Raw genomic sequence first — 288358 nt, 5'->3', positions numbered from 1 at the left:
GCAGATGTGTTGTTGCCTACCCTCACCACTTGGGAAGGGTTCGTCAGGAAGTCCAGTTGCAGACGGAGGTGTTCAGTTCCAGGGTCCTTAGCTTAGTGATGAGCACTATGAGGGCACTATGGTGTTGAGCGCTGAGCTGTAGTGAATGAACAGCATTCTCACATAGGTGTTCCTCTTGTCCAGGTGGGAAAGGGCAGTGTGAATTGCAATAGAGATTGAGTCATCTGTGGATCTGTTGGGGCAGTATGCGAATTGGATTGGGTCCAGAGTGCCTGGTATGATGGTGTTGATGTGAGCCATGACCAGCCTTTCAAAGCATTTTATGACTACAGATGTGAGTGCTACGGGGTGATAGTAATTTAGACTGGTTACCTTGTTGGGCACAGGGACTATGGTCGTCTGCTTGAAACATGTAGGTATTACAGACTGGGTCAGGGAGAGGTTGAAAATGTCAGTGAAAACACTTGTCAGCTGATGCGTCCTGATAATCCATCTGGGAGCCTGGCAAACTGGCCAGCCATCTTCCTTGGAGAACTACACTGTAGTATACTGTAGATGAAGAGACACCTACAAGTAAATACATTGTTTTCAACAGCAGTGACCAACCATCAAGAGAAACCCGAAACCAAGCAGTGGAACAGATGGGCTGGATACATGTAGTCTGAAGATGGTCTCAGGACCAAACTACTGCTGCTATGAATTTTCTCTGCAAATAAAAATGAGTTTTGAATGCAGAAGATATATCAAGTACTAATACAGTAATTAGTGTGTTTGATGGTTGACATGTGAGCTAAATGCTACCTATGGCAATCCTAAGTGCAAATTGAAAACAGTAAACTTAGAACAGACTTGCAACACTATTCTAAAATTCTGTTGTAAGCTCCCTTTCATTGGGTTAATAATAATATATGCCATTTAGCAGACACCTTTATCCAAAGCAACTTACAGTCAAGTATGGGTGGTCTCGGGAATCAAACCAACTACCCCGGCATTTCAAGCGCCATGCTCTACCAACTGAGCTACAAAGGCACCAGTTTGTTGAGTAAGTGTGTTCGTTGAGTAAGTCTTTGCACTTGCTTCATCACAAGTTCAGCTTCATTACAACTCTCATTAGCAAGCTGTTCTTTGAGGGCTGAGAGATTAGTAGTATTATCGCTCTGAGACCAAATCACCATACACTACTCTCTTCACCATCCACATTTTGGCTTCTACCCTTACTAGGCATATTTTTCACAGGAGAGAAAGAGAGAGAGGAGAGAGGTAGTGATAGATAGATGAGGGAGATAGCGGGAAAGAGAGCGAGAGAGAAAAAAGGATACAGGGAAGGAGGGAGGGAGGGAGAGAGAGAGGAAATGAACAGGGAATTTGCAAAGTCAATTCTGCACAAAATAAATATGCGTTGATAATTTCTACCCTGCTGTTGTTACGTTTACTGAGGATACTTCTGTAGACAGCATCAGTGAGGTGTGACACCACCTCCACCAGCCTATCGTCTCAGAAGACACAAAGGCTTATTTTGATCTAGATCATGGCTTTCTAATTCACATCCTTCATTAATGACCTTACTATGACATCCATTCCTTCAGTCTATAAACTGGTCAGGGACTTTTTACTCATAAAACATGTCCATGGTAGGGACAGACTGTCAAGTCCTTACTGTAGTAGGGACAGTGTTCTTGCCATCTGATGGAGTAGCCAACTGGCTGATTGGAACAGTGCTTTAGCTCCTCACTAATCACTCTTCCTTCCACACTGTGATGCACCTGTGCCTCCGCAGGGCGTTGTCAGTGAGGGCCGGAAGCTGGGGCAAATTGAGGGACAGCAAATCTCTGCATTTCACAGCATGGGAGAAAAAGGAGGAAAGGGGCTGGAATGGTGATGTGTCTGCATGTGAAGGTGTGCGTGTGGTGTCCGGATCTGCCAATGGGCCTGGTGTGTGGTGTCCGGGTTTGCCTGTGTGTGTGTGTGTGTGTGTGTGTGTGTGTGTGTGTGTGTGTGTGTGTGTGTGTGTGTGTGTGTGTGTCCAGGTCTGCCAGTGGGCCTGGTGTGTCGTGTGCAGTGCTTAATTTGAGCTGGATGCTCCTGGAACAGGATCCAGCACCTCTCCGTTTTGGACTGTTTGTTCTGGAACCTATTTGGCCGGATCCGGCACCTCTCATAAAAATTCTAACAAAAGCGATCAAAGTTAATTCAAGTTGCCTCTTCGTTAATTATCCTGCCCCCACAAAATGTTTTGTTGGGTTCTGCGAATAGGAAATATACTTATTCATGTCACTGAGGGAGAGAGGGTAATGTATAACGTTTACATTATATCAGGGATCCTATAGAAAGAGTGCAGGGAAGCGATCACATTCGGCAGGTATTGATAAGGGGAGAGAGCCATGGAATAGTGATGAAGGGGGGTCGAGATCAGGTCAGGTCATGTTAAGGGAGAAATAAAAGTTTATGGCCCGCATCACTTAGTGTCCTGCCTAGCAGTAAAGACACAATGTTTGTACAGATGTGTAGGAAGAGACTAAGCCTTGGAGAAAGGGTTAAATATCAGTGCTTGTGTGAAAATGTTTTTGTCAATTGTATTGACCCTCTCGGAAGAATAAACTTGGGTTAAGCTTTCATAGTGTCCGTTGAGTTTTTACTCTGAGAATTAGAACAGTTGGCGTCATGAATAGGATTTACCACAATTTGTAGTCAAACCAGAGAGTCCAGATCAGTGGAGCAGGAGCTGGTAACAAACAAGGTAAGCACAGTTCCTACACCTGTTTCCACTCATTTTGACATCTTGGGGAGATGAAAAATGTAGGCTGAACAATTATAGGATACGGACCTAGAAAGCCTGAGTTTATTCAGTAGGCCCATTGTGTAACAACCGGTCGTAAATATCTGGTGTAGGGTAAGTTCCATATGGATAGGTCCCGAGTGGAGGTTTTCCTCTGCGAGATCCAGGTAAAAATCAGGTGTAGGGTAGGTTCCATAAGGATAGGTCCTGAATGGAGGTTTTCCTCTGCGAGATCCAGGCTGATATAAGGTGTAGGGTGGGTTCCTTTAAGGATAGGTCCCGAGTGTAGGTTTTCATCTGCGAGATCCAGGAGTGACAATAGAGTGTAGGGTGGGTTCCGTATAGGATAGGTCCCTAGTGGTATTCCCCTGCGAGATCTGTAAAAGGGACAAAAGTCCCAGCTGCATTGAGTTTTAGGAAGATGAGAGTTCTAGCAGCTAGTGAGTTTTAGGAAGACGAGAGTTCTAGAAGCTAGTGAGTTTAAAATAAAGAAAAAATAAGATATTCGAACACTGTTTGAGTTACGTGTAGTAGCAGTAGAAATACGGAGAGAGGTTGGTTTATGCCCTATGGGGAGGGGGACCATGAAATATGATGTGGAAATAGGAAGACAAGTATGAATAATTTTGGTAATCAACAACAGTGATATTTGAGGCGCAATACTGGCATCTGGCATCCGTATTCTCCAGTAATACATTTTAAAACACTATAGTATTGGTTCTAATACAAGGTATTAAGTGCCGTGACCAATCAATAGGCCCAAACACCATAGCTATTCTCCGGGGAAGTGAGTAGCACTACCTTGGAAAATAGTTAATAGAAGGTGTGTATTATAGACGGGAGTGAATAAATCTAAAACACCCTGGACAATGTCGGGAGAGGTTGGGGAATAATAACTATTGATATGGCAACAGATGGCCCCGATTCTCCCGGTAAAATGGAGCTAGAGGATTTTAATAAAACCATGCTGAAAGAAGTGCACAAGCATTCTACCAATTCAGCTCAAATATGGGAAATTAGTGTATTCAACTGCAAAAAAACTGGGTACGTGTAACACCCTGGCCATAGAGAGGGGTTTTTTGTTCTTTATTTTGGTTAGGCCAGGGTGTTACATTGGGTGGGCGTTCTATGTTCCTTTCTCTATGTTTTTGTATTTCTTTGTTTTGGGCCGTGTGTGGCTCCCAATCAGGCACAGCTGAAGCTCGTTGTTGCTGATTGGGAGTCACACATAAGGAGCATGTTTTTCCTTTGGGTTTTGTGGGTAATTGTTTCTGTTTTGAGTATTTTCCTAACAGGACTGTTTGCTGTCGTTTTTGTTCATTTTTGTAGTGTTCTCTTGTTTTTTGAATTAAAATTCTAATGATGAACACATCCTCTGCTGCACCTTGGTCTAATTCTGATGACAGCCATTATAGTACGTGAGTACATTGATAGAATTTGCACTTCGGCTTTGATGGCAGGTTTGATACCTGTGATCAAAATGGTAATTGCAGGGGTTGTTGATGAAATAGAGCAAGATGTTGAGAGTGGAATATAACTTCGCTCACTTCGCATACGTGTGAGGGGTTAATACGGCCACAGTGAAAGTCACTAACAGTGGTTTCAATGGCCAAGGTAAGACAAAGAAACGTAGCAAAAAGACATCAAAACGTAGGGGGATAGTCCCACATCTAAAACAGGGAGTTATCGGACATTGGAAGATTGAGTGTGGGGTGGTACTGGAACCTGCTGCATTTGGAGGAAATGCCGCTCTACAAGCGTTTGCATCTTGGTCAAATGAGCAGCGACACATCCTCTTGAGAACAGAGGAACAGGAACATTTCACATAGTGGTGTATGGCCTCAGTTCAATCGACAGTGGTTCATAGAGATTACAGTTTCTATGTGAAGGAAGACTTATGAGAGCACGTCTTACCCAACTTTTTAATAGATGTCAGGGATCAAATATCGCACATTCCTTATGATGAGAAATTGGCTAAGTTTGCCACAGGGAAAAATATTTTGAGTTGAAGAATCTAGGAGAAATGCCAGGGGAATGGATTCTAAAGAGGTAACAAATTTAAATTGGCTGCCCAAATACTCCTTGCAAACTCAGAAAACCTTGTTTTTTTGGGGATCTCATGAGCCATTTTATGTGGTTTTATTATGAAATAAATTTACACTTCATGTCGTCTTATTCTGAAATAGATTTCTAGAATGTACAAAAGGGTGGAGGGATAACGAGGAATTAGCAAAGGTGTTACTAAACCTAAAATTAACTCATAAACATTGTGGTGCGGTGGTTATGGAGAATAGTACAAGCTAAATAAAAGATACATAAATTATGGAGTAGACCATAAACGGAGTTCCAGATAAGTGAGGCCTGTTAATGTATGTTTTTGACCTACGGTTTACCACACACACACACACACACCAGCACGCACAAACAACTTACCGGTTATGAATATGCGTTAGTAGTGTTGATACTGTGGGATTTATTTTGGATGGGGTCTTTTCAATTCAGTTTTAAATTGGGTATGCAGAAGGATGGGTGGGATTTAATTATAAAATGAATGAGAAACACCAGTTTCGATTCTATTTCACCATTACTTTATGAGATAAGCACGAGCTGTCAGAGCACCAGCTGTCAGAGCAGCTCACAGATCACGGCATCTGTACATGGCCCATCTGTAAATAGCCCATCCAACTACCTCATCCCCATACTGTCATTTATTTTGCTCCTTTGCACCCCAGTATCTCTACTTGCACATTGATCTTCTGCACATCTATCACTCCAGTGTTTAATTGCTATATTGGAATTATTTTGCCACTACGGCCTATTTATTGCCTTATCTCCCTTATCCGTCCTCATTTGCACACACTGTATCTTTTCTATTGTATTATTGACTGTATGTTTGTTCATTCCATGTGTAACTCTTTGTTGTTGTTTGTCGCACTGCTTTGCTTTATCTTGGCTAGGTCCCAGTTGTAAATTATAACTTGTTCTCAACTAGCCGACCTGGTTAAATAAAGTTGAAATAAAAAAATTAAATAAAAAAGATACTATTATTTCCTATTATTTCCATGCATTGAGATACCGATCTTTCATTACCAGGCCACTTGCAACAGGAAAACAGGGACAAAGAGGGGCTGTAATGAGAAGAGTTATTACCGGCAATGAAAGGTTCCGTTTATAAATGTACATTCTAACTGGGATCATGTGTGCTAGGTTGAGAGGCTTGAATTCGAGTCATAGACTCAAAGTAAGCACTAAGGACTGTCATTCTGAATTTGGGTTGGATCAATTATAAAATGTTTTAGTTATGATTTGGATACAGCAAGAGTTGCTTTCAAATGGTGAGGGGTTGGGGCACTGCTCAAATTCATTAGGCCTAGGAAGGCTCTAGAAACCTTATCTTTAAGTATCGTCTGGCAGGGAGGTTGTTAGAGAACTCACTGGATGATAGCTTGGGTCAACCATTAATTTTTTGGGGGGGTTTGTTCTCTTTTGTTTTACAATGTCGTCAAAATGTTTATGTTAAATCGCATTGATACATAGAGATTGCTGGATGATACGGTACAATTAATTGCATACAAGGCTCATAGTTTTGCTAGGTTGGATATTCTTCCAACTCATTAATCTTTTTCCCAATTTCTAACAGCCAGCGAACACTTGACAGATTACATGCAGTAGTTATTCTCACGGCAGTCGCTGTAGGGAAAGTAATTGAAGGAGGCTATAGTCATGGGCCATGTTAGTAGTAGCAGGGGTTACTTTAGTAGCATTGTTGGGATATCAGTTTATAAGGACTTGGTAGCTGGGAGACCAATGGGAGTACTGGGGGCTGTTATTCAAATGTCACAAATTTGTGATTTGGCCATAAAGGGGGAGTCTATGTTGTCAGGAAATTACCCATGCGTTGCAGTGTGTATATCCTCAGGTGACAGCAGCACATGAGAAGCAGGAGATAAATGAGGGCACGAGCTGAATTCTGGAGATTGAGTGTACATCAAGATACACCAGGCGGGGGTTTTGGGACAGCATTGGTCTGGTCCATGCATAGTACTCCTTACATCACCTGCAGCGGTAAAGATCGTCATGTCTCTCCTCAGTGGGTGCACAATTCTCACGGGAAGGGAGGTCCAGCTGCATAATGGGTGAACTTGAAGATGCCATGACAGAGGAAGCGGAGCTAAAGAAAGCGAGAGAAAGACTAGATTCCACTGTAAGACATGCAGATGGGTTGGGTCTGGGTGCTACCTTATCATAGTTTGGTTGGGTTAGCTGCTTTATTGGTTAATGCATCATATGAAAGGATAGATATTGGGGTAACTGTACTCTTAACAACATTTCGGAGGCATTGATGTAAAAGTCTATACAGTGATGAGTTACCTCAAGAGGATGTAGCGTTGATTAGGGATACGCACTTTCCTATCAGGTGACATGCCTATCAGGTGGCAATGGAGGAAATGGGGAACAAAGTGAAAATGACATAGCTTGGGAACACCTCTTGGGAAACCTGGGGGCGGAAAGGGGAAGACTGGCCGAAAGCATGAGGAGGCTTTTATTTTTGTGGAATCCAGCAGAAAAGTATACTGGAGGCATAGAGTCAGGTAAAGAGAGAGTGGGAATTGTCATGGTCTCAGACTTTGGTTTTCATGCATATATAATTATGCATAGCTTACCACATTGTTAATACTGTTATGTTTTGTGTTTCTCGGGTCTCTTAGGAACCAGAAGGAGAACGTTGAACTGGGAGAAGTCAACAGCTCCATGTTACACGTTATTATCAGTGTTCTATGAGAGATGGAAATAAGATTTGTATGGTGTGATCATAGAGCAGAGGCCATAAGTCTCTGAGTTTGTAAACCTCATGATGAATGTTTTATTATCATTGTTTGTTCATTTATAAGTAATTTCCAAGTGTAAGTAAGTTGAACAGTAGGAAGGTATTGTTCTAGAGGAGGGACTGTTCTGAGAATATGAAATATACTTATTCATGTCACTGAGGGAGAGAGGGTAATGTATAACGTTTACATTATATCAGGGATCCTATAGAAAGAGTGCAGGGAAGCGATCACATTCGGCAGGTATTGATAAGGGGAGAGAGCCATGGAATAGTGATGAAGGGAGGTCGAGATCAGGTCATGTTAAGGGAGAAATAAAAGTTTATGGTCCGCATCACTTAGTGTCCTGCCTAGCAGTAAAGACACAATGTTTGTACAGATGTGTAGGAGGAGTCTCAGCCTAGGAGGAAGGGTTAAATATCAGTGCTTGTGTGAAAATGTTTTTGTCTAATGCAGCTGTATTGACCCTCTCGGAGGAATAAACTTGGTTTAAGCTTTCATAGTGGTCGTTGAGTTTTTACTCGGACAATTAGAACCTAACAACGTAATGTGAAAAAGTTGATTTTCAGCTCGGGCCTAATATTGTAAAAGTTGATTCGGGTTGGGCCGGCCCGGGTTTATGGTTTGCGTAACATTGTAATCTAGAGGCGAAAGAAACGCACACCTATTTAAGTGAGGTGCTGGCTAGCAGATGCAAAAATGTAATGTCCAACGTTTCGACAGACAAGCTGTCTTCATCAGGGTATAATGACAAACACTGCGAGGTGACTCGTTTATATAGTGTCAAAAGATACACACAGGTGTCTGTAATCATGGCCGGGTGTGGCCTGATATCAATGGTTAATTCTCATATATTAAAATAGCAAACAAAAAACACATGGATAGAATACGATCATAGATACAATTTGGCTACATAAGCCTACAAACATTTACAATAGCAAAATCACAATAATCACAAGAATGGCTTCAGATCAATTTCTACGTTGAGACCGAAGGGAGCAAGGGTCTTTAAATTAAAGATCAAGGCAGCCTCTCATTTTAACAATAAATTATCGAGGTCACCCCCTCTCCTAGGGAGGGTGACATGTTCGATGTCAATATAACGTAGAGAAGAAATTTTGTGATTTGCTTCCAAAAAGTGGGCCGCAACTGGGTAAGTCGAGTTTTTGCACCTAATGGGCTCTGAGATTCATACTTTTAATTTGCGCTTTGTTTAACCCACATCATTTTTACCACAAGGACAAGTTATAAGATAAATAACTGCCTTAGTGGAGCACGTGATAACACCTTTGAATGGGATCTGTTTCCCTGTTTGGGGGTGTTTGAAGTGCCATTGCATTGAGCACAGCCATTTATAAGTGCCATTGCATTGAGCACAGCCATTACACTTGTAGCTTCCATCCAGTAGGGGCGCAAATAGACGTTGTGCAGGGATATCTTGGGGTGGTAAATCAGAGTTCACCAATTGATCTCTGAGATTTTCTGCCCCATGAGAATACAACCAAAGGAAGATCCGAAAACACATTACCGATACTATCATCGGATCTCGATTGCGCAACATTGTAACCTGTGTTTGAGACCAACGCTTGGCGGTGGCTGTGTGAGAAGCATGTCAGTATCTCTCACATAACTAGAATGAGATTAACTTTCTATGATCTCTTTCCCTCTGCTCTGATAGACATGAGCCTGCAACTCTCATCTCTCCAGCGTTGCACTTCATAATTTATTTCCTTATAAAATTGCGCAAAGGTTTCTGAAGGAACTGCAGCAAGTCTGATAAATTGAAATACATTTGCCAAAGTTATATAATTACTTGTGTCTGTTTAGAAACAAATGAAATAATTCAGAATAGCCTACTACACCATGAGAAATGCCTATAATTTAGCCACAGAGAATCAATAGCTTATTTTAAAAAGTAGCCTAGCTGTTGATTGTAGTCTAATAACAAGGAATAGCCTGCATTTGGGAAAATGCGACAAATCTGTCAGTGAAAAAACAGCATGCAGACAAAACAGGCTTTTCACAATATTTCAAATACAATCGAGGAAAAACACAGGTTGGAAAGCAAATGGCTCCTGCTTAAAAGACTATGCTGTAGGCTACCAAAATATTTGATCAACTTCCAAATATTGCTTTACAAAGTAAAACAAGAGAGATTGGCTTTAGCAACGAGCGCATCGGCCATCACCAGTGAGTGAGCTGCGCATCATTGGGTGAGTCAGTGAAACTGGAAAGCATTTTTAGGACTAGAATTTCCTCATATTGTACCCTAAAATATCTGTCTCCACACACCTAGGATACTTATGGATTCAAGACAAAGACATTTTTATTGATCTCAAATTTTCAGTTTGTCAGTGCCAAAGTGGTCTGCCATTTCGATCTTTAGTGCGATATTCAAAAATATTAGGCCTCCGGTTATGTAAAATTAGGTAGAATTGCATGAAATGCATTCATAAAAGGCCAAATTTTTTCCTGGACCCTAGGCTACAAAAAATGCTCCCCATGTGTGCAACTTCTGTAAGTGCCTCTACTGTTCTAGGGCTCCCAAGTGGCGCAGCGGTCTAAGGTACCTCTTACACTGCATCTCAGTGCAAGAGGCATCACTACAGACCCTTGAATCCAGGCTGTCTCACATCCGGCCATGATTGGGAGTCCCTTAGGGTGGTGCAGAATTGGTCCAGGTTTGGCTGTGGTAGGCTGTCATTGTAAATAAGAATTTGTTCTTAACTGACTTGCCTAGGTAAATAAAATAAAGGACAAATAAAATAAATATGCCACTACGCAAATGATATGAATGCAATGCTTTATTATAAAGTAGATTTTTTTTTTCATGCGTTCCTGTACCTCTGAACTCCCCAGGTCACCCCCTTCTCACGCTCACTTTTTGTTTAGGCACCCCTCGATTTACAAATTAAGTACTGGTCGTGTGTGGTGTCCAGGTCTGCCAATGGGCCTGGAGGGTGTGTGTGTGTATGTGCACACGGAATAATTATTTACTGTGTATCTACAGTACATGCATGTATGTATTTTGTGTGTGTGTATGGTTCTGGTGTCAGCCTACAGACTATGCATGGCCACATGTTGGAGGCCCATGGAAATAGACAGCCTAATCTTCGAAGGGAGCCCCAGGCATTACTGGGAATCAGGAAACGAGGGGAATGGATGAGATGGACAAAACCCAATCACCATCAAATGTCCCACCATATTGGGCCAGACTTGATCTAATATGATCTCTAGAACAATAAATGGGTGGGTGTAGAGGGACTATGCAATGGCCAGAAACGCCTGCGGTCACATTAGAAAAAGGGTGCGTTTGAGAAATGAAAGAACCCACAGGGAAAAGCATGAGATATGCTGCAGTTTCATATGAACTGTCCCTCAAGGCCCCTTAGGTTAATATACTCGTCTTACTCATGGGTGGCCTCTGTGTGTGTGTGTGTGTGTGTGTGTGTGTGTGTCTCGCTCTCTCCTGGTTATTTTTTCCTTCATTCACACTGGCCTGCCATATTGCTTTCTTATCTTATTTTATCAGATCACTGCTGATGAAGAAAACACCACCAGACTATTGAGGTTCACACCCTGTCTTTACAATGGAGGAACAGAGGAAGGCTCAAGTACAGTAATGGGTTAACTTGTCTGGTTGAAATACTATCGATTACTTAGACAATTGACAACCTGAGGATTAATTATAAACATCGTTTGACATGTTTCGACAAACTTCACCGGTACTATTAGGATGTATTCGTCTGCATGTTTTGACCGCCTTTGAGCCAGTGGATTACTGAACAAAACGCGCCAACAAAACAGAGTTTTTGGGATATAAAGAGGGACTTTATTGAACAAAACAAGCATTTGTTGTGTAGCTGAGACTCTTGTGACGGCAACCATATGAAGATCTTCAAAGGTAAGTGATTAATTTTATCACTATTTCTGACTTTTGTAATTCCTTTACTTGCTTGTAAAATGTTTGTATAAAGCTCCACCTTATCTCAGATCACTGGTCACCATAGCAACACCCACCCATAGCATGCGCTCCATGCAGGTATATTTCAATGGTCATCCCCAAAGCCAACACCTACTTTGGCCGCCTTTCCTTCCAGTTCTCTGCTGCCAATGACTGGAACGAATTGCAAAAATCACTGAAGTTGGAGACTTGTATCTCCCTCACTAACTTCAAGCATTGGCTGTCAGAGCAGCTTAACCGATCGCTGCAGCTGTACAGTCGTGGCCAAGGTTTTGAGAATGACACAAATATTAATTTCCACGAAGTTTGCTGCTTCAGTGTCTAGATATTTTTGTCAGATGTTACTATGGAATACTGAAGTATAATTACAAGCATTTGTGTCAAAGGCTTTTATTGACAATTACATTGTTGATGTCACGCTCTGACCTAGAGAGCTGTTTTTTCTCTGTTTAGTTAGGTCAGGGTGTGATAGAGGGTGGGCATTCTATGTTTTGGCCGGGTATGGTTTCCAATCTGAGGCAGCTGTCTATCGTTGTCTCTGATTGGAAGCCATACTTAGGCAGCTGTCATTTTGTTATTTTGTCTAGTGTTCAATTTCCATTAAAGTATATAACGATGAGCACTCTACATGCTGCGCCTTGGTCTCCTCTATACGACGCCTGTGACAGTTGATGCAAAGAGTCAATATTTGCAGTGTTGACCCTTCTTTTTCAAGACCTCTGCAATCCGCCCTGGCATGCCGTCAATTAACTTCTGGGCCACATCCTGACTGATGGCAGCCCATTCCTGAATAATCAATGCTTGGAGTTTGTCAGAATTTGTGGGGTTTTGTTTGTCCACCCACCATTTGACAGTGACCACAAGTTCTCAATGGGATTAAGGTCTGGGGAGTTTCCTGGCCATGGATCCAAAATATCGATGTTTTGTTCCCCGAGCCACTTAGTTATCACTTTTGCCTTATGGCAAGGTGCTCCACCATGCTGGAAAAGGCATTGTTTGTCACCAAACTGTTCCTGGATTGTTAGGAGAAGTTGCTCTCGGAGGATGTGTTGGTACCCTTCTTTTTTCATGGCTGTGTTCTTAGGCAAAATTCGAAGTGAGCCCACTCCCTTGGCTGAGAAGCAACCACACACATGAATGGTCTCAGGATGCTTTACTACTGGCATGACACAGGACTGATGGTAGCGCTCACCTTGTCTGCTCCGGACAAGCTTTTTTCAGAGAAAATGACTTTACCCCAGTCCTCAGCAGTCCAATTCCTGTACCTTTTGCAGAATATCAGTCTGTCACTGATGTATTTCCTGGAGAGAAGTGGCTTCTTTGCTGCCCTTCTTGACACCAGGCCATCCTCCAAAAGTCTTCGCCTCATTGTGCGTGCAGATGCACTCACACATGGTTCCTGCTTACAAGCTAAAATTAAAGCAGGATGGACCAGTGACAAGATCAAAACAAAGTGGTCAGATGAAGCAGATGCTAAGCTATAGGACTGTTTTGCTAGGACAGACTGAAATATATTCCGGGATTACTCCGATGGCATTGAGAAGTACACCACATCAGTCATTGGCTTCATCAGTAAGTGCATCGATGACATCGTCCCCACAGTGACTGTACGTACAGTTGAAGTCGGAAGTTTACATACACCTTAGCCAACTACATTTCAACTCAGTTTTTCACAATTCCTGACATTTAATCCTAGTAAAAATTCCCTGCCTTAGGTCAGTTAGGATCACCACTTTATTTTAAGAATGTGAAATGTCAGAATAATAGTAGAGAGAATGATTTATTTCAGCTTTTATTTCTTTCATCACATTTCCAGTGGGTCAGAAGTTTACATACACTCAATTAGTAATTGTTAGCATTGCCATTAAATTGTTTAATTTGGGTCAAATGTTTCGTGTAGCCTTCTACAAGCTTCCCACAATAATTTGGGTGAATGTTGGCCCATTCCTCCTGCCAGAGCTGGTGTAACTGAATCATGGTTTGTAAGCCACCATGCTCCCACATATTTTCTATAGGATGGAGGTCAGGGCTTTGTGATGGCCACTCCAATACCTTTACTGTGTTGTCCTTAAGCCATTTTGCCACAACTTTGGAAGTATGCTTGGGGTCATTGTCCATTTCGAAGACCCACTTGTGACCAAGCTTTAACTTCCTGACTGATGTCTTGAGATTTTGCTTCAATATATCATACTTTTACTTCCTCATGAAGCCATCTATTTTGTGAAGTGCACCAGTCCCTTCTGCAGCAAAGTACAACATGATGCTGCCACCCCCGGGCTTCACAGTTGGGATGGTGTTCTTCGGCTTGCAAGCCTCCCCCTTTTCCTCCAAACATAACGATGGTCAATATGGCCAAACAGTTCTATGTTCGTTTCATCAGACCAGAGGACATTTCTCCAAAAAGTACGATCTTTGTCCCCATGTGTAGTTTCAAACCTTAGTCTGGCTTTTTTATGGCGGTTTTGGAGCAGTGGCTTGTTCCTCGCTGAGTGGCCTTTCAGGTTATGTCGATATAGGACTCGTTTTACTGTGGATATAGATTTTTTTGTACCCGTTTCCTCCAACATCTTCATAAGGTCCTTTGCTGTTGTTCGGGGATTGATTTGCACTTTTCACACCAAAGTACCTTCATCTCTAGGAGACAGAACATGTCTCCTTCCTCAGCGGTATGACGGCTGCGTGGTCCCATGGTGTTTATACTTGCGTACTATTGTTTGTACACATGAACGTGGTACCTTCAGGTGTTTGGAAATTGCTTCCAAGGATGAACCAGACTTGTGGAGACTACAATTTTTTTCCTGAGGTCTTGGCTGATTTCTTTAGATTTTTTTCCATGATGTCAAGCAAAAAGGCACTGAATTTGAAGGTAGGCCTTGAAATACATCACCCTTCCAATTGACTCAAATGATGTCAATTAGCCAATCAGAAGCTTCTAAAGCCATGACATCATTTTCTGGAATTTTCCAAGCTGTTTAAAGGCACAGTCAACTTAGTGTATGTAAACTTCTAACCCACTGGAATTGTGATACAGTGAATTATAAGTGAAATAATCTGTCTGTAAACAAATGTTGGAAAAATGACTTGTGTCATGCCCTAACAGACTTGCCAAAACTACGGTTTGTTAACAAGACATTTGTGGAGTGGTTGAAAAACTAGTTTTAAGGTCTACAACATAATTGTATGTAAACATCTGACTTCAACTGTACATACCCCAGCCAGAAGCCATAGATTACAGGCAACATCCGCACTGAGCTAAAGGCTAGAGCTGCCACTTTCAAGGAGCGGGACTCTAACCCGGAAGCTTATAAGAAATTTCGCTATGCCCTCCGACGAACCATCAAACAGGCAAAGCATCAATACACTACTAAGATCGAATCATACTATACCGGCTCTGATAGTCGTTCGGATGTGGCAGGGCTTGCAAACCATTACAGACTACAAAGGGAAGCACAGATGAGAGCTGACCAGTGACACGAGACTGCCAAACGAGCTAAACTACTTCTATGCTCGCTTCGAGGCAAATGGCACTGAAACATGCATGAGAGCACCAGCTGTTCCGGAAGACTGTGTGATCACGCTCTCTGCAGCCGATGTGAGTAAGATCTTTATACAGGTCAACATTCACAAGGCCACACGGCCAGACTGATTACCAGGACATGTACTGCGAGCATGCGTTGACCAACTGGCAAGTGTCTTCACTGACATTTTCAACCTCTCCCTGTCCGAGTCTGTAATACCAACATGTTTCAAGCAAACCACTATAGTGCCTGTGCCCAAGAACACTAAGGTAATCTGCCTAAATGACTACCAATCCGTAGCACTCACATCTGTAGCCATAAAGTGCTTTGAAAGGCTGGTCATGGCTCACATCAACATCATTATCCCAGAAACCCTAGACCCACTCCAATTTGCATACTGCCCCAACAGATCCACAGATGATGCAATCTCTATTGCACTCCACACCGCCCTTTCCCACCTGGACAAAAACAACCTCTCCCTCAATGTGATCTTTAATTACTTGTTACTTTTATTTCATATTCTTATCCATATTTATTTTAACTGCATTGTTGGTTAGGGGCTCGTAAATAAGCATTTTACTCTTGTAACGCCCTGGCCATAGAGAGGGTTTTTTGTTCTTTATTTTGGTTAGGCCAGGGTGTTACATTGGGTGGGCGTTCTATGTTCCTTTTTCTATGTTTTTGTATTTCTTTGTTTTGGGCCATGTGTGGCTCCCAATCAGGCACAGCTGAAGCTCGTTGTTGCTGATTGGGAGTCACACATAAGTAGCATGTTTTTCCTTTGGGTTTTGTGTGTAATTGTTTCTGTTAGTGTTTGCACCTGACAGGACTGTTGGCTGTCGGTTTTCTCTTTTCTTGTTTTTGTATAGTGTTCAAGTTGTTCAATTAAATATTAAATGATGAACACATCCTCCGCTGCACCTTGGTCCACTCTCTCTTCAGACAGCCCTTACAACTCTAAGGTCTACACCTGTTGTATTCGGCGCATATGACTAATACAATTTGATTTGATAATTCTAAATCAAATAGCTAAATGATCCATGGTATGACAATCTTAAAACAATTCCATATGCTTAGTACCCCCACAACGTCACCTTAGACTTTTAGAGGTTTAATACCCGAGTCAGACTAAACAAACATCATTACTGTCCTGAAACACCTGTTATAACATACCATACAACTTTAATTAAATGCTGCCCCTTTTAATAGCTGGGCAACGGCACACATTTCAGCAAATAAACACCCATTTCAAATAAACGCCGGGTCTAAATTAATTGATTATAAGTTTACCATGAATTGTTTGCCAGGTTTAATGTTTGATTTATTACATTAAATAATTCAGTAATGACTAGAAAACATTCAGGCAATCATCAGCGGGAAACTGCTAGCCATTGGCTGCTAACAGCTGAGAACAGCTACAATACCTGTCAAGCACAAAAACAGTCAACAACTTCAGGAGTACAGAACCTCAGAAATCAGCTGATCGCCCTCTAATGGCCTAGGTAAGAATTGCCAAAAATGCACAGCCAAAGAGGAGAATAATTATTTTGACAAGGATTATTATTATTTTTAATAGAGTCATACTAAGACAAAAGAAACGTGACACAGTGTGTAAATGATAACACATTAGTGCAGTAAATAAAGAAATTGAATGAACTGCTGGAAGTCAATGCTGGAATTTAACAATTAACTATGCAAATGAGCAAAGGCTGTGTGCATTAAGGAAATAGACGCCTGGCTCAAAAATAACCCTGTCTCTAATAGCGCCTGTTGTGTTGAATGATTTAACCAAATAAATACTATTAAATGAAGTTTTACGTGTACTACATTTTCTCAGGGTTCAGTCACTGGGAAGTAAAACAGACCTGCATCTGACCTCTTGTTTTTATGAAAGACACAGGTTTGATTGTTGCACATCAAATGAACTAGAAACCCTATAACCACAAACTCAGCTTCAGATAAGTCAGGACTCGCAATGCCTTTGAAAATGCCTTTGTTGTCTCGCTTAAAGTATGGATGGGTTATGTAAACAGCGAAGAGAAAGTGCTTTTCACTCAGTCTCGGTGGAGGTGTCTGTCAAGGCCACCTCTTTTGTATAGTTAGAGCGGTCTGTCAAACAGGAAAAACAAGCCTTCCCAAGGATTGAGCCTTTCCTCACTCACTCTGAGGGTTCAGAGGTATTTTCCACCCTCACTGTCTTAACTGTTTCAATCACAATGCCTCAAACTAATTCCAAAAAACTGATAGATATCCCTCCAAAAACAAGTCATGATTTTTCCCTCAGTCGCTGTCACCGGTGAACATTTGGATGCTGGATTGATGAGTCCTTATTATCATACAAATCAATACTGTCGGCTCTAAAGGCATGTGGCTGCTGCCGGCAACACAACAAGTGTGTGCCAGTGCATAAAGCAGGCGTCTTCCTCTCTGTCACCCGACTTGGCATTCTCCTGACTCACTTGGAAAAAACTACAACAGAAGATCTGCCGCGTCCTTGTTACACAAAACACTGCCGGCTCCCCTAGCTGCTTATTTCACCAACACACTACCCACGAACCAGGGAGATCATTTGGGAGTGCTTTGAATAATACCCCAATTAAAGCTAGCACAAACAGAAGCCAGGCGTATCCAAACCCCAGAAACCTGTGGGACCGGATGAATTACACTGGCGGGGTTAAGGAGGGAACATGGCTCATGATTAGTAAGACTTCCTCTCTGCGGCTCTATTAACGGGAGCCATGGGTGGCTGTGGTTTTTCACAGGAAGCAAACACCGGTGCAAGTGCAGGTGAGCAGTCTGGAGAAAATGAAATTAGAGCTAAGAGGGGAGATAACTTGTTTTCATAAAATATTTCAAACAGACTGCTTTGAGGGTAAACAGTTTCAGCTGGAATGACCAATGTTAAAAAAGACAGTATATTTAGTTTTAAAGTAAAACAACTTGTTAATAACTTCATTTCAAGAGGCTTTTCTTGATACATTTGATGTATTTCACGTTTTTCTTGATACATACTCTACTGTTCAAAAGTTTGAGGTCACTTAGAAATGTCCTTGTTTTTGAAAGGAAATAACATCAAATTGATCAGAAATACAGTGTAGACATTGTTAATGTTGTAAATGACTATTGTAGCTTGAAACGGCTGATTTTCAATGGAATATCTACGTAGGCGTACAAAGGCCCATTATCAGCAACCCCTGTGTTCCAATGGCACGTTGTGTTAGCTAATCCAAGTTTATCATTTTAAAAGGCTAATTGATCATTAGAAAACCCTTTTGCAATTATGTTAGCACAGCTGAAAACTGTTGTGGTGATTAAAGAAGCAATAAAACTGGCCTTCTTTAGACTAGTTCAGTATCTGGAGCATCAGAATTTATGGGTTTGATTACAGGCTCAAAATGGCCAGAAACAAAGCACTTTCTTCTGAAACTCGTTAGTCTATTCTTGTTCTGAGAAATGAAGGCTATTCTATGTGAAAAATTGCCAAGAAATTTAAGATCTGTACAACGCTGTGCACTACTCCCTTCACAAAACAGCACAAACTGGCTCTAACCAGAATAGAAAGAGGAGTGGGAGACCCCGGTGCACAACTGAGCAAGAGGACAAGTACATTAGTGTCTAGTTTGAGAAACATATGCCTCACAAGTCCTCAACTGGCAGCTTCATTAAATAGTACCCACAAAACACCAGTTTCAACGTCAACAGTGAAGAGGCAACTCCGGGATGCTGGCCTTCTAGGCAGAGTGTCTGTGTCTGTGTTCTTTTGCCCATCTTAATCTTTTATTTTTATTGGCCAGTCTGAGAAATTGCTTTTTTAATTTTTTTATTTATCGAAGCTGCCATTTGATGACTTGTGAGGCATCTGTTTCTCAAACTAGACACTTTAATGTACTTGTCCTCTTGCTCAGTTGTGCACCAGGGCCTCCCACTCTTTCTATTCTGGTTAGAGCCAGTTTGCGCTGTTCTGTGAACAGCGTTGTATGAGATCTTTCAAAAACAAGGACATTTCTAAGTGACCCCAAACTTTTGAACGGTAGTGTACGTATTTCAAAAAATGTACTTCATAATTCATATTGAGTACGTACTGAGCTGGACTTTTGAAAAGGGAAAGGGGAGGAAGTCCTGTCGACATGTAAGGTTGATTTGATTTTATCCTTCCATAGACACATTTGACAGACACACTTGTGATCCCTGACATTCAGCTGGCTCTTTAACTGACAGCTAGCTCAATATTAGCTTACAAGTCAGGTGCAATCCCCTCACCCCAGTCTCACTGCTGGTACCTGCTCACCAAGTCTCTCATGGCCGTCAGTGGCACCTCCAGCCCACCTTAACCTCACATCTTATTGTCTTCTTCTCTGTTTCTGGCTTACGTCTTTCATTTTATCTTTCCCCTTCTCTCTGTCTGGGGGAAAAAAGAAACCACACACTGCCCTTCTCTCTGTCTACCTTGTTATCAGTCTTCGCTAGACCAAATCTCTCACAACAGAGTGACACCTCCAGATCTTGCTGTCTCTCTCCCCCATTCTGGTTTCATGCCCACGTCCCTATTTTTTCCTTTCTCCTTCATTTGAACTCTTTGTTTCTCTCTCTCTACTAGCGATAGATGCTAGCTACATGTGACGCATGTGGCGTGAGTGAACTTGGAAATCTTTGGGAGGACCCTCTGAGGCCCAAAGCCTCTCTAAATTGTGGAGCGGTGTAGTGGCTAAATTTAGCCAAACAGATAGGCAGCACAACCATTGGGCCCCATCCAGTCTATGCTATTAACGTACCTCTGGAGGGATTAGAATGCAGCTTACCACTGTGTATCAGCTCGCTGGAGGAAATTTGACCCTCCAATACCGTGCTCAGATATTACACAAATGCGGCTCTTGGATAAACAGTGTGATTTTTATTTTATTTTTTAAGCTGTCTTTGACCTTGACAGAGCTGTCGTTCGGTCCATTAAAGCAAAACCCTGGTCTCAGGTAGGATGTCTGACATTTCTGGAGACACAATTGGGGAGTAGCTTCAATCTATGTTCGCTGACTAACTGGTTCTTATAATGTGTGACATCACACAGGCTCACTGCAGCTACTCCATATGGTCCTCTATTAAGACTAGGAATTTCTATTATTATTTTACACCCTTTTTCTCACCAATTGCGATCTTGTCTCATGACTGCAATTCCCCAACGGGCTTGGGAGAGGCAAAGGTTGAGTCATGCATCCTCCAAAACATGACCTGCCAAACCGCGCTCCGTAACACCCGCTTGCTTAACCCAGAAGCCAGCCGCACCAATGTGTCGGAATAAACACTGTTCAACTGACGAATGGCATCAGCCTGCAGGCATCTGGCCCGCCACAAGGAGTCGCTAGAACACGATGAGCCAAGTAAAGCCCCCCTGGGTCTGTAGTGATGTCTCAAGCACTGCGAGGCAGTACCTTAGACCACTGCGCCACGCGGGAGGCCCAACACTAGGAATTTCAATCATACGGAGTCATGTTAGATACAGTTGATCAAATTCCCTCTGATATCAACAACACTAGATTGAGGCAGTTGTCCTCCACACAAACAGCTTGCACTTCCTAATATCAAATAGTCTTGCACTTTGAAAATAAAAAGGCACAAATCCCGATACAACAACAGTCGTAGTTCATGGTAAACAACAACAGCTTTACATTGCATCCACAAGATTATCTGGTCTGGACATGCACACAGTACAGTATCCAGCGATGCCAATCTCATTCAGTTAATGAGATCACAAGGTAGGTCTGATTGGCTCAGAATGAGCAGAAACGCCTAATCAGAGTAACAGAGTAGGACAGTAATAGAAGGAGGAAATAGGAACAGAAAGGGGGGGACTACATTATTACATTATTAACAAGGTGGAGAGGGTATGGAGACCAGTTCTCAAGGTAGACAGGGGTGCATTGGTAATGTATTATTTTTGCTGTACAAACACAGAGAGCATGTGGTATCTGAAAGACATGTCTTTCATGATTCACTCATGAACACTAGTAGCTACATACAGTATAAAAATATCTAAAATCAAAGATTCACTATTGATCTCGATTCGTACTGACTCTTTACCATGGAGAATTCCACAGGTACACTCTAAAAAGAAAAAGGTTCCTGGAGTATCCTTTAGGTGTTCTTCAAATTTAATTTAAATGTATTTCTTCAAAATAACCCCTTTTAATGGATCCTCGAAGAACCTTTTAAAGAACCTTTTTGGTGTTAATTTTTTAACTACTCCCACTCCCCTATTATTATTATTAATAATAATATGCATAACAATAACACAATATTTGAGTTCTCAGTGTTTATTATGATTTTAGTGGCAAAGCAGAATTAAAAAATCGAAATAATGACGTAAACTCCCAGCAGAGCCCCAAGTCCAATGGGTATATCCTCTGACGTGTTGATATTAATGTGTTGATGTTCTCCGTATCCCTAGCCAGAATGATTTTGCAGTGCATGGTGATCGAACAGGTTTCCTGCTATATTCAGAGGTGTAGGGAGGGTGAAGTATGTGAATCCCAAAAATAGTAATTATACAGATGGTTAACAAAACATGCACATGACAGAATTCATACCTTGGTTTTTGTGGTGAATGTGAATTTAAAAAACTGTTATGATAGTGGTTTTCAAACACATACCTTGTCCATAATGTAGAGTACTATGGGATATTAATTGAAGCGGTAAACGTGATCTTCATAACATACCAATACCAATTGACATACCTTTGTATGCCTCCTTGTCTGTATACCTGCAGACACAGATACAAAAGTGAGCAGTTCAGTCATCTGCACCCAAAACAGCTAGCCTTCAACATATTCTTATTGCATATATATTTTCTTACCTCTTTGTTGATTGATATCCATTCAATTGTGTCCATTTTCTGTTTTAGAAAAATGTGTACAAATATGAAAAGATAGATGGTATCACCATAAAACAATATCAAATTAGATCATACAAGGGACAAACCTTACCTTAAATTGAGATCTTTCTCATTAGGAAACTAGCAGTATTTCGTTTTCTAATATATTATTTCTTACATTGTTAGCTCAGAAAATCTTAAGTGTTATTACATACAGCCGGGAAGAACTATTGGATATCAGAGCGACGTCAACTTACCAGCACCACGATCAGTAATACAACTTTCCCGAAGCAGATACTTTGTCCGAACCACCCAGGGCATTTGAACTGATTCCAGAAGCTGACCCAAAACAACGTCGCCGCAGAAGACGAAGACGGAGCGGCCTTCTGGTCAGACTTCAGAGGTGCGCACACCACCCACCGCTTCTGAGTATATTACTCGCTAATATCCAGTCTCAAGATAACAAGGTAGCCAAAATTAGGGCAAGGGTTAATTCCCAGAGAGACTTTAGGGGTTGTAATATACTCTGTTTCAAGGAAACATGGCTCTCTCGGAATATGCTGTCTTAGTCGGTATAGCCACCAGGATTCTTTGTGCGTTGCGCCGACTGAAATAAACATCTCTCCAGGAAGAAGAAGGGCGGCGGTGAATGTTTCATAATTAACGACTCATGGTGTAATTGTAACAGCATAAATTAACTCAAGTCCATTTGTTCACCTGACCTAGAATTCCTCACAATGAAATGCAGACTCTATTATCTCCAAAGAGAATTCTCGTTGGTTATTGTCACAGCCATGTATATCCCCCTCAAGCCGATACCACGACGGCCCACAAGGAACTTCACTGGACTTTATGCAAACTGGAAACCATATATCCTGAGACTGCATTTATTGTAGCTGGGGATTTTAACAAAGCACATTTGAGAACAAGGCTACGTAAATTCTACCAGCATATTGATTTTAGCACTCACGCTGGCAAAACACTGGATCACTGCTACTCTAACTTCCGCAATGCATACAAGGCCCTACCCCGCCCTCCCTTCAGCAAATCTGACCACGACTCCATTTCGCTCCTCCCTTCCTATAGGCAGAAACTCAAACCGGTTGTACCCGTGATAAGGACTATTCAACGGTGGTCTGACCAATCGGAATCCACGCTTCAAGATTGTTTTGATCACGCGGACTGGGACATGTTCCGGGTAGACTCAGAGAATAATATTGATTGACAGTGGCTTGTGAACGTATTCACCCCCTTGGCATTTTTCAATTTTTTTTGCCTTACAACCTGGAAATAAAATGGATTTTTGGGGGGTTTGTATCATTTGATTTACACAACATGCCTACCACTTTGAAGATCAAAATATTTTTTGGGGTGAAACAAACAAGAAATAAGACAAAAAAAACAGAAAACTTGAGCGTGCATAACTATTCACCCCCCAAAGTCAATACTTTGTAGAGCCACCTTTTGCAGCAATTACAACTGCAAGTCTCTTGGGGTATGTCTCTATAAGCTTGGCACATCTAGCCACTTTAATTTTTGCCCATTCTTCAAGGCAAAACTTCTCCAGCTCCTTCAAGTTGGATGGGTTCCGCTGGTGTACTGCAATCTTTAAGTCATACCACAGATTCTCAATTGGATTGAGGTCTGGGCTTTGACTAGGCCATTTCCAAGACATTTAAATGTTTCCCCTTAAATCACTTGAGTGTTGCTTTAGCAGTATGCTTAGGGTCATTGTCCTGCTGGGAGGTAAACCTCTGTCCCAGTCTCAAATCTCTGGAAGACAAACACGTTTCCCTCAAGAATTTCCCTGTATTTAGCGCCATCAATCATTCCTTCAATTCTGACCAGTTCCCCAGTCCCTGACGATTTAAAACATCTCGGGGTGATGAAAGGTGTTGGGTTTGCGCCAGACATAGCGTTTTCCTTGATGGCCAAAAAGCTCAATTTTAGTCTCATCTGACCAGATTACCTTCTTCCATATGTTTGGGGAGTCTCCCACATGTCTTTTGGCGAACACCAAACATGTTTGCTTATTTTTTTCTTTAACCTGTTAGGGTATAGGGGGCAGTATTTTCACGGCTGGATAAAAAAATGTACCCGATTTAATCTGGTTACTAATCCTACCCAGTAACTACAATATGCATATACTTATTATATATGGATAGAAAACACCCTAAAGTTTCAAAAACTGTTTGAATGGTGTCTGTGAGTATAACAGAACTCATTTGGCAGGCAAAACCCTGAGACAGATACTGACAGGAAGTGGATACCTGATGTGTTGAATTGACTTTAAGCCTATACCATTGAAAAACAAAGGGGGTGAGGAATGTTTTGGCACTTCCTATTGCTTCCACAAGATGTCCCCAGCCTTTACAAAGTGTTTTGAGTCTTCTACAGTGAGATCTGACCGAATAAGAGCCTTGGAACTGTGATGGCCCATTAGACACCTTGCGCGCGAGTTGATGGTGTGTACTCTCATTCCGAAACGTTTTAAAAGAGAACCCAATGGTCCGCCTTGAATTTTATTCATGTTCTGGTTAAAAAAGGCCCTAATGATTTATGCGATACAACGTTTGACATGTTTGAACGAACGTAAATATATTTTTTCCGTTCGTGATGTGAAGTGAAGTCCGGCTGGCTTAGATCATGTGCTAACAACACGGAGGTTTTTGGACATAAATGAGCTTTTTTGAACAAAACTACATTCGTTATGGACCTGGGATTCTTTGGAAGTGACATCTGATGAAGAGAATCAAAGGTAATGGATTATTTACATAGTATTTTCGATTTTAGATCTCTCCAACATGGCGGTTAGTCTGTATCGCAATGCGTATTTTTCTGGGCGCAGTGCTCAGATTATTGCAAAGTGTGATTTCCCAGTAAGGTTAATTTTAAATCTGGCAAGTCCATTGCGTTCAAGAGATGTAAATCTATAATTCTTTGAATGACAATATATTTTACCAATGTTTTCTAATATTAATTAATTATTTTGTTGTCATGACTTGACTGCCGGTATTGGAGGGAAACGATTTCCTGAACATCAACGCCATAGTAAAACGTTGTTTTTAGATATAAATATGAACTTGATAGATCATCTGATGGAGATTGTAAAAGGTTAGTGCATAATTTTAGCTGATTTTATGGTTTTGGTGACGCCTGTCTTTGAATCGACAATGCATTACACACAGCTATTATCAATGTACTCTCCTAACATAACCTAACTTTATGCTTTCCCCGTAAAACCTTTTTGAAATCGGACAACGTGGTTAGATTAAGGAGATGTTTATCTTTCAAAGGCTGTAAGTTAGTTCTATGTTTGAGAAATTTGAATTTTGACATTTATTTGGTTTCAAATTTGCCACTCTTGAAATGCACCTGCTGTTGATAGGGTGCGCCACGGGTGGCACGCTAACGTCCCACATAGCCCCAAGAAGTTATTAAGCAATGGCTTTTTTCTGGTCACTCTTCTGTAAAGCCCAGCTCTGTGGAGTGTACAGCTTCAAGTGGTCCTATGGACAAATACTCCAATCTCCGCTGTGGAGCTTTGCAGCTCCTTCAGGGTTATCTTTGGCCTCTTTGTTGCCTCTCTGATTAATGCCCTCCTTGCCTGGTCAGGTTTGTTGCGGTGCCATATTCTTTCCATTTTTTAATAATGGATTTAATGGTGCTCTGTGGGATGTTCAAAGTTTCTGCTATTTTTTTATAACCCAACCCTGATCTGTACTTCTCCACAACTCTGTCCCTGACCTGTTTGGAGAGCTCCTTGATCTACATGGTGCCGCTTGCTTGGTGGTGCCCCTTGCTTAGTGGTGTTGCTGACTCTGGGGCTTTTCAGAACAGGTGTATATATATACTGAGATCATGTGACACATCATGTGACACTTAGATTGCACACAGTTGGATTTTATTTAACAAATTATGTCACTTCTGAAGGTAATTGGTTGCACCAGATCTTATTTAGGGGCTTCATAAGAAAGGGGGAAAATACATATGCACGCAACACTTTTCCATTTTTTTTTTCCATTTCACTTCACCAATTTGACTATTTTGTGTATGTCCATTATATGAACATGAAATACAAATACAAATCCATTTAAATGACAGGTTGTAATGCAACAAAATAGGAAAAACGCCAAGGGGGATGAATACTTTTGCAAGGCACTGTTTTTGCTGAGTCAGTGAGTGAGTTTATAAGGAAGTGCATAGGAGATGTTGTACCCACTGTGACTATTAAAATCTACCCTAACCAGAAACCATGGATAGATGGCAGCATTCCTGCAAAACTGAAAGCGCGAACCAACACATTTAACCATTGAAAGGTGACTCGGAAAATGGGTGAAAACAAACAGTGTAGATATTCCCTCCGCAATGCAATCAAACAAGTGAAATGTCATTATAGAGACAAAGTGGAGTCGCAATTCAATGGCTCAGATAGGAGATGTATGTGGCAGGGTGTACAGACATTCATGGACTACAAAAAGGAAAACCAGCCACGTCACGGACACCGACGTCTTGCTTCCAGACAAACTAACGCTTTGAAGATAATACAGTGCCACCGACGCGGCCCGCTACCAAGGACTGTGGGCTCTCCTTCTCCGTGGCCGACGTGAGTAAGACATTTAAAAGTGTTAACCTTCACAAGGCTGCTGGCCCAGACGGCATCCCTAGCTGCGTCCTCAGAATATGCACAGACCATCTGGCTGGTGTGTTTATGGACATATTCAAATCTCTCCCTTACCCAGTCTGCTGTCCCCACATGCTTCAAGATGGCCACCATTGTTCCTGTACCCAAGAAGGCAAAGGTAACTGAACTAAATGACTATCGCCCCGTAGCACTCACTTCTATCATCATGTGCCTTGAGAGACTACTCAAGGATCATATCACCTCCACCTGTCAAACTAGACACACTTCAATTTGCCCCAATAGGTCCCCAATAGGCAATCACACTGCCCTATCCCATCTGGACAAGAGGAATGTAAGAATGTTGTTCATTGACTACAGCTCAGCATTCAACACTATAGTACCCTCCAAGTTCATCATTAAGCTTGAGGCCCTGGGTCTCAACCCCGCCCTCTGCAATTGGGTCCTGGACTTCCTGACGGGCCACCCCAGGTGGTGAAGGTAGGAAACAACATCTCCACTTCCCCACTTCGCTGATCCTCAACACAGTGGCCCCACAAGGCTGCGTGCTCAGCCCCCTCCTGTACTCCCTGTTCACCCATGACTGCGTGGCCATGCACGCCTCCAACTCAATCATCAAGTTTGCAGACAACATGCCTACAGTAGTAGACTTGATTACCAACAACGACGAGACAGCCTATGGGGAGCATGTAAGGGCACTCGGAGTGTGGTGTCAGGAAAACAACATCTCACTCAACGTCAACAAAACAAAGGAGATGATTGTGGACTTCAGGAAACAGTAGAGGGAGCACACCCCCTATCCACATCGACGGGACAGCAGTGGAGAAGGTCGAAAGTTTTAAGTTCCTCAGCGTACATATCACGGAAAACTGAAATGGTCAAACCCACACAGACAGTGTGATTAAGAAGGCGCAACAGCACTTCTTCAACTTCAGGAGGCTGAAGAAATTTGGCTTGTCACCTAAAACCCTCACAAACTTTTACAGATGCACAATTGAGAGCATCCTGTCGGGCTGCATCACCGCCTGGTATGGCAACTGCTCCGCCCATAACCGCACTGCTCTCCAGAGGGTGGTGCGGTCTGCACAATGCATCACCGGGGGCAAACTACCTGCCCTCCAGGACACCTACATCACCCAATGTCACAGGAAGGCCAAAAAGATCATCAAGGACAACAACCACCCGAGCCACTGCCTGTTCACCCCGCTACCATCCAGAAGGCGAGGTCAGTACAGGTGCATCAAAGCTGGGACAAGGCCATCAGACTGTTAAAACCTCTTTGGGCTAGGGGGCACTATTTTCACGTCCGTATGAAAAGTGTGCCCAAAGTAAACTACCTGCTACTCAGGCCCAGAAGCAGGATATGTAATGGATAGAAAACACTCTAAAGTTTCTAAAACTGTTAAAATTATGTCTGTCAGTATAACAGAACTTATTTGGCAGGCGAAACCCCGAGGACAAACCATCAGGCAAAAAATAATTTGAGGTCACTGTCTTTTCGATTGGTTTTCTGTGGGAACTAGATTTATGAGGGACCTGGTTGCAGTTCCTAGGGCTTCCACTAGATGTCGACAGTCTTTAGAAATTGGTTGATGTTTTTCCTTTGAGAAATGAAGAAGTAGCCCTTTCCTTTCTGGGTGTAGAGCCAAGTGGACTGTTTTGTTTGGTGCACGTGACCTGAAACTCGCTCCACTTTCATTTTATCCGCTATTAAACACAGTTTATCCCGTCTTAAATTTGATCAATTATTTACGTTATAAAATACCTAAAGTTGGATTAGGAAAGTTGTTTAAAATGTTTGGATCAAGTTTACAGGTAACGTATTAGATACTTTGTAGTTATGTTGGGCGAGTTGGAACCGGTGTATTTTCTGAATCAAGCGCACCAAATAAATGGACATTTTGGGGATATAACTACAGAATCTATCAAACAAAAGGACCATTTGTGATGTTTAATGGACATATTGGCGTGCCAACAGAAGACGATATTCAAAGGTAAGGCCTGAATTATATAGTTATTTCTGATTTTTGTGTCGCGCCTGGCGGGTTGAAATCTGATTTTCATGTGTTGGTATGCTGGGCGCTGTCCTCAGATAATCGCATGGTTTGCTTTCGCCGTAAAGCCTTTTTGAAATCTGACACTGCGGCTAGATTAATAAGAAGTTCATCTTTAAACCGATGTATAACACTTGTATGATTTATGAATTATTATTATGAGTATTTCTGGTTTTGAATTTGGCACGCTGCAATTTCACTGGGTGTTGTCAAATCAATCCCATTAACGGGATTGGCACGCAAAGGGATCCACAAGAAGTTAAACAGCCATCACTAACACAGAGAGGCTGCTGCCTACATAGACTTGAAATCATTGGCCACTTTAATAAATGGATCACTAGTCACTTTAACAATGACTTTAATAATGTTTACATATCTTGCATTATTCATCTCATATGTACAGTTGAAGTCGGACATTTTCATGCACCGTAGCCAAATCCATTTAAACTTAGTTTTTCACAATTCCTGATATTTCATCTGAGTAAAAATTCCCTGTCTTAGGTCAGTTAGGATCACCACTTTATTTTAAGAATGTGAAATGTCAGAATAATAGTAATTATTTATTTCAGCTTTTATTTCTTTCATCAAATTCCCAGTGGGTTAGAAATATACATACACTCAATTAGTATTTGGTAGAATTGCATTTAAATTGTTTAACTTGGGTAAAACATTTCAGGTAGCCTTCCACAAGCTTCCCACAATAGGTTGGGTGAATTTTGGCCCATTCCTCCTGACAGAGCTGGTGTAACTGAGTCAGGTTTGTAGGCCTCCTTGCTCGCACGTGCTTATTCAGTTTTGCCGACAAATTTTCTAATAGATGAGGTCAGGACTTTGTGATAGTCACTCCAAAATCTTGACTTTGTTGTCCTTAAGCCATTTTGCCACAACTTTGGAAGTATGCCTGGGTCATTGTCCATTTGGAAGACCAATTTGCAACCAAGCTTTAACTTCCTGACTGATGTCTTGAGATGCTGCTTCAATATATCCACATCATTTTCCTGTCTCATGATGCCATCTATTTTGTGAAGTGCACCAGTCCCTCCTGCAGCAAAGCACCCCCACAACATGATACTGTCACACCCGTGCTTCACGGTTGGGATGGTGTTCTTCGGCTTTCAAGCCTCCCCCTTTTTCCTCCAAACATTATGATGGTCATTATGGCCAAACAGTTCTATTTTTGTTTCATCAGACCAGAGGACAATTCTCCAAAAAGTACAATTTTTGTCCCCATGTGCAGTTGCAATCTGTAATCTGTCTTTTTTATGGCAGTTTTGGAGCAGTGGCTTTTTCCTTCCTAAGCGGCCTTTCAGGTTATGTCGATATAGGCCTCGTTTTACTGTGGATATAGATACTTTGAACCTGTTTCCTCCAGCATCTTCACAAGGTCCTTTGCTGTTGTTCTGGGATTGATTTGCACTTTTCGCACAAAAGAACGCTCATATCTCGGAGACAGAACGTATCTCCTTCCTGAGCGGTATGACGGCTGCGTGGTCCCATGGTGTTTATACTTGCGTACTATTGTTTGTACAGATGAACGTGGTACCTTCAGGCATTTGGAAATTGTTCCCAAGGATGAAACAGACTTGTGGAGGTCTACAATTTTTTTCCTGAGGTCTTGGCTGATTTCTTTTGATTTTCCCATGATGTCAAGCAAAGAGGCACTGAGTTTGAAGGTAAGCCTTGAAATACATCCACAGGTACACCTCCAATTGACTCAAATGATGTCAATTAGCCTTTCAGAAGCTTCTAAAGCCATGACATAATTTTCGGGAATTTTCCAAGCTGTCTAAAGGCACAACTTCTGACACACTGGAATTGTGATACAGTGAATTATAAGTGTATTAATCTGTCTGTAAACAATTGTTGGAAAAATTACTTGTGTCATGCACAAAGTAGATGTCCTAATCGACTTGCCAAAACTATAGTTTGTTAACAAGAAATTTGTGGAGTGGTTGAAAAACGAGTTTTAATGACTCCAATCTAAGTGTATGTAAACTTCCGACGTCAACTGTGTATACTGTATTTTATACTATCTATTGCATCTTGCCTATGCCGTTCGCTCATTGCTCATCCATATAGTTATATGTATATAATCTTATTCCATTCCTTTACTTAGATGTGTGTATTAGGTAGTTGTTGTGGAATTGTTAGATTACTTGTTAAATATTGCTGAACTGTCAGAACTAGAAGCACAAGCATTCCGCTACACTTGCAATAACATCTGCTAACCATGACCAATAAAATTTGATTTGATTTAGAGCAGTGGTATTCAAAGTCGGAGTTGAGCCCCCTAGTGGGGTCGCGTGGGAACCGCAGTCGGGTCGCTAAATGTTTTTTATTTATATTTTTAGGGGACAATGCAAACGTTTTGGAGAAAGATAATTTTAAAGTACATTTATTTATTGGTTTCGATAAGAGATGAAGGTTATTTGTTTTTGTAAAAATGCAAACGTACCGATTTTAAGGTTATGCCATTTAGAGTTTGGGTGGAGTGGGGTCGCGAGAAGTTCTTATGAGAAAAGAAATGATAGCGGACAAAATTGGGTCCCGCTGATAAAGTTTGAATACCACTGACATAGAGGGTTCATGACAGTCCACTGTGGTGGAAAAAGTGGTGCAAAAAGTACCCAATTTTCAAACTTGAGTAAAAGTAAAGATGCCTTAATAGAAAATGTCTCAAGTGAAAGTCAGTCACCCAGTAAAATACTACTTAAGTAAAAGTCTAAATGTTTTTGGTTTAGTAAGTCAGATCAGAGGCAAAATCAGAGGCAATAGGGATGGCCAGGGATGTTCTCTTGATAAGTGTGTGAATTAGACCATTTTCCTGTCCTGCTAAGCTTTCAAATGTAACGAGAACTTTTGTTTGTCAGGGAACATGTATGGAGTAAAAAGTACATCATTTTCTTTAGGAATGTAGTGAAGTAAAAGTTGTCAAAAATATAAATAGTAAAGTACAGATACCCCAAAAAACTACTTACGTAGTACTTTCAAGTATTTCTACTTAAGCACTTTACACCACTGCACTCCTGACACAATAGCATATCATTATCACCACCCTACTGCATCATAGCTATTCAGTGCATTACAGTAGATATGTGATGACACTTACATTAAAAATAGCTTAATTTTGGATGATGTCAACTCTAACTTGGACACTTACCACATACATTTGTTTGCATTTTGTTAGTGATGTTAATATTGTTCCCATAATGCCTAGCAAGGAGCCACGAATCAGATCCGCCCCTAATGGATCACCTACCGGGCGCTGTCCACAATCCGGAATGATTCGCAATGCTTTCACTCTATAAGAAAGCCAATGTTGAGGGCTGTAATGGATTGACTTCATATCCACTTTTTGAATTGTGAAAGTCCCTTTAGGATCATGGTAATGACAGCTAACCTTATTGGGATAATTTGCAGTGTTCAACCAATTTTAGCCTACCACACTAACTCCAAGTGTTCTATGCATCATGCACGCACAAAGCAAGATCCACTTGCATCCTATACTGTTGGGCCACATGAGACTTCATGAGGGGCAGATTCCTGTCTTTTATATACTGTAGAACTGAATATAATTCCATGGTTCAGTCCCCCATGGTGGGTAACACTTCAGGGAGAGGCCCTTGAGCGTAGCAGGTGGCTATCGCTAATACCTGATAACAGTCATCAGACACAGATACACTGGGGTGGGACTGATCCTTCCACAGCTGGCAGTGCACCCCACAACACAACACACCGTGCCACTGTGAAGATAGTGTCTTCCTCCCAACCTTCATCCAATGTCAGATCACAACTATTAGAGGGATTAGGGTTTACGAGTGCTGGGATGAGGATTGGATGTGAAGAGAGTGTGTGTGTGTGTGTGTGTGTGTGTGGGGTGGGGTGTGTGTACACACTACAATCACCACAGGAAGTCAAGCACTGGTCCACGAGCCCATGCTAGAGGAATGTAGAAGTAGTAGAAAGGCTTTGATAGCCTCTTGAGTTGCTAGTGGCTCAGTAGGCCTTGCTACTATAGGCTACCAGTTGTATATACTGGTTCACAGTCAGCACTTCACTGGTCTCTATGGGCCCAGAGATGTGATTATGTGTTAATACCGTAGGCTACATATCATAAACCAGTGGTTATCCTCTCTTCCTTCTGCTAAATTCTTCTCCTTCCTGTCTCCTGACTCTGCCTCTTCGACCCCTACTCTCCTCCCTTTTCACAACTTTTAAATCTCACTGTCCCCTTTCCTCCCGTCCGGCCCAACCTTCCCCTCCCGCTCCGTGGCTGAGTGACTCACTGTGTGCTAACAGAACAGGGCTGCAGGCATTTGAGTGGAAACCTAAACTTCCGGAGGACCTATCTTCCTTCCATTCCCAACTCTTTACCTCTTCCTCTGTATCCACTGCTAAAGCCACTTTCTATCACTCTAAATATCAAGCTTCCTTCTCCAACCCTGGGAAACTCTTCCCTCTTTAATCCTTCACCTCCTCCCACTCTCTCTCTCTCTCTCTCTCTCTCTCTGTGGATGACTTTGTCAACCACTTTGGAAACCCTGATTTAAAAGCACCTGCTGCTCATATGTTATTTACAAATGCTGTTTTGAATTAAAAGAAAATGTAATTATGAAGCTTTATGGGACATCTTTTTGAGTGAAAACCCATTACACGTCTTTGTTTGTCTGAATTCCCGGGTTTTACGTACCAGCTAAGCTTCTGGGAGAGAGCGCGATGATTAGTTACCTTCCTAAGTTCTCCCATGTCACCCCGCTCCTCCGCACACTCCACTGGCTTCCATCTTCTTCAAGACCCTGGTGCTTGCCTACAGAGCAGCAAGGGGAACTGCACCTCCTTACCTTCAGACTATGCTAAAACCCTACATCCCAACCCGAGCACTCCATTCCGCCAACTCTGGTCTCATGGTCCTCCCACCCCTACGGGAGGGCAGCTCCTGCTCAGCCCAGTCAAAGCTGTTCTCTGTCCTTGCACCCCAATGGTGGAACAAGCTTGCCCTTAAAGTCAGGACAGTGGAGTCCCTGCCCTTCTTTTGAAAATGCCTGAAACCTTACCTCTTTGAAGAGTATCTTAAATAACTCTTACGGCACCTTCACCCCCGTTAATGTCACACCATTAAATAAAGTTTTGTATTGAAGATTTTCTACAACATGCAGCACTGTTTAAAGAGCAGATGGTTCATGTTTGTTGCATTGATGTAAAATATTTGAAAGAATGTGATCTGAAGGATTTGACGGGATGTTAAAATGTATGATTGAACATTAAATACAGAGTGCAGCGAGTTAACATTTTATGTGAGGTACCTTAAATGTGACAATGTTAACCTTTAAAGCCAATCCAGGTGATTTTATAACAAAAGCTATAGTATAAGCAAACTGAGCACCATTTATGGGCCTGAGCTACTTAAAGTGGCCTATTTGCAGTCAAAATATGTTTAGTGATGTATTCTAACACTGTAAACAACCATTTTAACACTTTCTGAAGAGCTAGAAAAGTAGGGATAATTGTGCGAAACTTCCTGAGAGATTGTCTATATATGGCTAATGGCAGAGAGCCTGGTTGCCTCCACCATCCCTTTTCTAGCGAAGCACGGCCAGTGTTCTCAAAAAGCACCACTTTCTCCCTAACTCTCAAAGAATGAAGTGCTTTAGGTTTGGGGCTCTGAAATAGCAGTGCGGAGATAGACCATACATATATCGATAAATTGATTTCTGTTGTGAGACCCTCTGCTTCCAGGCCTCTTCTCTGTTCTACTCATGTCTTTTAAAGGATGACTCAAGTACCGGTACTTTTAAAGGCCAAAGCGGTACAGCCACGGTTATTTATGTAACCTCCCTTTTAGGTATCAAACGTATCCTTGAAAAGGGACAGGATGTGCGTAGTGTACTAACCATGTTTTAATGTGGAACACGGCAGCAGAATGTCATTGGGTAATGTCAGCAGTACTTTACTTGTAGTTCTGAACCCTATCTTTCGTCTTGCCCCCCGGTATACTGAAGGAGCCATGTCAGATTGGCAGCTGGTAAGGCTGCTTAGTATTTTATTAAAGGCCGGATGAAAGGGATTTTGTGCAAGAGTACAAGAAAGGGATTTGAATGCTGTCAGTGAGTGGGCAGATGTATGATGATTGCTCCAAGATGGACTAAAGTTTGTGGAAGTCAAAATGTATTGCAATTGATTTTAAAAAGTTTTAACAATAGCAAATAGTAGCTAACTAGTTAGAAAATATAACATAATTCATGTATCACTATGAGCTTCATCTGTTTTATACAGGTCGGAGCTGCCCTCTCGGACATGTTAATCTTGGATATAAATAATAAAAACACACAACAAAATATTATGTCAGCTAGCAAGAGACTAGGAATATTAGTCATCCATAAAGGGCATTTTCTCAGCTACCATGGATACAAACAAATCTAATTGCAACACACAGACATTGTCCCATAGTCCTGCCATGGCTAAAACTCATAATATCCATGACATAAATGCTTAGTGTGCAGTAAACAGCATCGTCGGAAAGATCTCAATTGCATACTTTTCGCGTCATCCTCACTCCTCTCTCTTCATCTCCTCCTCAAAACCCATTGGATGAGAAGGTCAGAGGACATGGACCTCTGGCTTTCTCATCCAATTGGCTTTGAGAGGAGATGGTGAGAGAGGACATGAGGAGTATGCAATTGAGATCTTCCCATCATCTGCTCTTCAGCTGGTGTCACATAAGCACTCAATCCCCTTGTGGCGCGTGAATGTGGACATTAGCATTTTACAAACTGGACCGATAAAGCCGTGACAAACTCGCACACCGACAACAAACAAAGTACTCGAAACGCATGCCAGCCAACATATCCAAGTAAACACAGTGGCGCAAAAACAAACATAACCGGGCCCCACTGACAACACCACCAGATGGCAAATGGGTGCATTTTGTAGCGGAAGAGGGAGGGAAGAGATTTTATCCATTGCCAGTAAACCGTTGCCCAGAAAGTGCTCATAAACAAAGACATTACGTGGACCCCATGGACCGAGTATACAAATAACAGCCCCGTAATGTGGTTAGTCTGGACTTGGGCTAGTTCTGTTAGCCTGGGGGTGGCCACAGTAGGAGAACACTGGACTCCACAGTCAGCCATTATCAGATGACAGCTGGCAGATAGAGTCATAATAGGATTCTACTAGGGTCGAGAAGATACCAGTATCGCAATATTTTTTTAACAGAAAGCAGACCAAACTCTTTGGTCCTTTAAAAACCTGCTGTATGTAAAATATTGTGTGATATAGCTTGGAAAATAAATACATGACAACATAAGGATGTTTGTTTCCCCCCACTAAGCAAATTTCAGATCAGCTGAGCGCAAAACTCTGTGCAACTTCCAGTGCACATTTATTGTGTGCACGCTTATTTTACCTTCCAGCTGATGGCGAAACCAGAGTCGCACAGCATTATTTCGGCCTCATGCACAAATTCATGTTGTTACTCCTACAGTGAGGGAAAAAGTATTTGATCCCCTGCTGATTTTGTACGTTTGCCCACTGACAAAGACATTATTAGTCTATAATTTTAATGGTAGGTTTATTTGAACAGTGAGAGACAGAATAACAACAAAAAAATCCAGAAAAACGCATGTCAAAAATGTTATAAATTGATTTGCATTTTAATGAGGGAAATAAGTATTTGACCCCTCTGCAAAGCATGACTTAGTACTTGGTGGCAAAACCCTTGTTGGCAATCACAGAGGTCAGACGTTTCTTGTAGTTGGCCACCAGGTTTGCACACATCTCAGGAGGGATTTTGTCCCACTCCTCTTTGCAGATCTTCTCCAAGTCATTAAGGTTTCGAGGCTGACATTTGGCAACTCGAACCTTCAGCTCCCTCCACAGATTTTCTATGGGATTAATCTGGAGACTGGCTAGGCCACTCCAGGACCTTAATGCGCTTCTTCTTGAGCCACTCCTTTGTTGCCTTGGCCGTGTGTTTTGGATCATTGTCATGCTGGAATACCCATCCATGACCCCCTTTCAATGCCCTGGCTGAGGGAAGGAGGTTCTCACCCAAGATTTGATGGTACATGGCCCCATCCATCGTCCCTTTGATGCGGTGAAGTTGTCCTGTCCACTTAGCAGAAAAACACCCCCAAAGCATAATGTTTCCACCTCCATGTTTGACGGTGGGGATGTTGTTCTTGGGGTCATAGGCAGCATTCCTCCTCCTCCAAACACGGCAAGTTGAGTTGATGCCAAAGAGCTCCATTTTGGTCTCATCTGACCACAACACTTTCACCCAGTTGTCCTCTGAATCATTCAGATGTTCATTGGCAAACTTCAGACGGGCATGTATATGTGCTTTCTTGAGCAGGGGGACCTTGCGGGCGCTGCAGAATTTCAGTCCTTCACGGCGTAGTGTGTTACCAATTGTTTTCTTAGTGACTATAGTCCCAGCTGCATTAAGATCATTGACAAGATCCTCCCGTGTAGTTCTGGGCTGATTCCTCACCGTTCTCATGATCATTGCAACTCCACGAGGTGAGATCTTGCATAGAGCCCCAGGCCGAGGGAGATTGACAGTTCTTTTGTGTTTTTTCCATTTGCGAATAATCGCACCAACTGTTGTCACCTTCTCACCAAGCTGCTTGGCGATGGTCTTGTAGCCCATTCCAGCCTTGTGTAGGTCTACAATCTTGTCCCTGACATCCTTGGAGAGCTCTTTGGTCTTGGCCATGGTGGAGAGTTTGGAATCTGAGTGATTGATTACTTCTGTGGACAGATGTCTTTTATACAGGTAACAAGCTGAGATTAGGAGCACTCCCTTTAACCTGTTATGGATAGGGGGCAGTATTTTCACTGCCGGATAAAAAACGTACCCGATTTAATCTGGTTATTACTACTGCCCAGAAACTAGAAAATGCATATAATTGTTTGATTTGGATAGAAAACACCCTAAGGTTTCTAAAACTGTTTGAATGGTGTCTGTGAGTATAACAGAACTCATATGGCAGGCCAAAACCTGAGAAGATTCTAAACAGGAAGTGCCCTCTCTGACCATTTCTTGGTCTTCTATAGCCTCTTTACCGAAATCAGAGGATCTCTGCTGTAACGTGACATTTTCTATGGCTCCCATAGGCTCTCAGAAGGCGCCAGAAAGGGGAATGATGACTCTGCAGTCCCTGGCTGAAAAACAGTAGCGCATTTGGATAGTGGTCGATCTGAGAACAATGAAACGGGTCGCACGTGAAGAGTCCATTTTAAATTTTCAGCTATTTTACAAGAAAAATCGCATAAAAATTGATTTTAAACAGCGTTTGACATGCTTCGAAATACGGTAATGGAATATTTCAATTTTTTTTGTCACGATACGCGCCGGCGCGTCACCCTTCGGATAGTGTCTTGAACACAAGAACAAAACGCCGCTATTTGGATATAACTATGGATTATTTGGAACAAAAGCAACATTGGTGTGGAAGTAGAAGTCCTGGGAGTGCATTCTGACGAAGAACAGCAAAGGTAATCCAATTTTTCTTATAGTAAATCTGAGTTTGGTGAGTGCCGAACTTGGTGGGTGTCAAAATAGCTAGCCTGTGATGGCCGGGCTATCTACTCAGAATATTGCAAAATGTGCTTTCACCGAAAAGCTATTTTAAAATCGGACACCGCGATTGCATAAAGGAGTTCTGTATCTATAATTCTTAAAATAATTTATGTTTTTTGTGAACGTTTATCGTGAGTAATTTAGTAACTTCACCGGAAGTGTTCGGTGGGTATGCTAGTTCTGAACGTCACATGCTAATGTAAAAAGCTGGTTTTTGATATAAATATGAACTTGATTGAACAAAACATGCATGTATTGTATAACATAATGTCCTAGGAGTGTCATCTGATGAAGATCATCAAAGGTTAGTGCTGCATTTAGCTGTGGTTTTGGTTTTTGTGACATTATATGCTAGCTTGAATAATGGGTGTGTGATTATTTCTGGCTGGGTACTCTCCTGACATAATCTAATGTTTTGCTTTTGTTGTAAAGCCTTTTTGAAATTGGACAATGTGGTTAGATAAAGGAGAGTCTTGTCTTTTAAAATGGTGTAAAATAGTCATATGTTTGAAAAATTGAAGTTTGGGGATTTTTGAGGAATTTGTAATTCGCGCCACGCCCTATCATTGGATATAGCGGAACATCTAGATGTAAGAGGTGAGTGTGCTCATAATCTCAGCTCGTTAGCTGTATAAAAGACACCTGGGAAACAGAAATCTTTCTGATTGAGAGGGGGTCAAATACTTATTTCCCTCATTAAAATGCAAATCAATTTATAGCATTTTTGACATGCGTTTTTCTGGAATTTTTTGTTGTTATTCTGTCTCTCACTGTTCAAATAAACCTACCATTAAAATTATAGACTGATAATTTCTTTGTCAGTGGGCAAACGTACAAAGTCAGCAGGGGATCAAATACTTTTTTCCCTCACTGTATCTATGAACAGACAAAGTGAAATATCCCTCCATATTAAAAAAGACCCAACCCGCTTATGGTAACAACAATGCAAGCCAATAGATAAACTTTCCTACTCATTCATTACTGCTGCAGTGCTTGTTGTAGCGCTGTGTGGAAATAGGAAGAATGCGCTCACACAAAGTGCTGAGTGCTGTTGACAGTGCTGAGTGAGAACTTAAACATGAACTCACTCATAAAAACAGCAGCTATTTGCTGTATGTGTTGACAGCCTCTCTCTATTCATGGTTTTAAATGTTTTGAAATCTTTAGGTATCATCAATGCTGTAGCTTTCTTTTATGCCTGCTATGTTACTGCAGACACGGTAATCTAAGCCATCCGATTGACCAGCAGTAGGCCTATAGTGCACTGGATTTGCTCTCCGGGCCTGGAAGGCAGAATTTGTACCTTCAGACACATGAAATGTTTTTAAAAAAGCAACACTTCCCCTACCTGGCACGCAAGGCAGCTGAATCGGGTGCACCTACGCCAACAGCCCGAGACAAATAAAAAAAATAGGAACACAAGGCTTTATCGTAGTTTTTTTTACAGAAATGTTTGACGATCGACAAGGAATGCCTTGGAGATTGACCGGTTGGTGACCACTGCTCTAGAAAGTTGCGTGAAGTTCAATCCCGTTGACCGGTTGGTGACCACTGCTCTAGAAAGTTGAGTGAAGTTCAAGCTCATGCTTTTCTCTGTGGGCTAATATTTCTTCCAGCGGCTGTCCCGGGGGAGCTGCTCTCACGCAGTTTAGAGGGAACATTGCTGGTATCAAACCAGCCCTAGATCCTACTGTGCGACCCTGGCTGCTCAAATCCCTCTCTCACCTGATAGTGTTCCCAATGGGATTGCGCCCAGGAAACAACATGGCACTTGACACATCCTCCATCACATTCTCCCTTCCTGTGCATCATAACACCCCCTCCCTAATCTCTCTCTCACTTAGCAGTTCAGAGGCAAACAAATCCCTTTGGCCTGCACTTCTACCCAGAGAGACACTGAGGCTGCCCAGGCATGACATCTCCGAGGAGGCAGGAGCCATGCAATTCGCCTCCCGTGAGCACATCCTCATTTCTACCCCTGTCAACACATGAGCTCGATGCACCATACAAGGGAGAGAGGGAGGAAAGAAGATGTAAGTAACACCGTTTAAAATGGCGCCACACAGTCGTGATGAAAAGGCTCCCTCTCTCGGGCTCTGCGTCTAATCATCAGACTGAGGCGTTTAATTAATAACGTTGTGGAAAGGGTGGGAGATCCAATCGATTCTGATTACCGTTCGTGGGTGGTGAGGGGGGAGAAGGAAAGGGGTGGTGGTGGCTCTGTGGGCAATCAGAAAATGTAAACCGTGTTTTGTCCCCCCTATTTACCTAGCCAGAAGGTAAATAGTGGAGAGAGAGAGAGGGAGGGAATGAGAAAAAGAGAGAGTGATTGGGTGCATGGGGAGAAGATATTTCGACTGGACTGCAGTCTTGAAGACGCAAACAAGTGGAAGACGCTTAATCCCCTCCTCCCATGACACTGGTCTAACCAAATCCTAGTCTACTCCATTAAAGGCTTAAAGGTCCAGTGCAGTCAAAAATGTAAACTTTGTGTGTTTATATATACACAGTTGAAGTCGGAAGTTTACATACACTTAGGTTGGAGTCATTAAAACTTGTTTTTCAACCACTCCACAAATTTCTTGTTAACAACTATAGTTTTGCAAGTCGGTTACTTGTGGATGACAAAAGTAATTTTTCCAACAATTGTTTACTGACAGATTATTTCACTTATAATTCACTGTATCACAATTCTAGTGGGTCAGAAGTTTACAATCACTAAGTTTACTGTGCCTTTAAACAGCTTGGAAAATTCCAGAAAATTATATCATGGCTTTAGTAGCTTCTAATAGGCTAATTGACATCATTTGAGTCAATTGGAGGTGTACCTGTGGATGTATTTCAAGGCCTACCTTCCAACTCAGTGCCTCTTTGCATGACATAATGGAAAATATCCAAAGAATTCAGCCAAGACCTCAGGATAAAAATTGTACACCTCCACAAGTCTGGTTCATCCTTGGGAGCAATTTCAAAATGCCTGAAGGTACCACGTTCATCTGTACAAACAATAGTACACAAGTATAAACACCATGGGACCACGCATACCATACCGCCATACTGCTGAGGAAGGAGACACGTCTCATAGAGATGAATGTACTTTGGTGCGAAAAGTGCAAATCAATCCCAGAACAACAGCAAAGAACCTTGTGAAGATGCTGAAGGAAACAGGTACAAAACTATCTATATCCACAGTAAAACAAGTCCTATATCGACATAACCTGAAAGGCCGCTCAGCAAGGAAGAAGCCACTGCTCCAAAACCACCATAAAAAAGCCAGACTACGGTTTGCAACTGCACAAGGGGACAAAGATCATACTTTTTGGAGAAATGTCCTCTGGTCTGATGAAACAAAAATAGAACTGTTTGGCCATAATGACCATTGTTATGTTTGGAGGACAAAGGGGGAGGCTTGCAAGCCAAAGAACACCATCCCAACCGTGAACCACGGGGGTGGCATCATGTTGCGGGGGTGCTTTGCTGCAGGAGGGACTGGTGCACTTCACAAAATAGATAGCTTCATGAGGAAGGAAAATTATGTGGATATATTGAAGCAACATCTCAAGTCATCAGTCAGGAAGTTAAAGCTTGGTTGCAAATGGGTCTTCCAAATGGACAATGATCCCAAGCATACTTCCAAAGTTGTGGCAAAACGGCTTAAGGACAACCAAGTCAAGGTATTGGAGTGGCCATCACAATGCCCTGACCTCAATCACATAGAACATTTGTGGACAGAACTGAAAAAGCATGTGCGAGCATGGAGGCCTACAAAACCTGACTCGGTTACACCAGCTCTGTCAGGAGGAATGGGTCAAAATTCACCAGACTTATTGTGGCAAGCTTGTGGAAGGCTACCTGAAACGTTGACCCAAGTTAAACAATTTAAAAGCAATGCCACCAAATAATAATTGAGTGTATGTAAACCTCTGACCCACTGGGAATGTGATGAAAGAAATAAAAGCTGAAGTAAATATTTCACTCTACTATTATTCTGGCATTTCATATTCTTAAAATAAAGTGGTGATCCTAACTGAACTAAGACAGGGAATTTTTACTAGGATTAAATGTCAGGAATTGTGAAAAAATTAGTTTAAATGTATTTGGTTAAGGTGTATGTAAACTTCCGACTTCAACGTGTATATATATATTTTTTTTTCTTCACACTATGAGGTTGAAATAATACTTGGAAATTGTGAAAATGTTAATTCCCTTTTAGTGTAAAATGTTTGAAAAGACCGCCTGAAATTTCAGACAGTTTTGGTGGGATGGAGTTTTGGCCTGCCTGGTGACATCTCCCTTTAGAACCTATAGCGGACGTCAACGGCCTTTCTTTACATTTCTGTAGCGGCTGCAAACATCCTTGTTTTTCTAACAATAATATCTGTGTCAATATCTCAAATGAACTTGCTAACAACCTGTTGTCTTGTTCTCACAGCTGTTGTCATCAACCAGAAACAGGGTATGCTGTCATTTGACTTAAAATAACAAAATCACTTAATTACAGAAAATTATAGCGCTGAAGCGGCCACAACCTTTCACTGTGGAAGGGGTTGTATCTATGTTGGTTGGTGATACAGATTCGGACACGTCCTTGCACTTTGAAAGTGATGATGTCGAGTAGTTTGAAATAAGTAAAGTGCAGATATACACTGAGCATACCAAACATTAGGAACAACTTCCTAATATTGAGCTGCGCCACCCCCTTTTGCCCTCATAACAGCCTCAATTTGTTGGGGCACGGAATCTAAAAGGTGTTGAAAGCATTCCACAGAGATGCTGGCCTATGTTGACTCCAATGCTTCCCACAACTGTGTCAAGTTAGCTGGATGTCCTTGGGTTGGTGTCCCATACTTGCTACACAGAGGAAACTGTTGAGCGGGTAAATGCCAGCAGCATTGCAGTTCTTGTCACAAAACTACCATACCCCGTTCAAAGGCACTTAAATCTTTTGTCTTGCCCATTCGGCCTCTGAATAGCACACATACACAATCCATGTCTCAATTGCTCAAATGATTGCGCTCCGTCTAATGGAAATACTTGCAGTGTTTAGCTGTATATAGTCAGCTAACTAGTTGGTTGCTTTGTCTTGATTCTAATAATGTAATTCATATGGAAATGGCCCAAGCTGCTTGTAATAGCTAGCTAGCAAACTAATCTGTCAAGGAAGAAAAGTTGTGTGCGGCGGTAAATTTGGGCTGTGCTGGCAAAGCATCAACCTCAGCTGTCACTTTCACTAGCTAGCCATACAGACAACCAGCTAACTAGCCACCAAAATGGAGTTGAAATTCATTTGTGTATCTGCTGGGCTTAGGTCATCGTTAGTCATGTCAAAATCAAATCAATTCAAATGTTATTGGTCATGGAGTAACTATACCTATTAGCTAGCTCACAGACACACGTTAGCCACCTAGCTAACGTGTGTCTGTGAGATGTTTCATATTATACATACTGCTGCTACAGTTAGAATACAGACAGTACAGTCGTGGCAAAAAGTTTTGAGAATGACACAAATATTAATTTTCAAAGTCTGCTGCCTCAGTTTGTATGATGGCAATTTGCATATACTCCAGAATGTTATGAATAGTGATCAAATGTATTGCAATTAATTGCAAAGTCCCTCTTTGCCATGCAAATGAACTGAATCCCCAAAAACATTTCCACTGTATTTCAGCCCTGCCACAAAAGGACCAGCTGACATGTCAGTGATTCTCTCGTTAACACAGGTGTGAGTGTTGACGAGGACAAGGCTGGAGATCACTCTGTCATGCTGATTGAGTTCGAATAACAGACTGGAAGCTTCAAAAGGAGGGTGGTGCTTGGAATCATTGTTTTTCCTCTGTCAACCATGGTTACCTGCAAGGAAACACGTGCCGTCATCATTGCTTTGCACAAAAAGGGCTTCACAGGCAAGGATATTGCTGCCAGTAAGATTGCACCTAAATCAACCATTTATCGGATCATCAAGAACTTCAAGGAGAGCGGTTCAATTGTTGTGAAGAAGGCTTCAGGGTGCCCAAGAAAGTCCAGCAAGCGCCAGGACCATCTCCTAAAGTTGATTCAGCTGTGGGATCGGGGCACCACCAGTCCAGAGCTTGCTCAGGAACGGCAGCAGGCAGGTGTGCATCGGAAAAAAAGGGGCATCGGAAAAAAGGCTTGTCCGGAGAAGACAAGGTGAGTGCTACCATCAGTCCTGTGTCATGCCAACAGTAAACCATCCTGAGCACATTCATGTGTGGCGTTGCTTCTCAGCCAAGGGAGTGGGCTCACTCACAATTTTGCCTAAGAACACAGCCACGAATAAAGAATGGTACCAACACATCCTCCGAGAGCAACTTCTCCCAACCATCCAGGAAGAGTTTGGTGATGAACAATGCCTTTTCCGGCATGATGGAGCACCTTGCCATAAGGCAAAAGTGATAACTAAGTGGCTCGAGGAACAAAACATCGATATTTTGGGTCCATGGCCAGGAAACTCCCCAGACCTTAATCCCATTGAAAACTTGTGGTCAATTCTCAAGAGGCGGGTGGACAAACAAAACCCCACAAATTCTGACAAACTCCAAGCATTGATTATGCAAGAATGGGCTGCCATCAGTGTGGCCCAGAAGTTAATTGACAGCATGCCAGGGCGGATTGCAGAAGTCTTGAAAAAGATGGGTCAACACTGCAAATATTGGCTCTTTGCATCAACTTCATGTAATTGTCAATAAAATCCTTTGACACTTATGAAATGCTTGTAAATATACTTCAGTATTCCATAGTAACATCTTACAAAAATATATAAATACACTGAGGCAGCAGACTTTGTGAAAATTAATATTTGTGTCGTTCTCAAAACTTTTGGCCACGACTGTACACAACAATTGCATGAATGTCTAATAGCGTTTTTGTCTTTCTCTCAGACAATACCGCTTCGATACAGAGAAGTTGATGACTCAAGAGATGTGAAAGGTCCCATAACAACAATCTCCCCTTGTATCAAAATGACTCCAAACACCTCACTGCACCACCCAAACACACCATATGCAAGTATTCCCTTTATATGTCATACATTGCCATATCTGTTTCTGCATACCGCTGTGCAAATTAACCTTGGTCTCCAGAGCAAATAAACCTGAATATAAGCCATGTCTACTTATTTGCTATATTGACATACTAATCTACTGTTTTATTGAAACATGTTTATTTGCAAACAAATGAACATTGAAATGATACAACAACCTTTCAAGAAACCATACAAGAAACCATGTTTTTCTGTAAAAAAAAAGTAAAAGAAAAAAAGGAGACTGGTACTGTATGTGTCAATAATGGGGCATTGAGATGTTGTTGGGCTGTTGGCAAAGATGTGCAACGTTTGAGGGGGGCTTGACTTGTAGAATGTTGTGTATTGTTGTGTATGAACACCTACAGTTGTGCTGTTGAGTAGACAAGCACTGCCAACAATATAGTGAATAGGCTAGAAGAGTATACTAACAGCAACTCTCCCCCATGCCAAAGAGCTGACTGCAAGGGTGTGAAAAGATTCAGGAGCACTAGACACTGGCTTCTAGACAGTTTCTAAACTCTTCAAAACTGGCTTCTAGACAGTTTAATGTATTGGTGATTTTGTTTTCTCTAGAGGGTATTGTGCTTTCATAAATACTTTTGGCTGTCCTGGGTTGTTTCAGAGTCAGATGTTGAGCTTGTTCCGACCTGAAAGCTTCAATGTACATTTTAGTCATTTAGCAGACACTTTTCCAGAGAAACTCGTAAGAGCAATTAGGGTTAAGTGCCTTGCTCAAGAGCACATCAGCATATTTTTCACCTAGTCAGCTCAGGAATTTGAACTAGTGACCTTTTGGTTACTGACTGGCCCCAATGGGTCTACAGGCTCTGTACTACTAAAGCTGGTGTCAAGGTCATTGTCATCAGCAGCAGGGTTAGTCTGTAGGACACACAGTAGTCAGTGATTAGTCTGTAGGACACACAGTAGTCAGTGATTAGTCTGTAGGACACACAGTAGTCAGTGATTAGTCTGTAGGACACACAGTAGTCAGTGATTAGCCAACATTTTACTATTTTGTCCACATCAATGCACACTCAAACAAGGTACTATATCCACCCACCACCCTCATGTCAATATATCATGCATGCTAACCTTCACACACAATACACACCCCCAACAGACACCAGTTGGTTACCCACACCCAATACCTCCTATTCTCCAATCTAGACTTCAAGCCTTGCATGAACAATCAACTTTACCCTCCATAATACAGTGAAAACTACAGTAGAAGTTGTACCCTACTTCTAAACACACCAATTATGACATCAAGACACAGACCATGTTTATGCCTAGCTCCAGTATATTTATTTGCTTATCATGGAGTCATGGAAAGATTTAGCAAAGGTGACATGTGCTGAGCTTGATGTTGATGCCGCTGCAGATGTTGAGGGGATCGGACTCTAAATAGTCATGTTATTCTCTGTGGTAGTTAGATACGGTTCGGTAGGCTGTAGCTAATATAACCTAACGAAGCTAACGTTAGCTTGCAAAGTTACAAATCATATCAGTAGAAAGCAGCTGGCTAAATACATTGATTTGTTTTGAAATGTCTAGCCAGCGTATTTATGAAAGCTACGTAGCTAGTTAAGATTTGGGTTTAGCTAGGTAATGTTAGTTAGCTCAGTTTGCTCAGCTCGTCTTATTTTCTGCTGCGTTGATGTTGGCTAATCAGATGCCTTCCTCCTTTGAAGTGAAGGGGAAATTCGATGGAATAGTGTCATGTCCTGACCAGCAGAGGGAGTATTGTATTAGTTTTGGTCAGGACAAGGTTTGTGTTGTATGTGTTTTCTAGGTATTCTATTTCTTTGTTAGTCTGTGTGGCTCCCGATCAGGAACAGCTGTATTTTGTTGTTCCTGATTGGGAGTCATATATTAGGAGTGTGTTTTTCACCTGGGGTTTGTGGGTTGTTGTATTTCGCACTGCTAGTATCCGTATAGCCTGTGAAACTGTCACCTTGTCTTTATTAGTTTTCTTGTTTTCAGTGTTCTCTTTATTCAAATAAATAATAAGATGAGCATTCATATTCCGGCTGCGTTTTGGTCATCCATTCCCAACGACAACCGTTACAGAACAACCCACCATAAAGAGACCAAGCAGTGGAGGAAGGAGAAAAGGGACTTTGAGTTGAACAATCGAGAGAAATGGACGTGGGAGGAGATTCTGGACAGGGCAGGACCTTGGCACCAGGCTGGGGAATACCGTCGCCCAAGGGAAGAGATAGAGGAGGCCAAGGCAGAGAGGCGTCGATATGAGGCCATGTACGCGCTGAGGGAGAAGCACGAGAGGCACCCCCAATAATTTTTTTGGGGGGGCACACGGGTAGTTTGGCTGGGTCAAGGATGAGCCCTAAGCCAGCTACCCGTGCTTATAGGAAGAAACGTATGGAGTGGAGGGCGCCGAAGTTTGAAGAAGTGCGCACGATCTCGCCCATACGCTCGCACAGTCCGGTGCGAGCTATTCCAGCCCATCGCAGATGCCGTGCTAGAGTGGGCATCCAGCCTGGTAGGAGGATGCCTGCGCAGCGCATCTGGTTGCCGGTACGCCTCCTAGGACCAGGCTACCCTACGCCCGCTCGACGCACGGTAACCATCAAGACCCTGCACAGCCCAGTTCGCCCTGTACTAGCACTCCGCTCGTACAGGGCTGCTAGTTCCACCCAGCCAGGACGGGTTGTGCAGGAGGTGCGATCAAGACCACCTGTGCGCCTCCAGGGCCCAGTTTTTCCAGTTCCCGCCTCTCGTGCTGACCCGGAAGTGCAAACCTCTAGTCTGGCACGTCCAGCACCACGCATCAAGCTTCCAGTGAGTCAGCCTAGTCCTACTCAGCCTGTTTCCACTCCTCGCACTAGCCCTGAGGTGCGTGTCCCCAGGCTGGTACCTCCACTACCAGCCCCACGCATCAGGCTTCCAGTGCGTCAGACCAGGCCAGAGTGTCCGGCAACAGTGCCTCGTCCAGAGTGTCCGGCAACAGTGCCTCATCCAGAGTGTCCGGCAACAGTGCCTCGTCCAGAGTGTCCGGCAACAGTGCCTCGTCCAGAGTGTCCGGAACCGGGAGGGACGGCCCAATGTCCGGAACCGGGGGAGACGACCCGGAACCGGGTGAGTCTGCCCGCGACCCGGAACAGAGTGAGTCTGTCTGCGATCTGGAACCGAGTGAGTCTGCCTGTGATCCGGAACAGAATGAGGGTGAAATTAACTGTGAACTGTGTGAGTCTGTCTACAGCTTGGAACCAAATGAGTCTGCCTACGACCCGGAACTGAGTGAGTCTGCCTACGGCCCAGAGCTAAGAGACTCTGTCTATAGTCTGGAGGATAGTAGGCCAGAACCAGAGCCACCTCCAGCATAGGTGGGTTGGGGAGGGGGGGTGTTGCACAGGTGCCGTTGTTAACGGCAGCCACCCTCCCTTCCCTCCCTTTAGTTTAGGGGGAATTTTTTGTTGTTGTTGGTTGTGGTTTTTTTTGAGGTGCATCTGGGGTCTGCACCTTTAGGGGGGGTACTGTCACGTCCTGACCAGCAGAGCGTATTATTGTATTAGTTTTGGTCAGGACGTGGCAGAAGGTTTGTGCTGTATGTGTTTTCTAGGTATTCTGTATGTGTTTTCTAGGTATTCTATTTCTTTGTTAGTGTGTGGCTCCCGATCAGGAACAGCTATATTTCGTTGTTCCTGATTGGGAGTCATATATTAGGAGTGTGTTTTTCACCTGGGGTTTGTGGGTTGTTGTATTTCGCACTGCTAGTATCCGTATAGCCTGTGAAACTGTCACCTTGTCTTTATTCGTTTTCTTGTTTTCAGTGTTCTCTTTATTCAAATAAATAATAAGATGAGCATTCATATCCCGGTTGCGTTTTGGTCATCCATTCCCAACGACAACTGTTACAAATAGCATCACTTTTGAACGTTCGACGACCTGGCAACCCCATCAGTTGAGACTTCAGTTCCGTTTCGAAATCTGGCTACAAACACAGACATTTTGATATTTCTTGGATCAGAGATCTTTCTAAAATGACGAGATGCTCATGTCTCCTCCCTAATAATGATGTTTCCAGGAAATGCAGATGGCTCGTTTCTACCGGTGAGATGCAGAAACGCTTGTATTTGCGTGTAATGAGGATTTTTATGACATAACGTATTAAAAGGGCATATATAGTGAAATAGAGCAGCAGTGAAATTTCTCTTTAAGGTTTTTTCTTTATTAGTTCTTTTTTACACCTATTCTTAGACTGGGTGCTTGGACAGTTCAGACTATATCTGTAAATGTTGAGTTCATCTACTTCTTATCTGGCTATAATGATAAGCAAGTCTTGATGCTCTTAATTTACCCCCTCTCCTCCCCATTACTTCCCAGCTAAGCCTTGAGGAGGAGGAAATTGCTTTACTGTACAGCATGACTAATCAACCATGTGCGTAAATACTGTACTATTAAAAGATCCGTGTTTCCAGAAAATATACACAAAAAAACCTCTTATTTAAAATTAGACAATGGAATGGGAAAGGGCTAAGTATGTCAAACTAGAAAACAAATACATGGCCCTATCCTCCCATAGTAAACCATTCACTTCAGCTTCTTCAGTGAACAGTTCCATTCCTGGCCTCAACCCTATAGGGGTATACTGCCCGCTATCCTTTGGCTTCTCACTGACTACCATCCACCTGAACAGACACTTCAGCTACAAACACTAGCTAAATAGGGCAGATGCTGTTCTACTGTGTCAGACAAATCTACAATGTGGTCTCTTAAGCCTTGTTCACATTGACAGCTTGAAGTGAAGCAAATTTTTTTTTTTTTACATATCCGATTAAAAATCTATTATTTTTCCTGCAGTCTGAACAGCCAAAAGCCACATGGAATTGGATATTTCAAGCCACATTTCAAACCATCGTTCGTAGGTGGTTTGAAGTCCGATACAAATCTTATTTATTTGCCATCATGTGGTTTCTAGACTGTTAATTGGCATATCTTGTTGCTTGCTAGCTACTCTGTAGACAGTTTGACAAGAACATAATGTGGTAGTTACAATAGCGTATTAAATGTTTACAAACTAATTAGTAAATGTGCTAGAAAGCTAAACAGCTACCTAGATGGCTAGTTGACTGCTGTGGCTAGCCAAAAAGGACTCGTTTTGAAAGTTGGATCATCTTATCCTTGAGGCTTTACATGTGTTCTTACACTATGATTTTGAACATTCACAGCAACTGGGAAACATTCATGGCAGGCATTGTTGTCACCTTAGTTTGCTACTTAACTTCTGAGTGATATGAAGTACAAGCACCACCACCAATCAAACTACACCACTGCGCACACACACACGTTGCTACTATAACAACTAGCGTAGCCATGCCAGCAAATGACTGCTGTCTGAACACCCACAAATCCGATTTGGTCACTTATAACTTGCTGTTTGGACAGTCAGTATTCCAAAACGGATTTGAAAAACAAAACTGATTTGAGCATTAAGGGCTGCAGTGTGAACAAGGCTTTAGACAACTGTAACTCCAGCAGCCTGATGTGTTGTAATAGTAGCTGTGACAACATCCCTTGACGTGGGATGTGCAATAACCAGGGCTTATTTTCTGTGATGCATCAGACTTTTTTTTCAGTGTCTCTCTTTTCCTTAGACACAACACTGGAAGCTAGTTGCTCCCGAATAGGCTGGTGACATGCACATACGCCAGATGATGACTCAAGATTGACAGCATTGTTGAGAACTTTAATTTACTATTAATTGCTACAATAGTCAGTGCATGATTGTGGTTCCCTGTTCGTTACCTTGGCTTCCCAATTTGATGTCGGTCGAATCGAATTTGTCCTATAATATAAACACTCTGTCAAGGTGGAGACAGCGAGACAGTAGTTAAATGTTGAAGTGAGAAAGCATCAACCTGCTGCATGCACCTGCTGCATTTCAACTACCTCCTATAGATGTTGGATTTTAATTTGACCACCCTTTTGCAGGATAACTTCCCTACCATACAGGAAATGTAACACTTGTAGTATATTTGAGGTTTAAAAAGGCTTCTGAAGTTTGTAATTTCCACTTAAAAATTCACATTCCCTGCTGCTGCAGTATTATTTTCCTGCTGTAGCAAACTGGCTCAAATTAGGGAATCTAGTTTCTTCTAAGGCAGGTATTCCCAAACTGGCCAAATTCCATTGGGGGTATGCCAAATAAAAATGTGAATCACATTAAAAAGATATATAATGTAAAACATTATTCACATTTTCAAACAGTCCATTTATATTTTCCAACGGGCTATACATTTGGGTGAGTTTCTTTTCTCTCGCCTGAGTAGCCTCGTTTCACTGCTAAAAATACAATTAAACCATCTAGTGTTCAGCGAAATAACAACACAATGTCAAATACAGGTAGCCTAGTCAAATAATTAACATCCAATCACATTAACCGTTACTCTCTGGCGGGAATTCCACTAAAGGTCCGTATGTAGCCAAACAGCTGCTGCTCATTCCGTTTGCTCAAAAATGAATAAATGGTTAAAAAAGTAAGGCCCGCATCCATAAAGACACATACCAGCTCTACTGGTAGTACTGCTACTACCAGCAGTACTACACCTGCACCTGTTGACAACACAAGTTGTTTTGCTTCCACGAGCACATCCAATGCTAGAATAAGTAATTCTACATTTGTTTTTAGCCCAGCTAGCATAGACACTGACAGTTGTGTATCTGATACAGCCGAAGAGCTACTGCCATCTTACCCGGGGAAAGCACCAAACAACAGCCAGTGACGTTGGACCATCGAAGAGGCGCAAATAGGATGAGAACTACATTGATTTGGGGTTCACTTATATTGGGAGAAGTGCCTTTCCTCAGCCAACGTGTGTTATACACTACCATTCAAAAGTTTGGGGTCACTTAGAAATGTCCTTGTTTTTGAAAGAAAACCACCTTTTTTTGGTCCATTAAAATAACATCAAATTGATCAGAAATACAGTGTAGACATTGTTAATGTTGTAAATGACTATTGTAGCTGGAAACGGCAGATTTTTTACAGAATATCTACATAGGCGTACAAAGGCCCATTATCAGCAACCATCACTCCTGTGTTCCATTGGCACGTTGTGTTAGCTAATCCAAGTTTATCATTTTAAAAGGCTAATTGATCATTAGAAAACCCTTTTGCAATTATGTTAGCACAGCTGAAAACTGTTGTTCTGATTAAAGAAGCAATAAAACTGGCCTTCTTTAGACTAGTTGAGTATCTGGAGCTTCAGCCTTTTTGGGTTTGATTACAGGCTCAAAATGGCCAGAAACAAAAATCGTTCTTCTGAAACGCAGTCTATTCTTGTTCTGAGAAATGAAGGCTATTCCATGCGAGAAATAAAAGATAAAGATGGGAAAAAGAACACAGGCACTGGACAGAGGAACTCTGCCTAGAAGGCCAGCATCCTGGAGACTTAGACTCTCTCCAGTACAACCCAACATTGCAGAGTTATGCGCATCCTTTCAAGCAGAACCTTCTCATTAACCTGTGGTGAGTTATTCACAATTTTCAATGAACAAATAAGGTTTCATATGTAAGATGGTTAAATAAAGAGCAAAATTATTGATTATTTTTATATTGTTATTTGTGCCCTGGTCCTATAAGAGCTCTTTGTCACTTCCCACGAGCCCGGTTGTGACGACAACTCACGCTCATTCTTATGTTTAATAATTGTATTGTATAGTGTGTGTGGCAGGCTTACAATGATGGCAATAAACAACATTTGAGAGTGTGCTGACCCTGGTGCTAGAGGGGGTACGCAGCTGGAGGTTGAATGTTTGAAGGGGTATGGGACTGTAAAAAGTTTGGGAACCACTGTTCTAAGGCATCTCCGATGACTCCTTCCTTGTGTGTTTCTGCGCCCATTATATGTTGCTTCAAGTGTGTCTTTCTAATTGCCCTATTTGTATTGCACATCTCACACAACACACGGCTTCATTACAATTAATTTGCTCCTCCATGTTGCCAATTTGTGCATCCTCGTGCTCACTGTAACAGTTACCGTTATGCCGAAGAAGGAGCAGCCAGGAGGATTGTGGTTAGAAAACACTCTGTTCACCACACTGTGTTCTGGTCCAGTGCCCTTGGGGCGAAGCAGAAGCACTCTACGTGCTAATGCGTTTCCCTCATTCTGTCCAAGACAATCAGATCTAATTGTTCCAAGTTTGTACAGCAGCAGATGATGCATATGATTTTAGCAATAGTGTACAACCACTATCCACCTGTTGGCCATGAAGCACTGATATGTTTCTAACAATCTGTCCAAGACAATCAGATCTAATGGCTCAAAATCCATTCAACAACAGACTAAAGCATATGCTCTCAGCAGCCATACCAATACCATACTAATACCACCTGTCCTATTGCCTCTCTAGTCTATTGTTGAAGGTACTTGGACCTGGCATTTCTGTACAGTCTGTATCCAACCTACACTCACTATTGCACTTTGAAACAATTATGTCACAACTAGGTCTAGTTGTTTTGGCCATACCGTAAGTAAATGTCAGTGTTGGAAAAAGTACCCAATTGTCATACTTGAGTAAAAGTAAAGATAACTTAATAGAAAAAAAGTGAGTCACCCAGTAAAATATTACTTGAGTAAAAGTCTAAAAGTTTTTGGTTTTAGATATACTTAAGTATTAAAAGTAAAGTAAATGTAATTGCAAAAACATACTTAAGTATCAAAAGTATAAATAATTTCAAATTCCTTATATTAATTAAATGTTCACTCCCTGTACCTGCTTCTCATCTACCAGCGTCAATCCTTACAGGTTAACACTATAGTGAATAAAGGTTAGTGTGACAGCATGGCAGCACAGTAAAGGCTTAATCCATACAGAGTGACATGCAGAGGGTTTAGGGATGCCCTGCCTATCCTATAATCCTGCACCAGATTGGGGGATGGAATGGCAACAGCACGGAGTGGGTGGAATAGGCTGACTTTGACAGATGTTGAGCTATGACCTTGCAGACAGCGCAAAGCTCTCTTATCGAGAGGGGAAAGGAACATGGAGTTGCACTCGGCATTAAAGTAGCCTTGATTTGAAGTGGAATCAAGCCCTTCTTCAACCGTTATATAACGGCTTACATTGTCGAGGACACAATATTTTGTACAGTTACCAGTGGTGTAAAGTACTTAAGTAAAAATACTTTAAAGTACTACTTAAGTAGTTTTATGGGGTATTTGTACTTTACTATTTATATTTTTGACAACTGTTACTTTTACGTCACTACATTCCTAAACAAATCATGTACTTTTTACTCCATACATTTTTACTGACATCCAAAAGTACTTACATTTTGAATGCTTAGCAGGAAAGGAAAAATGGTGCAATTTACACACTTATCAGGACATCATCCCTGGTCATCCTTACTGCCTCTGACCTTGAGGACTCACTAAACACATTCTTTGTTTGTAAATTATGTCTGCGTGTTGGAGTGCGCCTCTGGCTATCCGTACATTTAAAAATATATATATTCTGTATATATTGTGCCATCTGGTTTGCTTAAAACTTCTCTAGGGTAGGGGGCAGTATTTTGACGTCCGGATGAAAGGCATGCCCGTAGTAAACTGCCTGCTACTCAGGCTCAGAAGGTAAGATATGCATATTATTAGTATATTGGGATAGAAAACACTCTGACGTTTCTAAAACTGTTTGAATGATGTCTGTGAGTATAACAGAACTCATATGGCAGGCAAAAACCTGAGAAAAATCCAACCAGGAAGTGTGGAAATCTGAGGTTTGTAGTTTTTCAAGTGATTGCCTATACAGTATAAAGTGACTTAGGGTTCATTTTGCACTTCCTAAGGCTTCCACTAGATGTCAACAGTCTTTAGAACGTTGTTTCATGCTTCTACTGTGACTGGGGAGAGAATAAGAGGTCCTGGAAGTAGACGACTGAGAAAATGACATGAGTTCAGTGGGGCGCGCTCACATGAGAGTTAGCTGTGTTCCTTTTCTTTTTTGAAGACATTGGAATTGTCCGGTTGGAATATTACTGAAGATTTATGATAAAAACATCCTAAAGATTGATGCTGTACATCGTTTGACATGTTTCTATGAACGTAAATATAACTTTTTTTGACTTTTCGTCGTGACATTTTGCGCACGCTTACTGCATTTGGAGTAGTGGACTAAACGTGCAAACAAGATGGTTGTATTTGGACATAAATTATGGACTTTATTGAACAAAACAAACATTTATTGTGGAACTGGGATGCCTGGGAGTGCATTCTGATGAAGATCAAAGGTAAGTGAATATTTATAATGCTACTTCTGATTTTAGTTGACTCCAAAATGGCGGGTATCTGTATGGCTTGTTTTGATATCTGAGCGCTGTACTCAGATTTTTGCAAAATTTGCTTTCGCCGTAAAGCTTTTTTTAAATCTGACACAGCGGTTGCATTAAAAAGAAATGTATCTATAATTCTTTGAATAACTGTTGAATATTTTATCAACGTTTATGATGAGTGTTTCTGTAAATTGATGTGCTCATTCATTGGAAGTTTTGTGAGGCAAAACATTTCTGAACATTACATACCAATGTAAAATGTTTTTTTTTTATATAAATATGAACTTTATCGAGCAAAACATACATGTATTGTGTAACATGAAGTCCTATGAGTGCCATCTGATGAAGATCATCAAAGGTTAATGATTTATTTTAGCTGTATTTCTGGTTTTTGTGACGCCTCTCCTTGCTTGGAAAATGGCTGTGTGGTTTTTCTTGTCTCGGCGCTGTCCTAACATAATCTAATGTTTTGCTTTAGCCGTAAAGCCTTTTTGAAATCGGACAATGTGGTTAGATTAACGAGAAGTGTTACTTTAAAATGTGATATAATAGTTGTATGTTTGAGAAATTAGAATTATGAGATTTTTGCTGTTTTGAATTTGCCACCCTGCTATTTCACTGGCTGTTGAATAGTGTGTCCCGCAGGTGGGACGCTAGCGTCTCACATACCCCAGAGAGGTTAACCTGTTGGGGATAGGGGGCAGTATTTGAACGGCCGGATAAAAAACGTACCCGATTTAAATCTGGTTACTACTCCTTCCCAGTAACTAGAATATGCATATAATTGTTTGATTTGGATAGAAAACACCCTAAAGTTTCTAAAACTGTTTGAATGGTGTCTGTGAGTATAACAGAACTCATTTGGCAGGCCAAAACCTGAGAAGATTCCAAACAGGAAGCGCTCTCTCTGACTTTTTCTTGGCCTTCTTGATCATCTCTAACCAAAACAGGGGATCTCTGGCATAACGTGACATTTTCTAACGCTCCCATAGGCTCCCAGAAGGCGCCAGAACGATGAATGGTGGCTTTGCAGGCCATGGCTGAAAAACATTAGCGCATTTAGTAAGTGGTCGATCTGAGGACAATGAGACTGGAGGCGCGTGCACGAGCCGACACCATGTTTACTTTCTCTCTCTTTGAACGAAAACAACGACTCCCGGTCGGAATATTATCGCTTTTTTACGAGAAAAATAGCATAAAAATGTATTTTATACAGCGTTTGACATGCTTCGAAGTACGGTAATGGAATATTTCAAAAAAAATTGTCACGAAACGCGTCGGGCGCGTCACCCTTCTTTACCCTTCGGATAGTGTCTTGAACGCACGAACAAAACGCCGCTATTTGGATATAACTATGGATTATTTTGAACCAAACCAACATTTGTTATTGAAGTAGAAGTCCTGGGAGTGCATTCTGACAAAGAACAGCAAAGGTAATCAAACTTTTCTAATAGTAAATCAGAGTTTGGTGAGTACCACACTTGGTGGGTGTCAAAATAGCTAGCCTGTGATGGCCGGGCTATCTACTCAGAATATTGCAAAATGTGCTTTCACCGAAAAGCTATTTTAAAATCGGACATAGCGAGTGCATAAAGGAGTTCTGTATCTATAATTCTTAAAATAATTGTTATGTTTTTTGTGAACGTTTATCATGAGTAATTTAGTAAATTCACCGGAAGTGTTCGGTGGGATTGCTAGTCACATGCTAGTCACATGCTAATGTAAAAAGCTGTTTTTTGATATAAATATGAACTTGATTGAACAAAACATGCATGTATTGTATAACATAATGTCCTAGGATTGTCATCTGATGAAGATCATCAAAGGTTAGTGCTGCATTTAGCTGTGGTTTGGGTTTATGTGACATTATATGCTAGCTTGAAAAATGGGTTTCTGATTATTTCTGGCTGGGTACTCTGCTGACATAATCTAATGTTTTGCTTTCGTTGTAAAGCCTTTTTGAAATCGGACAGTGTGGTTAGATTAACGAGAGTCTTGTCTTTAAAATGGTGTAAAATAGTCATATGTTTGAGAAATTGAAGTAATAGCATTTCTAAGGTATTTGAATATCGCGCCACGGGATTACACTGGCTGTTGAGTAGGTGGGAAGCTTGCCCAGAGAGGTTAAAAAGACCCATAACAGCACCCATTGGAGGGAAATTGTAGGAAATAGATAACGGGTCTGTAAGATTGACATGCTTGAGTGACACTCACGTCAGTGGATGGACAGCCTGCACAGTCATCAACAGGGTAGCTTCTTTTTAACGTTCTCAATAGTGTTTAGATCCCTAACGACTCACAATGAATTCACACTGAATTCTTCGTTAGTTACATACTTCAGTCGGAGACTGCCATTATTGAAGATGATTGTGATGACGAGGGGTGTTGTACAAAACAAAGTCATCAGTGATTGGATAATCGCTAACCAATTAGAGTATCAAAACCAATACCAAATTATAAAAACGTCGCTTTATCCACGTGTGTTCTGGCTCTGGCCCAACCTATCGGTTTCTGGGACAAATCAAAATCAAACTTTATTTGTCACATGCACCGAATACAACAAGTGTAGACCTTACCGTGAAATGCTTACTTACAAGCCCTTAACCAACAGAGAAGTTCCAGAAAAAGTTAAGAAAATATTTACCAAATAAACGAAAGTAAAAAATTATAAAAAGTAACACAATAAAATAACAATAACGATATACGATATATGGGGGTACCGGTACCAAGTCAGTGTGCGGGGGTACAGGTTAGTTGAGGTAATTTGTACATGTAGGTAGGGGTGAAGTGACTATGCATAGATAATAAACAGCGAGAAGCCGCAGTGTACAAAACAAATGGAGGGGTAGGGTCGGGTGGGGGGGGTCAATGTAAATAGTCCGGTGGCCATTTGATTCATTGTTTAGCAGTCTTATGGCTTGGGGGTAGAAGCTGTTAAGGAGCCTTTTGGTCCTAGACTTTGTGCTCCGGTAGTGCTTGCAGTGCGGTACCAGAGAAAACCGTCTATAACTTGGGTGACTGGAGTCTCTGACAATTTTATGGGCTTTCCTCTGACACCGCCTATTATATAGGTCCTGGATGGCAGGAAGCTTGGCCACCGTGATGTACTGGTCTAGAATGGTCTAGAATGGATCTCCATTCTTGAAATTTTCAGGGAGGTACTCAGATCCAGACTCATTTGCTTTGAAGAACCTAACATCCATAGGCGTGGTGTAACGTTTGGCTGAAGTGTTTGGGTAGCTGGGCAAAGTGATTAGTGCTCTCATAAGGGATTTGCTTTTAGAGCATTCAGACAGTGGGTGACATGAAAACCACTCACTGTAAGACACAAGAAATTCAAAACGGGCTTGTCACAGGAGGTGCATTCCCTTGGCAGGTGAGACTGGGGCAGGCGAGACTGGGGCATATGCACACACACGTCACACACACACGCACACAACAGTAGCTTGATACTAATAGCTCATACTGTATGTGCACGCACGCACGCGCACACACACACACAGACACACACACACACAGACACACACACACACACACACACACAGACACAGACACACACACACACACACACACACACACACACACACACACACACACACACAGACAACAGGAGCCTGCCAGCCTCGCTGTTTGGCCGGCTGCTTGCGTGTGGATGTAAACAGCCCTCGTGCCGAGACTCAACAGCATGCCTACAAATCCGACCGGAGCCCACTACACACACTGAGTATACAAAACACTAAGAATACCTGCTCTTTCCATGACATAGACTGACCAGGTGAAAGTTATGACCCCTTATTGATATCACAATCCACTTCAATCAGTGTAGATGAAGGGGAGGAGACAGATTAAAGAAGGATTTTTGAGCCTTGAGACAATTGAGACATGGTGAGGGTGAATGGGCAAGACAATACATTTTAGTGCCTTTGAACAGGGTATGGTAGTAGGTGCCAGGTTTGTGTCAAGAACTGCAACGCTGCTGGATTTTTCACACTCAGTTTCCCGTGTGTATCAAGAATGGTCTACCACCCAAAGGAGATTCAGCCAACTTGACACAACTATGGGATGCATTGAAGTCAACATTGGCCAGCATCCCTGTGGAACTCCTTTGACACCTTGTAGAGTACAGACAAATTGAGGCTGTTCTGAGGGCAAAAGGGGGCGGTGCAACCAATGTTTCGCCGAGAATGACGCAAAGCTCTCCCGGGACTGCGGCGCAGAAGAAATAGCCCACAGAGAGAAGCACAAGATTGAACTTCACTCAACTTTCTAGAGCAGTGGTCACCAACCGGTCGATCCCGATCGACCTCCAAGGCATTCCTAGTCGATCAAATCAAATCAAATTCATTTATATAGCCCTTCTTACATCAGCTGATATCTCAAAGTGCTGTACAGAAACCCAGCCTAAAACCCCAAACAGCAAGCAATGCAGGTGTAGAAGCACAGTGGCTAGGAAAAACTCCCTAGAAAGGCCAAAACCTAGGAAGAAACCTAGAGAGGAACCAGGCTATAAGGGGTGGACAGTCCTCTTCTGTCTGTGCCGGGTGGAGATTATAACAGAACATGGCCAAGATGTTCAAATGTTCATAAATGACCAGCATAGTCAAATAATAATAATCACAGTAGTTGTCGAGGGTGCAACAGGTCAGCACCTCAGGAGTAAATGTCAGTTGGCTTTTCATAGCCGATCATTGAGAGTATCTCTACCGCTCCTGCTGTCTCTAGAGAGTTGAAAACAGCAGGTCTGGGACAGCTAGCACGTCGATCGACAACCATTTCTGCAAAAAAAACAACTATAAAGCCTGGTGTTCCTATTTTTTTTAAATTATATTTGTCTTGGGTTGTTAGCAGTAGGTGCACCTGATTCAGCTGCCTTGTGCGCCGGGTAGGCGAACGGTTGCCATTTTGAACCATTTCATGTGTCTGAAGATACAAACTCTGCCTTCCCAAGGCCTGGGGAGCAAATCCAGTGCACTATAGACCTACCACTGGCCAATCGGATGGCTCAGATTACCGTGTCTGCAGTAACGTAGAAAGCTACAGCAAAGTTGATGCTGTGAGATTTCAAAGCGTTTAAAACCATGACTAGAGAGAGGCTGTCAACAAATACAGCAAATAGCTGCTGTGAGTTTAAGTTCTTACTCAGCACTGTCATCCCTTTTATAAGCCATAAAATGTGCATTCTTCCTATTTCCACTCAGTGCTACAACAAGCACTGCAGCAGTAATGAATGAGTAAGAAAGTAAATATATATATAGGCTTGAGTTGTTGTTATTATTAGCAGCTTGGGTCTTTTTGAATATCAAGAAATATTTCACTTTCTCTATTCATAGGAGTAACAACATGAATTTGTGCATGAGGCAGAAATAATGCAGTGCAACTCGAGTTTTGCCATCAGCTGGAAGATGGTGTCCCTTTTTGGTCAGTGTCAGTGGAGGAAAGGGAGAGCGGAGGGATGTTGAGAGGTTGACCCTCAGTCTGCTGCTCTCTCCCTCCGTTCTCCCTCTCTCCCTCCTCCGCTGAGACCATCAGATGCAGGCACCATCAGCCAAGTAAAATAAAAATAAAAAGCAAATTATTTAAATGTACGCTCACTCAGCTGTGCCTCACAAGTAATAAAACAGCGGATTTATTACCGGTGTGATCATATAGCCTACCTCAAATTTAGAAATATATATTTTTTAAATGGCCTGAACAACAATGCATTGGCAGGGCAATTCAAGCAAAGCCAATATGCGGTGATAATGTATTGGGCCTATAGCTGACTGCACAAACCTCATTGCTACAGTACTATTTGTAATTGGTTAATGTTGCATAGGCTTACGTTCTTTAAGTCATGTAAAAAAAAAAATCTGAGCGGTAGATCTTGGCTTGTATTTTGACTCAGAAAGAGATATGGATTCAGAAATGGTTGAAGACCATTGTTCTAGAGTTTCCCCTGTTAACACAAACAACATTTCCCTTTACTGTGGCAATTGTGATTGAATCAACGCAATAGCCACTTTCAATGCAACATACTGAAACAAAAAACTATGCAAGAGAATTTGTTGTAGATAGAACGCATCGGAGTAGGATTCTATTGCATTGACACGTACTACTCAACCCGTACTCTACAGAGACCGGTTCGAAATAAACAATCAGAGCTGCAGTAGGCCTATACACAAATAGACCTATCCAATATATATGGATCTGTGTCATTTACTTTGAACTGGACTGTGTTAACAGCATGAGCGGTCGTTGATGCACTTGTTTTGAGATCAAAGCGAGAGCTGCATGTAGCCACGTGTACACATTCTGTTCATATCCTTTGCTAGTTAGTGAGTTATTAGCCCAGTTATAGATCATTTGTAGTCAACAATAGGGGAGTGATTGCTGTTGTTGGAAGCACAAAATGTGTACATTTAAAAAAAATCTATAAAAAAGTGAGTCAGGTAAATAACTTTTTTGGGTCATAAAGGGGCTGTTTTTTTTCACCTTTATTTAACCATGTCGGCCAGTTGAGAACAAGTTCTCATTTACAACTGCGACCTGGCCAAGATAAAGCAAAGCAGTGCGACAAAAACAACACAGAGTTACACATGGGACAAACAAACATACAGTCAATAACACAATAGAAAAATCTGTATACAGTGTGTGCAAATTAAGTAAGGAGGTAAGGCAATAAATAGGCCATAATGGCGAAGTAATTACAATTTAGCAATTTACACTGGAGTGATAGATGTGCAGATGAGGATGTGCAAGTAGAAATACTGGTGTGCAAAAGAGCAGAAAAACAAATATGGGGATGAGGTAGGTAGTTGGTTGGATGAGCTATTTACAGATGGGCTGTGTACAGGTGCAGTGATTGGTCAGCTGCTCTGACAGCTGATGCTTAAAGTTAGTGAGGGAGATATAAGTCTCCAACTTCAGTGATTTTTGCAATTCGTTCCAGTCAACGGCAGCAGAGAACTGGAAGGAAAGGTGACCAAAGTAGGTGTTGGCTTTGGGGATGACCAGTGAAATATACTTGCTGGAGCGAGTGCTACGGGTGTGTGTTGCTATGGTGACCAGTGAGCTGAGATAAGGCGGAGCTTTACCTAGCAAAGACTTATAGATGACCTGGAGCCAGTTGTATTTCGAGACAGGCTTGAATAAGCTAAGTAGCCAATAGGCAGAGGGTAGCATAATTTGTCTGATTCTCTGTAACAATGGTACGGGAATAATAATGCAGTTTATTTTGTAAAGTGGTTTCTTGCATCAAACAACACAACAATATTTCTGGTCACCTCTTTGTCTGAAGGACAAGTGGATTAACAGGTTAATGTCGATCCCTGCATGTTTTTTTTTCAAAAGTCTCATGGAATGTATGCCTACATTGAACACCAGACATTGGCTGCTACTGTAGACTGAATGATAGCTGTTCTATCGCCATTTTAAAACGTTATAGGATGCATTTTTCTCCATTGTTTTTGATGGTAGGCCACTCTGGTAGGCCTACATTATCATCAAATAGCCACAGTAGCCTACTTGGCCACTGTCTGAAACTGTAACTTAAACTGGGTACAGCCTCAGTGTTCACAGTAAACGCACATTGAGTGCAACTCAATATTAAGAAGGTGTTCCTAATGTTAGGTATACTCAGTGTATATCCTGCCTGCTAATTTACAACTACTCAAAGAAGGCATGAAGCTTCAGCACAACAAGCACATAAGGCCCGCCTTTTCACATCACGTGTAATCACATCACCTTTCTTACACTGGTAGAATAATTATTTTTGTTTATCTGTGCTTATGGTACCTACGGAAGTCTATAGTTTATGAGTGCAGGAGTGCAGTATTTGCAGGGAAGGAAGCAACAGCCGCTCTGCGGCAGCAACAGTTGGCTCTCAACAGTCAGAGTTAGCTACGCCACAGACAGGGAGACGCACAGACACACCGGCACTCGGCAACCACAGATGGAAGGAAAAGGAGAGTGGAGAAGAGAAGGAGGTCAAAAAGACACAGCCACACCAGATGGCCACTCGGCAACCAGACACTGAAGGAAGAAATGAAGGAAGAAAAAGAGGACAAAAGAGAGAAAATGTCTCTACTCACTTGAGTCGTCCGAGTCATAGCCCTCCACGTCCGGTTCCTCCTCCTTCTTGCCGGTCACCGCGGGTGTTGGGGCGGCGGCACCGCCAAACGCCCGGTCCGGGTCGTCGCCGGTGTGGGAGCGGGCCGGGTCATCCCCAGAGTTGTGGCTGGTGGAGGAGGAGCGCAGCGAGCCGGCCCGGCTGAGTGCTGGGGGTGCTGTCGGGGGGAGACCCCGCGGGTAGCGGGGGAAGTAGTCAGAGATCTGCTTGATGGGCTGGATGGGGCCAGGGCACACGTCAATGGCCATGTGCTCCTGGATGCTGATGGTGGTCTTCTCGCCTTTGCGTTGTGTCATGCATGCGATCCCTTGGAGCTCCCACCCAGCCAAGTCAAGACCCAGTCAAAACAATAACTATTCCCCAGGTGTCCCCAAATACACAAAAAAGGCTCCTCGAAAGTAAACACCAAAGCCAGCCAGAGAAAAAAAACTGAAATTTGAAGTTGCTCCTCTGAAGTCTATCCCTGAAGAGAAAGCCAGTAGCATGAGTAGAGAGAGAGCTCCTGGCTGTGAGTGAGATGAGTAGGTCCTGGTGGCTCCTCGGACTCCCCCCCTCTAGCTTGTGCTGCACTGGGCTACATGGAGAGCCGTGGCTGGTCCACCCTGCACACTCTAACCATGCTGTCTGTCTGCCTCACACACTGCTGCCTGCCTGCTCTCTCTACCTCTACTCCACACCCTGCACACGGCTACCGTTTGTTTGTGTGTGCGCAAGAAAGTGAGAGAGAGAGAGCGAGAGGGGGTGTGGGGGATGGGGGGGAGATTAGTGAGGAAGGAGGTGGGCTCAGCTGATGTCACCTCTTAGCAACCGAGCGGTAAACAGGGACCGCCGGTGTGGGTACTTAATTATGCTATTAGTCCCCATCCATCTGTCAGAGAGAGGGAGGTTCTGCCGTGTGTGTGAGAGAAAGAGCATAAAGAGAGACTGCAGAGAATACCTATGCGTGCGTGTGTGCGCATGCCTGTGTGCTGTGGAGTGAAAGATAAAATGTGCGTCTTTGAGGGAGCACGTCTCTGTTATAGGAGCACTACCGCAAATGTAAGTGTGTGTGTGAAAGAGAAGTGAATAGCTCCGTGTGAGTGTGGGGACTGTAGAGTTTAGGCATAATGTGTGTCTGTAAGGAAGAGTGTCTGTGTACTTATGAGGAGTGCAAGCGTTCATGTGCGTATATCTGTTTGTGAGTGAGAGAGAGCGAGCGTGCTAGCGACAGAGAAAGGAAGAAAAAAGAAAGAGAGGCAAAGTGTTTTGTGTGTAACACACAGGGAGAGAGTCGGGCCCTGGGGTATCTTTGACCAGCCCATGTTTGGAATGAGCAGTGAGACAATTAAACATTGGTCACCTTCTATCAAACTAATCTCTAGAGCAACAGGTGCTGAATAACAAAGATCAACATAATAACAATTAAGAATTGAAAAATGGAATGTCTGTGTTATCGAGCGGTAACATTAGCTGTGTTTAGATAGGCAGAACAATTCTGATATTTCTTTCACTAATTGGGCTCTGAAGAAAATTCTGATGTGAAAAGATCTGATGTGATTGGTCAAAAGACCAATTAGTGGAAAAAAGATCAGAATTGGGCTGCCTGTCTAAACGCAGCCTTAGAGCCCAGATTGTTGTGGGTTCAATCCCCACAACCACCTATGATGTTATCAGGTCTTAATTTAAAATCAGTCCTTTTCAACTTTTCTAAATTAACTCACCGTTACGTAGAATGGGCAAACAACCTCCCCCTGTGTGGGACGTCATTACTGTTTTTGAAAATCACTGAATTTTCTTTGTACTTTTTTTTGACTACATATCGTTAACAAATTGTCGTTGTCATAGTGGTATGGTGCTGGAGATAATGTATGAGTTTAAAAAGTAGTGACATATCCATTTACATGTAAAAAAAAATGTAACTTTCAATGCCTTCTGCAAAGCACTGTTTGTAAATGGCCCACAAACATTGATTCTGTGTGTTTTCAGATCTAGACTGTCCTCAGCCTTGGTTGTTCATCGTGGCTGTTGACACAGGTAGCGTGACAATGTTGACAAAAGTGAACAGCAGCTGTCAAAAACAGCAACATTTTTCTTGTTGCCTGCTCAAAATGCAAATGGTGAAGCATCGATCACACTGGGAATTTAGACATCTATAAGAGTGACTTTAATCTCACTTAAAAGATCATGAGTCCACATGACATCTGACAAGCTTGACAGTCAGAAAAGTCATGTAATCTATTCATCAACAAATCATCAACAAATCACCTGATCAAGCAATCTGTCAACCTGCCAATCAAAATGTACATTAAAGAAAACTATTGCAAAAATAACCAGCAAAACCATAAAATACATGTCCTAATTTAAATATAAATGAACCCCTTTTGACTGACGTTTAGCAATTCAGAACAATTAAGCTATTAATGAATCAGCGGTGTGTGGTGGCCATTCTTTGAGGGAAAATACTCAATGAGAGCAAATCTCATTAATTCCCAATCCATTTCTGACAATACCTCCGGAGGATTTCTCTCTTTGAGACTGAAGGGACTGATGATAACAGGCACATTTAATTCACTTTCCCAAACTTTACAACAACAAAAAAATAGAAAATAACTAAAAACACCCAAGCCCATTGTGCCGAACATCTAGTATGAGCTCTCGTTGGCAGAGGCAAGATGCGAGAGAGAGAGAGTTGATGGACTGCATTTCTTATAAAAACAATATTTAAGGGAGGTGACAGACAGGCAGCACTATTTGTGAGGACATGTTGATGTGAAATAGATTGACGAGATGTTGGCAAATGGTGTGAGATATGTTACTTTCCATCTGGGGTTTAATGCTCCGAAGAGACTAGCTCGTTGCTTTTTTTTCCTTCAAGGCTATCTTATGTATCTGAAAAAGTGCACTCTTAAGTGCACTACAAGGGCAGACTTTGAAGGTTCTATTTTTTAAAACGTGTTAGAGACACTGGTACATTTTAAATGCCCTTACACTAACATTGCATTGTTGACCACACTATTTAATGGACAGTGGATGAGGAGACAAAAACCTCACTTGCTAAATGTTCTGATACAGTTAAGGGTATATTACTGGAAATGTTAAAAGTTTACCAGTAAACTACCATAATTTTTGTATCTTTCAAGGATTCTATGTAATCTATCACAAGACACTTAGTGGCCCCTTTTCAGTACTTCAGATTATCACAGGTGTCTAATTATCTCTGGCCCTCCATGTGGCCTTATCACATGTAAAATACACTGCTCAAAAAAATAAAGGGAACACTTAAACAACACAATGTAACTCCAAGTCAATCACACTTCTGTGAAATCAAACTGTCCACTTAGGAAGCAACACTGATTGACAATAAATTTCACATGCTGTTGTGCAAATGGAATAGACAACAGGTGGAAATTATAGGCAATTAGCAAGACACCCCCAATAAAGGAGTGGTTCTGCAGGTGGGGACCACAGACCACTTCTCAGTTCCTATGCTTCCTGGCTGATGTTTTGGTCACTTTTGAATGCTGGCGGTGCTTTCACTCTAGCGGTAGCATGACACGGAGTCTACAACCCACACAAGTGGCTCAGGTAGTGCAGCTCATCCAGGATGGCACATCAATGCGAGCTATGGCAAGAAGGTTTGCTGTGCCTGTCAGCATAGTGTCCAGAGCATGGAGGCGCTACCAGGAGACAGGCCAGTACATCAGGAGACGTGGAGGAGGCCGTAGGAGGGCAACAACCCAGCAGTAGGACCGCTACCTCCGCCTTTGTGCAAGGAGGAGCAGAAGGAGCACTGCCAGAGCCCTGCAAAATGACCTCCAGCAGGCCACAAATGTGCATGTGTCTGCTCAAACTGTCAGAAACAGACTCCATGAGGGTGGTATGAGGGCCCGACGTCCACAGGTGGGGGTTGTGCTTACAGCCCAACACCGTGCAGGATGTTTGGCATTTGCCAGAGAACACCAAGATTGGCAAATTCGCCACTAGCGCCCTGTGCTCTTCACAGATGAAAGCAGGTTCACATTGAGCACGTGACAGAGTCTGGAGACGCCGTGGAGAACGTTCTGCTGCCTGCAACATCCTCCAGCATGACCGGTTTGGCGGTGGGTCAGTCATGGTGTGGGGTGGCATTTCTTTGGGGGGCCGCACAGCCTCCATGTGCTCGCCAGAGGTAGCCTGACTGTCATTAGGTACCGAGATGAGATCCTTTGTGAGACCATATGCTGGTGAGGTTGGCCCTGGGTTCCTCCTAATGCAAGACAATGCTAGACCTCATGTGGCTGGAGTGTGTCAGCAGTTCCTGCAAGAGGAAGGTATTGATGCTATGGACTGGCCCGCCCGTTCCCCAGACCTGAATCCAATTGAGCACATCTGGGACATCATGTCTCGCTCCATCCACCAACGCCACGTTGCACCACAGACTGTCCAGGAGTTGGCGGATGCTTTAGTCCAGGTCTGGGAGGAGATCCCTCAGGAGACCATCCGCCACCTCATCAGGAGCATGCCCAGGCGTTGTAGGGAGGTCGTACAGGCACGTGGAGGCCACACACACTACTGAGCCTCATTTTGACTTGTTTTAAGGACATTACATCAAAGTTGGATCAGCCTGTAGTGTGGTTTTCCACTTTAATTTTGAGTGTGACTCCAAATCCAGACCTCCATGGGTTGATAAATTGGATTTCCATTGATTATTTTTGTGTGATTTTGTTGTCAGCACATTCAACTATGTAAAGAAAAAAGTATTTAATAAGATTATTTCTTTCATTCAGATCTAGGATGTGTTGTTTAAGTGTTCCCTTTATTTTTTTGAGCAGTATATATTAAATAATTAAGAACATTTGAAAAAAATAAAAATAGAATGACTAAGCTGAAAACATTATGTAAGCAATAAGGCATGAGGACCCGGGGATTATCGTGTGATAACTCCCGACTATGGGCTGTTTTTTCACTGAGGGCCGGGAACAACCCTTAAGAGGGAGTTATCCCACGATAATCTCCGGGTTCGAGGGCCTTATTGATATTATAAAACGGTTGCCAACATAAAAAAAAGATGAACTACATGTTTTCATTAATGAGTAAATGTGTTTTATTTCATCCTTCCATCAGACGGGCAAAAAAAAGGTGTTAGTTCTGAGGTTCTGAAGTTGCTAACCAAATAGGCTACGTTTTGACCCATAATCTTATTTTTCCATCCTGCAGTGGATCATTCTGGTCTGGAGCCTCAGCTGCCTAAGGACAGACCCCAGCCAATGTAACTCATCTTTTTAATCATTTAGCTAGCTACACTGGACAAAAATATAAACGCAACATGTAAAGTGTTAGTCCCATGTTTCATAAACTGAAATCAAAGATCACAGAAATTTTACAAACTCACAAAAAGCTTATTTCGCTCACATTTTGTGCACACATTTATCCCTGTTAGTGGGTGTTTCTCTTTTGCCAAGATAATCCATACACCTGACAAGTGTGGCATATAAAGAAGCTGATTAAACAGTATGATCATTACACAGGTGCACCTTGTGCTGGGGACAAAAAGGCCCTCTAAAATGTGCAGTTTTGTCACACAACACAATGAAACAGATCTCTCAAATTTTGAGGGAGTGTGCAATTGGTATGCTGACTGCAGCAATGTTCAGCAGTGCTGTTGCCAGAGAATATTTGTTTTTGTTCATTTGGCAGTACGTCCAACCGGCCTCACAACCACAGACTACGTGTATGGCGTGGTGTGGGCGAGCGGTTTGCTGATGTCAATGTTGTGAACAGAGTGCCCCATTGTGGTGGTGGGGTTATGGTATGGGCAGGCATAAGCTACGGACAACAAGCAAAATTGCATTTTATCAATGGCAATTTGAATGCACAGAGATACCGTGACGAGATCAGGCCCATTGTCATGCCATTCATCTGCCACCATCACCTCATGTATCAGCATGATAATGTCACGACTCCCGCCGAAGTCGGTCCCTCTCCTTGTTCGGGCAGTGTTCGGCAGTCGACGTCACCGACCTTCTAGCCATCACTGATCAATTTTTCATTTTCCATTGGTTTTGTCTTGTCTTCCTTCACACCTGGTTCCAATCCCATCAATTACATGTTGCGTATTTAACCCTCTGTTTCCCCTCATGTCCTTGTCGGAGATTGTTTTATTGTATGTTATGTGCAAGTCATGTGTCGGTGCGCGACTGGTTTTGTATCCACTTATTATTTTTTTGTATATTTTGGTTTTGGAGTTTTATGAGCACTTATTAAACGATTCCGTTTATACCAAGTTAGTTTTCCTGTGCCTGACTTCCCTGCCACCGACACGCACGCATTACAGATAATGCATGGCCCCATGTCGCAAGGATCTGCACACAATTCCTGGAAGCTGAAAATGTCCTCGTTTTTCCATGGCCTGCATACTCACCAGACTTGCCACCAATTCAGCATGTTTGGCATGTTCTGGATCGACGTGTGCAACAGCGTGTTCAAATTCCCGCCATTATCCACTTCGCACAGCCATTGAAGAGGAGTAGGATAACATTCCACAATCAACTCTCTGCGAAGGAGATTTGTCGTGCTGCATGAGGCAAATGGTGGTCCCACCAGAAACTGACTGTTTTTCTGATCCAACAGATGCATATCTGTATCCCCAGTCATGTGAAATCCATTGATTAGAGCCTAATTTATTTAAATTGGCAGATTTTCTTAAATTAACTGTAACTCAGTAAAATCTTTGAGATTGTTGCATGTTGCTTTTATATTTTTCTTCAGTATAGTTCCCAATGAAATTAAAAAGTGTTCATGAACATTAATCGCTTATTTATTCTTCATCTTGTGTGGAATTCTTTCACTGACTCTTTGTCTCTGCATTATCCACAGGGTAACTGTGAACTTGTGAGTCTGAAAATGGACACTGGAGGTGAAGGAATCTGCATTGTAAGTATAATTGTAATGTATTTTCAGACATTATTTTCAAAAATAGATAAGTTAAGTGCAGAGAAAATGTGTACATTGTATTTTAGATGCAACCTTCCAGTGACTCCCATAACACAATTGAACAATGGACCAAATTATTTGAGCAAAAACATGAGTCATTCATTCACCACTGCATCCTGTGTCAAAAGGTTGGCTGTCCTCATTAAAGTCTCGTAGATCACTTCATTATTCCTTTTTTGTTCACAAAGCTCTAATACACAAGCATCCAACTTACCTAACTTCGTTGATAACATATAAAAGAATGAGCTACCAAACCCGCTTGCAGGATTGGTTAACACAAGGTCCCTCGGGTCTCAACCAATTTAGGTAAATACTCCTTTAGTTTTAGTGACCCCCATTGTTGGAATAACCAACAAAATTCCTTGCATCTTGAATCCCTACCGCTAGGGCAGTTTAGGACTCTGGTGTTGAGTTAATTAATTGAGGATTGCGGTTGGATGACCAACTGCAATCTTTCGGGTAATTGATTTATTTGTTAAAATTGTGGTCTTGTGCATTTTATTATTGTTTTATTTGTAATGTTACTTTTGCTTTCTGTTTGTGATACAACGTTTGTACTTAGGGCACCATTGGGAATGAGACCCTGGTCTCAATTGGGCTACCCTGAATAAATAAAAGTTAATACATTTTAAAAATCTAACTTTTCAATGTTTACCACAGCATTCTATTGTTATTTAGTGCGGAACTTTCATGCATTACATTTTTATGTAACCTAGCTACAGTATGTAAGGTAAAAAGCTACATTTTCCATTCATTAAAATACATGGCAACACATATTCATGAAATATATTTTACTAGCTACATTGCATGCTGTCAAAATGTATTTTAAACATATACAGTACCAGTCAAAAGTTTGGACACACCTACTCATTCAAGGGTTTTTCTTTATTTTTAACTATTTTCTACATTGTAGAATAATAGTGAAGACATCAAAACTATGAAAAAACACATATGGAATCACGTAGTAACCAAAAAAGTGTTAAACAAATCAAAATATATTTTAGATTCTTCAAAATAGACAACACCCTTTGCCTTGATGACATCTTTGCACACTCTTGGCATTCTCTCAACCAGCTTCATGAGGTAATCAATTGGAATGCATTTCAATAAACAGGTGTGCCTTGTTAAAAGTTAATTTGTGGAATATCCCTATGTTCGTATTCTCATATTTTATTACTTCTTATTGTTGTTGCATTGTCTAGAAGGAACCTGCAAGTAAGCATTTCGTGTATAAAGAAGGCAGACATTTTACGTGTTTTTTTGTTTGTTTAGTTGCGTTTTTTTAACTTGTTTTTTTAAACTTATTTTGTACACAATGTTGCCGCTACCATCTCTTGTGACCGAAAATAACTTCTGGACATCAGGACTGCGATTACTCACCACGGACTGGCAGAATCCTTTTTTGCCTTTAACGAGTCTGACAAGCCTGACGCAAACAATACATTGCTTTCGCGGGAACAGGCCCAAATCCCCGTGATTTGCGGGAAGAGGAGGTGGAGAAAAAGGGGCCGAAGGGCGGGCTGCCTTCTGAGAATTCGTAGGTGATCGAATAAACCCCCACTTCCTTCCATTCTGCTAGAAAACGTGCAATCTACGCCAAATATTAAACTACCAACGGGACACTCAAAACTGTAATATCTTATGCTTCACGGAGTCGTGGCTGAACTCAACACTATCAACATACAGCTGGCATGTTATACGCTGTACCGGCAGGATAGAACAGTGGTGTCTAGTAAGACAAGGGGCGACGGGCTATGTATTTTTGTAAATAACAGCTGGTACACGATATCTAAGGAAGTCTCAAGCTATTGCTCGCCTGAGGTAGAGTATCTCATGATAAACTGTAGAACACACTATCCACCTAGAGTTTTCATCTGTATTTTTCATAGCTGTTTACATACCACCACAGACTGAGGCTGGCACTAAGACAGCATTGAGTGAGCTGTATTCCGCCATAAGAAAACGCTCACCCAGAGGCGGCGCTCCTAGTAGCCGGGGACTTTAATGCAGGGAAACTTAAATCTGTTTTACCAAATTTCTATCAGCGTGTTATTTGTGCAACCAGAGGGGGAAAAAACTCTGGACCCCCTTTACTCCACACACAGAGAGGCTAAGCTACAGGACTGTTTTGCCTGCACAGACTGGAATATGTTCCGGAATTCCTCCGATGGCATCGAGGAGTACACGACATCAGTCACTGGCTTCATCAATAAGTGCATCGATGACATCGTCCCCACAGTGACCGTACATACATACCCCAACCAGAAGCCATGGTGTACAGGAAACATCCACACTGAGCTAAAGGCTAGAGCTGCCGCTTTCAAGGAGCTGGACTATAACCAGGAAGCTTGTAAGAAATCCCGCTATGCCCTCCGACAAACCATCAAACAGGCAAAGCGTCAATACAGGACTAAGATCGAATCGTACTATAACCGGCTCTGATGCTCGTCGGATGTGGCAGGGCTTGCAAACATTACAGACTATAAAGGGAAGCACAGCTGAGACTTGCCCAGTGACACGAGCCTACCAGATGAGCTAAACTACTTCTATGCTCGCTTCAAGGCAAATGGCACTGAAACATGCACGAGAGCACCAGCTGTTCCGGAAGACTGTGATCACGCTCTCCGCAGCCGATGTGAGTAAGACCTTTATACAGGTCAACATTCACAAGGCCGCAGGGCCAGATGGATTACCAGGACGTGTACAGTGAGCATGCGCTGACCAACTGGCAAGTGTCTTCACTGACATTTTCAACCTCTCCCGAGTCTGTAATACCAACATGTTTCAAGCAGACCACCATAGTGCCTGTGCCCCAAAACACTAAGGGAGTCTGCCTAAATTACTACCGACCTGTGGCACTCATGTCTGTAGCCATAAAGTGCTTTGAAAGGCTGGTCATGGCTCACATTAATAACACCTAGACCCACTCCAATTTGCATACCGCCCCAACAGATCAACAGATGATGCACTATTGCACTCCACACTGCCCTTTCCCACCTGGACAAAAGGATCACCTATGTGAGAATGCTATTCATTGACTACAGCTCAGCGTTCAACACCATAGTTCCTTCAAAGCTCATCAATAAGCTAGGGATCCCGGGACTAAACACCTCCCTCTGCAACTGGATCCTGGACTTCCTGATGGGCCGACCCCAGGTGGTAAGGGTAGGTAACAACACATCCGCCACGCTGATCCTCAACACAGGGGCCCCTCAGGGGTGTGTGCTCAGCCCCCTCCTGTACTCCCTGTTCACTCATGACTGCACGGCCAGGCACGACTCCAACACCATCATTAAGTTTGCCGATGACACAACAGTGTTAGGCCTGATCAACGACGAGACAGCCTATAGGGAGAAGGGCAGAGACCTGGCCGTGTGGTACCAGGACAACATCTCTCCCTCAACATGATCAAGACAAAAGGAGATGATCATGGACTATAGGAAAAAGGGGACCGAGCACGCCCCTATTCTCATCGACAGGGCTGCAGTGGAGCAGGTTGAGAGCTTCAAGTTCCTTGGTGTCCACATCACCAACAAACTAACATGGTCCAAGCACACCAAGACAGTCGTGAAGAGGGCACGACAAAACCTATTCCCCCTCAGGAAACTGAAAAGATTTTGGCATGGGTCCTCAGATCCTCAGAGTTCTACAGCTGCACCATTGAAAGCATCCTGACTGGTTCCATCACTGCCTGGTATGGCAACTGCTCGGCCTCCGACCGCAAGGCACTACAGAGGGTAGTGCGAATGGCCCAGTACATCACTGGGACCAAGCTCCCTGCCATCCAGGACCTCTACACCAGGTGGTGTCAGAGGAAGTCCCTAAAAATTGTCAAAGACTCCAGCCACCCTAGTCATAGACTGTTCTCTTTGCTACCGCATGGCAAGAGGTACCGGAACACCAAGTCTAGATCCAAGAGGCTTCTAAACAGCTTCTACCCCCAAGCATTAAGACTTCTGAATCCCTAATCAAATTGCTACCCAGACTATTTGCATTGCCCCCCCCCTCTTTTACACCCACTGCTACTCTCTGTTGTTATCATCTATGCATAGTCACTTTAGTAACTCTACCTACATGTACATATTACCTCAACTAACCGGTGCCCTCGCACATTGATCCTGTACCTCTACCCCCCTGTATATAGTCTCGCTATTGTTATTTTACTGCTGCTCTTTAATTACTTGTTACTTTTACTTCTTATCGATATTTATTTTATCTGCATTGTTAGTTAGGGGCTCGTAAGTATGCATTTCACTGTAAGGTCTACACCTGTTGTATTCGGCGCATGTGACTAATAACATTTGACTTGATTTGATATCCCGTACAAACAACTAATAAAACCTGAAATACGTCCAAGAATCACTGCCATGAACCAGACAATACAATCTCCATACAAATCAGAGCGTTAGTTTGAGCCAGGTCTGTGAACAATATAAACACTAGAAGATCCACTTGGGATTTAAGTAACTGGTAGAATAAAACAGAAAATCAATCCATTATTAGGCTCCATGCCAATAAATGAGATGAAGAGCTAAGAGCTTGTATTCTCTTAATCAGAGGACAACAGAAGACTCCAAAGAGCAAAACGAACAGGGATTTATCTTTTCAGAGATGAATACAAGGCACCTAGGCAATGGTTGGACCACTGTACGGCAGTAACTGGAGAAGGGACTTTGGTAGTGTTGTAGGGCACTTCCTAGGGACTTACAGTAGGTATGTGTTGTAGTGATCTTATTGGGTACTGAGGTACGGAGCTGTAGTAGGGCACTTCTACGGCAAAGTTTGCAGAGTAAAGTTTATTTTCAGAGACAAGGGGAAATCTCCAGGACTTCCCATCTCCAGGACTGAGGCCAAGTGTTTCCCTGCATTTCACAACAGCAGCACGTGGCCCTAATGATCAATAGGTCCTGTAAATAATTAACAATAATTGTAATTGGAGCACTTGATAGTGTGTGATTAACATGTTTCCCCATATTCATTTAGCAGCGGCCCACCGCTGCTCAATCATTGCTTCCGCTGCAGCAAATGTCATTTTTTAAAACATATTTCTGCAGACAAGCGCTTTTAAAGTCCCAGCGCAATAAAAAAAAATAGATTTTTCCTATGTTTTATATATATTTTCACACTGAGGTTGGAATGATACAGTGAAATTGTAAAACTTACTATAATGCCCTTTGACCGTAAGAGCTTTTTGAAAAAGGCCGCCTGAAACTTCAGACTGTTTTGGTTGGATGGAATATTGGCCTGCCTGGTGACATTACCAAGCGGTAAATTAGTTAATAGACCGATAAGAAAGAGTTCCAAACCTCTAAAATCTAAAGTTCAGTGTGTTTCCATTGCATTTTGAACTTTACCAAACTGTTGCGATGAATAGCAAATGTGCCACTCTGTTCTTGGCACGTGCGCTCTGGCCAATAGCCCCTCAGATACAGTGCGGGTAGGTTAGACTACATGAGAGATTATTATTATGGAATATTTTTACTTGTCAAACGGCAGTCATGTCGCAGCAGCCAGTGTTCCAATTCATCCCAAAGGTGTTTGATGGCGTTGAGGTCATGGCTCTGTGCAGGCCAGTCAAGTTCTTCCACACCGATCTCGACAAACCATTTCTGTATGGACCTCGCTTTGTGCAAACAGTTGCCACAAAGTTGGAAGCACAGAATTTACTTTATGCCACTCTTGGCGCAAAAATTCAAGCAGCTCGACTTTGTTTGATGGCTTGTGACCATCCATCTTCCTCTTGATCATATTAGAGGTTTTCAATGGGGTTCAGGTCTGGAGATTGGGCTCGCCATGACAGGGTTTTGATCTGGTGGTCCTCTATCCACACCTTGATTGACCTGTGTGGCATGGAATATTGTCCTGCTGGAAAAACCAATCCTCCGAGTTGGGGAACATTGTCAGAGCAGAAGGAACACACCAAATTTCACAGTGGGTGCGAAATCTGGAGAGGCCGAACAAGCCACAGTGTCTCACACCCACTGTGAAATTTGTGTAGGATTGGTGATGATCTGGGGATGCTTCAGCAAGGCTGGATTCGGGCAGATTTGTCTTTGTGAAGAACACATGAATCAAGCCACATACAAGGTTGTCCTAGAAGAGAACTTGCTTCCTTCTGCTCTGACATTATAACAAAATCAATGGGGGCCACATGCCATGACAAAAATACTCCTGAATGTATCATTTTTGGAATGCTAAAATAGAAAATATATTTTGATTTGTTTAACACTTATTTGGTTACTACATAACACATATGGAATTATTTCATAGTTTTGATGTGTTCGCTATTATTCTACAATGTATAAATAAAGAAAAACCCTTGAATGAGTAGGTGTGTCCAAACTTTTGACTGGTACTGTATACATACACCAACACACTCACAAGCACCTGATTGACTGACTATTAGCTAAACAATGTTTTTATTTTACTGATTATCTCCGATAACTACCCAGGAAAGGTATAAGAATAGGCCATATTAATTTATGTCAACTTAAAAATAAGGTTCATGAAATCAATAACTTGCTAACACTGGCCATCTCTGAAACGCACTTAGAAAATTCCTTTGATGATACATCAGTAGCAATACAAGGATATAACATGTTCAGAAAATACAGGAATTCCTATGGGGGAGGTGTTGCAGTAAATTTTCAGCGCGATATTCCTGAGAGGATCTCATTGGGTGGCAGGTAACCTAGTGGTTAGAGCATTGAACTAGTAACCGAAAGGTTGCAAGATTGAATCCCTGAGCTGACAAGGCAAAAATCTGCCATTCTGCCCATGAACAAGGCAGTTAACCCACTGTTTGTAGGCTGTCATTGAAAATAAGAACTTGTTCTTAACTGACTTGCCTAGTTAAAAAAAAGTATAGTGTTGTGATTGCAAGTTCACCTGCCTCATCTAAATCCTCTTCTTTCGGGGTGTTTCTATAGGCCACCAAGTGCGAACAGTCAGTATTTGGATAATATGTGTGTAATGATTGATAGTGTGTGTGATGTTAACCTGTTATGGATAGGGGGCAGTATTTTCACGGCCAGATAAAAAACGTACCCGATTTAATCTGTTTTTTAGAATATGCATATACTTGTTTGATTTGGATAGCAAACACCCTAAAGTTTCTAAAACTGTTTGAATGGTGTCTGTGAGTATAACAGAACTCATATGGCAGGCCAAAACCTGAGAAGATTCCAAACAGGAAGTGCCCTCTCTGACCATTTCTTGGCCTTCTTTAGCCTCTTTATTGAAAACAGAGGATCTCTGCTGTAACGTGACACTTTCTAAGGCTCCCATAGGCTCTCAGAAGGTGCCAGAACGTTGAATGATGACTCTGCAGTCCCTGGCTGAATAACAGTAGTGCATTTGGAAAGTGGTCGATCTGAGAACAATGAGACGGGCGCCGCATGCACGTGAAGAGTCCATTTTACACTTTCAGTCGTTGAACGAAAACGACGTCTCCCGGTCAGAATATTATCGCTATTTTACGAGAAAAATCACAAATTGATTTTAACCTCTCTAGGGCCGGCGGGATGAAATCGTCCCACCTACTCAACAGCCAGTTGAATCCTGTGGCGCGTTATTCAAATACCTTAGAAATGCTATTACTTCAATTTCTCAGACATATGACTATTTTACAGCATTTTAAAGATAAGACTCTCGTTATTAATCTAACCACACTGTCCGATTTCAAAAAGGCTTTACAACGAAAGCAAAACATTAGATTATGTCAGCAGAGTACCCAGCCAGAAATAATCAGACAACCATTTTTCAAGCTAGCATATAATGTCACATAAACCCAAACCACAGCTAAATGCAGCACTAACCTTTGATGATCTTCATCAGATGACAACCCTAGGACATTATGTTATACAATACATGCATGTTTTGTTCAATCAAGTTCATATTTATATCAAAAACCAGCTTTTTACATTAGCATGTGACGTTCAGAACTAGCATACCCCCCGCAAACTTCCGGCGAATTTACTAACAATTTACTAAATTACTCACGATAAACGTTCACAAAAAGCATAACAATTATTTTAAGAATTATAGATACAGAACTCCTCTATGCACTCGATATGTCCGATTTTAAAATAGCTTTTCGGTGAAAGCACATTTTGCAATATTCTAAGTAGATAGCCCAGCATCACAGGGCTAGCTATTTAGACACCCAGCAAGTTTAGCCTTCACCAAACTCCGATTTACTATTAGAAAAGTTTGATTACCTTTGGTGTTCTTCGTCAGAATGCACTCCCAGGACTTCTACTTCAATAACAAATGTTGGTTTGGTTCCAAATAATCCATAGTTATGTTCCAACAGCAGCGTTTTGTTAGTGCGTTCAAGACTCTATCCGAATGGTAAATAAGGGTCACGCGCATTGCGCATTTCGTGACAAAAGATTTCTAAATATTTCATTACCGTACTTCGAAGCATGTTAACCGCTGTTTAAAATCAATTTTTATGCAATTTTTCTCGTAAAAAAGCGATAATATTCCGACCGGGAGTCGTTGTTTTCGTTCAAAGACTGATAATCTAAAATGGACTCTTCACGTGCGCGCCCGTCTCATTGTTCTCAGATCGACACTTACCAAATGCGCTACTGTTTTTCAGCCATGGGCTGCAAAGTCATCATTCAACGTTCTTGCGCCTTCTGAGAGCCTATGGGAGCCTTAGAAAATGTCACGTTACAGCAGAGATCCTTTGTTTTGGATAGAGATGACAAAGAAGGCCAAGAAATGGTCAGACAGGGTACTTCCTGTACAGAATCTTCTCAGGTTTTGGCCTTCCATTTGAGTTATGTAATACTCACAGACACCATTCAAACAGTTGTAGAAACGTTGGAGTGTTTTCTATCCAAAGCCACTAATTATATGCATATTCTAGTTTCTGGGCAGGAGTAATAACCAGATTAAATCGGGTACGTTTTTTATCCGGCCGTGAAAATACTGCCCCCTATCCATAACAAGTTAAACATTAACTGTGAGAACTGTTAGAGCCCTTTGGATGATGAATTAAAAAAGTGTAGGTTCTAAAAAAAAATATGCAAAAGAGGTGGCAAACAAGTCAGTCTGGCCAGCTTAATGGTTGACATACTATAAATTGAGAAATTTGGTGACAAAAAAAATTAACAAAAAGAATAAGAAATGATATTATCAAACCAAGACAAATTACATAAAAGTACCTTAATGATATCATGGGCAGAAAACCCAATTCATTTCCATCGTTCTTTGAAGCTGATGAGTAATTTATAACAATACCTTTTGATAGTGCCAATAATTTCAATGATTATTTCACTAGTAAAGTGGAAAAACTCAGAAGTGGAATGACAACATTAAACAATCAACCATCATATTTCTATATAAAATATCTTATAATGAAAGAGAAGGCTTGCTGAATTTGATCAAGTTAGTGTGGGAGAGGTGGAAAAACTATTGTTATCTATCAATAATGATAAGCCACCAGAGATAGACAACTTTGATGGGTAACTATTGAGAATGTATTGCCACCAGACTGTATTGCCACCTCTATTTGCTTTATCTTTAACAGAAATCTAAAGGAGTGTGTCCCCCCACTGGCGCGGCAGGAGCTAAAGTAAATCCACTGCCTAAAACACTTACATTTTTTATTTAACCTTTATTTAACTAGGCAAGTCAGTTAAGAACACATTCTTATTTACAATGACGGCCTACACCGGCCAAACCCAGACGACGCTGGGCCAATTGTGCACCGCACGATGGGACTCCCAATAGTCCGGTTGTGATACAGCCTGGATAGTGGATAGCCTGGATAGTAAAGCACCCTTTGCTGGCTCTAACTGCCACCCAATCAGTTTGCTACATGTTCTTAGTAAACTGATGGAGAGAATTGTGTTTGACCAAATACAATACTATGTTTCAGAGAACAAGTTAACTACTGACTATCAGCATGTATATAGTGAAGGGCACTCAACTTGTATTGCATTGATTCAGATGAGAGATGATTGGTTAAAGAAATGGATAAGAAGATGATAGCTGGAGCTGTTTTGTTAGATTTCTATGCAGTCTTTGATGTTATTGATCATAAATTGCTATTGAAAAAACTCACTTGCTGTGGCTTTACATCACCTGCCATCACATGGTTGGAGAGTTATTTATCCAATATAACCCAGAGTGTTCTTCAATGGAAGCTTCTCTAACATCAGATACAGTATGTACATTAGATACAATATGTACAGTGTCCCTCAGGGCAGTTGCCGTGGGCCGTTACACTTCAAGAATGACTATGTATGCGGATGATTCCACACTCTACATGTCAGCACTAAAAGCCAGTGAGCTCACTGAAATTCTAAATAAGGAGTTAGTCAGTATCAGAATGTGTGTTTTAATAATAAACTGGGATTGAATACATCCAAAGCAAAAAGCTTGTATTTGGTTCAAAACATTCTCTTAGACCTAAACCTCAACTGGAGTTGTGTATAAAGGGTGGCTCAAAACAGAGCAGCACACCTTGGCCTTAACTGCACATATAGAACTAACATCAACAACATGCATGCCAGTCTTTCCTTGTTGAGGGTTGAAGAGAGATTAACTGCTTATCTTCTAGTTTTTATGAAAAGCATTACTGTAATGAAAATTCCAGATTGTCTGCATAATCAAATAACATTTAGCTCAGACACCCATAAATACACCACAAGACATGCCACCAGGGGTCTCTTCACAGTACTCAAGTCCAAAACAAATTCACAGCAACGTACAGCATTATAGAGAGCCATGATCCAATGGAACTCCCTTACATCTCCAATTACTCAAGCAAACAGCAAAATTAACACACACACACACACACACACACACACACACACACACACACACACACACTTTAATCCCCCTATGATCCTTTGAGACCCCTCTTTCAATGTCACTGAGATCTTTTCTTCTTGCCATTGTAGCCAAAATAATGGGCAACTGGGCATTTTAATACATTACCCTAAGCATGATGGGATGTTAATTGCTTTATTAACTCAGGAACCACACCTGTGTGGAAGCACCTGCTTTCAATATATTTTGTCACTCTGAATTGAGCTGACAGTTGGAGATAGCTAACTGCAGTCGTCAGGTCACCAAGAAAAGCCTGTGAGCACTTACAGAGATGCTGTATACAGATACTGCATTAAAAAAAAATCTAAATGGCTGTACATGCTGCAGCAACGGTATATTGTTAATGTGACAAACTATCTTGCAGCATCACGTTCATTAGTAACCATCTAACAATAACCCATGTAATTAAATACATTTCTCAAATATGCTATGGATGGTACAGTGACATCCACTTTGAAGTAAATATTTTTACCGGCACTGCAATATACTGTACGTCAACGAACCGGCAGAAACGTGGGAGCCTGTCGAGCCAGCTTAGGCGTGAAAGCCCAACGATCCCGCTGAGGCATGGGAGCCCGACGAACCAGCTGAGGCGTGGGAGCCTGATGGACCTGCTGAAGCATGTTGTGGAGTGGCTGGCTGAAGCATGACTTGGGGTGGGTGTCTGCCGAGCCCAGAACAACTCTCGAGCCAGCTAAGGCGTGGAAGCCCGACGAGCTAAGGCACCCCGGTTCCCTCGGCGACGGCAGCCGGACCTGACGTCACCAACAAGAACCAAAACTCCCTGATGCTTCTTTTAGTGGTGTCAGCATTCTGTAAGGATTGACGCTGGTAGATGAGAAGCAGGTACAGGGAGTGAACATTTAATTAACCTGTTGGGGATAGGGGGCAGTATTTGCACGGCCGGATAAAAAAACGTACCCGATTTAATCTGGTTACTACTCCTGCCCAGTAACTAGAATATGCATATAATTGTTTTGATTTGGATAGAAAACACCCTAAAGTTTCAAAAACTGTTTGAATGGTGTCTGTGAGTATAACAGAACTCATTTGGCAGGCCAAAACCTGAGAAGATTCCAAACAGGAAGCGCTCTCTCTGACTTTTTCTTGGCCTTCTTGATCATCTCTAACCAAAACAGGGGATCTCTGGCATAACGTGACATTTTCTAACGCTCCCATAGGCTCTCAGAAGGCGCCAGAATGATGAATGGTGGCTTTGCAGGCCATGGCTGAAAAACATTAGAGCATTTGGTAAGTTGTCGATCTGAGGACAATGAGACTGGAGGCGCGTGCACGAGCCGACACCATGTTTACTTTCTCTCTCTTTGAACGAAAACAACGACTCCCGGTCGGAATATTATTGCTTTTTTACGAGAAAAATAGCATAAAAATTGATTTTAAACAGCGTTTGACATGCTTTGAAGTACGGTAATGGAATCATTTGAATTTTTTTTGTCACGAAACGCGTCGAAACACCCTTCTTTAACCTTCGGATAGTGTCTTGAACGCACGAACAAAACGCCGCTATTTGAATATAACTATGGATTATTTGGAACCAAACCAACATTTGTTATTGAAGTAGAAGTCCTGGGAGTGCATTCTGACGAAGACAGCAAAGGTAATCAAACTTTTCTAATAGTAAATCGGAGTTTGGTGAGTACCACACTTGGTGGGTGTCAAAATAGCTAGCCTGTGATGGCCGGGCTATCTACTCAGAATATTGCAAAATGTGCTTTCACCGAAAAGCTATTTTAAAATCGTACATAGCGAGTGCATAAAGGAGTTCTGTATCTATAATTCTTAAAATAATTGTTATGTTTTTTGTGAACGTTCATCGTGAGTAATTTAGTAAATTCACCGGAAGTGTTCGGTGGGAATGCTAGTCACATGCTAGTCACATGCTAATGTAAAAAGCTGTTTTTTGACATAAATATGAACTTGATTGAACAAAACATGCATGTATTGTATAACATAATGTCCTAGGATTGTCATCTGATGAAGATCATCAAAGGTTAGTGCTGCATTTAGCTGTGGTTTGGGTTTATGTGACATTATATGCTAGCTTGAAAAATGGGTGTCTGATTATTTCTGGCTGGGTACTCTGCTGACATAATCTAATGTTTTGCTTTCGTTGTAAAGCCTTTTTGAAATTGGACAGTGTGGTTAGATTAACGAGAGTCTTGTCTTTAAAATGGTGTAAAATAGTCATATGTTTGAGAAATTGAAGTAATAGCATTTCTAAGGTATTTGAAAATCGCGCCACGGGATTACACTGGCTGTTGAGTAGGTGGGACGCAAGCGTCCCACTGGCCCAGAGAGGTTAACGGACATGGAAGAGGACAACATCTGGGCATGTGTAACGGCTGTCTGTGGAAGTAGATCAAGGTGCAGCAGAGGATGTGTTCATCATTAGAATTTTAATAGAACAACGTGAGCACTTTACAAAAAACAAGAAAACTGACAGCCAAAACAGTCCTGTCAGGTGCAAACACTAACAGAAACAATTACACACAAAACCCAAAGGAAAAACATGCTCCTTATGTGTGACTCCCAATCAGCAACAACGAGCTTCAGCTGTGCCTGATTGGGAGCCACACACGGCCCAAAACAAAGAAATACAAAAACATAGAAAAAGGAACATAGAACACCCACCCAATGTAACACACTGGCCTAACCAAAATAAAGAACAATAACCCCTCTCTATGGTCAGGGCGTTACAGCATGAACACATAACAACATTAATGCGGACACAGGGAACAAACAGAAATAGGGAAGGCAATCAACAAAGTGAAGGCGTCCAGGTGAGTCCAGTGATGGTGACAGGTGTGCATAATGAAGAGCAGCCTAGCGTCCCCGAGCGCCAGAGGGAGTGCGGGAGGAGCCATGACAGTAATGTGCAATTGACCAAAAATAAACCAACTTTCTGAAGAGGCTGCACAGGAATGCCCTTGTTTGTGCGTATCAGGGCTTGGTATAGCCTTCAGGGCTGCCCGCTGGCCCGCAGAGGTTTTGGAATAACTCCAGACCAGTCAATCATACCCGTCAGTGAAAAATATTGTAATAATGATATTTTCAATCTGGGCTAAATAATTGATAAAAAAACAGATTCCCGGAGCTGTTTGTTCGTTATGTCGATTATTTATCACATGCACGCTGCACACATATAGTCTATAGATAATCTTTCAGGCAGAGAGAGCGCACAGCTCTCAAACAGTTGGTTCTTGCGTGGAGCAAGAGCCGAAGACTGACAGTGGTAGGGGTAGGAAAGCGGTAGAAATTATGTTCCAAGTTATAATATCTACCAGTCAATGCTAAGTCATGAACGGGTTTACAAACCATGTATTTAAAAAGTTCAAAGTCATTGTTGAATATTTGCGATGAGTAGTTCAGTCATCATGGAATAGCCTACATTGAAAATCAGTAATTTCCTCTAGGCTATTTGGTCCTTGAAAAATCATTTAAGTTATGGTAGCCGATTTTAGAAGCTCTACTGCTCAAATATAATTAGTCTGTGATTTCATTTCTGATCCATTTTTATGAGAGATAAAGGTTTCCTGCCACTTCCGTTTGTTTCCCGCTGTTTCAGTTGAAGGATGTTGAGCTAGTCTGTTGCGGTTGTTGCGGTAAAACCATGTGTGCTTATTATGAGCAAGACAACATCGAATGTTGGCTTAAACTTGATTTTCCATATAAAGCGTTCCATTACAAAGTGAACACTGTTTTTGGTCCATTAATGGTTTTAAAACAGGATACAATAACCCCTCAAAAACTCGAACATGTCAAATGGCGAAACTGACTAGCTACCACATGGACTGACTTTGGACATTAGTGTGTTTGTCTCGGGAGCATGCTTTCTATTTAGTCAGGCAATGCTCACATTATTATGATATATTTTAGAATGTAAAAATATTGTGAATGTCAATGCATAATGGCATTGGGTAGGCCTACCAAAAAATTAAATTATTCTTAAAGTGGTGATGCATACTTTTTGGCATACTGTCACGCTCGTCAAAATGAGTAGACCAAGGCGCAGCGTGCGTAGAGTTCCACTTGTTTTAATAAATGAAACTCTCCAAAACAAATACAGAAGCAAACAAAACGTGAAGTAATGGTGTGCTCATTGGCACAACACAAAAACAAGATCCCACAACTCAAGGAGAGAAAAAGGGCTGCCTATGTATGGTTCCCGATCAGAGACAACGATAGACAGCTGCCTCTGATTGGAAACCATACCTGGCCAAAACATGGCACGAAGCCTCCAGTGATAATCCATGGCCCGGAGCTTGTAGTGATAATCCATGGCCCGAAGCCTGTAGGGATGATCCATGGCACGAAGCCTCCAGTGATAATCCATGGCCCGGAGCCTCCAGTGATGATCCATGGCACAAAGCCTCCAGTGATAATCCATGGCACGGAGCCTGCAGCGACGGTCCCCAGTCCGGAACCTACAGCGATGCTCTCCAGTCCGGAGCCTTCAGCGACGCTCCCCAGTCTGGAGCCTTCAGCGACGCTCCCCAGTCCGGAGCCTCCAGCGACGCTCCCCAGTCCGGAGCCTCCAGCGACGCTCCCCAGTCCGGAGCCCCCTGAGACGGCCTGCAGCCCAGAGTCTTCAGCGGCGGCCTGCAGCCCAGAGTCTTCAGCGGTGGTCAGCAGTTCAGAGCCTCCGGCGATGATCCACGGTCTGGTTCCTCCGGCGACACAGAAGGAGGGGGATCAGCGGGCGGTGTGGGGGCTACGCCTTAAACCAGAGCCGCCGCCAAGTATAGATGCCCACCCGGACCCTCCCCTATAGGTGCAGGTTTGCGGCCGGGAGTCCGCACCTTTGGGGGGGGACCTCGGCGTTACTCTGGACCCTGATCTCTCTTTTGAAGAACATATCAAGACTGTTTCAAGGACAGCTTTTTTCCATCTACGTAACATTGCAAAAATCAGAAACGTTCTGTCCAAAAATGACGCAGAAAAATTCATCCATGCCTTTGTTACTTCTAGGTTGGACTACTGCAATGCTCTACTTTCCGGCTACCCGGATAAAGCACTAAATAAACTTCAGTTAGTGCTAAATACGGCTGCTAGAATCCTGACTAGAACCAAAAAATGTGATCATATTACTCCAGTGCTAGCCTCCCTACACTGGCTTCCTGTTAAGGCAAGGGCTGATTTCAAGGTTTTACTGCTAACCTACAATACATCACATGGGCTTGCTCCTACCTATCTTTCCGATTTAGTCCTGCCGTACATACCTACACGTACGCTACGGTCACAAGACGCGGGCCTCCTAATTGTTCCTAGAATTTCTAAGCAAACAGCTGGAGGCAGGGCTTTCTCCTATAGAGCTCCATTTTTATGGAATAGTCTGCCTACCCATGTGAGAGACGCAGACTCAGTCTCAACCATTAAGTCTTTACTGAAGACATATCTCTTCAGTAGGTCCTGTGATTAAGTGTAGTCTGGCCCAGGGGTGTGAAGGTGAACGGAAAGGCTGGAGCAACGAACCGCCCTTGCTGTCTCTGCCTGGCCGGTTTCCCCTCTTTCCACTGGGATTCTCTGCCTCTACCCCTATTACGGGGGCTGAGTCACTGGCTTGCTGGTGTTCTTCCATGCCGTCCCTGGGAGGGGTGCGTCACTTGAGTGGGTTGAGTCACTGACGTGGTCTTCCTGTCTGGGTTGGCGCCCCCCCCTTGGGCTGTGCCGTGGCGGAGATCTTTGTGGGCTATACTCGGCCTTGTCCCAGGATGATATGTTGGTGGTTGGAGATATCCCTCCAGTGGTGTGGAGGCTGTGCTTTGGCAAAGTGGGTGGGGTTATATCCTACCTGTTTGGCCCTGTCCGGGGGTTTCATCGGATGGGGCCACAGTGTCTCCTGACCCCTCCTGTCTCAGCCTCCAGTATTTATGCTGCAGTAGTTTATGTGTCGGGGGGCTAGGGTCAGTCTGTCACATCTGGAGTATTTCTCTTGTCTTTTCCGGTGTTCTGTGTGAATTGAAATATGCTCTCTCTAATTCTCTCTTTCTTTCTTTCTCTCTCTCGGAGGACCTGAGCCCTAGGACCATGCCTCAGGAGTACCTGGCTTGATGACTCCTTGCTGTCCCCAGTTCACCTGGCCGTGCTGCTGCTCCAGTTCCAACTGTTCTGCCTGCAGCTATGGAACCCTGACCTGTTCACCGGACGTGCTAGGGAGTTTTTCCTAGCCACCGTGCTTCTACACCTGCATTGCTTGCTGTTTGGGGTTATAGGCTGGGTTTCTGTACAGCACTTTGAGATATCAGCTGATGTAAGAAGGGCTATATAAATACATTTGATTTGATCATCCCTACAGGCTCCGGGCCATGGATCATCACTGGAGGCTTCAGACCATAGATCATCACTGGAGGCTTCCTACTTGGAGCTGGAACCGGTCTCACCGGACTGGGGAGATGTGCAGGAGAATGGGTGCGCAGAGCAGGCACAGGGTATACTGGGCCGTGGAGGCGCGCTGGAGGTCTGGAGCTTAGGGCTGGCACACCCCGTCCTGGCTGGATGTTTATTTTAGCCCAGCAAGGGCGGAGCGCTGGCACAGGACGAACTGGGCTGTGCAGGCGCACTGGCGACACATTGCGCAGAACTGGCGCAGGATATACTGGGCCATGGAGGCACACTGGAGGTCTGGAGCGTATGGCTGGCACAACCCGTCTTTGCTGGATGCTCAATCCAGCTCGACAACTGCAGGGCGCGGGCACAGGTCGCACCGGCCTGTGAGTGCGCACTGGTGACACAGTGCGCATCACCGCATAACACGGTGCTTGCCCCGTCACTCGCTCCCCACGGTAAGCACGGGGAGTTGGCTCAGGTCTCCACCCTGACTCTGCCAAACTCCCCGTGCGCCCCTCCCCCCCCAAAAATGGGGGATGCCTCTCGTGCTCCCCTTGATGTTGGTTCTCCCCGGTCCAGCTCGTCTTCCCCGCAAGCGCACGCTGCTTGGCTTTCTTGTGGTGTGATCTTCTGTCACGCTCGTCAAAATGAGTAGACCAAGGCGCAGCGTGCGTAGAGTTCCACATGTTTTAATAAATGAAACTCTCCAAAACAAATACAGAAGCAAACGAAACGTGAAGTAATGGTGTGCTCACAGGCACAACACAAAAACAAGCTCCCACAACTCAAGGAGGGAAAAAGGGCTGCCTATGTATGGTTCCCAATCAGAGACAACGATAGACAGCTGCCTCTGATTGGAAACCATACCTGGCCAAAACATAGAAATAAAATACATAGAATGCCCACCCCACACCATGACCTAACAAAATAGAGAAATAAACCGTCTCTCTCAGGTCAGGGCGTGACACATACATTTTGTGGGGGAGTATTTTGCTATTGGCTATTTAAACAATTAATATTTTAATGCAGTGGGCTAAATCAGGATCACGCAGACTGTTTCTTGGTAGTCTTAAACAAAACTACTTTGAAAAAAAGTATACACCTCACACACATGCTTATGGGCTTAAAATAAATTACACCTGTACCATGTCAGGTAGAGTTGAAATGTACAACATTTTGAGTTGACATCCCAATATTACACTTTACATACATCACAGAAGACTGAAATATAACAAAATTGTTTGACATAGAAACAGCGGATTTTTGACGTTTAAAAAAAAGGTTGTTTATTAATTATGAAATCATGAAAAATATGAATAACATTCCACCCATGAGGTCACAAGAGGGTGATTTGATCTTTTGACTGCAGGAAAGGGCAAAATGTAGGTCCTTGAAAATGACAATTAAGTGCTTGAAATTTTAAATGTCAATGTCTGTATGAACCCTGTATAGGCTACTTTCTCAGCCCGTAAATGAACGATAAAATCACCTGCTATTGAAATTATGCATGCATCATTCGGTTTCCTGAAGGATCTTGACCCGGGCCAGTATTTTTTTTCATTCGGGCCAATAGCTTTTAGTTGGCACTGGCCCGGCGTGCCACTGACAAATTTACCTAAATGCCGAGCCCTGTGTGTGCGGTGTGCGTAGGGCCTATATGTCAACCACTTTGTTTAGCTGTAGGCAATGCTAATGATAGCCAAACCATCTTCGGGTAGATGTAATTAAAGGGTATCTACAAAGTAGCCTACCTGGCAGAATCATGATAATTTGCTTTAGTGGCCATTTGTTTTGAAAACTTCATCACAAGTGCGCTACAGAAACACCGCTAGCCAATCACAACTGTCTAGACAAAAAAAAAACATTCTCAGATTTTTCCCAAGATGTCAAAAATAGTCCCCTGGTGTGGTTGAAGCATTGTTGTGGACTTGAAAAACAAATATTTTTTAAAAGTGTGATTCTGAGAGTGAAAACCTGAGAAACCTGAGGAAAATAAAAGTCCTTTTCCCTGATTTTTTTATTTGTTGCCATGGTATAGTTTTGGTATCAAATATCGGGGGTTTTTTCTCCAAATTCTGCTCTAGAGGATTTAGCAGAAAGGAACACTTTGAAATCGAAATAAATAAATGTTGTACTTCATTTTAACAGTCTCTTTTCTTTGCTGTTACAGTAAAATCAATTCAAATATTTGTAAGAACACAAGGGCATGCTCATTTAAAAGATGGCTAGTCATTATTAAACTGGTTCTGTATGGAATGCAGGCACTTTTCTTTTTTTAATTGGTTCGATCAAACTACTACAACTAAAAAAGTTGGTACGGTAGCACCAGTGCCACCAGTGGAAAAAGTTAGTGTAGAACCTTGCTCTCTATGTCAGGGTCAATGCTACATTATATCCTCCCTATGCCAGGGTCCATGCTACATTATATCCTCCCTATGTCAGGGTCCATGCTACAATATGTCCTCTCTATGCCAGGGTCCATGCTACATTAGGTCCTCTCTATGCCAGGGTCCATGCTACATTATGTCCTCTCTATGTCAGGGTCCATGCTACATTATGTCCTCTCTATGTCAGGGTCCATGCTACATTATGTCCTCTCTATGTCAGGGTCCATGCTACATTATGTCCTCTCTATGCCAGGCTCCATGCTACATTAGGTCCTCTCTATGCCAGGGTCCATGCTACATTATGTCCTTTCTATGTCAGGGTCCATGCTACATTATGTCCTCTCTATGTCAGGGTCCATGCTACATTATGTCCTCTCTATGTCAGGGTCCATGCTACATTATGTCCTCTCTATGTCAGGGTCCATGCTACATTATGTCCTCTCTATGCCAGGGTCCATGCTGCATTATGTCCTCTCTATGCCAGGGTCCATGCTACATTATGTCCTCTCTATGCCAGGGTCCATGCTACATTATGTCCTCTCTATGTCATGGTAGGCTACCCAAGTAAACATAGGTAAACTTTGTCACTTAAACTGTAGTAGAGCATCTACCCTTGGCTCCCCTCCCTCCCTGATCCACAAAGTGAACATTAGACATAGGTTATAATGCTACATAAGCGGACCAGCTATTTATCTGAATTGCAAAATCTGGCAGCACACTGTAAGAGGCATTCTGACCTTCGAATCAGGCAGCAAGACTTTTCCTTTATTGATTTCCCCTCCACTCTGCCAAGCAACAGAACAATTAGATTTATCAGAGAGACATGACCACCAACCAATGTGACAGGTGCCTGTTGCTTAGCTACACTTTGAAACAGCGGTGATATGTGAATGCTTCCATACAGACGTTACACAGTAGGTAGAGTAAAGCATAACACAGAGAATGTTTGACCAACCTTTACTTGGCAATACTTCCTCAATTCCTGACTTGGAAGACAACACAGCTTCTTAACTTCCATGTCTAATTGTCTAATTTAGAAAATGCTTCATTATTAAAGTTGTTTCTTCTAAGTCAGGAATTAAGGAAGTAAGAAATTGAGGAAGTACTGCCAAGAAAAGGTTGTTCGAAAATTCTCTGTGCTATGCTTCACACTACCTACTGTGTAATGGCTGAATGGAAGCATTCTGAGTGTGAGGCACATTTATCTGAATCTCTTGAGGTAGGTGGTGTTCAATCTAAGAGCAAACATTTCACACAGTTCATTAACTTAGAGAATTTAACACAATCAGCACTCCATATGGCTGCCATATTAACTCCAGTCTACTGAATGAGTAAGGGAGTGTGGGGTACATTGATTGGGCACAACAATCGTCAAACAGCCAAAAAGTACTGACAGCAGGACAGTGTGTAAATTCAAGTTATGTCAATAACTCAAAATACAAACTCCTCACTAGTTATTGTTATGAATCACACATTTTCAGTAAACACAAGTTTGGCATTTGGAATCGTCGCTGTGAATCTTCTTTCACCTGAAATCAACAGCGGAGACAATCCTGCAGAGAAAATCAACAAAAAATCAACATAACAAAATGGGACGGACTTGTGCATAATGTCTGCCTTCACCAATCCACCACATTCATGCTCTAAGGGTGCTTGCTGTTAAGTATGTTCATTCACCAATGATATCCCACTCAAAGATTCAACCTCTTCGTGCAGAGGTCATGACCTTCACACCTGCCCACAGAAACATCAATATATTTTTAGGGGCCAATTAAGTGAATAAATAACGTAGCTAACTAAATTATTTAGACAACGTCTATCATATCAGTGAGAAATGTTGTAACTCTCGAAGGCATGGTCGGTGGGTTTGTTTGTGTGAGGGGGATGCAGGTTTAAAGCCAAATGGTAATGTAAGAAAGTGGTATGCACCTCCAGTTTCGAAAACACTGGCGTGTGTGTGTGTGTGTGTGTGTGTGTGTGTGTGTGTGTGTGTGTGTGTGTGTGTGTGTGTGTGTGTGTGTGTGTGTAGACAGAAATCACCAGAACATTTTTTATGAAAAGGAATGGATTTTGGGTGGACTACCCCTTTAAATGGTAATAAGCCTAAGCAGTATACACCTGAACCAATGGGGACAAAATCCTGTAATAAATAAGCACTGCCAGGGACATACAGTATTGATTTAATTAAACAACACATTAGGATCACAGAGATGCTATTCAATGTTTTCTTTTTACAGTAGGCTACCACTGTCCCAGTGTTCATGCTAAGACTATCACAAGTCTAATGCTGGAATAAGTAAAAATCAATGATAGGCACTGCACCTTTGGGAAAGACCAGTTTACTAAACAGTGTAATTCCAATTCATTTCCAGGGCATTAACAATATGTACACACTGCTGGAATAAGTGTTTTACAGTCCAAACAATTGTGACGGAAAAAAGACAATTGCAAATGATCATCTTCACAACAAAAGAACACCTTGTAAAGTAATTTTATCATGTCCTGAGCTTCGTATTTGAAAAATGCAGTTAACACTTTTGTTAACAACGCAATAACAAACAAATACATTGATAACTAAGCACTCATAACAGAAATATTCTGTCATATACTTCACTTTCACTGTAATTGTGCTAGGGATGGGTATTTGAAATTATTTCACTATTCTTCTAATAATATCATCATTTTATTTTTGGATATTCAGATAGTATAATTTTTCCGAAAATTATTGCTCTACTCTCTTGACCAATCAGAATGATGCGAAATGCCACAACAGCAGACAGTGCAGTTGTTTTCAGGGTGCTATTCCAGTAGCTTTTGGCTAACAGTAGCCTAGACTAATACCAACTAAGGATGCAAAGGGTCGGAAACTTTCCGGTAAATTTCCAGACATTTTCTAGGGAAATTGTCCATGGGAAGTTAAGCCCTGGAATTTTGGGAATTTTGCTTAAATTCATAAAAAAGTTAGCTTATAACAGTGAACCTTTTTTGTGGGATACACTTAAGGCAATTATAGGTCTTGTGGTATATTTTGGTATATTCAATGGAATCGCAACCCTCTGCATGCACAGTGCATTCTTCCGCCACATGTACAGCTGATTCTCAAGATCTTGCACACGAATGAGATGATATTGAGCCCACACTACTACATTGTCTGAGCAAATGACTACATGCTTTCTGGTCAGTTTTGATTACAATACTGGGTGGGGTGAATCTATTTTATATGACATACATAATTTTTTGTTAACTAGTAAATAGTAGCCTACAGCAAAGTGTGTTTAAATCATTTCTAACTTGTTAACAATTTCTGCTAGTTAGTTTTTGCTACCATGTGGGTTCTAGCTTGCTTGAGCCTGCTAACTGAGGAGTGTTAATTAAACTGTTTTAATCTAACTGCTTAACTATTTAACTAACATGGAATTGTATTTGGGTTTTTTTACTCATTTTTTCTAATCTTTACAGGAAAATGCCACAGGCACTATCTGATGTGTGGAGATATTTCACTGCAGCTAATGTAGAAGGAAAAGCTGTATACATTTGAAAATACTGTGCCAAATCATATGTGAAGAATGCAACAAAGATGCAGAATCATCTGGCCAAGTGCATAAAGTTCCCTCAGTGCTCACAACAAGCAACCTCTGACAAAAGTCCCTCTACTTCTATTCGAGGTGAAAATAATGTATCAGACACCTTATCGATAGCAACAGCTCATGTTCCTCCTGGAATCAGATGTTTTTTTAACTCAATGGAGGACCGGAGTCAGAGAAATGCTGATGAATGTCTTGCTCAAGCTGTGTATGCAACTGGTTCACCTCTGATGCTCACAGGCAATGTGTATTGGAAGAGATTTCTGAATGTTCTTTGCCCAGCATACACCCTTCCAACCAGATATGCTTTATCTACTCATTTGCTGGATGCAGAGTTCAACATAGTTCAAGTGAAGGTCAAGCTAATTATAGAGAAAGCAGACTGTATTGCAATCATCTCTGATGGGTGGTCAAATGTTCGTGGGCATGGAATAATTAGCTACATCTTCACCCCTCAACCAGTATTCTACAAGACCACAGACACAAGGGACAACAGACACACCGGTCTCTACATTGCAGATGAGCTGAAGGCAGTCATCAATGACCTTGGACCACAGAAGGTATTTGCACTGGTGACAGACAATGCTGCGAACATGAAGGCTGCTTGGTCTAAAGTGGGGAAGTCCTACCCTCACATCACACCCATTGGCGGTGCTGCTCATGCATTGAATCTGTTCCTCAAGGACATCATGCCACTGAAAAAAATGGATACACTCTACAAGAGAGCCAAGGAAATGGTTAGGTATGTGAAGGATCATCAAGTTATAGCAGCAATCTAATAAGAGCACCACATTGAAGCTGCCCAGCAACACCCGTTGGGGTGGCGTTGTCATCATGTTTCACAGTCTCCTGGAGGGGAAGGAGTCTCTCCAAGAAATGGCCTTATTACAGTCTGCAGATATGGACAGCCCCATCAAGAGGATCCTCATGGATGATGTATTTTGGGAGAGAGTGGTAAGCAGCCTGAAACCTATAGCAGTAGCCATTGCACGGATTGAGGGAGACAATGCCATCCCGTCTGATGTTCAGACTCTGCTTGCAGATGTAAGAGAAGAAATCCATACTGCCCTGCCCACTTCACTGTTGATCCAAGCAGAGGAAACTGCAGTTCTGAAATACATCAAAAAGCATGAAGACTTCTGCCTGAAGCCTATACATGCCGCAGCGTACATGTTGGACCCCAAGTATGCTGGCAAGAGCATCCTGTCTGGTGCAGAGATCAACAAGGCTTATGGTGTCATCACTATTGTGTCTCACAACCTTGGTCTGGATGAGGACAAGGTTCTTGGCAGTCTGGCGAAGTACACTTCCAAGCAAGGGCTTTGGGATGGAGATGCAATATGGCAGTCGTGCCAACATATCTCATCAGCCACCTGGTGGAAGGGACTTTGTGGATCTGAAGCTCTTTCCCCTGTTGCCTCCATCATCCTCCAAATCCCACCAACATCAGCAGCATCAGAGCACAACTGGTCCTTGTTTGGGAACACACTCGCCAAAGCACGCAACAGGCTGAAATATTGGTGGCCATCTGTGCAAATTTGAGGCTTTTTGAGCCTGACAACGAGCCATCCACAACATGGTTGGAAAGTGACAGTGAAGATGAGTTCTCAGAGTCTGATGTTCAAGAGGAAGACATTGAGGAAGTCCAGGGAAAAGACATGGTAGCCTGAGAGGAAGACAGTCTAGAAACTAAAGCTTTGGTTATCATTTTACAGATGTATGTTGAAAACGTTTTTGTGAGATGCGATGGATCATTCACTATTCCCTTTGTTTGTTGTTCAGTGAAATCATCCCATGTGAAGAGACAACTCATTTAATACAAATTCAATTCGTAACTAAATCGTTTTTTTTATTTCTATTGGAAGGATATAACCTCTTAGGGCTAGGGGGCAGTATTTACACGGCCGGATAAAAAACGTACCCGATTTAATCTGGTACTACTCCTACCCAGTAACTAGAATATGCATATACTTATTAGATATGGATAGAAAACACCCCAAAAGTTTCTAAAACTGTTTGAATGGTGTCTGTGAGTATAACAGAACTCATATGGCATGCAAAAACCTGAGAGTTTCCTTTACAGGAAGTGGCCTGTCTGACCATTTATTGGCTTTCTTTGACATCTCTTTCCAAAACAAAAGATCTCTGCGGTAACGTGACACTTCCCACGGCTCCCATAGGCTCTCAGAGTCCGGGAAAAAGCTGAATGTCGTCATTCCAGCCTCAGGCTGAAACACATTATCGCCTTTGTCAAGTGGCCGATCAGTAGACAATGGGCATTAGGCGCGTGCACTGGTCGCCCCCGTCTTTCTTTTTTTTCCTCTATTTAGCTAAACGCATATTCCCGGTCGGAATATTATCGCTTTTTTACGAGATAAATTGCATAAAAATTGATTTTAAACAGCGGTTGACATGCTTCGAAGTACGGTAATGGAATATTTAGAATTTTTTTGTCACGAAATGCGCCATGCTCGTGACCCTTATTTACCATTTCGGATAGTGTCTTGAACGCATGAACAAAACGCCGCTGTTTGGATATAACGATGGATTATTTGGGACCAAACCAACATTTGTTATTGAAGTAGAAGTCCTGGGAGTGCATTCTGACGAAGAACAGCAAAGGTAATAACATTTTTGTTATAGTAAATCTGATTTTGGTGAAGGTTAAACTTGCTGGGTGTCTAAATAGCTAGCCCGTGATGGCTGGGCTATGTACTTAGAATATTGCAAAATGTGCTTTCACCAAAAAGCTATTTTAAAATCGGACATATCGAGTGCATAGAGGAGTTCTGTATCTATAATTCTTAAAATAATTGATATGCTTTTTGTGAACATTTATCGTGAGTAATTTAGTAAATTGTTAGTAAATTCCCCGGAAGTTTGCGGGGGGTATGCTAGTTCTGAACGTCACATGCTAATGTAAAAAGCTGGTTTTTGATATAAATATGAACTTGATTGAACAAAACATGCATGTATTGTATAACATAATGTCCTAGGTGTGTCATCTGATGAAGATCATCAAAGGTTAGTGCTGCATTTAGCTGTGGTTTGGGTTTATGTGACATTATATGCTAGCTTGAAAAATGGGTGTCTGATTATTTCTGGCTGGGTACTCTGCTGACATAATCTAATGTTTTGCTTTCGTTGTAAAGCCTTTTTGAAATCGGACAGTGTGGTTAGATTAACGAGAGTCTTGTCTTTAAATAGCTGTAAAATAGTCATATGTTTGAGAAATTGAAGTAATAGCATTTCTAAGGTATTTGAAAATCGCGCCACAGGATTCAACTGGCTGTTACGTAGGTGGGACGATTTGGTGCCACCTGCCCTAGAGAGGTTAATCATTTGCAATTATGTCAACTTATGATAAGATAAATGTTACATTTCTGTCTCCATATGATATGGTAAATATAACTAATGCAAAAAACATCAACATTTAATTTGCATATATTTCCCATATTAATTAATTCCCATATTCCGGTTAATTCCCATATATTCCCACAGAAAGTTTCCACATCTGAATATTCCCCAAAATGTGCAACCCTAATAGCAACAGTGAAACAATGCATCCACCTAAACAAGTGAGTATGTCACCCACGATGACTCATTCTGTAACTGTCACAGAAAATGTCGTACTCCTCACAGAAAATGTCGTATGGGAGAGAATAGGACCAAGGCACAGCAGGTTTGTGGATACTCATGCTTTTAATGGTAAACGAAAGGGCATCCACAGGAAAAACAAAATAATAGACAGTACTCACGACACAAACAGTTTTGCAGGCTCACAAACGCAGTGCAAAAACAACTACCCACAACCCCAAAGAAAAACACACACACCTATATAGGACTTCCAATCAAAGGCAACTCAACACACCTGCCTTCAATTGGAAGTCCCAATCAACAACAAACATTCACACACACACAAAACTGCCACGTCCTGACCAAAACGAATACAATAGCTCCATCTGCTGGTCAGGACGTGACAGTACCCCCCCCCCCCTCAAGGTGCAGACCCCGGAATGCACCTACCAACAGAAAACACCAACAAAAAAAATCCCCAACAAAAACCGATTAAACAATAACCCCTAAACAATAAGGGAGGGAAGGGAGGGTGGCTGCCGTCAACGATGGCACTGTGCTACACCCTCCCTCCCCAACCCACCTATCCTGGAGGTGGCTCAGGTGCAGGACGTGGACCTTGCTCCACCCTCGGCGTCGCCAACTTCGGCGGCGCCGATAGCTGCGCCGGGCAGACGGGCCACTCGGGCTGGACCGGAGGACAGGAGGGCCACTCGGGCTGGGCCGGAAGACAGGAGGGCCACTCGGGCTGGGCTGGAGGACAGGAGGGCCACTCGGGCTGGGCCGGAGGACAGGAGGGCCCCTCGGGCTGGGCCGGAGGACAGGAGGGCCACTCGGGCTGGGCCGGAGAACAGGAGGGCCACTCGGACTGGGCAGGAGGACAGGAGGGCCACTCGGGCTGGGCTGGAGGACAGGAGGGCCACTCGGACTGGGCAGGAGGACAGGAGGGCCACTCTGGCAGTTCCGGGCAGTCGGGCCACTCTGGCAGTTCCGGGCAGTCGGGCCACTCTGGCAGTTCCGGGCAGTCGGGCCACTCTGGCAGTTCCGGGCAGTCGGCCCACTCTGGCAGTTCCGGGCAGTCGGGCCACTCTGGCAGTTCCGGGCAGTCGGGCCACTCGGGCAGATCCGGGCAGTCGGGCCACTCGGGCAGATCCGGGCAGACGGGCCACTCTGGCGGCTCCTGACTAGCGGGCGGCTCTGGCGGCTCCTGACTAGCGGGCGGCTCTGGCGGCTCCTGACTGGCGGGCGGCTCTGGCGACTCCTGACTGGCGGGCAGCTCTGGCGACTTACGACTGGCGGGCAGCTCTGGCGACGTACGACTGGCGGGCAGCTCTGGCGACGTACGACTGGCGGGCAGCTCTGGCGACTTACGACTGGCGGGCAGCTCTGGCGACTCTTGACTGGCGGGCAGCTCTGGTGACTCTTGACTGGCGGGCAGCTCTGGTGACTCTTGACTGGCGGGCAGCTCTGGTGACTCTTGACTGGCGGGCAGCTCTGGTGACTCTTGACTGGCGGGCAGCTCTGGTGACTGTTGACTGGCGAGGCTGGGCTGACGCACTAGACGCCTGATGCGTGGGGCTGGTACCAGATGTGCCAGCCTGGAGACACGCACCTTAGGGCTAGTGCGGGGAGCTGGCCTGGGGCTCCATCCTTGCCCCGTCAAACAGCCCTTGTGCCCCCCCCTAAAAAATTATTGGGGCTGCCTCTCAGGTTCCCTTAGCTCCCTTAACTTGTCCTCCCAGGACCATCCTTACTCCTCGTTCGTCCGCTGCTTGGTCCTTTGGTGGTGGGTAGTTCTTTCACAGAAAATGTCGTACTCCTCACAGAAAATGTCGTATGGGAGAGAATAGGACCAAGGCGCAGCAGGTTTGTGGATACTCATGCTTTTAATGGTAAACAAAAGGGCATCCACAGGAAAAACAAAATAATAGACAGTACTCATGACACGAACAGTTTTGCAGGCTCACAAACGCAGTGCAAAAACAACTACCCACAACCCCAAAGAAAAACACACACACCTATATAGGACTTCCAATCAAAGGCAACTCAACACACCTGCCTTCAATTGGAAGTCCCAATCAACAACAAACATTCACACACACAAAACTGCCACGGCCTGACCAAAACTAATACAATAGCTCCATCTGCTGGTCAGGACGTGACAGTAACGGCTATCGTCGTCATGAGACCAAGGTGCAGCGGAGGATGTGTGTTCATCTTAGAAATTTAATATGAAAAGAGAACACTTTACAAAAATAAACCAAAGACGACAGCAAAACAGTCCTGTCAGGAAAACTCTCAACAGAAAACAATCACCCACAAACACCAAAGGAAAAACAGGCTGCCTATGTATGACTCCCAATCAGCAACAACGAACTACAGCTACACACCGCCAACCAAAGAAACAAACCAACATAGAAAAATAAACATAGAACGCCCACCCATGTAACACCCTGGCCTAACCAAAATAGAGAACAAAAACCCCTCTCTATGGCCAGGGCGTTACACATTCCTGGTTCCCTTAATCCAGGCTCCTGGATGCAGAATCTGAGTCATACTTCTTTTTTGTCAGGCTCCATGGACCGACTAGCACTCAAGATATTTCCGTTTCAGAAGTGCAGAGTGAGATATGGGACACTTAAGGTATGTCAGGGTACTATGAAACCAACTGCCACCCATCTACCCCATCTATCTATGCGTTAATGATAACATTTCCAGTAGTGAGATGTCATTAGCCCAAGACTGACTGATTGGGCTACGGGGGCATATCATTATTCATATAAGACTGGTGACAGCAGTTGAATACACATCTTTGATGAATTTCAGGAAATTCAGGGGCGCTTAACAGACGATGTTTAATTTAATAATAGACCTAGGAAAGACATTATCATAGTGTGGCTGAGATACCTGTAGGCCAGGGGTATTACACCGGTGGTCGCTCCAGGTACTGGGGATATAGACTAAATAATTATACAGTAGCTGTGAGCTTGTCTGAAAGCTGTGTAAAAATGCCCTCCTGGAAAATAATAACTCTCACCAGTAGTTATAAATCTAAAAAATGACTTCTTGGACCTTAATCGCCACAACTTTACAGAGAAGAAAGAGCACTGGGTTAGACACAAAACACATTGACAGGTCACATCCCAAGTCTGACTGTATGTTGATACTGTCTCCCGGCTTTGATTGAAGCATTCAAACAGGTATTTCAAAACCAAAGCACATATGCAGTGCATTCGGAAAGTATTCAGACCCCCTGACTTTTTCCACATTTTGTTACGTTACAGCCTTATTTTAAAACACACAATAACCCATAATGACAAAGCAAAAGTAGGTTTTTCAATTTTTGGGCAAATTTATAAAAATTACAAAACGGAAATATCACATTTACATACAGTACCAGTCAAAAGTTTGGACACACCTACTCATTCCAGGGTTTTTCTTTATTTGTACTATTTTCTACATTGTCGAATAATAGTGAAGACATCAAAACTATGAAATACATATGGAATCATGTAGTAACCAAACAAGTGTTAAACAACTCAAAATATATGTTATATTTGAGATTCTTCAAAGTAGCCACCCTTTGCCTTGATGACAGCTTTGCACACGCTTAGCAGTCTCTCAACCAGCTTCATGAGGTAGTCACCTGGAATGCATTTAAATTAACAGTTGTGCCTTATTAATAAAAGTGAATTTGTGGAATTTCTTTCCTTCTTAATGCGTTTGAGCCAATCAGTTCTGTTGTGACAAGGTAGGGGTGGTAAACAGAAGATAGCCCTATTTGGTAAAATACCAAGTCCATATTATGACAAGAACAGCTCAAATAAGCAAAGAGAAACAACAGTCCATCATTACTTTAAGACATGAAGGTCATTCAATCCGGAAACTTTCTAGAACTTCGAAAGTTTCTTCCAGTGCAGTTGCAAAAACCATCAAGCGCTATGATGAAACTGGCTCTCTCCGCCACAAGAAAGGAAGACCCAGAGTTACCTCTGCTGCAGAAGATAAGTTCATTAGAGTTATGAGCCTCAGAAATTGCAGCCCAAATAAATGTTTCACAAAGCTCAAGTTACAGACACATCTCAACATCTACTGTTCAGAGGAGACTGTGTGGATCAGGTCTTTATGGTCAAATTGCTGCAAAGAAACCACTGCTAAAGGACACCAATAATAAGAAGAGACTTGCTTGTGCCAAGAAACACGAGCAATAGACATTAGACCAGTGGAAATCTGTGGTTCCAACCGTCGTGTCTTTGTGAGACGCAGAGTAGGTGAATGGATGTGTGGTTCCCATCGTGAAGTATGGAGGAGGTGTGATGGTGCTTTGCTGGTGACACTGTCAGTGATTTATTTATTTGTCATCAAGGCAAAGGGTGGCTACTTTGAAGAATCTCAAATATAAAATATATTTTGATTTGTTTAACACCTTTTTGATTACTACATGATTCCATATGTATTATTTCATAGTTTTGATGTCTTCACTATTATTCTACAATGTAGAAAACGGTACAAATAAAGAAAAACCCTTGAATGAGTAGGTGTGTCCAAACTTTTGACTGGTACTGTATATATATTTGGCGGACCCCCTGCAGTACCTCCGCAGCCTCCTATGTTAAATACCCCATGGCTACAGGTATCTCAGCCACACTATGATAATGTCTTTCCTAGGTCCATTATTAAATTAAACATTGTCTGTTAAGTTTGAACGAGTACTATGGTTTTAATGTCCATTGTCTAAAATAACATCAAGTATTTGGCTATAATACCAATGTTGTTTAGACATGTGCCACAATATCTAATGCGACTAAATAGTTTTGCTAATCCGTCTTTAATCAAAAAGTTCAGCGGAAAGCGAAAACATGAGCATTGGTTCAGGAGAACAATCATGACGCTAATAATGCCAATGTGACACTCATTGGACAAATTGGATTGCTAATGGACTCATTATGAGCTAAATAAAAAGCCCCTCAGAGGAACTGGGGCCACACAGCAGCATATGGCGCCTCTCTAAAGACAAACTTTGAAAAGTAAGCGGTCATTAGTCAGGGAGCGGGATGACATAATGAATGGGCAAAAGTATGCCAGGAAAATCCAGAGAGGAGGAACTGTGAGGCCATGATTACTTTCACTGCCCAAGTGAGAACTCATTTAATTACCTTCTCCAAAGAGGGCTCTGGAAATGGGTGAGTCACCCACATAACCCAGTGATAAGGGCGCCGGTTGGGGTGTGTGTACTGTATTTGACAGGGTTGTGTGTGTGTGTGTGTGTGTGTGTGTGTGTGTGTGTGTGTGTGTGTGTGTGTGTGTGTGTGTGTGTGTGTGTGTGTGTGTGTGTGTGTGTGTGTGTGTGTGCCAGTAGTGTGAGTGCCTAAATTCCGAGCAGGTCTCAGTGTGGGCCATTTAAACCAGGATGTGTTTGAAAAGGTCAGGTTCATCATTCGGATACCTTCATGGACTCATTTGCACAGAGTTGTTGGGTGGTGAGGCCCTCCTCAGGGTGATCGTTAGGAGCCCATTAATCAGGTATCAGCAGACATGGCACGCAATTTGGCCACTGTTGTTTTTCTGCCTCCCACCCCCACTTTTCCTGAGAATGGGTGAGATAAGGCTAACTTGTTTACACAAAAACGGGCAGAGCAGGGTGTTAGCTGCCCTTATTGTTTAACTTTGTTCTAGCAGAGTGGTGATTTTTTAAAGAGGGTTAGTTGGAGTCAATACAATAAAAATCAGCAACTTTGTTTGCTAAAACCTGTGAAAAGCCAGTATACATGTTTTATAAGTAGCAACTAAATTGCTATGCTATGCAGGTCATGCAGCCAAAGTCAATCTGAATGCATCATCCCTCAACACAACTTCCCTCACAGGCACATATTTGTCAGTTTGCTCACAACGTCCATAAATATTCACACTGCATCACCTCCCAGATGTGTACAGGGTGCAAATAAGTCCATAAGTATAAACCAGTTGAATGTATATGAAGCACCACTGGCTAACATGCTAACTGTTGACGTCCCTGAGAAAAACCTGCTAGACTGTCCAAAAATGCTAGTTTGATTGAGACGTCATTGGCCTCATGCTTGGGTGAGAATGTGTCCCTCCGACAGACAATGCCACACACACTGTCACACACACTGCCACTCCACCTAAACGTGGCCCATTGGTACCTCCACCTGGAAGATTAAACACCATTCACAGGTTAATTTGTCTAATTCCATGAAATACAAGCAATTAAGTGAATTGTGTCAATGTGATGAATCCCTCCCTTTTCTCTGGCCATCCTTTACTTCAAATCTCACCACACCTTGCTGCCAGAGAGCCCATAACAGGAGAAGCACAATATGGCACAACACCACTCTACACTCTGGAAAAGCAACCAAGGAGCAAGCAACATGTACCAATCCGATTTCTGATTGAAACCTGGTCAGCTCCTCTGAAAGAGGAGAATATAAATTAACCAAATACTAAAAATGAGAAAAATAAACTGCATGGATTGATTGTAATTAGGACCTGATGAGGTTCTAACTGTAGTTTCAATTTTTAAGTGATCTCTGTAATAGCTGCCAAAAATTGGTTTAGAATTTGTCTTTGTAACTGAGTTGCGAGAAACTAGCCGGAGTGCACACCCCCATGGTGGTTGTAAATACTTTTCTGGGGTCTTGGTGTCTGGGGGAAGCAGTGTCATCTACGGCAAACCCTTGAAAATCAAGAATCCAAAGAGGGTGGATGACAAATCCTTAGTCATATATGAGTTTGACTTCCTCATCAAAAGTCAAATTGGGTTTGAGCCTGAGTAGTTATTGCAGTTTAATTGATGACTCTTGGTGCACTACTTAGGCTCCTTTCAGAGTGAAAATGCCTTCCTTTGTCCAATGTGAATGGTGGCCACTCTTCTGCATACCTGAGTCCCTCTTTTCCACAGGTGCATGTTAGGAAAGAATATCTAGCCCAATCAATGAGCGATAAAATCCAGAATACAGTATTGTCCTGCAAATTTCACTGTTTGAGACACAAACTTACACTTACAGTTATTTCAGTGAATATAATAACCCCCTTGATTAGAGTGTTGCACTAATGAAATGTAATTTCTTGAGCTCTACAGATCAAGTGTTATTAAATCAAGTGTTATTTGAATGTGAAAATGTCAAGGGATGCATTTGTGCCATTCTTCACATTTTTGTTGGCTAACTGTGATGGTATGTACATTGCAAGATTAAGAGGTGATCTAAAACAAATAAAGAGGTACCAATACAATACCACTGTAGAGTCAGAAGAAAACTAAAACAAACATCCGACGTATGATGGAACAGCCTCCTAAAATCAGTAGCGTTGAGGATAACGCCTGTGAAATTGGGCAAAATGTGGCAGAAATATAAATGCCGCTTCATCAACCAGGATTCCTGCAGTCTGAGCTGTCTGCCGGTGCCGCCAGGCCGTTGCCATGGAGACGGAAGCCAGCTTTTCCCACCTTGAGGCAGAGACACCTTTACGGGGGAAACATAATGCCGGACCAAAAGGATAACATTTATCAGCCCCTTCCATCAGAATGGGTCTAATCTAGCCACAGTCAGTCACAGCTGGACATCAAAGGTGGGACTGGGCAGCAGAAAATAGGCCGTCAGATATCTGCTGGGTGGTTTCAAATCATAAACAGGGTATATTGCCTTGGCAACAATGTTTATCAAACAAATTTGCTTGTGCTTTTTTGGTAAATAAATTGGTTCCTGCATGGAATTACAACCAAAACCAGCCAAACCGATTCACTGGACAAACAGTGGAAAGATAACTATGAAGTGAAAGCAAAGTGAGAATTTTTTCCATATTTCAAGTTGATTCAACTATTATTTTCCCAATGAAGCAGGCAGTGTCTTATTGTACATCTTCAGAATCACTTGTACATTTAAAACCAAGGGTCACACTAGATATAGGCCTTGTGTGCGTGTATACAGGTAACTGCCAAAATAAAGGAAACACCAACATAAAGTGTCTTAAAATAGGGTGCTGGGCGACCACGAGCCAGAACAGCTTCAATGCGCCTTGGCATAGATTCTACAAGTGTCTGGAACTCTATTGGAGGGATATGACACCATTCTTCCATGATAAATTCAATAATTTGGTATTTTGTTGATGTTGGTGGAAAACACTGTCTCAGGCACTGCTCTAGAATCTCCCATAAGTGTTCAATTGGGTTGACTTATCAAAAGATCCACCACATTTTACAGTCAAATCAAATCAAATTGTATTTGTCACATGCACCGAATACAACAAGTGTAGACTTTATCAGGAAATGCTTACTTACGAGCCCTTTCCCTACAATGCAGAGTTAAGAAAAATTAGCAAAAAAATCATAAATGGAAAGATTAACACAATAAAATAACAACATCAAGGCTATATACAAGGAGTGCCGGTACCGAGTCAATGTGCAGGAGTACGAGGTAGTTGAAGTAATTGAGGTAATATGTACATGTAGGTAGGGGTAAAAGTGACTAGGCAATCAGGATAGATAATAAACAGAGTAGCAGCAGCGTATGAGAAGAGTGTGAATGTATGTCTATTTGTGAGTGTATGTGTGTGGTGTCAATATCCATGTACAGTATGTGTGTTTGTGTGTGTGTGTTTGTGTCTGTGTGTATGTATGTAGTGTGTGTTTGTGTTGGAGTGTCAGTGTATTATCTGTGAGTAGAGTCCACTAAGTGTGCATAGAGCCAGTGCAAGAAAGTCAATGCAAATAAAAAGGGGTCAATGTAAATAGTCAGGGAAGCCATTTAATTAACTGTTCAGCAGTTTTATGGCTTGGCAGTAGAAGCTGTTCAGGAGCTTGGTCCCAGGCTTGGAGCTCCTGTACCGATTGCTGTGCGGTAGCAGAGAGACCAGTCTATGACTTCTGTGGCAATTTTTAGAGTCTTTTGACAATTTTTTGACAATTTGACAATTTTTAGGGTCTTCCTCTGACACCTTCTGGTATGGGGTTCTTTTCTGCATATGCAGCTTTCTTTCGATGCAAAACCCACCACTGGTGTGCGTGGCCAAAGAGCTCTATTTTCATGTCATCCAACAAATGTATATGTCTGGAGTTTGCTAAACTGCATTGGAATTGGATTGGAACCAGTGCTATGGTCAGATGACATGAAAATAGAGCTCTTTGGCCATGCACACCAGTTAGGTTTTGCATCGAAAGAAAGATGCATATGCAGAAAATGACCCCATACCTACTGTAAAATATGGTGGTGGATCTTTGATGTTATGGGGGTATTTTGTTTCCACTGGTCCTGGAGACCTTGTTAAGTTTCAATGGTATTATGAAATATACCCAGTGCCAGGACATTTTAACAAAAAACCTGGTTGCCTCTGCTAAGAGGCTGAAACTTGGCTGCAAGTAGATCTTCCAACAATACAATAACCCCAAGCACACATTAAAATCCACAAAGAAATGATTAATTGACCACAGAATCAACATTTTTCAATGGCCATCTCAGTCTTCGGACTTAAACCCCATTGAAAACATGTGGATTGTATTGAAGAGTGCAGTCCCAAGCGCAGACAAAGGATATAAATGATCTGGAATTTGTATTTTATTTTATTTATTCAGGGAAGCCTAAATGAGACCAACACGATAATTCCATAAAACAGAAAAAAATAAACTACAAGATACAACAGATACACTACATTTAAAAACACAAATAAATTACTACATTTAAAAACACAAATAAATTATTACAATCAACCAAAACACTCGCAAACGTCAGTGAATTCAATTCTCATCAGTGTTCTAAACTGCCCTATTGGAAGCAGGGATTCAAGATGTAATTAGAATTGTAAATTATTCCAAACAAGGGAGGCGTTAGAACTAAAGGCTGATTTACCTAGGTTGACATAAAAGGGTTCACTTTTTTTTAAGAGTGCCTGGAAGTGCATTATTCTCTTCCATTTGTTTAGAGGTGAATAAAATACTCCCTCTAGTGGAACTTGAGTTATTTTCTGAAACTATTCTTTCAAATAGGTGGCCAGTTGAGGCAAATTGATTATTTAAAGCACCACAAATTTCATTTTTATCTGTTATAGGAACAGAGGCTGTTCTCTGATGCCAATGACTGGAACGAATTGCAAAAAACACTGAAGCTGGAGACTTATACCTCCCTCTCTAACTTTAAGCATCAGCTGTTAGAACAGCTGTACCTGTACACAGCCAATCTGTAAATAGCACACTCAACTACGTCATCAGCATATTGTTTTTTATCTTCTTGCTCTTTTGCACCCCAGTATCTCTACTTGCACATCATCATCTGCACATCTCACTCCAGTGTTAATGCTAAATTGTAATTATTTCGCTTCTATGGCCTATTTATTGCCTTACCTCCCTAATCTTCTACATTTGCACACACACTGAACATAGATTTCTCTATTGTGTTATTGACCGTACGTTTGTTTATATGTAACTCTGTGTTGTTGTTTTTGTCGCAGTCGCACTGCTTTGCTTTATCTTGGCCAGGTCGCAGTTGTAAATGAGAACTTGTTCTCAACTGGCCTACCTGGTTAAATAAAGGTGAAATAAATTGTTTTTTTTTAAATAACCTGCTGGGGCAATGAGGGGGTGGAGTTTGGTTTCAAAGATTTGACCACTTTCCAGAATTTAGCACAGTTGAAGTACAGTTGAAGTCGGAAGTTTCGGAGCACCAAACACTCCCCCATTCTCATCGACGGGGCTGTAGTGGAGCAGGTTGAGAGCTTCAAGTTCCTTGGTGTCCACATCAACAACAAACTAGAATGGTCCAAACACACCAAGACAGTCGTGAAGAGGGCACGACAAAGCCTATTCCTCCTCAGGAAACTAAAAAGATTTGGCATGGGTCCTGAGATCCTCAAAAGGTTCTACAGCTGCAACATTGAGAGCATCCTGACCGGTTGCATCACTGCCTGGTACGGCAATTGCTCGGCCTCCGACCGCAAGGCACTTCAGAGGGTAGTGCGTACGGCCCAGCACATCACTGGGGCAAAGCTGACTGCCATCGAGGACCTCTACACCAGGCGGTGTCACGTCCTGACCCTGGTATGACATCATTTTACCCTAGTAGATTGGTCAGGGCGTGACAGGGGGGTGTTTTGTCTATGTGTTTTGGGTTTTCTGTTTTCTATGTGGGTTGTCTAGAGTTTCATTCTATGTTGTCATTTTCTATGTTGTGGCCAGGTATGGTTTCCAATCAGAGGCAGCTGTCTATCGTTGTCTCTGATTGGAAGCCATACTTAGGCAGCCTGTTTTCCTTTGGGGTTTGTAGGTTATTGTTTCTGTTTAGTCTAGAGTACCTGACGGGATTGTTGTTGGTTGTTTTCTTGTTTTGTTGTTGAAGTGTTTTCATTAAAAATCAAAGAATGAGCACTATACACGCTGCGCCTTGCTCTCCATTCAACGACCCGTGTGACAGAACTACCCACCGTAAAAGGACCAAGCAGCGTGAGAGGAGGTACCTGGAGTCGTGGAAGTGGGAAGATATCCTGGATGGGAAGGGACCCTGGAGCCAGGCTGGGGAGTATAGTCGCCCGAAGGAGGAATTGGAAGAAGCCAAGAGGAAGCGATGGTATTATGAGGCGCTGTATCCTCCAATAGGGGAGGCGAAGAGGCAGCCCCCAAAATTTTTTTGGGGGGGCATACAGGGAGTTTGGCATGGACAGGGGGAGCCCTGATCTAACTTCCCAGGCATTTCGGAGAGAGCCATGGAGTAAACCAGAGCCAGTCGGGGAGTCAAGCGCTGAGCACTACTCTAGATTCCAGAGAGAGGTACTGGCGGAAAGGGCACGTCGGAGCAGGCGCACAGAGGGCTGAGCAATGCAGTATGGAGTGATGCGCACTATGTCACCCATACGCGTTCACAATCTGGTGCGGTTGATACAAGCTCCTCAACGTTGCTGTGCGAGAGTTGGCCGGCAGCCAGGGAAAAGTGCGCCGGCTCAACGTATCTGGCCTCCAGTGCGGCTCTTCGGCCCTGGATATCCTACGCCTGCTCCACGCACGGTACCCCACATTCCCCTGCACAGCCCAGTTCATCCTGTGCCAGCGCTCCACCCTTGCCGGGCTAGAGTCAGCATCGAGCCAGGACGGGTTGTGCTAGCCGTAAGCGCCAGACCTCCAGTGAGCCTCCATGGCCCAGTATATCCTACACCTGCTCCACGCACGGTACCCCTCATTCCCCAGCACAGCCTAGTTCGTCCTGTGCCAGCGCTCCGCCCTTGCCGGGCTAGAGTCAGCATCGAGCCAGGACGGGTTGTGCTAGCCGTAAGCGCCAGACCTCCAGTAAACCTCCATGGCCCAGTACGTCCAGTGCCTGCTTCGTGCACACTCCCTCCAGTGCGCACCCATAACCCGGTACGGCCGGTGCCTGCTGTGAGCACTCGGCCCTTAATGCGTCTCCCCAGTCTGGTGAGACCGATTCGTGCTCCACGTAAAAAGCCTCCAGTGATAATCGATGGTCCGACGCCTGTAAGGATGATCCATGGCACTAAGCCTCTAGTGATGATTCATGGCCCGGAGCCTGTAGGGACATTCCATGGCACGAAGCCTGAAGAGGTAATCCATGGCCCGGAACCTGAGGAAAGAATCCTTGGCAAGAAGCCTGGAGGGATTCTAAATGGTCCGGAGCTTGTAAGGATAAACCATGGCACGATGCCTGTCGGAATAATCCATGGCCCGGCACCTGTAGTGAGAATCCAAGGTAAGAAGCCTCCAGTGATGATCCTTGGCTCGGAACCTATAGAAATGATGCATGGCATGGAGTCAGCAGCAACGGTCATTAGTCCGGAACCGATTATGATGCCTCCTAGTCCGGAGCCTCCGGCGACGCTGTTCCGTCCGGAGCCTCCAGCGATACTTCTCAGTTCAGAGCCTTCAGCAACGCTCCACAGCCCGGGGCCTCCAGCGACTCTCCTCAGCCCGGGGCCTCCAGCGGCGCCTCCCAGTCCGGGGCCTCCAGCGACGCCTCCCAGTCCAGGGCCTTCAGCGGAGTTCTGCAGTCCAGAGCCTTCAGCGGAGGTCTGCAACCTAGAGCCTTCAACGGCGGTCTGCAGCCCAGAGCCTTCAGCGGCGGTATGCAGCCCAGAGCCTTCAGCGGCGGTCTACAGCCCAGAACCTTCAGCAGCGGTCTGCAGCCCAGAGCCTTCAGCGGTGGCATGCAGCCTAGATCCTCCAGCGGCGGCTTGGAGGTCGGAACCTCCAGCAGTGGTCTACAGCACAGTGATTCAGGTAAGGATCTACAGTCCGATTCCTCCAATAATGATCCACAGGCCTATGTTACAGAAGCGGAGGGATCTGCGGGCGGAATGGAGGTTACGCCCTGAGCCAGAGCCACCTCCGTTGCTGGAGGATCGGGAGAAGAAGAAGGTTCTGCGTGGAGCACATGAGCCACTATAGACTGTTGTCATCCTCCCTGCCCTCCCTTTGTGTTTGGGGTTGTTGTTGGGTTTTTTGGTTTGGGTGCAGTCGGAGTCTGCACCTTTGGGGAGGGGGGGGGGGGGTACTGTCACGTCCTGACCCTGGTATGAGGTCATTTTTCCCTAGTAGATTGGTTGGGGCGTGACAGGGGGGTGTTTTGTCTATGTGTTTTGGGTTTTCTGTTTTCTGTTTTCTATGTGGGTTGTCTAGAGTTTCATTCTATGTTGTCATTTTCTATGTTGTGGCCAGGTATGGTTTCCAATCAGAGGCAGCTGTCTATCGTTGTCTCTGATTGGAAGCCATACTTAGGCAGCCTGTTTTCCTTTGGGGTTTGTGGGTTATTGTTTCCGTTTAGTCTAGAGTACCTGACAGGACTGTTGTTGGTCGTTTTGTTATTTTGTTGTTTAAGTGTATTCATTAAAGAAACAGAATCAGCACTATACACGCTGCGTCTTGGTCTCCATTCAACGACCCCTGTGACAGGCGGTGTCAGAGGAAGGCCCTAAAAATTGTCAAAGACCCCAGCCACCCCAGACATAGACTGTTCTCTCTACTACCGCATGGCAAGCGGTACCGTAGTGCCAAGTCTAGGACAAAAAGGCTTCTCAACAGTTTTTACCCCCAAGCCATAAGACTCCTGAACAGGTAACCAAATGGTTACCCGGACTATTTGCATTGTGTGCCCCCTCCAACCCCTCTTTTACGCTGCTGCTACTCTCTGTTTATCTTATATGCATAGTCACTTTAACTATACATTCATGTACATACTACCTCAATTTGCCCAACCAACCGGGCTATCTGCATTCTGTCTCACCACCCGCCAACCCCACTTTTTATGCTATTGCTACTCTCTGTTCATCATACATGCATATTCACTTTAACCATACCTACATGTACATACTACCTCAATAAGCCTGACTAACAGGTGTCTGTATATAGTCTTGCTACTCTTATTTTCAAATGTCTTTTTACTGTTGTTTTATTACTTTACTTATCTACACACACAACTTTTTTTCGCACTATTGGTTAGAGCCTGTAAGTAAGCATTTCACTGTAAGGTCTACACCTGTTGTATTCGGCGCACGTGACAAATAAACTTTGATTTGATTTGAAGTTTACATACACCTTAGCCAAATACATTTAAACTCTGTTTTTCACAATTCCTGACATTTAATCCTAGTAAAAATTCCCTTACTTAGGTCAGTTAGGATCACCAGTTTATTTTAAGAATGTGAAATAATAAAATAGTAGAGAGCATGATTTATTTCAGCTTTTATTTCTTTCATCACATTCCCAGTGGGTCAGAAGTTTACATACACTCCATTGGTATTTGGTAGCATTGCCTTTCAATTCTTTAACTTGGGTCAAACGTTTCGGTTAGCCTTTCACAAGCTTCCCACAATAAGTTGGGTGAATTTTGTCCCATTTCCTCCTGACAGAGCTGGTGTAACTGAGTCAGGTTTGTAGGCCTCCTTGCTCACGCACACTTTTTCAGTTCTGCCCTCAAACTTTCTATAGGATTGAGGTCAGGGCTTTGTGATGGCCACTCCGATTACCTTGACTTTGTTGTCCTTAAGCCATTTTGCAACAACTTTGGAAGTATGCTTGGGGTCATTGTCTACTTGGAAGAACCATTTGCATCCAAGCTTTAACTTCCTGACTGATGTCTTGAGATGTTGCTTCAATATATCCACTTAATTTTCCTTTCTCATGATGCCATCTATTTTGTGAAGTGCACCAGTCCCTCCTGCATCAAAGCACCCCCACAACATGATGCTGCCACCCCTGTGCTTCACGGCTGGGATGGTGTTCTTCGGCTTGCAAGCCTCTCCCTTTTTCCTCCAAACATAATGATGGTCATTATGGCCAAACAGTTCTATTTTTGTTTCATCAGACCAGAGGATATTTCATGTCCCCATGTGTAGTTGCAAACCGTAGTCTGGCTTTTTTATGGTGGTTTTGGAACAGTGGCTTTTTCCTTGCCGAGCTGCCTTTATGTCGATATAGTACTCGTTTTACTGTGGCTATAGATACTTTTGTACCTGTTTCCTCCAGCCTCTTCACAAGGTCCTTTGCTGTTGTTCTGGGATTAATTTGCACTTTTTGCACCAAAGTACATTCATCTCCAGGAGACAGAACGCATCTCCTTCCTGAGCGGTATGACGGCTGCGTGGTCCCATGGTGTTTATACTTGCGTACTATTGTTTGTACAGATGAACAAGGTACCTTCAGGCGTTTGGAAATTACTCCCAAGGATGAACCAGACTTGTGGAGGTCTACAATTTTTTTTCTGCGGTCTTGGCTGATTTCTTTTGATTTTCCCATGATGTCAAGCAAAGAGGCACTGAGTTTGAAGGTAGGCCTCAAAATACATCCACAGGTACACCTCCAATTGATTCAAATTATGTCAATTAGCTTATCAGAAGCTTCATAAGCCATGACATAATTTTCGGGAATTTTCCAAGCTGTTTAAAGGTACAGTCAACTTAGTGTATGTAAACTTCTGACCCACTGGAATTGTGATACAATGAATTATAAGTGAAATAATATGTCTGTAAACAATTGTTGGAAAAATGACTTGTGTCATGCACAAAGTAGACGTCCCAACCGACTTGCCAAAACTATAGTTTGTTAACAAGAAATTTGTGGAGTGGTTGAAAAACGAGTTTTAATGATTCGAACCTAAGTGTATGTAAACTTCCGACTTCAACTGTATTTTGTGTTTGCTTTTCTAACCAGAGTAAGATATACATTTTTCAAATGTCTGAAGGACTGCCAGTCAGAGGTAGAACCAGTGAATCTAGCCTTAAAACAAGCTAAGTTTCTTTCATAAAATCTTTCAGATAATTAATGCGTGAACCATGGGTTAGATTTGTCCTTTTATCATTACTTCTTACATCTAGGGGTTCCGCTAGCGGAACGCCTCGCCAATATCCAATGGAAGAGCATGGCGCGAAATACAAAACCTAAAAAATGCAATAATTTCAATTTTTCAAACATACGACTATTTTACACCATTTTCAAGATAAGACTCTCGTTAATCTAATCACATTATCCGATTTCAATTAGGCTTTACAGCGAAAGCAAAACATTAGATTATGTTAGGAGAGTTCACAGCCAAAAATAATCACACAGCCATTTTCCAAGCAAGCATATAGGTCACAAAAACCCAAAACACAGCTAAATGAAGCACTAACCTTTGATGATCTTCATCAGATGACACTCCTAGGGCATTATGTTATACAATCATGCATGTTTTGTTCAATCAAGTACATATTTATATCAAAAAACAGCTTTTTACATTGGCGTGTGATGTTCAGAAATTGTATTCCCACCGAAAGCTTCGGGTGAATTTACTAAATTACTCATCATAAACGTTGACAAAATACATATCAATTATTTTAAGAATTATAGATACAGAACTCCTTTATGCAATCGCGGTGTCAGATTTTAAAATAGCTTTTCGGCAAAAGCACATTTTGCAAAATTCTGAGTACATAGCTCAGCCATGACGGTGAGCTATTCAGACACCCGCCAAGTTCGGGGCTCACTAAACTCAGAATTAGTATTAGAAAAATTGTATTACCTTTGCTGATCTTTATCAGAATGTACTCCCAGGACTGCTACTTCCACAAGAAATGTTGTTTTTGTTCCAAATAATCCATAGTTATGTCCAAATACCTCCGTTGTGTTCGTGCGTTCAGGTCACTATCCAAAGGGTAACGCGCAAGCGGAATTCGAGACAAAAAATTACACATTTTCCATTACCTTAGAAGCATGTCAAACGCTGTTTAAAATCAATTTTCATGGTATTTTTCTCGTAAAATAGCGATAGACAATAGTGTATTCATTCAAAGAGGAAAAGAAAAAACAGCGTGGTCTCGTGAATGCGCATATCCAATCTCTTAGTCACCAGGTAGACCACTGAGAAACTGAGCTACTATACTCTGCCCAGAGACAGGAGAGACAGACACCTCAATCCGCTTTCTGAAGGCTTTAGAGAGCCAATGGAAGCCTTAGAATGTGCTACGTAACCCCACAGATACTGTAGTTTCGATAGAGAACCAAAAGAAGAACTACAAATTCTCAGACAGGCCACTTCCTGCTTGGAATCTTCACAGGTTTTTGCCTGCCATATGAGTTCTGTTATACTCACAGACACCATTCAAACAGTTTTAGAAACTTCAGAGTGTTTTCTATCCAAATCTACTAATAATATGCAAATATTTGACTCTGGGCCCGAGAATTAGGCCGTTTAATTTGGGTACGTTTTTCATCCGGCCGTGAAAATACTGCCCCCTATAGAGAAGAGGTTAATCTCTTATATGGGGATGCTTATCTGCAACAGAGTTAAATAAAGAGGTAAATATTTTAAGGGCCTGATCCAAGTCAGAGATAGAGGACACAACCTCCCTATCATACAACCCCAGGTCATACAGGAAATGTTGCTCATTGAAAGCTCTAAAATATATCTTTGTAATAATGAGCAGATGGGATTTAGGTACCTTAGTATCGCTAATGCAGGCAATGGGACAATGGTCACTAAGCTTGTTAGGAAAAATTCCATTGGCTCTATAATTATGAGGGATGTTTGACAGAATGATATTTCTTTTTTTTTAAAGTTTGTGCGGGTGGATTTAGTTGAGTTAAATCTAACGCAGTACAAATATCTTTCAGTCTATCTGATACTGGCATCAACCAATCCAGGTTAAGATCACCCAATATTAATAATTCAGATTTAGCATAGTTAGACAGTAATTCAGACAATTTGCTAAAAGCAATTGGGAGGGCCGAGGCAGGGCGATAAACTCCCACTAATGTTAGTTGGGCATTATAACCAAGGCCCACATTTAGGATAATACATTCAAATTGCTTGGAGATAGAGGTGATACACACAGCAACATTCAAGTTGTTCTTTATGAATATGGTGACACCCCCACCTCTGCCACATCTGTAAACATTTTATCCATTCAGAGACACATCAGAATCTTGCACTTTTTTAACCAAGTCTCAGTATTATCAAAATGTCAGGGCTGGTTTGAGAAGCCAGAATTACAATAAGTTCCATTTTCGAAGTCAAACTTTACATGAATCAGTCCAAGGCCACAGCTGCGGGATTTCAGATCAGTTGGAGTCTCTAACACAAACATGCTATGATCAGTAGGTAACTCTATATAAAATAGCCATGGAGTTGGCTTAAAATGGTATAGATACAAGATTGTTTAGAACTGTGCCATTTTGTCTATGCCTCAAACGAGGACGTGGATTAAAACAAGAATCAATGAGGGTTACCTGTTGCGGGCAAGGACTGATATCCCATCATAGCCTTTTTATTACCTTTTCGATGTTGGCACTCAGCATCCAAGCTGCTCTCCTATTCGGGTGCATGCCGTCCATTTTTAGAAACTGCGGTCGCTCCCAAAACAGATCGAAATTGTCAATAAAATCCAATGCTTTTTAGAGAAGTGTCCTGATTTCATCCAAAAGTCTAGTGCAAGTAGCCGGGAGAGGCGATCAATTCCACAACCATGTTTTTGGATAGGGACAGAAAAAAATGATCTACTTGCCCGTAGTCTGTCTCTCAGTTATTCAAAGTCCTGTCTCAACTCAGCCCATTGCCGCAGCTTGATGTCATTTGTAACAGCATGCACAACCACTGCGTCCAGCTCTGGGTTTTGGTCTCCAATCTCATAAAACATTTTAGAAAAAGGCTCAGTGCCGTTATCCTTGCAAGGTGAGGTATTGAAAGGTATTGAAATAGCGGTGCCAATAATTTTGACACCTATCTTTTTGAGAGAAAGTATTACTTGTTAAACAAAATCTTTCTCTGAGCAATTGTATTAGTATAAATTAATTCAATTGCCACCACAAAAAAATTACATACTATACAGCTCAGTATTTGTATTATTTATGTTAGTCTTTTTTGCTCATCTGTATGAAGGGTGCCAATAACTTCAGACCTGACAATATAGGCCTTGTGTCTCAGAGTCCACCAACCGCTGTGTGGCTCGACTTCTTTATGGTCCTTCGAGCCAGATAGTCTGACCAATTTGAAGACATTGAGGAGCCCATCCCGATTGATGGCCATGCTTACAAACAGCAGAACAAACAGGACCTGGCTGAGGTTTGAGAGGTTTTCGTACACGCTTTACACTAGAGTAATTAAAGAGAAATAAACTTCTATCAGCCAGACGTCTATCAAGCATGTACATGGAAGAATTTTTCCTGATTATCTGTGTAAAGTACTGTGTTGATTGTGCTTTTCTACCCAATATAAGGTAATTACAAAGATAGTCCGCTACAGTTACTCTGGAATTATTCCACTGTAATGTCAAGTGTTGAGAAAATATATATTTTTTCTATCCCTTTGAATGGGTTAGGGGCATGATGGCGGATATTCATAGCTTGTAAGAGGGAGAAAAATACACTGGGAAAGCTGTTGTGGAGTGATGAAAATAGTTTATGGCCCTCTCTCGAGTATAGGGGCATTACTTTGTCAGAGCACTGAGGGACAAATAAACACTCCTTTAAGGGAAGTCTGGGATTTTAACATTAGAAGTAAAATAAAATGTGTGCAATGGAGGGCTCTTAGACTACCTCATGAGAAGAATATGGCAGAGTGTTTCCAAGAATACCAATGAGCTCAGGACAATTCCAACAACTAAGAGGTTGTAACACTTTCCACTGCCAACTCAAACTGATTATCTAATATGCTCAGGCACAGAGTAAATACACCTTTGCATTCCCCCAAAAATGATATTAGAGAAAGTGTGAAAGCAGGAAACTGTACAATAGGTTAAACATAAGATATTATTTTTCTGTTAGTCACACAACTATATTTTACATGAAACAATGCTCGGAGAATGAGAGAACTTCAGGGTAAATCCATTGAATGACACAAACTTTACCGGAAAATAATATCATTCTGGCTCACCCTGATAACTCCAGGATAGCAGATTTGATTACATAGGAAACTGCAAATTCTATTGTGCACAGAATTGAATCTGTTCACAATACACACTTCAATCTGATGGGTTTGATTATGGCTTTCAAAGGCAGACACACATCGACTTGGTACATGGACAATGTAAACCAAGAAAGAATCTCTGTCGTCGTATAGACATGATTGACAGATTCCTTTCACTTGGGTGGCTGGCACTGGTAAGCTGCTAGCTTATGTAAATGTCCTCGCTCAACCGGAGTATTTCATGTTTGCCTAACGGTTTATGGTGAGTCAGTGCATACATACGTCTGGCAGTGCTAGGTTGGGAGGCGAAGGCATTGTATGTCATTCTCTGGTTACCCCTGTCCCTATGGAGAGCCCACATATCTGTGAGGATACAAAGCCGCAGGCTGACTACGCTAAGCTAGTGAGTCATCCTCACAGACAGAAGTACATGCTAGGGGTAGAAGCAGCATATAACCAATTGCCTGTAGGGCAAAAAGCCTATAAACGAGGAGTGTGTGTGACGCATCTGGATTGCTAGGAGTCCAACGGTAAAGAGCTGGTTGGACACCGACCTAGGTTGTCCTCACAAGTCTGGCTAGGCCACAGAGGAATAGCCCGCAGTACAAGTCCACGCTTAGCTAATCCGGGAGGCATTTCGAAGGACTAAAATATCCCCTGGAACTACTTAAGGGCTCAGCGACTTCCAAAAAAAGACCGGAAACATCCTCAAAAGAGACACACAGTAGGTTTTGAAGCAGAGAAATCAATGTCGCTTCTCTTTCTCCAAAATGTAGCTAAAGAGTACAGCGAGGAGAAGTTTTGCCGAGGTCTGGGCAACCTTGTTGTTTGTAAAGACTCAGTGAGCAATGTGTTAGAACAGAATGTCTGTTCTCCGGGAGACCGAGGGATATGGAGGTGGTACGGCGTGGAGGGGGGCCGACGACAAGGCTCGTTGCTGAGCAATACCGACCCATAAGCCTTATTGTCTGAGCGGGAGCACAAGGCCACACCGTCATTTGCGGGCTTAGAATCACATACCTTTGTTTAACACAGCCCTGGCTTTTGTGACGTGTGTATTAGGTGCCTTCACCAACCCACGCTCTCCGGTGCTTTCAGTGCAAACACCTCATAACAATTTCTTGTTCATCGAAGAAATGTTGCCCGGAATGCCTAGGGTCTTTTGAAAAGATGCTGTTCATACAGTTCTCAAAAATCTTTGACATGGGGGGCCGTTGTGGCAAGGTTCAGTGGGAAGCTATTTGGACAACTGTACAGCATGCATAACTCAGTGATTTTACCATTCAATCACTCATAACCTCTCAGACAAAATAATTCATGTGATTTTTTTGGGGGGGTGAAGTGAATATCTGTGTGACGTCAATGCATGCTACAATGACCAAGCTTATACAATCAATTGATTGTAGTTTAAGCTAGTTTAAGTGCTCCCCACTTTGTGGGGAACAGAAATAAACCCATTCACAGTTCCTGCATTGGTTATGGCCATTTACACCAAATCCTTATACATAAATCAAGGCTAGAGCACTCCAGCATAAGTGTACATGGAACCATGTAATTGCAATGTAGGAGCACTGCAACAGGGCTATTCTTTGTCTTATGTAAAAGCATCACAAATTGATGTTCATTTCCAGTCTCATCTCTAAGCTGAAATGCTTTGAGGGGATTCCAAATCAGGCTTTGTCTGCCACAAAGGCGGCACCATCATATACCCACATGTGGGTATTGTCCTAGGGTAACACAAACAAGAAGAAAAAGTGTACCAACCCGGAAAAAAAACAGACAAACAGGGAGGGACTATGGTGAAGGCCAGCGGTGAACCTACAGTATATTGTTGCTTCCAATAGTTCCCCTGCTTCATCCGTTTGTGGACAAACATAAGCGTACACACACAGCTGCACAGCCACAAGTACACACTCTCACACACAACACTTATAGAAGCCCTTGCGTGGACTGAGAACCATTTTGACTGTGATTGGGACTCTAGGGCCAGGGCCGAGGGGCCACATTGGCAGGGGAGCCCCATTACCTATGTAATGTGATGGCTATGGAGTGGGCTCCCAATCGGCGCTGGCCCCCAGGTGCTGATACAGGGCAAGTGTATGAAGCGGGCCCCTGACAGCAGGCGAGGGCACTAAGAAGTGCTTGTTTGTTAATGAAATGGCACTAACTGTCATCATCCACTGTAAAGGTTTTTGTTTTTCAAACTCATCACCAAGTGAAAAGGCAAAAATAGCATGCACTGCACGGTACAATTGACTTGGTACAAGAGGAGTGGCAACAGATGCTAAACACCAGGCATGACATGAAATCAGGCACTATGGTGACCGAAAGAGTGAAACTACTATTCTGGTAATGGCACTGGCTTCTAAACGCCATAAATAATCTACCCCATATACCTGAAAGTTATTATTCTAGAAAGTAGAGATCACAGTGCGGCTAAAGATCGGGAGTAAGAAGATAAGCAGGATTAAAATGGAGATAATTTCCTCAGATGCACAATATTCACCATACACATTTTCAGTCATTCTGAGAGAGAGATAGAGAGAGAGAGAGACAGACAGAAGTATGTAATAGAAAGACAGATGGATTATTACAATTTAATCATAAACATTCCACATTTTAAAAAGTCCCTTTTCATTAAGCTTATCGAGTAGGGACTATAGGAGTAATGATTGGAAGTTGCCCGTTTTCCAATTCCATTCAATACAACTTCATTAGGTTCCACAGGCATCAGCTTAGAACCAAGCAAAATCTGTAATATTTTACATTTTCAGTAAAAATATTTAAGCATTTTGTGGGAAATAATAGGGAGAAGAAAACAGAAGTATGAAAACAGTATAAAAACACTTTTTGCGCACACTTTGTGCTCCAAGAGCAACAGGAGAGATGCAAGAGATGTGTCTGCATGCGTGTCTGTGTGTGGCTCCTGCAATGTGTCTATTAGGCAGGTTTTAATAGCTGTGTAACGCTTTAATATTTTTTAAAGGTTATCACTGCGATTTAGCGGCCCCTGAAAGCCTGCTCCATTTTCCCCGGGATTCCCCGTTTTGCTGTGTGCTCTCCAAGACTCAGGATCTTCAAAGAATGGTGAGACCACTAGAAAATCAACACTGGAAAAACAGGCCATTGAACAAGAGTTTCCAAAAAACTGGAAGCCTTGAGTTAAGTATATTTGTGGATTGTAGCACAGTGTCCATGTGCTACAACACAAAAGGACAAACCTCATACCTCATAAGTATAACTAAGACTAGGAAAGAAGTCATTATCGAGGGCTTTCCCTCAAGAATAAGCAATTCTACATAAACTGTAACTTGGTGTTTCAATCATGATCAATACAATTTTAGCAATGTCAATCCATTCCTGTACACAGGTTGTCTATCAGGAATTGTAAATCATGGCATGAGCTCACATTGAAACAGGAATGCAACCAAATCAGACTAACATCACTACAAAAAGGAAGCCCTGTAGCTCTGCCACAGTGGTATGTTTAAACCCATACCTCCAGACTCTGAGCTGTGGGTTAGAGGTGGAGAACCACACAGCTTATCCACCTGCATCTCCTACTTCCTAGTATGGGTCAGAGTTTGGGGTTGGCTCTGTGGTGAGGACGTGTCCCCACCACTGTGGAGGGGGCATGTGAAGGGTGCCCGCTGTGCTAAGGCCGGCAGGTGGTCATCACTGTCAATCAGTGTAACGCAGCGCGGTGGGCACACAGACACACGCGACCCCGCAGTCCCACCAGGCCGACTCTGGCACCATGGAGAGCCTGTCTGCTTCCCCTCTCAGTTCATAATTTCCAAAATGACTCATCAGAACACAGTTCAGAACAACAGAGCCCTCAGATCCTCTCGTCCAATAGAACTAATAGCTGTTGGAAAGCAACATGAAATTCAGTTACTTTTTTCTCCACAGTGCATAGGAACAATAGGGAAAGCACAAATGACCTACATGGTACAATCAATTTCAGGTGCTTAATGGTAAATGTGGAGGACAAACAAGCTATTCAAACAGCATTCTGTTAATGGACAATCGGGGCATTCTTGTCGTGAGAAGGTGGCCATCAATAAAACATTTCTTTGAAAATTACAGATGGCTATTTCAGTAGACTGAGTAAAGCTTAAAATATAACAATAATTGTGGAATAGGGGTTCAAATCAAACTGAATTCTTGTTAAAATTATCCCTTTGAAGAGTTGATCCATAACATCACTGCTTCTGTACAGGGAGCTGGTCATATGCTTGACTGCACCTTAGATTCCAGGAGCAGTACAGCATCATATCTACCCCTCACCACCTCCTACTGTAGTTTATTTCTATATTTTAAGAGTAATTCACCACCCATCCATGATAATACAATTACCGACCATTGAGGGAGGACTGGCACAGTCCACAATTAAATTAATACTGCTATTTGTGTCACATAGTCATTTTCATTAAAGGGGATCTGCTGGAACATGGCTCCAGGAAGGAAGAGCCTGCTGTCTGTCTCCAGGCAACCAGGTAGCCCATAATCTCACCATAGTGATACCGCACATGCTCAGAAACCATAGAAGAATTGATATCACATCAAAACTATCCAAATGGATAGGGAACTGATCTGAGGGAACCACTGAATGAGCAAATAAGAGTGTAAAGACTACTGCAATGGTACCTTATGCATGAGTAGACAATAGATCACGGCAGATAAACCGTTATTTATCTTCCTTTAAAAAGGACAACCTAAGCAAAGCCGTGGTTGAGTGCTAACACTCCCGGCACATGTCATGTATACAAATCCCCCTACCGGAGACCAGGTTCAATCAGTGTCCACCCTTCCCACTGTTTCTCCTGTATCCCCTTCTGATTTCCATATGGTCTCAATAAAGTCTCAGAATACCATAAAGATTCAGTATGTTTAAAAAGTAAACTTCACAATTATCACTGAACAGCTATTGAAACTAACACAAGCTTTGTGGTCTCTGGCCAGTGCCAAAGAGGTTTGGTTTGTTGGATAAGAAGATAAATATTGAGAATGCAGAGGACACACAGTAAAGAGGTAAGAGCATCACCATTGAACATTATATATGGGTCATTCCACAAATAGAGTACATACATTTAGGGTATTCTAACTTGGTAAAAATAAATGAAAATAATAAAAACGAATTTTAACATTCTGCCATAAATGTTCAACTTCATACAAAAACATGCTTTCCCATCTCAAGAGGTTAAATAAAAGTAAGTGCCAATAAAGTGCCGTTAAATCTGGTTGACCATAACATGGTTAAGGTTTTCATCTTAAATCAGCCATAAATCCCCTTGTGACAGGGGAAATAGGAGCTTGGTGTGTGCAACAGGGAGGGGCAATTGAATGCAAGCTTCACAAACCTTTTTAAAATGTTAAAATATTTATAGCCTATGGGTAACAGGATGCTTGTTATGCTTGAAGATCTCAGTTTTCCACCACAAAACACCAAAAAATAGCCAAAAAGAGTAGTACCAGCTCACCTGCTTTTACTATAGCTTATATTTTCAATGTTTCTTTTGAAAAATTATTTAAAAAGGAATAGTTTTCCCATGATCAAACACCTGAAAATGAGGGAGAGACGTAAATGTATCAATAATTACATTAAATATATAATAATCTTTAGAAATGACAGTCAAAGCAAGAACATAACTAGGGCTTTACACTGATGGTAAAAACTTAGACATTTTGGGGTTAAGTGGGTTAAAATCAGAATGTTGATTATTAAAAATGCAGATTTTAGGCACTTTAGCAAGTCTTTATTCGGATACATTGAATGCTCATGTGGTCTATATTGAAGGGCACATTTAATATAACAGGCTATTACAATGTAATATTGGTGCACAATTTCTACTTACAACATCAAAGGAATGCAAAATGTACTCTATTCGTGGAATGACCCAACTTCTTAGGTAAGTCATTGGCCCCATTGAACAAAAGAAGTGTAGCGTTCCAAGCCAAGAGCCTGTCTGCATGGCACACGACAAGGTTTTCCACACAGAATGGGCCCCCTGTAGCTTCTTACTATGCTGTAGTGAGGTGTGTGTCGGGAGATGCAGTGCATGACTAACATACAATCTTTATGTCCAGCCTTGGGGAAACAGCAGGTGAACCAGACATTAAGGTTGGCCTTGGGGATAAAGGTCAACAACAGGGTTGAAGAGGGAAAGCATTCCATTCATCTCAGCGGAGACCATCACTTAGGATTTTGACTGGCCATTTTCTTTTCTGTTGAGACAATTTTTCTGAAAGTCGCCTCCGGACATAGTTAGCAATGAATAGCCAGTCGCTGTGGCGCAGTTGAGGTGTAACTGAAAGATCATTAATGAATTTAGGATATTTAATACAATTAAAAAGTCATTTACGAATCAATCAAATCCAATTGTGGCATTCACCTCACTCAGTCATTTACCAATTTCAAATGGGAATATACAAAGTATCAAATTACTCTGTCTGTGTGATAACTGCATACACCTTTTGTTCCAGCGTCCCTTTCATTTTTTTTTTGAAGAACAGCTATAACTGTGGACCCTTTAGTGATTAATAAATTCCTTGCTGGAAGCCCAGATAACATTTCATATAGGCTTAAATAAAGACGCCTTAGGAACCTGAATGACTATCGGTAAGATCTACTGCCCATAAAAAAAGAGCTGTCGGACCACTGAATAAACCGGCACTGGTCCGTTTTGCATACCAATACCTTTAACTGACACCGACACAATTACTGCAGCCTCCTGGGGAGATAATAGGGCTGCGTGTGGGAGAGAGAGTCTCCTCCATCGGTGCATCAGCATAGCTGACGAGCGCCACATAAAGAGCTGCGGGCCAAAGGGTTAAACACCCCTGTCTCCTGTTAGCTTTTCATCCATCCAGATCATTAGGAGTGCCACGTTTAGCTAAAGTTTTCCACTCTACTTACTTTGCGCACCTTTAGCTATAGCTAGTACAGTTTCCCTCAGTTAAATTAATAACTAGAGTGTGAATCACTACCACTGTATGTGCAGCTAGCTGGCTAAACTAGCTGGCTAGCGGAACTATGCTAGTTTTCGAACTTCATAAATACTGCACCCTCAACTTCAAAACTCGTTTGCAAGTTATACAATCATATAACTAAGAAATTCGCTGGAAAGAAAATGTGAAATTTGTTATTGTTTTGTTGAATATTCATGACTGGTTCGAGCTATCTATCATGTCGTAAGACAAAAGTGGCGAAGGATATAATTTCTACTTAAAATGTATTTTAACGGATCCAAATTCAGTTTTGAGATCTACCGGCATCATTTGCGTGCGTATGGCTAGCTGGAAGTTTCTTGGCTCAATGAGATATGTAATGATTTTGCCAGCATAGCCAGATACAGTTGAAGTTGGAAGTTTACATACACCTTAGCCAAATACATTTAAACTCAGTTTTTCACCATTTCTGGCATTTAATCCTAGTAGAAATTCCCTGTCTTAGATCAGTTAGGATCACCACTTTATTTTAAGAATGTTAAATGTCAGAATAATAGTAGAGAGAATGATTTCTTTCATCACATCCCCACTGGGTCAGAAGTTTGCATACACTCAATTAGTATTTGGTAGCATTGCCTTTAAATTCATTAACTTTGGTCAAAGGTTTTGGGTAACCTTCCACAAGCTTTCCACAATAAGTTGGGTGAATTTTGGCCCATTCCTCCTGACAGAGCTGGTGTAACTGAATCAGGTTTGTAGGCCTCCTTGCTCGCACATGCTTTTTCAGTTCTGCCCACAGATTTTCTATAGAATTAAGGTCAGGGCTTTGTGATGGCCACTCCAATACCTTGACTTTGTTGTCAATAAGCCATTTTGCAACAACTTTGGAAGTATGCTTGGGGTCATTGTCTATTTGGAAGACCCATTTGCGAACAAGCTTTAACTTCCTGACTGATGTCTTGAGATGTTGCTTCAATTTATCCACATAAATTTCCTGTCTCATGATGCCATCTATTTTGTGAAGTGCACCAGTCCCTCCTGCAGCAAAGCACCCCCACAACATGATGCTGCCACCCCCGTCCTTCACGGTTGCCTCCCCCAAAACAATGGTCATTATGGCCAAAAGTTATATTTTTGTTTCATCAGACCAGAGGACATTTCTCCAAAAAGTGTAATCTTTGTCCCCATGTGCAGATGCAAACCGTAGTCTGGCTTATTTATGGTGGTTTTGGAGCAGTGGCTTCTTCCTTGCTGAGGCTCCTTTCAGGTTATGTCGATATAGGACTCGTTTTACTGTCTTTCCTCCAGCATCTTCACAAGGTCCTTTGCTGTTGTGCTGGAATTGATATGCATTTTTCGCACCAAAGTACGTTCATCTCTAGGAGACAGAACGCGTCTCCTTCCTGAGCGGTATGACAGCTGCGTGGTCCCATGATGTTTATACTTGCGTACTATTCTTTGTACAGATGACCGTGGTACCTTCGGGCGTTTGGACATAGCTCCCAAGGATGAACCAACCAATTTTTTTTCTGCGGTCTTGGCTGATTTCTTTTGATTTTCCCATGATGTCAAGCAAAGAGGCACTGAGTTTGAATGTAAGCCTTGAAATACATCCACAGGTACACCTCCAATTGACTCAAATTATGTCAATTAGCCTATCAGAAGCTTCTAAAGCCAAGACATCATTTTCTGGAATGTTCTAAGCTGTTTAAAAGGAAAAGTCAACTTAGTGTATGTAAACTTCTGACCCACTGGAATTGTGATACAGTGAATTATAAGTGAAATAATCTGTCTATAAACAATTGTTGGAAAAATTACTTCTGTAATGCACAAAGTAGATGTCATAACCGACTTGCCAAAACTATAGTTTGTTAACAAGACATTTGTGGAGTGGTTGATAACAAGTTTTAATGACTCAAACCTAAGTGTATGTAAACTTCCGACTTCAACTGTATGTAACCTTGAAAAAGGTTAAGGATGTTGACTAAATTAGACTTCCTTCGTATAATGAGTAATCCAGGAATGTCACGAGTTAACTGACACGAGAAAACTAGTAACACTACATAGCACAAATGGCTACAATAAATGGCTAAATCACTTCCGGAAACGAAGGGTCCGCGGTGCTCCTCCTTCTCCTCAGCACTCTATGAGGCTTATGTTTCTGTTGAGAGACGCTCATGCGAGACAATGCCTCACCATAAGGTAAGGTAGACCTACAATCAATTATAAAGTGCAGATTACTTGGTTTATGAAGATGCAGAGCTCTAGTAATAATTACAATTTGGGTCAAGGCTGTTTTTTAATCCACACAATTTCTGCAACTCACCGCTGTATGATTAAATTAAGAGCCCAATGCAAAATGCACACCACATAGCTCTACTACAGTTGTTTTATCAACAACTTTAATACAGCCAGTTGCTGGACCAAAATGAGAGAACCACATCAGTGCTGGACCAAAATGTCAAGAGACACCAAGTGTGTTTTCCCGTCAACCTCCCTGTCCCTCAAGTTTTTCTGTAAAGTTATTTCACCGCATCCAATCATGACTGCCTGTCAAAGCAGAAGGAATTGCTTGACATTGTGAACTTCCGTGGAGAATGCCTGAACACAGCACTGCAGTCTGACTGTCTCCCTTAGTGGGAAGATAATTATTAATTTCCTAAGACACATTTTGAATGGAAACCCATACTGGCTAATTTTAATGTCTGCAGATTACTTCATCGACTCGACTGAGTATTACAACAATTGTATCAATTCCAAATATTTTTACATGAGAAGTAGGTTAAAGGCATCTTTTTGTTGTTTTTCAACGGTAGAGATGGTACAGTATGAAGCAAATCAAGCAACATTGTAAATACATCCCAATAGGCCTACATACTATCCAATGTTAAGCTGAAACTACAATAGGCTTCACTGTTTTCATAATGCCTCCTAGAATAATCATTAGGTCGGAGTAACACATCATCGGTCCCTGGGCAAATCTCCAGCAGACTCTCTATTGCTAGTCCTCATCTCGTATTCAGGCCTTGTCTGGAGCTAATCAGAGGAGACTGGAGTGTTATTAATTATGTTTGCCAAATGACTGCCCCCACCCCCCTCACCCTCCCTCCACCGCGCCATCACCCACCCCCTCCTTCCCCAACCCTTATTAGAAAATGGCAGTCATTGCATCTGTCCCCATCCTTGGCAGAGGAGGTGTTTTGTATTCCTGAAAGAGGTGTCATGTTAGCATTTCGCAACAGTGTAACTGACAGATCAGAGTCATTATCGGATATTTTGTAGGGGGAGGCTACGTTCCGCAGACGCACATTTGGAAATGTTAAATCAATTATATCAAACTTGTGATGTAAGTGAGGTAATGACATCGTATATTGCAGGTTGATCATTGCTTTCATCGGTGACTGAGGCTGCGTATATAGTGCACTACTTTTGATCGGGTCAAAAGTAGTGCTCTATGTAGGGAACAGGGTGCTATTTGGGACACAGGCTGTGTCATATTAATGTTCAGTTGTTGCTGATACCAATGGCCAGGAATAGAGGGTGTTAATTACACGTCTTTTTGTTATGTTGTGAAGAACGGTATCAGTCAGACTAGTGATGCTCTTCAGATGAAACTGTTGCTGGCCGAGGGAAAAGGTGAGGGTGGATGACTCATTTTACGCAGAGGACAGAAGGATCCTTAAAAGGGCGTTGAAATGCCAATCTCTCCAATAACCTTCAACTACAAGACCCAAACAAACTGCCTGCGATTGACCAATCTCATATAGAGCGCTTACATAAGGGGTGTGTAACCTCTGACCCGGTCTACAGCATATCGCATGCAGAATGACACCATTTTGCTTTGAAGTCAACCAATAGAAAATGAGAACAATAATGTAACCCAAATACAGTAGCCTTTAAAATGGCAGAGTACTAGCAAACAGGTTTTGAGGAAGTATGAGTAGTATGAAGAAAAACAAAGCTGATGTTCTCAATCAGCCAGCAGCTCTGCGTCAAGGCCGGTAACTTGATTGTATTTACGTCAATGATTTCCTGTGTGGCTGTTGTGTATTTAACTGTAATTAATGACAAGAACAGAGTAAAATGGACTTGTGTACTCCAGTTCATTTGACCGTACAAGAACAGTTAGCGCTGATAGTGTATTAAGTAGGGTCCTGGTACATACTGTACTGAGCTCTGCAAATGCTACCGATTTCACATAAGAGATTTATCACATATTGGAGCCTCTTGAATCTCTTGCAGACTTCAATGCTACAGTAGGTTTCTGTATCAGAGTCCCAGGTTCTCATTAGATGGGCTCAATCGGTGCTAACTGACAGGGAGAAAAAATGCCACTTCATCAAGCCTGTGTATGGCATTGTCTAATTGAGTAAGCGCATTCGAGGAAGACGCGATCACTAAACAGCATTTCATTAAACCAAGACGGAGCGGCACATGTAATATGCACATTTCCTATTCTAATCAGGTTAACTGCAGGTAATGTTAGGGTAGCTCTTAAGGAAAAGGGGAGACTGTCAACATGCATGTACGTTGTGTTAAAATGGCGAGCGTACACAGGAACTGTAAACGATTCCTCTTCAGTGCCGACTCCCTCCGGTCATTTTTCATTCAGAAAACCTTTGCTGAAACACTGTGGCAGGTTTTCTGCATCAGAGAGTGAGGAATGATTCCCGAAAGAGTGCACAATGATGAAGTGCGATTATACAACCTCAGCATAGCAGCAAACTTCAGAAATGTCAAGGTAGATTAGATAAATGAAGTGAGGGAGAGAGAGGAGGAGGAGTGGAGAATGGTTGGAAGTATAAGACTGGGGTGCATGGGGAAGTGGGAGGGTTATTCACAGAGACCGACAACAAGTAATTTTCCCTCCTGCTATCAGGGAAATCAATGAAAGACTTACAGACACTACTGTAAGAGCCTTATTGGTTATTTTCCCTCTCTCGCTTCAATTTCCAGTTGAGCTGGCACACAGCTGCACACGGCTACCTTGGTAAGGACAGAAAAAAAGGCGCTTGAAAGATTACATCAAAACAAAGCGATGTGAACATAAAAACCCAGGTTGTGCGTGGGCTCAAGGCTTCATTGAAGGAACGCACACAAAGCCAACTAGCATGATCTCACATTGGGTAGAGTGAAAAGAAACTACAAAAACACTGATTGAATTAAGAAATGGTTGCTTGGGGTGATATGATGACATTCTTCCTTTTTTACTTAGCATCGTATGATGTCCATCATTCATTCTTGCGAGAACAGTAGTCTGGCCTTGGTTGCATCATCTACAATGATCGGAGGTAGTAATAAAGTCGTAAAAAAGAGTACCATATAGAGTGCCATTTTGCACCTTCAGTGCTTTGGATTCCAGTAAATATACCTAGTAAAGTACACAATGTCTGCTAAATGTCATCGTCATTAAAAGCTACTCCAGTCTAGAGCTATATATCATGGTGAATAGCTTCAACATACAGGTTGTGTCTAAAAGGGTGTGAAATAGACTGGATTGAAAGTGTGCTAGTGTCTCAAATAGAAGAAAATAAATCACAAATCAATGCTAAAACCAAGATCTAATGGGAAATCTGGAGATAAAACTCTACTGTAATAACACACTTCAAAAATGGTTGTTATTCAAGCTCGGTTGAACATGCACACACATGAAACGGTTCTGCTACCTTATAAAGAAAAACTAATGAATAAGATTCAAAGGAAGAAATAGTGGGAATGAGTAATTGCTCTGACTAATCCCTAAGTGGCTTGAAACAGGACGATGTTGAGTGAAAACAAATGAGTGAGCAGGGGAGTCCCAGCACCTTGCATAGGGCTAAACCCCATTATGTTCTGATTAATGACGGCCAGCCGCTCGCAGGCGACATAAATCAACGCCGTATAAATATAAATCCATTCTCCGGCTTCCCTGGAGGTAATCCATGCAGTGGCGCATTCAACACAGCCCGGGCTATCCTTGATGTCCACATTTGTAAATAAATTACATCCGTATTTTCAATCAATTACAGCGGTGGGATATTAGGGGGAGAAGTAGAAACGAAAAAGAGAGACTCTATGGACCATTATCCATGCAGTCTATCCCCAACTATTGGGCAGAGATGGATTTCCGGGTCCTTTTCCATTTAGTGGTGCAGAGGGAGTCATTTTGCTAGTTGGCTAACGGAGTACACGTAGATGCAAATGTTTTGTCATTAAGCAGACACTCTTATCCAGAGCGATACATTTTCATACTGGTACCCTTTGGGAATCGAACCCACAACCCTAGTGTTGCAAGCGCCATGCTCTACCAACTGAGCGACACAGGACCCTGAAGTCAAATTAAGTCATTATCCTGCAAAGTTAGCCGACACGTTTACGGCACTGGACGGTGGTAGCTGGCATTGGTGATACAGTACCGCTTAAGTTTAATGATATAAAAGTATACAGGAAAAGGGCAGATAAAAGAGGAGGGTATGAAATGTGGTAAATGGCTTTCTTTGTAGGGATGCATGAAGGCAAAGAGAAGTACAAAACAAAATACAAATTAAAGTCCCCAATTAAATTAAGGCTCCACGTTCTGCATGGTCACAGTCGGGATAGTCAACGCTTTCAACAAATGTGTCAAGTGAGCACATGAAAGAGAGTTGTTATCTTTAAAAAAGCGGGTGCCACAAATTGGCAAGACACCATCGCTGTACAAATGAGTCTTAATTGGTCTTGAGTTATGCCAGCGGGCGTTCTGGCTGTGGAGGGCAGGGGTAGCGGTGGGGGACCCCATAGTGGCATTACACCGCACCCACTGGCATAAACCGAGAGAGACAGGGGGTCTTGTTGGGGCTGGAACACCCGAGGACAGGGTTTCCTTCCTGGGGTGGAGAACAGGAGCTTTGCTCAGTATTTACATTTTACATTTGTCAGAGGGCTAAGGGGGGTTCAGTTCTGTAAGCACTCGTGTTCAGGTTTCTTCCGGTCGGTGGGTGTGCACATATTGCTTCCGAATTTAGAGACATTATTGTTGGGAACACAACATGGAAGGGAGAGCGCAAACAGGTGCCCTTCTTGGCATCCGTTCTTGGCACCAACACCTGTTGCTCTGAGCTCACATCCCCTCAAGAGTCCTCTACACAGAGCCAATCTAGGCCGGCTTGACATGGCAGCCAAAGCGGTCAGAGCTCTTAATTTGCAATGCATTGCAACAGGCCAGACTTGTTAGATACTGACCTAGTGTGTAGGGTTAGGCAACACACAGGGGTTGATTCACTCTCTCACCTCTGCCCTTATTGATTAGGCCTATGAGATGTGAAAGCAGTGTAGTGTAAACAACACCTTGCCTAATATAAGGTGAGGTGGATCCACACAGCATTCCCATATTGCTTAAATCTATCTGGTCCTGTCAGGTCCGTTGAAAGTAGTCAACAAGAACAGGGGGAAGGGAGTGGTTTGATGGATTAGAACCCACTCTGGGTATGGATACTATGGATGTAGTGATATAATATGGGACTTTTATCCAAGGCCACATTGAAAGTCACACCTATATGGCCAATGCAGTACATATTCCACAACCCTGACGTTGCCAGCACCATGCTCTGTCTAACCGACTGAGCCATTAGAGCCACATAGATAATGTTGAGTTCTAGATGTACATATGGATGTACTCACTGGGGGAGGGGAAACTGTGGTCTGTGTCGTAGTCCTCAGGGGGGGCTGCTGGGGGGGTGGTGCTGTGGGGGGGCTCGCTGGCTAGGCTGTAGCGGCTTTGTGACAGCAGGCTGCCCTGTGGACCCCAACCCAGCACTGTGGGGGTCCCAATCTGCCCCCCACTGAACACTGTGGACAAACACACAGGGCCAAGGGGTTAAAAGGCACAGTCTGGAAGATTTCCTATTGTTCAATAGTTTTGCTGTTCATTGTGATTGATATTGATTGCTCAAGAATAAAACTGATCAATGGCTTACACACTAAGTACAACTGTCTTATCCCCATACAATCTCTAAATCAAAGGTTGTATTACTCTATTGTGTATATTTGTGGTGTCATATGCGTGCCAGGGTCAGGCTGTTGAAATTACAGAGAGAAGGTATACTTCCAGAGGGATGTACCTGAGTCAGTACGCTGCTTGCCCTCAGGGAGACCCTGGCTGGACACCTTGCTCTTCACGCTTCCCTCACTGTGGTCCGACTCACTGTCGCTGCCACTAGACACCACTGCAGACACACAGAAGAGACAAGACAAGAGGGCACGTCAATAGGGGATTATAACAAGACCAGTAGGTATCACATAAAAACAACACAACACCTTAGCTCTTACATCAAGAGATCTGAACCTCTTGACGAAGTGACTAGGTGATTCTCCTACAATATAGACCATGTGTAAATGAAAAAAAGTTTAAAAGGTACAGCCCAGTGTCACTCCATAATGGCATTAAAGTGTTAATTAAGAAGTTATGGGCGTTATTCATAGGGCTGGGTGATATGGGCAAAATATTATATCACGGTATAAAAAAAAAAGACAGTATGACGGTATTTGACGGTATTTTATGTTTTTGAATAATAAAAGTTCTACATTTGCTTTATGAGTAGTGTATGACCCAAGGGTGGCAACACATACATTCTAAGTGAATTCAATGGGTCTTTCGCCATTCTTATTGCTTTATACTGTTCAATTTAACGTCAACCCCCCCAAAATTCAACATTTTCATCAATTTCTGCATTTACTGCACTTATTTGAGATCATTTCCATACTGCCACATAGGGTTGCACGATATGGGCAAACAATCTAGGCCTTATATTTAATCAAATGTTGCAATTGCGATTTAGAACAACTGTTGGAATCATGGAAATAGAATGATTATTCTAGTTCTACATGTTAGAATATAATAGTGGGAACTTTGAATACAGTGTTGTTTGACTTGACAACAAATGAAAATACTAGGGAGGTGTTATTGTGACAGGGTAGGAACCAAAGTGTTGAGAAGTGTTTCCTAGAGGACCCTATAATCTTTGGCTACATTAAATGTTTTCTCCTAGCTACTTCATGTAGCTAACATAAGCTTGCTTTGCGTATTCCTCTTTGATTTAGAATACACTGTTGCATAAACAATATGCCAATTTAGGTCTACACCATCACTGGCATTGTCATGCTGTATAGCCAATTTACGTTTGCTCTGACTCAGTACATTTATTGGCTAGCAAGCGATTAGGATTCGTGATTAGCATTAGTGGCTAACAAGATTTAGGCCCAACTTGCTAAGAAAAGACAAACTAGCTGTTTGCAGATGTAAGAAACAATATAACGCTCGTGGATTTATATTAAAAAGCAAAGATAAAACAGCATCTTTGCCATCAACATTGTTGCATGTGCTGCATTGACCAAGCACACTGAACGCAAGTGTCTTGTGGTTGAGGAACAACAAATGCCCTCCTTGAGTGACAGGGGGCTGGGCTAGGTATCTGTGGAAGAGGCATGGAGAGAGAGAGAGAGAGAGAGCGAGGCGAGAGATGACTCAAGTAGCGAAGTAAACTATAAAAATGTACTTTACACATGGCGTATCACATTTAACAAACCAAACATTCAAATACCGTTAAAGGAGGTAAAGTAAAATCCCAAACCAGTCCGTGCATCAATACCGGTATATCTTAAAATATGGTATACTGCCCAGACCTAGTTATCCAACTGCAGGTGCCTCTGTATGACCTGAAGAGGGGTTCCAGTTATCATGCAAATATAATCATAAACCATTATCATAGCACAGAGACAAGCTCTCGCTCTGCTGGGACCTTCTATTGGGATAGTTCATATTGGTTTAAACAACCACATCATGCTAGCTGCAGTATCGTAAATGACACATGGCAGCCAGAGAGAGAAACTGAATCTGATTCAAACGTTAACCGATGGCTTCAGAGAGCAAGTTGCATAATCCCCTGCGCTTCGGGGTGTGCTGGGGCAATTTAGGAGTTAGGCAGGGGTGTGAGGGCACCTAACCAAGTCTGCGCCGCTCTGGCCCTCGCCATTGCATCACCACACACTGGCTTGATCAGTGGCCTGATTATGTTTTATAAAGGATAGAGAGAGAGAAATAAAAAAATACAGGAAGACCAGTGCGGGTCTGCCTTCCAATTTTTCGCAGCCCATCTGCCGTGGTTTCAATCAGGCAGGAAGGCTGGCAATGCAAGGACTGAGTGTGTGCTATACACCACCCCTTCTCTCTCTCTCTCCAAATAAACAGTCTCATTCATTTATACACACACATTCATATTGACTTGCATATACACAGGTGCAGCCACAAACCCACGCTGTCATACGCATGCACCTACTGTACACACACACACACACCCTCACTCAATCCTTTCTCATGCTCCCTGTGAAATACCACCCGGCTCTTCAATCTGGCCTGATGAATACGGCCAAGGGAGCAGCGACTTCTATGTCATTGCTGACTCACAGCAATTCCCTCCCGCACCAGCCCAAACTGTGTCAGCCCCGCAGGCAGGCAGCTATAGAGGAGAATATGAGTGCGCGTTTGACTTTTCAGCTTTCCCCAAACCAAAACGACTGCGTGGATCAATTGGGGAACAAAGTTAATATTGGAGTGGAAAATGTAAAGTTCTCAACTTCAGATTGTGCTATGCAAAACACGACACCACTTTATACAGCCTAGGCCTCAAGGACCTTTTGAATCCAAGTTTTCTAGTGTTCTAGAGGATTACAGACAGACAGATCTAAAAGGCAAATTTCAGCCATTTTATGGGAAAACTTATATTTAGGTTTTTATTTCCAGTACATCTTGCTGCTCGACAGCAATATTCTGAGGATACCATCGTAATGTGCAGCATATGTGCAATTTCCTTCCATTGTGCCCTTGAGCAAGGCACTCAACTCCAAAACTACATCCAGAGGAGCTGCCAAGTGATTGACTCTGTACTTCTCTCCACCCTTATTGTGCCAACAAACATCTGGGGTGCAGGGGTAAACTTCATTCACCTAAAAACACAGAGCTGCACAGCAATAAGCTAAAAGGAAATAAGGAGAGCCTCTGGCTGGTCTAGTGGGTAATGCTGCCTGCAGCACATATTGAGTACAGGTTAGCGTGCAAACTTATCCCACTGCTCTTACCTATATGGCTCATTCAACCTACACCCCCCACCCACACAACTATCTATACCTATAAAATCTGAAAAATACCAGTGAAATTCCAGTCTCCTTAAAAAAAATACAATGAAAAAAGGGAAACCAGTGGCATTTTGCTCGCTCTCTACATGCTTGTTGCTGTTGGCATAATGTTCCTCCCATCTCATTAAACAACCAATCAACAGTGGTGGCAAACTAACTAAATGAAGAGTAATGGCTTCCTCAGAGGAGACGCTCTGGTTTCAATTATTTGAGTTCCCGATTCAGATGTGGGACAGCAGGTAGCCTAGTGGTTAGAGTGTTGGACTAGTACCCGAAAGGTTGCAAGATCAAATCCCTGAGCTGACAAAGTAAAAATCTGTCATTCTACCCCTGAACAAGGCAGTTAACCCACTGTTCATAGGCCGTCATTGAAAATAAGAATTTGTTCTTAACTGACTTGCCTTTTTAAATAAAGGTTATAAAATAAATGCCATAGCTAGTGTGGTTGGGTAATGCAGTCAGAGGTCTCAGTGAATATAATGTGTTTGTGTGACTCAGTCACACGGCGAAGGGCAAGAATGTGAGTGAGGCATGACTGAGGTGTTCATGACTGTGTGGCCATGTTCTGTTATAATCTCCACCTGGCACAGCCAGAAGAGGACTGGCCACCCCTCATAGCCTGGTTTCTTCCTAGGTTCTGGCCATTCTAGGGAGTTTTTCCTAGCCACCGTGCTTCTACGTTTGGGGTTTTAGGCTGGGTTTCTGTACAGCACTTTGTGAAATCAGCTGATGTAAGAAGGGCTTTATAAATTAATTTGATTGATGGAGTAGACGGCGCCAAATACAAATGACAGACTTCTTAGATAGAGGTCAAGATTTAACATGTCGCTCTAACTAACAGATTGAACAGCACTATTTGTGTTGTATGCTAGTATAAAACAAATTTGGGACAAAAATATGTATTGTCACACACACCGGAGAGGTGCAGTGAAATGTGTTGTTATATGTGATGTATTTCAACCTAATTTGTCAGCATTACAACAAATCTGGCACGTTGCTGACCGTTCTTTTGAAAAAATGCTTTCAAGACCTATACACTGACATGCAGTTATTTGCCATGGCAGTGATGACAAAACTGAGAGGCATATTTCATAAGGTCTAATGACACTATATGGTATAGTGGTTGGTAAGTCTTCATCCAGTAGTACAGTATGTGTATTGCACCTGCAGTACTGTGGGGAATGCACACGGCAGCTATTTTAGCGCTTCATTTGAACAAACACAATAAAGCGCATGGGTCACGTTGAGGTCTGACTAGGAAAGCGGTGTTACCCTCTCCATCATAAAAATAAAATCTACCTCGGAATGCATTTGGCCAAATAAACATTTTTAAGAGTCACCGTCTCGAGCCTACGCCACAGATGGCGTCTGCGTTAAAAGCGTGGTTGTTCTGTCAAGTTTTCTTATTGCTCCCTGTCTCTGTGAGCCAATTTGGAAGGCCCTGTTGAATGATTGGTAGCATCACCGGCAGGCTGGCTATCTCTACCACTTATCATGCAGAAACCTGGGGTCTCCAAAGAGAGAGAGAGCAAGATCTCTAATTTCAATTGATCTTGTCCACTTCGAATATGACTCATACCTCTGAACAGCTCGTTTTAAGCACAACTCACGGGCAAGGAATGTTCATTGGCGTTTTTCAATATTTATCATCATCTTCAAAGCGTGATGTTAAAATGGGTGTCGGAGTAGGAAAACACACAGAGTGAATTTATGCAGTGTTTATCCTGAATTACAGATTGAAATGCCTCCCTTTTTAGTTGCCAAATGGAGCACTTAGTATTCAGGCACATCACTTAGTACGAGAGCTTCACCCTGTTAGTGGGAATGGGGAGATTGTCACCCAAGTCAATGAAAGCACATTTAATTGATGGTCATGATGACATGCAGTGGCAGGGTTATAGAATTCTTCTGAGCAATGGTATACAAAGCCATTGACCTAGAACCTTCCTTACTATTAAAGCTATAGACAAAGCCAAGGAGATTGAACAGTTTTGTAATTCAAAATCAATGTTACCGATAGCCTTAAAACAGAACAGCAGTATGGTAAAAGGAGAATGGATATGGGACAGGTCCCCTTGATTAAAAAGACCTGAATCAAGATCAAATCTAAATGTATTTGTCACATGCTTTGTAAACAACAGATGTAGACTAACAGTGAAATACTGACACAATGAGTAACGATAACTTGGCTATATACATGGGGTACCAGTACCGAGTCAATGTGCAGGGGTACGAGGTAATTGAGGTAGATATTTACATATAAGTAGGGATAAAGTGACTAGGCACTTTATCCCTAAAGTGACATAGCAGTGGCTATGTGATGAGTCAAAAGAGTTGAAAAAAGGGTCAATGCAGATAGTTAATTAGTTAACCAATAGCTACCCTGACTAACTATTTCTTATGGCCAGTCTTACTAACTTGTTGGTCAACCAGCCACAGTGGCAGGTAGATTTAAAAAACAATCTACCAGCCACTCAGATTTTTTACCAGACAACACATTTTTCTGGGCCAATATTTTAGTCCTGTATTCACAGTTTGATGGCTAATTGGAGGTCATAACGAGATTTATTATAAGCGTCTGGATTAGTGTCCCGCTCCTTGAAAGCAGCAGCTCTAGCCTTTAGTTCAGTTGGGATATGTACGTACGGTCACAACGTGGTTGACGTTGTCGATGCACTTATTAATGAAGCTGTTGACTGATGTGGTAAACTCCTCAATGTTATCGGATGAATCCCGGAACATATTCCAGTCTGTGCTAGTGAAACAGTGTTGTGGACGAATCAGAATTAGTTGGGTAACATAGATAATTAAGATGTTTTATTAGTATAATATGCTTATTTGAGGTACTTGTCATTAGAAAGTGTCCATTGGACTCTGGTGTCTTTTCAGTTGCACGTCTCCCTTAGCTGGGGCTCAGACACTTGGGGCCCAGAGAGGGGAGAGGTCAGACTTGTCGTCATGGGAATGTGTCTTTACCTATTTCTTAAACCATGTGAAGGGATGGCGTGATTAATGGGGAACCAATGACTTGTCTCCACAATGTCTGTGAGCAAGTCACTCCCTCCTTTTCTTTATTGTGGGGAGGATTATGGCAGTAAATGGACTCTTGTATGTCCTCTCTTAGATCTCACACTTATCCTGTGATAATATATGGCCTAGAGGCTCACTCCCCCCAGTGAGCCTGTCCAGGAGAGGGGTCAAGAGGGGGTTTGCTTGAGATGGGAGTATCTAGAGTTGAAAATTGATATATGCCATTGGATGAAATAGTTTTGTTCAATACCGTACCAGGGAGGGACAGTTCTAAGGGGACCAGATACTGGGCTATATAATGAACCCTGTTGACATAGCAGTTACTGTCTGATGTGTTTTATTGATATCTGTCATACAAAACTTAACCTTAGTGAACTGTTACTAAGTATCTGTGGTTTGTCAATGTACGTTGAAGGGGGTGTATCGTTGCTATAAAAGATCCCTGTAGCCATTCTGTAATCACCTCATTCAATGATTCATTCGAGAGTGCATTATTGAAGGTCAAGTACTTTTGCAAAAGTATCTTAAGTATTAAAGATGTAGTTTAACTCGGACTGGTGTGTTTGTAACTCTTCTCATTTGGTAATGCAGAAATTAGCCACCACAACAGTCCTGTAGCTTAGCATCTGCTTCATCGGACCACTTCCATATTGAGCACGTCACTGGTACTTCCTGTTTGAGATTTTGCTTGTAAGCAGGAGGATAGTTTGATTTGGTCAGATTTGCCAAATGGAGGGCTAGGGAGAGATTTGTATGAGTTTCTGTGTGTGGAGTAAAGGTGATGAAGTGTTTTTTTGCTTTTAGTTGCACAGGTGACATGCTGGTAAAAAAAATCACCAGACACTAGGAACGCCGGCTCTGGATGTGCATTTGTATTTTCTTGTTTGCTTATGGCCCTATACAGCTCGTTGAGTGCAGCCTTAGTGCCAGCATTGGTTTGTGGTGGTAAATCCCCCTCAACAGAGAACAGAGGGCATTTCCCATTTCAACCTTTGACAGAATGGAGATCCAAAAGATATTGTCCAGAGACAGAGCAACCCTCCCTCTCCCTCCATGTCAACCCCGCATCCCTCCATCCTAAAATAACCACCCATTGCCTTCTATAAACTCATCAATAGCGGGGTATTATGATCATTACTCGGTTAGCACAGCCAAATACAGAATTTCAGGCACACTAATGAAACCCATTTTGGGAATTTACATAAATGATCTCTGATTAACCCAGGGAAATTAATTCAAATGATCTTGGGGCATTTCACCATGGAGGAAGAGCTGATAGATAGTCGGAGCCAACCGAAATGTAGCCCCAGACAATAAGGCTGCATCTCAAATGGCACCCTATTTCCTATAAAGTGCACTATATAGGGAAGAGGGTGCCATTTGGGACTCACCCCCATTCAACTAGATAACCCCATTCATCTAGATGGATGGGGCGAGGTCAAGCACAATAGCTTTATCTATCGCCGAGTCGAAACAACACAGGTCAATGAATAATAAGCAAGATGCTATTTGGACATGGTTGTGGTTAGTAAAATGACTGGTTTCGTGCCTCGTAGAAGAAAAGGTTGATTAATACATGAACACGCACACGACTCACAAACAAACAAAAAAATGGTTGAAGCATCCACCCACACAAAGCATTGTAAGTAAAACAAACCCGTCCTCCAAACACAGAATCCTCTGTATTCTAAGTGTTCTAAACTGGTGGATATTTTAATGAGCCGAGCCAGTCATTAAACAGTGAATCATCTCCCTATCTTTAGAGACCAGTGTTTCTCCATGCTGTGCAACAGCCACAAGGCTCCACCTAAAGCTAGAAATAGGACTGAGGACAGACCAGTGCTCTCATTGCTCAATCTCACACTTCCCTGATGAGCGGCAGAGAAGTCAGGCGCAGGAGAGCAGAAACTGATTTACAACGGTTGTTTTTAATTACCATAAACCACCGTCAACAGAACAATACAATAAATGGGTCAAACAAAACCCGATCAATACCAGCATACCGTGCACAAGCACTACAACAAACAATTACGGACAAGGACATGGGGGGGAACAGAGGGTTAAATACATAACATGTAATTGATGGAATTGGAACCAGGTGTGATGGAAGACAAGACAAAACCAATGGAAAATGAAAAGTGGATCGGCGATGGCTAGAAGGTCGGTGACGTCGACCGCTGCCCGAACAAGGAGAAGGACCAACTTCGGCGGAAGTCATTACAGGTAAAATGTTGGCAGTGTAAACTTAAAACAACAAAAAACATATATAAAGTATGTTGAAAAGATAACAGAACTATATATACTGTATGTTTAAATAAGATCATCATTCAAAACTAACAAACAACAATAAAAAAACTACACAGTCAGAGAATCTAAAGTTCCCAAAATGTCTTGGCATGGGGCCCTCAATGATTTTGTTATAATGTTTGAGTCACTCAGATAGCATAATAACAGCATAAGCTATGGCAAAATGTGTAAAATTGCAGGGAACTATCTTTAAAACGGTAAAATGTTCTCTCCGCCCCATGGAAAAATGTGTAGAATAGTAGGAAAGTAGCTTTAAACATTTTTTTTTTCTCTCAGCCCCATGAAGGGAGACTTTATAGAAATCCCCTTAAAAATCCCACAGGTCCACACCCTGACAGGTAGATGTGTAGTGACCTACAGTATACATAAAAAGACACACATGCACGCGCACACACACACACACACACACACACACACACACACACACACACACACACACACACACACACACACACACACACACACACACACACACACACACACACACACACACACAGTTTATGTGTATTAAACTATATAGGATATGCACAAACACACAAGGTACAGTGAGTGTGCTATGCAGCACACACGCACGACGTGCACAACACAGATAAAAACCCAACGATCTGTTATTCTTGATTCAATGAAGTAGTTCAGTGTGTGATTCACTGATTCTTTCTCTTTCAAGATGCAGTCATAAATATGATGCTGTTTAAGAGGTGGTCTGAGGGGCGTCACCTCACTTTCCATTTGGGGCCAACAAAGGTTTGAGAACATGAATTCAATGTCAGAATGTTGAAATCTAAATCTAAAATGTCACTAACTGCTTACCAAACTCAGGGTGGTATACGCTAAGCTCAGACAGATGTTTTTCGCTCAGGATTCAATAAATACTAAAGGCTTCAGTTATGGCCTTGTGATAGAGAATAAACAGAGGAGACGCTCACATATCTATTGAGGAAAATGCAGCGACAAACACTTTTAGAATAGCTTAGGAGGACGGTCAGAAACACATCTGTGGCCTTGCATCAAAGGCTGTTTGTTCATTCCCCAGGTGACTCATAGCAAATATGTGGCATAATGGAGCTCAGAGGCCCCCAGCTAGCCATTCAACATCAGAGATGAGGAGCTTGGCCCTGAGAAACACCATAGAAAACATAGATGAGGCCTTTAGAAAGGGAGACTTGCATTCTAAGGCAAGGATACTTTTGACCTTGTTGGTTATAAAGCTGTGAGAGTAACAGTGTCCACATTTTATCAAAATGCTATAGTGATTGTAAGGTGCATCCAAAGCACAATTGCAGATAATATATAGAATGTGTTATACTGTAGCTCCACAGAGACAATAGACAGTGATGATGATGCATCTCCCTGTTATCCTGTTACATCTAGGGGGCAGTAATTTCACGGCTGGATAAAAAACGTACCCGATTTAATCTGATTATTAGTCCTGCCCAGAAACTGGAATATGCATATAATTATTAGCTTTGGAGAGAAAACACTCCAAAGTTTCTGAAACTGTTTGAATGGTGTCTGTGAGTATAACAGAACTCCTATGGCAGGCAAAAACCTGAGATGCTTCTGTTCAGGAAGTACCCTGTCTGAACATTTCTTGCCCTTCTTTATTATCTCTGTCGTTTACAAAGGATCTCTGCTCTTACGTGACACTTCTCACGTCAACAATGGAGTCTCACAGCCCGGGAAAAACAGGAATGATGTCATTCAAAGCCCTGGCTGAAGCACACGAGAGCAAATGCTGAGTGGTCAGTCAATGGACTAAGCCTTAGGCGCGTGACACGCCCCGCCCCCGGCTTTTGGTTTTTTCCTCAGTTTACAGACAGGCAGATTCCCGGTCGGAATATTATCGCTTCTCTACGAGATAAATTGCATAAATATTGGTTTTAAACAGCGGTTGACATGCTTCGAAGTACGGTAATGGAATATTTCGAAATTTTTTGTCATATTTTGCGTCATGCTCGTGGCCGAGATTTAGCGTTGGGATAGTGTCTAGAACGCACGAACAAAACGTCGCTGTTTGGATATAACGATGGATTATTTGGGACCAAACCTACATTTGTTATTGAAGTAGAAGTCCTGGCAGTGTATTCTGATGAAGAACAAGCAAGGTAAGAACATTTTTCTTATAGGAAATGTGATTTTGGTGAAGGCTACACTGGGTGGGTGTCTAAATAGCTAGCCCTGTAACGCCGGGCTATGTACTTACATTATTGCAAAATGTGCTTCATCCGAAAAGCTATTTTAAAATCGGACATATCGAGTGCATAGAGGAGTTCTGTATCTATAATTCTTAAAATAATTGTTATGCTTTTTGTGAACGTTTATCGTGAGTAATTTAGTAAAATCACCGGAAGTGTTCGGTGGGAATGCTAGTTCTGAACGTCACATGCTAATGTAAAAAGCTGGTTTTTGATATAAATATGAACTTGATTGAACAGACATGCATGTATTGTATAACACAATGTCCTAGGTGTGTCATCTGATGAAGATCATCAAAGGTTAGTGCTGCATTTAGATATGGTTTGGGTTTATGTGACATGATATGCTAGCTTGAAAAATGGCTGTGTGATTATTCCTGGCTGGGTACTCTGCTGACATAATCTAATGTTTTGCTTTCGCTGTAAAGCCTTTTTGAAATCGGACAGTTTGGTTAGATAAAGGAGAGTCTTGTCTTTAAATAGCTGTAACATAGTCATATGTTTGAAAAGTGTAAGTTTTCGGATTTAGAGGAGTTTGAATTTCGCGCCCCGCCCATCATTGGATATTGGAGCAGACGTTCCGCTAGCGGAACGTGTAGATGTAAGAAGTTATCATTGTCATGTTATCAGATTTGACAACTGAAGATAAATGGCAAGAAAGATCTGGATTCACCTTCCCTTGTAGGGAGGAGATATTGGACCTGAAGCAGCCCACACATATCAGAAAAAACATTTCTTAACCATGCTTCTCTAAAACTGTGAGAGTAAAACAACAAAATGAGGAGTTGACTGGATGTCCTTTGGGTGGTGAACCATTCTTGATATGCACGGGAAACCCAGCAGCATTGCAGTTCTTGACACACTCAAACTGGTGCGTCTGGAACATACGAATGGCACACATACACAATCCATGTCTCAATTGTTTCGAGGCTTAAAAATCCTTCTTTAATAACCTGTCTCCTCTACTTCATCGACACTAATTTAATTGGATTTAACAAATTACATCAATAAGGGACCATAGCTTTCAGCTGGATTCAGCTGGTCAGTGTATGTCATGGAAAGAGCACTGTTTTTTACACTCAGTGTATACTATGTACTAACCATACTACACACTATTTAGAACATACTATTCAGTAAAAATGTATGTAAGCAACAAAACAACATACTAAGCTAATCCATGCAAAGAAGGCATTATCTTAAGTGCAATTGGGTTGTTCCACGCCATTCGTTCATTAAGGCACAGCCCATCCCCTTTATCCAATTATCAGCTTTTGTCAAACACGTGTGTAGGAAAATACTATTATTTTCCTCAATAGTGTGCAGCGAATTCATGCTAAATGAAAAACGTAAATAAATATGACATCCTGATATTTAATGTACTAAAGTTTCACATACTATTATACTCTTTTCTTTACTACCCAAAAAGCCTAGTAATATTATGAGTTTTCGGACACGCCCAGTGAAGCTTCATCCTAATCAAACATGGACTTAAAGAGTATTCTAAAATCTAAGGTCATCTCTATGTCACTGTTTTGTAACTTTACAAAAACAAACTGAAATCATGATGAATTTCTGTCTTATAAAGAACTGATGTTTTTTTTCAGTTCAAGCATGTCTCAAAAGAAGCCGCAACAGGACACCAAATTTACCCATTTTAAACTATTCCAAATAAGGAATAACTGCATTACAGTGGACATGGGGAGTGACTGACTGACCTTTGCTGTGTGCCCATGTGTAGGTGCGGCTGACAGTGGAACTCCTGGCCATCTTCTGCCCTCCTCCATTGGCTCCTCGCAGTCCCAGAGGAGCACCACTCGGCCCCTCCTTCCCAGGGTACACGTACTTGGGCATGAACTTGTAGAACCAGGCTCCAGAGCGCTTCCACACCTGGATAACACATACAAAAGGGTTGTCGTCAGTTTTGAGGACAAATGTGTGAGTGCCTACTAGTTCAATTAGTACTTTTTCAGTTTTCATAAGTTTTCTCTAGTTTCCTGGATACCGAACGTGGCCCTGGTTTACAAATTGCGAGGCGCAACCTCACATCAGACAAACATTGAAAATGTGCAATTTGCATACAGTATATTAAACATAAAAAATGACAGCTTTTCCATGCATACCCAAAAGGAAAATAACTATAATTTCAAAGACACAGATTGGTCTAAAAGCAATGTCTGAGCTCCAATAGCCCGCAACAGTCCTGTCTGGAGAAGGACTGACAGTCTCCTGACAAAAGCATGCTAACAAACTGGTGGTGGGCGCTAGGCTCACCACCGTTCAGTGCTGTGGGCAAGCCATGTGCCACTAATGGACAGCAGGCACTAAAATGTCAGGGCCGATAGCAGCTGCTCCAGAGTTGGCAAGTGCCACATCCTAGCCGGAAACACTTTCCTCATTTCTGCCGGCCTACTGCATTATCACATTTTATCAAGAAGGCAACATTTTCACATTTGTATCAGCAAGTAAGCTCCCCGAAAATCCCTGAAAATCAGCAGGAAGAAGTAAGCATTCCAAAAATGATGTTCTCATTCCGGCTTCCACTTTGGGCGAATCTACAGTGAGGGAAAAAAGTATTTGATCCCCTGTTTATTTTGTACATTTTCCCACTGACAAAGAAATTATCAGTCTATAATTTTAATGGTAGGTTTATTTGAACAGTGAGAGACAGAATAACAACAACAAAAAATCCAGAAAAACATATGTAAAAAATGTTATAAATTGATTTGCATTTTAATGAGGGAAATAAGTATTTGACCCCCTCTCAATCAGAAAGATTTCTGGCTCCCAGGTGTCTTTTATACAGGTAATGAGCTGAGATAAGGAGCACACTCTTAAAGGGAGTGCTCCTAATCTCAGTTTGTTACCTGTATAAAAGACACCTTTCCACAGAAGCAATCAATCAATCAGAATCCAAACTCTCCACCATGGCCAAGACCAAAGAGCTCTCCAAGGATGTAAGGGACAAGATTGTAGACCTAAACAAGGCTGAAATGGGCTAAAAGACCATCGCCAAGCAGCTTGGTGAGAATGTGACAACAGTTGGTGCGATTATTCGCAAATGGAAGAAACACAAAAGAACTGTCAATCTCCCTCGGCCTGGGGCTCCATGCAAGATCTCACCTCGTGGAGTTGCAATGATCATGAGAATGGTGAGGAATCAGTCCAGAACTACAAGGGAGGATCTTGTCAATGATCTCAAGGCAGCTGGGACTATAGTCACCAAGAAAACAATTGGTAACACACTACGCCATGAAGGACTGAAATCCTGCAGCGCCCGCAAGGTCCCCCTGCTCAAGAAAGCACATATACATGCCCGTCTGAAGTTTGCCAATGAACATCTGAATGATTCAGAGAACAACCGGGTGAAAGTGTTGTGGTCAGATGAGACCAAAATGGAGCTCTTTGGCATCAACTCAACTTGCCGTGTTTGGAGGAGGAGGAATGCTGCCTATGACCCCAAGAACACCATCCCCACCGTCAAACATGGAGGTGGAAACATTATGCTTTGGGGGTGTTTTTCTGCTAAGGGGACAGGACAACTTCACCGCATCAAAGGGACGATGGACGGGGCCATGTACCGTCAAATCTTGGGTGAGAACCTCCTTCCCTCAGCCAGGGCATTGAAAATGGGTCGTGGATGGGTATTCCAGCATGACAATGACCCAAAACACACAGTCAAGGCAACAAAGGAGTGGCTCAAGAAGAAGCACATTAAGGTCCTGGAGTGGCCTAGCCAGTCTCCAGACCTTAATCCCATAGAAAATCTGTGGAGGGAGCTGAAGGTTCAAGTTGCCAAACGTCAGCCTCGAAACCTTAATGACTTGGAGAAGATCTGCAAAGAGAAGTGGGACAAAATCCCTCCTGAGATGTGTGCAAACCTGGTGGCCAACTACAAGAAACATCTGACCTCTTTGATTGCCAACAAAAGTTTTGCCACCAAGTACTAAGTCATGTTTTGCAGAGGGGTCAAATACTTATTTCCCTCATTAAAATGCAAATCAATTTATAACATTTTTGACATGTGTTTTTCTGGATTTTTTTGTTCAAATAAACCTACCATTAAAATTATAGACTGATAATTTCTTTGTCAGTGGGCAAACGTACAAAATCAGCAGGGGATCAAATACTTTTTTCCCTCACTGTATGTACAACTCAAGTACACTGTACTGAATTGAAAAGAAATGCCTTTTTTCCTCATAAGCTATAGTAAGTAATCAAGAATATCATTTTTTACTCAAACTATCAAGTCAGTTTCTGAAATAAATGAAGCAATTGCATGGTAACCATGCATTAAGATTCAAATTCTTGGATGACCATGGAGCTCAAATGAAAGGTTAGAGAACTGTTTTCTAGTAAATAAGGTTTAAACTGTATTTCTTTGAACCCTGTACTTCTATTTCAAATAAAATTAAATCAAATTGTATTAGTGCCATGCGCCGAAAACAACAGGTGTAGACCTTACAGTGAAATGCTTACTTATGAGCCCCTAACCATCAATGCAGTTAAAAAAATATATATATAAAAATAAAAAATACAGATGAGAATAAGAAATAAAAGTAAGAAGTAATTAAAGAGCAGCAGTAAAATAACAATTGTGAGACTATATACAGGGGGGTACCGGTACAGAGTCAATGTGTGGGGGCACCGGTTAGTTGAGGCAATATGTACATGTGGGCAAAGTGACTATGCATAGATCATAACAACAGAGAGTAGCAGCGGTGTCAAAGGGGGGAGGGCAATGCAAATAGTCTGGGTAGTCATTTGATTAGGTGTTCAGGAGCCTTAATGCTTGGGGGTAGAAGTTGTTTAGAAGCCTCTTGGACCTAGACTTGGTGCTCCAGTACCGCTTGCCGTGCGGCAGCAGAGAGAACAGTCTATGACTAGGGTGGCTGGAGTCGTTGGCAATTTTTAGGGACTTCCTCTGACACCGCCTGGTATAAAGGTCCTGGTTTGCAGGGAGCTTGGTCCCAGTGATGTACTGGGCTGTTCTCACTACCCTCTGTAGTGCCTTGCGGTCGGAGGCCGAGCAGTTGCCATACAAGGCAGTGATGCAAAAAGTCAGGATGCTCTCGATGGTGCAGCTGTAGAACCATTTGAGGATCTGAGGACCCATGCCAAATCTTTTCAGTCTCCTGAGGGGGAACAGGTTTTGTCCCATCAGTAAGTCCAGGATCCAGTTGCAGAGGGAGGTGTTTAGGTCCAGGGTCGTTAGCTTATTGATGAGCTTTGAGGGCACTATGGTGTTGAACGCTGAGCTGTTGTCAATGAATAGCATTCTCACATAAGTGTTCCTTTTGTCCAGGTGGGAAAGGGCAGTGTAGAGTGCAATAGAGATTGTAAAATCTGTGGATCTGTTGGGGCAGTATACAAATTGGAGTGGGTCTAGGGTTTCTAGGATAACGGTGTTGATGTGAGCCATGTCCAGCCATTCAAAGTACTTCATGGCTACAGACATGAGCGCTACGGGTCGGTAGTCATTTAGGCAGGTTACCTTAGTGTTCTTGGCCACAGGCACTATGGTCATCTGCTTAAAACATGTTGGCATTACAGACTCGGACACGGAGAGGTTGAAAATGTCAGTGAAGACACTCGCCAGTTGGTCAGCGCATGCTCGCAGTACACGTCGTGGTTATCTATCTGGCCCTGCAGCCTTGTGAATGTTAACCTGTCTAAAGGTCTTACCAACATCGGCTGCAGAGAGCGTGATCACACAGTCTTCCGGAACAGCTGGTGCTCTCATGCATGTTTCAGTGTTATTTGCCTCGAAGCGAGCATAGAAGTAGTTTAGCTCGTCTGGTAGGCTCATGTCACTGGGCAGCACTCGGCTGTGCATCCCTTTGTAGTCTGTAATGGTTTCAAAGCCCTGCCACATCCGACAAGCGTCAGAGCCGGTGTTGTACATTTCGATCTTAGTTCTGTATTGATGCTTTTCATGTTTGATGGTTCGTCGGAGGACAGAGCAGGATTTCTTATAAGCTTCCGGGTTAGAGTCCCGCTCCTTGAAAGCAGCAGCTCTACCCTTCAGCTCAGTGCGGATGTTGCCTGTAATCCATGGCTTCTGGCTGGAGTATGTACGTACGGTCACTGTGGGGATGACGTCATCGATGCACTTATTGATGAAGTCAATGACTGATGTGGTGTACTCCTCAATGCCATCAGAGGAATCCCGGAACATATTCCAGTCTGTGCTAGCAAAACAGTCGCTGTAGCTTATTATCTGCTTCATCTGACCACTTTTTTATTGATCTAATCACTGGTACTTCCTGCTTGAATTTTTTCTTGTAAGCAGGAATCAGTAGGATAAAATGATGGTCAGATTTGCCAAATGGAAGGTGAGGGAGAGCTTTGTATGCCTTTCTGTGTGTGGAGTAAAGGTGTTTTTTTCCCCTCTGGTTGCACATTTAACATGCTGTTCTATCCTGCCGTTACAGCGTATAACCAGCCAGCTGTATGTTGATAGTGTCATCGTTCAGCCACGACTCCGTGAAGCAAAATATATCACAGTGTTGAATGTCCCGTTGGTAGCTTAATCTTGCACGTAGGTCATCTATTTTATTCTCCAAAGATTGCACGTTTGTTAGCAGAACGGAAGGAAGTGGGGGTTTATTCGTATACCTACGTGTTCTCAGAAAGCAGCCCGCCCTTTGGCCCCTTTTTTTCTGCCACCTCGTCACGCAAATCTCAGGGATCTGAGCCTGTTCCCGAGAAAGCAGTATATCATTCGCGTCGGGCTCTTCAGACTCGTTAAAGGAAAAAAAGGTTTCTGCCCGTCTGTGGTGAGTAATCACAGTCCTGATGTCCAGAAATTATTTTCGGTCATAAGAGACGGTAGCGGCAACATTATGTACAAAATATGTTTTTAAAAATAGTTACAAAAAATGGTAATAAACGAACAAAAAAAATAATCGATTGGGGACACGTAAAACGTCTGCCCTCTTCTCTGGTACCATTATAGTTGCTGTAAAGACGAGCTAAATGCCTTTTATGCTCGCTTCGAGGCAAGCAATACTGAAGCATGCATTAGAGCACCAGCTGGTCTGGACGACTGTGTGATAACGCTCTCGGTGGCCGATGTGAACAAGACCTTTAAACAGGTCAACATTCACAAAGCAGTGGGGCCAGATGGATTACCAGGACGTGTACTCAAAGCATGCGCTGACCAACTGGCAAGTGTCTTCACCGACATGTTCAACCTCTCCCTGACCGAGTCTGTAATACCGTCATGTTTCAAGCAGACCACCATAGTCCCGGTGCCCAAGGAAGCGAAGGTAACCTGCCTAAATGATTATCGCCCCATAGCACTCACGTCGGTAGCCGTGAAGTGCTTTGAAAGGCTGGACATGGCTCACATCAACAGCATCCTCCTGGATACCCTAGACCCACTCCAATTTGCATACCGCCCCAACAGATCCACAGATGATGCAATCTCAATCGCACTCTACATTGCCCTTCCCACCTGGACAAAAGGAACATCTATGTGAGAATGCTGTTCATTGACTACAGCTCAGCGTTCAACACCATAGTGCCCACAAAGCTCATCACTAAGCTAAGGACCCTGGGACTAAACACCTCCCTCTGCAACTGGATCCTGGACTTCCTGACGGGTCCCCAGGTGGTAAGGGTAGGCAAAAACACGTCTGCCACGCTGATACTCAACACTGGGGACCCTCAGGGGTGTGTGCTCAGTCCCCTCCTGTAGTCCCTGTTCACCCACGACTGCGTGAACATACACGACTCCAACACCATCATTAAGTTTGCTGATGACACAACAGTGTTAGGCCTGATCACCACCAACGATGAGAAAGCCTATAGGGAGGAGGTCAGCTGCACCATCGAGAGCATCCTGACTGGTTGCATCACCGCCTGATATGGAAAATGCTCGGCATCCGACCGTAACGCGCTACAGAGAGTAGTGCGTATGGCCCTGTACATCACTGGGGCCAAGCTTCCTGCCATCCAGGCCCTATATACTAGGCTGTGTCAGAGGAAAGGCCAAAAAACTGTCAAAGATCCCAGTCACCCAAGTCATAGACAATTTTTTCTGCTGCCGCACGGAAAGCAGTACCGGAGTGCCAAGTCTAGGACCAAAAGACTCCTTAACAGCATCTACCCCCAAGCCATAAGACTGCTGAACAATTCATCAAATGGCCACTGGACTATTTACATTGACCCCCCCATTCATTTTTTACACTGCTGCTACTCTGTTTATTAACTATGCATAGTCACTGCACCCCTACCTACATGCACAAATTACCTTGACTAACCTGCACATTGACTCGGTATCGGTACGACCTGTATGTAGTCTCGTTATTGTTATTTTATTGTGTTACTTTTTATAATTTTACTTTAGTTTATTTGGTAAATATTTTCGTAACTTTTTCTTGAACTGCTTTGTTGGTTAAGGGCTTCTAAGTAAGCATTTCACGGTAAGGTCTTCACGTTGAATTCGGCGCATGTGACAAATAAAGTTTGATTTGAAAGGTCCGTCATTAATGAAGGCAGGAAATTCCCTTCAGGACCCTCTGCTGATGAACTTAAGCATCAAAGCATTTAGGTCAGTTTTAGTAAGTCATCTCGCTCTCATTAGCCTACCTCAGTAAGTCCACAGGCATTTCTCTGGCCAATCAAAACAGGCAGACCTTTTCTCTACATTTAAGTGTTTCTTAACGAAAAGGTCTCCCCAGGAACTCAGAGGTTAGCAGATGTTCAAAGGCTTCTGATTGCCTTCAATTATCCCTAATCATCCTCTATCAGGGTTTGGTGATAAAAATCCATACCTCACCATGTTTTAATGCAGAAAATCACCAGTTTAGGGCCAAATGGAAGGTGCCATCTAAAATATAGATTTTTTCCAGTTGAAACGCAACCAGCTCAGTTGACACTGGTTTCAGTGTATATCACAGCAACTCTAATATTATCCAGGGTGTCAAAGCTGAGAAATGATCAACTGCTTCTCTCAAATTCATCTTTCCTTGAGAGTAAATTACATCCCTTCCCTTGAGACTGACAGGTGAAATTGAATGAGAAAAACAAATAGACTGAACCATACACAATGGACTGATGTGGAAACATTAAGAGAAGCAGGGACATCTCTAAGGCCAGTAAAAAGTCACCGTATGATAACGACCATACAGTGAGGGAAAAAAGTATTTGATCAACTGCTGATTTTGTACGTTTGCCCACTGACAAAGAAATGATCAGTCTATAATTTTAATGGTAGGTTTATTTGAACAGTGAGAGACAGAATAACAACAAAAAAATCCAGAAAAACACATGTCAAAAATGTTATAAATTGATTTGCATTTTAATGAGGGAAATAAGTATTTGACCCCCTCTCAATCAGAAAGATTTCTGGCTCCCAGGTGTCTTTTATACAGGTAATGAGCTGAGATTAGGAGCACACTCTTAAAGGGAGTGCTCCTAATCTCAGTTTGTTACCTGTATAAAAGACACCTGTCCACAGAAGCAATCAATCAATCAGAATCCAAACTCTCCACCATGGCCAACACCAAAGAGCTCTCCAAGGATGTCAGGGACAAGATTGTAGACCTACACAAGGCTGGAATGGGCTACAAGACCATCGCCAAGCAGCTTGGTGAGAAGGTGACAACAGTTGGTGCGATTATTCGCAAATGGAAGAAACACAAAAGAACTGTCAATCTCCCTTGGCCTGGGGCTCCATGCAAGATCTCACCTCGTGGAGTTGCAATGATCATGAGAACGGTGAGGAATCAGCCCCAAACGACACGGGAGAATCTTGTCAATGATCTCAAGGCAGCTGGGACTATAGTCACCAAGAAAACAATTGGTAACACACTACGCCGTGAAGGACTGAAATCCTGCAGCACCCGCAAGGTCCCCCTGCTCAAGAAAGCACGTATACATGCCCGTCTGAAGTTTGCCAATGAACATCTGAATGATTCAGAGGACAACTGGGTGAAAGTGTTGTGGTCAGATGAGACCAAAATGGAGCTCTTTGGCATCAACTCAACTCGCCGTGTTTGGAGGAGTAGGAATGCTGCCTATGACCCCAAGAACACCATCCCCACCGTCAAACATGGAGGTGGAAACATGCTTTGGGGGTGTTTTTCCGCTAAGGGGACAGGACAACTTCACCGCATCAAAGGGACGATGGACGGGGCCATGTACCGTCAAATCTTGGGTGAGAACCTCCTTCCCTCAGCCAGGGCATTGAAAATGGGTCGTGGATGGGTATTCCAGCATGACAATGACCCAAAACACACAGTCAAGGCAACAAAGGAGTGGCTCAAGAAGAAGCACATTAAGGTCCTGGAGTGGCCTAGCCAGTCTCCAGACCTTAATCCCAGGTTTCAGTTGCCAAACGTCAGCCTCGAAACCTTAATGACTTGGAGAAGATCTGCAAAGAGGAGTGGGACAAAATCCCTCCTGAGATGTGTGCAAACCTGGTGGCCAACTACAAGAAACATCTGACCTCTGTGATTGCCAACAAGGGTTTTGCCACCAAGTACTAAGTCATGTTTTGCAGAGGGGTCAAATACTTATTTCCCTCATTAAAATGCAAATTAATTTATAACATTTTTGACATGTGTTTTTCCAGATTTTTTTGTTGTTATTCTGTCTCTCACTGTTCAAATAAACCTACCATTAAAATTATAGACTGATATTTTCTTTGTCAGTGGGCAAACGTACAAAATCAGCAGGGGATCAACTCAAGTACACTGTACTGAATTGAAAATAAATGCCTTTTTTTCCTCATAACCTATAGTCAGTAATCAAGAATATCATTTTTTACTCAAACTATCAAGTCAGTTTCTGAAATAAATGATGCAATTGCATGGTAACCATGCATTAAGATTCAAATTCTTGGATGACCATGGAGCTCAAATGAAAGGTTAGAGAACTGTTTTCTAGTAAATAAGGTTTAAACTGTATTTCTTTGAACCCTGTACTTCTATTTCAAATAAAATAAAATAAAATTGTATTAGTCACATGCGCCGAATACGACAGTGAAATGCTTACTTAAGAGCTTTCCTACAAAACGAACATGCCAGAGAACAAAACCAATAGAAACGTGTCAAATTTAAATGGACAAATCCACCGGGTGCAAAGGGATGACAGGCACTCTCATAACCTGTCTTTACAACAGAGGTGACAGAGATGTATTGCATTGATCTCTTTACATTCAATTATTTATCATAGGAGGGGGAGAAATAACAAAAAGGTAAAAGCTGCCAGGCGCAATTTCTCTCATTATTTAATCACGGTAGTAGTCATTATGGTAAAGGAAGAGCATGCTCTACTGGGGAATCACAACTGTCACGTCAAGGACAACATAAAGGGGGGAGATGGTGGTGAGGCAACTTTCTCCACGTCAGGTCCAATAATATGGGCCTTCATTACCTTAGCTGCCATGTTGAGGGGGCTGTAATCTAGGTTAACAAGCACAGAATAGGTCCACCTTTCATTCATGGTTAAACATGTAGCAGGCGTGCTGTTAGCGACTGTGCTCCGCCGAGGCCACAGGATTGATGTCTGTGATGGGAGTTATGTAGCACAGCTTCTTTTTGTTCTTGAAATGACTGTTTAAAGACGCATCTACTTTATTAAAGAACAACATACACAGCAGAAATCACCCCTGGAGAACACAACCAAATGTATGAAATTCATGTTATTTTTTTTCTTAGTAATCTTTTGCTGCAGATCACAAGAAAGAGTGATGCAAGGTGGAAATTACAAGGATACTGCGAAGATGAGTATTTGGCTATAATAGGATTACAAGCAGTCGTCTGAAAAACTGTTTTGTTAAAATGTATAATCTAACATCCTCCCCAACAAAAATATGCAAATCCTCTGTTATAAAGCTGAGGATTTATAGAGTTAAAGCAACTAGAGTTCAGAAAACAAACTTAATTTCCTTGACAAACAATCAAAGTGCAATGTCATTAGCTCCTGCTTTTCAATTCAAGATAAACATATTGGATGAGAGACTCATGTCAGTGAGTTTGCCCCTTGTTTGCCTCATCAATTCAGCATGTAACATGCGCAAGAACGCTGTATTGACAATATGTCAATCAACTACACTAAGGATTTGTCATCGAAGTAAGAAGTAATGTCATCTTTCACCAGGCAGGAAAAAAACACATTGCTTAATGCAGGAATGGGGAACCGGCGGCCCACGTTTTGTAGGCCCTCGGATCAATTCCCCCCCTCCCCCCAAAAGAAAAACTCAGTCGGGGTCTCAACTTACTGTTTCGAGTTAGAATAGTAGTATACACAAGGTGCAATTTTGAAATTTGATTGTGCATCTGCAGTTTTTCTCTTGTTATGTCAGTCACTGATAAGTTTTGATTGCTAATTTAGTTTAGCAGCCAGCTATCTAAACTTCTTATCTTGTTAAAAACATGCAAACATTTCTCTCCACCCGATGGAAATATGTGTAGATGTCTCTCCACTGTCAAGAAGGGGGCCACTAAAATGTTTTGCTCGATTTGTGTGAATGGGGGGGATGTGGGTACGCAGACCCACGGGCAACTGCGGCCCCTCATGATTTCAGATTGTTTGTGGCCCCCACTCCCTTCAAAGTTGTCCATCCCTGACTTAATGGCAACTTCTATGTGGAGTGTGAAGAAATAAAGATATGCATATAATTGAAAATATGTTCATGTTTAGAATATTTATCAGTCTGACTAGCTTCACTATTTTTTCTGGTCTCAAAAACCTTCATACATTTCATACTGTTAGTTCAGTGAAGACACAATCTGCCTTAGAACGGGGAAAGACTGCAGTACAAACAAGATATGAACCACTTTTCAAAGAGGAATGACTTGCGGTGTAGGTTAGCAGCACAGCGCTGATAAACCATGCTGAGAAACCCACAGCTGTACAAATGGCATCTTTGAAATTAGACAACAGAAACAGGAGACGGCTGCTGGGGTTTGGCACAGGTGTAACCACAGTGATATGAGACGTGTGAGTGGAAAACTGTGGATCTTTACTAGAGCGTACAGCCCACCTCCAGACTTGTTTTTCATTGGGAAGACAGACTGACACAGTGAGAACCACTGAATGCCATGATAGACAGCCCATATACACCGTGGACTGTTACAATACACATTTTATCATCAATTGCAGGGCAGGTCTGCCAAAGACAGAAAAAGTATCCATACATAATGAAGAGACAGGAACTTACTTTACAAAAAAGCATTCACCTGTTTTAAAATAAGTAACACTACTTTTATTAAATCCCTCAGACTACAACAGTTGCCAGTGAGTATCAAACAACAAATTGAGATAAGCTTATAAGGAGAATTACCATAAGGTAAACATCCATGCAGGTAACACCAAACTATTACCAATACAATCCAGGTATTCTCCAGCCAATTACCAATTGTGCTTCAATAGTGCCACGCCTATCCAATCATTAATTTCCCTTTCACTATTCGACAGATTTGGGATGTGCCAATTGAAATGGAAATCGTGGCAAACAATTTCCTTTCAGGCATTTTAATTAGTGGGTATGATAAGATAACATCTTTAATTTGCATGGGGAGAGGCAGTGTTTCGTGAAATTAGTTCTCTGGGTGCGGTGCATGGCCGGTCAGACCGGCGACTGGATCGGGAGTTAAAGTCAGTGGGCTTGAGGAGGAGCAGCGAGCCAAAACTCTATTAGTGCCACCCGGATCCACTGTGTCACACTGACAAAAAGGGTCAGCCCCGGGAGAGGTTGAGCAGCACTAACCACTAATACTCCGGCGCTAATGTGTGGAGAATGACCGGCCGGAATGGGGAACACAGCCACTGGGCCGGGGCCCAGGAGGTCTAAATAAGTTCCCCTAGTGGGGTGCATCGACCTCAAGAGCAAACTCCACTTATTGGTGGTAACAGATGTCACACAGTCTAGAGAAAATCATTGACATTGATTACAGTCTAAATTTCTTCACATTTACTCCAGTTTAATGTGATTTTACTTTCACAGGAGACCCAGAAAATCAGGAATATTCCCAGAACATTAGCTAAGATTGCCATTAAGGTAAGATTGACATTAACTTCCGAATTCAATTGTGTGTATATATATATGCAGGAAGGACTGGTGCACTTCACAAAATAGATGGCATCATGAGGCAGGAAAATATGTGGATATATTGAAGCAACATCTCAAGACATCAGTCAGGAAGTTAAAGCTTGGTCACAAATGGACAATGACCCCCAAGCATACTTCCAAAGGTGTGGCAAAATGGCTTAAGGACAACAAAGTCAAGGTATTGGAGTGGCCATCACAAAGCCCTGACCTCAATCCTATAGAACATTTCTGGACAGAACTGAAAAAGCGTGTGCGAGCAAGGAGGCCTACAAATCTGACTGAGTTACACCAGCTCTGTCAGGAGGAATGGGCCAAAATTCACCCAACTTATTGTGGGGAAGCTTGTGGAAGGCTACCTGAAACGTTTGACCCAAGTTAAACAATTTAAAGGCAATGCTACCAAATACTAACTGAGTGTATGTAAACTTCTGATCCACTGGGAATGTGATGAAAGAAATAATTCTGACATTTCACATTCTTAAAATAAAGTGGTGATCCTAACTGACCTAAGACAGGGAATTTTTACTGGGATTAAATGTCAGGAATTGTGAAAAACTGAGTTTAAATGTATTTGGCTAAGGTGTATGTAAACCTCCGACTTCAACTGTATATCTCTATATATAAAACCTTAACTAGGGTTTTATCTAACATTTAAAAAAAAAAAAAGAATTATTGACTAAAATGTTGTGCACAACATCTTTAACAACCACCACAGAACATTCCCCAAAAGTTATCATTAGGTTTCCACGTAATGTAATAACACAATGTACAAGTAATGTTTTCCGAGCAAACCAAAATTAGTTCTGTGAAAGTTCCTAGAAAATGTGTTAGGTCGTGGCAAATGTTCTCATTACATAAAAACTGTCCATTCGTGGTGATGATTACAGAATGTTTGCATAAAACGTTCACCTGATGTTGCACGAAATACCCTTTAAGACATTTAATCTGTTATTTAAAGGTTCCCAGAATGTTTCATTAGGTTGTGGGAACCATCTGGTGGGTATATTGTGGGGACATGACAAAAGATATGTTCCCAAAAAACACAATAACTGTCGAGTTATGCAGATGATTCTACAATGTTTGTTTAAGGGCGCAAAAAAACATTCACCTGATGTTACAAGAACGTTCCCAGATCACATTATCTGTTCTTTAACCCAATGAGTCCCACGGTAAAGTTGGTGCGTTTTGGACTTTAACCCCTTTTAAACATTGTGTGTCTGAGCTACAGACTTCTGGGTTATACCATTGGATTCGTAAATAACAACCATTGGGGGCTGAACTAGAGCAGTGTTTGTGAGACAAGGGTGGATCCCGAAGGGGCCCGGGCCCCGTTCTTTTTTCAAAAATGTCTATAGAGTCTGAATGGTTTGAGCTACAAACTATTAAAAGCTATCTATGAAAAGCTGAGACACACACACACACGCCCACATGCATTTTTATTTATTTTTTATTTTATTTCACCTTTATTTAACCAGGTAGGCAAGTTGAGAACAAGTTCTCATTTACAATTGCGACCTGGCCAAGATAAAGCAAAGCAGTTCGACAACATACAAAAACACAGAGTTACACATGGAGTAAAACAACATACAATCAATGATGCAGTAGAAAAAAATAAGACTATATACAATGTGAGCAAATGATGTGAGATAATGGAGGTAAAGGCAAAAAAATGCCATGGTGGCAAAGTAAATAAAGTATGGCAAGAAAAAACACTGGAATGGTAGATTTGTAGTTTGAAGAAAGTTAAAAGTTAAAATATAAATAATATGGTGCAAAGGAGCAAAATAAATAAAATAAATAAATACAGTAGGGGAAAAGGTAGTAGTTTGGGCTCAATTAAAGATGGGCTATGTACAGGTGCAGAGATCTGTGAGCTGCTCTGACAGCTGGTGCTTAAAGCTAGTGAGGGAGATAAGTGTTTCCAGTTTTAGAGATTTTTGTAGTTCGTTCCAATCATTGGCAGCTGAGAACTGGAAGGAGAGACGACCAAAGGAGGAGTTGGCTTTAGGGGTGACCAGAGAGATATACCTGCTGGAGCGCGTGCTACAGGTGGGTGCTGCTATGGTGACCAGTGAGCGGAGATAAGGGGGGACTTTACCTAGCAGGGTCTTGTAGATGACCTGGAGCCAATGTGTTTGGCGACGATGATGAAGTGAAGGCCAGCCAACAAGAGCATACAGGTCGCAGTGGTGGGTTGTATATGGGGCTTTGGTGACAAAACGGATGGCACTGTGATAGACTGCATCCAGCTTGTTGAGTAGGGTATTGGAGGCTATTTTGTAAATGACATCGCCGAAGTCGAGGATTGGTAGGATGGTCAGTTTTACGAGGGTATGTTTGGCAGCATGAGTGAAGGATGCTTTGTTGCGAAATAGGAAGCCAATTCTAGATTTCACTTTGGATTGGAGATGATTGATGTGAGTCTGGAAGGAGAGTTTACAGTCTAACCAGACACCTAGGTATTTGTAGTTGTCCACAAATTCTAAGTTAGAACCGTCCAGAGAAGTTATGCTGGATGGGCGGGCAGGTGCAGGCAGCGATCGGTTGAAGAGCATGCATTTAGTTTTACTTGTGTTTAGGAGCAGTTGGAGACCACGGAAGGAGAGTTGAATGGCATTGAAGCTCGTCTGGAGGGTTGTTAACACAGTGTCCAAAGAAGGGCCAGAAGTATACAGAATGGTGTCGTCTGCGTAGAGGTGGATCAGAGATTCACCAGCAGCAAGAGCGACATCATTTATGTATACAGAGAAAAGAGTTGGCCCAAGAATTGAACCCTGTGGTACCCCCATAGAGACTGCCAGAGGTCCAGACAGTAGGCCCTCCGATTTGACACACTGAACTCTGTCAGAGAAGTAGTTGGTGAACCAGGCGACGCAATCGTTTGAGAAACCAAGGCTACTAAGTCTGCCGATGAGGATGTGGTGATTAACAGAGTCAAAAGCTTTGGCCAGGTCAATGAATACGGCAGCACAGTAATGTTTCTTATCGATGGCGGTTACGATGTCGTTTAGGACCTTGAGCGTGGCTGAGGTGCACCCATGACCAGCTCTGAAACCAGATTGCATAGCGGAGAGGGTGCGGTGGGATTCAAAATAGTCGGTAATCTGTTTGTTGACTTGGCTTTCGAAGACCTTAGAAAGGCAGGGTAGGATGGATATAGGTCTGTAGCAACTTGGGTCAAGAGTGTCACCTCCTTTGAAGAGGGGGATGACAGCAGCTGCTTTCCAATCTATGGGAATCTCAGACGACATGAAAGAGAGGTTGAACAGGCTAGTAATAGGGGTTGCAATAATTTCGGCAGATAATTTTAGAAAGAAAGGGTCCAGATTGTCAAGCCCAGCTGATTTGTAGGGGTCCAGATTTTGCAGCTCTTTCAGAACATCAGCTGAATGGATTTGGGAGAAGGAGAAATGGGGGAGGCTTGGGCGAGTAGCTGTGGGGGGTGCAGTGCTGTTGAATGCAGTAGGGGTAGTTAGGTGGAAAGCATGGCCAGCCGTAGAAAAATGCTTATTGAAATTCTCAATTATAGTGGGCTTATCGGTGGTGACAGAGTTTCCTATCCTCAGTGCAGTGGGCAGTTGGGAGGAGGTGTTCTTATTCTCCATGGACTTTACAATGTCCCAGAACTTTTTAGAGTTGGAGTTGCACGAAGCAAATTTCTGTTTGAAAAAGCTAGCCTTGGCGTTTCTAACTGCCTGTGTGTATTGGTTTCTAACTTCCCTAAAAAGTTGCATATCGCGGGGGCAGTTCGATGCTAATGCAGAACGCCACAGGATATTTTTGTGTTGGTTAAGGGCAGTCAGGTCTGGGGAGAACCAAGGGCTATATCTGTTCCTGGTTCTAAATTTCTTGAAAGGGGCATGCTTATTTAAGATGGAGAGGAAGGCATTTAAAAAAAATAACCAGGCATCCTCTACTGACGGGATGAGGTCAATATCCTTCCAGGATACCAGGGCCAGGTCGATTAGAAAGGCTTGCTCGTTGAAATGTTTCAGGGAGCGTTTGACAGTGATGAGTGGAGGTCGTTTGACCGCTGACCCATTACGGGTGCAGGCAATGAGGCAGTGATCGCTGAGATCTTGGTTGAAAACAGCAGAGGTGTAATTAGAGGGCACATTGGTTAGGATGATATCTATGAGGGTGCCAGTGTTTGCGGCTTTGGGGTTGTACCTGGTGGGTTCATTAATAATTTGTGTGAGATTGAGGGCATCAAGCTTGGATTGTAGAATGGCTGGGGTGTTAAGCATGTCCCAGTTTAGGTCGCCTAGTAGCACGAGCTCTGAAGATAGATGGGGGGCAATCAGTTCACATATGGTGTCCAGAGCACAGCTAGGGGCCGAGGGGGGTCTATAGCAGGCGGCAACGGTGAGAGACTTGTTTTTGGAGAGGTGGATTTTTAAAAGTAGAAGTTCAAATTGTTTGGGTACAGACCTGGATAGCAGGACAGAACTCTGCAAGCTATCTCTGCAGTAGATTGCAACACCGCCCCCTTTGGTCGTTCTATCTTGTCTGAAAACGTTGTAGTTAGGGATGAAGATTTCACAGTTTTTGGTGGACTTCCTAAGCCAAGATTCAGACACAGCCAGGACATCCGGGTTGGCAGAGTGTGCTAAAGCAGTGAATAAAACAAACTTAGGGAGGAGGCTTCTAATGTTAACATGCATGAAACCAAGGCTATTACGGTTACAGAAGTCATCAAAAGAGAGCGCCTGGGGAGTAGGTGTGGAGCCAGGCACTGAAGGGCCTGGATTCACCTCTACATCCCCAGCGGAGCAGAGAAGGATAAGTATGAGGGTACGGCTAAAAGCTATAAGAATTGGTCGTCTGTGACGTCCAGAATAGAGAGAAAAAGGAGCAGGTATCTGGGGGCGATAAAATAGCTTCAAGGTATAATGTACAGATTATGAGAGAGATATTGTCTCTAGAAATATCATTGAAACCAGAAGATGTCATAGCATGTGTGGGTGGAGAAACTGAGAGGTTGGATAAGGTATAATGAGCAGGGCTAGAGGCTCTACAGTGAAATAAGCCAATAAACACTAACCAGAACAGCAATGGACAAGGCATATTGACATTAAGGAGAGGCATGCTTAGCCGAGTGATCAGAGGGTCCAGTGAGAATCAGACAGCTAGCCGGGCCATAGGTAGCAAGCTGGTGGAAGATGGGAGGGAGGTCTGTTTTTAGCCGCCTCGTGCGTTTCCGTCTGTGGGTTAGTGGGGTTCCGTGTGGAAGGGGGGACCTGTCCAAGTTGGCAAAATAGTTAGTTATAGTGGCCCAAGAAAAGTGTCCGACAGACCTATTCAGATCGCAGCCGAAAAGACAGCTAACGATTAGCTGGCCGCAGATGGGCGATCAGGTTACGTCGCGACGGAGGGGCCAGTTGAACAACTCCCTCGGGCAGATAACGTCGGTGATCCAGTCGTGAAGACCCAATGGGGCTCCGCATCGGCAGTAAAACGGGTCAGGATAGGTGAGTTGTAGCCCAGGAGACACTTCAGCTGGCTAGCTCAGGAGTAGCCCACGAGTGGCTGACGGAATTCTTCAGCTGGCTAGCTAGCTAGCTCCGTAATAGTGTGTGTTAATTCCGAGACCGACGTTGCCAATAGTCACTCAGGTAGCAGCTAGTTAGCTGCAAGATCCAGGTGTAAATGTCCAGAGCCTGCGGTAGAAATCGAGGAAAGGAGAGAGAATAGGTCCGACATGCTCTGGTCTATACAAAAACTGCCGATAGCTTTTCGAGCTAATGGATAGCTGAGGACAGCTAACCGTAGCTAGCTGAACTTCAACGTTAGCCAGTGAAAATAGCTAACCTCTGGCTAGCTTCTGTCGTGGAATTCAGATGAGGTAAATAATACTTTCTTTTTTTTTTTATTGATGAGGCGGGTTGCAGGAGAGTGCTTTGAGGTTGAGTATTTAGAATAAAAAAAAATGTAAAAAGATAAGTGAAGAAAAAAATATGTAAATATATATATATATACACGGGACACGACAGGACGTCTGAACTGCTACGCCATCTTGGATTCAAATTTTTGTATATGTATGCATATGTAACATGTCTTGCTCTCTAAGATGCTTGCAAGCTACAAAAGAGTTGTTAGAAGGTAAGGAGTTGTTCTACATAAAAGATCATAGGAAATCCTAGGACAGAGTGTCTATCACAGGAGGTTGGTGGCACCTTAATTGGGGAGGACAGACTCGTGGTAATGGCTGGAGCAGAATAGGTAGAAAGGTATCAAATACATCAAACATATGGTTTCCATTGGTTTGATGCCATTCAATGTGCTCCATTCCAGCCATTATTATGAGCCGTCCTCCCCTCAGCAGCCTCTACTGGTGTCTGTAATACTGTAATTAGCTCACATAGTCACTGTCACAAAGTCCAAACTCGACACAGTTGTCACTGACTAGTTGGATATCCATTTCCAAGTGAGAAAACGATTTCTGTATTTACAGCTATAATATAAATTCTTTTTTTTAAATCAGGTTTTTGCTTTGCCAGACTTTTTAAAAAATAGAACTGTCAATACAAATCATGAATGTAACTGTTTATTTCACTTCATTATGAGGCTAAATATAAGGGCTGTACATGCAGATAAATTAAAGTCTGATAAATTAAAAGCTGATGTTGTTGGGGTCTCAGGACTGATAAGGTTAAAGGTTCCCAGAATGTTTCATTAGGTTGTGGTTACATTGTGGGGGCATTTTTTAATTTTTTTAATTTTTAAATTTATTTCTTATTTAACCGTTATTTAACTAGGCAAGTCAGTTGCCTAACTCCAATAAATGTGTATAGAAAGTTAGCAAAAATAGATAAGATCTTGCTACCATGGAAAGGAAAATACCTGTCTATTTGTGGAAAAATCACCCTGATTAACTCTTTAGTCATATCCCAGTTTACCTATTTGCTTATGGTTTTGCCTACACCCAGTGACCTGCTTTTTAAATTATATGAACAAAAAATATTCCATTTTATTTTGAACGGCAAGCCAGACAAAATTAAAAGGGCCTATTTATATAACGAATATGAATTCGGAGGGCAGAAATGATTAAATATTAAAGCATTAGACCTCTCACTAAAGGCATCAGTCATACAAAAGTTCTACTTAAATCCAAACTGGTTCTCTAGTAAATTGGTAAGAATGTCTCATCCTATGTTCAAGAAGGGCCTTTTTCCCTTTATTCAGATTACATCTGCTCACTTTCAGTTGTTTGAAAAGGAAATAATCTCCAAAATATCGTTATTTTTTTAAACAAGCCTTAGAAAGTTGGTTGCAATTTCAGTTTAATCCACCTGAAAAGACAGAACAAATAACACAACAAATAGTGGTTAAACTCAAATATACTAATTGATTAAAAAAAACATTGTTTAAAAAAGGTATAATTTTAGTGAATTGTATCATAAATAGGACTGGTGGAGTTATGTCACACATACAGCTAACACAGACACATGGAAATGTCTGCTATACCCAACATTACAACCATTTAATTGCAGCATTACCACAGAAATGGAAGAGGCAAGTAGAAGGGGAAAAAAGTAAGGAACTTGTATGTCGGCCCTGTATTAAAGAACATAAATGGTTATTAAAGAAAAGTGTGATAAATAAAAACATATAGCAATTTCATTTAAGGAACAAAAAACTGACAGCTGTGCCATATAAATTGCAAAATAGTTGGGAAGAGATTTTCGATGTACCCATTCCATGGCATATGGTTTATGAATTGACACGCAAAACAACGCCGGATTCAAAACTTCGAATTCAATTTAAATTGCTATACAAAATTCTTGCAACCAATAGAATGTTATATATATGGGAGATACAATCTTCCCAGCTCTGCAGATTCTGCTGTGAGGAGGCAGAGTCATTAGATCATTTATTTTGGTATTGTCCATATGTAGCTCGTTTTTGGTCACAGGTCCAGGAATGGCTGAAGAATTGCAACATTTGCCTAGAACTAATGCTGCAGATAGCAATACTGGGTGATTTGAAAAGCCATAGTCAATCAATCAATAATATAATAATTATTTTAGCAAAAATGTTTATTTTTAATTTACAATCTGTAGAAGCTATGAGAACAGAAAGGTTCAATACTTTTGTGAAGCATCACTGCACAGTTGAAAAATATATGACAAATAGAAATCCAAAATGGATGATGTTGAGAGATAGATGGGAGGAGTTGAATGGAGCTGAAGGGTGGGACTAATAACAAGATAACCAATGTAAAACATACGGGGTCTGTAAAATGTATATAGGTTCAGAACGTTTGTGAAATAGCACAGTTACAAATAGAAATCAAACTGGATAGACATCAGAAATAGAGGAAGGACTAAAAACAAACAAAATATAACTATTGTAAAATAGATTGTGTCTGTAAAATGTGCATAAGATATATAAACTGAAGGTAGAAGCCTAAGTGTTATTGTTTATTAGTTTACTCCAATTGGGGGAAGGGTGGTAGGGTTTGCGGGGAATAATAAAGGTATATTCTAAAAAAAGTATGTATGTCTATATAGGTATGTGTATGTATATATGGGTATATGTATGCATGCGTGTATGTATATGGATATATATATATATTTACCCCAAAAATGTATGGGGGATTGGAAATGATGCAGACAATTACATTGATGGAAGCAACATTCTTTCCGCAATATTAAACTGATCCACCCCTAAAAAAAAAAACACGAGGCAAGTCAGTTAAGAAGAAATTCTTATTTACAATGACGGCCTAGGAACAGTGGGTTAAACTCAGTAACTGCTTTAAAAAGTCACCATTGCCCTCATGGTGAAACCCCTGAGCTGTTTCCTTCTCCGGCAACTGAGTTAGGAAGGACACCTGGATCTTTGTAGTGACTGGGTGTATTGATACACCGTCCAAAGTGTATTTAATAACTTCACCATCTTTTTTTTATATAACTTTATAGATTTTCAGATATGAGAACAGAAACAGAACAACCCCAAACCCTCATTTCCCTCCCTCCCTCCCACCAAGGCATCGTACAAGGATATGCTAGAAAATGTAATGAATGAAACAAACAGTAACACAACCAAAAACAATGGAAAAAGTTCAATAACAAATTCTTATCAGCAAAAATGGCTACTAGAACAGACATGACTGCTTACCAAAATATGCAAGTTACACTAAGTAAAAGACAGGCTCTTCAAGCATTGTATTACTGGGGACCAGGTTAAATCAAACTTTTGTTGGGACCCATGCACAGTGTACCTAACCTTCTCCACAGGCAGAGATGACATCACCTTAACACACTGCATAAAGGATGTACCACCAAAATGGCAGTGAACAGGTTGGGGCTAACAGTTGTATGACACATATGTGAGAATGCCTCAAAAATGGGGTCCCAGAAGCCACTCAAAGATTGGCATGACCAAAACATGTGTCCCACAGTTGCTGGACTCTGGTGGAATCTCAAACACTTAAACATTTCGATATATTTTTTCCAATCTGTCATTTGAGTAATGGAGACAGTGCAAAACTTTAAACTGAATGAGTCCATGCCTTATGCAAAATGATAAGGTGCAGATACACTCAATACTTTGTTGCCATATATCATTGGGCAGCTCGCCACCAATGTCTTCCTCCCATGCAGATTTTGTACTTGCCAAGGAAGGCAGATTAATGTTCTGTATTATGTCGTATAATCTGGAGATTGTGCCCTTTAGATACGAGTTAAGTTCTAAGCACCTCTTGACTGGACACTTAGTGGGCTTGAGTTGAAATGAAGGGAAATGTTTTTTGGCAAAGCCGCGAGTTTGCAGATATCTAAAAAAGTGGGTATTGGCCATATTATGGTCAATGTGTTATCAACAAATAGGTCACAAAAAAACACCAGACCCTTCCTATACCAGAACAGGAATGCCATGTCAATCTGTGACGCTGGGAAGAGATGATTAGATGTTAATGGAGAGAAGCAGCTTGCTTCGGAATTGGGACCAGATTTCAAGGGAGTTCTTGACAATGGGATTCAAAACATGGATGCCAAGGTTCATGGGCTGTGAGGAGCAAAGGAGCGAGACAGGAAAAGTTGGAAGGCTTGACTGTAACTCCATGATGGCCCAAGTTGGACCATCCTTATTTTCAAATGTAGAAACCCAAATAAACACATTTAGATATATTTGCTGACCAATAGTAGTGTAAAAAATTGGAAAGTCCCAGCCCGCCTACGGCTTAGGTCTCTCTAAATATACTTTTCTCATTTGTGGATTTGACTTATTCCAAATTAAGTTGGAAATGTAGCTGCACAGTTGTTTGAACATCGACTTTGGCAGAAAAATGGGAATAATTTGGAATAAGTACATAGCAAGATGCTCAATAGCCATATCAAATAGGAAAGGGGATAAACAGCAACCCTGACTGGCCCCCCTGTGAAGAGAGAAGTACCTGGCGGTAACATTGTTGGTTCGAACAGAAGCCACTGGGGACGAGCACAAAATCTTAATCCAGGAAAGGAATGGCGGGCCAAACCCAAATCTCTCTAGTTCTGTAAATAGATATTCCCGGTCAAAAGCCTTCTCAGCATCAAGAGAGATGACAACATTAAATAGCTGGCTTATATTATAGAAAGACTGCCTACCTGAGATAAATCCGGTTTGGTCAGAGTTAATTATATTAGGTACTACTGTCTCTACACAGCGCGAGAGGACCTTAGTGAGATTTTATAATCACAGCACAAAAGGCTTATAGGGTGGTATGAGCCACAGTCTAGGAGATTCTTGTCCTTTTTAAGCAAAACCGAAATAGTCGCCTGGGTAAGTCTCTGGGGCAGTTTCTGACTAGAAAGGATTTCATTGTACATTGAGCTGAGGATAGGGGATAGATTAGAGGAATATGCTTTATTAAATTCAATAGGGAAGCCATCAGGCCCAGGAGCTTTGCCATTCTTTTTAATGTATTTATTTTATTTAGCCTTTATTTGACTAGGCAAGTCAGTTAAGAACAAATTCTTATTTACAATGACGGCCTACCAAAAGGCAAAAGGCCTCCTGCTGGAATGGGGGATTAAAAATACAAAAATAAATAAAATATAAATATAGGACAAAACACACATCACGACAAGAGACAACACTACATAAAGATAGACCTAGGACAACAACATAGCAAGGCAGCAACACATGACAACACAACATGGTAGCAACACAACATGGTAGCAGCACAAAACATGGTACAAACATTGTTGGGCACAGACAACAGCACAAATGGCAAGAAGGTAGAGACAACAACACATCACGCAAAGCAGCCACAACTGTCAGTAAGAGTGTCCATGATTGAGTCTTTGAATGAAGAGATTGAGATAAAACTGTCCAGTTTGAGTGTTTGTTGCAGCTTGTTCCAGTCACTAGCTGCAGCGAACTGAAAAGAGGAGCGACCCAGGGATGTGTGTGCATTGGGGACCTTTAACAGAATGTGACTGGCAGAACGGGTGTTGTATGTGGAGGATGAGGGTAGCAGTAGGTATCTCAGATATTGAGGAGTGAGGCCTAAGACGGTTTTATAAATAAGCATCAACCAGTGGGTCTTACGACGGGTGTACAAAGATGACCAGTTTATATCCATAACCTGAGCGGAAACCAGATTGAATACCAGAGAGAATACTATAGACATCAAGAAAGCTTTTCCACACTTTTGATAAGCAGGGCAAAATAGAAATATGCCTATAACAGTTAGGATCAGCTTGATCTCCCCCATTAAATAAAGGACAAACCGTGGCTGCCTTCCAAGCAATGGGAACCTCCCCAGAAAGGAGAGACCTTAAAGAAGAAAGGGTCTAAACCATCTGACCCAGATGTTTTTTGGGGGTCAAGTTTCAGGAGCTCCTTTAGCACCTCGCACTCAATGGACTGCCTGCAGGGAGAAACTTTGTAGTGGGGCAGGCGAAAAAGAGGGAGAAGCATGAGAGATAGTTGCATTAGAAGGGGTGGTAGATGAGGAAATGTTGGACGGGCAAGGAGGCATTGATGAGTCAAATAGGAATCCGGACTTAATGAAGTGGTGATTAAAGAGCTCAGCCATGTGCTTCTTGTCAGTAACAACCACATCATTAACATTAAGGGACATGGGCAGCTGTGAGGAGGAGGATTTATTCTCCAAGCCTTTAACCGTTTTCCAGAACTTATTGGGGTTAGACCTACAGAGGGAGAACTGCTCCTTAAAGTAACTAACTTTGGCCATCTGGATAGCCTGAGTGCACTTATTTGTCATTTGCCTGAACAAGAGCAAGTCAGCCTGAGTATGCGTGTGTCGAGCATTTCGCTAAATGCAATTCTTGAGGTGGAGTAACTCTGCAAGATCCCTGTTGAACCAAGGGCTGAACCTGTTTTTAATTCTCATTTTCTTTATGGGGTGTGTTTGTTTAAAATACCACTGGAATATCAAAAAAGAAGGTATAAGCTTCTTCGACAGAGGGGGGATCAAGATGATTCTATACCATTTTACATTTGCATGGACTGGATTGCCAGAGTAGCTTCATCATCACTTATTGAGGCATCCGTGTTGATTTGTTCAACTGAATTGAGACGAGATGTCTAGATTGTCTAGAAATGCATGCATACGTGATGTGTCAGGAAGAGCCTCTGACAAGTAAAGAGCAGAGTAGAATTGCTTAAATTGATTGTTGATTTCTTTGGGATGGGTAGAAGTGAAATCAGCTACAACACAGATTTCAGATATGGTGCTGCTGGCAGCGGATTGTCGAAGCTGGTGAGATAATAACTTGCCAGTTCTCTCCATGTTCATAGAATGTCTGCCTCTACTTAAACAGAAGCTGCAACTCGTTCAGTCAAATTTTTTGAGGAACGGATCCCTGGCTACCTACAAATGGACACTAAGGCTGGTCGTGTGAAGCTGGACAGAGCCCATCGCTCTCAAGCACCGATACCTGGTCCCAACCAATGCCCACGGCCAGTGGTTATAAAGTTCCACAACTTCACCGACAAGCAGCGGCTAGATGCGGCTACAAACATCGGTTCTGACGGTAGTCAACAGAAAAGGTCCAAAGGTCTCATTCTTCAATGATTATTCCACAGCGGTTGTACGAAGACGCAAAGCGTTTGATGAGGTGAAGGCTCGACTCAAGAGAATGAAGATGGACTATGCACTGCTGTACCCGGCCACATTGAAGATTATGGTCAACGGATCGCCTAAAAACTATACACACCTGAAGAGACTGCTGCATTTATTGACTCTCTCGGGTAAATAACTTTAAGCTGCACCTCCGCAGCATTGGATAACTTTTTTTATTTGAATCTGATCATGAAACAGTGGTGTGAGTTCTCACGTGCTCCTGTTCAGTAATATCCGTATCTTTATTATTTTTCTTGCTAAAGTAACTGCCACTATAGCTCAGACTGAGATATGTGTGAATCTATATTGGTGCCCAGGCTTGGTTTTAGGTGGAATACCCTCAATCTTCTTCTATTGATTTTCATTTCCATATATATGAAGGATGAGGCTATTGAGTGGCAATGCGGACTTAAGAGTCTACATTGGAAAGTTGAAATCCCCTGCATGTTAGCTAGTGGGAAAACCCCCTTTTGGATCTTTACATGTTAAATTTTTGGGTTTAATATAGTTCGAGTTCAGGGTTCATATCGTTTGCTTATGCTCGGTGAGATAGAAGAGAGTTCAACACATGGAAAAAGGTACCACCCCATTTTTACAGAAGGATTCAGTCTGGATATTGAATGGTCAAAGTGCAATGGCAGGTAACAGACTGTGTGTATGTACATGGAACATTAGAGGGAGCCATAACCCCATTAAAAGGAAGAAGGTACAGTCTTTTTTGAAAAAAGAAAATATTGATATTGCTCTGTTGCAAGAAACTCATTTGGATGATAAGGAGCATCTGAAATTGCAAGGGGGGTTTGGTCAAGTGTTTTTCTCATCATTTCCATCCAGAAGTAGAGGTGTAGTAATTCTTGTGAAAAATAACCTACCACTTAAGATGTTGAATTGTGTGAAAGATAGATTTGGTAGCTTTGTTATAATTAATGGTACATTACAAGGGCAGAACATTTCCATAATGAATATTTACTTCCCCCCCTGCCCACCCTCCTGATTTCCTCACTAATGTATTTCTAGACTTTTCAGAATGAAACTCAGACACTGCAGTGGTTGGAGGAGATTTTAATTGTTTGTTGAACCCCCTTATTGATAAGTTTCCCAGCGGTATAGCTTCGCTCTCTCCTCAAGCTAAGTCACTTAAAGCTATTTGTGATCATCTGGGGTATGCTGATGTTTGGAGAACTTTTCATCCCTCCAACAGAGTTCACTTTTTTCTCTGCACCTCATGGATGTCAGACTAGAATAGATTACTTTTTTATGCCCAGGACGTCTTTGCAGTCTGTTTTATCCACTAGGATAGGAAGCATAGTCATATCTGATCATGCGGAGGTGATCCTGGACATAAAATTCAACGGTGCATTCAATCTGTCAAGAGATTGGAGGTTGAATACAACCATTCTTAAAGACCATACATTCACATCATATTTTATTACAGAGTTTAAAGCATTTTTCTCTATTAATAACTCTCAATCAACATATAACCCCTCGCTCTTTTGGGAAACCTGTAAAGCATACGCCAGGGGTCTGATTATGTCATACACAGCCACTAAGAGGTGGAAAAAGCGTGAAAAGAAAAAAACGTTACAGGGTGAATTAGGAACTAAAGAGAAGGACTACATTAAAACTCCCACTCCTTCCCTATTAAAGGAAATATCAGTCCTTAGATCAACGTTGGACTCTCTCCTAACACAGGACGCTGAAAAGAAAATGAGATTTGTCAGGCAAAAGCTATATGAATATGGCAATAAGCCAGGAAAGTACTTGGCGTACCTAGCTAAAAAGAGAACTGACTCACAGTCAATTGCTACTATTACTGATTCTGATGGCAATCATTTATATGAAAATAAATTGATAAATGACTCATTTAAGACATTTTATGCAAATCTTTATGCCTCAGTACTGACAAATGATGCACCCAAATTAATGGAGAACTTATTCTCTAAGATTGAGCTCCCTACTATCTCCGAAAAACAGAGGTCTCTCCTTAATGCCCCTATTACCGAGGAAGAGATAATGTTCGCAATTAAGAATCTGCAAAATGGTAAGGCCCCAGGACCATTGCGTGATATGTTGAACCACTCATTGTCAAATGACCAGCTCCCTCAAACGCTGAGAGAAGCCAACATATCACTTATTCTCAAAAAGGGAAAATGTCCAGAGTCTTGTTCCTCGTACAAACCCATTTCCTTTCTGAATGTGGATAGAAAATTGCTTTCTAAAATTCTGGCCACAAGATTAGAGGACTCACTGCCACTAATTGTGAAAGGAGACCAAACTGGCTTCATTAAGGGCTGTAAGTCATGCAACATTGTCAGGTGGCTTCTTAATGTAATTCAAGCCTACCAACGAAGTGCTATGGATGGTCTTGTGCTCTCCCTAGATGCTGAGAAAACATTTGATCGTGTGGAGTGGTCTTACCTATTCTTTGCACTACAAAGATTTGGTCTAGGGGACAACTTTATAAAATGGGTGAAAGTTTTATATGATGATCCTCAGGCTGCTGTCCTTACTAATGGGCTAAGGTCAAATAGCTTCTCTATACACTGAGGTACCAAACAGGGCTGTTCTTTGTCCCCTCTCCTATTTGCAGTCATTATGGAACCACTGGCCGAGGCCATCAGGGTAACGCTTGCTATACAGGGGCTGTTCATTGGTGATGTTCACCATAAAATAAGCTTGTATGCTGATGATGTCCTGATATTCATCTCTAGTCCCGAGACTTCAATTACATCTCTTATTAACATTATTGAATTATTCAGAAAATTCTCAGGCTACAAGATTAACTTAACTAAATCAGAGACTATGCCACTTGGTAACCTTCACTCTGTACCTAATACTTCTCCCCCCTTCCCTTTTAAATGGTCTCCCTCAGGTTTTACGTATCTGGGTATATTTGTAACTCCTAAATTCCAGCAAATGTACAAAGCCAATTTTGTTCCCTTGTTTGATACAATAAGACAGGATCTGGAGCGCTGGAACTCCCTTTCCCGATTTCATGGTTGGGTAGAATATCCCTCTTGAAAATGAACATTTTACCTAGACTACTTTACCCAATCCAAATGATCCCAGTATTACTCTCCAATAAGCTAATAAAGGATGTAAATGGGTGGCTAAGTTCCTTTATATGGAGTAGACACAAGCCAAGACTTAAGATGGCAATATTTCAGCTGCCCAATATCAGGTTCTATCAGTGGTGTGCCCACCTATGTTATATTTCTGACTGGATCACAAACAATGACTCCTCTATTTGGTTAGACATTGAGACTTCCCTTTCAAAATACCCCTTACAGGATCTTTTATTTTTCAGAAGTTTCAAGTCTGTAGAAGATCACTGCAATAATTCCATTACACTTAACACACTCAAAGTATGGAGGTCAGTTCAACGTTTTTTGGGATGGTCCAAACTAACCTCTGCTCTTACCCCAATTCTTAACAACCCAGATTTTGGTCCAGGATTGCTGGATGCTGGCTTTAGCTTTTGGCTTTAGCTTTTGGCTTAATAAGGGCACACGCAGACTAAATGACTTATAAGCTGATAAGATTGTATTGTCATTTGAGCAGATGGTTGAGAAATATCGACTCCCAAAGCAGAACTTTTTCTGCTTCCTACAAGTAAGACATGATATTCTGAAGAGCACCACCTTAATTGGCAACCCTGATATGTCTGTCATTGAAATAATGTTTTTTTTCCCACTAAGGAAAATGTCTGTAAGTCTGTTTTATGATGCTTTAAGGTCCTTTTCTGCTGTCGACACACAGAGGGTGAAACAAGTGTGGGAGAAAGAATTGTCTGTTACTATTGATGAAGAGATGTGGGAGGACATTCGGAGATGCAAAAACAATATCTATATGTAATCGTACTAGAGCAATCCAATTAAGAATAATACAAACATTGCATATATCCCCAAATCGCAGACATGCTTTTAGCCCCTCTTCCTCTTCTCCTTGGTGTCTTAAATGTAAAACTGATACAGGCACCCTAACACATTGTTTATGGTCATGTACCAGAATACAAAGATATTGGTCTGGTGTTCTGCAAGAAATTGAAAAAATCCTAGGGGTTGATCTAGAATTGGACCCAGTTTCTTTACTGTTAGGTCTACCTAGTAGGCATGTTACTTATGTGGGTAAGAGGAGGCTTTACAACATCCTTACTTTCGCAGCGAGGAAAAACATCCTTTTACAGTGGATTAGTGATAAGGTTCCTTCTATTAAAGATTGGCATAAGATACTATTTGAATGGGTGCCACTGGAATATCTGACATGTACATTGCATTCTAAAACAGATCAGTTCTACAAAGTATGGGAACCTTATCTAAATTACCTAGAACCTGAGGTATCAGCTATTATGCTGCAATAATTCTCTTCCATGTGTGGAACATAACTTCTTGGTTTAAACTGAGCTTTTTTGTTTAATTTCTGTTTGTAAGTTTGTTTAAAATATATGTATTGAGAGACGCAATGATGGGGATGGGGTGAGAGAAGCGCCGAGCGGGGAGAGGAAGATGGTGTATGTATGTGTATGTATGTATATGTATATATATATATATATTTATATGGATGTGTGTATGTGTATATATATATATATATATATATATATATATATATATATATATATATATATATATATATATATATATAATAATATATGCAGGTATGTGTAAGTGTAAAGCCCTGGCCATAGAGAGGGGTTTTTGTTCTTTATTTTGGTTAGGCCAGGGTGTTACATTGGGTGGGCGTTCGATGTGCATTTTTCTATGTTGGTTTGTCACATTGATTTTGGCCGTGTGGCTTCCAATCAGGCACAGCTGTAGAGTGTTGTTGCTGATTGGGAGTCACACATAAGTGCCTGTTTTTCCGTTTGGGTTTTGTGGGTAATTGTTTCTGTTCAGTGTGTTACCTGTCAGTACTGTTTGGCTGTCGGTTTTCCTGTTTTTTTGTATAGTGTTCTTTCGTCAATTAAACGTCTATGATGAACACTAACTCCGCTGCACCTTGGTCTACTCTCTCTTCAGACAGCCGTTACAGAATTACCCACCAAAAACGGACCAAGCAGCGGAGGAAGGAGAGGCACCAGGAGAAGGAGAATAGTATGGACTCATGGACTTTGGAGAAAATGGAGGAACGTTCAGGATTCCTGGAGATTGGAGGAATTACTGGACGAAGGTGGACCATGGTCTCAAGCTGGGGAGTATCGCCGCCCGCAGTGGGAGATCGAGGCGGCGATAGCTGAGAGGCGCTAATGTGAGGAAAGGGAGCGCAGCAGACACGAGAGGCAGCCCCCCCAAAAATTGGGGGGGGGGGCACACGGGGAGATTGGCGGAGTCAGGCAGTAGACCTGAGCCAACTCCCCGTGCTTACAGGAGGCAGCACAGTACTGGTCAGACACCGTGTTATGCGGTAAAGCGCACGGTGTCCCCAGTACGCGTTCAAAGCCCGGTGCGCTACATACCAGCCCCCCGCAAGTGCCATGCGAGGGCAGGCATCGAGCCAGGACGGGTTGTGCCAGCTCAGCGCGTCTGGTCTCCAGTGCGCCTTTTCGGGCCAGGGTATCCTGCACCGGCTCTGCGCACTGTGTCTCCAGGGTGCTGGGAGGGTCCAGTTCGCCCAATGCCTGCTCTCCGCCCGTGCCGGGCCAAAGTGGGCATTCAGCCTGGAGTATGGGTGAAGAGTGTAAAGTCTCGAACTCCAGTGCTCCCCTACAGCCCGGTTTATCCTGTGCCTCCTCCTCGGACCAGGCCTCCAGTGGATCTCTCCAGCCTGGTCCGTCCTGTGCCACCTCCCAGGACTAGGCCTCCAGTGGGTCTCCCCATCCTGGTCCGTCCTGTGCCGCCTCCTAGGACTAGGCCTCCAGTGGGTCTCGCCAGTCCGGAGCCGCCAGAGCCGCCCGCCAGTCCGGAGCCACCAGAGCCGCCCGCCAGTCCGGAGCCGCCAGAGCCGCCCGCCTGTCCGGAGCCGCCAGAGCCGCCCGCCTGTCCGGAGCAGTCAGAGCCGCCCGCCAGCCCGGTGAGTCCTGCGCCTAGGGCCAGGCCTCTGACATGTCTCCTCAGCCTGGTGAATCCTGGGTCAGTGCCCCCGGAGCCGCCAGGGACAGTCATCGCCGCCCGCCAGCCGGGCGCATCCATCACCGCCCGCCAGCCGGGCGCAGCCATCACCGCCCGCTAGCCGGGCGCAACCAGGGTCGCCCGCCAGCCGGGCGCAGCCATCGCCGCCCGCCAGCCGGGCGCAGCTATCACCGCCCGCCAGCTGGGCGCAGTCAGGGTCACCCACCAGGCTTTCGGCGCGGCCAGGTGCGCCACCTAAGAGGGCGACGCCGAGGGTGGAGCAGAGGCCACGTCCCGCACCTGAGCCGCCACCGTAAGAAGGCCCACCCGGACCCTCCCCTTCAGAGTCAGGTTTTGAGGTCGGAGTCCGCACCTTGGGGGGTGGGGGGGGGGTACTGTAACGCCCTGGCCATAGAGAGGGGTTTTTGTTCTTTATTTTGGTTAGGCCAGGGTGTTACATTGGGTGGGCGTTCTATGTGCATTTTTCTATGTTGGTTTGTTTCATTGATTTTGGCCGTGTGGCTTCAGCTGTAGAGTGTTGTTGATGATAGGGAGTCACACATAAGTGCCTGTTTTTTCGTTGGGGTTTTGTGGGTAATTGTTTCTGTTCAGTTTGTTACCTGTCAGTACTGTTTGGCTGTCGGTTTTCCTGTTTTTTTGTATAGTTTTCTTTCGTCAATTAAACATCTATGATGAACACTAACTCCGCTGCACCTTGGTCTACTCTCTCTTCAGACAGCCGTTACAGTAAGTGAGTGCTGTTTTTTTGCTTTGTCTTTGTATCTCTTAATATGGGTAAAAATTATGATATTCCAATAAAAGTACTGCTACAAAAAGAAGCTGCAACATTTGTTTAGTGGAAAAATTCAGATTGTTGTAGCAGTTGCTCTTTGAGTTCAGGATTCGGAGAAGAGGCATACCTGTTGTTCACATCTAGAATGAGGTGAGATAGATCTGATGCGAAGGGTTTAGTGCGCTTAGTGTGCTGTTTGTTGTCATACGCTGTGTATGAAATTATGTGGCCCCTTAGATATGCTTTTAACGACTCCCACACAGAGTGAGACACGTCAGGGGTGCAGTTGATCTGTAAAAAGACATCAATGTGAGTTGATATTTATTTTTTAAAGGCACTACATGATAGTAGTAGTGGGTCAAGTCGCCACGCACGTTGTGACGCAGTACTGTGCGGAGAAAGGATATCTAGCTGGACAGGGCTATTGTCTGAGAGAACAATGCTGTGATATCCTGTCTGGGCTAGGGGGTAGTATTTTCCCGGCTGGATGAAAAACGTACCCAATTTAAACAGGCTACTACTTTGGCCCAGAAACGAGAATATGCATATTATTAGTGGATTTGGATAGAAAACACTCTGAAGTTTCTAAAACTGTTTGAATGGTGTCTGTGAGTATATCAGAACTCATATGGCAGGCAAAAGCCTGAGAAAAAGTCAACCAGGAAGTGGAGGATCTGAGAATTGTAGTTCTTCTTTCTAGTTCCTTTCGAAACTACAGTATCTGTGGGGATACGTTGCACTTCCTAAGGCTTCCATTGGCCGTCAAAAGCCTTCAGAAAGTGGTTTGAGCATTCTCCTGTCACTGGGAAGAAAATAGGAGCTCAGTTACTGAGTGGACTGCCTGGCAACAAAGGGATTGGATATGCTCGATCCCGCGAGCGCGCCCCTCCATCTGTTTCTCCTTGAATGAATACGCTATTGTCCGGTTGGGATTTTATCGCAATTTTACGTTACAAATATCATAAAGATTGATTTTAAACAGCGTTTGACATGCTTCTAAGTACGGTAATGGAACATTTTGACTTTTCGTCTCTGGTACCACGCTCGCGCGTTATGCCTTTGGATAGTGCTCTGAACGCACAAACAAAATGGAGGTATTTGTTCATAAATATGGAGTATTTCGAACAAAAACAACATTTCTTGTGGAAGTAGCAGTCCTGGGAGTGCATTCTGATGAAGGTCAGCAAAGGTAAGAGAATATTTCTAATACAAATATTTCTAATACGAGTTTAGGTTGCCCCAAACTTGGCGGGTGTCTGTATAGCTTTCTGTGATGGCGAGCTATGTACTCAGAATATTGAAAAATGTGCTTTCTCCGTAAAGCTATTTTAAAATCTGACACAGTGGTTGCATCCAGGAGTAGTCTATCTATAATTATTTTACCTGTTGGGGATAGGGGGCAGTATTTGCACAGCCGGATAAAAAAACGTACCCGATTTAATCTGGTTACTACTCCTTCCCAGCAACTAGAATATACATATAATTAGTAGATTTGGATAGAAAACACTCTAAAGTTTCTAAAACTGTTTGAATGGTGTCTGTGAGTATAACAGAACTCATATGGCAGACCAAAACCTGAGAAGATTCCATGCAGGAAGTGGAAATCTGATTTGTGGAATCACCTTCTACACTTTGCCTTTGAAACACACCGTGAGTTAGGATTCATTTAGCACTTCCTAAGGCTTCCACTAGATGTCAACAGTCTTTACAAAGTGGTTTGAGTCTTCTCCGGTAGAAACTGACCGAAAGAGAGGCTTGGAAAGTTGGTCACAGGGGGAGGGCTATTACTACTATGACGCGGGCGCCCATGCGTACCCTCTCATTACGAAATGTTTAGTAAGACAATGCAATCGTCCGTCTTGAATATTATTGAAGCTCTGGTTGAAAAAGGCCCTAAAGATTTATGTTATACAACGTTTGACATGTTTGAACGAAGGTAAATATATATTTTTTGCACATTCGTGACGACAAGTCCAGCGCGCCTCGTACATTATGAGTAGCCTTCGGAATGCGCTAACAAGAAGGAGCTATTGGGACATAAATTATTAACTTTTCCGAACAAAACTACATTTGTTGTGGACCTGGGATTCCTGGAAGTGCCTTCTGATTAAGATAATCAAAGGTAAGGGAATATTTACAATAGTATATTTGATTTTAGATGGTTCCAAGATGGCGCTAACATGTATCGCCTAGCCTATTTTTCTGAGCATACCACGTCGTTTATTGCAAAGTGTGATTTCCCAGTAAAGTTATTTTTAAATCTGGCAATGCGGTTGCATTCACGAGATGTTAATTTATAATTCTTTGAATGACAATATTACATTTTAACAATGTTTTTGAATAGTAATTTTGTAAATTGTAGCGCTGATTCACCGGAAGCATTTGAGGGAAAATATTTTCTGAACATCACGCGCCGATGTAAAATACTGTTTTTATATATAAATATGAACTTTATCGAACAAAAAAATGCATGTATTGTGTAACATGATGTCCTAGGAGTGTCATCCGATGAAGATTGTCAAAGGTTAGTGCTGCATTTAGCTGTGTTTTGGGTATTTGTGATGCATGCTAGTTGCTTTGAAAATGGCAGTGTGATTTTTTTTGGCAGGGTACTCTCCTAACATAATCTAATGTTTTGCTTTTGCGTAAAGCCTTTTTGAAATCTGACAACGTGGTTCGATTCAGGAGAGGTGTATCTATAAAATGGTGTAAAATAGTCATATGTTTGAGAAATTGAAGTTATAGCATTTATGAGGTATTTGTGTTTCGCGCGACGCGATACCACTGGCTGTTGACTAGGGTGGGACGCAAGCGTCCCAGGTTCCCAGACAGGTTAAATAATTGTTATATATTTTGTCAACGTTTATGATGAGTATTTTTGTAAATTGATGTGCACATTCACCGGGAGTTTTGGTGGGAATACATTTTCTGAACATCACGCGCCAATGTAAAATGCTGTTTTTGGATATAAATATGAACTTTATCGAACAAAACATACATGTATTGTGTAACATAATGTCCTAGGAGTGTCATCTGATGAAGATCGTCAAAGGTTAGTGCTTCATTTAGCTGTGTTTTGGGTTTTATTGACACATGTCCTTGCTTGGAAAATGGCTGTGTGATTATTTTTGTCTATGTACTCTCCTAACACAATCTAATGTTTTGCTTTCGCTGTAATGCCTTTTTGAAATCGGACAATGTGGTTACATCAAGGAAAAGTGTATCTTTAAAATGGTGTAAAACAGTTGTATGTTTGAGAAAGTTGAATTATGACATTTTGTTCTTTTTGAATTTGCCGCCCTGATATTTCCCACGTAGCCCATAGAAGATATTGGCGATTAGTTACAAAAGGAAGAATTCTATTGTCCAGCAGGAAAAAGTCAATCCTAGAGTATGAGTTGTGGACTGGAGAAAAAAATTAGTACTGTTTAGCAGTGGGATCCCTCCTCCTCCATGGATCAGACAAATTACAGGATTCTAGAAATGTGTTGATTACTGCGCCTGATTTTGAAATTACATTACTAGGCTTCGGTCTGGATCTGTCTAGACTTGGATGCAATACACAATTGAAATCTCCGCCCAGTATCAAATGATGAGAGTTAAGGTCGGGATGTGTTGCAATGAGGTCAGAAAAAATAGTGTCATCCCAAATAGGACCATAGAGGTTAGCCAGAACAACCTGTGTGCTAAACAAATTCCCCATCACTATAATATACAGCGGCGAGCAAAGTCTGTGAACCCTTTGGAATTACCTGGATTTCTGCATAAATTGTTTATAAAATTTGATCTGATCTTCATCTAAGTCACAGCAATAGACAAACACAGTCTGCTTAAACTAAACTCAGCAAAAAAGAAACGTCCTCTCACTGTCAACTGCGTTTATTTTCAGCGAACTTAACATGTGTAAATATTTGTATGAACATAACAAGATTCAACAACTGAGACATGAACTGAACAAGTTCCACAGACATGTGGAACTTGAAATGTGCCCCTGAACAAAGGGGAGTCAAAATCAAAAGTAACATTCAGTATCTGGTGTGGCCACCAGCTGCATTAAGTACTGCAGTGCATCTCCTCCTCATGGACTGCACCAGATTTGCCAGATCTTGCTGTGAGATGTTACCCCACTACTCCACCATGGCACCTGCAAGTTCCCGGACATTTCTGGGGGGAATGGCCCTAGTCCTCACCCTCCGATCCAACAGGTCCCAGACGTGCTCAATGGGATTGAGATCCGGGCTCTTCACTGGCCATGGCAGAACACTGACATTCCTGTCTTGCAGGAAATCACGCACAGAATGAGCAGTATGGCTGGTGGCATTGTCATGATGGAGGGTCATGTCAGGATGAGCCTGCAGGAAGTGTACCACATGAGGAAGGAGGATGTCTTCCCTGTAACGCACAGCTTTGAGATTGCCTGCAATGACAACAAGCTCAGTCCGATGATGCTGTGACACACCGCCCCAGACCATGACGGACCCTCCACCTCCAAATCAATCCTGCTCCAGAGTACAGGCCTCGGTGTCATGCTCATTCCTTCGACGATAAACGCGAATATGACCATCACTCCTGGTGAGACAAAACTGTGACTCGTCAGTGAAGAGCACTTTCTGCCAGTCCTGTCTGGTCCAGCGGCGGTGGGTTTGTGCCCATAGGCGACGTTGTTGCCGGTGATGTCTGGTGAAGACCTGCCTTACAACAGGCCTACAAACCCTCAGTCCAGCCTCTCTCAGCCTATTGAGGAAAGTCTGAGCACTGATGGAGGGATTGTGCATTCCTGGTGTAACTCGGGCAGTTGTGTTGCCATCCTGTACCTGTCCCGCAGGTGTGATGTTCGGATGTACCGATCTTGTCTCACAGTACGGACATTGCAATTTATTGCCCTGGCCACATCTGCAGTCCTCATGTCTCCTTGCAGTATGCCTAAGGCACGTTCATGCAGATGAGCAGTGTTTTTTTTGTGTTTTTCATTGTCAGTAGAAAGGCCTCTTTAGTGTCCTAAGTTTTCATAACTGTGACCTTAATTGCCTACCGTCTGTAAGCTGTAAGTGTCTTAACAAACGTTCCACAGTTGCATGTTCATTCATTGTTCATGGTTTATTGAACAAGCATGGGAAAGTGTTTAAACCCTTTAAAATGAAGATCTGTGAAGTTATTTGGATTTTTACAAATTATCTTTGAAAGACAGGGTCCTGTTTGGCCTTGTGTTTTAGGTTACTGCCTTGTTGAAAGGTGAATTTGTCACCTAGTGTCTGCTGGAAAGCAGACCGCACCAGGTTTTCCTGTAGGATTTTGCCTGTGCTTAGCTCAATTACGTTTATTTTTATCCTAAAAAAAAACTCCTTTGTCCTTGCCGATGACAAGCATACCTATAACATGATGCAGCCACCACCATGCTTGAAAATATGAAGAGTGATGTGTTTTTATTCTGTACAGACTTCCTTCTTTTCACTCTGTCATTTATATTAGCAATGTGGAGTAAAATAGCCAATAAAACTTTGTAAACTGTGTAAAAGTCACCATTGGCCTGATGGTGAAATCCCTGAGTGGTTTTCCTTCCTCTCCGGCAACTGAGTTAGGAAGAACGCCTGAATCTTTGTAGTGCTTGGGTGTATATTGATACACCGTCCAAAGTGTAATTAATGACTTTACCATGCTCAAAGGGATATTCAATGTATGCTTTTTTTTACCCATCTATCAATAGGTGCCTTTCTTTACGAGGCATTGGAAAACCTCCCTGGTCTTTGTGATTGAGTCGGCTTTTGAAATTCATTGCTTAACTGAGGGACTGTACAGATAAATGTATGTGTGGGGTACAGAGATGAGATTGCCATTCAATAATCATCTTAAAAAACTTATTGCACACAGTGAGTCCATGCAACTTATTATATGACTTGTTAAACACATTTTTACTCCTGAATGTATTTTGGTTTGCCATAACAAAGGGGTTAAATACTTATTGACTCAAGACATTCCAGCTTTTCATCTGTAAAACAAAATATGTTTTAACTTTTTTTTCAGTTTTACACACAAGACAACAAACAATATAAATAATATACTCAAGTAGAAAAAAAAGAAGAAAAAAACTATAAAGATACCGTACTTTAGACAAGTTCAAACACACTGGGCAGAAGGGTACAAAGGTTAAAGGGAATACTGTAGTTAACTTCTTTGGGATAGGGGGCGGTATTTTGATGTAAGGATGAAAAGCATGTCCTAAGTAAACTGCCTGCTACTTAGGCCCAGAAGCTAGGATATGCATATAATTGGATTTGGATAGAAAACACTCTAAAGTTTCTAAAACTGTTAAAATAATGTCTGTGAGTATAACAGAACTGAAATGGCAGACAAAACCCTGAGGACAAACCAACCCCCCCTCCCCCCCCAAAAAAATCATCCTACCACTGATTTCAATGTCTGGCACTTATATAATAGGGCAAAATTGTGCCCGGTTGCAGTTCCTAGGGCTTCCACTAGATGTCAACAGTCTTTAGAAAGAGTTTCAGTCTGGTGTTTGGAAAAATGAGCCAGAATTGTAGTTTTCTAGGTGGCTCCCATTTTGGCTGTAGTGTTTCAAAGCGAGTGAATGAGAGCGCGTTCTTTAGTATTTTTCTCTGGTAAAGACAATAACGATTCTCCGTCTTAAATTGTATCATTTATTTTCATATTAGGGTACCTAAGGTTTGATTATAAACGTTGATTGGACTTGTTCGGATAAGTTTATTGGTAACGTTTGGGATTCATTTTGTATGCATTTTGAAGGAGGGAAACCGAGTGGATTATTGACTGAAGCGCGCCAGCTATTCCTGTAAACAGACGAGGGATATGGGTGAAAAAATGCAACCACTTACAGACAGCCATTGCCACAGAATGACCATCCACTGGACCAAAATTAAAGTTAACAATGCTTTTTTTATTTTTATGTAAGCTCACATTTTAGTCTCTGACAGGGCAAGAGGAATAAGGCATCAGCAAGTCACATTCAATAAGAATCAATAGGCACATCAACCTCAATGTCCCCCTCACCCCAAAAACCCACAAAGAAATGCTCCTCCAACCTTTGAGTCACAGGGGTGTCAAATACAGACTTATTTTTGTTTTAATAAGAATGCCATCAGAGGATGGACTGTTCAAAGTAAGACCGGAATGGAGCCCAAGCATTATAGAACAGTTTGGAGTTCCCACATGTATTGAATTACATTTTCTGTCATTTCAGAGAGCACAACACATCTCCCACCCAATTTTTATAAGATGGGGGAACTGCCATCTTCCAGTTCTGGAGTATTAGCCGTCTAGCTAAAAGTTGTTTAATTAAGCAATAGTGTCCGACTGAATTCTTGACAGGGGTACATATAGGCAGTACTTCAAAAAGGGCTGTAAGGGGAGATGGATCTATAACATTTAAATATCAATTCCCAGAAACCAGACAGTTTGTGACAGTCCCAAAACATATGCAACAGTGTGGCTGGATCCATTTTGCATCTGACACAGGTAGGATCAAAATCAGAGAATATTCTTCTAAGTTTGGCCCCGGACCAGTGGACACGGTGAACCACCTTGAATTAGGCTGTGTCTAGTGCTAAAAGATGATGAATGCACCCTGTGCAGCACAGATTCCCAGGTGTCTTCCACAAGTTCCTCCCCCAAATCCTTTTCCAATCGAGTCTTTAATGATTGCGTATACATCTGAAATTGCACCCTTAGGAAGCTTGTTTAGCTCAAAGATAATCTCTATAGCTGTACTCGCAGTCCTATTGGAAAATTCAGGTGTGTTAGCTCTGACAAAGTTCCTAGTCTGAAGAGAGCGGAAGAAGTGGGATTGGGGAGGTTGAACTTTTCCTGTAGCTGAGCAAAAGAGGCAAATGTATAATCAAATAATAATTAGGATAGTGAGGAGAGGCCAAGTGGGTGACAGATGCCAAAAGCCCCATCATTTAAAGATAGAGGAAATAAAATCTTCTGATTGATCGGGCCTGAGAGAGAAAAGCCTCAGAGGCTAAAGGCTAAACGGAACTGATTCCAAATTTCAAGCGACTGTTTTACAATTGGGTTGACACACCTTTTGCCTAGGGACACTGGAAGAGACGAGCACAACACCGAGGAGTGCTGCAAGTTTACATGATTCAGACTCCATCTGGACCCAGAGTGGTTCAGGGCCAGTAGGATCAGTCTGCAGCCAGTACAAAAGGCCTCTGAAATTTGCAACCTAATAATATGTCTGAAAATTTGGTAGAGCTAAACCACCCAATGTTTTTTACCAATCCGTGGTACCTTGCCATCCCAAATAAAATACATGAATGTTTGATCCAGTGAATTAAAAAAAGATTTTGGAATAAAAATTGGGTAAACATTGAAATTAATATAAACATGTGGGCAACACATTCATTTTAATGACATTAACCCTTCCAATAAGAAAAAGAGGTTGTGACTTCCAAAAAGTAAAAGACTGTTTCAAACTGTCTGCTAGATCAACAATGTTTCCTTAAACAAATTTAAATATCTCCTTGTCACTTTAACTCCCAAGTATGTGAATTGATCCTGGACAATCCTAAACTGAAAGCTTGTAAAATAACACTTTAAAGCAGCCTGATTACAGGAAAAAGCTCACTCTTGCCTAGATTCAACTTGTACCCTGTGATTGAGCCACACTTTTTAAGAATATATAAGGCATGTGGTAATGAGTTATCAGGGTTTGTTTAATTTTGTATTTTCTTCCATATGGAAGAGCAGGACATACCTTGCCTTGAATTCATTTCTAGGAATAAGGTGATTTCAGAAGAAAATGTGTAAACATTTCTAAAAACATAATTCCACTTTGACATTATGGAGTATTGTGTCAAAATGTAATCTATTTTACATTCAGGCTGTAACAACAAAATGTGCAAAAAGTCAAGGAGTGTGAATCCTTTATTAAGACACTATAATTGAGCCTGTATCAGAATCCAGTAGCCCAAGCCGAATCCAGTAGCCCCTTCCTGCAATCAAATGATCAAATTGCCCTCTAGTGACCTCATGGGTGGAATGTTATCAATATTTGTTATAATTTCATAATTAATAAACATTATAAAAAGACCTGCAGAAAATTCAGTGTTTCTATGTCAAACGGTTTCATTATATTTCAGTCTTCTGTGATGTATGTAATATTGGGATGCAAACTCAAAATGTAATACATTTCAACTCTATATCTGACATGGTGCAGGTGTCATCTTTTTGTTATCGCATAAATATGTGTGTGAGGTGTATACTTTTGTTTCGATGTAGATTTGTTTAAGACTATCAAGAAACACTCCGTGACCCTGATTTAGCCCACTGCAGTAAAAAGTTAAAGGTCAGATCCAACGAGGTGCAGTGCAACACTAGAGCACTCTAATCAACTAACACCACCACCATTTTACATTCAAGTTTTCCCTCAATCTGACGACTACGATGGGGTATGAGGTATGTGGAGTTCTGCAGAGATGGTTGTCTTTCTGGAAAGTTCTCCCATTTCCACAGAGGAACTCTGGAGCTCTGTCAGAGTGACAATTGGGTTCTTGGTCACCACTCTGACCAAGGAAATGTTTTTGGTACCCTTCCCCAGATCTGTGCCTCGACACAATCCTGTCTCAGCGCTCTACGGACAATTCCTTCGACCTCATGGCTTGGTTTTTGCTCTGCCATGCACTGTCAACTGTTGGACCTTATATAGACAGGTGTGTGCCTTTCCAAATCATGACCAATCAATTGAATTTACCACAGGTGGACTCCAAACAAGTTGTAGAAACATCAAGGATGATCAAAAGAAACAGGATGCACCGGAGCTCAATTTCGAGTCTCATAGCAAAAGGTCCAAATACTTTGTAAATAAGGTATCTTATTTACCAAACCATTTTATGAAGTTCCCGACGGACAGTTATTGTGCTGACATTGCTTCCAAAGGCAGTTTGGAACTCAGTAGTGAGTGTTGCAACCAAGGACAGACAATTTTTACGAGCTATGCACTTCAGCACTCGACGGTCCCATCCACGGCTCCTAGACGTTTCCACTTCTCAATAAAAGCACTTACAGTTGACCAGGGCAGCTCTAGCAGGGCAGTAATTTGACGAACTGACTTGTTGGAAAGGTGCCATGTTGAAAGTCACTGAGCTCTTCAGTAAGGCCATTCTACTGCCAATGTTTGTCTATGGAGATTACATGGCTATTTGCTCGATTTTATACATCTGTCAGCAACGGGTGTGGTTGAAATAGCCAAATCCACTCATTTGAAGGCGTGTCCACATCATTTTGTATAGTGTAGCTTGTGAAAGTGAAATACTTACAATGAAAAACATGTTTTTTTATGCAAAAATGTTGCATGGGCCTCATATTTATAATGTGTATCATAGAAAGAATGAAGCCAGCTAAATGTCCTAATGTTTTGCTTAAGTTAATCTTGCATTTTACCAGAGAAAAGTAGACTGGTTACACTGAGAAAAGTAACTACACATCAGTCAGAGCGCTGTCTGCTGATAGAATGCCCCTTCATCAATTCTCATCCAGTAGAGAAGAGCAAATGAAGCACAAAATTAACCCCCCCTCCCCCGTGAACTAAACCAGTAATACGGTAAATCCCGAGATGAGAGAAGGATGGTATGACCATATGAAAATCTAATCTGAACACTAATCTGTGACAAAGTGAGAGGGAGACAAAGAGAGGAGAGTTAACAAAATAGAACTGAGGGAAAGGAAACTAAACTCAGGAGGGGCGCCTCCACAGAGGCATGTCATTACCAAGCCCAAATCCGACTGAAGACAGCCATTTTGAGTAAGCACCGGCACCATCTAAAGAAGGTCGATAAGGTGCCCTGTCAAACACTACCTTTGAAACGGTGACTATCTGCGGGAGCAGATTCACAGCAGTGGGGAATGACAAATGAAGACTGCCTTTCGAGGCACAGTGTGTGGTTAAAACATTTGGCAATGAAAACGATTTGGACATAAATGTCTTTACGGTACAGTGCCCTCTCTCAATCCTTAATTCTTCTGAGTCGTGGAAATTATTCATAAGCTTCTGTGATCTCTCTGCTAAAACTAACCCCATCCTCCCCCCACCTCCCCTGTTAAAGTCAGGGATGCCTGGTGATCCATATGTCAACACTGAGGAAATGATACTTGAACAAAGGCGGCCTACCTAAAACCAAGAAGTTCTGTGTTGTACGGTAATAATACATCTAGGTCGCCAATTCACAGGCTCCAGCTAAGCAGCTTTTTGGGGGCACTATTGTGATATGGCTTTCCATGAGGGAAAAGTTGCAAATTACTTGAATAATCTGGATATAGGCCTAGATATGGTAATATTACGTGGTTCAGATGTTCAATTACTCAGAGAAATGCCCCCACACATGGAACAGGCCAACCAATAAACTCCTTGAGAGAGGCCAATGAAAATAGTCCTATAGTATAGTGAATGAATATAGTCCATTGACTGCTGTTACTGTAATTTCCAAAATGGTGTTCGGCTTGAATGACAACCAACAGTACAGCTGAAATAATGCACATCCATTTTGTCTATGGCCAGGCATCAAGATCCTGATCCAAGATTGATATACGCATGGAGGAGAAAATGCCAGGACTAAATTGCAGAACACTTTTGAAAGGCATACGTTGAAGGGTCTAGAATGCTCCATGTCGTTACTACAGTGCTGGCTCATCCCTCGGAAAAAAACATGTAATCGCAAACACTTTTATCGCTCTTTTATCAGCATTAAAAAGGTACATTTCCATAATCGAAAAGATGAAAGATGAATCCCCCAATCAGGCTTGTGCATTGTAAACAACACTGTGGTGAGATGCCCATCCAGATCCTGCCAGCCCTGCTGACGACCAATGGGTGCCAAAATCAAGCCCTGAGAGAAACCTTATCCCTGGAGAAGCCAACCTGCAGCACTCTGTCTGAAGTCTGTCAGCTAGCTACAGCCCTGTGGGACCACAGACAGATACTACACTGAACAAAAATATAAACACAACATGTAAAGTGTTGGTACCATGTTTCAAGAGCTGAAATAAATTATCTCAGAAATGTTCTATATGCACACAAAAAATGATTTCTCAAATTTAGTGCACAAAAGTGTTTACATCCCTGTCAGTGAGCATTTCTCCTTTGGCAAGATAATCTAGCCACCTGGCAGGTGTAGCATATCAAGAAGCCAATTAAACAGCATGATCATTACAGAGGTGCACCTTGTGCTGGGGACAATAAAAGGCCACTCTAAAATGTGCGGTTTTCAAATCAAATCAAAGTTTATTTGTCACGTGCGCCGAATACAACAGGTGTAGACCTAACAGTGAAATGCTTACTTACAGGTTCTAACCAATAGTGTGAAAAAAAGGTATGTGTGTGTGTGTGTGTGTAGATAAGTAAAGAAATAAAACAACAGTAAAAAGACATTTGAAAACAAGAGTAGCAAGGCTATATACAGACACCGGTTAGTCAGGCTTATTGAGGTAGTATGTACATGTAGGTATGGTTAAAGTGACTATGCATATATGATGAACAGAGAGTAGCAGTAGCGTAAAAAGAGGGGTTGGCGGGTGGTGGGACACAATGCAGATAGCCCGGTTAGCCAATGTGCGGGAGCACTGGTTGGTCGGGCCAATTGAGGTAGTATGTACATGAACGTATAGTTAAAGTGACTATGCATATAAGATAAACAGAGAGTAGCAGCAGCGTTTTGTCACACAACACAATCCCACAGATGTCAGGTTTGAGGGATAGTACAATTGACTGCAGCAATGTCCACCAGAGCTGTTGCCAGATAATTTAATGTTAATTTCTCTTCCATAAGCAGTCGCCAATGTTGTTTTAGAGAATTTGGCAGTATGTCCAACCAGCATCACATCTGCAGACCACGTGTGGGTGAGCAGGTTGCTGATGTCAACGTTGTGAACAGCGTGCCCCATGGTGGGGCGGTGGAGTTATGGTATGGGCAGGCATAAACTACGGATAATGAACACAAATGCATTTTATCTATGGAAATTTGAATGCACAAAAATACCGTGACGAGATCCTGAGGCCCATTTTGAGGCCCATTTTTTTTTAAGGCATCTGTGACCAATATATGCATATCTGTATTCCCAGTCATGTGAAATACATAGATTAGGGCCTAATTCATTTATTTCAATTGATTGATTTCCTCATATGAACTGTAGCTCAGTAAAACCAATGAAATTGTTGCATGTTGCATTTATATTTTTGTTCAGTATACACAGGTGGCTGCTGAGGGGAGAACGACTCATAATGGCTGGAACGGCGCAAATGGAATGGCATCAAACACCTGGAAACGACGTGTTTGATGTATTTTATAACATTCCTCTAATTCCGCTCCAGTCAATACCAGGAGCCCGTTCTCCCCAATTAAGGTGCAACCAACCTCCTGTGGTAAACATTGTCTCTGGATGCTGCTGCTGTTGCTAAGATACTTCCAGGAAATTATACTGTTTTGCTTCTGCACTTCCATTGCACTTTTCTCAAACTGAAAGTGTTCACTGAATGGGCTTACCCCCTTATAAATATATAGGACTCACCACAATGGAAAGCATCCATCTGGTATATAATGTGAATAGTAATTTGAAGAATTATCAAAAATATGTATTCATGTAGTTGCCAGTTCAACTGCAGATGGGCTATCCAGTTGTAGGGATGTACGTTACCTCTCTGTGTTCACTGCAGATCTTGCACAGCCACTGAGTTCTCTTCTGACTGCACTGGGGCTCTATGCCACACTTGGTGCACACTTTCTGTAAGAGAGAGAGAGAATAACTTTTTTTTAAATAAGACCCGATTTTGAATTGAACATGAGTGGTGTACTGAGTAACGTGGACAAAACACAAAAAGGTCATACAATACTTTTCTATACTTTAATATGTATTATATACTGTAAGTTATAAAAAGTTATATACATACTTAGCTATAAAGTTCTTGCACTTTGCAACAGTAAAAAAACGCACATGATAATTTTACAGTTTGGCTTGAATTACTATACAAAATGCAATGTTCCATATTGAAATTGAAAACAGTCAGTGCCAAGTGAAGAACCTTTAGTAAGTCCAACAACTCTGTACTTCATAAAATTGGAGCGTGCCTGATAATATATATCCTGCAAAATGAAATGAATGTAAATAAATATAAAGCTTATGAAAGGACACTTTTTTTTATTGTTTAAAGAACTAAACAGAATAAAAATCACTGATCAATTCAATTATAGAGTGCCATCAATAGTTATCAAAGTGTTGGAAATTTGCTGAGCCATCACAGCCAAGTTTGTGACGTTGAAAAGTTCACAGAAAAGTCACTGTGACACATGTATTTCCATGATGTGAAGTCAAGTCATTGCACAACTCAACAAAACACTGCTCAACCTCCTCCCACCACAAATAAAGGGGGTGAGTCATTTGAACATGCAGACTTATGCGGAATTTCAAATGGCCTCTAGCCCCTACACACTAGGAACTTCTGAAGACAGCTTCCTTCTGCATTCTGAATGGCTGGCTGGGTGTAGTTTTCATCATATTGCATCAATCTATCCAGTCCTCTCAGATCTACAGCAGTGGCTATGGAGTAAGGGCTAAGGGATCGACTTGGAACTGAGCATTAATACAATCATCAGAAACATATTTGTAAATGTTGAAAGTGCGTGGAAGACGGAGAGAAACAAAATGGTGCAGTTTGAGGCCATGTGGCGGAGAGTGATATGGGCGCTGGAGATGTGTGAGCAGGTGGGTCTGGGCAGGGGTGATGTTGTGGATGTTTGTATGTTCTCGTTTGTATGTGTATGTTTTGCATTGCTTAAAATGGAAAAAATACATTATCTTACAACAAGAAAAAAGGAAACATTTGTATGTTCCTAGAGAACAACAAAGATCTTCAGTGTGTTCACCTAGCGTAGCCTTTGACAAAGCGAGAGCTTGGTTGGATGCAGCAGTGTAAAAAGACATCCAATTACATTACCTTAAGAATCAATTTGGAAGCAGGGTTGATTATGATGTTGAAAAGCAAGCATTTCGCTACACCCGCAATAACATTTGCATGTGTATGTGACCAATAACATTTCACTTGATAAAGTCACAGGAAGGAAGCTTTAATGGGCAGAGGGGCAGAGGCAGGGTAGTGACTTCATTAGCTGTGTGTGTGCGCGCATGTCTCCTCATTCACTGGATGGGCCTGTATTTGCACAGCTTATCACAGTCCAACCGTTCATCATCGAGCATCACACAGTCCCTAGCAGCATCCTTAAGTTTGGGATTGGACACACTTAATATATTGGATGCCTCCACACCTGTCCCTCCCAGTTAGGATGGTGAAGATATCCACATATCCATTTCCTATGAGACTGTAAACACAGCCTGCTCTATGCTCCTCTTTCAGGGCTTTGCTGCCCTCTCCTGTGCCTTAAGTTTACTACCGGGCTTTTCCTTCCGACAATCTTCAAACTGACCTCTCAACATTTTCTTTCATGTAGTCGAGCGATACATAAAACAGTCTAGCATAGACCACTTAAGGAGTTTGCATAACATCATGAGTACACCATTGAACATATCATGCAACGTCAACTAATCTACAGTGTTTGTAAATTTTTTACAGGGAAATTAGTAGGAGAATGAGTATATTCAGAAATATTTTCCCATTTGAAATGTTATTTTACATAGATTATCATAAAACACTCCCGCTTTCATGCTTTAGGTAAGCAACTTAGGCATTCCCATCTAAGGTCTCTGCTGCAACCCTATGGTGAAAAGTGATTACTACAAGCTGGCTATCCAGTCAAGTCCATGCTTTGGAACAGTGAATTGAACTGCCATTCACTACAATTAAACAATATTCCCTAATGATGAGTCCTATACATTCTGTTTACGTCTATTAGGCCTGTGCCTTGCTTGGTGAGAGTTATTATGTTATAGACATGACAGAGCTCTTGTAAGTATCTGTTTGAGATGAGAACCATTATAGGCACTACTGAACAGCAGAATGAACCCCCTCTTATCTGGTTTATACAGTCGCATACCACTTATTACATTTCCTCTCAGAGACCCACATAATCTATTTCCCCTGGGTTGTTTCATTTCCTCCCTTCTGATCTCATTACGTCCCAGTGCCACTGGCCTCTAGCACATGGAGCAGAGGAGTTGGAGAGAACACTCAGAATCGGAGAAGTTCAATGAGCTTCATGTCAAACCCACAGTATCTGTAGGAGAATACTGCAATTGTAATGATTCACGGTTAAAAAGAGTAGTGATCATCATCAAGCCTTTAGTTGAATCAGGTGTGTTAATTATCAACATCATCGATAAATACAAAAGCATATTTTTTTGACGCAGTTACTTTCCATTAGCGACAGGGCTCTAGACTAACTTTTTCCATTGTCATCAATAAGTAAGACAAGAAAGAAGTTGGCTATTTCATCTAACTGATTCAGGGAATGCATGATTGACATTTTAATTTGCAACATTTCCAAAAAGGATTCAGAATGATCAGTTATTTTTGGCACTTTAGAGATGAATTTGCCCCCCATCTTTTTTTGTGGATATTGACCTAGGCTATATGCTACATAATTCACCACCCGAGGAAGTGGGAACATTTAAATAGGATATTGTTGCTAGATAGCCATGTAATTGATCTAACAGTAAATGGAAAGCGGCAATCTGCAGTTCAAACAATAACAAAGTGAGGGATGGGGCTGGAGAAATGTAACCACTCAAATTCAGAAATAGATGGTCAGTCATTGCACCCATAGCTCTATGATATCAAAAGTATTGTTTCAACCATGTTTTGAGGCTATAATAGTGTTTGTTTACAATAACCTTGTTTACAAACAATGGAGTAAATCAATCTTCTATTTGGGGTTCTGATGGGGTACAGTTGAACTAAGCTCATAAAGGCATTTATAACTTTGGATTCTTGTCTAACATTGGGTATATCTCATTAATTTAATCGCAGATTGAACCTTTAAAGTCCTACAAAAACGTTCCATTGGTAGGCTACTTGATGTATTCACCCCAAATCGCGCGCTCCGCTTCATTCTACCAGTGCATCATCTCAATTGCATACTCCGGTTGTAAACTAGTGCCATTGCCTAATCATGAAAATTACAGATGTAAGCAAAATTGCTTCAATAAGAGGAAGGCAATATTGGTATTGGTAATTTATCGTCCCAGCTCTATCCCCACAGTACTTTCAAATGCTGGGAAGAGTTACGGATTAAGAGATTTGGATGAAAACCAAAGACACTGCAACCCTTCAGGTCGGTTTGGGCCTCTGCTATAGTAGAACAGAAGAGTAGGTGCGGTGACCTTTACCTTGCAGCAGTCCTGACAGAAGACGGAGGGGGTTCCCAGGAGGCCCAGGACCTCCCCACACAGCAGGCACTGGGACAGGCCGTTTCCCATCGCACTTTTCCTCATGTTGTCCAGACGCTCCACCAGCCTCCTGGGACGGACACACGCACGTGCATGCACACGCACACGCACACACACACACAAAGACTAAAGTTGGCTATGTACTGCAACTGACAGCTTAAGGATAGTCATTCCCAGATAAACTACCAGCAATTCATGGTTTTATTCTAATTTTCAATAGCATTACCAACCGCATGTGTGGTGTGTGCGCGCGAGTGCGTCCTACCCGATGCGGAGCTGTTCAGTCTGTTCCAGTTCCTCAGCCCTGCGGATGACACTAAGGATGTTCTCCATCTCCTGCTGCTCCAGCATCTGGCTCTTCCTCTGTCGGTCTGTACAGAAGGTGTGGACAGACCAGCCTGTCTGCAGCCTAGGACACAGACACACATGTTGCTTTACGCTGTTCATCAATTTTCATGTTTATTCTTTTGTGTCATTACATGTGGCAGTGCAGGCCAAAGTGAAACATGTTACGTGACTAACACAGGCTTATGCATGCATGTATGCACGCCTTACAAAAATATCTATCCTGCTAGCAAAAATATCTCCTTATATGACTGCACTGAACACAAACAAACTAGTACACGTGCAAAATGTTGTATCAAATACATAAATATACATTGCAGTGTAAGATCAAATGGTCACAATGGTTTTATAAAACATAACTGCCATGCTATCAAAAACAAGTTTCAACAAAACACACACTCAGTTCTACAACAAAAACTATACAAAGTAATGAAAATAATGGGCACAGGAATACTTTACACAACCATTACATCTTCCCCAGGTGACACAGCAAAAACACTCACGTACTTAGTGAGATGGTAGAGATTTTGGAGTGCGTACTCACTTGGCTCGAAGGGCCAGCTGCCGGTCATTGGGACAGACCCACTGATCGTTCCCTGTCCCAAACATGGCCTCCGTCATCTTTTGAGGGCTGATGACAAGGGCTGCAAAAACACATCCAGACACTCAGTCCTACTAAATGAAAGGCTACACCCCATCTGGGAATATCACTTCAAATAGATATTGACCCAGCACTGTATTACCCCCTCTAATTGAGTTTAGTTGTATATACTTGTGGCTTTTGTACATAGATCGCAATAGGAAAGAAGTTGGTATGACATTATCAAAATACATTGATAAGTGAATGAGTACTGCTAGGGAAGAAAGTGAAAACCAAATCAACAACATGATAAACACGGACCTACAGATAATAAACTGACCAATCAGTAAGCAAAGAAGATGGAGGGTTATGTCCATGAAGAGAGGGACATAAAAGTGTGCCTATGTCTCAGCTCTGTAGGGCAGCTAACACGAGACGAGAAGTCAGTTCTGGGTGGCTCTTCACAGTGTAGGCAGAAATACAACAGTCTCTGTTGCCAGTGACAACTTGAATAATGCTTCCTGCCTTGGGCAACAGATCATCGTGATGGTCACGCCATCTCCATTTGACTGCCAGGCAATACATCCATTGCTTCAGTTGTTTGTGTAATATATTCATCAAAAGATGTGCATGTGAAATGGTCCACTCGCGTCAGCCAACAACAACATGTTATTGTCCACAAATATGTTTTTTTCCTTTTCTTCTTTACTCTTGGATTGCACTAACACGTGCTATTAGTAGAACATCAATGTCCAGTAAATGAGTAGCTCCTGGATAAACCCATTACTGATTGTCATTTCAAATGGAAAAGGATGAAAGAAGGCCCTTGTATCCAAACAAACAGATGACATTCTTGTCGGGAGTGTATTGATGTGTGTATCTTAGAGGGCAATGCAAAGGTAAAAGCATTTGTCTCTGTGAAGTAGAGCAAAGGCAGCTATTTATCACAGGCCCAAACAATGAGTCACCCAGTTCTCTGGTATGTGGGCACACACGCAAACAACCATTACAGCGGATTTCACCCTGCTGGAAAATGGTTTGCTTTACTGAGTACTGTTACCAGACTATCAATAAGGAATTATAAGCACTGTGGAAAACATCTGCCTACTTCCCTCATTGGGGAGGACAGCACATGCACACACACAACATTCATTCACATTGTGTAACCTAATTTTATCATGTCAATATCCAAGTCACTGTCCTAATTTCTAAGTGTTGTTTGGACACAGCAAGGGTCTGAGTGCCCCACTCTCATTTGCTCGAAGAGGGGTTTCCAATTTAAATCATGCATTCTTTGATTCTGCTCCAAGAGGGGTTTACAATTTAAATCATGCATTCTTTGATTCTGCTCCACCTCTCGTTCCCCCACTAACAAACACACTACTGTAGATGCAGAGCCCCTGGTGTAAAGGGTAATGCTCCCCTTCTCTAACCACATGTAGGCCTACTCCTCTCCCAACGGAGACCGGGGTTCAATCACTGCACCAACCCTTCAAGCTATTTTTCCCAATTGATTGTATCTCTCTGGCATTTAAAATTGGTCTCAAAGTTTTTTTTATGTTTAAATTCCATTAAAAAACAACACTGATAACCTGTATAATGTGATTGACTTTATAAGTTGATTTGGGCATGAGCAAAACATCTGCAGAGACGTTTACAGCAAACGTAATCTCCACAAAATGTCCTTTAAATGTATATCCCTGTGCGCAGGTCGTTAATCTGTTGGATTGAATCCAATGCCGGCCTCGGGCTACATCTCAGTAGGCAAAAATAGAAACCTCGCCTTGCTTTTTCTCTTTCATTACCACTAATCGTAAAAGACAGGGACACAGATATCATATAGGCTTCTGTTAATTGACCAGGACAGAAGCCACTTTAGACAATTTAAATATATATTTTATGAACATGTATTTTTTTTTACTCTTTCCCTCGCTAACACGTACAACCTTCCTACCACGAATATTCTCTGGCTATAAACCTAAAACACCATGTCACAGAGATGCCACCGTGTTCTTGTTTATGGCTGAGCAATTAAATCTATTTACCTTTCCAACCCAACTAATGGCCTTTGTTCAACACTAGTGCTCTGGCCTCAGCCCCGGCGGCCTGCATTAAGTACGGCTAGAGCACAGCAAACAAAAACAGCAGAATTCATTAGGACACAAACATGTTTACAGGCTTCAGATTGAATTTGCCAAATCAGTGAGATGAAACTTTACATGTACATCAAGTTTCATAGTGCTCACAAACTTCCCTATTTGGCCCTGTAACATGTATATAAACAATTTAAGAAGAAAATAGAGTATTGTCAGCTTGTTACATCAGGTAATTCAATTATGTATGTGCATACAGAGATATGCTCAATCTGTAACACACTGCCTTGTGATATACTTCAATGGGCACTTTTTCCAACGAATTGGCTATGAAACAGAGCAACATTAAAGCAGTCATCATCGGCTCTTATCTGGCAGTAATAACTGACTGATTTCCAGTCTCAACCTTATCAAACAGTCTTTCCATTACATAAACTACAGGGATCTATCTAGCTCTGGGGCAATCGCTCTCTGCACCTTTTCAAGGGGAAAACCTGCCTTGGCACAAAGCTGTTGGCAAACAGTCAAAAGAAGGGAGAGAAACTGTTTACCTGTAAAATTTCCCCCTACCTTTGAACGAGCGAGAGCTATGAGAGCCAGTTATATCGCTTTGCTGCGGGCTAGGCCTGTGAACAAACAAAAGGCAAGAGCGAGGAAAAGAAGGAAACAGTGAAGTCAGGGGTTTAGCTCTCAGTCGTAGTTCACAGCCTGCCTGCCTTGTCTGACAGGCTGGTCACATGACAGGAGAACAATTCCCCACAGAAACATCCTGTTCCTTCCAGATGAATGCACTGTAAGTCACTCTGACTTATAAGAGTGTCTGTTAAATGACTAATGTAAATGTAAAACAGACTTCTGTGATTGACTAGGATAACAAAAGCAGTGCCATGGCTCTCCACCCAACGCAAGCACACAGGAAAAGGCTAACATGGTTACCATTGACATGCTTTTACCAACAATTCTGAGAGTCTCCTTTATCTTATTTGGGGAGGGCCCTTTGTGCATAACTCAAGTCATTGAAATTAAATGTGACAGTGTTGCTTTCAATTGCTGTAACTCGTCTGTTGTAGTAATGTGTATGCCCTGGCTGATTGAGATTGAATGTGAACTCTACCTGAGGACCCACTCCTCATTATTCTCAAAATCTATTTGGTCCCGTGTGGCTCAGTTGGTAGAGCATGGTGTTTGCAACGCCAGGGTTGTGTGTTCGATTCCCACGGGGGACCAGTACAGAGAAAACAATTATAAAATGTATGCATTCACTACTGTAAGTCGCTCTGGATAAGAGCGTCTGCTAAATGACTAAAATGTAAATGTAGACTGAATGAATACATTTGTTTATGTGGCCCATTCAAAACATGCTGTTTTTAGCATATAGAACAGCATGAAGCAATTGCCATCAAAATCTTACCAGGTGGGATATAAAAGTGATACAAATGTGATGCCCCCCAATGAAAATGCCTACTTGCCTAGAGTTCATGTGTAGCACAGGTTTAACAGTCATGCATCTGATATATTGCTAATCTACCTGCTTGTTTTCAGGCGACTTTAGAGTGGCACGTTTCTAGTGACAACTTTACTTATACAGTCTGTCCCTACACAGGATTCAGTGTCTCTTGTGGTTTCTGTACTTGTTAATTTAGGCGGCAGGTAGCCTAGCAGTTTGGGCATTGGGCCAGTAACCGAAAGGTTGTTGGTTTGAATATCTGAGCTGACAAGGTGAAGAATCTGTCGATGTGCCCTTGAGCAAAGCACTTAACCCTAATTTGCTCCAGGGATGCTGTTCTACTATGGCAGACCCTGTAAAACAACACATTTCACTGCATCTATCTGGTATGTGACAATACAAAATACATCTAATTATGTCTTTGATGCATTTTCTGTGCTGTAAACTTTTCTTTCAAGTTACAAAGTATTGACATGTTGTGCTCAAATCTTCAGTCAGCTATTTCATTAATGAAAGGAACTTCAGGCCAAGGTGAATGTTTGTATGCATTTAGTTATTATGCATAAAGTATGTGCCATGAATTGTAGCTCACAGAAAACATTGCTTTAGTTTGAAATACTATGAAGAGGTCATTTCTCTACCGAGGTAAAGTTGGTTTTATATTCACACATTCAGACATTCAACAGACATCCTTACGTCATTACGAAAGGGTTTTCTAATGATCAATGACATTCATAAGACATTCGCCAAAAGCCATTTACAAATGTAAAAATCAATAACTAATTCACTGTTTGTCACAGAAACATCAAACAAGGTATGATTTATTCTATAAATGTCTAGTATACTTTCACAACCTTTTCTTTGAGTAAACATTCCAGTTTTGATTTGATAGAAATACATAACATTTATAAAATCCCATTTAAAGCTATATAAATCAATAACGTTTTCACTGATTATGACAGAAAAATCTAACTAGGTATGATTTATTCTATGAATGTCTAGCATACTTTTACAAACTTTTGTTTTGAGTAAACATTCCAGTTTTGATTTGATATAAATACATAAAATCTATAAAATGTCATTTAAAGAAGTATAAATCAATAACTAATTCACCGTTTGTCACAGAAACATCAAACTAAGTAGGATTTAACCTATAAATGTCTAGCATACTTTTACACCTTTGTTTAGTGGAAAAATTCCAGGTTTTAATTTTATAGAAATACATAAAATCTATATAATGACATTTTAAACTGTATAAATCAATAACTAAATCAACGTTTTTCACAGAAACATCAAACTAGGTATGATTTATTCTAGAAATGTCTAGCATACTTTTACAACCTTTGTTGAGGAAAAATTCCAGTTACGATTTGATAAAAATACAAAACATCTATAAAATGCCATTTTAAATTGTATAAATCAATAACTAATTCACCATTTGTCACGGAAACATTAAACTACGTATGATTTATTATACAAATGTCTAGCATACTTTTAAAACCTTGTTGTGAATACAAATGCCAGTTTTCATTTTATAGAAATACATGAAATCTATAAAACATCAAACAAGGTGTGATTTATTCTATAAATGTCTAGTGTGCTTTTACAACCTTTGTTTTGAGTAAAAATCCCAGTTCTGTTGACGTTGAGACTGGTGTTTTGCGGGTACTAATTAATGAAGCTGCCAGTTAAGGACTTTTCTCAAACTTGCAATCAAATGCACTTGTCCTCTTGCTCAGTTGTGCACCGGGGCCTCCCACTCCTCTTTATATTCTGGTTTAAGCCAGTTTGCGCTGTTCTGTGAAGGGAGTAGTACACAGCGTTTTACGAGATCATCAGTTTCTTGGCAATTTCTCACATGGAATAGCCTTCATTTCTCAGAACAAGAATAGACTGACGAGTTTAAGAAGAAAGTCCTTTGTTCTGGCCATTTTGAGCCTGTAATCGAACCCATAAATGCTGTTGCTCCAGATACTCAACTAGTCTAAAGAAGGCCAGTTTTATTGCTTCTTTAATTAGAACAAGCTTTAATCAGAACAGTTTTCAGCTGTGCTAAAATCATTACGAAAGGGTTTTCTAATGATCAATTAGCCTTTTAAAATTATAAACTTGGATTAGCTAACACAACGTGCCATTGGAACACAGGAGTGATAGTTGCTGATAATGGGCCTCTGTACGCCTACGTAGATATTCCATTAAAAAAATCAGCCATGTCCAGCTACAAAAGTCATTTACAACATTAACAATACTTTTCTAAGTGACTTTTCTAAGTGACCCCAAACTTTTAAACGGTAGTGTATGTTATGGTTCACTCTTATATGACTGAAGATGCAGAATTATATGCCAGGCACCTTCTAATAGTGTACAACAGACTCATTAAAACTTTAACCACACACCCTCTAGATGGACTTAATGCCCTCAATTAAATCAAAACTGTAATTTTTACTTAAAACAAAAGTTTTAAAAGTATGCTAGGTATTTATAGAATAAATCACCTTGTTTGATGTTTCTGTGACAAACAGTGAATTCGTTATTGATTTATACAGTTTAAAATGGCATTTGATAGATTTTATGTATTTCAATCAAGTCAAATGGAATTTTTACTCAAAACAAAGGTTGTTAAAGTATGCTAGACATTTATAGAATAAAGCAAACCTAGTTTGATGTTTCTGTGACAAACGGTGCATTAGTGATTGATTTACACAGCTTTAAACTTGAATTTTATAGATTTTATGTATTCCTACAAATCAAAACTGGATTTTTCCCTCAAAACAAAGGTTGTAAAAGTATGCTAGACATTGATAGAAAATATCATACCTAGCTTGATGATTCTGTCATAATCAGTGAAAACGTTATTGATATATATATATATACATACAGTTGAAGTCGGAAGTTTACATAGAATAAGGTTGGAGTCATTAAAACTTGTTTTTCAACCACTCCACAAATTTCTTGTTAACAAACTGTAGTTTTGGCAAGTTGGTTAGGACATCTACTTTGTGCATGACACAAGTCATTTTTCCAACAATTGTTTACAGACAGATTATTTCACTTATAATTCACTGTATTACAATTCCAATGGGTCAGAAGTTTACATACACTAAGTTGGAAAATTCCAGAAAATGAAGTCATGACTTTAGAAGCTTCTGATAGGCTAATTGACATAATTTGAGTCAATTGGAGGTGTACCTGTGGATGTATTTCAAGGCCTACCTTAAATCTCAGTGCCTCTTTGACATCATGGGAAAATCAAAAGAAATCAATAAAAAAATTGTAGACCTCCACAAGTCTGGTTCATCCTTGGGACAAACAATAGCAAAGGACCTTGTGAAGATGCTGGAGGAAACAGGCACAAAAGTATCTATATCCACAGTAAATCGAGTCCTATATCGACATAACCTGAAAGGCCGCTCAGCAAGGAAGAAGCCACTGCTCCAAAACCGCCATAAAAAAGCCAGACTACGGTTTGCAACTGCACATGGGGACAAAGATCGTACTTTTTGGAGAAATGTCCTGTGGTCTGATGAAACAAAAATAGAACTGTTTGACCAAAATTACCATTGTTATGTTTGGAGGAAAAAGGGGGTCGCTTGCACGCCGAAGAACACCATTCCAACCATGAAGTATGGGGGTGGCAGCATCATGTTGTGGGGGTGCTTTGCTGCCGGAGGGACTGGTGCACTTCACAAAATAGATGGCATCATGAGGCAGGAAAATATGTGGATACATTGAAGCAACATCTCAAGACATCAGTCAGGAAGTTAAAGCTTGGTCGGAAATGGGTCTTCCAAATGGGCAATGACCCCCAAGCATACTTTCAAAGTTGTGGCAAAATGGCTCAAGGACAACAAAGTCAAGGTATTGGAGTGGCCATCACAAAGCTGGGCAGAACTGAAAAAGCGTGTGCGAGCAAGGAGGCCTACAAACCTGACTCAGTTACACCAGCCCTGGCAGGAGGAATGGGCCAAAATTCACCCAACTTATTGTGGGAAGCTTGTGGAAGGCTACCGAAAATGTTTGACCCAAGTTAAAGAATTTAAAGGCAATGCTACCAAATACTAATTGAGTGCATGTAAACTTCCGACCCACTGGGAATGTAATGAAAAAAAATAAAAGATGAAATAAATCATTCTCTCTACTACTATTATGACATTTCACATTCTTAAAATAAAGTGGTGATCCTAATTGACCTAAGAAAGGGAATTTTTACTAGGATTAAATGTCAGGAATTGTGAAAAACTGAGTTTAAATGTATTTGGCTAAGGTGTATATAAACTTCCGACTTCAACTGTATATATATTTTTTAAATTCCATTTTATAGATGTTGTGGCATTTCTATCATATCAGAACTGGAATGTTTACTCAAAGCAAAGGTTGTAAAAGTACACTAGACATTTATAGAATAAATCACACCTTGTTTGATGTTTCTGTGACAAACAGTGAATTCATTATTGATTTATACAGTTTAAAATGGCATTTGATAGATTTTATGTATTTCTATCAAGTCAAAATGGCAATTATTTTTTACTCAAAACTAAGGTTGTAAAAGTATGCTAGACATTTATAGAATAAATCATACCTAGTTTGATGTTTCTGTGACAAACGGTGAATTAGTTATTGATTTACACATCTTTAAAATTGCATTTTATAGATTCTATGTATTTCTATAAAATCCAAACTGGCATTTGTATTCACAACAAAGGTTTTAAAAATATGTTAGACATTTATAGAATAAATCATATCTAGTTTGATGATTCTGTCATAATCAGTGAAAATGTTATTGATATATATATTTTTAATGCCATTTTATAGACGTTAATGTATTTCTATGAAATCAGAACTGCAATGTTTACTCAAAGCAAAGGTTGTAAAAGTACACTAAACATTTATAGAATAAATCCTGCCTAGTTTGATGTTTCTGTGACAAACGGTGAATTAGTTATTGATTTATACTTCTTTAAATGGCATCTTATAGATTTTTTTCAAATCAAACTTGAATGTTTACTAAAAACAAAAGGTTGTAAAAGTATGCTAGACATTTATAGAATAAATCATACCTAGGTTGATGTTTCTGTAACAAACGTTGAATTAGTTATTGATTTATACATTTTTAAATGGCTTTTGGCAAATGTCTGTTGAATGTGTGATAAATGTTTGTTGAATGTCTGTTGAATGTCCAAATGTGTGAATATAAAACCATCTTTACCTCGGTCATTTCTCTTACCTGTGTGTGTCCGCAGATGGAGGTCAATAGTGGATCCGTGCAGGTTTTCCCTCTCTCTGCTCCAGCTGCTCCTGGAACTTGACGTGAACTCGGCACAAAAACACCTGTCTGGTACAATGAAAACGCATCCAATTCAGGGAGGCTTTGGAGTGGACTTCTGTGCTGTTTCCTCTTGTCAATTTATTAGAAGGGATATGGGAAAGACCATTTCTAGTGTCACAGGGAGCAAACGTGGGAGCAAATGTGTCGTTAGCTTGGCACAGTGGACGAGTGGTTCAAGTTATCTGGTGGCGGCTGCTTCCCCCACCCACCCACTAGAAAAAGTAATTAGCCCACGTGTGCTTTGCTCTCCACTGCAAACAGCAGCCTCTCTCTGGGCTTATGGAAATGGGAGAGAGAGAGAGAGAGGGTTGCATGGCAAGTGTTCTAGTTCAGTGTTCGACCAGAGTTCTGTGGCATAATAGACATATTTACATTTTCCATTATAAAGCCATTGCTGTCTCATCATAATTGTGTATAATGCAAATATTGTATTTCGTGTCCACAAATGTACATTTAACATTCAACAATGTATTTAATATATGTTCATTTCTTAATACTCATACTTTGAGGCATTAAATACAATCATTGCATTATACACAATTATGATGACCATATACTTTACAATCAATTTGAGACAAATAGGATAAAGGTGTGATGACCATTCAGGATTGAAACCGCTAAAAACTACATTTAATCATGCATAGGTCAACTTCATTATAAGGGACCAATGAGCATGCCCCTCAAAAGTCTCGAAGGAACTAAAGGGCAAGCATCTCTAATGACAACAGAGGACATCTGTCACACACTCTCAATCACTCACCTCTCTGGAAAAACATTGGCCAAGTCAGTTGCATTATGTCTTTACATCTACAGTAACCACTCAGATCAGAGGGGTAGGTAGGTTTACTGTGGATCTGTTTCAGAAGGCATGATGTCTGGAGGGTGGGCTTACTGTGGAACGGTTTCAGCAGACATTATAAACGTACGCCTACCACGCGTGCTACCTGGAAATGTAGCAATATAGCCTATCAATTAAATGTTGTTTACGAAGTAACGCACAGTCAAAAGATTTACACAGAATGTAGTGATCATAAAATAGTGGCTATATCTATGAGAACCAAGGTTCCAGAAGATGGGCCTAAACTATTGTATAATAGATCATAGAAAAGTTTTTGCTGTCACTCTTATGTGGATGATTCCAATTACTGATACACATGCACCTGTTAAGAAACCGACTGTTAGAACTGTTAAGGCTCCATGGATTGATGAGGAAATGAAAAACTGTATGGTTGAAAGAGACGTGGCTAATAAGCCTGGCTGAACATCTAACTGGCTGACTTACTGCAAATTGAGACATTATGTGACTAGAAACTGTATTATAAAGCCAAGATCAATGACATAATGAATTATGAAAAAAAATGTTGGCGTACTTTAAATGAAATTATGGACAGAAAGACAAATTCAACTCCATCTTTCATCAAATCAGATGGCTTATTCATCACAAAACCATTTGAGGTTGTCAATTATTTGAATGATTACTTCATTGGCAAAGTGGCAAACTTAAGCAGGAAATACCAACAACGAACAGTGAACAATCATATTCATGCAGAAAAAAACTAATAATGAAAGAAAAGCATTGTAAGTTTGATTTTTGTAAAGTGTGGGACAGATAAAAAAGAATTGTTATCGATCAATAATGACAAACCTACTGGCATTGCCAACTTAGATGGAAGGCTACTGAGGATGGTAGCTGACTATATGGCCACTCCTATCTGTTATATCTATATTTTTGTCCTCAGGCCTGAAGGGAAGCCAAAGTCATTCCGCTATCCAAGAGTGGTAAAGTGGCCTTTACTGGTTCTAACAGCAGACATATCAGCTTGCTGCCAGCTCTTATCAAACTGTTAGAAAAGATTGTGACCAAATACAATGCTATTTTCTCTGTAAACAAATTGACAACAGACGTTCAGCAAGCTTATAGAGAAGGGCACTAAACATGTGATGCACTGACACAAATGACTGATGATTGGTTGAAAGAAATCAATAAGAAGATTGTGGGAGCTGTACTGTTAGATTTCAGTGCAGTCTTTAATATTATTGACCATAACCTTTTGTTGAGAAAATATATGTTTTATGGCTTTTTAACCTCTGGCATATCGTGGATTCAGAGCTCTCTCTCTAATACAACTCAGAGGGTTTTATTTAATGTTAGCTTCTCTAATGTCAAACATGTAGGCTGTGGTGTACAGCAGAGTAGTTCTCTAGGCCCTCTATTTTTTTAAATATATTTTTACCAATGACATGCCACTGGTGTTACCTTATACTGTAAACTGTCATGGTAAAAACATATAGATTCAATGGTTGTAAAGACGGGGAAAGATCTGTCCGTAATAAAGAGATGTTCTGTTTTTTTGACACCACACTCCAGAAAACAAGTCCTGCACACTTTAGTTTTGTCTTATCTTGATTATTGTCCAGCTATGTGGTCAGGTGCTGCTAAGAAAGACCTAGTTAACCTGCAGCTGGCCTAGAACAGAGCGGCAAGTCTTGCTTTTCATTGTAATCAGAGGGCTAACATACAGTTGAAGTTGGAAGTTTACATACACTTAAGTTGGAGTCATTAAAACTCTTTTTTCAATCACTCCACAAATTTCTTGTTAACAAACTATAGTTTTAGCAAGTCAGTTAGGACATCTACTTTGTGCATGACACAAGTTATTTTTCCAACAATTGTTTACAAACATATTATTTCATTTATAACGCACTGTATCACAATTCCACTGGGTCAGAAGTTTACATACACTAAGTTGACTGTGCCTTTAGACAGCTTGGAAAATTCCAGAAAATGATGTCATGGCTTTAGAAGCTTCTGATAGGCTAATTGACATCATTTGAGTCAATTGGAGGTGTACCTGTGGATGTATTTCAAGGCCTACCTTCAAACTCAGTGCCTCTTTGCTTGACATCATGGGAAAATCAAAATAAATCAACCAAGACCTCAGAAAATATATTGTAGACCTCCACAAGTCTGATTCATCCTTGGGAGCAATTTCCAAATGCCTGAAGGTACCACATTCATCTGTACAAACAATGGTATGCAAGTATAAACACCATGGGACCACGCAGCCTGCATACCGCTCAGGAAGGAGATGCGTTCTGTCTCCTAGAGATGAATGTACTTTGGTGCGAACAGTGCAAATCAATCCCAGAACAACCGCAAAGGACCTTGTGAAGATGCTGGAGGAAACAGGTACAAAAGCATCTATATTCACAGTAAAACAAGTCCTATATCGACATAACCTGAAAGGCCGTTCAGCAAGGAAGAAGCCACTGTGCCAAAACTGCCATAAAAAAGCCAGACTATGGTTTGCAACTGCACATGGGGACAAAGATCGTACTTTTTGGAGAAATGTCCTCTGGTCCGAGGAAACAAAAATAGAACTGTTTGGCCATAATGACCATCGTTATGTTTGGAGGAAAAAGGGGGAAGATTGAAAGCTGAAGAACACCATCCCAACCATGAAGCATGGGGGTGGCAGCATCATGTTGTGGGGATGCTTTGCTGCAGGAGGGACTGGTGCACTTCACAAAATAGATGGCATCATGAGGCATGACTCAGTTACACCATCTCTGTCAGAAGGAATGAGCCAAAATTCACCCAACTTATGGAAGCTTGTGGAAGGTTACCTGAAACATTTTGACCCAAGTTAAAGAATTTAAAGGCAATGCTACCAAATACTAACTGAGTGTATGTAAACATCTGACCCACCGGGATTGTGATGAAAGAAATAAAAGCTGAAATAAATCTTTCTCTCTACTATTATTGACATTTCAAATTCTTAAAATATAGTGGTGTTCCTAACTGATCTAAGACAGGGAATTTTTACCAGGATTAAATGTCAGGAATTGTGAAAAACTGAGTTTAAATGTATGTCAACTTCCGACTTCAACTGTAAATACTATGCATGCCAGTCTCTCTTTGCTAAGAGTTGAGGAGAGACTGACTGCATCACTTCCTCTTTTTGTAAGAAACAATGTGTTGAAAATTCCAAATTGTTTGCATAGTTAACTTACACACAGCTCTGCCACACACACTTATCCCACCATAGTCCCCAAATCCAGAACAAATTTAAGAAAGTGTACAGTATTATATAGAGCCATTATTGCATGGTACTCCCATCTCATACTGCTCAAATGAACAATAAACCTGGTTTAAAAAACAGATAAAGCAACACCTCATGGCACAACACATCTCCCGTATTTTACCTAGATATTGTGTGTATGTATTGATATGTAGGCTATGTGTGCCGTTTTTAAATGTATGTAGTTTTGTCTATTAATGTTCTGTATTATTTAATGTTTCATGTTCTGTGTGGACGCCAGGAAGAGTAGCTGCGGCTTTCACAACAGCTAATGGGGATCCTAATAAAATACCAAGAATACCAACAGTGCGAATGAGAGGACAATTTCTTTAGCCTTTTGGGATAGAATAACTTTCCATGTAGGCCTAAAAAGTTCAAACGTTTTCCGAGTGCTAGGCTACACCATTCATGAACGTTTGTAAACAAACTGAATTAATCATGAACGATTATTCAAGATTAAAAAAAATAAACCCGCCAATATATCATATTTGAGTCAAATTAACACATTTTAAATGTTAGGTAACATTGAAAATAAAATGTGTCTATTACGTAAACTAGCAAAAGCAAAAGTAATCTACCATGCGGGCAAGAGAAGAAAGGCAATTGAATGAAAGTGTGATTGATTGAATCAACATATCTCATCTGCGATACAAAATTGAAAGTTAAAATGTTCAACAATTCCTTGTCTGGGCATTTGTAGGTATCTGGATAAGCAAATGTCAAATATATTCAATGCTATCAACAAAATAATTCTCAAATAAATTGTCTAATCAGATATCAGGTGTTTTAGTGCTACTGTTGGATCAAAAGTCTAAATTCATTCAGGATCACCTAGCTGCCTAAACCAATTTTGTCACAAATGTAGGGACCACAGTATAGATAATATTGTAGCAAAATCAGGAAGAAGGGCCCAAAAATCCATTGAGTTAAGGTTATTATATTACTTACTTCCTTCAGTAAATCCTTCACGTGTACATGCCTTTCCGATGACCACCATTGCGCCATTCCACTTCTGACACCAATGTAGCGAACGGAGGGAGCGGAAAGCCACCATCCGAGACCCAGACCTCATTTATGTGGTCTCAAAACCAAGACAAAAGATATCTAGTCTCCATCTCTGGAAAGGGATACTAGGGCTTTGTTCTGTGTTTATGTAGCCTTCACACCTGGTCTGATGGAGAGATATGCTTAGATGTTTCCTTGACTTCCCTCCCCTCCCCATCTGTGAAAGAAGGGCCCAAAAATCAATCTGAAAGGTCAGAATCATATTCTCCAGGTTAAGGGCCTCTGGCAGCCAGGGAATCCATTATTGACAACAAATAGAATTAGCAACACAGATGGCCAGGCTCAAAGTGCCCCATGTAATTTATTTTCCCCTTCGGCCATTTTAAAACTCCTAGCTTTGCTATTAAGGATAATCTCCCATTTCCTTCTCAAACTCTCGTAGTCCAGATACCAGAAAAATCAAGCAATTTGTTGTAGAAAATGTGATTACTCTACTTAAGAAAACTTAGTGTAGTTTATTGTAAGTCTTATCATTTCAGTACCTACCACTTTTTGAATGATATCCAATGTAGCCAAGGTGGGGTTATATTCTAGCCATAAAACAGGGGCCTGTTTAGTGGGGTGCAATACCCTTATGGTTTCATATAGAAATTGTGTATAGAGCTGATATTATCCGCTTTTCTGCATTAGTGTTAAGTCCTTCACAATAGTTCCATCTAAACATTCTGTAGCGTCGCACCCTCTTGAATAAGTCCCAGATGTGCCACAGTCCTTCACCAGGGTCATAAAAAGACAGGTTGCGTGCCATGGTCACCAAGTATCGATTGAATTTTACAGTAGAACATATTCATCAGTAGTCTATCTTTGATTTTATTCAGCAAAGCATATGCCTATTTTACAAACAGTACAGAAACAGAGGGATTGTCAATCATCATACAAACGGAGCAGCGGTTGTTAACATTTCAATCATGCAACAAGACAAGTGAAAGAATTGCAATGGCATCATACTTGTGTTTTGAGTTGGAGAAAACCATCCACAAATACAATTACTGAGCCACATGAAAGAGGGGGAGATCAATATGATCTGAACAACAGCCCAGGAGGCTGTCTGTCTTCTGTCAATTTCCGTTGAATAAGATAGACGTCACCATCACTGCCATTTCAGTGCCAGGAACAAAATGAATCTTTCTTCACAGAGATGCAGGTTGCAAACTGGAATGGAACCAGCCATTTATAATGCATGGTATTCAGTAGTTTCTATAGGTTACCTACATTGAAAAAGTAAACAATCAAATGAGTTGAGGGCCCATGGATTAAAAAGTGAGAGAAGGCTTCAAAGACAGGATGATGAGGAATGTTTTGTAGGACAAAATATGTAATGACTGAAGCAAATGTCAATCTATGTGAATCTCAAAACAAAGTCAGACATGCCAAATTTTGTGTTTGGACCATGTGGTAATGGTTGAAAATAAAACTGAATGTTATTTACCCTATCACATAGATACCTTCCCAATTGTTGAGCTTTAGTTTAAGATGGCATATATGGTCAGTTAACTGTAGGTAGGATGCTACGGTGAAGAGACATGTTGGGATAGAGAGGAGAAATGTGAACACAAATATCTTCAGATGACAAGTTTATTTCAACTCAAATAATTTACAGTTGCACTGGAGAAAAGTTTGTCATCGTTACCTTTGACCCCTTGTATTCACATTTAAACAGAGGAGCTATTTACTGGGATGGTGCAGCAGGTTAGTGCAAAAGGCACAATGTTCTGCTATAAGAATTGAAGGAAAACAAGGTAAAATGGTTGCCATGCTCAGTATTGGGGGATGGATGTCTTAACATTTTAAGGTCCAGGTGAGAACACATAACTAATATCCTGTGAGAGTAAGGTCAAATTCATATCTAACATACCTCCTGTACTATAATACAAAATGTTGGTGATCGTATAGTCAACTATACTACATACAGGGTGTGACGAAACCCAGGGACACCTTTGACAAGCTAAGCCTGATGTGATGCCTATGGAGATAATTCTGAATGACGAGATGATGAGCATGAACTGAAAGCAAAACAGACAGACATACAGCCATCTACTTCGAGGACAAAAACAACAAAGTAATATTAAGGCAATCTTTCAAATGGGCAGGCATTTCTCACAGGGAAGAAAAGGACAAAATCATAGGCATTACAATGAATGGTTGCTGGGCTGACAACACAATGCTTTGTTTGTCACCCATCAACCCAGGACACAGTCTTTACTATGTACTTATGAAATGACACACTACAATGTAATATATTCAGCTCTGACTGAAAGCACTAGACAAAAAGGATTTGGATAAACCCACCTACAGCTGCATAGTTTTAACCTTAACATGAACTTCTGAACTAACAAGAGAGGAGATATCAGTGGAATTAATGCAGTTCTATGGAGGGGGGGAAGCATGTATTGTATGCCACACTCGGTTAGCTACTGCAGGAAAACCAAGTTGATATGACAGCACCCTTAAAACCCATTTCAAATGAAATCCGAAAACCAATTCTAAAAATGATAAGGGATCAATTCAATCATCCACAAATAAAAGCTAGGATCATACTGACATGTTTGAGAAATTGACAGATGAAAAATATGCAATTTAAAAAAAGTAATTGCAACAAGAAAAACAACTATATCATGAGAATACTGTTCTGTCAAAACAAAACTGGAAATTAAAGTTTGGGGTAAAGGCTAATTGACAAAACTAAAATCTAATCAAAAAGGTACATCACATTCCAAATTGTTTGGAATTCATTTTTGTACATTTAGTTACCATAGTTGTAATGTTGGATCGCTGCTGTAAATTGATTGTGTAGCTTTTACATTCATTAAGTATATCAATAACAGAACAAATTGAAATAATAAAAAAAACAGAGGTGAATCAAAATTGATTAAATCGTTGCCAGTGAAGAGCTTTGTCATATACAGTAAATCATTCCACACTTCTCCATTACCAGAACCCACATAATATTTTTTTTTAGAGTGCGTAAAATAGAGCACAAACAATTATTAACGTGCATTCCAACTTTCAATTACTCAAGGGCCTACCAGTCGCCAGCATACACTAAATTCAAGGGAAAAGAGCGTTCTTTCTGCTATGCATTACAAGCTTAAATGTCAGAAGTATCACAACACTTGATTTAAAGCAACAAGCTTATTGGAAGAACATAGGAGATGGAGGTTGACATTTTGTTGCTACCAATCTTTCTAGAAGTCCACTTGACATAGATGTGCCTTTTGTCAGTTAAAATGTAACTTCCAGGTGCTATAAAAGGCTTGTGGACTAAAACACTCCTGAGGCGGGTAAGCCGGCCTTCCACACACACAATTGCAGGACTTTCAGAATGCAAGCAAGGATAAACCACTCTAGAATAGACAAGTGAATGATGAAGAACCTGAAGGGGAAGAGAAAGGCAGCAAAATCTTATTTCAGTGTGACAAAGGCCCGTTGTCACGAGGAAACCAAAGACTTTTCACCATACACACATGAAGACGCAGGAACTTGTATTACCCGGACTGGATTATGTGAGGGTCAAATGTGTGATGAAAATGGGACAAAGACTGGTGACAATGTGGAAGTGCAGTTCCCATTCAGTCAATTTTGCGTTAGGACTTCTAGCTTTGCTGATATTGCATTTTGGAATTTTGTCACCAATGGCACGGGGGGCTCAGGCAAACTGTTTCTGTACTGAATTCAAGAGTTCCTACAAATATTTACACAGTAGATACAGGCACTTATATGTCTTTGGTTGGAGTGATCCAACATTGCAGAAAAATGCATTCACAGAGCTGTACAGCCCAGTATTATTTTCAGGGTTCAGTAGGCAACTGGTCATTTTTTATTTTACTTCATCCTCGGCTATATTTCAGTTCTGATGGCGATCCTAGAGTTCTTCTTACCCCTCTGACAAGGCCACCTGAGAGGAGAGAAAAAATAAATTCATGCCGCTGCAGAATCATCCCTCTAACCCACTAGTCTGTCACAGCGTACAAATGAGGACCCTAGGGATGTTATGCTGAATAACAGTTTCCTAATGAGCCATGTCTGTAAAACTGTAAAACAGGAGCAAACAGATTTTTGTAGTGCTCAGGCATGTCGGGAATGCTCCGTCAGATACTGTAATCAGACACCTGGAAATCTGTGTTTAATTTTCAAGTTTTAATGTCACATGCACAAGTGTGTGTGTGTGTGTGTGTGTGTGTGTGTGTGTGTGTGTGTGTGTGTGTGTGTGTGTGTGTGTGTGTGTGTGTATATATGTATATATATATATATATATATATATATATACGCACACACACTGCTCAAAAAAATAAAGGGAACACTTAAACAACAAAATGTAACTCCAAGTCAATCACACTTCTGTGAAATCAAACTGTCCACTTAGGAAGCAACACTGATTGACAATAAATGTCACATGCTGTTGTGCAAATGGAATAGACAACAGGTGGAAATTATAGGCAATTAGCAAGACACCCCCAATAAAGGAGTGGTTGTGCAGGTGGTGACCACAGACCACTTCTCAGTTCCTATGCTTCCTGGCTGATGTTTTGGTCACTTTTGAATGCTGGCGGTGCTTTCACTCTAGTGGTAGCATGAGACGGAGTCTACAACCCACACAAGTGGCTCAGGTAGTGCAGCTCATCCAGGATGGCACATCAATGCGAGCTGTGGCAAGAAGGTTTGCGGTGTCTGTCAGCGTAGTGTCCAGAGCATGGAGGCGCTACCAGGAGACAGGCCAGTACATCAGGAGACGTGGAGGAGGCCGTTGGAGGGCAACAACCCAGCAGCAGGACCGCTACCTCCGCCTTTGTGCAAGGAGGAGCAGGAGGAGCACTGCCAGAGCCCTGCAAAATGACCTCCAGCAGGCCACAAATGTGCATGTGTCTGCTCAAACGGTCAGAAACAGACTCCATGAGGGTGGTATGAGGGCCCGACGTCCACAGGTGGGGGTTGTGCTTACAGCCCAACACCGTGCAGGATGTTTGGCATTTGCGAGAGAACACCAAGATTGGCAAATTCGCCACTGGCGCCCTGTGCTCTTCACAGATGAAAGCAGGTTCACACTGAGCACGTGACAGACGTGACAGAGTCTGGAGACACCTTGGAGAACGTTCTGCTGCCTGCAACATCCTCCAGCATGACTGGTTTGGCGGTGGGTCAGTCATGGTGTGGGGTGGCATTTCTTTGGGGGGCCGCACAGCCCTCCATGTGCTCGCCAGAGGGGTACCGAGATGAGATCCTCAGACCCCTTGTGAGACCATATGCTGGTGCGGTTGGCCCTGGGTTCCTCCTAATGCAAGACAATGCTAGACCTCATGTGGCTGGAGTGTGTCAGCAGTTCCTGCAAGAGGAAGGCATTGATGCTATGGATTGGCCCGCCCGTTCCCCAGACCTGAATCCAATTGAGCACATCTGGGACATCATGTCTCGCTCCATCCACCAACGCCACGTTGCACCTCAGACTGTCCAGGAGTTGGCGGATGCTTTAGTCCAGGTCTGGGAGGAGATCCCTCAGGAGACCATCTGCCACCTCATCAGGAGCATGCCCAGGCGTTGTAGGGAGGTCATACAGGCACGTGGAGGCCACACACACTACTGAGCCTCTTTTTGACTTGTTTTAAGGACATTACATCAAAGTTGGATCAGCCTGTAGTGTGGTTTTCCACTTTAATTTTGAGTGTGACTCCAAATCCAGACCTCCATGGGTTGATAAATAGGATTTCCATTGATTATTTTTGTGTGATTTTGTTGTCAGCACATTCAACTATGTAAAGAAAAAAGTATAAGATTATTTCATTCATTCAGATCTAGGATGTGTTATTTTAGTGTTCCCTTTATTTTTTTGAGCAGTGTGTGTATATATGTATATATACACACACACACATATATATATATATACATACACATATATATATATATATATATATATATATATATATATATATATATATACATATATATACATACACATATATATATATATATATATATATATATATATATATATATATATATATATATATATATATATACACATATATATATATACATACACATATATATATATACATATATATATATATACATACATACATATATATATATATATATATACACATATATATATATACATACACATATATATATATACATATATATATATACATACATACATACATATACATATATATATATATATATATATATATATATATATATATATATATATATATATATATATATATATATATATATACACATATATATATATATATATATATATATACACATATATATATATATATATATATATATATATATATACACATATATATATATATATATATATATATACACACACACACACACACACACACACAGCGTGGGTCAGCGTGGCGGAGGTGTTGAACACTAAGCTGTAGTCAATGAACAGCATTCTCATATGTATTCCTCTTATCTAGGTGGGTGAGGAGTGTGGAGAGCAATTGAGATTGCTTCATCTATGGATCTGTTGGGGTGGTATGCAAATTGGAGTGGGTCTAGGGTGTCTGGGACAGAGTTAATGTGTGCCATAACCAGCCTCTCAAAGCACTTCATGATTACAAAAGTGAGTGCTACAGGGCGGTAGTCATTGTGGCATGAAGCCTTAAGAGTTCTTTGGGGATTACAGACTGGGACAAACGTGGGGATTACAGACGGACAAGGAGAGGTTGAAAATGACCGTGAATATGCCTGCCAGCTGTCCTGCGCATGCTCCGAGAACACGCTCTGGAATACCGTCGGGCCCCGTGGCCTTGCGTGTGTTAACCTGATTAAAGACCTTTCTCACATCGTTCTCGGAGAGCGAGATCACCCAATTCTCTGGGTAGGTGACGTCCCTCACACCTGGCACGATGTCGTTGTTGTCAAAGCGTGCATAAAATGCATTAAGCTCATCTGGTAGAGAGGCATAGTTGGGCAGATCACGGTTGGGTCTTCCTTTGTTTTCCATAATGGACTGTAGCCCCTGCCACATGGGGCGGGGCAGTGGAACCTGTGTAGTATGATTCCACCTTATTCCTATACTGTCCTTTTGCTTGTTTGATGACTTGTTTGAGGTCATAGCAGAACTTCTTGTACTTATTCCGGTCCTCCACTGTTGCTTCAGGATTGTCTATGATAGCTCTGTGTGCAGTAGCCCTGTCCTTTAGCACAAGCCTCAGTGTTAATACAGGGCTTTTCTTTGGGGAAGCAGAAAACCCTCACTGTGGGGACAATGTCGGCGATCCATTTTCGAATGAAACCGGTGACGGGGTGGTTAGCTCGTCAATGTTAAACATATTCCAATCAGCGCTAGCAAAGCAGCATAAGCTCCGATTCTGGTGACCATTTCTCAATGGGGAGTGTCACGGGTACTTAATGTTTGAGTTTCTGGAAGCAGGAGTACAAAGTCGTGATCTGATTTGCCAAATGGTGGACGAGGGCGGACTTGTATGCTTGCTTGTGGGTAGAATAACAGTGGTCTGGGACGATCGTCCCTAGGGCTGTTGGAGACGTGTTGATGGAAATTGGGCATCACTTGTCTTAGTGACGCGGAATTAAAATGGCTGGCAACCAGAAAAGCGGCCTCTGGATGTAGATTTTCTTGCTTGATTATAGCCTTGTACAGTTCACTAAGTGCCAGCTTGTTATTTTTCTTATCCTGTGGTGGAATGTATACATCAGTCATGATAACAGCTGAAAAGGGGGTCGGCATTTATTGGTAGAGGGGTCGGCATTTATTGGTTTAATTAACAAAATGACAGTTTCCCCCCAGAGACTCATCTTAGCAATATCTTTTCACACTGTTTAATGCGATATAAAAGGTGACTAGCTGTGTTGTGCTGTGTATTATTGCATTCTGTTGTACCTTTTCACTCTGGGTGAAGTTTCCCCAAGATACAGATCTAGGATCAGCTTTGCCTCCCCCAAACCTCAACCATTAGTGGTGGAAAATTATAAACTTCACCCTACACCTACCTTTTCAGCGCAGAAGTCAGGGTTGGTGGTTGTCCGTACTTTCCCTGGCCGGCCCTTGATGACAGCATAACAGAACATGGTGATGACCATCACAAAGAGGAAGTAGCTGGTGTGCATTAGGTGCAGGTTGATGAGTGAGCGGTCGTCCTGCAAAGAGAGAGAAATAGCCTCAGCGCCAGGTAAACACTACCTCATAAAGGACGACATACTGCACTAAGATACTGGCTATTTTCTCTAATAGCAACCCCCCCCCCCATGTATTGTTCCTGTCATTTCAAATATAAATAATGTTTTAGGAAAACTGGTTGGTAATTGAATAATGCCATTGGTCCCCTAGGATAAATCTGGTTAAAGTCAAATGTAATTTAATTGCAAATTTTGCAATATTGCTCTATCTTTAGTCAGTTAGAACATATTAGCTAATGTGCACTTGGGGATTTAGATTTACAGTTTCCATTATGAATGCATTATAGAATTGAAGAGAACACAGAAGGATGATAAAAATCACTCATGATATGAAGTTACACATAATTAAACTAGACAAGTGCCTATGTCCAAGCTGTATACCAAAAACAGTACTTATCTTCTTAAAAGGACTCATTTTGATTACATACACTACATAGCTAAAAGTATGTGGACACCGGCTTGTTGAACATTTCATTCCAAAATCATGGGTATTAATATGGAGTTGGTCCGCCCTTTGCTGCTATAACAGCCTCCACTCCTCTGGGAAGGCTTTCCACATTGCAGCGGGGACTTGCTTCCATTCAGCCACAAGAGCATTAGTGAGGTCTGGCACTGATGTTGAGCGATTAGGCCTGGCTCGCAGTCGGCATTCCAACTCATCCCAAAGGTGTTCGATGGGGTTGAGGTCAGGGCTCTGTGCAGGGCAGTCAAGTTCTTCCACAACGATCTCGACAAACCATTTCTGTATGGACCTCGCTTTTTGCACGGGGGCATTTTCATGCTGAAACTGGAAAGGGCCTTCCCCAAACTGTCGCAACAAAGTTGGATGCACAGAATCGTCTAGAATGTCATTGTATGCTGTAGCGTTAACATTTCCCTTCAATGGCACTAAGTGGACTAGCCCGAACCATGAAAACAGCCCCAGACCATTATTTCTCCTCCAGCAAACTTTATGGTTGGCACTATTCATTGGAACAGGTAGCATAATCGACCAACATAACTGCCCAACCTCACTAATGCTTGTGGCTGAATGGAAGCAAGTTCACGCAGCCTTCCTAGAAGAGTGGAGGCTGTTATAGCAGCAAAGGAAGGACCAACTCCATATTTACGCCATGATTTTGGAATGAGATGTTCGACGAGCACTTTTGACCATGTGGTGTAAAAGGCTTTACTCTCAAACGTTCTCAGTCTAAACCCTCAGCAAGGTTATCCACAAACACAGGCTGTGTCTGAAATGGCACCCATAGGGCGCTGGTTAAAAGCTGTGCACTAGAGGATATGGTGCCATTAGGGACTCGGACATAAAACAGCACTGCTGCAGAGAGTGGCTGCTGACTCACGTCTGGCACGATGACGGTCAGCTTGGGGTTGAGGGTGTGGTACACCTTCCCGATGGCTCCTTTGTAACACCAGAAAGGGTTGTAGTCCTGCGTGTACTTGGTGTCCGAGTCACGGGCCGTGGTGAAGATCTTGTACCAGGACGTGGCGTTGGTGTAGGTCTCTGGGACACAGTGGGGCGGTTGCCTGGAAGGCAACATTTAATAAACTTGAATACCTTGCCCTGTTCCATTCTATTTTGTTATGGTCAGGAGACGTGGTCATGAAAAATCTCTTTGTTCTGTGTTAAGACTATTCTGTTTTGACCATGAAGTTTCGCACCAATGCTTAGTACTCAGTTTGATAAAACTTGAATTTAATACAAAAGTCTCCTTGTACCGTAGTGCAACTGATATTCTACGAACAGTGTGCACTTAGTTGTCAGTGTTACTGATGTGAGGTTATTCACTGTCATGAGCAAATGACTGATGATTCCATCAGTTTTATTCCAATGTCAAAAATAATTTTTATATTTCACTATACGCATTACAAGATAGTCAATGTTGGACTTGCATTTAGGCAATCAAATACAGGTCTAGTCATGAAATACAAAGATAATTTAGTATATGGATGCATCACAATTCAGGGGTTTAGTGGCACTCACACGGTGACAGGGAAGACGTTGCTGGCAGCAGTGATGGTCATACAAGTGCTAAACACCACTTGTTCACAGTGGCCGTGCAGCACGCACTCATCAGAATTCCATGACGCTGGCAGTGTGAAGGTGATGTTCATCTCCTCGTGGGCATCCCTGCCTTTGAGGACACACACACATAAGCAATGTTCCCTCTAAGATGCGTGCAGCTCCCCTCGTACTGCCACACAGAATAAGATTGAACTTCACTCAACTTTCTACAGTTCTCCCCTTTAGATAACACTGTCAACGTTTCGCTCCACTTTGGGAATTGTGATCGAATCAACGCAATATTAGCCACTTTCAATGTAATATACCGAAACAAAAACAAACTACGCAAGATTTAGTATGCAAAGATAACTGTGCAAGAGATGTTCTTATAGGTAGTGCACATTAGAATAGGATTATATTACACTGACAGGCAAGTCAGTACTCTACACAGACCGGTGGGCCATAACCAATCAGAGCTGCAGTAGGCCTATATGCAAATAGGCATTGGATCTATGGATCTGTGCCATTCACTTTGAACTGGACTGTGTTTAGGCTACAGCATGAGCAATCGTGAGTAGATGCGCTTGTTTTGAGATCAAAGTGAGAGCATGTAGCCATGTGTACACATTTGTTCATATTCTTTGCTAGTTAGTGAGTTATTAGCCCAGTTATAGCTCATTTATAGTCAACAATGGGGAGTGGTTGTTTCCAACAAAAGCACATGTGCACATTTCTAGCCATCTTTGAAAAGCAAGACAAGTAAAGACCGTTATGTCTTAACTTAACCTGTTATGGATAGGGGCAGTATTTTCACGGCCGGATAAAAAAAACGTACCCGATTTAATCTGATTATTACTCCTGCCCAGAAACTAGAATATGCATATAATTATTAGCTTTGGATAGAAAACACTCCAAAGTTTCTAAAACTGTTTGAATGGTGTCTGTGACTATAACAGAACTCATTTGGCAGGCCAAAACATGAGAAGATTCTGTTCAGGAAGTACCCTGTCTGACCATTTCTTGCCCTTCTTTATTATCTCTATCCATTACAAAGGATCTCTGCTGTTACGTGACACTTCCTACGGCTCCCATGGGCTCTCAGAAGGCGGCAAAAAGCTGAATGACGTAATTACAAGCCCTGGCTGAAACACACGAGCGCTTTTGCTAAGTGGTCTATCAGCGGACAAAGGGATTCATGCTCGTGCACGAGACGACACCATGTTTTTATTCTATCGTCTCTGAACGGATTCAACGACTCCCGGTCGGAATATTATCGCTTTTTTACAAGAAAATTAGCTTTTAATTAGATTTTAAGCAGCGGTTGACATGCTTCGAAGTACGGTAATTAAATATTTAGAAATCTTTTGTCACGAAATGCGCCATGCGCATGACCCTTATTTACCATTCGGATAGTGTCTAGAACGCACGAACAAAACGCCGCTGTTGGAACATAACTATGGATTATTTTGGACCAAACCAACATTTGTTATTGAAGTAGAAGTCCTGGGAGTGCATTCTGACGAAGAACATCAAAGGTAATCAAACTTTTCTAATAGTAAATCGGAGTTTGGTAAAGGCTAAACTTGCTGGGTGTCTAAATAGCTAGCCCTGTGATGCCGGGCTATCTACTGAGAATATTGTAAAATGTGCTTTCACCGAAAAGCTATTTTAAAATCGGACATATCGAGTGCATAGAGGAGTTCTGTATCTATAATTCTTAAAATAATTATGCTTTTTGTGAACGTTTATCGTGAGTAATTTAGTAAATTCACCGGAGGTTTGCGGGGGTATGCTAGTTCTGAACGTCACATGCGAATGTAAAAAAGCTGTTTTTGATATAAATATGAACTTGATTGAACAAAACATGCATGCATTGTATAACATAATGTCCTAGGGTTGTCATCTGATGAAGATCATCAAAGGTTAGTGCTGCATTTAGCTGTGGTTTAGGTTTTTGTGACATTATATGCTAGCTTGAAAAATGGGTGTCTGATTATTTCTGGCTGGGTACTCTGCTGACATAATCTAATGTTTTGCTTTCGCTGTAAAGCCTTTTTGAAATCGGACAGTGTGGTTAGATTAACGAGAGTCTTGTCTTTAAAATGCTGTAAAATAGTCATATGTTTGAAAAATTGAAGTTTTCGGATTTTAGAGGAATTTGTATTTCGCGCCACGCCCATCATTGGATATTGGAGCAGGTGTTCCGCTAGCGGAACGTCTAGATGGATAGGACCCTTTTTTTTCTCCGCCTAAAATCACATACCAAATCTAACTGCCTGTAGCTCAGTATCTGAAGCAAGGATATGCATATTCTTGATACCATTTGAAAGTAAACACTTTAAAGTTTGTGGAAATGTAAAATGAATGTAGGCGAACATAACACATTAGATCTGGTAAAAAAAAAAAAAAGTAACATTTTTTTCCTTTTCATCATCTTTGAAATGCAAGAGAAAAAACATATGACAAGGACTCTAGGCACAATTTCATTTTTGACCAATAGATGGCAGCAGTGTATGTGCAAAGTTTCAGACTGATCCAATGAACCATTGCATTACTGTTCAAAATGTTGTATTAAGTCTGCCCAAATGTGCCTAATTGGTTTATTGATACAAGTTCATAACTGTGCACTCTCCTCAAACAATAGCATGGTATTCTTTCACTGTAATAGCTACTGTAAATTGGACAGTGCAGTTACATTAACAAGAACTTAAGCTTTCTACCCATATCAGATATGTTTATGTCCTGGGAAATGTTCTGGTTACTTACAACATTATGCTAATCACATTAGCGCACGTTACCTCAATCGTCCCACGGGGGGGAGACATTGATCCAGTAGAGGTTAAAAGGGACAGTGTTGTATTTTGAGACAGCCTTGAATAAGGTAAGTAGCCAATAGGCAGAAGGTAGCATAAGGTCTGATTTTGTAAAGTAGTTTCTTGCATCAAACACAACATGTTCAGTCACCTCCTTGTCTGAAGGACAAGTGGATAAACAGGTTAATAGCAAGCCCTGCATGTTTTTGTTTTTCTTAGACTCATGGAATGTAAGCATTGAACACCACAGAATGGCTGCTACCGTAGGCTGAATGATAGAACGGGGATGTGTTTTTCTCCATTGTTTTTCTTGGTAGGCCACTCTGGTAGGCATACATTATGATCAAATAGCCACAGTAGCCTACTTGGCCACTTAAAAATGTAAAGCTAGTACAGCCTGTGTTCACAGTTAACATGCACCAGAAGTTGCACAGAGTTTGCTCAGTGCCAAAATTGAGGAAACGTTGCTTGTAAGTGCTCCCGACAGGTAAAACAGCATCACGGTTAGCCCCTGGACATGTAAAGAATGTGCAGTTGACAAGAGCCCCACTGCAAGGAATATGACATATGTCCTGCAACAGCCCATTTAGCCTCTATCAATATATGTCATTCAATTCACATGTATTTTGGGGGGAAAACAAACGCTGACTGCAGGGTTTTTCTGCATTTCAAATCCTTGGGAAGGGCAAAAAAACTATTGGGATGGAAAAACACAGTGTAAACAACTTAATCAGATATCACGCAACAACACGTCTGCAACGCTGAGCTGCAACACTGGTGCCCCTCAGGGGTGCTTGCTCAGTCCCCTTCTGTACTCCCTGTTCAGCCATGACTGCGTAGCCAAATACGACTCCAACGCCATCATTAAATTTGCTGATGACACAAGTGGTAGGCCCGATTTCCGACAACAATTAGACAGCCTATAGGGAGGAGGTCAGAGACCTGGCAGTGTGGTGCCTGGACAACAACCTCTCCCTCAATGTGAGCAAGACAAAGGAGCTAATCGTGGACTACAGGAAAAGGCAGGCCGAACAGGCCCCCATTAACATCGATGGGGCTGTAGCGGAGCAGGTTGAGAGTTTCAAGTTCCTTGGTGTCCACATCACCAACTAACTATCATTGTCTTGTACAGCAAATTTTATTTTTGTGCTTTTCTTATAACTCATTTCTTTGTTCATGCAAGTGGCTGACTGAACGGATCCTCACTAACAGTAGCTGCAATTTGGCAGTACGCCCAGACATTTTTACGAACGAAAGATCTCTCATGAGGTATTGGTTGGTCATATGAAAAACAAAATGGTAATGATCAATTAATTATGCTAAATCATGCAAATATAACTTGTCTGTGTATAGCCGTATATAAGACAACAGCTGGGACTGCCCAGGCAGAGCTCCTGATTGACATGTGTACTATGGTGCATTGAGTTGGTTGGAACCTCTTCAGCGCGCTGACAAATAAACAATGATTCAATTAAGATTGACTTTGAGTGTCCCTGTGTAAGAATTTCCACGACAGTCCAAACACACCAAGACAGTCGTGAAGAGGGCACAACATATTTTCCCCCTCAGGAGACTGAAAAGATTTGACATGGGTCCACAGATCCTCAAAAAGTTCTAAAGCTGCACCATCGAGAGCATCCTAACTGGCTGCATCACGGCCTGGTAAGGCAACTGCTCGGCATCTGACCGTAAGGCGCTACAGAATATAGCACATACACTCCAGTACATCACTGGGGCCAAGCTTCCTACCATCCAGGACCTATATACCTGGCAGTGTCAGCGGAAAGCAGTACGGAGCGCCAAGTCTAGTACCAAAAGCCTCCTTAACAGCTTCTAGCCCCAAGCCATAAGACTGCTGAACAATTAATCAAATGGCCACTCAGACTATTTTACACTAACCCCCCCCATTTGTTTTTACACTACTGCTACTCGCTGTTTATTATCTATACATAGTCATTTCACTTCACCTACATGTACAAATTACCTCAACTAGCCTGTACCCCCACACACCGACTCGGTACCAGTAGCCCTTGTGTATAGCCTCGTTATTTTGTGTTACTTTTTATTATTTTTTACTTTAGTTTATTTGGTAAATATTTTCTTAACTCTTTCTTGAACTGCTTTGTTGGTTAAGGGCTTGTAAGAAGCATTTCACGTTAAGGTCTACACCTGTTGTATTCGGTGCATGTGACAAATAAAGTTTGATTTGAAGTATGTAGAAAAGATAATGGACCTCTATATTTTTTTTAATAATATAATCTTTGAGAACTAACAATTCTCAAAATAAAAGCTAGACAGTCAGGGATAACTGAAAATCCCAAGAACAATGAATTTGACAGTATTGATTTTATTATTATGTTTGAGCAAAACACAGCACTGCTTTAAAAACTGTCAATTTCTCTCAGCTCCATGACAGAATATGTAGAATAGCAGGAAATTAGCTTCAAATCTAAAAATTATTATCTCAGCTTCATGGAGAAATTTGTAGAATTGCAGGAAACTGGCTTAAATTAAAAATGTCTTTACACCACCAAGATGATGGCCTTTAAAATGTCACGCCTCCTACCATGTCCCCTGCCACCCCCACCACCTAAGCCCCTTTTGATACAGAAAACACTGGACTGCAAACATACATATTCAAACAGTCAGACAGCTTTGAGACTGGCCTACTATGCTGGCCTACTATGCCCATGCAAAGCCTGCAGGTGACGTGCACGGAGAAGGAATTTGGCATTGATTTCTAATAATCCTTATGTTGACAAGGGACTATTGTCTCAGTTGAGTGGCAAATTGCAAAAATAAAAGGGGGGAAAATACATCAATACCTATTCAGTCTGGGCCTGAAACGCACTCCGTAGCAACAGAAGCCAAAGGCACTTTGTTCTTCTCCCTACCACGGGACAGACTGGAAGGAGTATCTGGACTACTAGCCACTGATTGTTTATACAATGCTTCACTGTTCACTCCCACTGAGCCACTCTTTAAGCTCCCCATAAAAAGTGGTAACTCAAAACCTATTGATAAAGGATTGACTGAACCACCAAAGAACTGGCTAACAACAGTTCCTGAGAAGATGTGACAAAAACACAAAACAAATGCTTACACAAAGGATGGCTACTTACAGTCATAAAGCCAACGCCTTCCTGCATCCACAAATAATTAATGTATTGGCTTGGACAGTCAAATAATACACTTCAACACAGAGGGGCTTTTTTTGACTTTGCATCCACCATAGTTGCTGGTCCTGTGCTGAAAATGACAATGTGAAAGAAAACATTTAACTTGTTATGGATAGGGGGCAGTATTTTCACGGCCGGATAAAAAACGTACCCGATTTAATCTGATTATTACTCCTGCCCAGAAACTAGAATATGCATATAAGTATTAGCTTTGGATAGAAAACACTCCAAAGTTTCTAAAACTGTTTGAATGGTGTCTGTGAGTATAACAGAACTCATTTGGCAGGCCAAAACCTGAGAAGATTCCAAACAGGAAGCGCCCTCTCTGACCATTTCTTGGCCTTCTTGATCATCTCTATCCAAAACAGAGGATCTCTGCTGTAACGTGACATTTTCTAACGCTCCCATAGGCTCTCAGAAGGCGCCAGAACGTTGAATGATGACTTTGCAGGCCATGGCTGAAAAACAGTAGCGCATTTGGTAAGTGGTCGATCTGAGAACAATGAGACAGGTGCGCGCGTGCACGAGACGACTCCATGTTTTCATTTTCAGTCTTTGAACGAAAACAACGACTCCCGGTCGGAATATTATCGCTTTTTTACGAGAAAAATCGCATAAAAATTGATTTTAAACAGCATTTGACATGCTTGGAAGTACGGTAATGGAATATTTTGAATTTTTTTGTCACGAAACGCGCCGGGCGCGTCACCCTTCGGATAGTGTCTTGAACGCACAACAAAACGCCGCTATTTGGATATAACTATGGATTATTTGGAACCAAACCAACATTTGTTATTGAAGTAGAAGTCCTGGGAGTGCATTCTGACGAAGAACAGCAAAGGTAATCCAATTTTTCTTATAGTAAATCTGAGTTTGGTGAGTACCAAACTTGGTGGGTGTCAAAATAGCTAGCCATGATGGCCAGGCTATCTACTCAGAATATTGCAAAATGTGCTTTCACCGAAAAGCTATTTTAAAATCGGACATAGCGATTGCAAAGGAGTTCTGGATCTATAATTCTTAAAATAATTATGTTTTTTGTGAACGTTTATCGTGAGTAATTTAGTAAATTCACTGGAAGTGTTCGGTGGGAATGCTAGTTCTGAACGTCACATGCTAATGTAAAAAGCTGTTTTTTGATATAAATATGAACTTGATTGAACAAAACATGCATGTATTGTATAACATAATGTCCTAGGAGTGTCATCTGATGAAGATCAAAGGTTAGTGCTGCATTTAGCTGTGGTTTTGTTTTTTGTGACATATGCTAGCTTGAAAAATGGGTGTCTGATTATTTCTGGCTGGGTATTCTGCTGACATAATCTAATGTTTTGCTTTCGCTGTAAAGCCTTTTTGAAATCGGACAGTTTGGTTAGATAAAGGAGAGTCTTGTCTTTAAAATGGTGTAAAATAGTCATATGTTTGAAAAATTGAAGTTTTCGGATTTTCGAGGAGTTTGTATTTCGCGCCACGCCTATCATTGGATATTGGAGCAGGTGTTCCGCTAGCGGAACGTCTAGATGTAAGAGGTTTTAATTAAGCAGCTCGGTACGATAGTGTGAAAAGGATTAATGCACACAGACCCTGTAACATGTGGAGGAAGTAGGGACTGAAGACACAAGTGAACTCACCGGCCAGGCCGACCTGTCCCACCAGCACGGTGGCGTAGAGGTGGGTGATGTTACGCGAGTAGCCTCCGAAGGGCCTCAGTGGGTCCAGGGTAAGGGTGATGGGCACAGAGATATTGATCGGGCCCGGGTCCTCCAGAAGCAGCGGGGCCTGGGTGCTGGAGCGCGCCTGGCCGCTGGTCACCGTGCTTTCGGGCGTGGTTGACTCGTTCAGGCTGTGCTTGAGAGTCTCATTCTCTGATACGCAGAAGTCAATCTCGTTGAAGCGCAGAAGGAAGATGTTCCAGTCCTGGAGAAGAAGGGGAGGAGACTGAGTCATGCACTATCCATCTGTGGCTCTGGTGTTGAATAGCACAGCTTACGGCTGTTGACTATTTTTAAATAATCACCAATAGTATGGTTAGGTTAAATTGTGACTATCAAGTCACACTTCAAGAAATTAGTTTGGCTAAATGAGCTAATAACTTTGATGTATGACAGCCATGTATAGTTCAGCTTCAGATATCAAGAAACCTCCTACTGCATGGGTTTTGTACATGTTCCTATGACAGCATCAGTATTGATGTACCAGTGGGAGGCGTGTCGCTCCTACCTCAGTCATCTCTGGGGATTTGATCTCCTTGATTTTGAAGAAGTAGCCGATGGTGAGGAAGGCGATGGCCACGGCGCTGACGCTGACCATAAAGATGACCAGTGGCGGACGATTATTGATGTAGCTCCTCAGGTTCTCCAGAGGATTTAACAGGTACACCTGCAGACAGACAAGGCATGCACACCTAATTTGGTTTCACTGTGCCTCAGGCTCACACAATGCCAGGTCTCAACTCATCAAGCTTGATGAAGTGTCAAAGACAAACACAATGGACACAAATACTCAAAGGCACTTGCTGTGTGGCTAACTGGAGAAAATAATGAGCTTGAGATACTGGCATAAAATTTATGAAAAAACAGCATGGTTGATTGACTCAACTGGGGCACAGAGAGGGATTGTTTATGACAGTCATTAATTGGCATTTACTTCACACAGAAGTGGTTTTCATGGTTCAAGAAACGTATTGCTGTAAAGAGGGAAGAAACGGTATCAGAGCTTGGCATCCTTGTCAGAAAACAAGCGAATTAGGTGGCGTGAGGTAATGAGAATGTCTACTTACCTTTTTCATCAAAGACATGAACACACATCTGACATAACTCCATAGTGAATTGCGTGAGTACATCCCTGGGCCCTCAACAGGGCTGCCAAACCACTATGCACGTTGCCAAAGAGAAACTACTGGGCTGCTTCCCCCTTCTTTGCAAACAGCGAAAAATAGATGCCTGAAAGTCAATGTCCTTAGTTCAAGCTCACACTAAAATGGGGTGCCATGCAACCTTGCATAAGACCTGAAAGACAAGGGATATTCCTGTTGAAACATGCTGCACACACTTTGATTGTTGTTGTTTATTACTTAAGGATCTATTTTAGCCTCATCACAGGCTGCTTGTTGGCAAGGTCTTCGGAATCCAATTTGACAGAATATAAAAAGGCATGAATGACAGTATTGTACCTTGTTGGTACAATTCTAGTTGAGTTGGTTTACAATGCTAACTAGCTAGCTCCCTATCTACCAAGTAAAGTAGAATTACATTACTAACGTTAGCTTGCGCTGGTTGCCATATTAAAAACGAAAATTATACACAAACGTTAGGTAGTAGTTAGCTAGTTAACGTTAATTCACAATGACATGTGTCGATGTGAGTATGATATAACGCTAGTTAGCTAACTAACGTTATGGCTGCAATTAGTTAACGTTAGCTAGCTAACGCGTTAACTGCAATACATGAATGGCAATATACTGCCACTGGTAATGATTTTGGCTAGTTTGTTAGCTAACATATGGATTGCAAGCAACCGAGTTGATCATTTGTAAACTACCTAAACTAGCTAACGTTAGCCAAAACAATCAACATTTAAAGCAGATTGTGTACTGTAACTAACGTAGTTATGCTAACGTCGTTAGCCATCTAGCTAGCCAAATAGACCGACACCGGTATTAACTAAAGTTAGCCATCTGAACTATAGTAAAAGGCCTTACTTACGTGGGGTGCATGGCGTTAGCTATATCGAACACATGTTAACGATAGGTAACAGTTAAATATAATAAAAACTCACCATTTTCTCAGCGCGCACGAAGTTAGCAGATATTGTGTGGCTTCGCTGATGGGCTAACTAGCGCGCGCTACTATACTTGCTAGCGGAGTGTCTAGTCGCAGAGTCCGGGGAAAAGTAAAGACCGGAGTATGGGGACCGTCGGGATTTTAGTTTTGAAATAACCACTTACTCCTTTCCATTATTTGCCTCAAATGTTACACATCTGTTTGTTTATTAACCTTGTTTTACTCGGTCGTTTCCCCCCACTGCAAAGATGTGTAGCTAGTTTTACGTACTATTTTATTATTCTGAAGAATTTACGCCAAATTTCTCCATAGGCGCGTTCACAAGCTACACATTTAGCGTAGACGATGACAGAGCATGTTCAGAGTGTTTGCACATTTTCATATCCGGAATTACGTCACGACCACTTTCTCTGGAAGAGCTTCCGAAAATATAGCGGCATTATATATATTTTCTAAAACTTGAAAGCATAACAAACTACCATGGATAGTTTCTCAAAACTGTAAAGTTGAAGTGCATGTAGACCATGTAACTATTTAGACATCCCATATTACAGTGGACAGCTTGCTAGCTTCTTTCTGGACATAGCTACTGCTAGCTGCCTAGCTAGCTATGTGCCATGGTTGTTCTCAGAGATGGCATGTGTCCTGGATTGAGTGAAGAATTGGTTGAGGCTTTTCGGGCAGCAGACATTACAACAGGTAGGTGGGTTTTAATCAATTTGTTTACTCTGGTTAATCTAGCTAGTTGATGTGGCAATGTTGGTATGACAAAGTATTGAAATACAATAATAATACAATCAAAGTTACATTATCATTTTTTTAAGTGGAAGATCTGGTGTCATCAGATACAGAAGACCTTGCTCAAAAATGTTCCGTGTCCTATAAGGTAAAACATGCATGACTAATTCATTTCTATAATCATTATGTGATCTTGCAGACGTTGATTCAACTTTGATCTAACTTTATTAAACGAGCATCATGACCATTCGCCTCAGTAGGGTTGTGACTAGATGGAGTACTGCTACGACCGGAAGTAACGTTTCTTAGCAGGTTATGAGAACATTTTAGCTAACCCTAAACCTTTTCCTAATCTTAACCTAATTATCCTAACCTGCTCCGTTAATTCTTCTAATGCAGAGGTGTCAAACTCATTCCATGGAGGGCCTAGTGTCTGCTGTTTTTTTTGGTTTTCCTTTCAATTAAGATCTAGACAACCAGGTAAGTTCCTTACTAATTAGTGACCTTAATTCATTAGTCAAGTACAAGGGAGGAGCGAATACCAGCAGACACTCGGCCCTCCGTGGAATGAGTTTGACCTGGTCCTAACCTGTTGCGTAAGTTCTCCTAACCTGCTACGAACAAGTTACTTCTGGTTGTGGCTGTATTCCACCTAGTCAGAATCCCTGAGTAGCCGGTTCTCTGCACGTAGAGAATGAACGTGATGCGCAGATGCCTCGGGAAGCTCCAGATCTTTTATTGCTGCAGACAAAAGATCCTGGAAAAGTTGGATCCGCAACCACTCCGTTTCTGTAATGAGACAATGTTACAAACACTTTTGGCCACTGACTAACTTTGCATTTCAGGCCCTGCTGGCTATACGCAGAGTGCTCCTTGCCCAGCACACAGCATTCCCTGTATCAGGTGCTGATCTATATGAAGACCTGCTGAGTTCAACAGCCATCCTCTCCACAGGCAATCCTAGGTGAGAATCTGCACATCACGTTGAAGGCCCTACATCGAAACTGTCTGAGGGACTTTCTATCAGCCAAAACCAGTCAAGTGCCTGTAGTCTTGATGAGTATAAAAAAAACAGAAGAAGTCTAGCATGAGACAAAAGTTATTGGGTTATGTCTTGAGGGTCGATAATTACAGTTGAAGTCAGAAGTTTACATTCACTTTAGCCATATACATTTAAACTCCGTTTTTCACAATTTCTGATATTTTAATCCTAGTAAAAATTCCCTGTCTTAGGTCATTTATTTTAAGAATGCGAAATGTCAGAATAATAGTGGAGTGATTTATTTCAGCTTTTATTTCTTTCATCACATTCCCAGTGGGTCAGAAGTTTACATACACTCAATTAGTATTTGGTAGCATTGTCTTTAAATTGTTTAACTTGGGTCAAACATTTCGAGTAGCCTTCCACAAGCTTCCCACAATAAGTTGGGTGAATTTTGGCCCATTCCTCCTGACAGAGCTGGTGTAACTAAGTCAGGTTTGTAGGCCTCCTTGCTCGCACACGCTTTTTCAGTTCTGCCCACAAATTTTCTATAGGATTGAGGTCAGGGCTTTGTGATGGCCACTCCAATTCCTTGACTTTGTTGTCCTTAAGCCATTTTGCAACAACTTTGGAAGTATGCTTGGGGTCATTGTCCATTTGGAAGACCCATTTGCATCTAAGCTTTAACTTCCTGACTGATGTCTTGAGATATTGCTTCAATATATCCACAGAATTTTTCTGCCTCATGATGCCATCTATTTTGTGAAGTGCACCAGTCACTCCTGCAGCAAAGCACCCCCACAACATGATGCTGCCACCCCCATCCTTCACAGTTTGGATGGTTTTCTTCGGCGTGCAAGCCTCCCCCTTTTTCCTTCAAACATAACGATGGTCATTATGGCCAAACAGTTCTATTTTTGTTTCATCAGACCAGAGGACATTTCTCCGAAAAGTACGATCTTTGTCCCCATGTGCAGTCGTGGCCAAAAGTTTTGAGAATGTGAAAATTAATATTTGTGTCAGTCTGCCACCTCAGTTTGTATGATGGCAATTTGCATATACTACAGAATGTTAAAAAGAGTGATCAGATTAATTGCAAAGTCCCTCTTTGCCATGTAAATGAGCTGAATCCGCCAAAAAACATTTCCACTGCATTTCAGCCCTGCCACAAAAGGACCAGCTGACATCATGTCAGTGATTCTCTCGTTAACACAGGTGTGAGTGTTGATGAGGACAAGGCTGGAGATCACTCTGTCATGCTGATTGAGTTCGAATAACAGACTGGAAGCTTCAAAAGGAGGGTGGTGCTTGGAATCATTGTTCTTTCTCTGTCAACCATGGTTAGTTGCAAGGAAACCTGTGCCGTCATCATTGCTTTGCACAAAAAGGGCTTCACAGGCAAGGATATTGCTGCCAGTAACATTGCACCAAAATCAACCATTTATCGGATCATCAAGAACTTCAAGGAGAGCGGTTCAATGGTTGTGAAGAAGGCTTCAGGGTGCCCAAGAAAGTCCAGCAAGCGCCAGGACCGTCTCCTAAAGTTGATTCTGCTGCGGGATCGGGGCACCACCAGTACAGAGCTTGCTCAGGAATGGTAGCAGGCAGGTGTGAGTGCATCTGCACGCACAGTGAGGCGAAGACCTTTGGAGGATGGCCTGGTGTGAAGAAGGGCAGCAAAGAAGCCACTTCTCTCCAGGAAAAACATCAGGAACAGACTGATATTCTGCAAAAGGTACAGGGATTGGAATGCTGAGGACTGGGGTAAAGTCATTTTCTCTGATGAATCCCCTTTCCGATTGTTTGGGGCATCTGGAAAAAAGCTTGTCTGGAGAAGACAAGGTGAGCGCTACCATCAGTCCTGTGTCATGCCAGCAGTAAAGTATCCTGAGACCATTCATGTGTGGGGTTGCTTCTCAGCCAAGGGAGTGGGCTCACTCACAATTTTGCCTAAGAACACAGCCATGAATAAAGAAGGGTACCAACACATCCTCCGAGAGCAACTTCTCCCAACCATCCAGGAACAGTTTGGTGACGAACAATGCCTTTTCCAGCATGATGGAGCAACTTGCCATAAGGCAAAGTGATATCTAGGTGGCTCGGGGAACAAGACATCGATATTTTGGGTCCATGACCAGGAAGCTCCCCAGACCTTAATCCCATTGAGAACGTGTGGTCAGTCCTCAAGAGGCGGGTGGACAAACAAAACCCCACAAATTCTGACAAACTCCAAGCATTGATTATGCAAGAATGGGCTGCCATCAGTCAGGATGATTCCCAGAAGTTAATCGACAGCATGCCAGGGCGGATTGCAGAGCTCTTGAAAAAGAATGGTCAATACTGCAAATATTGACTCTTTGCATCAACTTCATGTAATTGACAATAAAAGCCTTTGACACTTATGAAATGCTTGTAATTATACTTCAAGAATTGCATAGCAACATCTAACAAAAATATCTAAAGACACTGAAGCAGCAAACTTTGTGGAAATTAATATTTGTGTCATTCTCAAAAGTTTTGGCCATGACTGTACAGTTGCAAATCATAGTCTGACTTTTTTATGGCGGTTTTGGAGCAGTGGATTCTTCCTTGCTGAGCGGCCTTTCAGGTTATGTCGATATAGGACTTGTTTTACTGTGGACATCAATACTTTTGTACCCGTTTCCTCCAGCATCTTCACAAGGTCCTTTGCTGTTGTTCTGGGATTGATTTGCACTTTTCGCACCAAAGTACGTTCATCTCTAGGAGACAAGGTAGCCTAGTGGTTAGAGCGTTGGACTAGTAACCGGAAGATTGCAAGATCGAATCCCATGCTGACAAGGTATAAATCTGTTGTTCTGCCCCTGAACAAGGCAGTTAACCCACTGTTCCTAGGCCGTCATTGAAAATAAGAATTTGTTCTTAACTGACTTGCCTAGTTAAATAAAGGTAAAATAAAAAGATTGAATTGATCCCCAGATGGATAGGCTAGTAGTTTGTCCCAGGCTAACACACATAGTGCTACTACAAGCATTAGTTTGGCTAACCATGTGTACATACACCAGATGACAGGGGAAGACCGGATACATACACAACAATGTAAATCACGGTTATGTGACGGTATTAGAACAGACAGCAGAAGACACATCAATGAGCAATTAAGGTTGTGGGCGATTCCAGCCTTATGGATGTTACATTTGTGTGCAGAATCTCAACTTTAATGTCTCACAGAATGAACAAACAAAATATAAATGAAACTTTGATGTGTCTATAGTATCCCTTGGGGGGAGTGTATATCCAAAAAAGCGGACTTATAAATATTATATTATAAATATTAGCATGATGGAGAAATAAAGCAAATAATAGCACCTCTTATTTGCTTTATTTCTCCAACATGCTAATATTTATAAGTCCGCTTTTTTGGATATACACTCCCCCCAAGGGATACTATACACACATCAAAGTTTCATTTATATTTTGTTTGTTCATTCTGTGAGACATTAAAGTTGAGATTCTGCACACAAATGTAACATCCATAAGGCTGGAATCGCCCACAACCTTAATTGCCCATTGATGTGTCTTCTGCTGTCTGTTCTAATACCGTCACATAACCGTGATTTACATTGTTGTGTATGTATCCGGTCTTCCCCTGTCATCTGGTGTATGTACACATGTTTAGCCAAACTAATGGTTGTAGTAGCACTATGTGTGTTAGCCTCTCCATGAAATGGATAAGCTTTTTGAGAAGACTGAACGTATTAGCAAAAGTCTGTGAGTTTGTCTTAGGTCAAAACATGGTTAGCCATTTCGAAGGAAGGCTTGGCTGCACACAAACAATAATTTAGAAAATACTGTCATTTCCATTATTACTTTTACAGAGGAAAAACAACCCTTTTGGATGTAACACCTTACAAAGTCTGAAATAGACATTCAAATCTTAAAGATTTCTTGATAAAATCATAACACATTTGTTGTCGTCTGAAACATTTCTAAAATGTCAATTGAAGGCATAGTAACTTAGGACTATATAATTACAGGATGGCCTGAATGCATGCAATTTACGTTAACCCCTTACACTTGTGGAAGTTGTCCTACATAGATAGGACAAAATACTCTGGATACATTCAGTAACATAAGTATTCATTGACATTTTGGAGTAGGTGCAAGATAGAAAAAGAAAAAAAAAAGTACAATTGTTTTAGTGAAAGGTCTAACTGCTGTCTCCAAGTGACCATACACCTCTCTGAACTGTGCACAGTTCCAAAGTAATTTCAATTCACTTTTATGACAAGGAAAGAGCCTAAGGTTATTTTTTGGAGCTCTCCTAGCTTTGCTATTGAGGAACTGACGCAAGCCCAGTTGTAGTTTTTTGTTTGGAATACAGCCGTGTCCCCAACATCACACAATTACTGTTGTTGTTTTACGCAATCCAAAAGCGTACCATTATACATTTGCAATCTGGGTCAGGTGGGCTTCATTTGAAAGCTAAGTTATAAAATACGGTCTTAGTGTTAGGCTTTCAAAAGGCACTTCAGACAAACCGATTTGTAATTTTGGTTCACATAGAATGGAGTCATGAGTGCATTCAAGTGCATGTTCCGCAGCAGATTTTCTTCACAATATGCCAAACATAGGCTCATTCTGTTCAGGACAACCCAGGGTATAACGCATGTCGTCCTTGTAACTGTGGATCAGACATAGCGATCATGAACGTTGATAATTTTAATTACATGAGTATTCAAATTTGGAAAATGTGAAGTGTGCATTTGGACCCATGGGTGTGTGGGTTTGCTTGTATGACATACAAGCGGTGTCATACAACAAATGTGCAAAAGAAGCCCAACTAGCTGGAGAGGTGGGGGCATCTTCTTGTTACGTGGTGCTCAAATTTCTAATGGTTTTCAGTCAAAACCCATACAGGCTGTGAAGTGGAGAACAAATTAGTCGCTTATTAATGACAATTTGCTATTTTCAACCGGTATACGGGATGACTGGCTGTGAGTGGAAAGGGCTACCTGGTCAAATAAAGCCTGCACTCCGACATTTAAGACCTTAAGGATAATTCTGAAAGTGGTTTCATTTGTTATTAACTAACTGTATTTTGCATGCTCAGGTTGACTTTCCCACTGAATCGCCCTTTTATTATTGTATTATGACTTGATGGGTTGGTTTTAGCACCTAGCAGGACTTCATAGCCTTGGTGAATGATAGTGTTTGTTTTCCTCCAGTCTAGATAAGCTCCTAGACTCTGGCTTGTACACAGGAGAGCTCACAGAGTTGGCAGGAGGCCCTGGAAGTGGAAAAACCCAGGTGACCCTTTTCCCACAATCATGTATCATGTCATTGGCAAAGTTTACACCTTGCTTATCAGTGTGGTTGGTTTTCATAGAATGATGCTGGTATCACTAGTGTATTGAGTACAACATGTTTATGCTGCCTACATTTCCCTCTCTTTTAGGTGTGTTTTGGTGTTGCAGTGAATATATCTTACCAACTGAAGCAGAGCGTCATATATGTTGACTCAACAGGAGGACTGTCGGCAAGTCGCTTGCTTCAGATGCTCCAAGCGAAGTCGTGCAATATAGAAGAACAGGTGAGCTAGAAGAGGCTGTGACAATGAAAATCTAGTTGAATTAACATATTCATTTTCATCAAATAAATTCTCACCACACAGTTCTTACCCGTTGTTGTGCAGATGGAGGCTCTTCAGAGAATCCAGGTCTTTCCAGTGTTTGACATCTTCTCGTTACTCGGCTGTCTACATCATTTTCGATGCGTTGGACTTCAGCAGGTAGGCCTTTGAATGTGTGTGTCCCAAATGGCACCTTATTCACTGGTGCACTAATTTGGACTGGGCCCAAAGGGCTCTGGTCAAAAGTTGTGCACTATATAGTGAATAGGGTGCCATTTGGGATGGACTGTATTTGATGTTGCTGAAATAAATTCAATTGAGGTAGTTTTAAGATAACTATAATGACAACTGAAAATGTTGACATAACTGATCATTCATAACTGAACTCAATCATTCTTGCATCCGTCTTGTCATATATTTTACAGGCATCTGCGGGAGGTGGCTCTGTCAAAGCTGTAATTGTGGATTCAGTGTCAGCAGTTATTTCTCCCATACTGGGAGGCAAACAAAATGAAGGTACTATGATTAGTTTCTCATGTGATAATTTCATATTTTCAAGTAGATTATACCTGTTCATTTATCACATATCTTAATAACATTCCCTTTTGAAATAACATTAAGATATAGTATCTGATAACACAAGCAATGCTGTATAATATACCGTATAAAGGACAGCCAGTGGAACGTAATTGATTTAATGAAGAGAATGGCATAATTGTACTCTGCAAAGGGAGTCACCGTTGTGGTTTACTTGATATTAAAGGCAATTTTAGCATTTATTGCATTGTCTATTTGTATAGCGCCATAATGACCTTTGGTGATTGGAATTTCTAGGCATGTCCATGATGATGCAAGTGGCAGGGCTGTTGAAGACAATCGCCAAAGACTTCAATGTAGTCGTTCTGGTGAGGGCAACTGATGAACTATTGTTTTTGGTCCTATTCGGACATCTACACTAAGTGGGGGTTTATTTTGAGACATGAAAGGTAGGAGAGATAGTCGCATTCAAACCATGCTGACTGGTAGCCTAGGCTGTACATGTGTAGCGGGGTCCACACAAGCTACACGTTGTGTACATATGTGGTAGAGTAGGGCCCTGAGGTAACACAATGTGTTGTGAATGTATTGTAATATTTAAAATTGGCAGCAGCTAATGGGGATCCATAATAAATACAAGTGTGCTATGACCTATGAGCCTAATCAAATGGCACAGTGATAAGAATCATGTACCCTCAGGTGACAAACACTGTGACCAGAGATGGCAATGGGCAGCTGAAAGCCGGACTGGGCCAATCATGGAGTCACGTACCTAGAATTCGGATTCTACTGCAACGGCTCGAGAGGCCGGGATCCACTTGTTCTAGTGTACGCACTGCCACTTTGGCCAAGTCCTCAAGACAGGTAACCTATTGAAGTTTTGACACAACCTATTGAAGCTTGTCCATGTTAGTATTCATTCTTAGTCCAAATAAGATAGAAAATGTCATACATGAGGCCCATTAATTTCAGCCTCAATTCTGTGCAATCACAAGAAAATGGTGACATGGAAATCTGTGGTATAACCCAAAAAGGTGATGTCATGGAATCCTGTCCTGTTGCACTGGAGATGTGTTCAAATAGGACCAAACTTAATGGAGATTTAACCTGTTTTGTCTCTTAGCCTTGTCATCTGAAAGAAGAATTTGACTTGCAGTGCTGGGGCAGGTCTGAAGAACAGCTGTATGGAATGTCAGGAAAGAGGAAGCTGGAGAACACTGAGCCCAGCTAGGCCTCAACATCCATGGTGTGCTCATTAGGTATCAAATGGAAGAAAACTGACACAGGGAGAAAAGGATATTCAAACCAGTTTATTTTAAACATTAGCACATCAAAGGTATTGTGTGAATTAAAGGATATTTCTGACAGATTGTCACCTGGTTGCACTCTGGTTTACAAAATTAACAAACCTCAATTTAGTGTTCCACTTGGCCATAAAAAAAAAAGATTGTTAAAAAAAATTGTGACAGTGTCCTGCTAGTCCCCCCCCCCCCCCCATCTTGCATTTCATGTGGAGAACATGCATTGTTAGAAGAAGCCCTCTCCTAGATACTATGACAGTCTAATTTCATGATTTGTATCATTGGGCATGTCCATATGACATGTTTAAACTCTTCCTAATAGTATTGTTATCTACACTACACACTCGATCAAAGGAACCCCGTTTGAAGTGAGAACCTTGGCCTTGAGGTAGGTCAGCTGGACCTAACCCGTTCGTTCACACAGCATGGGCAAACAATTGCAGAAACCAAACTGAAAAAGACTAACTTAAGTAATTATGGTTTATTTGAACCAATGCTACTTGGATACGAAAAAGACTGGAAACAAAATAAATAGAAAGATCCATGGATGGAAACATTACTCAGCCCATAGTAGACAGATACTACTCCTAGCCTGACGTAGTTAGGCCTATATCTTTCTTAAAACTCTAATCATACTCTGCCATGACCATCATAATATCTCATGATCTGGTCCTGTGTCCTTGTGGTTATGTCATTCATAGCAACATTCAACTAAGTTTATATCGGTTTTAGCTTGCATCAAGCTCGGCTGTAAAACATGATCAGTGTATAATGGTCCGTTGTTTGTTAAGCCAACACACTTCAAAATCGCACCAGTGTTCAGCTGGGGGGGTTGTAATTAATGTTCATCAGCAGGGAGGCACCACCCGTCTCTTGCGGATACACTCCCAGATCCAGCCGGGGGTGACTCTCTGGGCATGGCTGTCCTCCTCGGGCTCAGTCAGGGTGTGTGTGGCCGAGGCAGCGTCATACTCCGGCACCAGGTCCCCGTCGTAGGCCAGAAAGTAGCGCCGCAGCTTGGTGTGGTCCTGCACAGAGTCTGGCAGGACAAGCTTCACCCCACTGAAAATGTCCAGTAGAGTCTGGGGAGAGCAGAGAGGAGGAAGTCTTTAAGACAATCCTTAATTAGTTTAATTTCTTCTATCATTTATTAAAATGACAGTAAGTATTACAGATTGCACCTTTAACTAAATACAGTATTACAGATAGATCCCATAATAAATAAAAACATTTAGGTTCTAATATTTCATCTACTAGCATGCCTTGTTATAACTTTTTGTTTAGAAGAATTTGAGCGTGAATCGCAGTTGGTGACAAATGGAACAGAAACAATGAAGCACCCACCTTGTCATTCCTGGGTTCTACCAACTTGGAGGGGGTCATCTTAGTCTTGCTTTGTCCATTACTGTGATGGACAGTTTCAGTCTTTACCTGGAATACATTGGAGCCCAGAGATTTTTCAGCAAGGCTGAAATCTAATCTGGATGACAGAAATGTAATGACCTAATAAAATAAAAAAGTCTACTGATGCTACTTCGTGGTTCACCTATGCAGCACCCTACAACATATTGCCAAATAGGATAACACCAGTTGCTATGGTTGAGTGTAGGGTACCTTCTTTGCGCTGGGCCCTTCTGAGGGCATTTTCCTCTTGGTTGCTAGAACAGGGGAGGGAGGCTCTGTCTTCACTGCCTTAGCTTTGGGGGTATTGCTGTTGCCTGTGCCTAAGGTAATGGAAACATCACGTTGAATCAAAATATATTATTAAGAGTCGGGTTGGAACCGGTTCAGGGAACAGAAACAATCGGAACGAAAGTTCTTTAGTGTTCCGGAACAGAACCGTTACTTTCAAATCTTGAAACGGTTAATATTTTTTGCTCCCCAAAAAATATTCCTAATGTCTAGTATATAGTTCTGTAATTCAGTGAAGTTATGCTAGTAATAGCCTAAACGCATTCCAATTGATGTCATGATGTCCAGCACTTCAAGCCAACCACCCCCTCAATGTCCACCCTTCTCTCTCATCCACCCATGAAATTTGTGTCACATCTCACACTTGCACTTAACTGACCAATTAAAACATGTAAACTAGCTTTCCCATTCCATATCGGTGCTAATTGGTGAGGTAAAATAATGAGATTAATGTAAAAATGATGAGTTCAAGGGTTAAAACACTTACAGAAAGGAACTATACGAATATGACTTTTGGGGTTCGAACCGGTTCAGAATTTTATGCTGGTTGGAACACTGGACCGGGAAAAAAAAGGGGTTCTGTTCAGAATGGAATGATTGGAAAATCATTTTGGTTCCAAGTTGTTAAGAGTACATTATTACTGTCATGAGGAGATCATGTAATTTCCCTAAAGTGTCCCTAAAGTGTCAAACAAAAAGGATGGAAATCTCAAACCAAGGAGAGTTGTCATACCATGTTTTTTCCTTCCTCTAGGTTTTTTTATTTATTAGTTGGGTGTACAGATGCAGTACTTACCAATAAAACATTCTAACAATACGAACATGTGTAAATAAGTATGAATATATGTCCGCGTCCATAGGGAAGAGGGTGCCATTTCAGACGCACCCATGCATATACACATACTTATTGACATATGTTCATAGTGTTTGTTTGCATTATTGGTGAGTAAAGCATCAACTACATACCCGAGACCAGACACATGTCTATGGTACTCACTGGTCTTTCTGGGCGTGACTGGCCTCTGGGAGGTGGAGGGTGGAGAGTTGCTCCCACTGTCTCCTGAAGAGCCCTTGTCATCCTCACCTCCTTTGGAGGGCCCTGCTGTCACCTCAAAGTCACACCTCTCCTTGGAGATGCGGAAGAGCTCCTGAGCGAGAAAAACAAAAGTCATGAAGTTAGTGTTACTAGGGTATATGCCAATTATCTTTGAGGAATAGTTGTGCTGTGTACAACAACCGTTTATGACAGGAAAGGTTTTGCATTGTATAGTAGAGATGTAATAACAAAACTTAATGCGAATTTGAGCTATTGTGTATAAATGTCTATTCAGCTCAAAAGACTATACCTTCTTATCACACCAAAACCACCTCAGCAGCAAACCATCTGTGTTTAACACATTTTGGTTGCTATTTGAATATCGATACACAATTATAGTACAAGTTCCTCTGTATTCGTATCTGTTTGACTAAAAGACAACGGCTGACCAAGTGGTACTGTTTCTATTGTTGATAAAAAAAAATGTAATCCTTTACTTCTACATGGATATTAAGTCGGTTGCACAGAGCACCTATAAATAAGTATAATGGTTTTACATTACAGATAAGAAAAAATAAACATAAAATAGAAGCCCTACATAGTTGCATGATCAGGGTGTTCCTTACTTTGAGCTGCATCAGGTTGGTTGCACTCTTCCAGTCCTTGTCGTCACGGACACGCGTCATGCGGGGGAAGCGGATGGATATGCCGTCGGCGGTGTGCATCTCCGACTTGGAGAACTCCGCCCCCGTGATCTCCCACACCGGCGCTTTCTATCTCAGGGAGAGAGACATACGAGGATAAAGTCAGTACTCAGGCTGCGTCCCAAAACACATTTTAGTCAATTAGCAGATGTTCTTATCCAGAGAGACTTCAGTTTAGTGCATTCATCATAAGGTAGCTAGGTAAGACAACAACATATCACAGTAAGTACATTTTTCCTCAAAATAGCCATCAGCAAAATCAGAGCTAGTAAGAGGGGGGGAAAGTAAAGTTTGGGGTGGGGGGTGCTGTGGGATTATTTAAAATACTCTTCAACGTAGGGTTTCAGATGTTTTTGGAAGATAGGCAGGAACTCTGCTGGCCTAGCTTCAGGGGAAGCTGGTTCCACCATTGGGGTGCCACGATTGAGAAGAGCTTGGACTGGGCTGAGCGGGAGTTGACTTGCCGTATGGGTGGGAGGGCCAAGCGACTAGAGGTGGCAGAACGGAGTGCTCGGGTTGGGTTGTAGAGTTTGAGCATAGCCTGAAGGTAGGGAGGGGCAGTTCCTCTTGCTGCTCCACAGACAAGTACCATGGTCTTGTAGTGGATGCAAGCTTCAACTGGAAGCTAGTAGAGTGTGCTGAGTGACATGGGAGAACTTGATGTTTGCAGAGAACCACAGGGTCTTGTCCAGGGTCACGCCAAGGTTTTTTGCACTCGGAGGGGGATATTGTGGAGTTGTCAACATTGATGGAGAGGTCTTGGAGCGGACAGGCCTTCCCCGGGAGGAAGTGCAGCTCCGTCTTGTTGAGGTTGAGCTTGAGGTGGTGTGCCAACATCCAAGCTGAGATATCTGCCAGGCACGCTGAGATGCGTGTCGCCACCTGGGTGTCAGAAGGGGGAAGGAGAAGAGTAGTTGAGTGTATTCTGCATAGCAATGATAGGAGAGACCATGTGAGGATATGACAGAGCTGAGTGATTTGCTGTATGAAGAGGAGAGGGCCTATAACCGAGCCCTGGGGGACACCAGGAGTGAGTACATGGTGCAGACACAGATCCTCTCCACGTCACCTGGTAGGAGCGATCTGCCAGGTAGGATGCAATCCAAGAGTGTGCAGAGCCTGAGACACCCAGCCCTGAGAGGAGGATCTGATGGTTCACGGTGTTGAAGACAGCGGCTAGATCGAGGAGGAGTCAGCTTTGGCAGTACGGAGAGTCTACGTGACATAGAAGAGCAGTCTCGGTTGAGTGACCCGTCTTGACTGGTTAGGGTCAATAAGATTGTTCTGAAAGCGATAACGAGAGAGTTGATCAGAGACATCACACAAGTGTTTTGGAAAGAAAGGAAAGACGGATACTGGTCTGTAGCCAAGTGTTTGGATGTCGTCAACCTTTTCAAAGTGGTTGACGAAGTCGTCCGCAGAGGGAGGGGATACAGGATTAACGACGGAGACTGGAAAATAGTTTCATAGGGTTAGATTCAGAGGTTTGACAGATTGTATCTGCTGCTAAAACCATCGTGGAAAAGGATAATAGGTCCTCCAGAAGTTTAGTACCCTATCACCCACAGTGCACTCGGAAAGTATTCAGACCCTTTGCTATGAGACTTGAAATTGAGCTCCGGTGCATCCTGTTTTCATTGATCACCCTTGATGTTTCTACAACTGGATTGGAGTCCATGAGGTCTAAGGAATTGTCAGTAGAGCGCCGAGACAGGATTGTGTTCAGGCACAGATCTGGGGAAGGTTACCAAAAAGTTTCTGCAGCATTGAAGGTCCAAGAACACAGTGGCCTCCATAATAATTAAATGGAAGAAGTTTGGAACCTCCTAGATCTGGCCGCCCAGCCAAACTGAGCAATCGGTGGAGAAGGGACTTGGTCGGGGAGGTGACCAAGAAACCGATGGTCACTCTGACAGAGCTCCAGAGTTCCTCAGTGGAGATAGGAGAACCTTCCAGAAGGACAAACATCTCTGGAGCACTCCACCAATAAGGCCTTTATGGTAGAGTGGCTAGACGGAAGCCACTCCTCAGTAAAAGGCACATGACAGCCGAAAGGACTCAGTCTTGCTTCTCATGGTCTATCTGGTCGGATGAAACCAAGATTGAACTCTTTGGCCTAAACATCACGTCTGGAGAAAACCTGTTTCCATCCCTACGGTGAAGCATGGTGGTGGCAGCATCATGCTGCAGGGACTGAGAGACTTGTCAGGATCGAGGGAAAGATGAACAGAGCAAAGTATAGAGATCCTTGATGAAAACCTGCTCCAGACCGCTCAGGACCTCAGACTTGGGCGAAGGTTCACCTTCCAACAGGACAACGACCTTAAGCACACAGCCAAGAAAACGCAGGAGTGGCTTCGGGACAAGTCTCTGAATGTCCTTGACTGGCGAGACCTGAAAATAGTTGTGCAGTGATGCTCCCCATTCAAACCGGACAGAGATTGAGAGGTTCTGCAAGCTTGTAGCGTCATACAAGAAGACTCGAGGCTGTAATCGCTGCCAAAGGTGCTTCAACAAAGTACTGAGTAAAGGGTCTGAATAGTTATGTAAAATGTGATAACAGTAGAAACGTCGATGGAGGGCGGTCTAAATATACACAATTACTTACATTTACGTCATTTAGCAGACGCTCTTATCTCGAGCGACTTACAAATGGGTGCATTCACCTTATTCCTATCAGTATCTTATTCACAAGGCCTGGCTTGAGCTATAGGTGCTGCACAGATTGATACTCATTATCAAGATTGACCAATCAGGGAGGCAACAAAGAGACCCCTGAAGGAGCTGCAAAGCTCCACAGCAGAGATTGGAGTATCTGTCCATAGGACCACTTTAAGCCGTACACTCCACAGAGCAGGGCTTTATGGAAGAGTGGCCAGGAAAAAAATAAGAAAACATGTTTGGTGTTTGTCAAAAGGCATGTGGGAGACTCCCCAAACATGGAAGAGGGAACTCTGGTCAGATGAGACTAAAATTGAGCTTTTTGCCATCAAGGAAAACGCCATGTCTGGCGCAAACCCAACACATCACTCCGAGAACATGGTGGTGCCAGCATCATGCTGTGGGGATGTTTTTCCCCATCGGCAGGGAAAGGGAAACTGGTCAGAATTGAAGGAATGATGGATGGCGCTAAATACAGAGAAATTCTTGAGGGAAACCTGTTTCAGTCTTCCAGAGATTTGATACTGGGACAGAGGTTCACCTTCCAGCAGGATAATGACCCTAAGCATACTGCTAAAGCAACACTCAAATGGTTTAAGGGGAAACATTTAAATGTCTTGGAATGGCCTAGACGAAGCCCAGACCTCAATCCGATTGAGAATCTGTGGTATGACTTAAAGATCGCTGTACACCGGCAGAACCCATCCAACTTGAAGGAGCTGGAGCAGTTTTGCCTTGAATGGGAAAAATTCCAGTGGCTAGATGTGCCAAGCTTAGAGACATACCCCAAGAGACTTGCAGCTGTAATTGCTGCAAAAGGTGGCTCTACAAAGTATTGACTTTGTGGAGGTGAATAGTTATGCACGCTCAAGTTCTTTTTTCTTTTAACAAAAACTATTTTTCATCTTCAAAGTGGTAGGCATGTTGTGTAAATCAAATGATACAAACCCCCCAAAAATCCATTTTAATTCCAAGTTACAACCTTGTGATTATTGTGATTTTGCCATTGTAATTGTTTGTTAGATACATTTTAGACTACAAATGCTATGATCGTATGCTATCCATTTGTTTGTCTTTTTGTATGCCATTTTTTTTGTAAATATTTGAGTTATCCAATGATTAGGCCACACTAGGCCATGATTACAAACCCCTGTGTGTCTCTTGACACTATATAAATGACTCATCTCGCAGTGTTTGTGATGATACCCTGATGAAGACAGCTTTGCTGTCGAAACGTTGGTTATTCAATTTTTTCATCTGAGCTCTTAGAGTGTGCGGCTTTCCTTTATTTTCTAATTCCAAGTTACAACCTGGAATTATTTGTAAGGCAACAAAATTGGAAAAATGCCAAGGGGGTGAATACTTTCAAAAGCCACTGTATAATGACTCAAAGCCACATCTTAATCACATTTACATTTTAGTAATTTAGCAGACACTCTTATCTAGAGCGACTTACAAGAGCAATTAGGGTGAAGTGCCTTGCTCAAGAGCACATCGGCAGATTTTTCACCTAGTCAGCTCAGGGATTCAAACCAGCAACCTTTCGGCTACCTGCCACTCCGCTATGGAGAGCCTAACTTAATTGAAAAGCCTAAAGAAGTCTGGAGATTCACAATTTTTGTCCTTGAACAGAACCCAGCAGGAGATTAAAATGCATTAAACTATATTAAATCTCACCTCAGGATCGCGGATAATAAAATCAGGGTAATAGTTCTTGATGATTTTCAACCAGCCAGGGATTTTACTGGGTTCCTGGAGACAGAAATGAGATGTACACATACAAACATTAAAGAACAGTCCTCATACTTCATGAATTCCAAATACCCTCCTAGCCCCTAGGCACTCCTGTATATCTGAAATGAGTGAATAGGTTTAAACAGCATGGTAATTGCTCCATCTTGACTTCTGATAGGATTGGTGAAATTTGCGCCATACTGCTTACGCCTATTCAGGCGTGCCTAGGTCAGGGGTATTCAAATCTTACCCCACGAGGTCCGGACAACTGCTGGTTTTCTGTTCTACCGGATAATCAACTGCACCCACCTGATGTCCCAGGTCTAAATTAGTCCCTGATTTGAGGAGAAGAATGAAGAAAAAAAAAAAAAAGCAGTGGAACTGGCTTTGAGGTCCAGATTTGAATTTGAGGGCCCAAGTTGGAATTCAGAAAACCCTATTTCACCAACAGGCCACTCAAGAGTGAACTGTCGGGCAGTCCCCCCCAAGCTGCTTGAGTCACCTTGCTGATTTTGATCATGTCCAGCTCCTTCTGGAGTCGGGTCAACATGGCGTCATCGTAGCCTCCGGAGCACTTGGTCACGGTGCACCACTTCTTAGAGTTGGGGTCATAGCAGCCCATTAAGAAACTGGACATTATCCCGCCTGGTAGAGACATACAACATATTATAAAAACACATTCATGTGAGATATTTTTCTACCCCCACAGCCCAAAATGGTCAGATTCTGTACATGCTGGATATATAGACTACATCCCAAATGGCACCCTATTCTCTATATAGTGCACTAGTTATAGGGCTCTGGTCAAAAGTAGTGCACTAAATAGGGAAAAGGGAAAGATGCCATTTGGGATGTACACAGACTATACTAAGCCACGAGTTGCCATAAGTGAAATGAATGTTAGAGTAGATGTTAGACAAACACACTGAACAAAAATATAAAACGCAAAATGTCAGTCCCATGTTTCATGAGATAAAAAAACTAAAACAAAATGTTCAATACGCACAAAGCTGAACAATGGCGCCGGAGATGGCTGCCGTTTTATGGGCTCCTAACCAAATGTGCTATTGTGTGCGTTTTTTCATTAAATCGGACACGAAGGAAATACTTCAGACACCGGACAAGGCCCAAATCCCCGTCATTCGCATGAAGAGACAGAGATATCGGGGAAGTAGGTCGGGGAGCCTTGTAAAGATCCGACGGCGAGTGGGTAATCCGCCTCTACCATCAGTCCTATTAGCCAAAGTGCAATCATTGGATAATAAAATGAATGATCTCCGATCAAGACGAGCCAACCAACGGGATATTAAAAACAAATATATTGTGTTTCACAAAGTCGTGGCTGAACGACGACATGGATAACATACAGCTAGCTGGGTTTTCCGTGCATCTGCAAGATAGAACAGCTGCCTCCGGTAAGACAAGGGGTGGTGGTTTGTGTCTATTTGTAAATAACAGCTAGTGCACAAAATCTAATATTAAAGAAGTCTCAAGGTTTTGCTCACCTGAGGTAGAGCATCTCATGATAAGCTGTAGACCGCACTATTTACCAAGAGCGTTTTCATCTATATTTTTCGTAGTGGTCTATTTACCACCACAAATCGATGCTGGCACTAAGACCGTACTCAACGAACTGTATAAGGCCATAAGCAAACAACAAAATGCTCATCCAGAGTCTGCGCGCCTAGTGGCCAGGGACTTTAACGCAAGGAAAGTTAAATCCATTTGACCTAATTTCTACCAGCATGTTACATGTGCAAATAGAGGGGGAGAAAAAAAATTGAATAAAAAAATAAAAACTCCAGACCACCTTTACTCCACACGCAGACGCATTCAAAACTCTCCTTCGCCCTACATTTGGCAAATCTGACCATAACGCTATCCTCTGGATTCCTGCTTACAAGCAAAAACTGAAGCAGGATATACCAGTGACTCATTCAATACGGAAGTGGTCAGATGAAGCAGATGCTAAGCTACAGGACTGTTTTGCTAGCACAGACTGGAATATGTTTCTGGGATTCTTCCTATGGCATTGAGGAGTACACCACATCAGTCACTGGCTTCATCAATAAGTGCATTGATGATGTCCCCACAGTGACCGTACGTACTTACCCCAACCAGAAGCCATGTATTACAGGCAACATCCGCACTGAGCTAAAGGCTTGAGCTGCCGCTTTCAAGGAGCAGGACTATAACCCGGAAGCTTATAAGAAATCCCACTATGCCCTTCGACGAACCATCAAACAGGCAAAGCATCAACACAGGACAAAGATTGAATCGTACTACACCGGCTCCGATGCTCGATGGATGTGGCAGGGCTTGCAAACTATTACGGACTACGAAGGGAAGCACAGCCGCGAGCTGCCCAGCGACACGAGCCTACCAGACGAGCTAAATGACTTCTATGCTCACTTTGAGGCAAGCAACACTGAAGCATGTATGAGAGCACCAGCTGTTCCAGGACGACGGTGTGATCGCGCTCTTCGTAGCTGATGTGAATAAGACCTTTAAACAGGTCAACATTCACAAGGCCTTAGGGCCAGATGGATTATCAGGGCATGTACTCAAAGCATGCCGTGACCAACTGGCAAGTGTCTTCACTGACATTTTCAAAGTCTCCCTGACCGAGTCTAATACCAACATGTTTCCAGCAGACCACCATAGTCCCTGTGCACAACACCAAGGTAACCTGCCTAAATGACTACCGACCCGTAGCACTCACGTCTGTTACCATGAAGTGCTTTGAAATGCTGGTCATGGCTCACATCAACATCGCAGAAACCCTAGACCTACTCCAATTTGCATACCGCCCCAACAGATCCACAGATGATGCAATCTCTATTGCACTCCACACTGCCCTTTCCCACCTGGACAAAAGGAACACCTATGTGAGAATGCTATTCATTGACTACAGCTCAGCATTCAACACCATAGTGGCCTCACAGCTCATCACTAAGCTAAGGACCCTGGGACTAAACACCTCCCTCTGCAACTGGATCCTGGACTTGCTGACGGGCCACCCCCAGGGGGTAAGGGCAGGTAACAACACATCTGCCACGCTGATCCCAAACACGGAGGCCCCTCAGGGGTGCGTGCTCAGTACCCTCCTGTACTCCCTATTCACCCATGACTGCATGGCCAAACACCATCATTAAGTTTGCTGACAAAAAAGTGGTAGGCCTGATTCCCGACAACGATGAGACAGCCTATAGGGAGGTGGTCAGAGACCTGGCAGTGTGGTGCCAGGATAACATCTCCCTCAACGTGATCAAGACAAAAGGAGATTGATTGTGGACAACAGGAAAAAGAGGGCTGAGCACGCCCCCATTCTCATCGTAGTGGAGCAGGTTGAGAGCTTCAAGTTCATTGGTATCAACATCAACAAACTAACATGGTCCAAACACACCAAGATAGTCATGAAGAGGGCATGACAACACCTTTTCCCCCTCAGGAGATTGAAAAGATTTGGCATGGGTCCTCAGATCCTCAAAAGGTTATACAGCTGCACCGTCGAGAGCATCCTGACTGGTTGCATCACCGCCTGGTATGGCAACTGCTCGGACTCCGACGGCAAGGCACTACAGAGGGTCGTGCGTATGGCCCAGTACATCACTGGGGCCAAGGTTCCCGCCCTCCAGGGCCTATATACCAGGCAGTGTCAAAGGAAACTCCTAAAAATGGTCAGACTCCAGCCACCCTAGTCAGACTGTTCTCTTTGCTACCACACGGCAAGCAATACAGGAGCACCAAGTCTAGGTCCAAAAGGCTTAAAAGCTTCTACCCCCAAGCCATAAGACTATTTGCATTGACAACCCCCCCCCCCCATTTTTACACTGCTGCTACTCCATCTATGCTTAGTCACTTTACCTCTACCTACATATTACCTCAATATCTCGACTAACCTGTGCCCCCGCACATTGACTCTGTACCCCATTGTATATAGCCTCTACTGTTATTTTATTGTTGCTCTAATTATTTGTTATTTTTCTATTTTCCTTAAAATAGTTTATTTTAGTAAATACTTTCTTGAAACTGCATTGTTGGTTAAGGGCTTGCAAGTAAGCATTTCACTGTAATGTTTACACCTGTTTTACTCAGCACGTGACAAATAAAACTTCATTTGAAAAGCTTATTTCTCTCAAATTTTGTTCACATCCCTATTGGTCAGCATTTCAAAAGTAACAGTCAGTGTCGGTTGGCCACCAGCAGCTCCTCATGGACTGCACCAGATTTGCCAGTTCTTGGTGTGAGATGTTATTCCACTCTTCCACCAAGGCACCTACAAGTTTCCGGACATTTCTGGGGGGGGGAATAGCCCTAGCCCTCACCCTCCGATCCAACAGATCCCAGACGTGCTCAATGGGATTGAGATCCAGGATCTTCACTGGCCATGGCAGAACACTGACATTCCTGTCTTGCAGGAAATCACGCACAGAACGAGTTATATGGCTGGTGGCATTGTCATGCTGGAGGGTCATGTCAGGATGAGCCTGCAGGAAAGTTGCCACATGAGGGAGGTACCTTTAACGCACAGCGTTAATTGCCTGCAATGACAACAAGCTCAGTCCGATGGTGCTGTGATACACGCCCCAGACCATGACAGACCCTGCACCTCCAAATCGATCCCGCTTCAGAGTACAGGCCTCGGTGTAACGCTCATTCCTTCGACGATAAACGCGAATCCGACCATCACCCCTGGTGAGACAAAACCGCGGCTCATCAGTGAAGACTTTTTGCCAGTCCTGTCTGGCCCAGCGAGACTGGTCCACTTGTTGCCGGTGATGTCTGGTGAGGACCTGCCTTACAACAGGCCTACAAGCCCTCAGTCAAGCCTCTCTCAGCCTATTGTGGACAGTCTGAGCACTGATGGAGTGATTGTGTGTTCCTGGTGTAACTTGGACAGTTGTTGCCATCCTGTACCTGTCCCACAGGTGTGATGTTCGGATGTACCGATCCTGTGCAGGTGTTGTTACATGTGGTCTGCCACTGCGAGGACGATCAGCTGTCCGTCCTGTAGCGCTGTCTTAGGCGTCTCACAGTATGGACATTGCAATTTATTGCCCTGGCCACATCTGCAGTCCTCATGCTTACAGATTATTTAACTTATAATTCACTGTAATACAATTCCAGTGGGTCAGAAGTTTACATACACTGTGTTGACACTGCCTTTAAACAGCTTGGACAATTCCAGAAAAGTGTGTCATGGCTTTAGAAGCTTCCGATAGGCTAACTGACATCATTTGAGTCAATTGGAGGTGTACCTGTGGATGTATTTCAAGGCCATGTTCATCTGTACAAACAATAGTACGCAAGTATAAACACCATGGGACCACGCAGCCGTCATACCGCTCAGGAAGGAGACACGTTCTGTCTCCTAGAGATGAACGTACTTTGGTGTGAGCAGTGCAAATCAATCCCAGAACAACAGCAAAGGACATTGTAAAGATGCTGGAGGAAACACGTATAAAAGTATCGATATCCACAGTAAAACGAGTCCTATATCGACATAACCTGAAAGGCAGCTCAGCAATTAAGAATCCACTGCTCTAAAACTGCCATAAAAAAGTCAGACTACGGTTTGCAACTGCACATGGGGATAAAGATTGTACTTTTTTGAGAAATGTCCTCTGGTCTGATGAAACAAAAATAGAACTATTTGGCCATAATGTCCATCGTTATGTCTGGAGGAAAAAGGGGAGGCTTCCAAGCCGAACAACATCATCCCAACCGTGAAGCACAGGGGTGGCAGAATCATGTTGTGGGGGTGCTTTGCTGCAGGAGGGACTGGTGCACTTCACAAAATAGATGGCATCACGAGGTAGGAAAATGATGTGGATATATTGAAGCAACATCTCAAGACATCAGTCAGGAAGTTAAAGCTTGGTCGCAAATGGGTCTTCCAAATGGACAATGACCCCAAGCATACTTCCAAAGTTGTGGCAAAATGGCTTAAGGACAACAAAGTGAAGGTATTGGAGTGGCCATCACCAAGCCCTAACCTCAATCTTATAGAGAATTTGTGGGCACAACTGAAAAAGGCGTGTGCGAGCAAGGAGGCCTACAAACCTGACTCAGTTACACCAGCTCTGTCAGGAGTAATGGGCCAAAATTCACCCAACTTGTGGAAAGATACCCGAAACGTTTGACCAAAGTTTAAATTGTTTAGGGCAATGTATGTAAACTTCTGACCCACTGGGAATGTGATTTAAGAAATAAAAGCTGAAATAAATAATTCTCTACTATTATTCTGACATTTCACATTCTTAAAATAAAGTGGTGATCCTAACTGACCTAAGACAGTAATTGTGAAAAACGGAGTTTAAATGTATTTGGCTAAGGTGTATGTAAACGTTCTACTTCAACTGTATATATTAAAATGAGAATCATGGTTGATCAGAGTCATTTTTCTACAGCAACCCACTCTTGGGGGACTGCCAGACAGTTATTTAAAAAAAAAAAAGTAGATTAGCTCAGTCAGGTCAGGTGTCAGTGTAGGGCTAAAATGAAAATGTGGTCTGTTGCGATTGTCCTAAGAGAGGTTTGGGAAACACTGCCTTCTATAGCATTACGTCATATTAATTAGTGCTAAATGAAGCTAAATGTTTTACAATGGAAACCGTTTGTATCACATTGTAGAGTCTTTAGGGCAAACAGTTCATGTTGCAAAGCGGTGTTTACTAATGAATATGACCCTGGTATGTATACTGACCGTTTGAGCCTTTGCCATAGAAGGCTCCCAGCACCACCAGGTCTGCTGTGTCAGCCATTGCTCCCTCGTTCAGGTAGTCCTTCTTTACCTTCAGCCAGTGGCGCTTCCCTGGCTCATAGGTGCCCTTTGAATTCACACAGATTATGATCAATTCACATTGGTGTGTTGTTACATAGTAGATGTGTTTTTACATTATATCAACCCTCTATTGAGGAGAAATAAATACGTTTGCCATTTCCCACAGATAAAAATTCAGTAGAAAAAATATTAAGACTTGGCTTCTTGTTTCACATTGTTCCAAATAACATCAATTGCTCATTCCAAAGCCCCCAGATGTACAGGCTAATGGTAGGAAAGATGTGTACAGTAGAGTCAGGGGCCTAGTCCAGAAACAACCCCTAGCCCCTACTACCTCGGCACTTAAATAGATTTAAGAGGATTGGATAGGTATAAGCAAAAACAGCAAACATTACACCTAGCCTATCGAAGGGCAAAATTGGAGCTACTGCCTTAATTGCTTATATCTTTCAGATGTACATGAAGTACCTGCCTAGGTGGTAAGTGCTAGAGGTTATTCCTGGGCCGGGTTAGAAGTTATTTCTGTCTCACCTTGAGGTCTTTGAGGACCAGCCCCTCCAGTCCCTCTCTGATGACCCGTGTGATCATCTCGGCCAGGTCAGCTGCCCTCTGTGAGACAAGACAGTAAACAACCAGCACATCAGGGTCATGTTCAGTAGGCACAAAAACGTTATGAAACGGAGGTACTATGTGAACTTGCCCAATAAGAAACATTTGTCTTAGTTCACCGTTGCAAAATGTTTTGCTATGGTGTCCCCGAATGAACGTGACCAGTTTCACTCTGCTACATGGGTGAATCCATTGGCTTGGTTGATTATAAGTTCGAAAGACACGTTTGAAGGAGAGTAGTTGCAAATATATATATTTTTTAAATCTGGCACACGAGACACCTGTCTGATTCACGCCTGTCTCAGTGGACTAATCCATTGCGGGGGCTGCGGGGTTAGCACACGAGTATCACCAGTGGTACATTTGCCCTTAATTCTCATAATTTCTAATCATCGTTTGTTTGGTTACGGTCATTTCTGTTAATGCATTCAACATATTATTAGTCTTTTACCGTTCTCATTGTCGGAGTGGACACTATTTGCGGACCGCACATATGTTGAGGAACAAGTTTTGGTTTTATTCATTCCATTTAAGAGTTGTCAATTTATTAATTGTCTTTTGTTTGGAGCGCTCCTGTCAATGGTGAGTAGGAACGCACACCTGATTACTGGAGAAGGGGGGTCGGGAACAGGTTTTTTTTCATCTGGTTAGGCTATCTTGATCTTGGCTCCCTCGAGTCATTTGTGTGTATTAATTATTTAAATCACAGTGTGCTTAAAAGCACCAGACAATCTCAGTAGCCTACATATAGTTGATTTGATTAAAAACAGTGTCTATATAGGGAAAAAATACATGTTTAAAAATGTAGACCAATCAATTGGTCGAAAGAACAAACAAATCTCGGTCAACCAAGATTTTTTGGTTGTTGTCAGGGACAGCCATAAAGGAGAGACGTTTCAGACGTGACGTGGGTCTACATACAGTGACGTGCTTCATCTCGGAGAACAGGATCCTGTTGGGAACCTCCACCATGTTGTCATGGAGAAACTTCCTTCGTTCGTACAGGGGCCTGTGGAGAAGAGAGCACGGTTGCTTTCAAATAGTCACGTAACAGAAGAAAATGCTCCAAAATGGAGTGAAAGAGGGAGATAACATCTAAACTTCTCCAATAAGAGTTGCTCATTTTCCACTGCAAAATGTTTAAAGGTTTTGCTATGGTGAGCCCCAATGAACATGACCCAGGCTGTGACTTTGAATGTGTGTAAAAAAATAAATAATAATAATAATAATTAAATACTGGATCAAACAGAAATGAATGCAGACAGACAATGAACATGATATTCACAACATACAGTACACATCAAAGCTTCTACAATAGAGAGGGATAGGAGTTGAGTGGACACAAGTAAACTGTCCATGCAGTTGTTAAAAAAAAATATTTCAGCCAACTCAAGGATGAGTGAATGTAAGTTCATAGTGAATTCAATACAGGCCTAAGTGTTGTAAATCTACAGAAAGAAGTGACTACAGACAAACTTACTTCTCCATCAGGCTCACGCCGTTGAAATAGATGCAGTCGAACACAAACAAGCACACTTTGGCGTCTTCGAAGGCTGCTTTCTAAAAAAGGAGAGAACCATTTCTCCTGACACACACTCTTGCTCTGTATCAAACACACACACAACGGCCCCCCTTACCATCTCACACACACCAGCCAACACCCCATCACCCCACACACACACCGCCCCGCAAACCCAAACAAGCGTACACTCCAAAGAGAGGTCAGTGGAAAGATACATTTGGCAGGCATGCTCACCTTGTGCACCCCCAGTGTCCCGAAGGGCAGTGGCTTGCTGGTGTTGGTGTCGATGAGGAGCACCTCGGCATCCAGTATCATGCTGTTGCCACCAACAAAGGCCTGAGGGATGAACTCTTTAAAATGGGCCACCTGGAACACAGAGGCTTTGGGTTAGATATGGAAAGGCATCAAGGGGCATCAGATGGGAAAAGGCCTTTAAAAAAATGATATTTATTTGGATCAAACACATTTAATCTTGTTTCTACTGAGGACACATCTAGGCTAGGGAATCAGTGAAAGGGATGGCCTTGAAAAACAAATGGTCTATGCTGCCCAGTCCTCAAAACCGTAATCAAAACAGAGGATTTGTTTTACACTTTCCGACTTGCTTATCGAGAATCAGTAAAGAGTTCAGGTGGAGTTGAACCATGCAGCTTCTCTGTGTGTGTGTGTGGTCTGACCTTGTGTGGCAAAACAGGTTTAAGGCTGCGGCTGAAGTAGCTGAAGTGGTCTCCATTCTTGTGGACCTGCACACGCTCGCCGTCGTACTTGATTTCAGAGTACATGCCGTTGGGGCACTTCTTCATGGCGTACTGGATGGACTTGCATGCCTCAGCCTGGGAGGGAGAACCAATGACTTGTATTAGCCCCATACATTGGACTAGGGAAACCTATAATTATAGTTGGGTCTGCCTTCAGTGTATTCAGCTCTTCCTAGGTTTGCAGACTCTGCATTGGAAACCTGGGGTTGTATGTATCGAGAGTCTCCGAGTGGGAGCACAGATCAGTTTCGCCTTTTATATCACAAAGAATAAGAAGATGACATGGGGACCTGATCCAAGATCAGCACTTCTACTCTGAGACACTTGATACATACTGTACAATGCATTCGGAAAGTATTCCGATCCCTTCACTTTTTCCACATTTTGTTACAACCTTATTCTAAAATGGATTAGATTGATGGGGAAAAAAACAAAATCGACACACAATACCCAATAATGACAAAGCAAAAAGAAGTTGACATTTTTGCAAATATATTAATATTAAAAATAAGAAAATAAAATATAACATTTACATAATTATTCAGACCCTTTACTCAGTACTTTGTTGAAGCACTTTTGGCAGAGATTCCAGCCTCAAGTCTTCTTTGGTATGACGCTACAAGCTTGGCACACCTGTACTTGGGGAGTTTCTCCCATTCTTCTTGCAGAACCTCTCAATCTCTGTCAGGTTGGATGGAGAGTGTTGCTGCAAAGCCATTTTCAGGTCTCTCCAGAGATGTTCGATCTGGTTCAAGTCCAGGCTCTGGGTAGGCCAATCAAGGACATTCAGAGACTTGTTCCTAAGCCACTCCTGCATTAACTTGGCTATGTGCTTAGGGTCGTTCTCCTGTTGGAAGGTGAACCTTTGCACCAGTCTGAGATCCGGATTCACCGTAGGGATGGTATTGGCCAGGTGATGAGTGGTACCTGGTTTCTTCCAGACGTGACACTTGGCTTTTAAGCCAAAGAGTTTTGGCCTTCATCAGACCAGAGAATCTTGTTTTTCATGGTCTGAGAGTCCTTTGGTGCCTTTTGGCAAACTCCAAGCGGGCTGTCATGTGCCTTTTTGGTGTGCTGCAGAGATGGTTGTCCTTCTGGAAGGTTTTCCTCTGTGGAGATGGGAGCTCTGTCAGAGTGACCATCGGGTTCTTGGTACCCTCCCTGACCAAGGCCCTTCTCCCCCGATTGCTCAGTTAGGCCGGGCGGCCAGCTCTAGGAAGAGTCTTGGTTGTTCCAAACTTCTTCCATTTAAGAATGATGGAGGCCACTGTTCTTGGGTACCCTTCCCCAGATCTGTGCCTCGACACAATCCTGTCTCGGAGCTCTACGGACAATACCTTTGACCTCATGGCTTGATTTTTGCTCTGACGTGCACTGTTAACTGTGGGACCTTATACAGACAGGTGTGGGCCTTTCCAAATCATGTCCAATCAATTTGAATTTACCACAGTTGGATTCCAATCAAGTTGTAGAAACATCTCAAGGATGATCAATGATAACAGGATATACCTGAGCTCAATTTTGAGTTTCATAGCAAAGGGTCTGAATACTTATTTACATAAGGTATTCGTTTTTTTTATAAATTAGCAAACATTTCTAAAAACCTGTTTTCTCTGTGTCATTATGGGGCATTGTGTGTAGATTGATGGGGGAAATAATTATATGAATCCATTTTAGAATACGGCGGTAACGTAACAAATGTGGAAAAAGTGAAGGGGGCTGAATACTTTCCGAATGCAGCGTACATATGGCCCCTGGTTGGGAGGTAGGTCTGACCCTGGTCTTACTGTAGGTCTGTAGGTCTGCTTCAGTGTTTAAGAGGAACCTAATACACTGAAGCAGACCTTTGTTAACATTTAGTTGAGGGATGATAACCCACTCACTTTGGGGCAAAATACATTAAAGTAATACTGTATGGGTTTGAAAGTGCTCTAGTTGTTCATATTTACTGTTCTGTACTTGGTATGCTGAATGTAGCATGCTTCAAATGTGAAAGAACTTATACAATTTTACTGCGAGGATACATTTCAATTCCATTCATATTTCTGCTGTGTGTACACGTTGTGTCTGAAGTGACTTGCGCACAGCATGGCTTGCGAAATCGCATAAGATCAACCCAAAAAAAAATTCTCATTCAGAATTCTGTCATGCAGATCTCTCAGTTGTAGTCAATTGCTCTTGGGAATACACTGTTTTTCTGATCACAGAAACCCTTTCTCAACCAGCTGAAACGTTAAATGAGCCCATCAAATCACATATTATTGGTCACATACACATATTAGCATATGCTATTGCGGGTGTAGGGAAATGCTTGTGTTCCTAGCTCCAACAGTGCAGTAATATCTAACAAGTCACAACAACACAAATTTCAAGTAAAAAGAAGAGTTAAGAAATATCAATATTAGGACGACCAATGTCGGAGTGGCATGGACTAAAATACAGTAGAATACAGTAAATACATATGAATTAAGGCAGTATGTAAACATTATTAAAGTGACCAGTGATTCCATGTCTATATAAGGCAGCAGCCTCTAAGGTGCAGGGTTGAGTGGTGGTAGCCAGCTAGTGATGGCTATCTATCTGATGGCCTTGAGATAGAATGTTGTTGAGATAGATGTTTTTCAGTCTCTCAGTCCCAGCTTTGATGCACCTGTACTGACCTCGCCTTCTGGATGGTAGTGGGGTGAACAGGCCATGGAGGTTGATGTCCTTGATTATATATATATATTTCTCCTTCCTGAAACGCTATAGTTGTCCTGGAGGGAAGGCAGTGTGCACCCGGTGATAGATTGGGCAGACCGCACCACCCTCTGGAGAGCCCTGCGGTTGCGGGCAGTGCAGTTGCCATACCAGGCGGTGATACAGCCCGACAGGGTGCTCTCAATTGTGCATCTGTAAAAGTTTGTGACGGTCTTAGGGCCAAGTTGAATTTCTTCAGCCTCCTGAGGTGGCGCTTTCTTCACCACACTGTCTGTGTGGGTGGACCATTTCAGATTGCCAGTAATGTGTACGCCGAAGAACTTTTTGAAAAAGCTTTTCACCTTCTCCACTGCGGTCCTGTCAATGTGGATAGGGGAGTGCTCGCTCTGCTGTCTCCTGAAGTCCACATTCAGCTTCTTCGTTTTGTTAACGTTGAGGGAGAGGTTATTTTCCTGGCACAACTACCCTCACCTCCTCCCTGTAAGCTGTCTCATTGTTGGTAATCAGGCCTACAACTGTTGTGTCGTTTGCAAACTTGACCATTGAGTAGCAGGCATGAGTGGCTAAGCAGTCATGGGTGCCCGTCAGGAAGTCCAGGACCCAGTTGCAGAGGGCGGGGTTCAGACCCAGGGCCTCAAGCTTAATGATAAGCTTGGAGGGTACTATGGTGTTGAATGCTGAGCTATAGTCAATGAACAGCATTCTTACATAGGTATTCCTCTTGTCCAGATGGGATAGGGCAGTATGCAGTATGATGGCGATTGCATCATCTGTGGATCTATTGGGGCGGTATGCATATTGAAATGGGTCTAGGGTGTCAGGTAAGGTAGATGTGACATGATCCTAAACTAGCCTCTCAAAGCAATTCATGATAACAGAAGTGAGTGCTGCGGGGCGATAGTCATTTAGTTCAGTTACCTTTGCCTTCTTGGGTACAGGAACAATGGTGGCCATCTTGAAGCAAGTGGGGACAGCAGACTGGGATAGGGAGAGATTGAATATGTCCGTAAACGCGGCTAGGGATGAGGACGTCGGCCACGGAGAACCAACTGTACTTGGGAGCGGGCAGTGTCGGTGGCACTGTGTTATCCTCAAAGCGGGCGAAGGCGTTTAGCTTGTCCGGGAGCAAGATGTCGGTGTCTGCAATGTGGCTGGTTTTCCCTTTGTAATCCGTGATTGTCTATAGACCCTGCCACATACGTCTCATGTCTGAGCCGTTGAATTACAACTCCACTTTGTCTCTGTTCTGACATTTTGCCTGTTTGATTGCCTTATGGAGGGAATAACTACACTTTGTATTCAACCATATTCCCAGTCACCTTGCCATGGTTAAATGTGGTGGTTCGTGCGAATGCTGCCATCTATCCACGGTTTCTGATTTGGGTAGGTTGTAATAGTCAAAATGGGAAGAACATCTGCTATGCACTTCCTGATGAACTCAGTCACCGTGTCAGTGTATACATTCAGTAGCAGGTGTGTGTACTGACTAAGTGTGTGTCAGAGTGAGTTTGTGTGTCAAGTTCATGTTTACAGGTCGAGTATGTATGCAGAGGGCGAGTATGAGCATGTCTGCTGAGTGCATCTGTGTGTGTGAGAGCATGTATGTGTATGAGCTCACCAGCATAGGCTGCACTGGGGTCATGAGGGAGGCTTCAATAGTGAGGAGCTTCCTGGGGCCTGAGCCGTTGGTGGCGTCCTGCTGGTTCCTCAACACACGCTCTATCACGTCCCCTAGGTTACGGGAGGCCTTGAAAGCGTCGTAGGCATTCGGGTCCACTGCATCCAAGCTGTTCATAAGATACATTTGATTGAGAAGGGGGTTCAAATATACTGCAATAAGTTTCAAAGTTCATGTATGCTTTGAAAGCTCTAGTATATTAGGTTTAGAAGTTCTAGCATAGTGTTTTAATGTTGTCGTGTCAGGTTAGGAGTAAATCTAAGGTGACTTACACATGCTTAGCTCCAGAGTTCATCTTTAGATCATGCTTAATGAGTCTGATGATACATTTCAGGTCATTGCCGGTGCATCTGCAACAAAGACATGGTTGACTTGTGTGAGTATGGCTGCAGTTATATAATTTGATTATATTCAGAAGTTGACTCTGTCCCTTAGTCTTTTGATGCATAATATGTTGGTGCAGTAGAAGGAATTGTGGACAGACACTGAATTACTAGGAATTTTAAGATGTCAAGTCATTAAGTACAGTATAGGTCTGCTAATAGGAAGACATTTTTTTTTACTTTTTGGATATGTCCTCTAGCTCTTTCTGCTGGTCATCCTCCTTGGTTAACTGGGCCAGACGGGTAAGGGACGCATCCACTTCCTGAATCGTGAGCAGACTCTTGGCGGCCGGCGGGAAAGACTTGCCTTCTTCAAAAAACATCCTCACTGTCTCCGACACATCCCCCTGTACGCCCAAAATAAAATTGTACTCAATACACATCAGTCCTGAAACCCCTGAGTCGGGGGTCACATGGGCTGTATGTTGTGATAGAGCCTACTCAGCATAATCTACCATTTATGTCAGACTATGTACTAGTGTTTGTTCCCAGCTATGTTTTGTGTATGCAATGTGAGAGGTGCTAAGATTGTCCTCTTATATGACAATGAACACGAATCTGAATAACTTGTCAGAAGCACTGACTGTCATGTTCTGGACTCAACAAACACTGACCTGTTCCAGATCTCGCACCATCTCCTCCTGGTTGCAGTTGAAGATGCGGCTGAATAGCTTGACTATCTGTTTGTCGTTGAGGTTGTACACACTCTTCACCACCCCTGGGAGAAGCAGCTTCACCGTCAGGTACACATCTCCCTTGAATTTATCTAGTAGGGAGAAGAGAAAAAGAAAATTAGGTATTTCATTAATTCTGCTTGCCTACTTAAAAAACAACCTTTGAGGACAACATTCAATGCAGTACAATACTGCAGAGACAATTTACAACATAAATTAAGCTACGCACGCATGCACACACACCTCCCCCTGAGCCTTTCTTCAGGAAGTCGTGGATGATCTGTGTCTTGACGTTGTAGCTATTCTTGTCTGCCACCATGGCACAGAGCTTGCGGAACTCCCGGAGCAGGCTATCCTTGTGTTTGGGGTCACAGAGCTGTGCGGAAAGAGGACTGCCTTGGTTGGGTTTGGCTGGGGAGGGGCCTGGGCTGCCTGAGCTCCCAGCCTTAGTAGCTAATTGGACAAAGGACAATATGATTGAAAAAAATAAAGACGAGATAATACAGTAGGGTTATGTTCTGGTGGAATGGACAGAGGAAAATAGTTTTGAAACTGAAAACACAAACATCTGCACTTTTGTAGCAGGACTAGCTAGTTTTCAGATGTGCACACTGGTTGATGCATCCACCGGAATACCCTCTCACCTGTGAAGCCAGAGAACTTCCGTGGTGCATTCAGAGAAGGGTCAGCAGGCAGAGCAGACAGCTGACCACTGTTGTTCAGCTTGGCTTGCACCTTCTTCTTTGGGCTCGCGTTAGCTTTGGCCATCAAGTCTGAAAGAGAATGAAAGAGTTGTTATATGGCATCTCAATTAACATGACAAGAAAAGTTTAAAGACGTCAAAATATTTTCTTCCATGGTGAACAACACCAACTTGAATGCCATGACATGCATCCTATGAGTCGGTCAGTATATGCATTACAAAAAAAAACATTTCGGCATGTGGAACTTAATCTTGCTACATTGACGGAAATATATAAACGTTGTACCTTCAACAAGTTTGTTGATGAGCTCCTTGTCCTCATCCTGCAGCTCCTCCCAGCCCTCCAGGTCTGTGATGTCCTCGATCTTCTTAGTGGTGGCACGGGCCCGCTCCAGCTTCTCAAAGATACACTTCACATGGTACCACTCCTTCATCTCCCCGGCGGACTCACTGAACGGGTTAGGCACAATCTTCCCGATGCGGGTCAAGCCCTTCATGATTTTGTCCTTACACTTCTTACATCCCGCAGTGCCACGTTTGGCATACTCTACACAGTATCTCTGTTCAGCCATGTCTGACTGGTTAGTACAATAGTGACGCCAGCAAACCTTGAAATTGGAATCTTGTGAAAGACTGCGATTCCAAGGGGGCTGGGTACACTTTTGGCAGTCCAAGGGATAGGGGAGGATGCCCCTACAATGGGGTAGAATTTGGAAGTTTGCAGATAAGGGATAAGCGGCAAATAGTTTCCAGGTGGGTTGACACCTACACAGTTTCCCAAAATGTATATTGTAGACAGTCTTAAGTGCCAATGAAATACAGAATCTCTGCATCCAATATGGTTTGGTGATATCTAAAATGTAAAAAGGTTAAAGGTTATTCACAACGATGCATTGCAGTATAGATAATTGCCAGTCTGCCTGGAATATAGCTAGCTAGTTAAGTAATTAGCTAGCTAGATGATGCTTACACCCCCCCCCCCCCCCCCCCCCCCCCCGCATTTGGCGATTAGTTAGCCAGCTAGCTAATAGTTAGCCAGCCAGCTAACTAACAACAAACCCATAAAAGCTAGTTCGTGTATGGAAATGGAGATGCTGTCCAGACAACGCCATATAGTATGTATAGAGTAGCGTATTACTCCATAAAGTAATGAACTTTTCACAAGAACACTTAACCGTAGCAAGCTAGAAGTATGACAACTCGCTAAAACTCGTTACGTGTAGATGATTGCAGTCATTTGCTAACTGGTTGCTACCTAGCTAACGTTAGCTTTTAGCTAACTTTAACCAAATGTGGTAAGGTACAAAATGGGCTCAAACATGTTATTTACCTTGGTTTAAAGTGGGGGAGGAGGCTCATTAGCTTAAATATTACAAACGAGGTTCGCTTATACTAGCTAGCAGCTAGCTATAGGCTACACAATCATTGAAAAGGCAACACTCAGTTCCCTTTAAGTCCTAGCGAGCTACCACGCTTCCTCTTTGTTCGCCTGCGTTTCCTGGTTTTTGCGCATGTGCGGGTATGCAGACAGAAATGGTAATGAGACGCAAGACCAAATCAAATTGTATTTGTCACATGCGCCTAATACAACGGGTTTAGCTTATGAGCCCTTCCCAGCGATGCAGAGTTAAAAACAATAACACAAAGACAAATACTAACACAGTAGGAATAAAATATACAAGAAAGGAGCTTTATACAGTGATTAGCAGTAGGCTACCAGATCATTTCAAACCAACTCATCATCAAGCTTTGATTATTTTAATCAGCTGTGTAGTGCTAGGGCACAAACCTTAAAGTGCACCCAGGCGGGGCACCAGTACCGAGTTTGGGAAACACTACTTCATCACTACACGCAAATACTTTTTAAAAAATATAGAGCTCGCCAGCTTGAAGTCCTAAAAACCGGAAATTAGTTACTGGTTCGTTCAGCCATTCCTATGGGGGAAAGAATGGAGTTTTGGGATAACTGACGACAATAAGATCTGAGGTTAACACAGACTTTGGAGATCTTATACATTTTGTCCTAAGAGATAATATCAGTCAGTCATGACCTTTATGAAATATGAAGCCTTTATGTGCTTTATGTTCTTGTTTTGATTAAATAAAATGCTTCACTAGCTGATGAATATTATCTCATAGAACAAAACGTATAAAATATACTAAACCAGTCTTTACCACAGACCTTATTTTTGGTATTTGTAAAAAAAAAAATAGCACATTTCACCATGGGCTTTGGCCAAATCAAATCAAATGTTATTTGTCTCATGCTCCAAATCCAACAGTGAAATGCTTACTTACAAGCCCTTAACCAACAATGCTTTAAGAAGCTAAGAAAAATGTGTTAAGTAAAAAATAGAAAATAAAAGTCACAAATAATTAAACATCAGCAGTAAAATAACAATAGCGAGGCTATATACAGGGGTACCAGTACAGTGTCAATGTGCGGGGGCACCGGTTAGTAATTGAGGTAATATGTACATGTAGGTAGAGTTAAAGTGACTATGCATAGATAATAAACAGAGAGTAAAAGCAGGAGTCTTGGTAGCCCTTTGATTATCTATTCAGGAGTCTTATGGCTTGGGGGTAGCAGCTGTTAAGAAGCCTTTTGGACCTAGACTTGGCACTCCGGTATCACTTGCCTTGCGGTAGCAGACAATTTTTAGGGCCTTCCTCTGACACCGCCTGGTATAGAGGTCCTGGATGGCAGGAAGCTTGGTCCCAGTGATGTACTGGGCCATACGCACTACCCTCTGTAGTGCCTTGCAGTCAGCGGCCAAAGAGTTGCTATACCAGGCAGTGATGCAACCAGTCAGGATGCTCTTGATGGTACAGCTACAGAACCTTTTGAGGATCTGAAGACCCATGCCAAGTCTGGCTTTGTCATGCCCTCTTGTGTTTTTATTTTTTTTATTTTAACTTTATAGGCAAGTCAGTTAAGAACAAATTCTTATTTTCAATGACAGCCTAGGAACAGTGGGTTTACTGCCTTGTTCCGGGGCAGAACAACAGAGTTTTACCTTGTCAGCTCGGGGATTTGATCTTGCAACCTCCCGGTTACTAGTCCAATGCTCTAACCACTAGGCTACCTGCCATCCCAGGCCAAGCCATGGCGGAGTTAGTGCCTACAAAAAAAACTCCATTACTGTTGCTCTCTATTGGGCAGATATTGCACAATCCAGGGCACGTTCAGCAAGACGCAAAGTTTTGGAACATTGCCTCTCTGTTTTTCTAACATGTATTGACTCAGGAGGTGAATACTTATCTAATCAAGTATTGTACTTGTGTATTAATTTACTCATACCGAATGCTTTTTATGAACGTTTTCGATTATTGAAATGTAATCAAAGATGTTCATAAAAGGCATTGGGTAGGAGTAAATTAATACACAAATATTAATACACTTTTAGACATATCTTAAATTACAGCGTTTTCATGAATATGATGATATCATCTTGAAGTCCATTCAAGAGATTATGGGACATGAAGTAAAGTGGAAGTGGCCGTCACTTTCACAGGGTATACCCACTTTTAGCTACCCACTTACCTGGCCAGAAATACATTAAGGGATGAGGAATTCTTCGTGTTTTTGGCCTGGCCATAGACTATGATAGACATCCCATCTTTGTATCTGTCCCATTATGGCATCTGTGAGAGCATGGGCAGCACCATTGAGGTAATCTTTATTTTAAAGTAATCAATTTACTTCTGCTACTACTTCTATGAGTTGGCAAACAAACTGAAAGGGTGCATACTGCCACCTCGAGTGTGTTGTTTGAACAGTTATAAAACAGGTATAAAGCCAAGGTTGGCGATTTACAGCCACCTGCAGTTATGGAATGTTTGCTCATGAGTACAATTCATTGGCTTATCTCTACTGATGACCTAGATGGAATTACAGTTGAAGTCGGAAGTTTACATACACTTAGATTGGAGTCATTAAATCTTTTTTTCAACCACTCCTCAAATTTCTTGTTAACAAACTATAGTTTTGGCAAGTTGGTTGAGACATCTACTTTGTGCATGACACAAGTAATTTTTCCAACAATTGTTTACAGACATATTATTTCACTTATCACACTGTATCACAATTCCAGTGGGTCAGAAGTTTACATACACTAAGTTGACTGTGCCTTTAAACAGCTTGGAAAATTCCAGAAAGTTATGTCATGGCTTTAGATGCTTCTGATAGGCTAATTGACATCATTTGAGTCAATTGGAGGTGTACCTGTGGATGTATTTCAAGGCCTACATTACATTACATTTAAGTCATTTAGCAGACGCTCTTATCCAGAGCGACTTACAAATTGGTGCATTCACCTATAATATCCAGTAGAACAAACACTTACAATAGTGCATCTAAATCCTTTAAAGGGGGGGGGGGGGGTTAGAAGGATTACTTTATCCTATCCCAGGTATTCCTTAAAGAGGTGGGGTTTCAGGTGTCTCCGGAAGGTGGTGATTGACTCCGCTGTCCTGGCATCGTGAGGGAGATTGTTCCACCATTGGGGTGCCAGAGCGGCGAACAGTTTTGACTGGGCTGAGCGGGAACTGTGCTTCCTCAGAGGTAGGGAGGCGAGCAGGCCAGAGGTGGATGAACGCAGTTCCCTTGTTTGGGTGTAGGGCCTGATCAGAGCCTGAAGGTACGGAGGTGCCGTTCCCCTCACAGCTCCGTAGGCAAGCACCATGGTCTTGTAGCGGATGCGAGCTTCAACTGGAAGCCAGTGGAGAGAGCGGAGGAGCGGGGTGACGTGAGAGAACTTGGGAAGGTTGAACACCAGACGGGCTGCGGCGTTCTGGATGAGTTGTAGGGGTTTGATGGCACAGGCAGGGAGCCCAGCCAACAGCGAGTTGCAGTAATCCAGACGGGAGATGACAAGTGCCTGGATTAGGACCTGCGCCGCTTCCTGTGTGAGGCAGGGTCGTACTCTGCGAATGTTGTAGAGCATGAACCTACAGGATCGGGTCACCGCCTTGATGTTAGTGGAGAACGACAGGGTGTTGTCCAGGATCACGCCAAGGTTCTTAGCACTCTGGGAGGAGGACACAAGGGAGTTGTCAACCGTGATGGCGAGATCATGGAACGGGCAGTCCTTCCCCGGGAGGAAGAGCAGCTCCGTCTTGCCGAGGTTCAGCTTGAGGTGGTGATCCGTCATCCACACTGATATGTCTGCCAGACATGCAGAGATGCGATTCGCCACCTGGTTGTCAGAAGGGGGAAAGGAGAAGATTAATTGTGTGTCGTCTGCATAGCAATGATAGGAGAGACCGTGTGAGGATATGACAGAGCCAAGTGACTTGGTGTATAGCGAGAATAGGAGAGGGCCTAGAACAGAGCCCTGGGGGACACCAGTGGTGAGAGCACGTGGTGCGGAGACAGCTTCTTGCCACGCCACCTGGTAGGAGAGACCTGTCAGGTAGGACGCAATCCAAGCGTGGGCCGCGCCGGAGATGCCCAGCTCGGAGAGGGTGGAGAGGAGGATCTGATGGTTCACAGTATCAAAGGCAGCAGATAGGTCTAGAAGGATGAGAGCAGAGGAGTGCCTCTTTGCTTGACATCATGGAAAAAATCAAAAGAAATCAGCCAAGACCTCAGAAAAAAAATTGTAGACCTCCACAAGTCTGGTTCATCCTTGGGAGCAATTTCCAAACGCCTGAACGTCCCACGTTCATCTGTACAAACAATACTACGCAAGTATAAACACCATGGGACCACGCAGCCGTCATACTGCTTAGGAAGGAGACACGTTCTGTCTCCCAGAGATGAATGTACTTTGGTGCGAAAAGTGCAAATCAATCCCAGAACAACAGCAAAGGACCTTGTGAAGATGCTGGAGGAAACAGGTACAAAAGTATCTATATCCACAGTAAAACGAGTCCTATATCGACATAACCTGAAAGGCCGCTCAGCAAGGAAGAAGCCACTGCTCCAAAACTGGCATAAAAAAGCCAGACTACGGTTTGCAACTGCACATGGGGACAAAGATTGCACTTTTTGGAGAAATTTCCTCTGGTCTGGTGAAACAAAAATAGAACTGTTTGGCCATAATGACCATCGTTATGTTTGGAGGAAAAAGGGGAGGCTTGCAAGCCGAAGAACACCATCCCAATCGTGAAGCACGGGGGTGGCAGCATCATGTTGTGGGGGTGCTTTGCTGCAGGAGGGACTGGTGCACTTCACAAAATAGATGGCATCATGAGGCAGGAAAATTATGTGAATATATTGAAGCAACATCTCAAGACATCAGTCAGTTAGTTAAAGGTTGGTTGCAAATGGGTCTTCCAAATGGACAATGACCCCAAGCATACTTCCAAAGTTGTGGCAAAATGGCTTAAGGACAACAAAGTCAAGGTATTGGAGTGGCCATCACAAAGCCCTGACCTCAATCCTATAGAAAATATGTGGGCAGAACTGAAAAAGCATGGAGGCCTACAAACCTGACTCAGTTACACCAGCTCTGTCAGGAGGAATGGGCCAAAATTCACCCAACTTATTGTGGGAAGCTTGTGGAAGGCTACCCAACATGTTTGACCCAAGTTAAGCAATTTAAAGGCTATAAATCATTCTCTCTACTATTATTCTGACATTTCACATTCTTTGTCACGACTTCTACCGATGTCGATGCCTCTCCTTGTTCGGGCGGTGTTCGGCGGTCGACGTCACCGGCCTTCTAGCCATCGCTGATCCATTTTTCATTTTCCATTTGTTTTGTCTCGTTTTTCCACACACCTGGTTCTCATTGTCCCTCATTATGTGTTGTGTATTTAACCCTCTGTTTCCCCCATGTCTTTGTTTATCTGTGTTGATGTATGCGCACGTTAGTCTGGTTGCGCTGGGTTATGTATACCCGTTTTGTATTTCGTGTTCATTGTGCAGTGTTCTTTTGGTTCTCCTTAATAAAAGGCTCCGTGTGCTACCAAATACCTACTCTCCTGCGCCTGACTCCCTTGCAGCCATTCTTAAAATAAAGTGGTGATCCTAACTGACCTAAGACAGGGAATTTTTACTCTGATTAAATGTCAGGAATTGTGAAAAACTGAGTTTAAATGTATTTGGCTAAGGTGTATGTAAACTTCAACTATATGTGATCCTTTCTTAACCCATATGTATCCCACCCAGTTGACTACTTCATGGCTCTGCTCAGAGCCATAAATTAAGAGAGTTCGGCCAGGTTTTACAATGGACTCCATGTTAGCGTCTTTATTCTCAACATTTTGGTGATATAACCGTACAACAGCGCCTAAGTCAATTCCCTATGAAATGACCCGCTGTAAACAAGCAAAACATAGCAGTGAATTTAACAGAAGTTTTCTTTGATTAGCATTCAGGATAATGTGTATCCAAGTTGGTTCTATGTTGTGGCATCAACAAATTGCATATCTGCTTTCACTGGACATCTTCATAGGTTTAGAAAAATACCAGAAATAAACAGCACAATGTGAAAGCTTCAATTATCACTTAGCAACAGCTATGGAGGAGAAAGTGGTGCTCTCATAAAGTTCAGACAGAAACTGCATTGGCTCAAACTCTGGCACTGCCCATGCTAAAACAGGCTTTTGGACACTAGAGTCCTCTATATATTTACCTCTATGGACCTGTCTCATTATTATTAATTATTCTTCTTCTTTTCACATGTAATGATTTTTATTCTATAAAGATCGTTATTCTGTAAATATTTTGTGTATATTGTAGAAAAATTGTCTCAGAATATACCAATAATGTGAAAGATGGATAGTAGACAACAGTATGCTCCAACTTTAGTCTATCAAGTTTTCTGACATGGTTTTCCTGCCTGATAATAGATATCTATTTCTACTATTGTACTGTTACTGTACTAAGTAACTTAGATGACTAAAATAACTAAATCCTAACTTAGGTGGATAATGGATGAGCTGTTAGGTTGTTTTCTAGACACAAGTGTGAAAGTGTTTGGTGTAAGATGATGTCATTCAGGACAGGCTACAGCCCTTTAGTGAGTCAAACAGTTTGTATAAGTATGTATAATGGATTTATGAAACAAAGCAACTAATTACAGTATATACGCGGAGTGTACAAAACATTAAAGCACACCTTCCTAATATTGAGTTGCACCTAGTTGTTTCAACAAATTATTATTATGTAACTGGTTCCACAGCCTTTTTTTGTTTACTCAACTTTTCAGTCCAAATGTTTACTTAGCTCCAACTTGAGAAAACTTTGGCAAAAATTCTATCAATTTAAAATGATGTGTTTGCTCAAATTCTCTCATTTGTTCATTCAACTATAAATTATTTGAGCATCTTACATAAAAAGGCTGTGGGACTAGTTACACACACAGGGCTTTTAACATAATGTTTTCCACTTATGTACAGTGCATTCAGACCCCTTGACTTTTTCCACATTGTTACGTTACAGTCTTATTCTAAAATGGATTAAATGCTTTTCCCCCCTCATCAATCTACACACAATAGCCCACAATGACAAAGCAAAAACAGGTTTTTAGAAATGTTTGCAAATGTATTAAAAAATAAAACAAAACAAAACAAGGAAATACTACATTTACAGTACTTTGTTGAAGCACCTTTGGCATTGATTACAGCCTCGAGTCTTCTTGGGTATGACGCTACAAGCTTGGGGAGTTTCTCACATTCTTCTTTGTAGATCCTCTCAAGCTCTGTCAGGTTGGATGGGGAGCGTTGCTGCACAGCTATTTTCAGGTCTCTCTAGAGATGTTAGATCAGGTTCAAGTCTGGGCTCTGGCCGTGCCACTCAAGGACATTCAGAGACTTGTTCCAAAGCCACTCCTGCGTTGTCTTGGCTGTGTGCTTAGGGTCGTTGTCCTGTTGGAAGGTGAACCTTCACCCCAGTCGGAGGTCCTGAGAACTCTGGAGCAGGTTTTCATCAAAGATCTCTCTGTACTTTGCTCCGTTCATCTTTCCCTCGATCCTGACTAGTCTCCCAGTAACTGCCGCTGAAAAATCCCAAAGCATAATGCTGTCACCACCATGCTTCACCAGTAGGGATGGTGCCAGGTTTCCTCCAGACAGAGAATCTTGTTTTTCATGGTCTGAGAGTCAAGGCAGTTAACTCACTGTTCCTAGGCCGTCATTGAAAATAAGAATTTGTTCTTAACTGACTTGCCTAGTTAAATAAAGGTAAAAAAAGGTGCCTTTTAGCAAACTCCAGGTGGTCTGTCATGTGCATTTTACTGAGGAGTGGCTTCTGTCTGGCCACTCTACCATAAAGGTCTGATTGGTGGAATGCTGCAGAGATGTTTGTCCTTCTGGAAGGTTCTCCCATCTCCACAGAGGAACTCTGGAGCTCTGTCAGAGTGACCATCAGGTTCTTGGTCACCTCCCTGACCAAGGCCCTTCTCCACCGATTGCTCAGTTTGGCTAGGCGGCCAGATCTAGGAAGAGTCTTGGTGGTTCCAAACTTCTTCTATTTAAGAATGATGGAGGCCACTGTGCTCTTGGGGACCTTCAATGCTGCAGACATTTTTTGGTACCCTTCCCCAGATGTGTGCCTCTACACAATCCTGTCTCGGAGCTCTACGGACAGTTCCTTTGACCTCATGGCTTGGTTTTTACTGTGACATGGACTGTCAACTGTGGGACCTTATATAGATAGGGGTGTGCCTTTCCAAATCATGTCCAATAAATTGAATTTACCACAGGTGGACTCCAGTCAAATTCTAGAAACATCTCAAGTATGATCAATGGAAACAGGATGCACCAGAGCTTAATTTCAAGTCTCATAGCAAAGGGTCTGAATACTTATGCACATTTTCTAAAAACCTGTTTTCACTATGTCATTATGGGATATTGTGTGTAGATTGATGAAGACCATTTTGTATTTAATACATTTTAGAATAAGACTAACGTTACAAAATGTGGAAAAAGTCAAGGGGTCTGAATACTTTCCAAATGCACTGTATTTGACACACATGATTACATTGTCCATGTTCATTTATTATACAGTAATTGTTGTTCAACATGTCCTCTCCTGAGATTTGAACTCACAACCTCCTGGATTTATGGCATTTTTCTGTATAGTTGTCTAATTTTGGTGGGACAGATTTCTTTAATGTTACTCTTTAATCACTATGATAAATAAAATAGATTTATCATGGCTGAGATTTAAGTTGAAGTGCAAAGTGTAGCAAAATCAATCATTGACACAGACATGGTGGCATAGCAGGAAGATTGGAATGCATTGAACCAAGAGGTTGTGTTCAAATCCCAGGTGAGGACATGCGCATTGCGGAAGTTCAGCTTTACAGCGTGATTGAGATTTAAAGGCAATGTTCCCACTTTAGCAGAGACTGCATTCACGTTGAACACTGCATATGTCGGCTCAATTGGAAATTACCTTTACATTTCAATCATGGAATCTGTAACACAGATTGAATAGACCATAATTACTGTATAGATGAACATGCACAGTGTCAACGTGTGTCAAATATGTACATTTAATACATTTTACCTGTATGTTAAACGCACTGTGTGTTTGTTCCACAGCCTTCTTTAGGTAAGAGGCCCAAATAATCATTTCTAGTTGAATAAACATATGAGATAATTTGAGGAAACACATTTTAAGTCGGAGCTTTTAAGTTTTTAGTTTAGGTAACACTTGGACCGAAAAGATGAGTACCGGTAAACAAAAAAAAAGCCTGCGGAACCAGTTACTTAATAATAGTAAGTTGAAACAGCTAGATTTTATTTTACACTGTACTGCAATCCCTAAAGAGGAGGAGACTGGTGATGGCTGATGAGCTCAGGCTCATAGCAGATCAGGACATGGAGGAAGATGACTATGAAGGCATGGACTTCGAGGAGAAGAAGGATCTTCTGGATGCAGAGCTGCTGCATGACGATTACAGCAATGAAGAGCAGATGGAGGAGGAGCAGACGGAGGTGGAAGAGGAGGAGGAGATGGACACTGATCTTCAGCAGAGACCATCATCAGATGGGTAAGTATGTGTGTAAGTAGATTATGTGTTTGTGTGTTGATATTTGTTTTGTTTTCTTGTTTGAAAAATATTCCCATATATTCATGTCTGGAACTGTTGGTATTCATGTAATAATACATATATTAATGCCAATATATCCTCGTTCAATGCAGAGATTCATCCTCAACAGTATTGATATCTATGATGGCATGCATTACTACATCTGTTCAAAAGATGGCAGTGATGACATTACTTGGGAGTTCTTGCTCTAAAATATTAATGCCATGGTTCAAAACCAACACACATACTCTGGGCCTATAACACATTCTCTCGTTTACAGACAGAAATATTTCATTCTGAGAGATGGAGCACTTGTGAGAGGGAAAGGGGGAATTTAACCAATTTCCTTGCCAGAAAATTGCTCCTTCTCAGACAGTGCTGAATGGGCATGGGCCCTGAAAGGAAACATGATTAAAAGCAAGACCACAAACACTGCTCACTGAGTGTAATACGTTACATCCCAGACTCAATGATATGGCAAAGCATTCATTCCCACCATTTCCCACAGCAAACAGTTGTTTTATACAGCCATGATCAAAGTAAAGAACAAGGCTCCAAGAATGTTATAGAAAGTAAGTGCACTGCTAAGTAAATCAATATATGTATGTGGATGCTCTTATACCTGTGTAGTAACACTAATTACACTTGAAAGAAAACAGTATAAACTTAGTATTTTAGTAATTTCATCAGTACTAGACATGTATAAGAGCAATTTAATGTAAATCATTATCATTTAATGTAAAGAATTCTGAGAATTCTTTCATGCACCTTGGATCTATATGATGTATTTCAAATTCATTTTTGCTGAAATATTTTATTTCCATATGATCTTTCTGACATTATCTATTACACTTAACCTTTCGTTGACAATGGATCAGTTCTTCCTATTCATTCTTTAAGTATCTGGTGCAAAGGTTGCCCCCGGTTATTCTCATTCCCCCCTCTCACATAGCTGACATGGGGCACAGACAATTGGTCCTATTAAGTTTTGCTGTCAGAGCTCATAAATCATTGCATCACCAAAACTTAAAACTAAATATTGATATTGAGAGCACGCAATTAAAAACCTGAGAGCCTAACAAGTAACGGACAATCATTCCATCATCGTTACAATCATTACATCCCTAAAGCCTAGAAAAAAAACAACTTTACATCACATTCTCAGATCTATTATGATATACTGAAAGGAAGAAAAACCTCACTAAGATGGTGAAATATAATCAATATAGCGAGGATACCACCTTATTTGAGCAAGGTTTAAGATGGTGAAATATAATCAATATAGCGAGGATACCACCTTATTTGAGCAAGGTTTAAGATGGTGAAATATAATCAATATAGAGAGGATACCACCTTATTTGAGCAAGATAACATAGGATCTCAATTCAAACTAGAAACCACTGAAGTAATTCATTTTAAATCCGCAAAAGCCAGTCTCAGTGCAGTTTATGACTCCGAGACCAAATGTTCCCCCCTACTGAGACTCGACTGCGGTAGTAATTTAATGCCAGGCATCAGGGAGCTAATGTCTTACGCAGTCAAACGGGTAAACATTTGAACAAGCTTAAGGGAAGACAGAGAGCATCACCTACCAGTGGGAACAGAATTTCATTGCTATCCGTTTGTTGTCCATCCACTCCATCAATAGTCAGAGGATTCTCAAGTCATAGAGGATGCTGGAGGCAGAGATTTCTCAAGTAGCCCCCGACTGGGCCTTGTATCACTCTCTTTACTTCTTAAAGGACCAGTGCAGTCAAAATCCATTTTTCCTGTCTTAATATTGTACAACAGCTGAACTAACACTATAAAAGTGTAAAAAAATATGGATCAGTGTTATTGAATGGATCAGTGTTATTTCCTGATAGTTGCTGGTTGAAAATGAACACCTTCTAATCAGCAGGGTTGCATGGACATGAGTTTCGGCATTCCATGGTGATATCCCCATGCGGTAAATTGGTTAATAGACCAATGACAAAGGGAGTTACAAACCTCTCTGCCAATAACAGCTAGTTTTCAGTTTTCCCCTCCCCACTCAGACCACTCCCAGACAGTCCTAGCAAAATTATTGCTCTAGAAATTGTTTGCTAAAAAGCTACTTTTGCCATTTTTTTATGGAAATCTGTTACAGTAAGGTACATAACTGCAATTATTTGATATTGGTGTAAAACAACAGCTGCATTGGGCTTTTAAAGGGTATAGCATCAAGCTAAAGGTTGGTACTATTAGGCTATATTATTCCAAATGAAACACATTGAGCATGTTTGAGATGCTCTAGATCGACGTGCAAGACAGCGTGTTCCAGTTCCTGCCAATATCCAGCTCTTTGCACAGCAATTGAAGAGGAGTGGGACAACATTCCACAGGCCACAATCAACAGCCTGATCAACTCTATGCGAAGGAGATGTGTCGCACTACATGAGGAAAATGGTGGTCACACCAGATACTGACTGGTTTCCTGATCCACACCCCTACCTTTTTTTAAGGTATCTGTGACCAACAGATGCATATCTGTATTCCCAGTCATGTGAAATCCATGGATAAGGGCCTAATGAATTTATTTCAATTGAATGATTTCCTTATATAAACTGTAGCTCAGTAAAATCTTTGAAATTGTTGCATGTTGTGTTTATATTTTTGTTCAGTGTAGTTTAACTTTTGAAGGGAATCTGAAATAAACAATATGAAAGTCATTGCTATTCTGTGCAGCATCCTAATGAAACACAATGTAATTAAACTTCTCTACAGAGTAAAGAAAGCCACTCTGATTAAGCATATGCATGCATATGAAGCCAGTTGAATTCTGGTAGTGAATTGTGTTTTCAGAGGCTGGTTGCAGAGGACCTCAGGGACCCAAGGCCGACAGAAACATCCCACCCAGTTGATTTGCATTTCACAAAACTGCATCTTAATAAATACAGAGCTCATCAGGTTGAGGATGACTTCACAATCAAATTAAAATATGAATTAAGGACACCCCCACACTGCATATCTTCATGAGCAAATTTTCCTGTGCTGTTCTGTGGAGGAAATTCAAATACAACTTCTGAGAGGGATGGGGAAAGTGTATGAAAGGGAAACTTTATGGGTACTGGTTAGCAGTGGTGCAAAGTACTTAAGTAAAATAATTTAAATTATTACTTAAGTCACTTTTTGGGGTATCTGTACATTCACTTTACTATTCATCTTTGTGACAACTTTTACTTCACTACATTCCTAAAGAAAAAATTACTTTTTACTCCATATGAAAGATTATTGAAATCTGTGTGGGTAGCTGGACAGGTAGGATGACTGACAATAGTGAAGGTGAATAGGTGGTCACGGGTCAGGTGACAGAGGAATGGATGAGACTGAGGCAAGAATTCCTTTAACCACAAAATTGTATTTTTACTGGGTAGTTTGTCTATGCTGCATAACAAAGGAAACAGAATAACATATATCCAATCAAATTGAAATCAGAAAGTCAAATCATAACAATCAAATAAAATTGTATTTGTCACATACGCCGAATACAACAGGTAGACCTTACAGTGAAATGCTTAGTTACAAGCCCTTAACCAACAATGCAGTTTTAAGAAAGTACTCCCCAAAAAAGCAAGAGATTAGAATAACAAATGATTAAAGAGCAGCAGTAAATAACAACAGCGGGGCTATATACAGGGGGTACCGGTACAGAGTCAATGTGCGGGGGCACCGGTGTTGAGGTAATATGTACATGTAGGTAGAGTTATTAAAGTGATAATAACAGAGTGTAGCAGCAGCGTTCCAGAAGGGGGGGGGAATGCAAATAGTCTGGGTAGCCATTTGATTAGCTGTTCAGGAGTCTTATGGCTTGGGGGTAGAAGCTATTTAGGAGCCTCTTGGACCGAGACTTAGCGCTCCAGTACCACTTGCCGTGTGGTAGCAGAGAGAGCAGTTTATGACTCGGGTGGCTGGAGTCATTGACAATTTTTAGGTTCTTTCTCTGACACCACCTGGTATAGAGGTCCTGGATGGTAGGAAGCTTGGCCCCAGTGATGTACTAGGCAGTACGCACTACCCTCTGTAGTGTCTTGCGGTCAGAGGCCGAGCAGTTACCATACCAGGCAGTGATGCAACCAGGCAGTATGCTCTCGATGGTGCAGCTGTAAAACCTTTTGAGGATCCATGCCAAATATTTTCAGTCTCCTGAGGGGGAATAGGTATTGGCATGCCCTCTTCACGACTGTCTTGGTGTGCTTGGACCATGTTAGTTTGTTGGTGATGTGGACATCAAGGAATTTGAAGTTCTCAACCTGCTCCACTGCAGCCCCGTTGATGAGAATGGGGGCATGCTCGGTCCTACTTTTCCTGTAGTCCACAATCATCTCCTTTGTCTTGATCACGTTGAGGGAGAGGTGGTGGCCTGGCACCACATTGCCAGGTCTCTGACCTCCTCCCTGTAGGCTGTCTCGTTGTTGTCGGTGTTGTGTCATCAACAAACTTATTGATGGTTTTGGAGTTGTGCCTGGCCGTGCAGTCATGAGTGAACAGGGAGTACAGGAGGGGACTGAGCACGCACCCCTGAGGGGCCCCTGTGTTGAGGATCAGCGTGGCAAATGTGTTGTTACCTGCCGTTACCACCTGGGGAGGCCCGTCAGGAAGTCCAGGATCCAGTTGCAGAGGGATGTGTTTAGTCCCAGGGTCCATAGCTTATTGATGAGCTTTGAGGGCACTATAGTTTTGAACGCTGAGCTGTAGTCAATGAAGAGCATTCTCACATAGGTGTTCCTTTTGTTCAGGTGGGAAAGGGCAGTGTGGAGTGCAATAGAGATTGCATCATCTGTGGATCTGTTAGGGCAGTATGCAAATTGGAGTGGGTCTAAGGTTTCTGGGATAATAGTGAAGTCAAAGGACCTCATGGCTACAGACGTGAGTGCTACAGGTCAGTAGTCATATAGGCAGGTTAGTGTTCTTGGGCACAGGGACCATGGTGTTCTGGTTAATACAGGTTGAAAATGTCAGTGAAGGCACTTGCCAGTTGGTCAGCGCATGCTCACAGTACACGTCCTGGTAATCCGTCTGGCCCTGCGGCCTTGTGTATGTTGACCTGTTTAAAGGTCTTCCTCAGATCGGCTGCGGAGAGCGTGATCCAGCGTCGTCCAGAACAGCTGGTGCTCTCATGCATGTTTCAGTGTTATTTGCCTCAAAGTAATTTAGCTCGTCTGGTAGGCTCGTGTCACTGGGCAGCTCTCAGCTGTGCTTCCCTTTGTTGTCTGTAATGGTTTGCAAGCCCTGCCACATCCAACGAGCGTCGGGGCCGGTGTAGTATGATTCGATCTTAGTCCTGTATTGACGCTTTGCCTGTTTGATGGTTCGTTGGAGGGCATAGCGGGATTTCTTATTAGCGTCCGGGTTAGAGGTCCCACTCCTTGAAAGCGGCAGCTCAAGCCTTTAGCTCAGTGTGGATGTTGCCTGTAATACATGGCTTCTGGTTGGGGTATGTACGTACAGTCACTGTGGGGACGACATCCTCGATGCACTTATTGATGAAGCTGATGACTGATGTGGTGTACTCCTCAATGCCATAGGAAGAATCCCGGAACATTTTCCAGTCTGTGCTAGCAAAACAGTCCTGTAGCTTAGCATCTGCTTCATCTGACCACTTTTATATCGATCTAGTCACTAGTGCTTCCTGCTGTAAATCAAATCAAATTGTATTGGTCACATACACATGGTTAGCAGATGTTAATGCGAGTGTAGGGAAATGCTTGTGCTTCTAGTTGCGACCATGCAATAATATCTGGATAGGGGGGTGCTCCCTCTGCTGTTTCCATGATCATCTCCTTTGTTTTGTTGACGTTGAGTGTGAGGTTATTTTCATGACACCACACTCTGAGTGGCCTCACCTCCTCCCTGTAGGCCCTCTTGTTGGTAATCAAGCCTACCACTGTATTGTCGTCTGCAAACTTGATGATTGAGTTGGAGGCGTGCATGGCCACGCAGTCATGGGTGAACAGGGAGTACAGGAGAGGGCTGAGAACGCACCCTTGTGGGGCCCCAGTGTTGAGGATCAGCAGGGTGGAGATGTTGTTTCCTACCCTCACCACCTGGGGGCGGCCCGTCAGGAAGTCCAAGACCCAGTTGCACAGGGCGGGGTCGAGACCCAGGGTCTCGAGCTTAATGACGAGTTTGGAGGGTACTAAGGTGTTAAATGCTGAGCTGTAGTTGATGAACAGCATTCTTACATAGGTATTACTCTTGTCCAGATGGGTTAGGGCAGTGTGCAGTGTGATTGCGATTGAGTCGTCTGTGGACCTATTGGGGCGGTAAGCAAATTGGAGTGGGTCTAGGGTGTCAGGTAGGGTGGAGGTGATATGATCCTTGACTAGTCTCTCAAAGCACTTCATGATGACAGAAGTGAGTGCTACGGGACGATAGTCGTTTAGCTCAGTTACCTTAGCTTTCTTGGGAACAGGAACAATGGTGGCCCTCTTGAAGCATGTGGGAACAGCAGACTGGGATAGGGATTGATTGAATATGTCCGTAAACACACCAGCCAGCTGGTCTGCGCATGCTCTGAGGACGCGGCTAGGGATGCCATCTGGGCCGGCAGCCTTGTGAGGGTTAACACATTTAAATGTTTTACTCACGTTGGCTGCGGTGAAGGAGAGCCTGCAGGTTTTGGTAGTGGGCCGTGTCGGTGGCACTGTATTGTCCTCAAAAGGGAGCAAAAAAGTTGTTTAGTTTGTCTGGAAGCAAGACAGGGGCTGGCTTTCTTTTTGTAGTCTTTGATTGACTGTAGACCCTGCCACATACCTCTCATGTCTGAGCCGTTGAATTGCGCCTCTACTTTGTCTCTATACTGATGCTTAGCTTGTTTGATTGCCTTGCGAAGGGAATAACTACACTTTTTGTATTCGGTCATGTTTCCGGTCGCCTTGTCCTGATTAAAAGCAGTGGTTTGCACTTTCAGTTTTGCGCGAATGCTGCCATCAATCCACGGTTTCTGATTGGGGAAGGTTTTAATAGTTGCCGTGGGTACAACATCACCGATGCACTTGCTAATAAACTCGCTCACCGAATCAGCGTATACATCAATGTTGTTGTTTGACGCTATCCGGAACATATCCCAGTCCATGTGATCGAAGCAATCTTGAAGCGTGGAATCAGATTGGTTGGACCAGCGTTGAACAGACCTAAACACGGGCGTTTCTTGTTTTAGTTTTCGTCTATAGGCTGCTAGGAGCAACAAAATGGAGTCGTGGTCAGATTTGCCGAAAGGAGGGCGAGGGAGGGCATTGTATGCGTTGCGGAAGTTAGAGTAACAATTTTACCAGCCCAGGTCGTGCATTCGATATGCTGATAAAATTTAGGGAGCCTTGTTTTCAGATTAGCCTTGTTAAAATCCTCAGCTACAATAAATGCAGCCTCAGGATATGTGGTTTCCAGTTTACATAGATGAATGAAGTTCTTTCAGGGCCGTTGAAGTGTCTGCTTGGGGGGGATATACACGACTGTGATTATAATCAAAGAGAATTCTCTTGGTAGATAAAGCGGTCAAATGAACAAAATGACTTGCGTTCCTGTATGTTGTTATGATCACACCACGACTCGTTAATCATGAGGCATACACCCCTGCCCTTCTTCTTACCAGAGAGATGTTTGTTTCTGTCGGCGCGATGCGTGAAAAAACCAGGTGGCTGTACCGACTCTGATAACGTATCCCGAGTGAGCCATGTTTTCGTGAAACAGAGAATGTTACAGTCTCTGATGTCTCTCTGGAAGGCAACCCTTGCTTGGATTTCGACTACCTTGTTGTCGAGAGACTGGACATTGGCGAGTAGTATACTCGGGAGCGGTGGGCGATGTGCCCGTCTACGGAGCCTGACCAGAAGACCGCTCCGTCTGCCCCTTCTGCGGCACCGTTGTTTTGCGTCGCCTGCTGGGATCTGATCCATTGTCCTGGGTGGTGGACTAAACAGAGGATCCGCTTCGGGAAAGTCGTATTCCTGGTCATAATGTTGGTAAATTGACGTTGCTCTTATATCCAATAGTTTGTATGTAATAAGACTTAAGATTTCCTGGGGTAACAGTGTAAGAAATAATACATAAAAATAAAAATAATACTGCATAGTTTCCTAAGAACGCGAAGCGAGGCGGCCATCTCTGTCGGCGCCGGAACACAATTTAGTGTTTAATGTTTGCTTGTAAACAGAAGTTAGGAGGATAGAATTATGGTCAGATTTGCCAAATGGAAGGCTCATTGAGTGCGGTTTTAGTGCCAGCATCGGTCTGCGGTGGTATGTAGACAGCTCCGCAAAATACAGATTCAAACTCTCTAAGTAGATAGTGTGGTCTACAGCTTATCATGAGATACTCTACGTCAGGCGAGCAAAACCTCGAGACTTCTTTAGACATCATGAACCAGCTGTTTACATATATGCATAGTCTGCCACCCCTTGTCTTACCAGACGCCACTGTCTATCATGCCGACACAATGTATAATCAGCCAGCTGTATGTTGACAATGTCCCGTTGGTAGTGTAATCTTCCTCGTAGGTCATCGATTTTATTTTCCAAGGATTGCACGTTAGCTAGTAGAACGGAAGGCTGGGGTGTTTATTCGATCGCCTACGAATTCTCAGAAGGCAGCCTGACCTCCGTCGTCTTTTTCTCTGTCGTCTCTTCACGCAAATGACGGGGATTTGGGACTGTTCCCGTGAAAGCAGTATGTTGTTCACGTCGGTCTCGTCGGACTCGTTAATGGGAAAAAAAGCTTCTGCCAGTTCGTGGCGAGTAATCGCTGTTCTGATGTCCTGTAATGCACTAGTTAGAAGAAGTGTCGGAGTCAGGCGCAGGACACATGGATGAGTGTAAACAAAATACGTGTTTACTAAAATTCATGAATAAACTTCTTCTAATACAAAATACAGGATTGGGGAACAACCCCTCCAAGAACACAAAACAGGAAACAATCACCGACAAGACAAACAGGAAATGCAGAGCGTTAAATAATAAACATAATTAGGGAAATCAAAAACAGGTGTACACAATAAAGACAAAACCAAACGAACAGTGAAACATCGATCGGTGGCAACTAGTAAGCCGGTGACGTCGACCGCCGAACGCCGCCCGAACAAGGAGAGGGGCCGACTTCGGCGGGAGTCGTGACATGTCCAGAAGTTATTTTCGGTCATAAGATACGGTTACAGCAACATTATGTACAAAATAAGTTACAAAATAAGTTACAAACAACGCAAAAAAATGAACTTAAAAAATAAATCGGTTAGGAGCACGTAAAACTTCAGCCATCTTCTCAAGCACTGTTTTGTCGCTCTGAGACTTTGAAGTAGTTGTTTCCCTTGCTCTACAAGAGCTGTGGCTTTTGTGGAGTAGGTACAGTAGGTAACGATGCTTCGAGGATGAGTGTTGTCAATTTGTTCAGAAGGTCCCTGGTTCAAGCCCAGGTTGGGGAGAGAAGAGGATGGAAGTAAGACTTTAACATCACATCACAGCTGGGATTGTGTGATGCACAAAAAGCTATGAGTAGGAGTAATATCTCCCAGAAGACATTTTGAGTAAGAAAATTATTGATTTCCCCCTTTTGTAAATTATCAACTTACACTTACTCACTTTAAATGTGGATGTCCCACAGTACAAATGCAAGAGGAGGTGTCACGACTTCCGCCAAAGTCGGCCCCTCTCCTTGTTCGGGCGGTGTTCGGCGGTCGACGTCACCGGCTTTCTAGTCACCACCGATCCATGTTTCCTTTTTCGTTTTGTTTTGTCTTGATTACACACACCTGGTTTCAATTCCCTTATTATGTTCCTTATTTAACCCTCTGGCTTACCTTTCTGTTTTGTCCGTGATTGTTCATTGTCAGTGGTTGTTGGAGGTGTTTCTCCTCACACTGTTGTTTCCTGTTGGAGATTTTGCTTGTGTTTTTTCTTGAGTAAACTAGACTGTTTTCACTCAAACCTGTGTCCTGCGCCTGACTCCGCTACGTCTCCAAACCCAGGTCATTACAGAATCATGGGCCCATTCAAATGGAGTCAGCAGGCGCAGCCAGCCCTCCTCTCCCAGTAGAGTAGCGCATTCAGCAGCACGCGATCATGTTACAAAGTCTCGGGACAGCCATGGATCGCGTGCTGCAGACCATGGACAGATGAGAGAGAAGAGGATTTCCCGTCGACCCAGCCACACCACCTCCACCTGCACCTCTACCTACACCCATGCCCACCCATCCGTCGTCAGGATCCAGTGGGATTCGGCTCTCGCTCCCGGGAGCGTATGACGGAACAGCTGCCGGATGTCAGGGGTTCCTACTCCAGCTGGAGCTTTACCTGGCAGCTGTTCAGCTGGCCCCTTCGGGACGTGAGAGAGTGAGCGCCCTCATCTCCTGCCTGACTGGAAAACCCTGGAGTGGGCCAACGCCATCTGGGAAAGGGAAGGCCCAACTCTGGATGACTTTGAGGACTTCTCCCGCCGCTTCCGGGCGGTCTTTGATCATCTACCTGAAGGGAGAGCGGCCGGGGAGCACTTGTTCCATTTAAGACAGGGGATGAGGAACCCTCAGGAGTTTGCGCTGGATTTTAGAACTCTGGCGGCGGGCGCGGGATGGAATGAGCGGGCCCTGATCGACCACTACAGGTGTAGTTTGCGAGAGGACGTTCGTAGGGAGCTAGCCTGTAGGGACACCACCCTCAACCTGGACCAGCTGGTGGACTTATCTATCCGGCTGGATAAACTGTTGGCCTCCCGCGGACGTCCGGATCGGGGTCCGTTAGTTCCATCCCCCAGCTCCATAGACCCAACACCCATGGAGTTGGGAGGGGCTGCGATGAGGGGGGCCGGAGGGGGGACCATTCCCTGCACTAGCTGTGGCCACAGAGGGCACACTGCTGGTTGGTGCTGGGGAGGTTCTCCAGGAAGTCGAGGTAGCAGGCGGAACACTGGTGATTCATCCCAGGTGAGTAGGCACACGACTCACCCAGAGCCCCCTGTTGCTCAATGCGGGGGTTTTCCCCGCATTCCCAGCATAAGGCGCTAGTAGATTCAGGTGCAGCTGGGAACTTTACTGACCGTTCCTTGGCCCATAGATTAGGGATTCCTATTGTTCCCGTTGATGTTCCCTTCCCTGTACATGCCCTAGATAGTCGTCCTTTGGGGTCGGGGCTAATTAGGGAGGTCACAGCTCCCATTACTATGATAACGCAGGGGGGCCATGAGGAGAGAATTAGTCTCTTTCTGATCAACTCTCCTGCGTTTCCCGTTGTGTTGGGTCTTCCCTGGTTGGCCTCATGATCCTACTATTTCGTGGCAACATAGGGCTCTCAAGGGATGGTCCTGTCAGTGTTCAGGGAGGTGTGTAGGTGTTTCCTACAAGTCCAAACAAGGTTTCCACCATGCACATTCCACCCGAATATGCCGATTTGGCACCCGCCTTCTGTAAAAAGAAGGCGACTCAATTACCACCCCATCGACCGGGGGATTGTGCGATAAATCTCCTGGTAGGCGCTGCAATTCCCAGGAGTCACGTGTATCCTCTGTCACAGGAGGAGACGGCGGCTATGGAGACATATGTCACCGAATCTCTGGGACAGGGATACATTCGGCCTTCCACTTCACCTGTCTCCTCGAGTTTCTTTTTTGTGAAGAAGGATGGAGGTTTATGCCGGTGCATTGACTATCGAGGTTTGAACCAGATTACGGTAAAATGCAGTTACCCGCTGCCTCTCATCGCCAGTATGACAGAGTCATTGCACGTGGTGCACTTCTTCACAAAATTGGACCTCAGGAGCGCTTACAACCTGGTGCGTATCCGGGGAGGGGATGAGTGGAAGACAGCATTTAGCACCACTTCTGGGCACTATGAGTACCTCGTCATGCCATATGGGTTAACCTGTCTGGGCTAGGGGGCAGTATTTTCACGGCCGGATAAAAAACGTACCCGATTTAAACTGGTTACTGCTCTTGCCCAGAAACGAGAATATGCATATTATTAGTTGGATTTGGATAGACAACACTCTAAAGTTTCTAAAACTATTTGAATGGTGTCTGTGAGTATAACAGAACTCATATGGCAGGCAAAAACCTGAGAAGATTCCAAGCAGGAAGTGGCCTGTCTGACAATTTGTAGTGATTCTGTTGCATCTCTATCGAAATTACAGTATCTGTGCTGTTACGTGACACTTTCTAAGGCTTCCATTGGCTCTCTAAAGCCTTCAGAAAGCGGATTGACGCGTCTCCTGTCTCTGGGCAGATAACAGCAGCAGAGTTTGTCAGTGGTCTGCCTGGGGACAGAGAGACTGGAGATACGCGTTCACGAGACCTCGCCATTTTTTTCTTTCCCTCTTTGAATGAATACAACATTGTCCGGTTGGAATATTATCGCTGTTTTACGAGAAAAATTGCATAAATTGATTTTTAACAGCGTTTGACATGCTTCTAAGTAAGCGTAACCGATGTGAAATGGCTAGCTAGTTAGCGGTGGTGCGCGCTAGTAGCGTTTCAATCAGGTGACGTCACTCGCTCTGCGACCTTAAGTAGTTGTTCCCGTTGCGCTGCAAGGGCCGTGGCTTTTGTGGCGCGATGGGTAACGATGCTTCGTGGGGTGTCAGTTGTTGATGTGCGCAGAGGGTCCTGGTTCTAGCCCAGGTTGGGGCGAGGAGAGGGACGGAAGCTACACTGTTACATACGGTAAAGGAACATTTTGAATTTTTTTGTCACGAAATGCGCTCGCGCGTTACCCTTTGGATAGTGACCTGAACGCACGAACAAAACGGAGGTATTTGGATATAACTATGGATTATTTGGAACCAAAACAACAGTTGTTGTTGAAGTAGAAGTCCTGGGAGTGCATTCTGACGAAGAACAGCAAAGGTAATCCAATTTTTCTAATAGTAATTCTGAGTTTAGTTAGTCCCGAAGTTGGCGGGTGTCTGAATAGCTAGCCTGTGATGGCCGAGCTATGTACTCAGAATATTGCAAAATATGCTTTCGCCGAAAAGCTATTTTAAAATCTGACATAGCGATTGCATAAAGGAGTTCTGTATCTATAATTCTTAAAACAATTGTTATGTATTTTGTCAACGTTTATGATGAGTAATTTAGTAAATTCACCGGAAGTTTTCGGTGGGTATGCTAGTTCTGAACATCACATGCTAATGTAAAAAGCTGGTTTTTGATATAAATATGAACTTGATTGAACAAAACATGCATGTATTGTATAACATAATGTCCTAGGAGTGTCATCTGATGAAGATCATCAAAGGTTAGTGCTGCATTTAGCTGTGGTTTGGGTTTTTGTTACATATATGCTTGCTTTGAAAATGGCTGTGTGATTATTTTTGGCAGGGTACTCTCCTGACATAATCTAATGTTTTGCTTTTGCTGTAAAGCCTTTTTGAAGTCGGACAATGTGGTTGGATTAATATCTTTCAAATGGTGTAAAATAGTCATATGTTTGAGAAATTGAAGTTATAGCATTTTTGAGGTATTTGTATTTCGCGCCACGCGATTCCACTGGCTGTTGAATAGAGTGGGACGCTAACGTCCCACCTAGCCCATAGAGGTTAATGAATGCTCCATCCGTCTTTCTATCCTTTGTGGATGAGATCTTCAGGGACCTGCACGGTGTAGTGGTGTATATAGATATACTAATATATCTAATATACTCCACTACCCGTGCTGAGCATGTGTCCCTTGTACGCAGGGTGCTTGGTCGACTGTTGGAGCATGACCTTTACGTCAAGGCGGAGAAATGTCTGTTCTTCCAACAGTCCGTCTCCTTCCTAGGGTACCGTTTTTCTGCGTCAGGGGTGGAGATGGAGAATGACCGCATTTCAGCCGTGCGCAATTGGCCAACTCCAACCACGGTAAAGGAGGTGCAGCGTTGTTTAGGGTTTGCCAACTACTACCGGAGGTTTATCCGGGGTTTTGGGCAGGTGGCGGCTCCCATTACCTCCTTGCTGAAGGGGGGACCGATGCGACTGCAGTGGTCGGCTGGGACGGACAGGGCTTTTGGTCACCTGAAGGCTCTGTTTACCACGGCTCCCGTGCTAGCGCATCCTGATCCCTCCTTAGCGTTCATAGTTGAGGTGGATGCGTCCGAGGCTGGAATAGGGGCTGTGCTATCTCAGCGCTCGGGTACGCCACCAAAACTCCGCCCCTGTGCTTTCTTTTCGAAGAAGCTTAGTCCGGCGGAGCGAAACTATGACGTGGGGGATAGGGAGTTGTTGGCTGTTGGTGAGGCCCTAAAGGCGTGGAGACATTGGCTTGAGGGGGCTAGACACCCTTTCCTTATTTGGACTGACCACCGAAATCTGGAGTACATTCGGGCGGCGAGGAGACTGAACCCTCGCCAGGCTAGGTGGGCCATGTTTTTCACCCGCTTTGTTTTCACCCTCTCCTACAAACCAGGTTCCCAGAACGTGAAGGCAGACGCACTGTCTGAGCTGTATGATACAGAGGAGCGGTCCACTCCCATAATTCCAGCTTCTTGCCTGGTGGCACCGGTGGTATGGGAGGTGGACACGGACATCGATCGGGCGTTACGGGCAGATCCTACTCCCCCCCAGTGTCCAGTTGGGCGCTTGTACGTTCCGTTTGATGTCCGCGATCGTTTGATCTGTTGGGCTCACATGTCACCCTCCTCTGGTCATCCTGGTATCGGTCGGACGGTGCGCTGGCTTGCGGGGAAGTACTGGTGGCCCACGTTAGCTAAGGACGTGAGGGTTTATGTCTTCTCCTGTTCGGTATGCGCACAGTGCAAGGCACCTAGACATCTTCCCAGAGGGAAATTACAACCCCTTCCCGTTCCGCAACGACCGTGGTCACACCTATCGGTGGATTTCGTGACGGATCTTCCCCCGTCGCGGGGGTAACACCACGATCCTGGTCGTTGTGGATCGGTTTTCTAAGTCCTGCCGTCTCCTTCCTTTGCCCAGTCTCCCTACGTCTCTACAGACTGCGGAGGCCCTGTTCACCCATGTAGTCCGGC

The 288358-nt window shown here is 42.3% G+C and overlaps 5 protein-coding genes across 8 annotated transcripts in view; 1 reads left to right on the top strand and 4 right to left on the bottom strand.

Annotated features, from left to right (window-relative positions):
• LOC115154074 (double C2-like domain-containing protein beta) overlaps positions 1 to 64423 on the bottom strand; it is a 191430-nt gene extending 127007 nt beyond the window's left edge. The window contains exon 1 of one of the 2 annotated variants that reach the window (XM_029699931.1): positions 63631 to 64423. In XM_029699931.1, the coding sequence (XP_029555791.1) occupies positions 63631 to 63964 (334 nt within the window). In that variant the 5' untranslated portion in view covers positions 63965 to 64423. The remainder of the gene's footprint in view (positions 1 to 63630) is intronic. The other variant, XM_029699932.1, reaches the window with a different exon arrangement.
• A 67886-nt stretch (positions 64424 to 132309) lies between these two features.
• Positions 132310 to 204685, bottom strand: LOC115155075 (rab effector Noc2-like). The gene is made up of 8 exons (XM_029701863.1): positions 204414 to 204685; positions 195614 to 195713; positions 194990 to 195133; positions 194665 to 194794; positions 191023 to 191109; positions 145093 to 145264; positions 132776 to 132880; positions 132310 to 132503 (listed from the first exon to the last, which is right to left on the bottom strand). Exons 2-8 carry the CDS (start codon positions 195688 to 195690, stop codon positions 132310 to 132312), a joined length of 909 nt encoding a protein of 302 aa, XP_029557723.1. The 5' UTR covers positions 195691 to 195713; positions 204414 to 204685.
• A 6534-nt stretch (positions 204686 to 211219) lies between these two features.
• On the bottom strand, positions 211220 to 229885 carry tmem248 (transmembrane protein 248). 2 transcript variants are annotated; one of them, XM_029699928.1, is made up of 8 exons: positions 229597 to 229875; positions 228599 to 228827; positions 228040 to 228198; positions 227451 to 227736; positions 219807 to 219957; positions 219166 to 219349; positions 217640 to 217786; positions 211220 to 213557 (listed from the first exon to the last, which is right to left on the bottom strand). In XM_029699928.1, exons 2-8 carry the CDS (start codon positions 228659 to 228661, stop codon positions 213537 to 213539), a joined length of 1011 nt encoding a protein of 336 aa, XP_029555788.1. In that variant the 5' UTR covers positions 228662 to 228827; positions 229597 to 229875; the 3' UTR covers positions 211220 to 213536. The 2 variants fall into 2 exon arrangements, with proteins under 2 accessions (XP_029555788.1, XP_029555789.1); XM_029699929.1 differs by lacking the exon at positions 228599 to 228827 and having other exon boundaries at positions 229597 to 229885.
• Positions 229886 to 229948: 63 nt separating this feature from the next.
• Positions 229949 to 238836, top strand: rad51d (RAD51 paralog D). Its single transcript, XM_029699930.1, has 10 exons — positions 229949 to 230300; positions 230426 to 230487; positions 231185 to 231303; positions 236529 to 236610; positions 236759 to 236893; positions 236996 to 237091; positions 237358 to 237448; positions 237767 to 237837; positions 238169 to 238333; positions 238593 to 238836. Exons 1-10 carry the CDS (start codon positions 230219 to 230221, stop codon positions 238698 to 238700), a joined length of 1011 nt encoding a protein of 336 aa, XP_029555790.1. The 5' UTR covers positions 229949 to 230218; the 3' UTR covers positions 238701 to 238836.
• lig3 (ligase III, DNA, ATP-dependent) lies at positions 238765 to 263921 on the bottom strand. 2 transcript variants are annotated; one of them, XM_029699926.1, is made up of 21 exons: positions 263742 to 263920; positions 262698 to 263264; positions 262353 to 262481; positions 261952 to 262161; positions 261649 to 261800; positions 261215 to 261381; positions 260924 to 261001; positions 260592 to 260760; positions 256193 to 256348; positions 255750 to 255881; positions 255474 to 255553; positions 254915 to 255002; positions 253916 to 253993; positions 253307 to 253430; positions 247100 to 247242; positions 246541 to 246615; positions 242125 to 242271; positions 241460 to 241610; positions 240385 to 240494; positions 240115 to 240201; positions 238765 to 239852 (listed from the first exon to the last, which is right to left on the bottom strand). In XM_029699926.1, exons 2-21 carry the CDS (start codon positions 263242 to 263244, stop codon positions 239619 to 239621), a joined length of 3057 nt encoding a protein of 1018 aa, XP_029555786.1. In that variant the 5' UTR covers positions 263245 to 263264; positions 263742 to 263920; the 3' UTR covers positions 238765 to 239618. The 2 variants fall into 2 exon arrangements, with proteins under 2 accessions (XP_029555786.1, XP_029555787.1); XM_029699927.1 differs by having other exon boundaries at positions 239605 to 239877; positions 263742 to 263921.
• Positions 263922 to 288358: the final 24437 nt, after the last annotated feature.

This window comes from Salmo trutta, chromosome 19 (assembly GCF_901001165.1).
Source record: "Salmo trutta chromosome 19, fSalTru1.1, whole genome shotgun sequence".
Taxonomy (NCBI): domain Eukaryota; kingdom Metazoa; phylum Chordata; class Actinopteri; order Salmoniformes; family Salmonidae; genus Salmo; species Salmo trutta.
Note: the sequence above shows the minus strand (reverse complement) of the source record. Positions and strands in the feature narration are given on the sequence as shown.

Coding starts and splice junctions, on each gene's coding strand:
- LOC115155075 (XM_029701863.1), bottom strand. CDS start 195,690: ATGACGGAGGCCATGTTTGGGACAGGGAACGATCAGTGGGTCTGTCCC. Junction 194,795..194,989: donor ACTGAACAGCTCCGCATCGG/GTAGGACGCACT, acceptor TGTCCGTCCCAG/GAGGCTGGTGGAGCGTCTGG. Junction 132,881..145,092: donor CACATGGGCACACAGCAAAG/GTCAGTCAGTCA, acceptor GTGTGTCTGCAG/TGGTGTCTAGTGGCAGCGAC.
- tmem248 (XM_029699928.1), bottom strand. CDS start 228,661: ATGTACTCACGCAATTCACTATGGAGTTATGTCAGATGTGTGTTCATG. Junction 227,737..228,039: donor AATCCCCAGAGATGACTGAG/GTAGGAGCGACA, acceptor CTTCTTCTCCAG/GACTGGAACATCTTCCTTCT. Junction 219,350..219,806: donor AACGTCTTCCCTGTCACCGT/GTGAGTGCCACT, acceptor GTTGCCTTCCAG/GCAACCGCCCCACTGTGTCC.
- rad51d (XM_029699930.1), top strand. CDS start 230,219: ATGGTTGTTCTCAGAGATGGCATGTGTCCTGGATTGAGTGAAGAATTG. Junction 230,488..231,184: donor AATGTTCCGTGTCCTATAAG/GTAAAACATGCA, acceptor TTTGCATTTCAG/GCCCTGCTGGCTATACGCAG. Junction 231,304..236,528: donor CTCTCCACAGGCAATCCTAG/GTGAGAATCTGC, acceptor GTTTTCCTCCAG/TCTAGATAAGCTCCTAGACT.
- lig3 (XM_029699926.1), bottom strand. CDS start 263,244: ATGCAGAGATTCTGTATTTCATTGGCACTTAAGACTGTCTACAATATA. Junction 256,349..260,591: donor CCCCAGTGCAGCCTATGCTG/GTGAGCTCATAC, acceptor TCTCCCTCCCAG/GCTGAGGCATGCAAGTCCAT. Junction 247,243..253,306: donor CTATGGCAAAGGCTCAAACG/GTCAGTATACAT, acceptor TGTCTCTACCAG/GCGGGATAATGTCCAGTTTC.